Raw genomic sequence first — 275,956 nt, 5'->3', positions numbered from 1 at the left:
GATCCTCAAGTCATGGGAAAAAATTATCAGGGCTTACATATAAGGAAAAAAAATGGATCTAGATTTGAAACCAAGATACGGTGTTTAATTGTTTTACTTCAAGAACAGGGAGCAAACTCCATTCTGTAACAGTAACAAATAATGTTAAAAGGCTACTTCAGTTCCATGTTGTGACTAGACAGGAAAGTAAAGCCATGATGCGGTGAATCGAGGAAAGGTAATCCTGTTGACACCAGTGGTCTCTATATATTTTACAAAGTACTTCCACATTCCTGGACTCCCCACAGTGGGAGGAAGACACCACAAGAACTGGGACAGAGGAGCATGCTGGAGTCCCCACAGCCACCAGCACTCAGGCTGCTTTCTCAGGGCAGGAACACCAGGACCATCTTCTCTTGTTATCATAAGCCCCTGGCTGGCTGGGACAAGCCTTTGTTTTTCCTCCTGATTGGCATTTTACACTTGTGTATAACTGGGAACCATCGGGCTCTAGGCCACAAAACAGGGACTGAGTTAAATCCCCCACGAATAGCACCCTCATCCATGGAAATCACAGACCTTAGCGCCTACATCGTGTGCCCAGCCAGCGCCAGGCTCAAGGAGATGCCCAACAAATGGTGCTGAAATAGGTGAGTGACCCACAGGGGAAGGAGACTTAGATCTGCGTAGAGATGCTGAAATGCTGACACTATTAAGAAAAGTTTGGAGAAATAGTGGTTTATCTTAAACTTATTTGTATATATTTAGAAATTCAACATGGGGACTACCAGAAAAATCTGGGATAAAAACATTTCCCTTTTTTTCCTAATTAAAAAGTCTTCAGAAAAATGTCTTTTTTCCCTTTAAGACACTAACTTGGGTTTCCTCCAGTCTCTGGATCTAGCCTGGCCTGCCATTTTGTTCACTGTGCAGTTAAGCAAATATGACCACTTCAGGAGGCACTAGGAAACAACATACAGAAGATCAAGGGGCCACCCCCACCTTCTGGAACTTGCCATCCTGTTTGAAATAAGGGGTGTTCATGTGCACAAACAGCAACGTGTATAGCAGTATCAAACACAGTATAAAAATGTGACATCCCTTCAAAGGTTTTAGGTAACCAGGAACTAAATGAGAAGGCCTGACTGTGTACCCTAGGGCAGAGGTGTTCAAGCTTTAGTTGTAGATGAGAGAGAGACAGAGGTCTGTATAAGGGTGGTATCCACTCTATTGATGGCCGTCTGTGAGACAGAGAGAGGCTGATCTCAAACTCCTGGGATCAAACGATCCTCCTGCCTCAGCCTCCCAAAGTGCTGGGATTATGGGCACGAACCACCGTACCTGGCCAACTGGCTTCTTAAAGACATGCAAAAGGGCCATCTCTTCCACAGTGTTTTGTGAAGCAATACAGAGACATGTGGAGAGGGCAAAGGGTGAAGCCTTCTTGAATAAGCTTGCTCTGCAACCATGAAGGATGCCAACCCACTGACCTCCCAACATGTGGTCCCAGCCCATTGTAATCAAACCTGACTCACCACTACTACCAAGTCCAGCCCAATGGAGGTAGAAAAGCATCGTGCAGTTTCCTTCTTAAAGGACCTGCCCTGTGTGCACACCATGTCCACCAGTATTCTACTGGCCAGAGCTTAGTCATGTGGCCTCAACTCAAGGGGGCTGGAGGTCTCTGCACAGAGCTGTCTCAGCAGCTTACCCAGAGCACCAGAGTGAGAGCGGGCTCCTGCCAGGTAGAAGTGTTCACAAAAATGGGTGAGAGAAAATACGGATGTGCATCTATGAATTACAAACTCCATGGGCTTCCATAGAGCATGGCTTTTACATAATCTAAATTCCTTCTCTTTGTGACTCCCTCCTGAACTCATCCCCAGACCCTCCTGAGTGGAGGTGGTCACACTAAGTCAGCCTGTGCCTCTAGTTGCTACCATTTCTTTTATAGGTGGTGTCCCAGTTAAGATTTCACTGGCAGTAGGGCTGGATTCTGGTTTCCAGGGCAATCAAGAGCAGAGAATTAACGGTGGGTCTTTGGTGGACAATTTAACTCTGTGTTTCTGGCACCCCTCACTTTTGTGATCAAAAGAAAGACCAGAGGAGCCTTTCTGCAATTCTGCCCTCTTTCCCTGTTTTGCTTTTCTCCCAGGGCCTAGCTGATTGCAGTTCTTTCTGGATTTAGTAACTTGGTTTTATTCCTACCCACTAATCTTGATGTCTTTTTTCCTACGAGATCATACCTTTCCACTCTGAGCACCCTTTCTAACAAGACTGGCTCAGTATGGTTCACTAGGTCGCCCAAGGTCACACAATTCTTCCTTGGAGGAGCCATCATTGGAACTCTGAGTCAAAGGCCTGTGCGTTTTTATTTTGAGACAGTGCCTCACTTTGTCACCCAGACTGGAGAACAGTGGTGCGATCATGCCTTACTGCAGTCTCAAACTCCAGGGCTCAGGCGATCCTCCCAAGTAGCTGGGACCACAGGCATGTGCCACCACATTCGGCTAATTATTTGTACAGATGGGGTCTCCCTATGTTGCCCAGCTGGTCTCGAACCTCTGGGCTCAGTCTTCCCGCCTTGGCCTCCCAAAATTCTGGGATTACAAGCATGAGCTACTATGCCCGAAAGGCCTGTGCTTTTAATCATCTTCTCCAATTCAACAAATATTTAGTAATGTGATGGTCTACTGTGTCAGCCTTTCAACTTCCAATATCTTTCTCTCAAAACATAAAAATCTATTTAAAAAGAGAAGAAAACTCATGCATAGAACTCAACAGCTAGAAACTTGTAAACTCCTTTAATGGGCAAGAGCTCCATCTAACAAATCTGAATCCTCCGATTCATCTCTTTCCAAGACCATTAACCTTCTCTTTAAAATAATTAACAGCTATGTTCAAGTATCTTCTTCGTACTAGAAGCTATACTAAGTGCTTGGTGTACTTTATTTAGCACCACCCTATGAGGTAGACACTCTTATCCCCACTTCACAGGTACAGAAACTAAAGTATAGAGATCACCACTACTTAGAATCAAACCCAAAGCACCCACGTTCAGTTAGTGCTCTTTCATACTATGGATACATCGTGTCATTTTTAGTTTCCGTGTTTTTATGATATGGTTTCTACTTCTGCCACTCATTTCACATTTATGACATTTTAGTTTGGGGTGCCTGCTGTGCCATCTAAGAAAGTATCTTAAAGGTCTTTTTTTATGACATCCTGGAAGAATTTCCTGAGTCAGGACATTTAATATTTAACTAAGTAAAATATGTAATAAGGAAGCTATAAAATGTCTTTGGAATATGCTTACAAAACTCAGGCGTTCTTGGAGAGAAGTTGAGCTCAAGCATTTCTGGGAAGTAACTGCTTGTCAGAGCCAGGAAAGCTCCCTTTCATGGTCTCACTTCGTTACCATTCACACTTGTGATCAGAGTTGTCCAAGGCTGCCATGGGAACAAGCTTCACTAACCCAATAAGGGATATTCATAAAACTCTATACTAGGATTTCAACATATAAAGATACCCAAAACTTACTTACAGTTAAAGACATACTAGTCAGGCAGTCCTGCCTGCCCAGGAAGAGAGTAAAAAGCCAGCCCTAACTGGAACCAGTTTCTCCTCCCCAGGGGCAGTTGTCCTCAAGTTGCACCTGAATCAAAGGAGCAGACACTGAATTTCTCTGTCAGCAAGAGGCAACCACACTCTAGATTGGGGAAAATAACTGAGAGAAATGAGTTTACTGCAAAGCATAGAACCTTTATGAATCTTCCAGTCATTTGCAATGTTTCACAAGTGTATTTGACTAACTCCTTTCTCTTACACCACCAATTAACATCTTGTTGAACCAACGTCTTGGGAAGTTGTTTTTATACGAGACTCACTATGTTTATGGTTTTTGTTTTTAAGTCAGTGGTTGGAGGCTGAGGATGCACTCCCCCCGTAGAAAACAATGTTCGAGCATCCCAGGTCGAGCTCAGACTGCTGAGCTAGCAGTGAGAATTTCAAGCCAATGGGTGTTAGCTTGCTGGGCTCCGTGGGGGTTGGACCTGATGAGCCAGGCGCCACAGGGAATCTGCTGGTCTGCCGGTTGTGAAGACTGGGAAAAATGCAGTATCTGGGCCAGAGTGTACCTTTCCTCCGGGTACAGTCTCTCACGGCTTCCCTTGGCTAGGAAAAGGAAATCCCCCGACCCCTTGAGCTTCCCGTAAAGGCAATGCCCCACCCTACTTCTGCTCGCCCTCCGTGGGCTGCACCCACTGTCCAACCAGTCCCAATGAGATGAACCAGGTACCTCAGTTGGAAACGCAGAAATCACCTGCTTGGTTGGGGGAGGGGCGCCTGTCACTGCTGAGGCTTGAGTAGGCGGTTTTACCCTCACAGTGTAAACAAAGCTGCCCGGAAGTTCGAACTGGGTGGAGCCCACTGCAGCTCAGCCAGGCTGCTACAGCCATACTGCCTCTGTAGATTTCCTCTTTCCTGGGCAGGGCATCTCTGAAGATGACGCAGCAGCCCCAGTCAGGGACTTATACATAAAACCCCCACCTCCCTGGGACAGAGCACCTGGGGGAAGGGGCAGCCGTGGGCACAGCTTCAGCAGACTTAAACATCTCTGCCTGACAGCTCTGAAGAGTGCAGCAGATCTCACAGCACGGCGTTTGAGCTCTGATAAGGGACAGGCTGCCTCCTCAAGTGGGTCCCTGACCCCCGTGTATCCTGTCTGGGAGACACCTCATAGAGGAGAGCTCTGGCTGGCATCTGATAGGTGCCCCTCTGGGAGGAAGCTTCCAGAGGAAGGAACAGGCATCAATCTTTGCTGTTCTGCACCCTCCGCTGGTGATACCCAGGCAAACAGGGTCTGCAGTGGACCTCCAGCAAACTCCAGCAGACCTGCAGAAAAGGGGCCTGTTACAAGGACAATTAACAAACAGAAAGGAATAGTAGCAACATCAACAAAAAGGACGTCTGCTCAGAGACCCCATCCGAAGGTCACCAACATCAAAGACCAAAGGTAGATAAATCCACGAAGATAGGGAGAAACCAGCACAAAAAGGCTGAAAACTCCAAAAACCAGAATGCCTCTTCTCCTCCAAAGGATCACAACTCCTCTCCAGCAAGGGAACAAAACTGGACGGAGAATGAGTTTGACAAACTGACAGAAGCAGGCTTAAGAAGGTGGGTAATAACAAACTCCTCTGAGCTAAAGGAGCATGTGCTAACCCAATGCAAGGAAGCTAAGAACCTTGAAAAAAGGTTAGATGAATTGCTAACTGGAATGACCAGTTCAGAGAAGAACATAAATGATCTGACGGAGCTGAAAAACACAGCACGAGAACTTCGTGAAGCATACACAAGTATCAATAGCCAAATCAAGCGGAATAAAGGATATCAGAGATTGAAGATCAACTCAATGAAATAAAGCGAGAAGACAAGATTAGAGAAAAAAGAGTAAAAAGAAACTAACAAAGCCTCTAAGAAATATGGGACTATGTGAAAAGACCAAATTATACGTTTGATTGGTGTACCTGAAAGTGACAAGGAGAATGGAACCAAGTTGGAAAACACTCTTCAGGATATTATCCAGGAGAACTTCCCCAACCTAGCAAGGCAGAACAACATGCAAATTCAGGAAATACAGAGAACACTACAAAGATATTCCTCGAGAAGAGCAACCTCAAGACACATAATCGTCAGATTTACCAAGGTTGAAATGGAGGAAAAAATGTTAACGGCAGCCAGAGAGAAAAGTTGGGTTGCCCACAAAGGGAAGCCCATCAGACTAACAGCAGATCTCTCAGCAGAAACCCTACAAGCCAGAAGAGAGTGGGGGCCAATATTCAACATTCAAAGAATTTTCAACCCAGAACTTCACATCCAGCCAAACTAACCTTCATAAGCGAAGGAGAAATAAAATCCTGTACAGACAAGTAAATGCTGAAAGATTTTGTCACCACCAGGCCTGCCTTACAAGAGCTACTGAACGAAGCACTAAACATGGAAAGGAACAAGTGGTACCAGTCACTGCAAAAACATACCAAATTATAAAGACCATTGACACTATGAAGAAACTGCATCAACCAACGGGCAAAACAGCTAGCATCATGACAAAATCAAATTCACACATAACAATATTAACCTTAAATGTAAATGGGCTAAATGCCCCAATTAAAAGACATAGACTGGGCATCAACCAACGGGCAAAACAGCTAGCATCATGACAGAATCAAATTCACACATAACAATATTAACCTTAAATGTAAATGGGTTAAATGCCCCAATTAAAAGACATAGACTGGCAAATTGGATAACGACTCAAGACCCATCAGTGTGCTGTATTCAGGAGACACATCTCACATGCAAAGACACACACAGGCTCAAAATAAAGGGATGGAGGAAGATTTACCAAGCAAATGGAAAGAAAAAAAAAAAAAAAAAGCAGGGGTTGCAATGCTAGTCTCTGATAAAACAGACTTCAAACGAACAAAGATCAAAAGAGACAAGGCATTACATAATAGTAAGGGGATCAATGCAACAAGAAGAGCTAACTATCCTAAATATATACCCACCCAATACAGGAGCACCCAGATTCATAAAGCAAGTTCTTAGAGACCTACAAAGAGACTTAGACTCCCACACAATAATAGCGGGAGCCTTTAGCACCACACTGTCAACACTAGACAGATCAATGAGACAGAAAATCAACATGGACATCCAGGACTTGAATTCGGGTCTGGACCAAGCAGACCTAACCGTCATCTACAGAACTCTCCACCACAAATCAACAGAGTATACATTCTTCTCAGCACCACATCACACTTATTCTAAAATTCACCACATAATTGGAAGTAAAACACTCCTCAGCAAATGCAAAAGAACGGAAATCATAACATTCTCTCAGACCACAGTGCAATCAAATTAGAACTCAGGATTAAGAAACTCACTCAAAACCACACAACCAAATGGAAACTGAACAACCTGCTCCTGAATGACTACTGGGTAAATAACGAAATGAAGGCAGAAATAAAGATGTTCTTTGAAACCAGTAAGAACAAAGACACAAGGCACCAGAATCTCTGGGACACACTGAAAGCAGTGTGTAGAGGGAAATTTATAGCACTAAATGCCCACAAGTGAAAGCAGGCATGATCCAGAATCGACACTCTAACATCACAGTTAAAAAAACTAGAGAAGCAACATCAAACATATTCAAAAGCTAGCAGAAGGCAAGAAATAACTGAGATCAGAGCAGAACTGAAGGAGACAGAGACACAAAAAAACCCTTCAAAAAAAATCAGTGAATCCAGGAGCTGGTTTTTTGAAAAGATCAACAAAATTGAAAGACCGCTAGCCAGACTAATAAGAAAAGAGAGAAGAATCAAATAGACACAATAAAAAATGATAAAGGGGATATCACCACCAATCCCACAGACGTACAAACTACCATCAGAGAATACTATAAACACCTCTACACAAACTAGAAAATCTAGAAGAAATGGATAAATTCCTGGACATATACACCCTCCCAAGACTAAACCAGGAAGAAGTCAAATCCTGACTAGACCAATAACAAGTTCTGAAATTGAGGCAGTAATTAATAGCCTACCAACCAAAAAAGTCCAGGACCAGACTGATTAACAGCCGAATTTTACCAGAGGTACAAAGAGGAGCTGGTAACATTCCCTCTGAAACTATTCCAAACGATAGAAAAAGAGGGAATCATCCCTAACTCATTTTATGAGGCCAGCATCATCCTGATGCCAAAACCTGGCAGAGACACAACAAAAAAAGAAAATTTTAGGCCAAAATCCCTGATGAACATCGATGCAAAAATCCTCAATACAATACTGGCAAACTGAATCCAGCAGCACATCAAAAAGCTTATCCACTATGATCAAGTCGGCTTCATCCCTGGGATACAAGCTTGGTTCAACATACGCAAATCAATAAACGTAATCCATCACATAAGCAGAACCAATGACAAAAACCACGATTATCTCAATAGATACAGAAAAGGCCTTTGACAAAATTCAACAGCCTGTCATGCTAAAAACTCTCAATAATCTAGGTATTGATGGAACGTATCTCAAAATAATAAGAGCTATTTATGACAAACCCACAGCCAATATCACACTGAATGGGCAAAAACTGGAAGCATTTCCCTTTGAAAACTGGCACAAGACAAGGATGCCTTCTCTCACCATTCTTATTCAACACAGTATTGGAAGTTCTGGCCAGGGCAATCAGACATGAGAAAGAAATAAAGGGTATTCAATTAGGAAAAGAGGAAGTCAAATTGTCTCTTTGCAGATGACATGATTGTATATCTAGAAAACCCCATCGTCTCAGCCCAAAATCTCCCTAAGCTGATAAGCAACTTCAGTGAAGTCTCAGGATACAAACTCAATGTGCAAAAATCACTAGCATTCCTATACACCAACAACAGACAGAGAGCCAAATCATGAGTGAACTCACATTCACAATGCCTACAAACAGAATAAAATACCTAGGAATCCAACTTACGAGGGATGTGAAGGACCTCTTCAAGGAGAACTACAAACCACTATTCAAGGAAATAAGAGAGGACAGAAACAAATGGAAAAACATTCCATGCTCATGGACAGGAAGAATCGATAGCATGAAAATGGCCATACTACCCAAAGTAATTTATAGATTCAATGCTATCCCCATCAAGCTACCATTGACTTTCTTCACACAACTGGAAAAAACTACTTTAAATTGCATATGGAACCAAAAAAGAGCCCACATAGCCAAAACAATCCTAAGCAAAAAGAACAGAGCTGGAGGCAATACACTAACTGACTTCAAACTATACTATAAGGCTACAGTAACCAAAACGGCATGGTACTGGTACCAAAATAGATATGTAGACCAATGGAACAGAACAGAGGCCTCAGAAATAACAGCACACATCTACAACCATCCGAACTTTGACAAACCTGACAACAACAAGCAATGGGGAAAGGATTTCCTATTTAATAAATGGTGTTGGGAAAACTGGCTAGCCATATTCAGAAAGCTGAAACTGGATCCCTTCCTTACAACTTATACAAAAATTAACTCAAGATGGATTAAAGACTTAAATTTAAGACCTAAAACCACTAAAACCCTAGAAGAAAACCTAGGCAATACCATTCAGGACACAGACATGGGCAAAGACTTCATGACTAAATCACCAAAAGCAATGGCAACAAAACCACAATTGACAAATGGGATTGAATTAAACTAAAGAGTTTCTGCACAGCAAAAGAAACTACCATCAGAGTGAACAGGCAGCCTACAGAATGGGAGAAAATTTTTGCCATCTATCCATCTGACACAGGGCTAATTTCCAGAGGCTACAAAGAACTTAAATTTACAAGAAAAAAAAACCCCATCAAAAAGCGGGCAAAGGATATGAACAGATACTTCTCAAAAGAAGACATTTATGGAGTCAACAAACATGAAGAAATGCTCATCATCACTGGTCATTAGAGAAATGCAAATCCAAACCACAATGAGATACCATCTCACGTCAGTTAGAATGGCGATCATTAAAATGTCAGGGTACAACAGATGCTGGTGAGGATGTGGAGAAATAGGAACGCTTTTACACTGTTGGTGGGAGTGTAAATTAGTTCAACCATTGTGGAAGACAGTGTGGCGATTCCTTAAGGATCTAGAACTAGAAATACCATTTGACCCAGCAATCCCATTACTGGGTATATACCCAAAGGATTATAAATCATTCTACTCTAAAGACACACGCACACAAATGTTAATTGCGGCACTGTTCACAATAGCAAGGACTTGGAACCAACCCAAATGCCCATCAATGACAGACTGGATAAAGAAAATGTGGCACATATACGCCATGGAATACTATGCAGCCATAAAAAAGGATGAGTTCACATCCTTTGCAGGAACACAGATGAAGCTGGAAACCATCATTCTCAGCAAACTAATACAAGAACAGAAAACCAAACGCTGCATGTTCTCACTCATAAATGGGAGTTGAACAATGAGAACACATGGACACATGGAGGGGAAAACCCCTGCCAGGGGCCTGTCAGGGCGTGGGGGACTAGGGGAGAGATAGCATTAGGAGAAATACCTAATGTAGATGACGGGTTGATGGGTGCAGCAAACCACCATGGCACATGTATACTTATGTAACAAACCTGCATGTTCTGCACATGTACCCCAGAACTTCAATTAAAAAAACAAACAAACAAACAAAATGTTCAATGCCCATTAAGAACCAACCAAACAAAAATATACAAAGCCATTTAGCCCATAATGTACCTGAAAAAATGCATCCCAAGCTTCACCTTGAACAGGATGCCATGGGCCCATTTTCTCCAGCTGTGACCCATGGGATGGCTCTCTCTGGTCTCAACCATGCCTTTGAGAGAAGGACCCATTACAAGGGTTGCTCTGGGCCAGGCATTCCTATGCAGGAATTAGAGAGCAGCTGACTAGCTTCTAGAAAGGAAAGTGTCATGGTTATCCTCCCATTTTAAATTTTCATAATAAACTTATTTGTATTCAAGAAGCTTAGGAATAGGTTTAGTGTTCACTGAGGCCAAGTTCTAGTTTTTTCCATTTGAGAAAATGGTAAAAAAGGTCTTGTCCACGCCATAATGGCAATAATTTACATGCTATTCATCACAGCTCAAAAAGAAATTAGTCAAAGCAAGCTTTCACTGATTTCTTCAGTACAGAATGCACAAATAAATACACACGGGATACCTTAAGAAAAACCAATCGCTTTATTTTTCCTCAATTTATGTTTAGAAAACTGGTCTGAGAAGAGGTTTCATGAGATAGACCAGAGGACTATGTACAAAATCAAGAGTTCTAAACCAATAAGAAAAAGGGCACAATGAAGCACACATCCCCAGGGGCCACGGCAGCCTAGGACCTTCCCATCAGTGGGGAGGCAAGGTCTTTGACGGCTTTTGAGTTCAGCTGAGGGATCATGCTGATCTTCAGGAGTTTGCTGCTTGCATACTTATTCTTGATGGCCTGCAGAAGTCATTTGTGATTAAGCACATGTCAGAAACCCCCACTGATAACTTATTCCTAGTCTAACTCACAACTATCAAAGGTCCGCGGCTACAATCATGATCACAATGATGACACCCAATCGCTGAAGCCAGTGAAAGCTCTGGGCTCATAACATGTGCCTGACCATTTCCTTCCATCCCCATTAATGAATAAAACACAGCTGGTAGCACAGGTGATAGGAACAAATGATTTCAAGGTCCACGTAGCAGGCTTTCTCTCATAGGCTACTAGAGGGATGGGAGGGGGAGATGTGTTTACAACACCTAAGTGCCATCAGGACATAACAGGTTCACCAGGCCTGGCAGCAATAACTGACAATAAAAGAGGGTGGCAACTAGTGCTTAACAAATCCCAGACAGTCCTCTCAGGACTGAACACACATTACACTTCCATGAAGCAAATCATGTTGTGAGGACACTTGAGACTCTTCTGAGGTTCGAATACCTTGCTCTTTGCCACCACACACTTGGTGAGCTCTGATGTTTGGTGTCACACAAGCACAGGACAGCACTAAGTCTCCTTTGGCTCCTCCTCATAGGTGGGCCATGCAGAGATAGACACCATGCCCTCAGGATGCCCCCTGAATGGGTGTCTTCCCTCTTAACCATGCTTGCTAATTAGGTGTTTTTCCATCATTGCCTCAAAAGACCCTGGACAAAGTCTCTGAGTAACATCACCTGAATACGCAATACTTCCACACCACCATTTGAAGTGGGCCCTCCCTCTTCCCAATCACATGCAGACCAGCCTTCCCTGCTTGCAAAGTGCCCTCCCCAGGATGCTGGTATATAAGCACAGAGTAATTCAATACATTGAGTAACTGACTGGCTGACTGGGATCTGGGCCTAGACATGGCTAGCCTATCGACCTTGTTTCAAATAAAGCTTGCTTTCAGGGTTTATCAGTATGCTCCATACCATACTGTACCAGAAAAATATAAAGGATAAAGGATTTGTGCTAAAACTCCCACGTTATTAATATATTTACATGACAGCACACACACACACCCCACATACACACAAAACCCAGAACCTAAAGCTTTCCACAGCTTAAGAAAACAATAGTACTTACGATGAATTTAGTTAAGTTTTCATTTACTTTCACCACATTCTTGGCCATGTGTTGCATGACTTCCAATACTTCATTCTCTGTGTATCCCGTGTAATACTGCTGCTTTAAGTTCTGAAACACAAGAAGCAGACAGATGTGACTGAGGGGCAAGAGAAAACCTCCACTTCTTTAGAAGAACACATCTTGCACATGATGACATTACTTATGTAAAAGCTGTACAAGAATATTCTTACCTTCTGGAAATTCAATCAAAGCCCTAACCACTCTCACAGTACCAGCAACACTAAAGCAGCCGGTAAATGCAAGATGATTCTGACCCTGAGACCAGACTAAATTAAGACATTGTGAAGCTCTTAGCTAAATCAAGTGCCAAAGGTCCCATAGGATCTTTCAAAGAGGCTGCACACGTAGGAGTCCTTCAAGTAACAACACTGAAAGGGGATGGAAAAAGGAGACACTTAAAACAAAGTGCCCCTTTACAGTGCTGGCCACATCTCACACAACCCTGCATCAAAGCCCTGCCCAGCTGTCTCTGTTATTAGCTCAAGAGCCCAAACAGCCATACTGTCAGTTAGGGAAAGATGTTCGGAAATAAGAAATAAACTGTGCTACAAGCAACAATCTATCAAATCCAGAAGAACTAGGACTACCTATGATTCTCTTGTTGAACCCTGTGTAGTTAAGCACCAAACAGCAGAGAGAACTTAAGACACTACCACACCAAGCCTTGTGACCTAGCCTCCCAAAGAGTAACATTCAAGCAGAAGAACAGCTGTCAATTGATAATAATATGTATCATGTAAGAAGATACATAAATTGGCAGGGCACAGTGGCTCATGCTTATAATCCCAGCACTTTCGGAGGCCAAGGCAAGAAGATCACTTGAGCTTAAGAGTGTCAGACCAGCTTGGGTAACATTGGGAGACCCTATCTCTATGAAAAATGAAAAATTAGCCAAGCATGGTGGTGTACACCTATAGTCCCAGTTACTTGAGGAGCTGAGGAGGAAGGATTGCTTGAGCCCAGAAGTTTGAGGTGTAATGAGCTATATTAACACCACTGCACTCCAGCCTGGGCAACACAGTGAGACCCTGTCTCAAAAAACAAAAAACAAAAAAAAAAAGAGAAAAGAAAAAAAGGCCAGGCACAGTGGCTCACGCCTGTAATCCCAACACTTTGGGAGGCCGAGGTGGGCGGATCAACTGAGGTGAGGAGTTCGAGACCAGCCTGACCAACATGGTGAAACCCCATCTCTACTAAAAATACAAAAATTAACCGGGCATGGTGGTGTGTGCCTGAGGCAGGAGAATGGCTGGAACCCGGGAGGCAGAGGCTGCAGTGAGCTGAGATCGCATCACTGCACTCCAGTCTGGGTGACAGAGAAAGACTCCGTCTCAAAAAAAAAAAAAAAAAGATATGTCAACTGACTTTATTTAAGAGTTCTGTCACAAAAATTCTAAAAGCGAAAGTACTTTTTTTTATATGCATGGTATAATTGGCAAAATAAACCACAATTTAATCTTTTTTCTTTGAAGACCAGGTCTCAACTCTGTTGCCCAGGCTGGAGTACAGTGGCACTATCAGAGCTCACTGCAGCCTTGACATTCTGGGTTCAAGTGATCCTCCCACCTCAACCTCCCTAGTAGCTGAAACTATAGGTGTGTGTGCCACCATGCCTGGGTAATTTCTCTCTCTCTCTCTCTTTTTTTTTTTTTTTTTTTTTTTTTGAGACAGAGTCTTGTTCTGTCACACAGGCTGGAGTGCAGTGGTGCAATCTCTGCTCACTGCAACCTCTACCTTCCGGGTTTAGGCAATTCTCGTGTCTCAGCCTCCCGAGTAGCTGAGACTACAGGCATGTGCCACCACGCCCAGCTAATTTTTGTATTTTTAGTAGAGACAGAGTCTTACCATGTTGGCTAGGCTGGTCTCAAACTCCTGGTCTCAAGTGATCCACCCGCCCCAGCCTCCCAAAGTGCTGGGATTACAGGCATGAGCCACTGCGCCCAGCCAGTTTCTCTATTTTTTGTGGAGGTGAGGTTTCGCCATGTTGCCCAGGCTGGTCTCAAACTGCTGGGCTCAAGCAATCTGTCTGCCTCAGCCTCCAAAAGTGCTGAGACTATAGGTGTGAGCCACTGTGCCCAGTCTACACAATTTAATCCGAAAATACTTTGAGGGGAAGAAAGAGGAAACAAGAGTAAAAACTGAAATAATGCACAATTTCTAGCCTTTAGAAATAAATTCTCAGAAAACTGGGAGAGCGAAGCACATTTAAGAGTAAGGTGACTAAAAATGAGCCATTGGTACCATGTACCAGTGACAGTTTTGCCTCAAATGTTTCATTTATTTAAAAAAATTCCAAATCTACAGAAAAACTGAAAGAATGACCCTCTATATATATCCTTCATGTAGATTGATCAATCATGAACATGTGCCACGTTTCCCTCCTCTCCCTCTCTGTGTATACTCACACACAATTTTTGCTATGCCATTTGAAAGCGATTTGCAGATACCACAGCGCATCCCTGCTAAATGCTTCAGAAGCATATTCTAAAAAGTACATTTTTGTACCTATCCATAACACCATTCTCACATAACAAACACTGTCACCAGTGACTTTTTTTTTTAAGCATCGAGGCAGTTCCTTTTAAAATGTCTCACATTCTGGATTTGCACATTTCCTCATGATTTAATTCATGTCAAACGTTTTGGGCATGAATAGGTGATAATGTATACATGTTACTGCACAACACAGCACGGCAACTCAGGTCATCTGCCAATGGTAATGCTGAGCTTAATCACTGGGTGAAGGTGGAAACCACCAGACCACTTCATCATAGATGTGCAGTTTTGCTACAGAATTAACAAGTATCTATGAGATGATAATTTGAGACCACGTGAATCTTGTTTCCCAAAATTATTCCATCTAATGATTTTTGCATTCATTGATGCACCTTGCTTGAATAAATTATTACATTACAGGTTGAAAATTAGTGGTTTCTAACTCTATCATTCTACTTTAATTAGCTGGTATTCTGATTTTTAAAAATGAACCCCTCTTTTATTTTTTATGTCATTATGGACCCAGGAATCCCTTTTTTTATACACTATAATTTATTACTGTCATTATTCTTTTTAATGCTCTAATTCAGTCAGCCAGAGTCCTTTCAAGCCAGTTCCTATCTCCCTCCTTCCCTTCCTATTTTATTGCGGTGCAATCATAGGTCACTGCAGCCTCCAAATCCTGGGCTCAAGGGATCCTGCCTCAGCCTCCTGAGTAGCTGGGACTATAGGCACATGCTGCCATGACCAGCTCTCCTATGTCCTTTTGATGTGACCTCACTGATCTTTGAGAATTTGTGTGCTATCTGGCACAAATTGTTCTAGGCTCACCTTGTACTTCCCCTGCCATAGCCCTGAAATCAGCAATTTCACTAAACAGCCCTAGTTGCCAGTAGATAATGGTATTTAGTATCCAAGATGTGGGCACTAAATATGCTCACTACTACTGAGTTGTCACTGTTTCTGAGATCCTTTATTATGAATTTGCTGTTATTTCCAAAACATAATAGGGGTTTTCCTTTGTTTTTGTTTTGCTGTTTCCCATGTGAGGACTAACCTTTTGTTTTTAATTGTTAATATTTTCTCCTTAGGCCAGGTACAGTGGCTCATGTCTGTAATCCCAGCACTTTGGGAGGCCAAGGCGAGAAGGTCACTTGAGCCTAGGAGTTCGAGACCAGCCTGGGCAACATAGGGAGAGCCAATCTCTACAAAAAAACTTTAAAATTAGCCAGGCATGACAGCGTGTGGCTGGGTCCCAGTTACGCGGGAGGCTGAAGTGGGAGGATCACTTGAGCCCAGGCAATTGAGGCTGCAGTGAGCTGTGATAGCAGCACTGCACTCCAGCCTAGATGACAAAGCAAGACCCTGTATAATAAAAAATTAATTAATTAATAATTTTAAAAACTCTTCCTATATTGAAAATGTTAGTCCTTAATAACATGAATAAATTTGTTTTATCCTACAATACACATAAACTAGTTCCAAAATTATAATAACAGATTACTATTAACAATGAACCTACTAAGTAAACTTGATGTTACCACTTTAGTCCTTTATTTTGTCATACTTTAAATCCCACTAAGGATGCACAGTCAGAATGCTGTGTTCAGGTTACAGATTTTTTTTTTTTTTTTTTTTTTTGGAGACAGGGTTTTGCTCTGTTGCCCAGGTTGGAGTGCACTGGCAGGATCACAGCTACTTCAGCCTTGAACTCCTGGGCTCAAGCAATCCTCCTGCCTCAGCCTCCTGAGTAACTAGGACTACAGGTGTGTGCCACCATACCCAGCTAATTTTTTAATTTTTTGTAGAGATGGGGGTCTTGCTATGCTACCCAGGCTGGGCTCAAGCAACAAGTACTTAAATTAATTCTTTCCTCTGTGTTCTGTTACCAATTTCACATGTAGTTACATTGTTTATTTCCACTTAATTACAATTTAAAGTTTGCATAAAGTATTTACATTGTTCAAAAGTCAAAAAAGTTACACTGTATTATAAAGTCAATAAAAGGTTACAATCAGAAATCCTCTCATCCTCAACCTCCACCCTATTCCCACAGAACCCCATAGTTTCCACTTTCATTCTTTCTGGTTTATTCCTCCCGTACCAAAAAATTAACAAATATATAAATATATATACATACACACACTTTCTTGCATAAAATGTAAACTACAATATGCATTGTTTAGGTGAACAGCTCCATCATGCCACCCTGGTGACCTGGCCTATATCCATATAGGCCACACAGGCCAAGGCCTGAACCACAGCTGATCTGTCCCGGCAAAATGCTTTGTGATCCTCCTGGAAAAGGAGGAGATGGCAGGTGTGGGCAGAGCTGCCGCCCAGCCATCTCCCACTCACCTCCCTATCTTCCCTGAGAGGCTGTCACAAGACAGCTTCTTCTTTTTTATATTTTTTTGGAGACAGAGTCTCGCCCTGTCCCCCAGGCTGGAGTGCAGTAGCACGATCTTGGCTCAATGCAACTTTTATCTCCCGGGTTCAAGTGATTCTTATGCCTAGGCCTCCCAAGTAGCTTGGATTACAGGCAGCTGCCAGCATGCCTCACTAATTTTTGTATTTTTAGTAGAGATGGGGGTTTTGGCATGTTGGCCAGGCTGGTCTCCAACTCCTGACCTCAGGTGATGTGCCCACCTTGGCTTCCCAAAGTGCTGGGATTACAGGCATGGCACCCGGCCAAGACAGCTTCGTATTCCCTAGGTTCTGATGAGGTTTTCTACTGTGCTGCTCTCAGGGTATAGCTGCAGACTAGAAGACTGCTTAGCAGTGGTCTAGAACTGGCTTCTCCACAACAGTGTACCTGTGACTTGCATTGCAGCCATCCAGCTCCATTTGTTTCCACATTATCCTTTTTGCCATGTGAAACAAAGACCCAGGGAGCTGCCATCCTTGGCTACTCTTCTGAATCTACAAGTGGCTCATTCTATTCTTACTGGCTAAATCAGTCAGGCCTTGGCCTTCCTTTGTCTTGTGTGCTTGACAACTTGCTTGTTTCACTTAACATAATATCTAAGAAATTATACATATCAGTTCTTAGTGGACTTCCTCATTCTGTACAACTCTATACTGCATACATGCACCTTAGTATATATAGTCAACTCACTTCTATTTGAACTGTTCCAAGTAGCTTGCTTGCTTTCTTTCCCAAGAGACAAGGGTCTCTCTATGTTTCCCAGGCTAGACTTGAACTCCTGGGCCTGGGCTCAAATGATCCTCCTCCCTCAGCCTCCCAAGTAGCTAGAACTACAGGCACAAGCCCCCATGCCCCTCTCCAAGTAGCTTTCCTTTAGGCCTTTGGACTTTAAACAATTGCTTCAGGCCAGACACAGTGGCTCATACCTGAAATCCTAGCACTTTGGGAGACCAAGGTGGGCCGACTGCTTGAGTCGACTTTGAGGCTAGCCTAGACAACATGGCAAAACCCTGTCCCTACAAAAAAATTTACAAAAATTAGCAAGGCATGGTCATGTGTGCCTGTAGTCCCTGCTACTCCGGAGGCTGAGGTAGGAGGATTACTTGAGCCTGGGAGGTCAAGGCTGCAGTGGGCTGTGATGGCACCACCACACTCCAGCCTATGCGACAGATTGAGACCCTGTCTCAAAAACAAAACAAAACCAATTGCTTCAAGGATAGAGTTGTAAAAATGCTAAGGCCTTTCATATTATGAAGGACTAAAATATAGCCTAATTAGTTTCTTCTTAAATCCACCACTCACCCATTTGCCTTGTCCTAGAACCTTCTGAGACAAGCAGGAAGCAGCTGCTGCTACCTTAGAAGGATGATAATGCACCATATCGTAGTCGATGAGAGTCAGCTCCATCAAATATTTGGCTAAAGTGTGCTGTTCAACATCAACCTAAGAAAGAACAGCAAGGGACAGTAAGAATCACAACTGTAATTACTGTCTTGCAAAATTCTGCGTGAAGGCCTAGGAACTCCAATTCACTTAACTTGCTTATCCTTCTCAAGAATTACTCTATTCCACACTATGTTGTAAACACAGATCATGAGGCCTTTTCTCTTAAGAACTGATGAGGAAAGCATTAAGACTTATCTAAAGGATGCATCCTATAAATAAGCTTTACTTTAATTAGGTCAAGGTTTCTGGGATGAGACACCAAGCAAAAATAGTCTCTTACAGAGTTGGAGGCACTTACCTCCCCGGCTTTTGATGCTCGCCTTAAGAAGTGTAGTGGCAAGGGTCGACCCAACTCAAATTTCAATTCTTTCAAAATTAGAGTTTCCATTTCTCGGATTTGGGAACTGGTATAAGCATTGTCTGTGATGTAAACAAAGTCTTCAATATTTGGAGAAAACATCTCCTCATACTTGGAAGCCAAGAGCAGAGCAGTAATCCCAACTAATTGAAGCTTCTTCCGGGAAACTGGCTGAACCTAATGGAAAATTAATATATCAAAAGTCACACCTAACAAGAAGAGTGAAGCTTTACGTGGGAGATGGGGAAAGGAAACCAAGTCCTGGAAAAGTGCACATTGTCTTTGCTCATAAGGGCACAGGAGACCTGACTGTTCTACCACTGATTATGACACTTATCCATAATTGAGCACTGTGTGCTAGGCACAGTGCTAAGATTCTAACATATTATCTCATCCAATCCTCATAAAAATTCTAGAAAGGACATATTTTATTCCTCAGTTACAAATAGATGTCCTTAGAACAGATTCAGACACCATGCCAAGATCATTCAATTGCCAAGAAGGGAAGAATCCAAGCCTGAATACCAAGCTCCTAGTCACTCTTCCCACAACCTCATGCTGACTTGAGTATCTGTGGCAGCCCTGACCTGACACACTAAGCATGGTCTGAATAGAAATGAGGCCAAAGAAAAAAGTGAGAATTTAATGGATGGCTCATTTCCTTAATCCTTACCAAAAGCATACCCATTATTCAGCTTAGAAAATCTTTCACTAATGCATTGGAGTCAGGAAGACTCTCAGACTAGGATAAAGCGTTTCCCTTAATTGCTTTTTTTTTTCCTCCCAAACTGGGACTCTGTACTTTTCTTGCTTCAATTCTCATTATTAAAAATCTACCACGGCTGGGCACAGTGGCTCATGCCTATAATCCCAACACTTTGGGAGGCCGAGGTGGGCGGATCACTTAAGCTAAGGAGTTCGAGACCAGCCTGAGCAACATGGCAAAACCCCATCTCTATAAAAAAATCAAAACCTTAGCTGGGCGTGGTAGCATATGCCTGTAGTCTCAGCTACTTGGGAAGCTGAGGCAGAAGGATTGATTGAACCTAGGAAGTTGAGGCTACAGTGAGCCCAGATTGTGTCACTGAACTCCAGCGTGGGCAACAACAGAATAAAACCCTGTCTCAAAAAAATAAAAAATAAAGAAACCTACCTAAAATACTGTTGTGCTTCCCTGCCCAAAGAGGAATGCATGCTACCTGGGATTTTGCAGTATCTCAGGGCCATTATTGTAAAGCAATTTTTATTACATTATTTGGACAGAATTTGTGCCTGACCTAAACCCCTATCCTGAATGTTGACTTTCAATAAATAAAACCTTATCTGCAGGGCTATTGTTTGGTAGATAACACACTGGCAATTTATATCTGCTGTCTCTTCTAACAGGTCAGGGGCTGTGCATTACCCATTCATAAATATGATGAAGATTATTTTTGCCTCTTATTTTCTTATATTACTCTTTATTACACTACATTCTCCGTCCACTCCACACACAACCCCTGCTCCTTTAAAAAAAAAAACAAATACTGCCACCTTCTTCTTCTACAGTGATTCAATGACATAGTTGGCTGGAAATGTGGAGGTTCTCCAGCCAAACTCATCGTTTTTCAGATGAGGAAACTTAAAACTTAACACCAAAGAGCACCAAACTATGGAAATTGTGCAAACAGGCCCAGAAAACCAGCATCCAAAGGCACTACAGGCTTCAGATGGACTTTCAGCCCAACTGATGGTATATTTCCTCTGATGAAGGATTGTGGCAATGCAATATTTCCCCCAAGTACTTTTTAGCTGGCTGGCCTTACAGAAATGCCCAATATTGGTCAGCATCATCAAAGGCTTGACACACTTGGATTACTTCCCTTTTTAGTCCCTAAAGTTCTTTGGCTTCTCACAATTTGATTTTTGGTCTTTTTTTCAGAAGTACCCACTTTAGTTTTCTATCCCCCAAGCATAAATGCAATGTTCAATGAGCCACTGGCGTGAAGTCCCTGAAGCCACACCTACCTGTAAAAATCGATCCATAATGGCAATGCACATGTACAGAGTCTCCTGCAGAAGCCTAAACTTGGAGTGGACTTGCACCAGCCAATCCACTAGGATGGCACGCATGCGTCCATTTATATCTCTTCCATCTAAGAAATGTGGGTTTATGGACTGCAAAACCTGTGGGTAGAATCAAAAGTTTAAAATCTGACCTTGTTTCCTTCCCAGCTGTGTGGTAAATTCCACATTGCTTATACAACCAAAACACAAAGGCCCACCTACCTCCAGCTGCCTGAGATACTGATAGATATCCTTAACGTAGTCACTGCAGAGCTGAGGGTTCTCCCAATCTTCGTTATCAATGTCCTCGATTTTGCAGAGCAAGGCATCAGAAAAAGCTTGGCAGAGATTCTCTTCCTTCATGGAGATATCCTCAGGTGTGGGAGAAGGACCCTACACCAACAAATTAAGGCACATGTAGGAGCAGCCTTAACCACAAATACATGCAGAGCCAACTGGCTTAAATATCAATATCATACACACATCTGTAATATGTTAAAGACAAAACAAATTTCATAGCAAGAGGTGAATAATTCAAGATATAGTATGTGAAGTTCTTCAAGAGACACTTCTCTGTTTACAACTCTCTAATTTCACTCAAACTGAAAACTTAAGTCCTCCCAATGGCCTACAGACCTTATATAATCTGGCCCTCCCCAGTTCCCTCACTGACCCATCTCCTGCTTCTCTCCCTTGACTGCTTCACTCAAGCCAGGCTCTTCTTACCCAGAATGCTCTTGCCCCTATGTCCATATGGGTAATTCCCTTACTTCAAGTTTTGTTTAAATGTTACATTCTCAATGGGGTCTATCCTAACTCCTATTTAAAATTATCAGGCCATGCACGATGGCTCACGCCTGTAATTCTAGCACTTTGGGAGGCCAAGGCAGGTGGATGGCTTGAGCCCAGGAGTTCAAGACCAGCCTGGCCAACATGGCAAAACCCCATCTCTGCTTTAAAAATACAAAAACTAGGTGAGTGTGATGGTGCGCCCCTGTAGTCCCAGCTACTCAGGAGGCTGAGGCAGAGGTTGCAATGAGCCAAGATCACGCCACTACACTCCAGCCTGCGCTGGACGGAACAAGACTCTGCCTCAAAACCAACCAAATAAACAAAAAACAAAATTATCACCTGCCTCCAATCCCTGTCCTCCCACCCTACCCATATGTCTCATCTCATAAAACCTATACTTCTAAAATTCTATAGTTTATATAGTATGTGTATTATTCTGTGTTTTTTCTCATAAAACCTATACTTCTAAAATTCTATAGTTTATATAGCATGTGTATTATTTTCTGTCTACCTCTGCCAGAATGTAAGCTCTAAAAGCTTACATTTATTTAATTGGTTTTGCCCACTAAGGTACCTCAAACATCTATATAATCCCTGACACGTAGTAGGTGCTCAATAAATCAAAGAAACTTGACCACCTGGGTTCAAAGATTACTGGAGCTGATTATTCTACTTCAGTAGCAGCCTCTTCTGCAGTATAATGTTTTCTTCTCTTCAACTAATTTATTCTAAATTGAAAAATTGGCAACTAAAAAGGAGAAAAGCATATTGCAGTCTATAAATAAAATAGGAGAAGGGAGCGAAGACTGAGCAGGTTCACAACTCAGTATTGCACTTTCGTATGCTCACTGGGTAATTATTTATAAAAATTACGCAAATTAAAAATTTATAAAGTAGTTAAAACAAGTATTTACTAATGAAAGATAAATAAATCATTGCTTTTTTAAATTTTATTTTTTTTGAGATGGAGTCTCGCTCTGTCGCCCAGGCTGGAGCGCAGTGGCACGACCTTGGCTCACTGCAAGCTCCGCCTCCCGTGTTCACGCCATTCTCCTGCCTCAGCTTCCGGAGTAGCTGGGACTACAGGCGCCCGCCACAACACTCGCCTAATTTTTTGTATTTTTAGTAGAGACGGGGTTTCACCGTGTTAGCCACGATGGTCTCAATCTCCTGACCTTGTGATCCACCCACCTCGGCCTCCCAAAGTGCTGGGATTACAGGCTTGAGCCACCACACCCAGCCAAACCATTGCTTTCAAAAAAAAAAAGTACTTCTCCAAGTAAAACCTAACAAGATGCCAAGCTATACAAATACATATTAAGGTAATGAAATATTTTTTAAAAAGAGGAGGCGGCCAGGCCTGGTGGCTCACGCCTGTAATCCCAACACTTTGGGAGGCCAAGGTGGGCGGATCACAAGGTCAGAAGTTTGAAATCAGCCTAACCAACATGGTGAAACCCCGTCTCTATTAAAAATACAAAAATTAGCTGGGCCCGTGGTGTCACACATCTATAATCCCAGCTACTCAGGAGGCTGAGGCAGGAGAATCTCCTGAGGCAGGAGAATCGTTTGAACCTGGGAGGCAGAGGTTGCAGTGAGCCAAGATCACGCCACTGCACTCCAGCCTCGGTGACAGAGTAAGACTCTGTCTCAAAAAAAAAAAGACAATTTTAATTTACAGTAAAGCTCAATGATTATAATTTCCAGTCTTCGAGGATGCATCAATAACAACAATAACAAAAAAAAAAAGAGCAGTTTAAAACATGTCCTCCCCTCTTAAATCAAAGGTCTTAAACTGAGGAAGGACCAGGTGAGCAAGAGCTATGCAGGCATGCATGCCATTTATTCAAGAATTTGAGAACCCAGGCCAAGTGCGGTGGCTCACACCTGTAATCCCAGCATTTTGGAAGGCTGAGGCAGGTGGATTGCTTCAGCTCAGGAGTTCGAGGCCAGCTTGGGAAACATGGCAAAATTTCGCCTCTACAAAAAATACAAAAATTAGCCAGGCATGTTGGCGCACACTTCTTGTCCCAGCTACTTGGAGGCTGAAATGGGAGAATCACCTGAGCCCAGGAGATCAAAACTGCAGTGAGCCGTGATTATGCCACTGTACTCCAGCCTAGAGACAGAGTGAGACTCTGTCAAAAAAAAAAAGAAAGAAAAGAAAAGAATAGAATAGAATTTGGGAACCTGGAAACCTCAAGGAGCTAGAACAAATGAGTAGAGGTACCCAGGGTACCAGAGATGGTAAGACCTTAAGGAAGATGAACAGGCAAAAGGAAACCAAAGAAAATCAAGGCAATTCTGGGAACTGCAAATTGATTTGAGATGTCAGCAGGATAGCCTGTGAGGTAGGAGAAGATGAGCTGAAAAGCTGAACAAGAGCCAAGCTAAGAAGCTTAGATTTTATCCAAATGTTAAGGTGAAAAACTGAAGGAGTTTAGCAAGTGACTAGAATCAGATTTGCACTGTAATAAGCATATGCAGCTTCAGTTGAAGGTTAACTTTTTCAAGGATAAGCATTATCACCCACCCCTGGAAGGGCAGTCAATAACAAAAAGTCTGGTTTAAGGAGACAGAGGTTATCATGTGCTATCATACCACTTTAGAATATTTTTCTGGCTCCTATTCAGAAGTGCAACTGAGTTTAGCCATATCCAAAAGCCACCAGGGGCTGGGCGTGGTGGCTCACATCTGTGATCCCAGCACTTTGGGAGCCCAAGGTGGGAGGATTGCTTGTGCGCAGGAGTTTGAGTCCAACCTGGGCAACATAGTGAGATCTTCTCCATCAATCAAGCAGTCAACCACAAAAGCCACTAGGATAAGACAAAGATTCTTGCCTGGCCCTTAATTTAGAATTCCTTGAAAGCATTCATTTTGAACTCCAACATAATGTAATTATTGTAAGACCCTTTCTAAAATCCTACTCATCTGGTCAGGTAATCTGTTCTAGCTATGACTCCTCAGTACCTCTCATAACCATGCATCTCTCTTTGTGACAGATGAAGCCATGCTTTTACTTCTATGTCCTCCAACTTGACTGGGAGCTCCTCTAGACAGAATCGATGGTTTATTCAACTTGTTTCCCCAGTGTCCAGCAAACATGGGACTAGTAGAAAGCCTTCCATGTCCTTTCTAACTACTGTGTTTACCAAAGCCTCATTAATCAGCAAAAAACACCATTTTCTCCAAAACCTGCAGGATAATAAGCTTCTATGACTACTGTAAAGTGCTGGAACTCTTCCGAGGTCTCAGCCAGGGCACTTTGTGATTCAGTTGTGTCAACTGCTACAAACAAAGAAACCTGCCCTCCAGTTTTGCAAAAAGGATAGTATAAATTTGGTTAGAAGACAGGGAACATCTCCTAACATGGACACATGTATTATGTTATCATCTTTCCAGGAAAATTGCTAGAAGCCTGTGCACTCAAGTGGCATTTCCACACCTCCAGGGATTGGCTCTAAAGAACAGTGATAACCGTGCAGATAGAGCAGGTGACAAAGTGAAAGCCAGGAAGCTGACCAGACACAGGCAGGCAGAGGGACTCACCTGCCAGGTGGGGCTCTACCTAAATCGTGGACTTAGAGATTCCTTCACTACTGTCTTTCTCAGAGGGAAATCTATTTGAATTGGAAATAATTGTTGTTCATCAATTCCTGATAACTTCTAAATCTAGAACATGTAGCTATATGTTTCAACCCTGGAATTGATTTTTATATGAACTGAGCTACGGGTCCATAATGCTTTATCTCAAACAGTGGCCTCAATTTTGCCAGGAAGCAAGAGAAAAAGGAGTCAGCCAAGGAGTAAAGGAAACACAAAAAGGGTGAAGTTATGGAGGTCACAGGAGGAAACTATTTTTCCCTTTGTTTCTTTTGTAACATATTTATGGTTTTTGCTTAAAAAAAAAAAGGCCTTCTTTTCTTCTTCTCTAACTTGAACAGTAATATGTACCCATGGTAAAAGTTTGAAGTTTTTTTTTGTTTGTTTTGTTTTGTTTGTTTGTTTGTTTTGAGACGGAGTCTCGCTGTCGCCCAGGCTGGAGTGCAGTGGCACGCTCTCGGCTCACTGCAGGCTCCGGCCTCCAGGGTTCACGCCATTCTCCTACCTCAGCCTCCCGAGTAGCTGGGACTACAGGCGCCCGCCACCTCGCCTGGCTAATTTTTTGTATTTTTAGTAGAGACGGGGTTTCACTGTGTTAGCCAGGATGGTCTCGATCTCCTGACCTTGTGATCCACCTGCCTCGGCCTCCCAAAGTGCTGGGATTACAGGCATGAGCCACCGTGCCAGGCCAAAGTTTGAAGTTTTAAGGAAGAAAATGAAAGTCAATCTTAAGTCCAACATAATACTAAAAAATAACTACCATCAATATTCTGCATGCAAATGTACATTTTAAAAGCAAATCTGGGGTTGCACTGTTTATATACTGTTATAATCTCATTTTTCCACTTAATGTTACAAGCATTTTGATGCCTTTAAATATTCTACTAAAACATGATATTTATGGCTGCATAGTATTTCCTTAAATGGATTTAACTAGGGTATTTCTCTACTCTATAAGAGACACTCATCATAGCACTATCTAAAAGTACTTGATTATCCCTCTGATCATTTTCTTTGGATAAAAAACAAAGCTACTGGGTATGGAGAATAACCATTTGAAATATACTACCGCCAGGCGCGGTGGCTCACACCTGTAATCCCAGCACTTTGGGGGGGCGGGGGCAGGTGGATCACCTGAGGTCAAGAGTTCGAGACCAGCCAGGCCAACATAGTGAAACCCATCTTTACTAAAAAATCAGCTGGGCGTGGTAGCGTGCACCTGTAATCCCAGCTACTCGGGAGGCTGGGACAGGAGAATCGCTTGAACCCGGGAGGCAGAGGTTGCAGTGAGCAGAGATCGAGCCACTGCACTGCAGCCTGGGCGACAGAGCAAGACTCCGTCCCCCCAAAAAATATATATATATACTGCCAAATCACCCTCCTGCGATGTGGGAGGAACCACATTCAAACCATTACCCATGTAAAACACTGCACAACTACTAAGAGATCAAGGTCTGAAAACCAGCCTCTGGGTTTGGCTTTTAGGAGGTCACTATTATAGAAACCCTCTAGGGAAGGCTTTTTAAGTGAAGTCCCATCTCAACTATTTGTTCTAAGCTTTAGTTCTCATAAAGAGCAAAGAGCTTTCAACCATCATCTCTGTGAAGAAAGCTGACAAATCTGCTGCTTGCCTTCAGATGGTTGCTGCCACATTTCCAACTGCATTTCCAGGCAGATGTCCCTCGGTTACCTCAACAAATCGGAAGCCAAACAGGATACCTTTACCAAAGCTACCGCCCTCTCCTGACTTTCCTACTTTTTGTTCATTTATTGCATAAATGGTTTATTTAATATCCAGGTGGATAACGACACCACTCCTGCAGTGCAAGCCATGTGTCCAAAGTATTCTTTCCTAAATACAAGATGATGTCCCTGAAAGACATTCTGAGACATCCTAACACATTTGATGTTGTTTCTTCATACCCACGATTGATACTGGTGTACGGGTAGGCACTTAGGGAAGATCTGGGCTAGCTCCAGATCCTCATCAGCTCTTGCTTGGACAAGTGCAATACCTCCTAACTTACCTCCCTACATTGTTTTCATCATTTTGGTACTCCTCAAAACTTTGTTTCCTCAAGCCTAATGGGATAAAAATCCAAATTCCAAGACCTTCAAATCCAACTGCAACCTTCTTCCCAGTCTTATCTTCTGGTTCCTCACTCAAGCCGCCTGACTCAGTTAAGTCTTTCAGACTCCTTAACGAAAGGACATGATTATAGGTCCGTATCTGCTTTGGTACCTTGATCTTTGTTGCTACTTTGTTCTCCAAAAAGGTGCCCTTTCCTATCAGCTATCAGCTTCTCTCTACCCCTAAAAATCTCACTCACTCCATGAATTTTCCGAACCATTCTGTCCTTTATTTGGGTATTAAGGTAATTAACTTCATTATTCAGGGTCGTAATTTTTTTTTTTTTTTTTTCAGAGACAAGGTCTTGCTCCATTGTCCAGGCTAGAGTGCAGTGGCACAATTATAGCACATTGCAGCCTTGAATTCCTGGCCTCAGGCGATCCTCCTGCCTCAGCCTCTCAAAGTGCTGAGATTACAGGCATAAGCCACCATGCCCAGCTTCAAGGTCATAATGTTAAGTTAAAAGGTGTATACAGTCATTTCCTACACTACTGCTTCAAAGCAGAGCTCCAGCTATGAATGTTCGTCAAAAGGTACAGCAATGATAAAGGCACCCTTGTAGTCTGGCTAAAAACAGGCTACCTCATTAAATACGTTTGTAAATTCAGAACTTCCTACCTTTGGAGCCAACATTTCCATCTGTACTGGTTTGACAGAAGCAGTAGGTTTCAGTTGTTTGTTGACATTTGTTGTTTTGGTGGGTTGAACTGGAACTTTGGTGTTCTGAGCTTTCTATAAGGCAAAAGAAACATGAATAGGGCAAGACAGCCAGCGTTGTGGGACTCAGCACTACACAGAATCGGCCTCTATTCACATTCAGTCTTCATCATTGTTACCTTAGCTACTTGTGCTGCTCTGGTTGTAACTCTATTTCCAATTTCTTCTAAAACAGTTCGCCTAATAGTCACATGACTCTTAACTTTAGAATTAACTCCTGTGTCAATATTCTCCAAATTACTGGACACCTGAAAAAAAAAAAAAAGTAATGAAACCTTGAAAGAATTTGAAATACTTTGCTAATGTTAGATATTCAAATTTAGAATTGCTTTGGGAAAGGACAATACGTCAAGATCTATTTGCAAGATGGAAAAGGTACATTTCAGGAAGTCTAAAAATGCTATTTGTGATTAATAACATCACTCTAAATTAGGTAAATCACCCATCTACTTTATCTGTAATAAAGATCCTCCCATTAACCTTGCAAAGCTATTCTGAGTATTCAAGTAGGCCTGTAAGAGAACTTCAAAGCTTATTAGTATTTAATGATTATTTCTCATATAGTACCCATATCACTTGTTAGAGATCCCTGCAAGTTAAAGGCATATACTTAAAAACCTTCCTTTACAGAGCTTGATAAAAAGTAAATTAAGATGAAAAATAATAAAGCTATAATATTAATAGTTAATAATAGGTCTGGTTGTTTAAAAACCAGATGTTTAAAACCTAAACTAGCTTTGATTCTTATGACATTTTACAAATAAGAAATGCTCCTGTATGCATGATCTTTTAGAACTACAGCTTTTTAAAATGAGGTTGCCATAGAATGGATTTTCTCTTATATTAAGGATATTTAGAATGGAAGTAGTTTTCTTGGGTAATATAGTTTTAGCTCCCAAACTCACGGAAGGTTGGAATTGTATGAAATAAAAATTGTCAGTTGACCTTAACCTGCTTTAGACATAATGTGCTTGGAAATAAAACTTGCTAGGAAAAGCAACTCATACCAAAAAAGCTTATTATAGAAGTGATAAACATTTCATTAAAAAAGAAAAAAGCGAAAAACCAGCATGTCCTATCCCTGAGAGTTCAGGGTCCCGAATCTAATAAAACTCCCAACAAGGGGTTTGAGTGGATCTACCAGGCAGAGAGGGGCCACGGAAACTCAAGCCTTCCCTGAACAGAAAGGTTTTGACTATTAAATAACGTTATAGAATACATTATTATAAAAAATTACTTGTCGGTTGGACTTAGATCCACAAAAGGATATTAATTAAATGCTGAATGTATTCAATCTATTAGGATTCTTAAAAGTCACACTTCAGTTTCTTCCAGCAGCAACTGCCAATCTGAAAAACTGTTTGAAAATGTAATGCTTATGGGTAGAAGCCTGGTAATGTGACTAAATTTAAATTCATCTGGATAGGAAAATTGGCAGCTTTTATCTAACCTTATAGCCAAGATGATGGAACTCAGGTGTGTCAGGGCCCTCTAGCTTTCAGCAAAGGAAAAAAGTAGGTCCCGGTACAATTCAAGCCCACAGGAAAAATATCCAAAACACCATAACACTTTGATCTCTGCAAGGATGAAATAAATGAATTTGGACCCTTTTCTCTCAGTCTGCCACATTAGTCCAAATTATATTCAAAAATCTCTGTTACATTTGAGTAAAGAAATTAATTTTTTAAGGGGACAAACCCATTTATTAGTGAACGTAGCATGGAAGACTTAGCGTGCAGAAATAAATGGGAAACTCATACAAAAAGAAATGTGAACAATCTGAAAAACAGCCTGGCAGTTGCCTGATGAAACACGCAGCACACTTTACTGCCTACGGAACCCTTCCAGTCCTCCTCCCAGCCCCCATCACAGATCCCTTAGTTGGCAAGGAGTTGTAAGAAAGGGGGAGGGAAATCCCAGGAACGTGGAAGTAGCTAACTCTCTAGCAATGAAGAGCACTCGGGGATCGCTCGCTGAGTACTAGGCCTAGTGCTCTGGGGGCTCACGTGACAGGTGCCATCTCGGAAGCACTTTCCTACACTTCTCCCACCCCGGGGCAGGGAGGGGTTAGAGGAGGGCGGAATCCAGACGGGGAAAGGCCGGCCGGAGAGGACCGGCCGTAGGGCCAGGGACGCGGGCGAAGCGGTGAGCTCCGGAGAAGAGAAAAGCAGCCCCGGTTGGAACGGAGAAGCTCGGAGCAGATGAGAGAAGCGACAGGGGAGCTGTGGGGCCGACGGACTCGCCTCTGAGAGCGGTCCCCGGGCACACTCACCGTCGGGCGTCGGAGCAGCGCCATGAGGGACGGGGAAGGCAAGCGTGCCAGCCCGGCCCAGGGAGGGACGCGGACTGAAAAGGGAGGGCACTAGCGTACGAGGCGCCGTTAGGACTGCTCTCCGAGCCCGCAGCGCTGGGGATCTTCGACGCTGTAGTCTTGTTCCAGGATTCAAATACCGCGTCGCTTGCGCCCCATTGGGCGGCCCTGCGCACGGCACGCTCTTCTCATTGGCCAACACCAGATGCACTCTCGCACTCTCATTGGCTGAATTTTCTTAGACCCGTTTGATTGTCACAACAGCCGGTTGGGGAGTTTTTTCTGCCTACAGTCTTTTTAAAAAAAAAAATCCCAGTCTCTGAGACAAACAAAAAGGAACTGTCTCATTGGGAAAACAGACGTAGGACGCCTCTGAATTTTGACAAGGCCTCATCTACGAATTTCTCTCCACGTTTGTACTGGGTGGGCGGAAGTTGGTTGGCCTTTATTCCTCTTCTGGCGTGTTGGGGTTTAGGTTGTGTTGGCCTGGGTGCAGGAACCGGCCCCTCCGGGTTGCTCAGGGATGCAGTGTGTTAGGTGGTTGAGATGCAAAAGTGTCCTATAAAAAAAAAAAAAAAATAGAATAATGGCGTTTACTCAAAAACCCAAATTCTCAAGTGAGGCAAAAAAAAAAAAAGATAAAAGAGATTTGTGTGACTGGTGATTCATGTAAGTTCTCCATTGTATTCCCAACACCTAGTATATCGTTTGTCGTATATGGTTGGTGCTCAATAAATATTCGTCTAATAATCAGCCCAAGTAAAAAATTCATGTCTAAGACCCCAAAAGCAAATGCAACAAAAACAAAAATACATAAATGGGACCTAATTAAACTAAAAAGCTTCTGCACAGCAAAAGAAATAATGGACAACCACAGATTAAGAGAAAATATTTGCAAACTATGCATCGGAAAAAGGCCTAGTATCCAGAATCTACAAGGAGCTCAAATCAGCAAGAAAAAAAATAATGCCATCAAAAAATGGGCATAGGACATGAATAGATATTTCTCAAAAGACATTCAAATGGCCAACGAATACATGAAAAAATGCTCAACATCACTGATCATCGAAGAAATGCAAGTTAATACCACAAGGAGATACCACCTTACTCCTGCAAGAATGGCCATCATTAAAAAGTCAGAAAAAAGGGCCAGGCGCAATGGCTCACACCTGTAATCCCAGCACTTTGGGAGGCCAGGTGGGCAGATCATTTGAGCCCAGGTGTTCAAGACCAGCCTGGGCAACATGGCAAAACCCCGTCTCTACAAAAATACAAAAATTAGCCGGGTGTAGAGGTGAGCACCTGTAGTCCCAGGTACTGGGAGGGGGCGGGGGACAAGGGGCTGTGTGCTGGGACAGGAGGATCCCTTGATCCCATGAGGCTGAGGCTGCAGTGAGCCATGATTGTGCCACAGTACTCCAGCCTGGGCAACACATTGAGACCCTGTCTAAAAAAGAAAAAAAAGTCAAAAAACAATAGTCAAAAAACAATGTAGGCGTGGATGTGGGGAAAAGGGAATGCTTAAACACTGCTGGTAGGAATGTACAACTTCTATGGAAAAAAGTATGGTGATTCCTTAAAGAACAAAAAGTAGTCCTACCATTTGGTCCAGCAATTCCACTACTGGGTATCTACCCAAAGGAAAAGAAGTCATTATATGAAGAAGACACTTGCACATGTATGTTTACAGCAGCACAATTCACAATTGCCAACCTAAGTGCCCATTGACCGAGTGGGTACAGAAAATGTGGCATATATACACCATGGAATACTACTCAGCAATGAAAAGGAACAAAATAATGTCTTTTGCAGCAAGCTGGATGGAGCTAGAGGCCATTATTCTAAGTGAAGTAACTCAGGAGTGGAAAACCAAAAACCGTATGTTTTCACTTGTAAGTGGGAGCTAAGCTGTGAATATACGAAGGCAAGCACAGTGATGTAATGGAATTTAGAGACTCAGAAGAGGGAGGGTGGAAGGGGAGATAGGGATAAAAACCTACATATTAGGTAAAATGTACACTACCTCGGTGATGGGCACACTAAAATCTCAGAATTCACCACTATATAATTCACCCACATCACAGAAAGCCACTTATATCCCAAAAGCTACTGAAATAAAATGTATTAATTAAAAACTATTCATCTAATAAATGATCTTATGATGTATATAAGATTTAAGAATGAGAAACAAGGTGTGACGCCAGTCTTGAGCAGAAGAGCGGGAGGATTAGCGCAGTCCAAAGAGAACAGTATTAAGGTTGCCTTTGTAAAAAGAAGCAGGTGAAGATCAAGACAGAAAAAAAACAGGAAAGGAAAAAGTGAGATTAATGGGAAAAGAGAAGGAAAAGAGGAAAGGAGTGATCTAACACCCATGATATCAGGTTCCATTAAGAATCTGAAGGCCAGGCATGGTGGCTCACACCTGTAATCCCAGCACTTTGGGATGCTGAGGCAGGTGGATAACTTGAGGTCAGGAGTTCAAGATCAGCCTAGCCAACATGGTAAAAACCCGTCTCTATCAAAAATACAAAAATTAGCTGAGCGTGGTGGTACAGGCCTGTAATCCCAGCTACTCAGAAGGCTGAGGCAGGAGAATCGCTTGAACCTGGAAGACAGAGGTTGCAGTGAGCCGAGATAGCACCACTGCATTCCAGCCTAGGCAACAGAGTGAGACTCTGTCTCAAAAATAAATAAAAATTTGACTGAGCTTTCCCATCATTCTTAAATGGTTCTGTTACTTGGGTATGAATAATCAGTGTGGTTGGACAAGCCTTATGTAAAGTAAAATTCCTAAATTGCCTCAATCCCTATTGGTTGGAGGGCATCTGACAGTTCTGAACTTGTTTCCTCTTAGGTGAAACAGGAATAACTGCAGCTACTATGTGACAAGATGTTAGCCTATCCATAATCCAATAACTAAAAACTAGGTATCCTATGGAAAAGTCTTGGAAAAGAAAAATAGACAGTTTAGTGCACTGAAGTTGTAAAATATTTTTGCTTTATGTTGATATGTTATCAAAAGATACAACCATAAAAGTGAAAATCCTTGCTTACTCATAGGGCTTTTTTATGAACGGTAAAGTGCTTTCTTATTTATTTATTTATTTTTTTGTCAGGTTCTTGCTCTGTTGCTCAGGCTGGAGTGCAGTAGTGCAATCACGGCTTACTGCAGCCTCGAACTCCTGTTCTCACGCCATTCTCCTGCCTCAGCCTCCTGAGTAGCTGGGACTACAGGTATATGCCACCACTCCCAGCTAATTTTTAAAATTTTTCGTAGAGACAGGGTCTCACTGTGTTGCCTAGGCTGGGTATAGTGCTTTTATTAACTGACTTGACATTGTCAAAATTGAGTAATTGAATCTGTATTAACACGTTTTATTTTATTTTATTTTATTTTTGAGAAGGCGTCTTGCTCTGTTGCCCAAGCTGGAGTGCAATGGTGCAATCATGGCTCACTGAAGCCTTGACCAGCCAGGTTCAAGTGATTCTCCCACCTCAGCCTCCTGAGGATCTAGGACCACAGGAGTGAGCCACCTCGCCGAGCTAATTTTTTTATTTGTAGAGATGAGGTCTTGCTATGTTGCCAGGTTGGTCTCAAACTCCTGAGCTCAAGAGATCCTCCTGCTTTGGCCTCCCAAAGTGCTGAGATTACAGGTGTTAAAAATGAAGATAATATTTCTTATTTTATACTTCTTCTCACTGTAACTAACCTAAAACCTTACACACAAACTTCTTGTTTTGAGACAGGGTCTCCCTCTGTCACCCAGGCTGGAATGCAGTGGTGTGATCACAGCTCACTGCAGCCTCAATCCCCCGGGCTCAAGTGATCCTCCTACCTCAGCCACCCGAGTAGCTGGGACTACAGGCGTGCGCCGCCACGGCCAGCTGATTTTTAAATGGTTTGTACAGATGGGGGTCTCACTATGTTGCCTAGGCTGATCCCGAACTCCTGGGCTCAAGTGATCCCCTGCCTCAGCCTCCCAAAGTGCTGGAATGAACCACCATGCCCTGCCTATCCATAAATTTCTTTTTTTCAAATATCACCCTGGGAGGCCGGGCATGGTGGCTCATGCCTGTAATTCCAGCACCTTGGGAGGCCAAGGCAGGTGGATCACGAGGTCAGGAGATGGACACCATCCTGGCTAACACAGTGAAACCCCTTCTCTACTAAAAATACAAAAAAAAAAAAAATTAGCCGGGCATGGTGGCATGTGCCTGTAGTCCCAGCTACTTGGGAGGCTGAGGCAGGAGAATTGCTTGAACCTGAGTGGCGGACGTTGCAGCGAGCCAAGATCACGCCACTGCACTTCAGCCTTGGTGACAGAGTGAGACTCTGTCTCAAAAAAAAAAAAAAATAATAATAATAATAAATAAATCACACTAGGAAACCGAAAGTTCTTTCACTGCTGATTCCTCTGAAAATATAAAGCATTTTGTACATGGGCTTCTCTATATGCAAAGCTTTGGTTTGGGGGGAAAAGTAAATGTGTTCAGAACGCTTGTACTAGGTATCCTAACAAAACAATGGGGCTTGTTTTACCTCACTGTGGCGCATTAAAGAGTGCCCCCCCCTTTTTTTTTTTTTTGCGGTGCCTTCTGTGAACAGGTGTAATCTATTTTCTCTCTCCTTAAATTTGGGCTAGCCTTATTATTTACTTTAACCAACAGAATGTGATAGAAGAGATGCCGTTCCAGTAACAGGATTGGGTCTTAGGAAGCAGTTTATTTCTCCCTCGGAGTCCTGCGTCACCACCATAGAGACCCAAGCTATTCCTTTCTAGAGATGACATAGAGAGAAATGCCCAGTGCATTATCACCTGTCCTAACCATCCCAGCTAACGCATCTGATATGCAAGGTGAGGCCACGTGGACACTGTCTCAGTAGAATTTGCAGCTGAATGTAGCCACATGAGGAAACGTCATACCACAGTGAAAGATGAGCTATGCCTGCCCAGCACTGCCCAAATCACGCAACTGTGAGCAAATAAATGTGTTTTATAAACCTCTCAATTTGGGGGTGGTTTGTTACAAAACAGGTAACAAATACACTTACCTGGGGGCATTCCAAGTCCTTGCACCAAATAAGCTTTTCGTTTGCTGGAATAGTCTTATCATCTTGGTTTCACAGGGGGATCACAGTTTAAGAAAACATAGCACAGATCATTTGTAAACTGAATTCTCAATAATGTTATGCTGGTAGATTTTTCATATGGGAAATTTGAGTTGCCTTCGTCATTTCAAGGAGATATTTTGGCATTTGGTTATCTCCTGCAGGCAAAAGAAATTATCTGGTGCTGAACTATAGATCAGATGTAATTGAAAGCCTTAGGAAGCACAGAGGCCAGTCTGATAGAATGTTTGCCAAAATCACTTGAGTTCAGGGGTTCGAGACCAGCCTGGCCAACATGGTGAAACCCCGTCTTTACTAAAAAATACAAAAAAATTAGCTGGGTGTGGTGGCAGGCACGAGTAATTCCAGCTCCTTGGGAGGCTGAGACAGGAGAATCGCTTGAACCTGGGAGACGGAGGTTGCAGTGAGCTGAGATTGCACCCCTGCACTCAAAAAAAAAAAAAAAAAAAAAGAATTTTTGCCCACAGAAGTTTACATGTTTGAAGCTGGGTCTTGATATACGGGATAAGAGTGTTTTCAAAATTTGTACACAAATCCTTGGCTACACCTTTCTTCAAATGGTGGAACCTAGTTCACCACCTCGAGTATACTCTCATTTCTAAGAAATAGAATGTGGCAGAAAGGACAAAGTGTAACTTCTGAGACTAGGTCAAAAAGTGGCATGTGGCTTCCTCCTGGCTTTCTCTGGGATCAGTAGTTCTGGGTAAAACAAGTTACCCTGTTGTAAAGACATTCTAGCAGCTCTCTGGAGAGGCTCCTGTAGCAAAGAAGTGAACTCTCTCAGTAGCCAGTGAGGAGCTGAGACTGCCTGTCAACAGCCTGGGGACTGAGCAATCTTAGAAATGGATTGTCCAGACCCAGTGATGTCTTCAGATGACTTGTAGCCCAACAGTGTACAGAAGGGTGGATTTTAAAAAGGTTAAAAAAAAAAAAAAAAGATTGGCCAGGTGCAGTGGCTCACATCTGTACTCCCAGCACTTTGGGAGACCGAGGTGGGCAGATCATCTGAGATCAGGAGTTCCAGACCAGCCTGGCCAACATGGTGAAACACCATCTCTACTAAAAATACAAAAATTAGCTAGGTGTGGTGGCGTTTGCCCGTAATCCCAGCTACTTGGGAGACTAGGGGAGGAGAATTGCTTGAACCTGGGAGGCAGAGAGTGCAGTGAGCCGAGATCGTGTCACTGCACTCCAGTCTGAGTGACAGGGCAAGACTCTGTCTCAAAAAAAAAAAGATGACTGCAGCCCCAACAGTCACCTTGACCTTGATTATAACGTGAGAGATCCTGAAGTAGAAATGTGAAACGAGGCTGTTTGCTCCTGAGTGCCTGATCCACAGAAACTGAGATGTTTGATGTGTAAACCACTAAGTTTTGGGGTTACAAAGTGAAAACTATTGTATAACAACAGATAAAGCTTTGGGGAGAGACTGGGCTTCTTTTTTTTTTTTTTTTTAAGAGACGGAGTCTTGCTCTGTCACCAAAACTGAGTGCAGTGGCGCAATCTCAGCTCGCTGCAACCTCTGCCTCCCAGGTTCAAGCGATTCTCCTGCCTCAGCTTCCCAAGTAGCTGGGACTACAGGCATGCACAACGCCCAGCTAATTTTGGTAAATTTTTTTAGTAGAGATGGGGTTTGGCCAGGCTGGGCTCAAACTCCTGACCTCAGGTGATCCACCTGCCTCAGCCTCCCAAAGTGCTGGGATTACAGGTGTGAGCCACCACGCCCAACATTGTATATACTTCTTAGGAAAATATCTATGACTGAGAAAAAATGACATATTAAATATTGTGACACGTGAAGTTTTCAAAAAATACATATATATATACTGGCCGGCCACGGTGATGTGGTGGCACGCGCCTGTGATCCCAACTACTCTGGAGGCTGAGGCAAGAGAATCACTTGAACTCAGGATGTAGAGGTTTCAGTGAGCTGAGATCACACCACTGCACTCCAGCCTAGGCAAAAGATGCGAGACTTTGTCTCAAAAACAACAACAACAAATATATATATAACAACACACTATGTGTGTGTGTATGTGTGTGTCTGACACACATATACTGTGTTCCCAGAGGTTTTGGAAGTTAGAAACTAGGATGTATTTTCTACAGATTTAAACTATTCCCATTTATGAAATACTAATAACAAAATATCCTCAAGAGCTTATATTTTAATTTTAGTGTTTCATCTAGTTACAAATAACAGTTTTGGTTTTTTTGAGAGGGAGTCTGGATCTGTCACCCAGGCTGCAGTGCAGTGGCGCTATCTCAGCTCACTGAAAGCTCTGCCTCCCAGGTTCACGCCATTCTCCTGCCTCAGCCTCCTGAGTAGCTGGGACTACAGGCACCCGCCACCACATGACCAGCTAATTTTTTGTATTTTTAGTAGAGATGGGGTTTCACCATGTTAACCAGGACGGTCTCCATCTCCTGACCTCATGATCCGCCCACCTCAGCCTCCCAAAGCACTGGGATTACAGGCGTGAACAAGTAACAGTTTTTAAAACAAAAGTAGTTTTCTCTAAGTCAACTGTTATGGTTCAAATGCTGAAGTGTGGTAGCAGCTAAAATAAAGTCACCAGAGTAAGAAAAACGTTTCAAATTATCAGTTTATCACTTGCATGTTAACAACAATAAAAATAAGGACTTGCTGACAAAAGAATTTTAGTTTTTATGTATTTGGACAGCTATCACTGAAATGTTCATTTTGACATATAAGATGCAGCAGGATATGGAAGACACCAAAACAAAGCACAAAAAGTCAAAATGTTCAGTCATTTTCTTCCTTACTTTCTTCATTACTTATCACATTTTTCGATAACTAATGGCAGTAGCTTAATAAGCTCCTATATTAACAATTCAAGTTTATGTCACAAATACTTTTATTAAATAAATCTCAAAGTAACGAAGCTTTGCCTACATTAAAAAAATCAGTAGCAATTATAAAACAAGTCAACAGGTAGTCGTGCATCTAAATCTGATGTAATATTCAAAAATAGAGAAATCCACCTGTGCTTTACTTATATTTGGGGGAACGTCAAGAGGACTCCATGACATAAAGTTCTCCCCATCTTACACTTCTTCAATCCCTTGGCACAGACCCGGGGTATTCCAGTGGCAAAGTACTACATCCATTACAGGCTACTTACTTAAAGGAAGACAGGCTACTTGCTCTTTTCCCCAGTAAGATGGCAGACATAAGTCACTGACTCCTTCACTCTCCCCTGACCTTCTATAACCTCGGTTTAATCATAAAGTATGCTCTTTAAATCCATCGTCCATCTGCACACATACTATGTTGAAGCATGTTAACACTGACAACTACTACAGTGTAACATTTACGAATATGAAGAAGAGGGCAAGTAGCCATAACTGAATGAATATAAATGTCAAATTACGCAAATGTCAATTTGAGTGAGATCACTATTTTTGAATCCAAGATGTTTAATGTAAACTGTTTTTATAAAAACTAATTATGAAACACAAAGACAATAGAAATATAAGTTATTTATTAATCAATCCACTTACAAAGCAGGTGGCTTAATGCAAGCTTATTGACATCTTCACATATGATCCATGGGAACATGTCCTCCACATACAGACAGTGATATTACTGACTGGATGCATTTGCAATCTGGGGCATATTAAGCATATTTAAACAAATAAAATTAGGCTATCCTGTATATGAAAGTATCTTGATAATAATATGCATCCTGAAGTAGATTAAAACTTCCTCCAAAGGAGAAATGTTAGTATGTTAACTTAACTTTATATTCTATATTATGCAGTAAATCTTAACTATAGAAATTAAAAATTTTAACTCAGTGATCGACTCTTGGTAATGTATGAAGTGGGAGTATATAACCATAGCAACAGTAGGTTGACAGTATAATTTGTGCCTCACAGTATCTGCAGATTTACTGTTTTCAAGTTTAGAGAGAAATAAAACAAGAGACATGTAGATTCAGCTGACTTTATTTATCTTTAAACTAATAAAAATCCCTTAAAAGTGATCCTGGGACCTTTAGAAGTTCTATGAATGCACAGATACCTGCCAGTGACTTAAATTCCAAATCTTGACTTAATGTGTCTACAAAATCAACGTAAGCAGATATCTTAACTTTTCGTGCTTAGCAGAAGACAACAAATTCTACATGTCTTTTTCAATTTCCCTAAAATTTTGTTAAATCTGCAAGTATGTACAATCTAGCTAACTGAAATTAATATTTAGTGTTCATCAGAGCTGTTTCACAGCAGCAAAAACTGAATCAGGGAAATAAAATTCTAAATGATGTAGGAAAAAGATAAATGCAATCAGAACAGCAGTCTAAATGTATGATATCAATATTCAACTCTTATCTGCACTGTGTTGAAAGGAAAAGGATACACCAAGAAAATTTATACTGATCACTCTGGTGATGTGACTACCACCTGCATCTGATTTAATATGGGTTGTATTCTGTTCCCAGTATTAAGGATGGTATTTAACTCAGAACTCCATATAGTAAATATACAGCAGCCATTTTGTCCTAATTAAGGAATGTCTTAATACACAATATTATCATTTTCTAGAGGATCTTTATACATTAAACTAAGGTACATGATTGATTAAATTAAAAGTTAGTAATGGATAAAAAAGTCATAATTATCAAGGCTTGGTACTATGTAAAAAACAAAAAGACCACAAAATTCTACTTACTAAAGCAGCTAACCTTGCCTGCAAGTTTAGGGTCACAAGCCCATAATATGTGCAAAGAAATGCAATACAAGGAACCATGCAAAAATACAGTAAAATGATACAGAAAAATGTCAAATCTAGAAAAAAAAGCTTTTATAAATACATCAGAATCAACTGTATACATAAACTGTAGGTCTAGCATTAGTTGTACCATATAGCAGAGCCAGCACTCTAAGTTCAATGCTTCCAAATCTGCGCAGGTAAGTCATGCCATCTTTGGTTGACTGCAGTACCAGGAAGGATGGGAATAAGAGGGAGGGCAAGAGTTCTGAAACATGGTGTCAACTTTCACTTGGGAGCTGGGCCTCAATGTCCACTCTGCATATGGGGCACTTCTTATTGGTAATCAACCATTGGTCAACACACACTTGGTGGAAAAGGTGCATACATGGAAGACGCCTATTATTGGCAAGAAAACAAAAAGCAAAAATTAATTTTATGATAATTGTATGTAGTAAACAAATTATATATGTAATAATTCAATAATGTTTTGAAGGTACTAAGCATCTTCCTCTTCTATAAAAAACACACAGATTAAATTAGCACTCTAGGCAATGTAATATATAAATGATCAAGATAATTAACTTTCAAAGCTACAGGATCAAATTATATAAAATCTTAAAAACTGTAAGAACACAAATTACACTGCCAATTATTCCAGTTTTGTTTTGGTACAGGAGCTGCCAGTGCCCTGGAGTTAGTAGTATATTACCTGTCACATAATATTGCAAATATATTTTTAAATATCAAATCATCACTGTATTTGTAATGCCCTTTAAAAATACATATTATCTCAAATATATATTTATTACATCATTTAATTCTCTCTCAAAAACATTACAATTCATGTGTCAAATATATAGTAACTACACTTTCCTCACTAAAAAATGTCTTACTGTGCAATGTTATTTTCTATCAAGAATATCTTTACACATTAAACTTAAGTACATAACTGATTAAAGGTGAGTAATACTTTTTTCATGGAATAATTGTTATATACACTTGATATTGTGCTACTGTTTAATAGGTAGGTTAAAAGGAGATGTAATGATTTTAGTTTGTTTACATCATGCCAAATTACCAATTAGAACTTGAGAAATAAAGCCCCCAAGCAAGACAGAATAACATTAAATCTGAGTGTTAACAGTGGGATAAAAGTTACTGACTCGTGTCCATTTCTACTTCTAGCCACTGTTAAAGAGTTTTTATATACTTTTCAGACTTCCTAATATCTAGTTAAAATAATAGCTTAAAAAAGTATCCCAATTATTCCTTGAACAGTTGTCAATATTGTAAAAGCAATTAAGTTCCAAATTTATAAACCTTCATTAGAAATACAGTGTGCAAATAACCTTATTTGTCGTATGGTACATAATAATTTTCTTCTCAGCCAACTGAAGAGGTCCAACAAAATTATCCTTATAAATTAGGGCAATAATATTACTACACGGTTCTGTTATATATGATATAGAACCTGTTTCATATGGCATTATGTTAACATTAAAAAAAAAAAGAACAGGAAGAAAACAATTACCTAAGTGATTATACAAAGAAAATGCCTAAAATTAATATAGGGTTAACATATTAACATTTTCTAAACAACAAAGGTGCAAAAAGGGAATAGTCCTACTAGTTTAGAGGAAATTTTATGACAAAACCAGTTTATACAAGATGCTATAGCCGAGTGCAGTGGCTTACGCCTGTAATCCCAACATTTTGGGAGGCTGAGGTAGGTGGATCGCTTCAGCCCAGGAGGTGGAGGTTGCAGTGAGCTGAGATTGCTGCCCTGAGCCTGGGCAACAGAAGGAGACCATCTCCCAAAAGAGGAAAAAAAAAAAAAAAAAGATGCTGTAAAACAGACTGCATAGGGCTAATCTGGATCCCTGTTTAAGTTTTGAAGAACACATTATAACTTTCTAGGACCTCCAAAGCCTCTCAAATTCTCATTTCTGCAAGATTTACAGAAGACAATTTTGACTACAAAATTTCCCTGGCCAAACCTTGTGTGGCTCTACAACAGGAAGTGTATTTCCTACTCCCATGTTGGTAACATAGAGACTTTAATCTTTTATTGTTTCACTCGCTAGATGAAACCAGTTCTATGTGCCAGAAATTGGTAATAGTATATGCCAAGAATAATCTTTATTTGGTTTCCAGTTTACTTTTATCCTTTTTTTTCAGAGACAGGGTCTCACTCTATTGCCCAGGCTGGAGTGCAGTGTGGTGTGCTCAAAGCTCACTGCAGTCTCAAACTCCTGGGCTTAAGCCATCCTCCTGCCTTAGCCTCCTGAGTAGCTGGCACTGCAGGTGCACACCATCACATGCAAATAATTGTACTATTTTTCTTTTTTATAGAAACAGAGTCTTGTTATGTTGCCCAGGTTGGCCTCGAACTCCTGGCCTCAAGAGAGCCTCTGGCCTTGGCCTCAAAAAGTGCTGGAATTACACGTGTGAGCCATCGTGCCTGGTGTAATTTACTTTTCAAATAAAATCCCATGTACAGTTTTGACAATGGATTTTAGATAATTAATATCTAGTTACCTCACATCTTCACCTTCCTCTAAAATAGACAAACAGATAGTACATTTTTCCTCTGTGTCTTCCTCAGTCCCTTCTTCCCCATCTTGTTTGCAGTGCAGTTTCCTCTGTGAGAACCAATCAGTTGTTACCTTATTAGTAGAGATGACATTATTGAACAACTGAGTAAAGTCTGTGTTTATTTGAAAAACAAAACAAAACAAAACCACATATTCACCCGCACTTTTTTCCCAGGTAAGACTGTCATAAATAAATGGATGAATTAAGTGACTATCATCAATTAAGTATATTTTTAAGACCCTCTAATAATTGGGATCAAAAGCAAAATCAAATTTAACAGAAATTCATTCACTTGAAAGCTATTACTTTTAATCCACAATGAGAATGATAAACAATATAAACTATTTTTATCCTACCATGAGCATAAATAAGTTTTATTTTATTAGTGAATGTTTCAAGTAACATCCATTTAAATGAACATTAGTTACAGTATTTAACTTGGACAGCTGAAAACTTGAATGTACTGGTAATACCTCAATACTCTTTGAAAATAGATGAAAAATACAGAGAATAGTAATTTTCACACTTTATGATTATTCTTTACATAGTATAAAGGAGTCTCCAACCCCTGGGCTGCAAACCAGTACCCGGCTGCACAGCAGGTGAGTGGCAGGTGAGCGAGCATCACTGCCGGAGCTCTGCCTCCTGTCAGATCAGCGGCAGCATCAGATTCTCATAGAAGCGTGAACCCTATTGTAAACTGAGCATGTGAGGGATCTAGGTTGCATGCTCCTTAGGAGAATCTAACTAATGCCTGATGATCTGAGGTGGAATAGTTTCATTCTGAAACTATCCCCTCTGCCACCTATCCATGAAAAATTGTCTTCCATGAAAACTGGTCCCTGGTGTCAAAAAGGTTGGGGACCGTTGGTATTGAGCATGGTTTGTTTTAAGACACGTATTTAACATGTCTACCCCGTAACTGTATAATGCTATACAAGCAACTGAGGGTAGAGTAGAATAAACACACATCAATAAAATGTCTGTCAAAATAAATTGCTAGTTAAAAAAATTACAGTACTGCCATATCATGGAATTCTGTATAAGCTATTAAAAATAATAAGGGTGATCTGTGGGAGCTGATACGGCATGAAAGGCAATCTGCAAACTATGTGGTTATCATCTCCTTTTGTGTTTTTTTTAAAGTAGACAAAAATATACATGCACATTACTAGAAAATGCTAAAAAATATCTGGAAGAATATCTAAATCCTTAACTATGATTTCACTTCTGGGAAGAAGGACTAGGGTCTGCAGAGTAAAAAACTGCAAAGTATATATTTTTTATGCTTTCCAAAATTTTTAAACAATATGTATGTATTACCTTCAATAAAAATGTCATTGCTAGAGTCTACAAATTCAAAAAGGGTATATATTACATTTATGCATTTCAGTAACACTCCAGAAGTTTCATAGAATAAATTCTTACCTTTTTGTATTTATGTGGATATGTACATCTTTCAATTGTCCCCTGGGATGCTCCACGATTGACATTTCCTAATCTTTCTTCCAAATGAATCAGTTCCTGAAAGTGAACAATAATGACTGGTAAAAGCCAAGATGATTATTCCTTGAACAGTACTGTCAACATTGTAAGAGAAATAAACTTCCATACTTAGAAACTTGCAATATAAATACAGTGTTCAAAAAAACTTACATATGACAAGTGGTTACTTATATATAAGTATATATATAACAGTTTATATGTTGCCCAGGCTGGTCTCAAACTCCTGGCCTCAAGTGATCCTCCCACCTCGGCCTCCCAAAGTGCTGAGATTACAGGTGTGAGCCACCATGCCTGACTTAATGTTTCTCATACACAGTAAGGCAAATGGTTGTTTATCATGTTTTCCTCAGCCAACTGAAATTGTACAGCAAAAGTTATCTTTATAAATTACAACAATATTACCACATGGTACTACGTAAGTCAGTATGTATGTATGCATGGAGAAGATGAAATCATTCTAGTAAATCACGGAACCAAATCAAACAATAGTTCTAAGTCACACTGACTCCAACTTCCAAACTGACATTAAAAAAACACAACAGGGGCCGGGTGCGGTGGCTTGTGCCTGTAATCCCAGTACTTTGGGAGGCCAAGGTGGGTGGATCACTTGAGGTCAGGAGTTCGAGAGCAGCCTGGCCAACATGGCGAAACACTATCTTTACTAAAAATACAAAAATTAGCCGGGCGTGGTGGCGGGCACCTGTAATCCCAGCTACTCAGGAAGCTAAGGCAGGAGAATCGCTTGAACCCAGGAGGCGCAGCTTGCAGTGAGCTGAGACTGCGCAACTGCACTCCAGTCTGGGTGACAGAGCAAGACTCCGTTTAAAAACAAACAAACAAACAAACAAACAAACAAACCACAACAAAACTTTAAATCCCATTCGAATGATTTGTTCTTCCTGAAAATTAAAACAAGACATTTAGCTACAAAGGGAATTACTTAAGTTTCTTTTTCTCTACCAATTTCTCTAAAAATTTAGCTGAGTCAAAAACATTACGTTCCCCACCACATTTAATGGTGTAGTTATATATGTGACATTTATATTGATTTAATACATTTTTATATTCTTCTATATTAGATATTTTCATTTACTCATCTTTAAATACTTGGGTAACTTTTGACCCTAAGATTAATATTACTTACAAATATTTCTGTAACTCCCAGAAGCAACATCAGAAAATCACGTGATTCCCAGCCACTGTAGCAGTCCCACACAATTGTGTATAGTAGTATATATATACTCTCTCTGCATTAAAGATACTGCGACAAACATATTCATTTATTTTATTACATACCTCAAAATTGCCCCTGAAAGGACCTCTGAATGATGTTCCATCCAATCCTGATGATATGTAACGGATGTGAGGATAGCCTGCCATATCAGGAACCTATTTCAACAGAAGAGATAGGCTAAATCAAATTTAAGAATAGACTTGTGATTTACTGTTAACATTGAATAATTCAAGACCTTCAATGTTTTCAATTCAACTGCTCATAAAATTTGACTTCAATAAGAATACATAACTCCAACTAAGCATTCTGTAACAGGTTTAGGTTTCTCTTAAAATATAACCTAACTTTCCAAAATGCCCAAACTTAAGCCTGAGGCTCTTAGTAGCTCGAACTTGAAAAGAGTAAAATTGTGTTAAGATCCTGTCCATTTCAGAGAGCTTTATTAAATCAACAACAAAAAATGCACACAATTTTCCAACAAAATTTCACTTCAAGGTAAGTTTTTTACTTCATTTCTGTTAAGGTTCCTAACAGCCAAAGTACCCTATGCCTTTTTTGCTTGATTCTATTAGGGAAACTTTTAACATTGTTTTCTAATTCTTTGTTAGTTATAGTCAATCTTCATTATTTATGGATTACATATGTGTGAACTGACCCACAGGCTAAAATTTATTTGTAACCTCATAATCAACACTCGTGCTTTCACAGTCATTTGTGGATATGCCCGGTGGCAAAAAATTGGAGTTGCCCAACATGCAACTCTGTTCCCCAGCTGAGGTAGAACAGGGCTCTGCCGTATTTGAGCTCCTACTATAAACCAGTGTCTTGTCTGGAGTCTGTTTAGTGCCACGTTTTTCACAGTTCTGTGCTTTTTGTTGGTGATTGTGTTGTTTAAAATGGCGCCCAAGCATAAAGCTGAAGTGCTGTCTAGTGTTCCTAAGCAAAGAAGGCTGTGATACTCCTTATGGAGAGAAGAAGTTTCATTCAGGCATGAGTTACAGTGTTGTTGGCTATGAGTTCAATGTTAATAATTCTACAATATTTTTTAAAGTTGTCTTTAAGCAGAAACATACATAAAAAAGGTTATACACTGATTAGTTGTGAACAGAGGTTTGCAAGGGTCCCATATTTGCTAACTCAGTGTTTGCAGCAACTGTATAGATCATAACTGTCATGCATACTCTGAGATACAGCACCATTCTTCCATCTTTATAAATAAATCTCTGACATTACTTTTTAATTAGCCTACACTGAATCACAACATACTTTAAGCAGAATTTATAGCTTTAACAGACACTTCATATGTGGAAAAGAATTTAAAATAAATAAGCAATAACTTTTAACCTTCAATAGCCTATTACTTAAATTATTTAAAACTTTTCTTATAACCAAGATCATTACTACTCAGCAGATAACCCAACCTCCTAAACATCTTCAAAGAAATCGGAAAGGAACTCCTGCATCCCAAATTATCTAAATCTTCACTTACCCGGAAAAGCCTCTCCTCCCTACTCTCGTTCCTCCAGCCTTTATGGATAAGCTTTTCTCCTATTCGAACTCAACCCTTATCACCCGCTCCTCCCTTCACCTGTTCACCCTGGGTCATGCTTACTTCACTACTCCCCACCAAGCCTCTCTTCAATATCTTTAAACAATTCCTCTCTAATGATTTTCTGTCTTAAACCTAAAAATACCTTAAGGTTTTCCAAACCTAAATTCTCTACTAATCCTGGAATTACTGCCAACCAAATAGGGGTTTCCTTCACTTTCCCTTCACAGCCAAGCTTATAAAGCAAGAAGGCTATATTCACTGTCTCCATGTTTTCACTTCCTTACCATATGTAATCTAAGAGGTGTCCCATCTACATCACTCACCATTACTGAACCATTCTGACACAAAAGACCAATAAACACTCTACTGCCAAATGCTTTCAACACTTTTCAAACTTTATTTTTTTGCGATGACACCATACTGACCATATTACAGTTCACCCTTGAACAACATAAAATGGGTTTGAATTGCATGGGTCTGCTTACATGTAGATTTTCTGCCACCTCTGCCACCCCAGAGACAGCGAGATGAATCCCTCCTTTTCCTACTCTTCAGCTTACTCAATGTGAAGACAATGAGGAAGGAGACCTTTATAATGATCCACTTTCACTTAACGAATAGTGAATATATTTTCCCTTCCTTGTAATTTTCTTAACATTTTTTCTCTACTTTATTGTAAACTATCATTATCTATTGTAGACTATCATTATCAATTACTTATAACATACAGAATATGTGTTCATCAACTGTTTATTTTAGTCGTAAGGCTTCCGATCAACAATAGACTATTAGTAGTTAAGATTTTAGGAACTCAAAAGTTATACTCTGATTTTCGACTGTGAGGAGGGTCAACACCCCTAACCTCTGCATTGTTCAAGGGTTAACTGTATTTTCTGATATTATTTTAACTGTGTTTCTCAACATTTCAAGTCAGTTCTCAGAATCCTTTGTTCGAAGCATAGTATTATCATTTAAATACAGTATAGTCATTCTCTAAGGTTTTTTCACCCTCTTGTCACTCTGCACATTTTTCCTGAAAACCTAATCCTCTTTAAGGAATTTCCACACTATATTCCATAGTGGTTATATTAGTTTACATTCCCATCAGCAGTGTAAAAGTGTTCCCTTTTTACCACATCCACATCAACACGTAAAATTTTTTTATTTTTTTGATTATGGCCATTCTTGCAGGAGTAATGTGATATTGCATTGTGGTTTTGACTTGCATTTCCCTGATCATTAGTGATGTTGAGCATTCTTTCCTATGTTTGTTGGCCATTTGTATATCTTCTTTTGATAATTGCCTGTTCATGTCCTTAGCCCACTTTTTGATAGGAATTTTTTTTTTTTTCTTGTATGTTCTCACTTATAAGTGGGAGCTAAGCTATGAGGATGCAAAGGCATAAAAATGATATGATGGACTTTGGAGACTCTGGGGAAAGGGTGGCAGGAGGTGAGGGATAAGAGACGACACATTGGGTACAGTATATACTGCTTAGGTGATGGGTGCACCAAAATCTCAGAAATTACCACTAAAGAACATATTCACCTGTTCCCCAAAAACCTATTGAAATAAAAAATAAAACAATTTCCTTTGGAAAAAAAAAACAAAAAACAAACAAACAAAAAACCCTAATCCTCTTCCATGGATTCATTACCTCCATATACTGACAGATCAAAACATATCTTTAACCCAAATATCTTTGGAAATCCAGACCATAGGCTTAACTTCCTATTGGACATTCAACTTTCATACAGATTCAGTACATCCAAGACCTAACTCACCTAACCCTTTCACCCAAACCCTAAATATCTCTCAAATGTGTCTCATCATTTTTATGCCAGCTACAATTGCCTTCATTCAGGCATTCATCAATATTTACCTCCTCTACTATAATGTCCTAACTGATTTCCCACATTTAAATCTATTTTTCCACATAACTGAGGAGGTGATCTAACTATAATCGGATTAAATAACACTAAAATCATAAATTTGATAAGGACATTTCCCCTTCAATGGTTCCTGAGTTCCAGTTTCTTGGTAGAACAGTTTTATTTCTCACTGCTGCCTGCCCCTCACTCCTAAAATTAGAAACACCAGCTTACTTGGAGTTCCCAGGGCTTGTGCTATTTGCTACATCTTTACATGCTGTAACCTCTGCAAGAGCACCATTCCAAAATCCAGTCTGCTTAGAAGTCACATGTACCAGAAAGCTTCTCTGAAAGCCTTCCTGCAGTGCCTCTACCCACAACAACACAAAACTATTCCCTTTTCTGTACCACTTATATAACAAGTATGTAATACAAACAGCAAACGCAATGTATGTTTTGCTGAACTTGTCCTTTAGCACTTTATAAAATCTGAACCTGCTTAAATCAGATGTAGAGAATTAGTATAATCTTTCTGCAGATTAGAAAATCAGGCTGGGTGCCATGGCTCAAGCCTGTAATCCCAGCACTTTGGGAGGCCAAGGTGGGCAGATCACTTGAGGCCAGGAGTTTGAGGCCAGCCTGGCCAAATGGTGAAACCCCATCTCTATTAAAAATTAGCCAGGCATGGTGGCACGTACCTGCAATCCCAGCTACTTGGGAGGCTGAGGCAGGAGAATCACTTGAACCCAGGAGGTGGAGGTTGCAGTGAGATGAGATCATACTACTGCACTCCAGCCTGGGTGACAGAGTGAGACTCTGTCGGAAAAAAAAAAAAAAAAGGAAAAAGAAAACCAAGTATGACTGCATCAGAACGTATCTATTACCACTTACGGCAAAATAACTGAAGCACAGTATACTCCTGACAGTGGATTAAGAGTATCCTGGTATACAAAAAACCCCACACTTTTTTGTCATTTTGTACATTAAGAGTACATGTTACGATGCAAATTATATGCGTAGATTTAAATACATCTAATACCTTTTTATAGCACAATTTTAGCTAACAAGATTACTTTCAAATTCTATTAAAACATCTCTATTAACTAATATAGTGAAATATTTCCAATAAAATATTTAGAAAAGGAACTTTTAGAACATGTCAAAATTTTGAAAATTTTCCATTTTACCATTAAAGGAAGAGCTCCTAATTGTAAGTGATGAAGTCGAGGAGGTGCGTGATAATGGGCCAAGTGAGGATGCAATGCACCAGGTGTATAAGTAGCTGCAGTCACTCCAGCTTCAATTCCCAGTTCCCTGACAAAAGGATGAGAACAGTTTAATCCTCCTTAGGGTCTCTTTTTTATCAACAGACATGGGGAGTTAGGTTTACACTTAAAAAAGTAATCTAAGGTTTCTTAACGTACAAAGCTGAGGAAAGATAATTTAGCCCAAAATATTTAACTAATAATTTCAAATTTATTTTAGAACTGAAAGCTCAAAAAACTTAAATTTTGTGACAATGAGGAGCAAAGCATTTCTACTTGGTTTCACATCTTACAAAGGAAGGAAATATATGGCTACGAAGTTCCCTTCCAAGATAAAAGTCTGATTCTACTTGAGGAGCATACAACATAGAATTTACTTTTTTGGTGTATCTGAATGTTACAGATGCTCTCTGGGTTTTTGTTTGCTAGATATCATCTCTTGGTTTTTGACATTAAGGACAATTAGAATAGCAAACTCTTCTACACCTTATAAAAGAAGGGCAAACAAAATTTTAGAAGGGGAAAAACTGTTATATGCTAAGTCTTCATTTACTTATTCTCATTTTATGTTCTGCCTCAAAAGTCATTGTGGTTCAAGATCTCAATGAATGCCCACACACAATGGATTCAGAAAATTAATTTAATGAAAATCTGCTCCCACCTAGATTATCTAGGAAAGACCACAAATCTAGGAGAATGAAGGCTAAATTTCCCTTGTCAATGGCAGGTGAGGGTGGTGGAGCAAATCTGAGTACAAAGGTGGGGGTCAGATAAAGAAGATGTGAAAAGTAAGATCAGTCGAGGGAGTCAACTTTGGTGGTAACCCTGAAAAACAGGAAAAAAGGTCCACGCCTCTTACTTACATGGGAACTCTAAAAAACCTAAACTCACAGGAGAGAGTAGCATGCTGTTTACCAGAGGCCGGGGAGAGGGTGGGGGGTCGTGAATGAGGAAAGGGGAGATGCTGGTCAATGGGTACAAAGCTTCAGCTAGGAGGAGTAAGTTCTGATATTCTACTGCACAGCATGGTGACTACAGTGAAGAATAACATACCGTATACTTCAAAACTGCGACAAGAGAAAATTTTAAATGTTCTCACCGCGAAGAAATGATCAATATTGGAGGTGATAAATGTGCCATTAGCCTGATTTAATCATTCCACAATGTATATATGTATTGAAATACTATGTTGTACCTCCAAATACATACAATTATTATTTGTCAATTAAACATAAAATAACACCTAAAAAAAAAGTACTACTCCTGCTTAATATGGTTCCCTGCCCCAGCTCCTATTCTTTCCTCTCCAAACCGCTATCTGCCCAGAGGCAGTGTCTCACAGTTAAAGTGGGGATTAGGTTTCTCCACATCACCCTTCTGCAAAGCAGTCAATCACAAGGCATCTTTTCCAATAGTTTTACCACAAGCTGTGAAGCACTGTTTTGAAATTAAAGAAGATACTGACCAGGCAGACCTCTCTGGAGCCTGTCGAGGATGTGAGGACATAGTCTGAGGCACATGAATATGATGCCCATGACCATAGTTTGGGTGCATCCTATGTGGATGGGGTGGGGGGCGTTCATGTGCCCGCCTGGAAACACAGAACACAAAAAGACCACTGGAAATAATTGAATAATTGGTTATTTCTTTTCTTAATGTAGAAAAAAATCCCTAGTATTAATACTATAAACATCTATAGATTAGTCATAAAATAAATTTTATAACAATAAATTATAATATATAAAATTATTTGTTAATAAATCAAGAAACCATCACCCCCTCCATAAATTCTAATTGATCATTTATTCCAATGCTTCCAATTCAAATATCATCCAAGGAAAAAGGTAATTTTAACATTATCTTGTATACCTTCTTTACAAGTGATATTTTAAATAGGAGAATAATAGGAATTAAATAGAAATAAAATTTTTAAAAATTAAATACCCCAGACAAATGTTGCAGGCACAAATAAATTATTGTATATAAACATTAAAGCAGGACAAATTGAAACCTTAATTTTGTTTCATTTACTCTTATATTGTAAAGACATTCAACCATTTTAACAGATGAAAGTTTAAGAGAAAAAAATGTTAACCTTGGGCATTTTTTTTCAAAACACATGTAATACAAGTTAACACACCTAGGAAACTTGTATTTAGCTTGATTCATACTTTTTTTTTTTTTTTTTTTTTTTTTTTTTTCCCCGAGAGGAAGTCTAGCTCTGTCACCAGGCTGGAGTACAGTGGCAATCTTGGCTCACTGCAACCTCTGCCTCCCGGATTCAAGCAATTCTCCTGCCTCGGCCTCCCAAGTGGCTGGGACTACAGGTGCACACCACCACGCCCAGCTAATTTTTGTATTTTTAGTAGAGATGGGCCAGGATGTTGGCCAGGATGGTCTCAATCTCTTGACCTTGTGATCCGCCCACCTTGGCTTCCCAAAGTGCTGGGATTACAGGCATGAGCCAATGTGCCCAACCTCCATTCATACTCTTTATTCTGCATCCCAGTTTACTGTATCTTCTCTTCCTAAAGTCAGTTAACAGAAGACACTAAAAACAACTTAGTTTCAGGGATTCATTTTTTGTTTCTTTTTTTCTTTTAAGAGGCAGAATCTTCCTCCAGGATCAAGTGCAGTGGCACAATCATAGCTCAGTGTAACCCTAAACTCCTGGGCTTAAGTGATCCTCCCACCTCAGCCACCTGAGTAGCTGGGACTAAAGGTGTGTGCCACCATACCCAGCTAAGATTCATTTTTATAGTCTAATTATTTTATATTAGTTTTTAACACAATTGCAGATTTTGCATGTTTATTCTAAACAACAATTTGCCAGTTACTGGAGGATAAGACTGTTAAACTGGCAATTTTCTATATAAAAGGTTACTATATTAGAATGGCAGCAACAGCCAGAGATTTGGGATACACTCTTAAATGACAGAAGTAAAACAAAAAGTTACACAAGAGCTGGATCATTAATTAGATCAAGAGTTTGGCAAACAGGTTATGTGAAGGGTAAAACGGGAAATTTTTTCAGCTCTACAGGCCGTATGTTCTCTGTTGTAACTACTCAACTTAGCCTTTGTAATGTGGAAACATCCACAAACAACAGACACTTTTTCAGTTTGTTTGTAACTGAAAAACTGCACCTGTTTTCCAATAAAATTCTGTTTACAAAAATCGGTAGGCAGAATTAGACCAATAGTTTGCTGATCTGAATATGAAAATCAGATCCTGAATACTCAAAAGAAAAAAAAAAGGATTTTCATAAACTTGAAGTACAATATTTTCACTGTCATTCACTGAAAATTCTATTAATACTTTCCTTCCCTCTTGTTAGTAACATTCAAATCTTTGGTATCTTTAGATCTTATTCTTCAGAATCATCAATTTTAACACTGATTTTTACCACACGATATTGCAGAAACAGACAGACAAAAGATTAGCTCACATCAGACCAGTCTGGGTATTTTTTTTTAATTGGTTTGCATAAAGAAATTACCCTGGGTCATATGGTAAAACTGGTCAGATTTTACTAAATAACCTGGTATAAACTTGTTTTTTCAACACATACAATTTAGGGAAAGGCAGGGGAAGGTTCTGGTTAGCAAAGAATCAATTTCTTAGTGAACTGAGGATTTAGTATAGTTACTTTTTTGGGGAGAGGGGGAGAGACAGGGTCTCCCTGTGCCACCCAGGCTGCAGTGCAGTGGCATGATCATGGGAGGATCACTTAAGCATAGGAGTTCAAGGATAAAAGAACTATGGATGCACCACTGCACTCCAGCCTTGACCCCCTGGGCTCAGACGATCCTCTCATCTCAGCATACCGAGTAGCTGGGACCACAGCAGTATGCCACTACACCCAGCTACTTTCTTTTTTTGGTAGAGACGAGGTCTCCTTATGTTGCCCAAGCGGGTCTCAAACTCCTGGGCAAACGATCCTCCTGCCTCAGCCTCCCAAAGTGTTGGAATTACAGGTGTGAATCACTGCAGCCACCTATCTTTTGTTTTCTACTGTTGTTAAAGGACACAGGGTCTTGCTCTACCACCTAAGCTAGAGTGCAGTGGCACAGTCATAGCTCAGCTTTGAACTCCTGGGCTCAAATTATCCTCCTGCCTTAGCTTCCTGAGCAACTGGGGATTACAGGCATTAACCTCACCCAGCTTATAGTTACAAGTTACATTATTTCTAAAGACTTCATGGTTTTTTTTGTTGTTGTTCTTTGTTCTTTTTTTAAAAAAAGAAAACAACAACAAAAAAAACAGTATTTCACTGTGTTGCCCAGATGGACTCAAACTCCTGGGCTCAAGCAATCCTCCTGTCTCAGCCTCCCAAGCAGCTGTGACTACAAGTGCATGCCACCATGCCTAGTTGGATTTCAGAGTTGTAAAGACCAATGGAAGCAGAAGAAAAAGCAAGCTTGACTTTCTTTTTAAAAACGTAAAACATACGTTGGATGCTGCATCATCCTCCTCCTTTGAACTTCCATCCTCTGCATCACTTCATGAGGATGCAGTCTCTGTGCTGGAGGTGCTGTGGCTGGAATATGGTGCGAAATTGGCTGGTGTGTAGGAGGAAGATGCTGAGGGATTGGTGCAGCTGTACTGGCTAAGTGAGTTGGTGGTGGGGGTGCCACAGGATGAGATGTTGCATGAGAAGATATTTGAGAATGGAAAGCATGTACAGGATGAGGAATAACATAATCCACTTGAGGCGGAGGCTGAGTCTGAGGAGGGGGATTTCCATGAGAATGCGGGCAGGCAGAAGCTTGATGATGAAGTGGCCTTGTCAAAGAGGCATCTGCAAGAAAAATATTTTGAGTATGTTACATAGGCACCATGCAGTTGAACATATATTGCTATTACACATTCCTATTGTACTTTTAAAGATATTAGTATTTTATTTTTATGAATACTTTATCAAGTAAAGTATTCAAGCAACTACTCAAGCAACTTGCTCCCTTCTTAGAATAATCTTGGATATCTTCTTATGTCAATATATATTATAGTTTAACTTCACTCACAGCTTCACAACATTCTATTATATAAACACACCAAAATGTACTGACAAAATCCCCACTGATAAAAAAGAAACCCAAATGCTATGATAAATATCTGTGTATATGCTCACTCCTGCACTCACTCTTTCATTTACACACATGTATACACACATATATAGAGATCATTTCTGTAGCATAAATTCCTGTAAGTAGTTGTGGGACAGAAAGAAAAAAATAAATTTAGATGCCAGTTGATAAAAATACCCTTTCCAAAAGGTTGCCGTAATTAATATTTCCATCAAGAGTACACAGGAAGGGCCAGGCACGGTGGCTCACACCTGTAATCCCAGCACTTTAGGAGGCCAAGGTGAGCAGAGTCACCTGAAGCCAGGAGTTCGAGACCAGCCTGGCCAGCATGGCGAAGCCCCGTCTCTACTAAAAATACAAAAATTATCCAGGCATGCTGATGCGCACCTGTAATCCCAGCTACTCGGGAGGCTGAGGCAGGAGAATCGCTTGAACCTGGGAGGTGGAGGATGCAGTGAGCCGAGATCATGCCACTGCACCCCAGCCTGGGCGACAGAGTGAGACTCCACCTCAAAAAAAAAAAAAAAAAAAAAAAAGGAGCACACAAGAAGGCCTGATTACCCCCACATTACCACTAAATTTTTAAAATAAATGCCAATCTGAGAAAAATCTTTTATTTCTTGACCACCTGTATTTCTTCTCAGAATTATCTATTTACACGCTTAGCCTATTGTATTATTCACCTTTTTCTTACTGACTTGTAAGTATTATTTGCATATATGGAGGCTCTGTCATAATAGGGTGTAAACATTTTTCCAAACTGTCTCTCTCTCTCCCTACCCCATGTCATTATTCCTGTGCTACATATTTGTGTTTCCCATCAAATATGGAAGTAAAGTCCTTAATAAGATGGCTCCTACCATTTCTTCATTCTACATCTTTATGTTTCAAAGTGACTGCTGAAAAATCCCTCTGAGGAATACACGTCTTTCTTACTCTTAGAGATGTGCATCTACTTCACATGAAAAAAAAAAAAAAAAAAAAGTTTGTCTTAGATTTCAATACAAACTTCATTTTACTGGAAGGTGTTCTTGGAAGTCTGATATAGAGCAACAGCCATTCTCTAGTTTCATTACAGAAGAGTTTTCAATTTTTAATGCTTTTGATTCATTCAGCAAGGGCAGAAGTTAGGTAACCATAACTCAACTATGTTTTCAAAGTATGCCTTGTTAGCATGTACTTAAAGGAAACTTTCAACAAATCTAATTTTTAAAAGTTGCAAGACAAATTTTTAAACCAATTTTCTAAAAGTTCTGTTTTCAAATCAATGCTTTACTCTTCAAGAAGGCACAAAGCTCAGTAGCTCTTAATCATAAAAAATGAATCCACTATGTTTTATGATTGTTAATTATCCTTTCTCAAATTCACAGCATTTTTTCTAGTTTCAAAGTTTTATATTTGTGTAATCATTATACAACATTCACAAATATTACAAAGCAAGAAGTTTTGTTTCAGAATGAGTCCACTTATTTAACTACTCTTCAGACATCACTTTAATTCACTGTTTATCTAAACAAAACAGGTTGCTGACCATTTTAAGAGTGACATATTCCACATTCCCAAAAACCTTTTCCCTTCCTCTATTTGTGTTCCCAACAGTTAAAAAAAAAAAAAAAAAAAAAAGTTCTTGATATTGTTTCCTAGACGTTCAACATATCACTTGCAGATATAATACTATGATTTATTCCAACATTTACTCACTACATTCCTATAGCTTTACAGTGTAGACCATTTGCTTTATGATTAATCATAAGTAGCCTTACCTATACCTCTCTCTCTTTTTTTTTCTTTTTTTGAGACAGAGACTCGCTGTGTCACCCAGGTTGGAGCGCAGCGGTGCGACCTCAGCTCACTGCAACCTCCATCTCCCAGGTTCAAGCGATTGTCCTGCCTCAGCCTCCTGAGTAGCAGCGATTACAGGCACCTGCCACCACACCCCGCAAGTTTTTGCATTTTTAGTAGAGACAGGGTTTCGCCATGTTGGCCAGGCTGGTCTTAAACTCCTGACCTCAGGTCATCCACCCGCCTCGGCCTCCCGAAAGTGCTGGGATTACAGGCGTGAGCCACTGTGCCCGGTCTTTTTTTTTTTCTTTTTAAGTGACAGGTTCTCACTATGTTGTCCAGGCAGGAGTACAAGGATTATTCACAGGTGTGATAACAGCATACTGCAACCTTGAACTCCTGAGCTCAAGCAATCCCCCTGCCTCAGCCTCCTGAGGAGCGGGAACTACATGCTCATACTACCAAGCCAGGCCTTACATATCTTCTCAATACATCTTACTAATAAGATAGTAAAACTTTTAAATAATAGCATTTCAAGTACAGTTGTTTTATCACTTCATCAAGACCACAAACCTTTCAAAAGCAAGGAGAGACATATTATATCTTACTCCACAAGTATTATTGTTATACATATAAATGTACTTATGAAACAGCAAACTATTCATTTGGATCCAAGTATCACAATTTATAGCCAATAGGAATTACTCCCATTTTACAAGTGCAAAAAATGTAAGGACAGAGAGATTAAATAACTTATCCAAAGTCACTAAGCTAATTAGTCAGAGCTGGGAGGTCAACTCAAATCTATCCAATTCTAAAGCTAGTGCTCTACTACACCATACTGTCTTCCCCAGTTCATTCTGGATGAAAAAAGGTTTAAGAACCACATGTTTCACACGTGAACTAAAGCATACGGGAAATGTTTTTTAAAAGCACGGGCAAGTTGGGGAGAGAATACACACACTCCTTCAGGAAAAGAAGCCCAAAACAGAGTTATCAAAATGTCTCTAATAGAAAATAATACAATTTAAATTTCCTACCTTCATTCTCATTAACACACTCCTAATGAGGTGTGTAAATTGATGCAGCCCCTTGGAGAGAAACTTAACAGTATTTACCTGAAAGTTTATCCCTCTGACATAGCAATCACATTTCTAGGAAGTTATACCATACATAAACTCAACCATAAACAACTTAAATGTCCATCAACAGAAGACTGATTTAATATACAATGGATATTATCGGGGTATTAAAAACCAATGAGCTTGATTTTTATGTGCTAATATGCAAAAATCAAGATATACTGTTAAATTTAAAAACAAAAAACAAGAAGTAGAATATGTTTGATTTCCCATTTTTAAAAGGTAAGACATATACCTATCTATGTGTACAAAGAAAATTTCTAAAAGTTTTTATAGAACAGTTGCTACCTCTGATATATTAAGATCAGTAAGCTGTGTGAGGAAGCTTTTAAATTCTCATTTTATATGACTGCACAGTCTGAATGTTTTAGAATATAACAAATGAGTCTAAAACATTTATTTATTAGGACATTTTGAAAGGAATAAACTTACTCATAAACTGCTTCAGTATATTATTTTTAAAGGGGAGGGGGAGAAAATTACACATATTGAATTTCAAATAAAAGATGATCAATCAAAAATTAATACCATCAAGTACTACAAAATAGGCCATGCATCACACTGGTGTTCATACAAAGAATTGGCCCATTGGTCAATGCTTTGTAAAAACTGTTTCTAAATGTTTTCCAATTTATACTTTAAATTTTAAGTTGCATTACTGAGAAGGTAAACAATATATCACCAGTTTCACTGTACAAATTCTGGGTTGATTCCAGCTGTGTCTGCAGGATGCAGATTTTTTTAAATGACTGGAGTAGAAGAAAAAATCCAAGAAGATATATAAGTGAAAATGACCACTTGCCATGTAATCAAAACAAAACACAAATTTCCTTGCTGACTTCCTGGTTCATTTCCAGCATGAATTTTTGGTGTTTATCAGCCAAGTGTTTATTAAGCTTCCATTTCATTACTGGCTTATTATCTAAAAAATAGTAAATATGTTACACAGCCTTAGGGTATTTATCATTTCTTATGATATCTAATGAATTTCAATTTCTTTAGAAAAGGCATGCCTGGTTCTATTTTATTTTATTTTTATAGAAACGGGGTCTCACTATGTTGCCCAGGCTGGTCTCAAACTCCTGGCCTCAAGCAATCCTCCTGCCTTGGCCTCCCAAAGTGCTGGGATTACAGGAGTGAGCCATCATGCCCAACCGTGGTTATATTTTAATTGCCTGCATCAAATGAATATAAAAATCCTTTTACAACTCCCAAAGCTTGCTGTCAGGAAATTCTCTCTTATGTCTCAGTTAACTGCTTGAGAATTCTTAAAATTTACTTTGCTGTGCCTAGAAATACTACTCAACTTTCACATTTCTTCAGCTATACTAAAGAACAAATCTAAATTCCTTAAAACTTCCATTCAATCCACCTCAATTACATAATATTAACATGAGAAAAAATATACCCTACTCTTAAGCCAAGTAAATACTAAAAATTTAAGAACTGGGATTAAAGGTTATTTCATAAGGAAGTATAAAATGCTTCATTGATATGACTCTAGATTTTGTGTCCACTAAGTATATACTTACAAGTGGGTGGCATGTAATGTCGACATGATGAGAGAGAGGGCTGTGGAGGGGGCTGGGGCTGGGGCTGCGCAACCATGCTTGATCCATAGCCATCTATTGATGATAAAGGTTGACTTGGGGCAGCAGCAGCAGCCTGATGGCCAAAGATTGCAGCTCGGGAGGAAGAAACAGGGCAGCAGGGGTCAAATGCAGATGCTCCATGAAAACTGCCACTTCCATGACTTCTGATACCATTGTTGCTCAGGTCTACTGGCAATGCCTGCTAGATAAAAAGGAAGTATATTTTATCTTTTTAAAGTTTGGTCAAACATTTCATGTTATATTATAAAAGTATTCCTAACACAACCAAAAAAACATAATCTTTAAATTAGTTTGAAAACAGTAAGATTCTTAGTATGAAGAACCAGTGAGTACCAACAAAATACTTGGTTATCTTGAATATAACAAGTGTATCCTGGATTGTGAAAACTGTAGTGGTTTTATAGTTAAACCAATTTTTAAAAATCAAGCATAAGATTTTATCACAAGATGAACAAAAGTTTAATATATTAAAATCTTTTTGTCTTATAACAAATACATCTTAGAAACTTTAAAAATCATACTTCTATATTCTCCTTTATCCCAACACTGTGACTAGTACTTTAGGACTCCTTGAGAAAACGTACTATCACACTAGTGAAAATATTAAGGTTCTAGGAAAAATCTTGTCTGCCCCAAATTCCAAACTGTATAAAGCAAGAATTCAATTAAAGTGCTAATAAACAAATCTACATTATTCAAAATAACAATGGACATAAGATTTTTCAGACTAAATCATGAATTACCTTTGCCACTTAAAGCTTTCACTTGTTCAAAAACATAAGAATAAAAAAAGTTAAAGCACTGCTTCCTTTTATAGGCATATTTATTGCATTTTATAGGCACATTTAGTGCTTTGCAGATGTTCGGGGTTTTTGTTTTGTTTTTAACAACTTGAAGGTTTGTGGCGACACTGTGTCAAGCAAGTCTATCAGAGTTACTTTTCCAACAGCATGTGGAAACTCTGTCTGTGTCACATTTTGGTAATTCTCATAATATTTATATTTTTCTCATTATTATTTTATCTGTTATGGTGATATTTGATCAGTAGTCATTGATGTTACTATTATAATTGCTTTGGGCACCAAGAACTTTGCCCATATAAGACAACAAATTTAATAGATAAATATGTGTGTCCTGACCAGATGCTTCCCCATTACCCTCCTCTCCTCTCTTTGGGCCTCCCTATTCCCTGAGACACAACAACATTGAAATTAGGCCAATTAATGGCCTCTAGTATTCAAGTGAAAGGAAGATTTGCACATCTCTCATTTTAAATCAAAACCGAGAAATGATTAAGCTTAGTGAGGAAGGCATGTCAAAAGCCGAACAGGCCAAAAGCTAGGCCTCTTGCACCAGTCAGCCAAGTCATGAATGCAAAGGAAAAATCCTTGAAAGAAACTGAAAGCACTCCAGTGAACACACAAATGAAAAGAAAGTGAAACACCCTTATTGCTGATTTAAAGAAAGTTTTAGTGATCTAGGTGGAAGATCAAACCAGCTACAACATTCTCTTAAGCCAAAGCCTAAGCCAGAGCAAAGTCCTAACTCTTCAATTCTATGAAGGCTGAGGGAGGCAAGGAGGCTGCAGAAGAAAAGTCTGAAGACAGCAGAGGTTAGTTCATGAAATTGAAGGAAAGAAGCTATCTCTATAAGATAAAAGTACAAGGAGAAGCAGCAAGTGCTGATGTAGAAGCTACAGTAAGTTATCCAGAAAATCTAGCTAAGATCATTTATGGAAAGTGCTACAGTGAATAACAGATTTTCCATGTAGACAAAACAGCCTAATATTGGAAGATGTCATCCAGGACTTTCATAGCTAAAGAGAAGTCAATGGCTGGCTTCAAAGTTTCCAAGGACTGGATGATTCTTGTTAGGGTCTAATGTAGCTGGTGACTTAAAATCCAATGCTCATTTACAATTCCAGAATTCCCAGGGCCCTTAAGACTTATGCTAAATCTATTCTGCCTGTGCTCTATTAACAAACAACAAAGCCTAGACGACAGTACAGCTATTTACATGGTTTACTGAATATTTTCAGAATACTGTTGAGACCCACTACTAAGAAAAAAATATTCCTTTCAAAATGTTACTGCTTGGCAAAAGTGAGAACTTTCCTCAAAAAAGAAAAAAGAAAATTGCTGTTTCTTGACAATGCACATAGTCACCAAAGAGCTCTGATGATGTATAAGTAGATTAATGTTTTCATACCTAACACAACATCCAGTCTATGAATCAAGGAGTAATTTCAACTTTCAAGTCTTATTATTAAAGAAATACATTTCATAAGGCTATAGTTGCCATAATAATTCCTCTGATCAATCTGGGCAAAAGTAAATTGAAAACCTTCCAGAAAGGAGTCACCATTCTAGATGTCATTAAGAACATTTGTGGTTCATGGAAGGCAGTCAAAATATTAACATTAATAATTTGGAAGAAGTGGATTCCAAGCCTCATGCATACTTTGAGGGGTTCAAGACTTCAGTGGACGAAGTAACTACAAATGTTGTGAAGACAGTGAGAGAACTAGAATAAGTAGTTGGACCCTGAAGATGTGATTGAATTGCCCCAAATCCTGATAAAAGTTGAATGAGTTGCTTCTGACGGAGGAGCAAAGAAAGTAGTTTCTTTCTTTTATTTATTTTATCTTATTTTTTTTTTGGAGACGGTGTCTCACTCTATTGCCCAGGTTGGTGTGCAGTAGTGCAATCTTAGCTCACTGCAACTTCCGCCTCCCAGGTTCAGGCAATTATCTTATCTCAGCCTCACGAGCAGCTAGGATTACAGGTGCATGCCACCACGCACGGCTAATTTTTGTATTTTTAGTAGACACAGGGTTTCACCATGTTGGCCACGCTGTTCTTGAACTGCTGACCGCAAGTGATCTGCCTGCCTCAGCCTCCCAAACAAAGTGCTGGGATTACAGAAGTGAGCCACTGTACCCAGGCTCTTTTATTTATTTATTTTTGAGACAAGATCTCACTGTGTTGCCTACACTGGAGTGCAGTAATACAAACATGGCTCACTGCAGCCTCCACCTACCCAGCTCAAGCAATCCTCCCAACTTCAGCCTCCCAAGTAGCTAGGACCACAGGCATGTGCCACTGCACACAGTTAATTTTTAGATTTTTTGTAGAGACACAGTCTTGCCACGTTGCCCAGACTGGTCTTTAACTCCTCCCACCTCAGCCCCACAAAAAGTGTTGGGAATGCATGAGCCAACATGCCCAGCTGGAAGTAGTTTCTTTTTTTTAAATAAAAAAATTGCAGGGCCCCAGATACATCATTTAAACAAACAAACAAACAAACAACAACAACAAAAAAACTGCAGCAAAAGTGGTTTCCTGAGATAGAATCTTCTCCTGGTAAAGATACTAGGAAAAAGATGGAAATGATAGGCCGGGCATGGTGGCTCACGCCTGTAATCCCAGTACTTTGGGAAGCTGAGGCAGGCAGATCACGAGGTCAGGAGACTGAGACCAATGTGGCTATCACGGTGAAACCCCGTCTCTACTAAAAAATACAAAAAATTAGCTGGGCGTGGTGGCGGGCACCTGTAGTCCCAGCTACTTGGGAGGCTGAGGCAGGAGAATGGCATGAACCCGGGAGGTGGAGCTTGCAGTGAGCCGAGATCACCCCACTGCACTCCAGCCTGGGCAACAGAGTGAGACTGTCTCAAAAAAAAAAAAAAAAAATGGAAATGACAGCGAAAGATTTAGAATATCACATAAACTTAATATATTACATTAGTACATTACATAAACTTAAAGCAGCTGCAAAGTTTGAAAGGATTGATTCCAATTCTGAAAGAAGTTCTATGGGTAAAACGCCATTAAACAGCATCATGTGCTACAGAGAAATCTTTCATGAAAGGAACAGTCAATCAATGCAGCAAACTTCATTGTTATCTTACTTCAAGAAATTGCCACAGCCACCCCAATCTTTAGGTACCACCACTCTCATCAGTCATAGCCACCAACATTAAGGCAAGACCCTCCATCAGCAAAAAGTTTACAATTTGCTGAAGTCTCAGAGGATTGCTGGCATTTTTAAAAAATGTATTAGCAATAAAGTATTTTTAAATTGAATTATTTTTAAACTGAAACATGTACAATGAGGTATTTTTAAACTGAAGTATTTTCAAATTGAAGCATGTACTTTTTTTAAACATAATGTCACTGTACAGTGGACTTAGTACAGTGTAAACATTAAATTTTATATGTACTGGGAAACAAAAAAATTCACGTGACTTGCTTTATTGCAATATTCACTTTACTGTATTTATTGTGGTTATCTGGAACCAAACCTGCAGTATCTCCAAGGTATGCTTGTATTAGGAATATGATATTAGGGAAAGCCCATTAACTAAGTTGGGAAATGAACCAGAGGGTACATTCCACTTCCACTCATCAGTAATATTTTCCTCCAAAAGCTTTTTTTTTTTTTTTTTTTTTTTTTTTTTGAGACAGGATCTCTGTTACCCAGGCTGGAGTGCAGTGGCACAATCTTGGCTCACTGCAACCTCCTAGGCTCAAGTGATTCTCCTACCTCAGCCACCCACAAGAAGCTAGAACTAAAGGCACGAGACCCCACGCCCAGCTAATTTATGGTTTTTTGTTTCGTTTTGTTAGAGACGGGGTTTCACCATGTTGCACAGGGTGGTCTCGAACTCTTAGGGTCAAGCAATCCACCCGTCTCAGCCTCCCAAGGTGCTAGGATTTCAGGCGTAAGCCACTATGCACTGCCTTCCAAAAGCATCTGGAAAAATCCTAAGCAAAACACTTTCACCTCTACTCTAGAGCAAAGGCAAGAATCACTTCTCTGTATTCTTTTTTTTTTTTTGAGATGGAGTCTCGCTCTGTTGCCCAGGCTGGAGTGCAGCGGCGTGATCTCGGCTCACTGCAAGCCCCGCCTCCCGGGTTCAGGCCCATTCTCCTGCCTCAGCCTCCTGAGTAGCTGGGACTACAGGCACCCACCACCATGCCCGGCTACTTTTTTTGTATTTTTAGTAGAGACGGGGTTTCACCATGTTAGCCAGGATGGTCTCGATCTCCTGACTTCGTGATCCGCCTGCCTTGGCCTCCCAAAGTGCTGGGATGACAGGCGTGAGCCACCGCACCCGGCCACTTCTTCGTATTCTTGAATACAAACCTACTGCTTAGGTTCAATGGAACCATACTTTTCAAAATGTGATTAAAGATCATAAAGCTCTGATGTTATATACGGAATTATATACAGCAACTGTGCAATACTGGAAGCTGAGGGGCTGGAGACGAAAAAACCTAGGGTAATGCATTTGTCAAAGGCCCAAGTCACCCAACAGTCCTGAGAGGAACCACAGCAGTCTTTTTAATTTCAGTGAGCTCTAGGTTTAGGGGGAAGAATAGAAACAAAAGGAACTCTGGGTGCTGAAAGGAAAGAGGCATGATGATACTCAAGTTGGGAAAGAGAAAAGGAGGAGCTCCTTTCTTCTGTATTATTTATCTACAATCAAGTATATATGTCTGTTCTCCTTCTGTTGAGCTGTACAATCAAGTATATGTCTGTTCTTCTGTTGAGTTGGCAAATACAACGTATGTCTTCAATTCAGGTAAATACGGTTTAAGAATAATGTTTTAAGACTGAATTTATGTTTATGGTTCAAATCCTTTCCCTACTATTTAGACTAAAATTAGCAAATGGACTAGAATATCAACATCTTATGAAGGTGACCAAATTTCATTTTATCTTCATCTCTAGTCAGCGATTAAGAACATTCCCAGAGTAAAGTAATTCCTAGAAGAAACTGACGGTAAAATTAAAGAATAAAGGGAAAATAAAAACAGTAATGAGAACCCTCTTCTTCACAATTCCAGTTCATTCAATTCTTACTCTCGAAGGACAATCAAGGGTAAGCAAGATGAGTATAGTGATGGGACATAATAATTGGCTTACACAGATGATACATGACGTATCACACTAATTAAACTACTAGGCACGGTGGTACATGCCTGTAGTCCCAGCCAATTAGAAGTCTGGGGCAGGAGGATTACTTGAGCCCAGGAGTTTAAGGCCAGCCTGAGAATCAAGGCAAGATCCTCTCTTAAAAAAAAAAAAAAAAAAAAAAAAAAAAAAAAAGCAGGAGGTGGCGTGGGGTTGGGGGGTGGGTGTGGTGTGGCAGGGGTGGGTAGGGATGAAAGCCATACCATATCAAAGCAAGCAGTGAGGACTATCTACGTGACTACTCCATCTTCTCAGTTTGCCGGTCTAATTTTTCTTTGACACTCAAACATAAGATATCTACAAAATAAAAAAATTTTCTGGCACTCAAACATAAGATATCTACAAAATAAAAAATAAAAATAAAAAATTTTTCTGGCACTCAAACGTAAGATATCTACAAAATCACAAATCTCAGGTTTTGTTTGCTTCTTCTGCTCCTCTACTTTCTGCTGTACCCAAATAGGTCTAAAGTGAAGACTATATGAGGCTATTTTATCAGCATTTGGTTAATTTTAGAGTCCTACAAACATCAATATGAGTCTCAAACTGTTGTCTTCAAAAATCTCACTCTCTTTACCTTCAAACCCATTAGCACCACTGAATGCCTGGGATCCCGCTGATTCTTCTCAAGTTTTGTTTGCAGTCCAAATACTTCTACTAATACTTACAGGTGGGTAAATGGGTTATATTTATTTCACACTGAATACAACTGTAAAAGAGATCCTACTTATAATTAACTCAAGCTGAAATAAAAAGTTGTACACATAATTGATGTCTCAAACTAGCTGTATTATTTTATTAATAACAAACTATTCTGCAAATGAGACTTTTGGCAGCTCTTTAATGAATGTAGGAAAAGCTGGTACACCCACCTCTTCACCATTTTCCTACAATACTTATGAAGCATCATGTAACCAAATTTACAGCAAAATAAAGTTATACTTTCAAGCAGATCCTTTCATTCAATCCACTGGAAAATTCTTCTTGATGCTCCCTCGTTCCCAAGAGATAGGACAGGTCTCGACAATCCGTTAATACCAAGAAATGTTACCAAAACCGAAATAACACCTAAAATCTCTTTAATTATATTTTCTACTCAATTCAAACTTCCTCTTGATAGTACCAGCTGTATTTTTAAAGAGAATACAACTCCTTAATTTTTTTTTTTTTTTTTTTTTTTTGAGACAGAGTCTTGTTCTGTCGCCCAGGCTGGAGTGCAATGGCATGATCTCGGCTCACTGCAACCTCCGCCTCCCAGGTTCAATCGATTCTCCTGCCTCAGTCTCCTGAGTAGCTGGGATTACAGGCACGCGCCACACACCCGACTGATTTTTGTATTTTTAGTAGAGATGGGGTTTCACCATGTTGGTCAGGCTGGTCTCGAACTCCTGATCTCGTGATCCACCCACTTTGGCCTCCCAGAGTGCTCGGATTACAGGCATGAGCCACCGCGCCCAGCCCTTGTTAATTATTTTTAATCTGTCAGACCCAGAAGACATAACATCAAAATTTTAAAAAATGAGGCAAGTACTTTAGGAAAGGTCAGGTGACATAGAAAAGTGGTAGCTTGGCCGAGCACGGTGGCTTAATGCCTGTAATCCTAGGCAACAAGAGTGAGACTCAGTCTCAAAAAAAAGAAAAAAAAAAAAAAACTTTGGAGTCTTGCCCTGTTGCCTAGGCTAGAGTGCAGTGGCACGATCTTAGCTCACTACAACCTCCACCTCTAAGGTTAAAGTGATTCTCCTGCCTCAGCCTCCTGAGTAGCTGGGACTACAGGCACACAGCACCACACCCAGCTAATTTTTGTATTTTAGTAGAAACGGGATTTCACCATGTTGGCCAGGCTGGTCTTGAACTTCTGACCTCAGGTGATCCACTCGCCTTGGCCTCCCAAAGTGCTGGGATTACAGGCGTGAGCCACCATGCCAGCCTCTTTGACTTTTCTTGCAGCACTTTTTTTCTGGAATATTATATGTCAAAATTACAATTTTTCTCTGAAATTACATCTTTTGTTCTTTGTTGTTATTGTTTTTTTGAGACAGCATCTCATTCTGTCGCCCAGGCTGGAGTGCAATGGCGTGATCTCGGCTCACTGCAACCTCCGCCTCCCGGGTTCAAGCAATTCTCCTGCCTCAGCCTCCTGAGTTGCAACACGCAGACTTATATCACAATCGTACACGGAAGTGACATAACAAAAGTTAAAGTAGCATGGAACACTTGACTTCTTTTACTCCACGTGATTGCCAATACTAATTTAATATTAGTTGACATTTTACCAACTCAATAATAATACCAACTAATTTACTTAATTATAATTTTTTGCTGACATTTTGATTCTCCATAAACTGAAAACCTCATCTGCCCCTGAGAAAACATGCTACAGGTCTGCAAATGAGAAGGCTGTTTATTTCTAGATGAGTGAAGGTTATAGTGAACTCTAGAGTAGGAGGTAAAAGGGGAAAACTGGGAGAATTTTCCAATTTTTCATGAATTAGCTGGACACTAGAGTTTCAACAATTTGTTTAAAATAAGATCCCAAAGATCAGATTCAACTGTATTTAACTAAAAACATCAAAAACCATTCCAGAATTTTTAAAAAAGTGATTTTTAGATTAAGTATCAGTTTTGATTACCCACATCCCTGGCCCATTCAATTAGTTGTAATAATTTAGTCCACCTGAAAATCCCAGAGACTTAATTAAAAATAAACCACAGACCACTAAATTAGGCCATTTTCGAATGTAAGAATGTGACTAATTTAGTGTATAAAATCTATCCCTAGGGTTTTTTTCCTCTTCCCGAAGCCACCACAATTAAAAAAGAAAGGTGGGTTGGTTTTAACGCAAGTAGTTACTCCCTCACGCTGGGTTTTCCAGCCATCTAAAACAGGAAGAAGGCGAAGGGAAAGGAGAAAGGAAAGGGAAGGAATGAAGGGGAAGACAAGAGGGAAGGAAGGAGGAGAAGAGAGAGAGGAAAGGAAGGAAGAATGGGAGGGAGTTAAAAAAAAAAAAAAAAGAAACGGAGGCAGGGAGGGAAGAAAGTAGGGAGAGAAATGGAGGGAGGGAGAGAGACAGGAATGAAGGAAGAGGAAGAGACAGAAAAGGGAGAAGGAGAGAGAGAGAGACAAGGGAGGCAGGAAAGAAAGAATGACTCAAATTCCACATACCTGTTCATGATAGCTGGTACCAGAACTACTATTTGCTCCACAAGGTGCTTGTACTTGTGGAGGTCTTTCCACAGGGCAAGCAGGATCACTAAAGGAAGGAGAAACTGGGACAGCTGGGTGGGGAGTATGGTGGTGGTGGTGATGATGTTGAAAATGGTGACCATGCTGCTGAAAGCAACTTGTATGAGGATGTCCTAATGCATGGTGGTTCTGTGACGACCCTCCACATGGTGAGTGCTGGGGACAGCAGGAAGGTAACCTTGGCATTGCAGGAGGGCCAGTTTCCATTACAGCACTAGATGTAGTTCTCCTTGAGTCATCTTGAAACAGAAAAAAATGCACAGAATAATCAAATCATGAAATATCACTGTGTAAAAAAATAGGTATGGGGTATAAATAATAAATGTTTAAAGAAATGTTCAGTAAATTCAAATCTCTGTAAATAATGTGATAGTGTCACATTCTTTTTTTTTTTTTTTTTGAGATGGAGTCTTGCTCTTGTTGCACAGGCTGGAGTGCAGTGGCGCCATCTTGGCTCACCAAACCTCCGCCTCCTGGGTTCAAGCGATTCTCCTCCCTCGGCCTCCTGAGTAGCTGGGATTACAGGCATGCGCCATCACGCCCAGCTAATTTTGTATTTTTAGTACAGATGGGGTTTCTCCATGTTGGTCAGGCTGGTCTTGAACTCCCAACCTCAGGTGATCTGCCCGCCTCAGCCTCCCAAAGTGCTGGGATTACAGGCGTGAGCCACCGCGCCTGGCCGATAGTGCCATATTCTTAACATATACATCATATGATTTTATGCAGTGGTCTTCATTGGGATTTTCGTGAAACTCTAAATTCTTCAGGAGGCTCATATTTACTGTGATGTGTAAGTATGGCAATAGATCATGTTTTCCTATGGCATAACAAATGATTTATTACCAGTAAAACTGTATTTTAAAAGTTTAAAAATACGAGTCCTTCCACTATACGCTACAAAGCAAATGCTCTTCCCCTGAGCTCCATGAACCCCTAATATCATAAATCATTCCTACATAATGCAGACAGCTATGTACTTCTTAAAATCTCACCTTAAGACACAGCCACCCAAGTCAGAGTGTATCTGGTGAAGTCTCACTATCCGCCAACACAAATATATATATATATATATATTTTTTTTTTTTTTTTTTTTGAAGACCGGGTCTCACTCTGTCTCCCAGGCTGGAGTGCAGCGGCTCGATCTTGGCTCAGTGCAACCTCCGCCTCCCAGGCTCAACAGATTCTCCTGCCTCAGCCTCCTAAGTAGCTGGGACCATAGGCACACACCACCATGCCTGGCTAATTTTTGTATTTTTTGTAGAGGCAAGATTTTGCCACATTGCCCAGGCTGGTCTTAAGCTCCTTCCTGAGCTCAGGTGATCCGCCCACCTCAGCATCCCAAAGTGCATGGATTAAAGGCATGAGCCACCACGTCTGGACCATTATCTTTTTTCCTTCCTTTGGACTCTATAGTCAGAACCAATAGAACATAAGAAATGATTAGACTCTAATACTTGGAAAATAAAATGTGCTTTAAAGTAATCTAATGACTTAGTGTCACATAGTGGGGAAAGAAACATGGAGTCAAATGAATCTGGGTTCTAATCTGGGACCTTTCTTTTAGCAATGTGACCTTAGGAAAGTTATTTAACCTCCTTTTCATCTATAAAATGTGGTAATAAAATTGTCTTGCATGGTTGTTAGAAAAGATAAATTTCTCGGTATAAAACACATGAGTCCTGATTATGCTCTCTGCCACATGCCCACTTATTTTGAAGGTATGTTCTTCTACGGCAAAAGAACTGCAAAAGTATCCCCTGAAAGTCTGTCCCAGTGTTTCAAATTCATTTAAAACCCAGAAACTCTTCCTCAAACTAAATATTATGTGGAAACTATATAAAAGAGATTTTTAAAAATTGAAGCTTCTGATTAAATTACAAGAGTGAAGAGCCTAAAGCCAAAGCCCCGCCCTGCTGCCATCCTTAACCCCCCACTCTGATTCTGAGGCATCTCCTCAGAATCCTTAGAATTCTGGAACATTACTGCCCTAGGCTTGATTTTAGAGTACCCAAGAGTAGGGATACCCTGCTCCTATGTGGCTCAAAGTACCTAACTAATCTCTTCTGGGCCAATATATCAATTAGGAATCTTCTGCTTGTTTACAAATAAAATAAAAATCCAACCAAAACAGCTTAAATAATAAAGGGAATTATGGGTTCACATAAATGAACCTGGGTAGGGGGGTGCTTCAGGCTCTGCTTGGTAAGATTCAGCAAATTTCCCTAAAATTCTCCTGGCTCTGCCCTCTCTTACATGTCTTATCCTGCCTTTCCTGATTCTCATCTCTTCAAGGTCTGTGCTCTAACCTCTGTTACACAGTAGCTCTAATCTAAATTTCTGTGTATTCATTTTTTCCAAGCTGCTAGCCTGGCCTATGGGGCTAATCTCCCAAACCCTTTTGTAAAGGTTCTTAACCTGGGAACTAGAATTCACAGGTCTATGAACTTGGACCGAAGAAAAATACAAACTGAAACTAACCTCTAACTGCCCCTAGAATTATGTTAAATATTGTAATTTGCAATAAAAACAAAGTCAACAAATTATTATTATTTTTTTCGAGACAGAGTCTTGCTCTGTCGCCCAGGCTAGAGTGCAGTGGCGCAATCTCCGCTCATTGCAAGCTCCGCCTCCTGGGTTCATGCCATTCTCCTGCCTCAGCCTCCCGAGTAGCTGGGACTACAGGCGCCTGCCACCACGCCCGGCTAATTTTTTTGTATTTTTAGTAGAAACGGGGTTTCACCGTGTTAGCCAGGATGGTATCGATCTCCTGACCTCATGATCCACCCACCTCGACCTCCCAAAGTGCTGGGATTACAGGTGTGGAGCACCACGCCCGGCCAGATTGTTTACTTTTTAAAACAAATAAAAGCAGTTCCAAAGTCAGTTCTATAATTATGTTACTTTCATTCACTTGTATTCCAAATGTGTTGAATAACCTGGTCAGTGTTAAAACTAGCGTTATCAGGAACTGACCACGATCGAAAGTCTTTTAGGGCTATGCTGAACCCAACATTAAGTAACTGTTTCCTATAAATTATAATATGTATAGTAATTACTCATTATTACAGTAGCTTTACTTGCTACAGCATTTTCAGGGTTTTATCTTAGTCTCTACGTAAAAGTGTTATACAAGTCAACATCATTTATTGTGTACTGCATCAGGAAAAAAAGGTTGAAAACTTTTGGGACACCAAGTTCACTCACTGGGATACACTAAACTACCTTCATGGTTCCTTCCAACTCTGACACTTAAATTTTACAAACCAAGTTATTTGAGGGTTACGTTGACTCTAAAAGTCAGGGTACCAGTTTGTAACCATCACTAAAGTGATGGATATGACATGTATCTGTTCAGAAATAGCTTGTCCTCTTTTGCCTTTGAGCATTTTGAATATATATAGTCCAGGACCTCTTTGTTTCTCAAATAGGCTTGCATCTAAAAGTAAAGACAACCAATTAGCCTCTCATTCGAGAGTTACTACCCAAATAAAATTGTCATAAATTAGAGGTGAAATACAAAGATGTATGATTCAGTAAATAAAACACTTCCTTTTCTATTAAAATTAGCCCATAGAGGGCCCACTAAAAATGAGACAATTATGAATCTGCATTAGGGAAATTAACTCCACAACCTAGTGACAATAATTTGTTTAAAGTGCCTCCTAGGAGTGCCTTCAGTAACTCTAGCAGGATTATCTAGATGCAGGCATAAATTACTCATTCATTCAACAGTCTTACACATAATAAAGTCATCATAAAAGATCTACAAAAGGCACTGGATAATACAAAGGTGAAAATGAAAGTCCTGGCCTTTAACATAACTTACAGTATGGTCTGCCTTTGCTGTTTTTACCTCTAGCAACCAGAAACATGCTTGCACAATGTAGGTGGCTCAATAAGCACTTTCTATACTTAATTTCAACTCACAAGGGAAAAGCAGCATGCAATTACGTAGCTAAGTGCCAAGAAGAGAAACACTTGCTCTTTGGCCCTTAAGGAAGCTCATCATCAAGCATGGAGACAATTTAGGATACAAATCAACCAGTATTAGAACAGAAACACTGGGTTCTAGCACAGCATAAAGCAATGCTGTCCCCAGTATCTGGCAATGCCTGGAGACATTTTTGGTTGTCACAACTGGAAGGGAGGTGATGTTACTGGAATTTAGAGGCTACAAACCAAGGATAGTGGTAAATATCCTGTAAGCACAGCCCTTCCCCACCTCCCACTGTAAGAACTATCTGGCCCAAAGTCAATATTAGTGCCAAGGCTGAGAAATCTTGGCATAAAGGGGAAAAGTAGAGGTACCACGCCAGACTGCCTAGGTTTGAATTCTTGCTCCACTATCATATAACCTTGGATATGTTACTTCACCTGTAGAATGAGAAGAGTAATAAAATCTGCCTCACTGGTTACTGCAAAAATCAGTTATTATAGGCAAATCCACCGGCCAACACTATAGGCTCAACAAATGTTAGCTATTGCTATCCACTGGAGAGTAAGCTCTGTTAGAACAAAAATTTATCTGTTTTGTTCCCACTGCCTAGAACAGTGCCTGACATATAGTGTGCCATCAATAAATATGTGTTAAACAAATGAATCTGTAAGATATCATGTAGGCATAACACAAGGACCACATGGAGAGGTCAGGCAGATAATGAGCTGTTTGTGGCACATTGAGTTTGAACTGACTGCAGAATGGTCCAGGACAGATGTCCAAGAAGCAATTGGATATGAAACTCTAAAATGGCCGGGCATGGTGGCTCACACTTGTAATCCCAGCACTTTGGGAAGCTGAGGCAAGTGAATTACCTGAGTCCAGGAGTTCGAGACCAGCCTGGGCAACATGGCAAAACCCTATCTCTACAAAAAATACATAAATTGGCCAGGTGTGGTGGAGTGTGCCTGTAGTCCCAGCTACTTGTGGGGCTGATGCAGGAGGATCACTTGAGCCTGGAAGTGGAGGCTGCAGTGAGCCTGCACTCTAGCCTATGTGACAAAGCAAGACCCTGTCTCAAAAAAAAAAAAAAAAAAAAAGAAGTTTAAAACAAATACAGTGGCCAAAAAACACAGAAGAGAGAGTCATCAGCATACTAGTGATAGGTGACAACACTTACAGTTATGAAATGGGCTAGTGAAAAGGGGGATGAGAACACAGTCCTGGGAAGAAAATGAATTATGAAAAGGAGACAACTGTCAGATTTTAAAAGATCATGTTTATTCATTATGAAAGGAGTCAGAAGCCCATTACAGGAAAGAGTTTAGTGTGACAAAAATACACTTAAATGTACATAGACAAAAACAAGTGTACATGTGCATGTACTAAGGAAATGAAACCAGAGAAGATGCCGAAGACACAAGGAAGATAACAGTTAAAGCAAGGTTAAGGACAAAGGAAAGGATAAGAGGTAGAGCACAGATAAAGGAACTGGAAGGGACGGAAGGAGTTAGGAGACTAGGAATTAGTACAGGAGGACAGGTAGAGAGCCACAAAAGTTTATATGGAGGCATTGGAAGTTGCAGGAGTTCATGCTTAAGAACTTTCATTTATTCATTTTTTTTAAATTTCCCCTGGGGAATGGAAACCTTGAGGAAAAGCAGAGTGTTTTGAAATAGGCACTTAGAGGAAGGAAAGGGAACTGATCAAGACAATGGTGATTTCCTACAGAAAGCCCAGGATTAGAAACCATAAATTTACGGAGGAACTTGGATAAGTGTGAAGCTAGATGGCCTGAATGTGAGGGTTGGAAATATTCAAAAAGGTACAACATAAGGACAGGTTGTGGAGAAAACAGTTGAACTGATGTTCCATAGGGTCCTGGAAGGAAATGGACCTTAAGAGAGGCCCATTTAGGACTGTAGCCAAGATGCTCAGAAATTAAATCTGATTTGTGAATGAACAAAGATTTATATATAAAAGCTTTCGGAATATTCGGAAATAAAGTTGGGACTGTATCACATAAAATGTATGTAAGAATAATGCCACACATAGGCCGAGTGTGGTAGTTCACACCTGTAATCCCAGCACTTCTGGAGGCTGAGGCAGGTGGATTGCTCGAGCCCAGGAGACTGAGGCAAGTGTGAGCAACATGGCAACATGGCAAAACCCCATCTCTACTAAAATACAAAAATTACCCGGACGTGGTGGTCACGCCTATGGTCCCCCAGCTACTCGGGAGGATCACTTGAGCCTGGGAGGTGGAGACTGCAGTGAGACAAGATTGTGCCACTGCACACGGGCCTGGGCAAGAGTCAGACCTGTCTCACACACACAAAAAAAATAACAATAATAATGCTACATAAAGCTATAACAGGAGACAGGAGTCAATGAGAAGTCAAATCCCTGCCTCAAAGATTATTACAATTTTGTCAAGGTACTTAACTTCTCAGGTTTCTTCATTTCTGAAATGTTAAGAGAAATGCCAACATCAATAATTTTTTTATTTTTTAAAACAGGGTCTTACTCTGTCATCCGGGCTGGAGTGTAGCAGTGCCATCGAGGATCACTGCAGCCTCGACTTGTCAGGATCACATGATTCTCCTGACTCAGTCTCTGAGGAGCTGGGACTACAGGTGTGTGTCACCACGCCTCACTAATTTCTGCAATTTTCTGGTTTGTTTTGTTTTGTTTTGTTTTTTTCTTCAAAAGAGACAAGGTTTCACCACGTTGCCTAGGCTGGTCTTGAACTCCTGGCCTCGAGTGATCTGCGTCCCTGGCCTCTCAAAGAGCTGGGATTACAGGTGTGAGTCTCACCATGTCAAGGATTTTTGTTTGTTTTTTGTTTTTTGTTTTTTTCTTTTTATTATTATTATTATTATTATACTTTAGGCTCTATGGTACATGTGCGCAATGTGCAGGTAAGTTACATATGTATACATGTGCCATGCTGGTGTGCTGCACCCACCAACTCGTCATCTAGCATTAGGTATATCTCCCAATGCTATCCCTCCCCCCTCCCCCCACCCCACAACAGTCCCCGAAGTGTGATGTTCCCCTTCCTGTGTCCATGTGTTCTCATTGTTCAATTCCCACCTATGAGTGAGAATATGCGGTGTTTGGGTTTTTGTTCTTGCGACAGTTTACTGAGAATGATGATTTCCAATTTCATCCATGTCCCTACAAAGGACGTGAACTCATCATTTTTTATGGCTGCATAGTATTCCATGGTGTATATGTGCCACATTTTCTTAATCCAGTCTATCATTGTTGGACATTTGGGTTGGTTCCAAGTCTTTGCTATTGTGAATAATGCCGCAATAAACATACGTGTGCATGTGTCTTTATAGCAGCATGATTTATAGTCCTTTGGGTATATACCCAGTAATGGGATGGCTGGGTCAAATGGTATTTCTAGTTCTAGATCCCTGAGGAATCGCCACACTGACTTCCACAAGGGTTGAACTAGTTTACAGTCCCACCAACAGTGTAAAAGTGTTCCTATTTCTCCACATCCTCTCCAGCACCTGTTGTTTCCTAACTTTTTCATGATTGCCATTCTAACTGGTGTGAGATGGTATCTCATTGTGGTTTTGATTTGCATTTCTCTGATGGCCAGTGATGATGAGCATTTTTTTATGTGTTTTTTGGCTGCATAAATGTCTTCTTTTGAGAAGTGTCTGTTCATGTCCTTCGCCCACTTTTTGATGGGGTTGTTTGTTTTTTTCTTGTAAATTTGTTGGAGTTCATTGTAGATTCTGGATATTAGCCCTTTGTCAGATGAGTAGGTTGCAAAAATTTTCTCCCATTTTCTAGGTTGCCTGTTCACTCTGATGGTAGTTTCCTTTGCTGTGCAGAAGCTCTTTAGTTTAATTAGATCCCATTTGTCCATTTTGGCTTTTGTTGCCATTGCTTTTGGTGTTTTAGACATGAAGTCCTTGCCCATGCCTATGTCCTGAATGGTATTGCCTAGGTTTTCTTCTAGGGTTTTTATGGTTTTAGGTCTAACATTTAAGTCTTTAATCCATCTTGAATTGATTTTTGTATAAGGTGTAAGGAAGGGATCCAGTTTCAGCTTTCTACATATGGCTAGCCAGTTTTCCCAGCACCATTTATTAAATAGGGAATCCTTTCCCCATTTCTTGTTTTTGTCAGGTTTGTCAAAGATCAGATAGTTGTAGATATGTGGCATTATTTCTGACGGCTCTGTTCTGTTCCATTGATCTATATCTCTGTTTTGGTACCAGTACCATGCTGTTTTGGTTACTGTAGCCTTGTAGTATAGTTTGAAGTCAGGTAGCGATTACAGGTGTGAGTCTCACCATGTCAAGGATTTTTTTTTTTTTAAGAATTAAAATATATACAATAACATATAAGATACCCAAGTAACAAGCTAAGAAAAGAGTATGTACTCAACAAATGAAATAAAAGCCGATTTCATTTCTGCCTACATTTTTTCAGAGAATGTTTTTAAAAGACACCCCTGGGCACAGTGGTTCACACCTGTAGTCCTAGCTACTTGGGAGGCTGAGGTAGGAGGATCACCTGAGCCTGGAACTTCAAGACTAGCCTGGGCCAAAAAAACAAGAAAGACACTCCTGGGAAATCTCCTTGAGAATGTTTCTCAATTCTGCCCTCAGTTTTCCAGAGGAGAGAATACTTCCTGATCCAGCCACATGTAGTTTTCTAATCTGCCAGATGTAAATTACATGAATATTAAAAGAATTAAATGAGATATTATTAAAAGCAAAAAGGGATAGAAAATATAAGATGGTTTCATTATTAATGGTGATTTAGTCAATCCACAAGCTACACAGTCTACAGTGTCCCTATTGGTAAGCAGTTAGCAAGTTCCTATCTCTGTACCATTATCCAAAAATGAAAGAAAGCTAGTTTAAGGCTCAGTTAAACAAAGGATACAAGAGAGAGGCAGAGATATCACTGCTAATTGAAACATAAGAACTAGCTTGAGATAAGAGCTAAAACTAAAGAAAGCTCTGGAATAAATTTTTGTGACCTTGGATTAGGCAATGGTTTCTTAGATGTGACACCAAAAGACCAAACCATAACCAAAAAACCCCAGAAAATGGATATCACCAAAATTTTAAAAACTCCCATCCCCATTCTCAATTATTTTGGGAAGATACCTAAGGAGTAGACTTAGTGCATCCAATGGTAACTCTATTTTAACTTTCTGAAGAACCATCAAAGTGTTTTCCTCAGCAGTTGCACCATTTTGCATTCCTACCAGCAATTCGCAAGGGTTCCAATTTCTCTACATCCTTGCCAACGCTGGTGATTTTCTATTTTTGTTTGTGTTATAGACACCCTAGTGGGTGCAAAGTGGTATCTCATTGTGGTTTTCATTTGCATTTTCCTAATGATTAGTGATGTTGAGCATCTTGTGCTTCTTGGTCATTTGCATAACTTCTTCAGAAATATCTATTCAAATCTTTTCTCATTTTAAAATTGGGTTGTCTTTCTGTTGGGTTGGGGCTTTTTGTTTGTTTCTTTTTACTTTTTTATTTTTTAAATATAAATAGAGATAGGGTTTCACCATGTTGGCCAGGCTGGTCTCGAACTCCTGGTCTCAAGTGATCCTCCTGCCTCAACCTCCCAAAGTACTGGAATTACCAGCATGAGCCATCACATCCAGCCTGTTGGGCTGTTTTAAGAGTGCTTTGTAGATTCTGGATTCTAAAGTGCTTATCAGATAAAGGATTTGCAATATTTTTCTTCTCCCCATTCTGTAGGCTGTCTTTCACTATCTTGATAATGTCCTTTAATGCACGAAAGTTTTAAATTTTGATGAAGTCCAACTTATCTATTTTTGCTTTTGTTGCTCATGCTTTTGGTGTCAGCCATTTACTTCTCCCCAAGCTCTCTTATTTGAGCTATAATACTCTGGTCACATATAGCACACAAACTCAAATATGAAATCAGCCTAATTATAATAAAGACTACCTTGATAACATATGAAGTTTATTATAATGTAAGAATACCCGCTTATTAACATAGCTAAAATCTTAGACTTAAAAACAATAATACTTTTCCTAACAAAAGTAATGACAAAAATCTCCCCTCCCCCACTTTTTTACATACCTCCTATAGAAGTGCCAGTGGTACTATTGCTTGTAAGAGTAGCTGAAGTCTCTGACACTGTGGAAGGTTGGCTACCGGTGACAGCTGAAGCAGTATCAGAGGCCTGCTCAGAGGTAGATGGATTTGAATTGTTAATGGAAGCGCTAGTAGCTTGTGATTCCATTCTTGCAGAAGTGGTTGGTACTACAGTAGGTTCTACAAAATACAAAATGTCAACTTAGCATTTCAAAACAAATTAGATAAAGGGTTGTATTTTAATGTAAGCTAATGTGTTTATAATTATTAAATAAAAAAACTTTAAAAATACAAGCTCTCTAATAACATTCGGTAAAGAAAGCGTTCACAAAGCTAAACTGCAATATCAAACTGACGTGTTACCAAAATATTACTGCATTTTAAAAAATCCAACACCGATATGCTTATTCCTATAATTTAGGTGATTTAACAGTTTTTCAGGTAGCTTCTAAATAAGTTGTCTGATCTATCACAAAGAAGAAAAGACTAAAAGGAAATAAAAGTTCCTTGCTATGCACGTACACATGGTCACAAGCTGTCAGAACAGTGTTACAAACCACACTGTCTGACACAATATGGATTCTAGGGTAAGACTGCCTGGATAGCAATACTGATTTCACCGACAGTATGAATATAAATAAGTTATTTAGCCATTCTCCATTTCCTCATCCGTAGAACTGGGAAAGCATCAGAATTTTCTTCAAAGAACTGTCATTAGGATGAACTGAGATCACATACTTCGTATGATGCTTTACAGAGAGTAATCACTTAACATAAGCTATGATTTCCAATATCTGTTTTAATCTTCTTTCCATGCCTTTTTATATGTTTTCCAAAGAAAATTTTGTAAATATTAATACTCATCAGTGCTTTCTAATAAAAATTAACATTTTTCTCTCAGAAAGTAAAAGAAATTTCAGGTAGACTTCAACTTATGAGTGAGTTAAGTTTCAAAGAACTAATTTTAAAATGGTTGCTTAAAATTGAGAACAATGGGAATAAATCCAACCAAAGCATAGTCACGACAATTAAATCTGAAAAGAAAGGGGGTCTCTTAATGTGCTATGGAATGAGAGGGTTGACTTTCTATACAATGCAGTATGGTAAGCTAATTCCTTAGGCACAAATAGTACTTAGGCACAAATGGGACACTGTGAATGCTACTATGTCCAAATGCTTGTATATGCAAATTGCTTGTACATAAAAAAGGGGGAAAAGAACTTCTGTTTATTTGTAAATAGTTTAACCAGGGTTTCTCAACCTTGGCAATACTAACATTTTGGGCTAGACAATTTTTTGTTCGCTGGGGAGGAGATGTGCACTGTGAACATGTATGATGTATGATGTTTAGCAACAACCATGGTTTCTATCCATTAGATGTCAGTAGCATCCTCCCCTAACTGTGAAAACCAAAAACGTCTGCAGACATTGCCAAATATCACTTGGGGGAGAAAACTGCCCCTAGTTGAGAACCACTGCTCTGATGTACTTAGTTTTGGATTTACTTTTAATAAGAGAGAAGCTTTCCACTGAGAAAAACTAGTGGGGGAAAGGGAGCATCTACTAATCACTGGAATACTTTTAACCCAGTCAAGTGTAAATTCTGGTTGAACTTACTGTAATGTGGAAAAGGTTACTCTTATCACCTTCTCCTACTTACCAGCTAGCAAGTGTCACATCAGAACACAAAAAGTTTCCAAAATAGTCACTCTATATTTAATTAACTGAGTAATCATTAATTAATCCCTATTACATTAACGACTGTCTTACAGATCATTTACAGTGCTTCAAAACAAAAACCAAGAGACTGTTGAACAAAATGCAAACAGTTGTTATCCCTTCATAAACAACTGGGTACTGATACTCTGAAAGTTATGACCACCCAAACTGCAAATAGCCCATAGAAGAGCTGATTGTATATGGCCTCTAACTCTTTCCACCTATCAACTCTTTCCATCTACCTGATATATTCTTTGCCCAATTTATAGCTAACTCCCAAACCTAACAAACTCATATATGGCTTACCATTTTCCTTTTAGGAAATTATGATTGACCATTTCCTAAGATATAACTAATAATACCTCAAGATGATTCCTAATATGTGGGCAAATTCACATATGTATTCATTCATATATTCATAAATTCTACCACTTTTCCTAACCTCTGTATTCCAACTCTCGTTTTCTTTCCTCAGTTACTTGGGTACAGCTGTAAGCCAAAATAAAATACAAAAAATGAGCAGCACAAAAAGGTACCAATAATACTGAAGGATAACATAATTTTTAAAAGTAAAGTTAGACATTTCAAATAGCCAGTATTAGTCATTTAAAATTCAGTTATACTGCTTTTGTGTTTATATTTAAAAAGTACTGCTTCTACTTTTTCATGGCAAGTTAAAGACAATCACTACAAATCAAACTAAACTAGGTTGAACTAACCTCAAACTACCACTTACAAAAATATTTTTTCCTGAGAAAATAGCTATCAAGTATTGAAACAATAACCACAGAGAATTTTATGTAAATTTACAAGCCTATGATATTATATCAATTAAAAACGTGAGATTAAAAAATCTGACAATTTCCCTGTAGTTTAATAATATATTACCAGTAAGCAGGAGGAGTTTCTAGCACATTAAGAGATTTCCTTTTATCAAACTCCTTTCATGATTTTCTACTGTTACTACTTCAATTTACCATCTTCATCAACGGTAAGGTCCACAACTTCTGCTGCATTCTGCCTCAAGGGCTGTATAACAGTAGAAATCCTGCTGCGGTTCCGTGGCTCCTGTGGCCGACTTGCATGAGAACTTGAACCCTGGCTCCAATGAGATCTGGAGTGTCCAAGGGTTGAACGAGACCTTAAACGACATCAATATGAAGTTAGTAAATATAAATAAAGAATTTTTAGTCACCACAAAAACCCATAAGCATTTCTTACCAAATGTTAAGTTTTTCATACAAGATTTCTCCAAAGAAATAATCGTAATTAAAAATCATGACTAGCACAATGTCTGGCACTCGGTAAACTTTGCTGAATGAATCACCAACTAATTGACCTAAGAATATAAGAAATACTACGTTGTACCAATCATTAGTGTAAAATACAGGATTCTGTTCCAAGAATGCTACTCTCTCTTCCATGGTTACTTTGAGTATTTACCCAGGTTATAATAAACTATTTACATTTTCTGTTAATAGCTAAAATTATTCACCATAGGTAAAGGAATAAAAATAACACCCTACACGTTTAATAATATCCACAAGGTCTTGTATGTTTAGCTCAGGATAGATTTGCAAAACATTGCTTTGGGAGTCCTAAACCAAGCTAAGCTTCTAGTCTTGCCATAAAAGGAAACAAAAGAAAAATAAACAGGCACCAGGGAGATTTCCTGATGTGTAGAGGTAAGGATATTGTGGCTAGTTTACTAGTTTGGTAGCCATAAGAAATATTACTTGCGTGAGCTACTTTATGCTTTTAAAACATGTGACTGCGAACCCTAAACATCTAACTTCATTTAAGTATGTGTGTGGCATTACACTGTTCTAAATTTACTTACAGGTGTATATACTTTTAAGGACTCACTATAATGATTTGGACTGAGGATATACAGGGGTAATATGTAGAATACGCAGTCCCAAGGCTCCAGGATAAAAAAATAAATCTTTTGGAAAGGTGAGGCCAATAAAACACAAGCGCTTTCTCTTGCTCAAACTAAATATAAAACTGCTTATAACCTTATTGTCAGCATTTACAGAAAATATGTGTAATATAAAAGGTCATCGGGGGTGGGCGCTTAACCACTAAGAAGAGAACTCCAAAGGTCAAAGTGGGCTGAAAATGGCCTCAACGTTTTCAGCGCAACTTGAACTTCAACGATTATAGAACCTAGAGTTTACAAAGTTCAAATTCTAAAATAAAATTCTTAAGAAGGAGTATAAAGGTTAATTACTGAGCCACTGTCAAAATAGGATAGTACATATCAGAAACAGTTGTGGTATAGCTTGAGCCATGATAGTAAACAAATGTCCTGGGATAAAATGGTTTCGTATGAGGACAGATATCACCATTTAAAATTCTTGAAAAACTAAGAGTCTATGATGAGACTGAGTAGTCTATTATCTCTGGGAAGCTGTTAATAGCTGAAGGAAGTTATAGGTCCACTTTGCAGTACTTTTGTGAAAGCATCATGTTCTACTAGATGGAGCAACTGCAAAAAAAGTGAACATATGAGGAAGTCTGAAGGAGGTATTAGTGGCCACTATGATTAGTAGCAACTGTCAAATCCTGACACAAAAGACTCTAAAACACAGAAATACTCTCTTAAATGAAAGGGCCAGGCCAGGTGTGGTGGCTCATCCCTGTAATCTTAGCACTTTGGGAGGCCGAGGCGGGTGGATCACAAGGTCAGGAGTTCGAGACCAGCCTGGCCAATATGCTGAAACCCCGTCTCTACTAAAAATACAAATAAAATTAGCCAGGTGTGGTGGCTCATGCCTGTAACCCCAGCTACTTACAAGGCTGAAGGAGGAGGATTGCTTGAACCCAGGAGACGGAGGCTGCGGTGAGCCGAGATGGCGCCACTGTCCTCCAGCCTGGGTGACAGAGGGAGACTCCGTCTCAAAAAATAAATAAATAAGTAAAATAAACTAAAGGGCCAAAAGCCAGCTAAACAATAACAAAATTAATATCTCAGACAACAATAAGAAATATAACAATGGGTCATGTACACCGTGGGTCTTTTTCAAGATCATTGTCTATTACTCAGGTAAATGCATCTGCTTGACATCAATCATGTCCAAAACAAGATCTCTAGTCCTACAAGGAAAAATAGGTCTGTAATTTCAGTAGTCCTTACAGCTCATAAAAATTGAGTCAATGTTGTACCAAGCACTATGCACAGTCACAGGATAGGTGTGGTACATAACACTGGTTTCCAGTTTTACTCAGAGTTGGGGAAAATCACATAAAATTAAAACAAACAAGGATATGTTATAGAAAGCTCACTTCCATGCCTTTAGAAGTAGCACTTCGATGTTAAAATGGCAAGTGGAAAAGCATGTTCTAAGTGTTTGTAACAGATGTCAGAAATACGAATATATACTTTTAAAATCAGTAACATATTAACATGAAATAAGCAAATGCACTTCTAAATTCATTCCAACACAAAAATTAAGATTCATCCGTTAGATTATTAGTTTGGTGTATCAAATGTAACAAAGCAACTCTTTATTGCTATTATTACCAATACTTATAATCATCTAAAGTATAAGATGAATGCAATGTTAGGAGTTGATATTTTGGAGGGAGAGTCAAAGTGATTCTGCAATAGGGCAATGTCTTTTCCAGTTATTTATAAAAACAGATAAGGATGTTTCATTGATGTGTTAGTTCAGAGCACCGATAAAATTACTGAGTGAAGGACAAGGAATCAAAACTTATGTTTTGATTAGGGTGCCCTAACACAGTAACAGCACAAGTTTCACTGGTATCAATGAGTAACATATTGAAACAAGTAGATTCTAACAGAAAGGGCTATTTCAACATCAATACCCCTTAATATTTTTTCATTTTTAATTATGGTACCATCCCCAATATTTATGTATTATTCACATCTAAATTTCAAAGGAGATCAATTCTCCATATCATCAAAAAAACGCAATTTTATAAAACACTAAGTAAAATTATTATTTATTCAGAGCATTAACTCTTAACTCTCACTGTATACTTGGGGTGCTTTTAAAAAGACTAACCTCTAAAATTCTAGTTCAAGTATGGGAAAGAGTCTGGGCAACAATATAGCTTCATTTTATTATCTCTCCAGGTGAGTTTAATGCAGCCTGCTTTGAAAACCACAAATCAAGACAGGCTTAGTGACATGTGCCTACAGTCCTATCTACCATGGAGAATGAGACAGGAGAATCATTTGAGCCAAGGGGTTCAAGTCCAGCATGGGTAACATAGCAATATTCTGTCTCTTACCCAAAAAAAAAAAAAAATCCACTAATCTGATATATGCATACTCAAACTGGGTCTCAAAATAAATAAATAAATAAAAAGAATGCAAATATCTGCAGCACAAATATGTTTAATATTTACATTTAATATTTCAAACATTTAACTAAGAATTAAAATCTCACCGATAGCTTTCTCCAACTGTTACAATCTCCACTTCACTGTCAGTTGAGGTAACATTAATTTCTTCATTGGCAGTAACCTGGGGAGTGGAGGAAGCTTCTATCACCACAACATCTTCATCAATACTTCCTGGAAACAAAAAGAAAAAACATTTAAAGGCAACTTCCTGTCAGCTAATCGTTAGGCAGAAATTTTTATTTTGACTTTGAAGACCAAGAAATTCATTGCAAAAATAAAAATCTTATCTGTCAAAAAAGGTTTTTTAAAAAAATACACAAGGAGCGAAAAACACACACAGTAAAAATGGTAAATCACTGTTTTAATCTATACTTCTTTGCATGTTTACTTCCTCTTCTACGGATTTGGTGTATTCATTACAAATGTTCAGTGGTTTCTACATGATTTGTAAGATCTTATAGATATTTATCCTGTAATATCTGTAGTATATTATAGATCTTGTATGAGATATTCCACTTTATATTAACCCTTTAATAGCTCAAAGTAATTACAGTAGCTTTATGTTTTTTCCAAGGTTGTTTTCATTTAGGTGATATATTCTTTAAAAAAAAACACTGTAGTTTTTTAGTTTTATGTTATGAAATTTGTCATTTATTTATTTATTGAGACAGTTTCTCACTCTGTTGCCCAGGCTGGAGTGCAGTGGGATGATCTTGGCTTACTGCAACCTCCTCTGCCTCCTGGGTTCAAGTGATTCTCATGCCTCAGCCTCCCAAGTAGCTGGGACTACAGGCACGCACCACCACACCTGGCTAATTTTTTAGTAGAGATGGGGTTTCACCATGTTGCCCATGCTTGTCTTGAAATTCTAACCTCAAGTGATCTGGCCCCCTCAGCCTCTCAAAGTGCTGGGATTATAGGCGTGAGCCACTGCACCCAGCCAAAATTTGTCTTTTTTTTTTTTTTTTTTTTTTTCAGACAGAGTCTTGCTCAGTGGCCCAGGCTGGAGCGCAGTGGCTCGATCTCCGCTCACTGCAAGCTCCACCTCCTGGGTTCATGCCATTCTACTGCCTCAGCCTCCCGAGTAGCTGGGACTACAGGCACCCGCCACCAGGCCCAGCTAAGTTTTTTTTTGTTTTTTTTTTAGTAGAGATGGGGTTTCACCGTGTTAGCCAGGATGGTCGCGATCTCCTGACCTCATGATCCGCCCTCCTCAGCCTCCCAAAGTGCTGGGATTACAGGCGTGAGCCACCACGCCCAGCCCAAAATTTGTCATTTTTAAATGCCCATTCTTTTCTAAATCATTCTAAGCTTGGAAAGTGCGTCCTTATTTAGAAGATGGATATGCATTAAATTAGACTTGGTCCAAGTCTTTGTTTAATATTCTTTATATTACTGTATCTAGAACTGATTTTTGTTATGACATTAGATAAGATTATATAAATAGAATCCTGCTCTGTCTCTCCACAGCTAACTAGCTATCACCAAAACATTTATTGAAAAATCTTTTTTTACCCCATTAATTTTTGATACCTCCTCTAATTTTCAGTTACGCAAAAGAAATACATACTGGAAATTTACTGCACAACATAGGGTCTATGATTAGCAATAACGTATTGTGTGTTTAAAACTTTGCTAAATGGGTATATCACATTAAGTGCTCTAACCAAAAAAGGAAACAAAAGTAAGGGGACAGGAAGAAATTTTTGGAGGTGATGGATATAAGTCCATGGCATTGATTGTAATGATGGTTTTACAGGTGTTATACCTCTTTCCAAACACATCAAGTTATATACACTACCTTCCTTCAGCTTTTAGTATACTAATCATACCTCAATAATGCAGTTAAAATATTTTTTGATACTTCTCTTAAATATTACACATATTTTACAGTCCGTTTTGAAACTATTCAACCCCTTTGATATAGAGTCTAGTGTCAGGGTAAGTCTACTTTTTAAAATAGTTTTTTTGAGGTATAATTTACATACTTTAAAGTTCAACCATTTAATCTGGCCTTTCGCCAGAAACCACCATCTTCCAATAATTCACCAAGATGACAAACACAAAGGAAAAAAGAAGAGGCACCTCCAATTTGTTCTCTAGGGCTTTTAGAAAACATGGAGTTGTTCCTTTGGCCACAGACACAGGAATCTACAAGAAAAAGCGATGTTGTAGACATCAAGAAAATGGCTACTGCTCACACAAAAATTAGCCGGCCATAGTGGCGCTCGCCTGTAATCCCAGCTACTCAGGAGGCTCAGGCAGGAAGACCGCTGGAACCCAGGAGGCGGAGTGGGTTGCAGTAAGCCGAGATCAAGCCAATGCACTCCAGCCTGGGTGACAGAATGAGACTTCATCTTACAACAAAAAAAGAAAAAGAAAAAGAAAAGAAAATGGCTACTGTGGGCCGGGTGTGGTGGCTCACGCCTGTAATCCTAGCACTTTGGGAGTCTGAGGCAGGAGGATCACGAGGTCAGGAGTTTGAGACCAGCCTGACCAACATGGTAAAACTCCGTCTCTACTAAAAATACAAAAATTAGCTGGGTGTGGTGGCACGCGCCTGTAATCCCAGCTACTCAGAAGGCAGGAGAATCACTTGAACCTGGGAGGCAAAGGTTGCAGTGAGCTGAGTTCACGCCACTGCATTCCAGCCTGGGTGACAGAGCAAGACCCCATCTCAAAAAAAAAAAAAGAAAGAAAAAGAAAATGGCTACTGTTCAAAAAGGAATGCCCATAAATATTACCATGGCAAAACTGGAAGTTACAATGTTATCCAGCATGCTGTTGGCATTGCTGTAACAAACAAAATTCTTGCCAAAAGAATTAATGTATATAATGAGCATATAAAGCACTACAGCTGAGATGGCTTCCCAAAACACATGAAGGAAAAAGATCAGAAAAAGAAGGAAGCCAAAGAGAAAGGTACCTAGGTACAACTGAAGCACCAGCATTCTCCACCCAGAAAAGCATACTTTGTGAGAACCAATCGACAGGAGCCTGAACTGCTGAAACCTATAACCTGTGAATTCATGACATACTAGGTGGCCAAAAAAAAAAAAAAAAAAAAAAAAATCAAAGACACCTGGATTATAAACAAAACAAAATAAAACTTGAGGGCATTATGCTAAGTGAAATAAGCCAGTCACAAAAAGACAAAAACTGTGATTCCAGTTATGTGAAGTATCTAAAGTAGTCAAATTTGTAGAAACAGAAGGGTGGTGGTAACCAGGGTCAGAGGGAGGAGAAAGAGGAGTTGTATAATGGCTATAGAGTTCCAGTTTTGGAAGATGGAAAAGTTCTGGAGATCTGTTTCACAACAAATGTAAACATACTTTTTTGTGTGTGTGTGAGACAGGGTCAGGCTAGAGTTTAGGGGCACAATCACGCTCATGCTGTCAATCTCCTGGGCTCCAGTGATCCTCCTAACTCAGCCTCCTGAGTAGCTGGGACTACATGTGCACACCACCACACTCAGCTAATTTGTTTGTTTGCTTTTTTAAGAGACAGGATCTTAGTACATTGCCCAGGCTGGTCTCGAACTCCTAGTCTCAAGTAATCCTCCTCCCACCTCAGTCCCCCAAAGTGCTGGGATTACAAGTATGAGCCACTGCACCTGGTCCCAATGAGAATATACTTAACACTACTGAACAATAAGCTTAAAAATGGTTAAAATGGTTTTTAAAAAAGTAACGCTCCATTTCTTTTCTTGCTGTATTTTTTACAAACCTGTTGTTGAATGGCTTCTTCATTACTATCACCTGTCAATACAAATGTCACCCAACAGTTTACAAATGTCTGTAATTAAGAATTTTCACATAATGAGCGTAAAAAAATTCACCCATTTTAAGTGTACATTTTGCTGATTTTAGTAAATTTATGGAGTGTAATCATTGCCACAATCCAGTTTAAGAACATTTCCAATAACCCCAAAAGAGCTCACAAGTCCTATTTCAGTCAGTCATCATCCCCTATACCAACTCCAATACCCCTGCAACAACTGATCTGCTCTCTGTCATTATGAATTGGTTTGTATTTTCTAAAGTTTTATGTTAAGTGGAGTCACACATTACATACACTTTTGGCTCCTTTCACTCAGCGTATTTATGTTGAAATATATTCATTTGTTGTATCAATATTCACACTTTTTTTATTGCTGAGTAATATCCAATCATGTGGATATAACATACTTTGTTTATCCATTCATCCACTGATGGACATTTGGGTTTTTCTCAGTTTTTGCATATTACAAATAAAGTACCTATGAACATTCATGTATAAGTCTTCCTACAAACATGTGCTTTCATTTCTCTTAGGTAAGTACTTAGGAATTTAATTTCTAGGTTCTATGGTAAGTTTGTTTAACTTTTTAAGGAACTGCCAAATTGTTTCCCTAAATGGCTCTACGATTTTACATTCCCAATAGGGAAATGAAGGTTTCAGGTTCTCCACATCCTCACCAATACCCATTATTGTCTCTTTTTCATTAAACTTGTTCCAGTGGCTATACGTGGTATCTCATTGTGGTTTTAATACCCATTTCTAAAATAAGTAGGCTGGATACAGTGGCTCACTCCTATAATCCCAGCACTTTGGGAGACCGAGGCAGGCAGATTGCTCGAGCTAAGGAGTTCAATCCAGCCTGGGCAACATGGCGAAACCCTGTCTCTACAAAAAACACAAAAATTACCTGGGCATGGTAGCACATGCCTGTAGTCCCAGATACTCGGAAGGCTGAGGTAGGAAGATAGCTCAAGCCTGGGAGACGGAGGTTGCAGTGAGCCGAGATGGCACCACTGCACTCCAGCCTGGGCAACAGAGCCAGACCTTGTCTCAAAACATAATAATAATAATAAAACATAAAATAACTAATGGTGCTGAGCATTTTTTCATGTGATTATTAGTTACTCTGGTTTTTGTCTGTGTTTGAGAAAGTGTCTTGCTCCGATGCCCAGGCTGGAGTACAGTGGCACGATAATAGCTCACTGCAGCCTTGACCTCCCGGGCTCAAGCAATCCTCCCACCTTAGCCACCCCAGTAGCTGCGACTACAGGTACCTGCCACCATGCCCAGCTAATTTTTAAATTTTTCATACAAATGAGGTCTCACTGTGTTGCTCAGGCTGGTCTCGAATTCCTGAGCTCAAGTGATCTTCCTACCTTGGACTCCCAAAGTGCTAGGATTATAGATATGAGCCACCACGCCAAGCCTAATTTTATTAGCCACTTTGGTGAAATGTCTATTCTTCTGTTCATGTTTAATCTGAGTTTTTGGTCTCACTGTTGAATTATAAGAATTCCTGGCCAGGCATGATGGCTCATGCCTGTAATCCCAGCATTTCGGGAGGCTGACGCAGGAGGATTGCTTGAGCCTAGGAGTTCAAGACCAGCCTGGGCAACATGGCAAAACCTCGTCTTGATAAAAGCTACTCCAGAGGCTGAGGTGGGAGGATCACTTGAAACCAGGGGGCCAAGTCTGCAGCAAGCTGAAATTCTGCCATTGTACTCCAGCCTGGACAACAGAGTGAGACCCTGTGTCTCAAAATAATAATAATAAAAAATAAAGAGTTCCTCAGATATCCTGAATACAAGTCTTTTCTCAGATATACTATTTGCAAATATTTTCTCCCAGTCTGTGACATGCCTTTTCATTTTCTAAATAGCGTCTTTTGAAGCACAAAAGTCTCTAATTTTAATGTTAAAATTGGCAACTTCTTTTATGGATTGTGATTTTGGTGACATATTTAAGAAACCTTTGTCTGACCCAAGGTCACTGAGATTTTCTCCTATGCCTTCTTCTAGAACTTTTATCATTTAGTTCTTACATTTAGGTCTATGATCTACTTTGTTAATTTCTGTGTCAGACAACAGGTAAAAGTTCTAAATTTATCTTTTCTGCATATGAATATACAATACTCCAAAGAACAGAACAGGCCAGGTGCAGAGGCTGATGCCTATAATCACAGCAATCTGGTAGGCTGAGGTGGGCAGATCACTTGAGCCCAGGAGTGCGAGACCAGCCTGGGTAACATGGTGAAACCTCATTTCTACAAAAAATAAAAAATTAGCCAGGTGTGGTGGCTTGTGCCTCTAGTACCAGCTACCCAGGAGGCTGATGTGGGAGGATCACCTTAGTCCTGGAGGCTGAGGCTGCAGGGACCCCTGATGGCGCCACTGCAGTCCAGCCTGGGCAACAGAATGAAACCCTGTCTCAAAAAATTAAAGGGGAAAAAAAAAAAAAAAAAGCAGAAAATAGGAGCAGACACTGGTAAATAAGGCAGATAATGAAAGATTATCTGATTTAGAGAAACGTTTTAAAAATTACTTAATAATATTGTATTTATATTCTGGAATATTTGCAAAATGTTATTATCAGATAGAAAACATAACATTTATTAGGAGTTACGAGATGTGAAAATATTTGAAGTGGTTTTTAAGTCCTAAAGATTACACACACAGACTGAGGTAAAATGCATTTTTAACAATGCAAATATATCTTACGGGCAGAAAAACAACAAAACAGTAGCACCCAAGTGGCTATTTAAAATAATATTGTAGATTGAATTTCCAAATTATTTTCCAACTCTTGCTTCATAATCATAAACAAAATGCAGCTTAAGGTAGAAGTACAAAGGGAACCTTGAGATATTAATCCAGCTAACCATTGACTTTGCAGACATGTTACTTGTTAATTAACTCAAATTATTAAATATGGAATTAAGTATGGTAGTAAAAGTCCATTTAAAACTAAAAGCATTATGTATCAACGACAAGTCATATTTTTTAAAAAACTTTGCTTATTTCAACCCATAAACTGGGCATTACCAGTTCGACATGGAGAAAAGTTATATCTACATGTCAACTTTACTTGTGATTTTTCTCCATTTATCTGTATACAAAATTTCTTTTAAAACCTGTTTTTAAAAAGAGGAAAAACTAAGGCCAGGCACAGTGTCTCACACCTGTAATCCCAGCACTTTGGGAGGCCAAGACGGGGAGATCACAAGGTCAGGAGATCGAGACCAGCCTGGCCAACATGGTGAAACCCCATCTCTACTAAAAATACAAAAATTAGCCAGGTGTGGTGGCAGGTGCCTGTAGTCCCAGCTACTCGGGAGGCTGAGGCAGGAGAATCACTTGAACCCGGGAGGCAGAGGTTGCAGTGAGCCAAGATCGCGCCACTGCACTCCAGCCTGGGTGACAAGAGCAAAAACTCTGTCTCAAAAAAAAAAAAAGAGGAAAGACTTAAAAAAAAAACTGTAAAAAATAAGCTAACATTATCCAACACCTTTTACAGGGCTTATGTAACATTTTGAAACCTCAATGATAAATGATACAAAGCTAGCTTTGCTAATGCATGAAAATTCAATTTATATAACTTTTTATGAATACAGAGATTATGTAACTAAAAGTATATAAATAGCTTGCTTAGGTACTCTTATTCTATTGCTTAAACATCATTATTTTTCTAAAAAGGACTTTATGCATAACTTGAACATAATACATAAAAATTATATAACTAAAGCATATTCACAATAGGCAAGATTTTGGCATCTACAATCCAGTGTTTTCTAAGGTAACAGTTATTTAAACCAAAATTTTAAAAAGGGAAACATTTCAAAAATTATAAAGTTAATCTTATTAAATAGCACCGCTTAAAAGAAAATCAGGAGAATAGGTCACTTCTTACTGGGTCCATTTTATTTTCATTTTATCTTTTACATTTAGAAATACTAAAGGATAAAAAATGAGTATGGCTAAGACAGTGGTAGGACTGTGGGTGATTTTCTTTGAATTGTTTTTTTTTTAAGGTTAGGTTGTTTATAGCTTTTAAAACATCATGAGAAAAATAACATATTTCTCTGGCTACCAGGCTAGAAAGAATATGAGCAGTACAACAATGATAACAAAAACAATGGTTTCTCTGCGAGAGTTCTTTATGAACTCCTCAAAGTCCATTTCTATTTCCTGGTAAGAGATCACAGATTCTCTTGGCATCAGCAATAAGCCATGTTAGCCACTATACTCACTGATCACCTTAGTCCCTCTGTGCCTTAAGACTGGAATGATGCTAACAATAAGAAGAGTTTCCATGGCCAGGCGTGGTGGCTCATGCCTGTAATCCCAGCACTTTGGGAGGCCAAGGCAGATGGATCACCTGAGGTCAGGAGTTTGAGACCAATCTGGCCAACATGGCAAAACCCCATCTCTATTAATAATACAAAAATGAGCTGGGCATGGTGATGTGTGCCTCTAATCCCAGCTACTCATGAGGCTGAGGCAGGAGAATCGCTTCAACTCAGGAGGTGGAGGTTGCAGTGAGCCGAGATTACGCCATTGCACTCCAGGCTGGGCAGCAAAAGCGAAACTCTGTCTCTCCCCGCCAAAAAAAAAAAAAAAAAAAAAGATAGTTTCCAATCTGTGAGCACAAACTTTGTGCCATATATAGTATTACGCATGTCTAGCCTCATCAAGAAACTGAAGCTTAGAAAGTTTAAGTGACTTGCAAGAAAACAATAAACAACACTTAAAATTCAAAGCTAATTCCAATTCTAAAGCTCATATTCTTTTCATAAATGACACCATGGTACCATACCTACTAAACATGTGGGTGCCTAGTTACTACCAAAAGCATTTTCCTGCTACCAGATGCTTTTGCCACTGCTCCTGTCTTTTATAGTCACAATTAAAGTTACTGAAATTATAGCAAATGACTCTACTTTGGGACTCCTCTGTTGGTATCTTTCCAACAGAAATGAAAACATGTATGTACAGAAAGATTTGTACCCAAATGTTCACTGTAGCATTTTCACAATAGCAAATACTGGAAACAATTCAAAACGCCCTTGACCTCTACCTACCTACAGGAGCCTGCTCACTAGCCTTATAGATGTCATATCTCATCTTCATGACTAATGGCAGTGCAGAAACACAAGCAGGACCAGGGCCCAGCCAAGGAAATAAATCTTAAACAATTCCAGCCAGTTGCAGTGGCTCACGCCTGTAATCCCAACACTTTGGGAGGCCAAGGCGGTCAAATCACGAGGTCAGGAGTTCAAGACCAGTCTGGCCAACATAGTGAAACCCCATCTCCACTAAAAATACAAAAAATTAGCTGGGCATGGTGGTGTGTGCCTATAAACCCAGCTACTCGGAAGGCTGAGGCAGGAGAATCACATGAACCTGGAAGGTGGAGGTTGCAGTGAGCTGAGATCACACCACTGCACTCCAGCCTGAGCAACAGAACAAGATTCCGTCTCAAAAAACAAAAACAAACAAAAAAACACGCCATCACTGACAACTAGATAAACAAAATGTGGTATATCTCTACAACAGAATACTATAACTAATAAAATAAAAACTAATTACTGATACCTGCTACAACATGGATTAACCTCCTCAAAAAATTATGCTAACTTAGGCCGGGCCCAGTGGCTCATGTCTGTAATCCAAGTACTTTGGGAGGCCAAGGCAGGTGGATTGCCTGAGCCCGGGAGTCGGAGACCAGGCTGGACAACATGGAGAAACCTCATCTCTACAAAAAAATATAAAAATTAGCCAGACATGGTGACGTACACCTGTAGTCCTAGCTGTGAGAGGCTGAGATAGGAGGACTGCTTGAGTCTGAGAAGCAGAGGTTGCAGTGAGCTGTGATCACCACTGCACTCCAGCTTGGGCAACAGAGCAAGAGCTGTCTCAAAAAAAGAAAAATATGCCAGGTAAAAGAAGCCAGACAGTAAAGACCATATATTATATGATTTCATTTATATGAAGTGCCCACAAAAGGCACATCTATAGATACAGCAAATCAGAGGTTGAGGGGAATGAAAGTAGGAACAGAGACCGACCTTAAGAAAGCAGGAGGGATCTTCTGGGATTGATAAACATATTCTAAAACTGTATTGTGGTGATTACTGCACAACTCTAAATACACTTTAAAAAATCACTGAATTGGGCTGGGTGCGGTGCCTCACACCTGCAATCCCAGCACTTTGGGAGGCCAAGGCAGGCAGATCACCTGAGGTCAGGAGTTCAAGACCAGTCTGGCCAACATGGTGAAAACCCCGTCTCTACCAAATAATACAAAAATTGGCTGGGTGTGGTGGCGGGTACCTGTAATCCCAGCTACTTGGAAGGCTGAGGTCGGAGAATCACTTGAACCCTGGAGGCGGAGGTTGCAGTGAGCAGAGATCGCACCACTGCACTCCAGCCTGGGCAACAAAATGAGACCCTGTCTCAAAAAAAAAAAAAAAATTTACTAAATTGTACACTTTAAATGAATGAATTTTATAGTAGTTAAAATGAATTTTATAGTAGTTAATTATACCTCAATAATTTTTAAAAGAACATAAAACGCTCTCTGCAAGATACAAAACTAGATGTCAACAAATGAAGACATCCCATATTCTGGAATACAAGGACTCAAAATTCCAAGATGTCAACTCTCTGTAATGTAATCTACAAATGGATTCCCAATAAAAATACCATCATAGACCTCCCCACCCCCAAACACCTCCATGTAAACAAACTGATTATAAAGTTCACTTGGAAGAATAAACAAACAACAATATCTAGGAAAACATTAAAGATTCTATAATTAAAAGAGTGTTCTTCCTGTACATGGACAGACAAAGCAATAAGACGGAGTAAAAACTCCATCAACAGGCCCAAATGCATGTGGAAAATTTAACATGTCACAAAGGTAGCATATCTCAAGTCAACAGGAAAAAGATGTTAATGACTGGTTTGGGGACAACTGGATAGTCACATGAAAAAAAATTTGGTCCATTTTTCATATTATACATAAGGATAAACACCAAATGGATCTATGCTCTGAATGTTAAAAATGAATTAAGTACAAGGACTGGGGGGAAATGGGCTAATTTTGCTAGAACTTTGGAGTGGTAAAAGTATTCCTAATTATGATTCAAAATCCAGAAGCAGTAAGAATAAATGTTGATATATATGACTTGTGAAAAAAAATGTTGGACAGGCATAGTGGCTCATGCCTATAATCCCAGCACCTTGTGAGGCCGAGCAGGTGGATCACTTGAGCTCAGAAGTTCAAGACCAGCTTGGGCAACATGGCAAAACCCCATCCCTCCAAAAAATACAAAAATTAGCCAGGCGTGGAGGTGTGCACTTGTGGTCCCAGCTACTCAGGAGGCTGAGGTGGGAGGATCGCTGAAGCATGGGAGGCTGAAGTTGCAATGAGCTGAGACAGCAATGCTGCACTCCATCTTGGGTGACAGAGTGAGGTCCTGTCTCAAAAAAAGAAAAAAAAAGAAAAAAAAATTTGGCATAAAAGTATGTAAGTCAAGACACTACTAATTAATTTGTGAAAAATGTGTGTATTATATAGGACTTATATTGCTAATACATAAAAAGCTTCTAAAAATGGATAGAAAAATGAAGACCAACATCCTGATATCAAAACAGGCAAAAAAAAAAAAAATATGAACAGACTGATCACAGGAAAAGAAATGCAAATGACCTACGGTTTTTAAAACATATGAAAAGATACACATTACACATTAAAAAAATAAAAGAAATACAAATTTAAAATGTACTGACATACTATTTCTCAGCTATCAGATGGACCAAAAACCCCCTAAAATCTGACAACATATTCTGTTGGAAGGATTTTGAGAAAACAGGCACCCTTGCCGGTGAGCATTCAAAACGGTTACAATCACCATGGAGAAAAATGTGGCCATATTTTACAAAATAACATATGCATTTATCCTTTATTCAACAACTGCCTTCTAGAATTCTATCCCAAAGACACACTGTCAAACAAATATGAAATGACATATACAAAAAGCTATTTATTGCAGGAATTTTTTCTTTCTCTTTTGAGACGGAGTCCCACTCTGTCACCCAGGCTGGAGTGCAGTGGCACAATCTCTAGATCTCGGCTCACTGCAACCTCCGCCTCCTGGGTTCAAGCAGTTCTCCTGCCTCAGCCTCTTGAGTAGCTGGGATTACAGGTGCAGCCACCACACCCGGCTAATTTTTGTATTTTTGGTAGAGACAGAGTTTCACCATGTTGGTCGGGCTGGTCTTGAATTCCTGACCTCATGATCCACCCGCCTCGGCCTCCCAAAGTGCTGGGATTACAGGCATGAGCCACCGCACTGGGTCAAGAAAAGCTATTTACTGCAGTGCTATTTATACTAATAAAAAAAAGTCTGCAAACTGTTCATCAATAGGAGACTGGTTGAACAAACTGGTACAACCATGCAAGGTAGTATGAGGAAGCTTAACAACAAAAGGAATAAAAAGAAATGAGATATACAGAGATATATAATTTCATTCCTCTACAGTATCTCTGTATACCCCAACAATAGTATATATTAAGTGAAAAAAGCAAGAGTCATTTTTGAGTAAGAGAAGGGGGTCATATTTTGGGTATATTTTTGAAGAAAAAAAATGAAAGAATTAACCAAAACTAAATTAAGACCTGAGTATATCTTGTTTTAAAGTTTTGACTCTGAAGCTAGGTAAATGTTTTACATAATTTAAAAAGCGAAATTAAATTTTTTAAAAATACCTTTAAAAAAGCCAACCCTGAAATAAATGAACCTAAATGCATGTGAAATTGGTGGCATAACCACACAGAAAACTGGCCAAGGGCAAAAAGGCAGTATACAAAACAAAATACTTAAACTGTATTAATTAGAATTACTGTATTAGGTTAGTGCAAAAGCAATGGTGGTTTTGCCATTAAAAGTAATTTTTATGTTGAAACTAGTTCACTTACATGTACGTATTTATGGTATATATAGGACAAGGAAAATAAGCAATGGTTAATATTGTTAAGAATCAGAGTTTTCAGTTTAAGAACAAATACGAATATAAAACAACAACTTACATAAAAACCCTAATCCTAAACTTGCGGTGGAAATATTCACTTAAATTAAAGATTTATTTTTTTCTAAAATCTTTACATTCCTAGCTTTGTCTGTTAAAACAGTCAAAATGTGCTAGGCATGGTGGTTCACACCACACGTGTAATCACACCAAATGAGGAGGCTAACATGGTAGGATAAGTTGAGGCCAGAAATTTGAGACCAAACTGGGCAACGTTAAGAAGACCTCATCTCTAAAAAAAAAAAAAATTAAAATATAATTTAAAAATTAGTGGAGCAAGATGGCATGTGCTGTAGTCCCAAGTACTCAGAAGGCTGAGGCAGGAGGATCACTTGAGCCCAGGAGGTCAAGGCTGCAGAGAGCTATGAGTGTACCACTGCTCTCCAGCCTAGGCAACAGAGTGAGACTGTCCCTTTAAAAAAAAAAAAAATTAGGTTAAATTCAAAAAAGCCAAAAGCATTGGCAACCCAGCAGAGCAAAAACCACCTTAATTCCCAGACTGTAGTCTCTATCACCTCCCAATAAAAGAAAATCGGGCAGGGCGCGGTGGCTCATACCTGTAATCCCAGCACTTGAGGAGGCTGAGGCAGGTGGATCATGAGGTCAGGAGATCGAGACCATGCTGGCCAACGTAGTGAAACCCCGTCTCTACTAAAATACAAAAAATTTGCTGGGCATGGTGGCGTGCGCCTGTAGTCCCAGCTACTCAGGAGGCTGAGGCAGGGGAATCGCTTTAACCCGGGAGGTTCAAGTGAGCCAGAGGTTGCAGTGAGCCAATATCGCACCACTGCACTCCAGCCTGGCAACAGAACAACACTCCGTCTCAAAAAAAAAAAAAAAAAAAAAAAATCAGGAGTTCTTAAAGGAATAGCTATTTCTAGGTCTGGGGCAGGAACTGTAGATTAATCTGCACCAACTTGATATACCAGAGAGTAGGGAAGTTATCAACGACTACTAGGATGGCATCAAAAGGACAATGACCCAGTTTGAAGATGTTCCCAATGGCCAAAGATGAAATCATTTTAAAAAGTATAAAAAGACTGCAACAAACTGAAACCCATCAAATATACTAAAATTCCTGCATTCATAATGATACTCAAAAGTGAAAAAACCTCTTTGGATGCTGCTAGAATACCAAGTCATTCTGAGAAGTGGTAAATGAAGGAAGAAAATCAAGCATTCATCTTGCCTTTCCTGTATGAACAGAATTTCAGAATAACTGAGCTGATGAACAAAGTGTTCTTCCTTTATAGAAGAACCTCAGATAATAAAGCTAAGCAAAATGATAGAATTAGAATATCAAGGCCAGGAGTGGTGGCTCACACCTGTAATCCCAGCACTTTGGGAGGCCAAGGCAGGCAGATGACCTGAGGTTAGCAGTTCGAGACCAGCATGACCAACATGGAGAAACCTCATCCCTACTAAAAATAAAAAATTAGCCAGGTATGGTGGCGTGTGCCTGTAATCCCAGCTACTCGGGAGGCAGAGGCAGGAGAATCACTTGAACACGGGAGGCAGAGGTTGCGGTGAGCTGAGATTGCATCAATGCACCCCAGCCTGGGCAACAAAAGTGAAACTCCATCTCAAAAAATAAAAAAATCAATATTTTGCACCCCTAATATAACGAATCTGGGCAAGACCATTAATAACTGCTAAAAAACATTACAGAAAACAGTGAAGGGGAACTTTATAATGGAAGGATCAGAATGACAACATCTGAACCCTCTGATCAAGCTCAATATGTGACGCAACAGAAAGCACACAGTATCATCAACAAAGTACTGCCGGAACTAACTTGAACCTAATCAAGCTTTCAGACCTAACTACCAGTATAGAGAAATGATGCCATATATAAAAAAGAATTAAACCATGTGTGTTGAAGTGTCTATGAGTAAAATGATGTCTACAAGTTTTGTGAAATTCTCCAGGAAAAAAGAGGGGTTAGAAATGAATTAAGAATGGCAGAATGTCAACAACTGAAGTGAGATGATGATTATATGGGAGTTCATTGCATATTTCTGTTTTTGTGTATGTCTAAAAGTTCCCAAATAAAATCATAAAACCAAAAACTATAACTCAATCAATGCTATTTTTACAAAAAGAGGGATAGAAGTATTCACAGCTTTAGATATAATTCCTGATCCTGGGACTCTACAATTCCAAGGGTTATCTTTTTAAGCAAACTTTTAAAAAAGCTTAAAAAGTCAATACAGTATGGACTACACATGAAAAACATATATATATATACAGTTATTAGATAATTTTTTAAAGCCTAATATAAGGTAATATGATATTTGTAGTTTGAGACAAAGTTTCTAGTGATACATCACTCATGGAGTCAGTGCATGCCATACCTCACACAAAGCAGATGAGGATCCTATGCTCTCAAAAATTGTGATGACTTAAAAAATGGTTCTAGCAATTACCAAGACATCAATGTCTACGATGCTTGTGTGAATAGAATTATTTTCAGGAAATATGGGTAATAATCACTAATTCTAAATTAACATTTTTTCAATATCTTATATGTAAATAAGTTAATAAGACATATGACTATTTTCACAACAGCCTTAAAACTTTGTATTTCAAAGCAAGATAGACAAAACTTCTTTTTCTCCTCAGTGGTAAAATGGGACTGACTGAAGCTCTCTTATTTAGGAGTATATTTGACATTTACATTTCCTTGAAGACTGAAGGAGATATAATCTGTAATACCTTTTTTTTTTTTTGAGAGGGAGTTTCACTCTTGTTGCCCAGGCTGGAGTACAATGGCGTGATCTCGGCTCACAGCAACCTCCGCCTCCCAGGTTCAAGCCATTCTCCTGCCTCAGCCTCCCGAGTAGCTGGGATTACAGGCATGCACCACCACGCTCGGCTAATTTTGTATTTTTAATAGAGATGGGGTTTCTCCATGTTGGTCAGGCTGGTCTCGAACTCCAGACCTCAGGTGATCCGCCCGTGTTGGCCTCCCAAAGTGCTGGGATTACAGGCATGAGCCACCACGCCCGGCAATACCTATTAATTTTGAAGTTAATAAAGTATAAAGAAATCCTCATATCCACAATTAATTGGGAATCCCAAGGTTTTAGTGTTATTAAATGTTAGTTACAGTAAGTTTCTCTGAATAGATTCTAGAAATATATTACTAAAATTAACACCTATTCTCAAACCTAGCTTCCATTAGGTTATTTTAAATATCTGGAGTTCTTGACAAATATTACAGGAACAAAACAGAATGTATAAATTATCAGCCTCACTGGCAAATGGGAAAAACTAAATGTATAACAGGCTTTCTAATAACCCAAGTAACATATCATTTTGGCTTTCTACACATAAACAGAAATCCCTAATAAAGTTAAAAGCCAATTAATAATGGGACAGCAAGTAGCAAATATTTTCCAGAAATCTGTTGATTATAACAAATACACTGGTTACGTGCAGTGGCTCGCACCTATAATCCAGCACTTTGGGAGGCCAAGGCAGGCAGATCACTTAAGCCCAGGAGTTCGACACCAGCCTAGGCAACATGACAAAACCCTGTCTCTACAAAAAAAAAAAAAAAAAAAAAAAAAAATTAGTCAAGTGTAGTTGCACACACCTGTTGCTGTCCCAGCTACTGGGGAGGCTGAGGTGGGAGGATCACCTGAGCCCAGGGAGGTTGAGGCTGCAGTGAGTCATAATTGCACCACTGCACTCCAACCTGGGCAACAGATAAGACTGTCTCAAAAAGCAAATGAAACCAAACCAAAAAGAACCACAAATGAACTGATGACGTAAAGTCAGTTAATTATATACAACTGTTGTGCCTTGGGGTGTTTTAAGATATTACAAAATACTTAAAATGTAAAACATTTTTCCATCAGTTCATTTCCCAATAGCCAATAAATATTGATGCACGGATATGATTTGGCTTTGTCCCCACCCAAATCTCACCTTGAACTGTAATAATGCCCACATGCCAAGGGTGGGGCCAGGTAGAGAAAACTGAATCATGGGGGCAATTTTCCCACATACCATGTTCTCATGGTAGTGAACAAGTCTCATGAGATCTGATGATTTTATAAATGCAAGTTCCCTGCACAAGCTCTCTCTTGCCTGCTGCCATGTAAGATGTGACTCTGCTCCTCAATGACCTGCCATGATTGTTAGGCCTGACCAGCCATGTGGAACTGTGAGTCAATTAAACCTCTTTCCTTTATAAGTTACCCAGTCCTGGCCGGGTGCGGTGGCTCACACCTGTAATCCCAGCACTTTGGGAGGCTAAGGTGGGCGGCAGATCTCTTGAGGCCAGGAGTTTGAGACCAGCCCAGCTGCCATGGTGAAACCCAGTCTCTAATAAAAATACAAAGATTAGCTGGGCGTGGTGGTGCAGGCCTGTCATCCCAGCTACTCGGAAGGCTGAGGCAGGAAAGGCACTTTAACCCAGGAGGTGGAGGTTGCAGTGAGCCAAGATCACACCACTGCACTCCAGCCTGGGCCACAGAGTAAGACTGTCTCAAAAAAAATAATAAATAAATAAAAATAGAATAAATTACCCAGTCTCAGGTATATCTTTATTAGCAACATGAGAATGAACTAATACAGTAAATTGGTACTAACAGAGTGGGGCGATTCTGTAAAGATATCTGAAAATGTGGAAGCAACTTTCGAACTGGGTAACTGGCAGAAGTTGCAAAAGTTTGGAGAGCTCCAAAGATAAGAAGATGTGGGGAAGTTTGGAACTTCCTAGAGACTTGTTGAATGGCTTTGTCCAAAATGCTGACAGTGATATGGACAATAAAGTCCAAGCTGAGGTAGCCTCAGATGAAGACAAGGAACTTCTTGGGAACTGGAGTAAATGGGTCACTCTTGCTATGCAAAGAGACTGGCAGCATTTTGCCTCTGCCTTAGAGGTCTGTGGAACCTTGAACTTGAGAGAGATGATTTAGGGTATATGCAAAAGTAATTTCTAAGAGCAAAGCATTCGAGAGAAAGCAGAGCATAAAAATTTGCAAAATTTGCAGCCTGACAATGTGATAAAAAAGAAAAACCCATTTTCTGGTGAGAAATTCAAACCAGCTCAGAAATTTGCATAAGTTATGTGGAACGAAATGTTAACGGGTATAATTACCCAATGTCTGTACCCTCATTGTATCTAGAAACTAACTTGCTTCTAATTTTACAGGCTCATAGGCAGAAGGGACTTGCCTTGTCTCAGATGAGACTTTGGACTGTGGACTTTTGAGTAAATACTGAAATGAGTTAAGACTTTGGGGAACTGTTGGGAAGGCATGATTGGTTTTGAAATATGAGGACATGGGATTTGGAAGGGGCCGGGGCAGAATGATATGGTCTGGCTGTATCCCCACCCAAATCTCACCTTGACTTGTAATAATTCCCACGTGTCATGGACAGGGCCAGATGGACATAATTCATGGGGGCAGTTTCCCACATACCATGTTCTCATGGTAGTAAGTCTCACAAGATCTGATGGTTTTATAAATGGGAGTTCCCCTGCACAAGCTCTCTCTTGCCTGCTGCCATGTAAGATATGACTTTGCTCCTCATTCACCTTCTGCCGTAATTGTGAGGCCTCCCCAGCCATGTAGAACTGTGAGTCAATTAAACCCCTTTCCTTTATAAATTACCCAGTCTCAGGTATGTCTTTATTAGCAGCGTGACAATGGATTAATACATGCACATTGCATGAAGAGTTGTCCCAGAAGCTCCACAGTAACTAATATCCATTCATCCATACAAATCATATTAACATGTAGTAAATAAGTCAAATTAAAAGTTTAGACATTCCAACTCTATCCAGAAAGCCTGAGTTCAAGTTCTAGTTCTACCAATTTGAATTAGCTAAGACTTTTTGCCAAATCACTTTATTTGAATCACTCAAAATATGACTAGGAAATAACCTATCTCCTAAGAATCTAAGGAAGTTAATTATTTGAAAGAGCTGAGATTTCTTGATAATAGAGCTAAGTCTCATTAATATTTCAGTTGAACTATTCTGAAAATAGTTTTAAAAAAATCATTGCAAACTGATTTTCCAAATGCTTCATCTGTAATATGAGTGTGATGATAACAGAATCCATCTCATATGAGTACTGGAAGGATTCAATGCGAATACACATAAAATAGAACATTACTGGCACAGAGTGAACACTCAACCAGTGTTAGATATTTTTATTATCATCACGACATTAGCATTGAGGAATTTAATGCAAACTTCTTGGAGGGCATTCTGGTAACAATAGCCAACAACATTTTCAATGCATATACCCTCTGAAACACTTTCAGTAATTATTCCTTAAGATACACTTACAAAGGTGTACAAAACGCAAGCGCAAGGTTGCTCAATGCAGCAAATATCAACTGACAAAAGCTGATTAAATAAATTATGGAACATCCACACAAAGGGAATACTATGCAAATGTCAAGAATTATGAGATAAGTATACATAGTTATATAAAAAGAGCCACATTATTTATTTATCCTTGAATAGCCTTTCACATTTTCTGAAGGAGATAAGAAACTACTAATAGTGATTACTTCAGGTTAATAGTAAGACTGGAGGATCTGAAGAAGAGATAAACTTTTATTTTCTATTTTATACTTACTTGATACTTTTAAAATTCCATATCGTGTGAATGTTATTAAATCATTATTTTTTTAAAAAACTAGTTTAAAGCAAATCACTTGTCTAGAAACCAGAAAACATTGGGTGTTGGTTTCAACATTTTGGATTTTTGTTTCTAATGTTTGAGGGTAGCGTCTGAAAATAATGTAGTTAAAATAACGTAATTCTGCCAAGAAAGGCAGTAAAAAAAAAAAAAAAAAAACACACGCTACAGTAAGTATTAAATAAGATTTTTAAATGAATTAAGTTTGGACTTCTCTTTAATACTTGAGGTTGTATGAACCCCTGGCACTGATAATGACATTCAATTACTATATTCTCATTCCCCTATAAACATCAGCTCCTTAGAACTTCTGCTCCACATCAACCATCCTGTCTCACTGACTTCAAGCACAAACTGAGCTCTGCTGTTCTCGCTCCCAAAACTAGTACATGCACATCCTGACCACTTGAGAAAAATGTGACAATTAAGCAAGACAACTCCTCATTTCCCTTATTCTCAGGAAATCTCTGGCAATGGTTATTCTACACTCCTCTCAGCTGGCAGTACATGATCAAAATGAACTCTTCTCAAAAAAGTATTTGTGTAGGTAAAACTGATCTGAACATGGCCAAGCCTAAGATTAATAACAAGGTTACTGGTTTAGGGTTCTGGCAAAAATAGAAAAATAAAAATGAAAAAGGAAAGAGATTCTTGGAAAAGGAAGAGACTCATAAAGAAGAAGAAGAAGAGAAGAAATGGCACATCCGAAAGTAGACTAGCAGGCCCTGACCTTAACAGGCAAGACATAAGGTAAAACTGAGAAAGCTTATGTTAGTATTAGAAACCATGACCTAGCTAGCCCTTTAGAAAGCTCTCCCTGGGCCCATTGCCCTATTCCCTAATTTCACAAGAAATTAATCTTTTCCCTCAGTTCAGACAGCTCTTCAATGCTCACTTCAACAACTCCCTTTAAATTACAACTGTAAAAGTGATGCATTATCTTAGGATGGTTTGTATACATGGAACATACATTTCAGGACTGTCTGCAAATAAACTTATTGTACTTAAATATCACATTTACTGTGTGTGTGTGTGAGAGAGAGAGAGAGTCAGCACGCATGAGCAAGAGCACACATGCTCAAGATCACTGATAGAAAATAGTCCCTATCCAATTTTAATTGATGTATTGTATGCACTATCAGGACTAAAAATCTCTGGGTCCTAGTATTAGAATAAAAGTTACCACTCAAATACTTGAAATTATTTTTCAGCTATAAAGAACATGATAACAGCAAACAACAAGAATACAGTACTTAAAGAAAAAATATTGAGAGCCCAAGGCACGTGGATCGCCTGAGTAAGGAGTTCAAGACCAGCATGGGCAACTTGACAAAACCCATCTCTACCAAAAATACAAAAATAAGCCAGGTGTGGTGGTGTGTGCCTATAGTCCCAGCTACTTGAGGTGCTGAGGTGGGAGGACGGCTTGAGCCCAGGAGGTGAAGGTTGCAGTGAACCAAGACTGCATCACTGTACTCCAGCCTGAGCAACAAAGCCAGATGCTGCCTCAAAAAAAAAGAAAAAAAAAATTAGCCAGTCTTTTTTAGTGACTAGAACTGTTCTTACTATGGTTGAATCCATCATACCGGTAGCTGAAAAAGTATTCATAACAGTCAAGCATACTAAAGAAACACAAGGAAAAAAATGTGTACCATAAATGAAGAACGTATATAAAATATAATCTAATATGTATAAAATGTAATAAATGAGGCCAGGTGCGGTGGCTCATGCCTGTAATCCCATCACTTTGGGAGGCCGAGGTGGGCAGATAATTTGAGGTCAGGAGCTCAAGACTAGCCTGTTCAACATAGTGAAACCCCGTCTCTACTAAAAATACAAAAATTAGCTGGGCATGGTGGTGGGCACCTGTAATCCTGGCTACTTGGGAGGCTGAGGCAGGAGAATTGCTTGAACCCAGGAGGCGGGGGTTGCAGTGAGCCGAGATTGCACCACTGCACTCCAGCCTGGGTGACACAGTGAGACTCTGTTTCAGAAAAAAAAAAAGTAATGAATGGTTATTCCCCCAAAAAACTCTGACTTATTTTTGTCACTAGAAATTTTTTTAATTTTTATCTTAGCATTAGAGTCATGGTTTAATACTGCAATTGGTAATTTATATGACTTAAAAATAAAAGTAATAGAACCTGATAGTCCCTTTAAATAAAATCAGTAAGACACAAACAAAAAATTAAGCACAAATACAATGCAATAGGTTCCATGTTTTACTCAGCTTAAACATTTTTACCTGAGGGAACAGCTGGATTGTTTTGGTGGTTTTCACTGGCAGAAACAAACAAATCTTCTTCTCCTTCAGTTGATGAGCTAGAAGAGGATTCACTGCTGAGGTCATTCTCACTGGAACTACTAGAACTAGGTAGCAAGGCATATTTTCTTCGAGCTAACACTTCTCGTTTCTTCCTCTGCATTAATATCCTCTCTTTTTGTTTCTGTGTCCTCTGTGAGGAATTATTTTTTACAAATCTCTTTCTGCATGGAAGTCTCCGTAATGAACTGCCATGTAAACAGGGTCTTTTCATTAACAATCCCGATACAGATTCTGTCTCAGTCCGAGGCCACTTATGAGACCGTGCACTATGGCTTCTACTTTTAGCATTCAAAATGGTCTGGGAATGTCTTACAGAGACTTCTTTATCCTCATCTGAAGTCACAGTATCAGAATCTCCAAAATGCAGACTAGATGAAGGAGAAGAAAGACAATCACTAAAAGAGGAATCATTATCTTCATCACTTGGTGTTCCTAAGTGTTGCCTCAGTCCTAATATTCCCTGGTTTTCTTTAACACAATTCTGCACATACGAAGGGCCAGCCTGCTGGCTTTTGCGTTTTTTCCTCACAACAAGACTTTTTTCTTGTTCTTGCTGGTTACCATTCATGTCCTTCTCTTGCTTTTGAGAATCATCACACAGATGAGAGAATTCATTCCCCACTTTACTATTAATCATCTCAACTCCTGCAGGAAAACTTTTGGCGGCCCCAATGGGCTCTGGATGCAAAAGGATCCCTTTCAGACTCTCCTGTGTCTTTGGTGCATCAGAAGGAATCTCACTCTTCATATCCACTTTTAAGGTGTAGAGCTCGTTATATTCAGGAGTCCATTGAGACATGGGAAACTTTAACGAAAGCCTAGAAGACAAAATCAGATATTTAAAAGATTTTTAATGTGTTTTATTATACTATTTAATTGAAGAGTTCTCAAATTCCACCAAGAAGATCCCTTATAAAGGCAGAACTGTCTTTTACTCATCAGTACATAAAATGTCTGTTATGAATTACTTTACTGTTCTTATAAAACGTTTTTCTCTGGTCACTCTACTCATGCATCCAATTTTTAGAAATACAGTAAATATAGAGCATAAGCCTACTTAAAAACTTCTATTAACCAAAAACTGATCTTATTGCATATCTTACTACCTTCAGCAACAAAACACATTTGGTCAAATCAAACTATTCCTTCAAAACCTATTTCAGTGAAATATAGATAAAAGGATTTGAATTCAAAAGACTCATTAGTCAACATGTTTTACCCCTGGTATGACATTTTTAAGTGGTTATTATTAAATATTTCTATACATCTAGATGGTTACTACATTAGATTGATACTATTAATAATGAGCTAATGAATATAAGCTTCTCTTTTCCATTTTTTTTTCCTTCATACTACTCTATTAATTCTCTAATGAGAATCTGAATTCTCCTGATAGTAGACACAACTATTGCATTTCAGTTTTAGATACAAAAAGATTACAGCCAAGACTGTGGGCTGCTGAAGATCATTCAGTTAAATAAACAGTACAGCAGAATATAAAATCAAACTCTGTACAGCTATCTAAATCATTCAACATCTTAAATTACGAGCTGCCAAAAAGAGATCTGAATTTAAAGCATTTACATCAATGCAATGTACATATGAAAATAATGTAATAGTACATATCATGACTCAAAATGAAACATATTTATCAGAAAGGCAGTAAATGTGACAAATGAAGAGCTTTACTAGTGCAAAATATGAATAAACAATGTTAACATATTTTTAACAAGTTTTTATTAAGTATAGCATACATACATATTCTAAGTTTATAGATCAAGGAACACTAACAAAATGAACACCTCTATGTAACTGGCACACAGATAGAGAAACATAACCAGCACCCTAGGAATCTTCTTCCCATTACTATAGCCCACCAAATTGTTAACCACTATTGTAACTTCTGACACCATAGATTTATTTTGCCCATAAAATACATTTTTAAACCAGTTCCTAAAAAGCGAATACAACAGCTGTTTAATAAGCAAGTATTTTCCCTCTCTACAAATGGGTTACAGAAATATATGATCTTACAGGTCTCCCATGTTACTGTAGTATATAACTTTACCATCAGAACAAATGACAATAATTAAGGCATAGAATGACCTATTCCTACAGAAAGCTATCAAAACCACTATCTTCTTTTATTCTTATTCACAAGGACAGGCAGTGCTGTATCCAAGATCAGCCATCATGCCTTATCTGTAGTTCAGCAGGATCAGTGATAAACCAGGAACACAAAGATGAGTGAACATGAGCATGGCAATGAGCAAATTACAGAAGGCAGCCAGTCAGACAAGAATCACTTCAATTAAAGGCAAGAAAACAGAAGTCACAATGATAAAACACAGGTACATGTGATCTAAGAGTTGAATGGGGCCAAATAGGACGGCTGTAATAAAGTGCACAGGTAATAACAAGTGTTAGAGAGGATGCAAAAAAAAAAACATTGGAACCCTCACATATTGCTGATGGAAATGTAAAATGATACAAGCTACTTTGGGAAGCGGTCTAGCAGATCCTCAAAAATTAAATACAAACTGGGCGTGGTGGCTCATGTCTGTAATCCCACCACTTTGGGAGGCCAAGGCGGGCGGATCACTGGAGGCCAGGAGTTCGAGACCAGCTGGTCAACATGGCGAAACCCCATCTCTACTAAAAATACAAAAATTAGCCAGGCTAGTGGCGCATTGACTGTAATCCCAGCTACTTGGGAGGCTGAAGCATGAGAATCACTTGAACGTGGGAGGCAGACGTTACAGTGAGCTGTGATTGCACCGCTACAGTCCAGCTTGGGCGACAGAGCAAGACTCTATCTCAAGGAAAAAAAAAAAAAAAAATTAAACACAATTGCTATATGATCTAGCATTTCCACTCCTAAGTATGTACCCAAAAGAAATGAAAACACATATTCATAAAAAAAACTTATAAACAGCAACATTAGTCATAACAGCCAAAAAGTGGGAACACAAATGCCAATCAACTGATGAATAAATAAATACATACAAAAGATTATTACTCAGCAATAGAAAGAAATGAAGTACGGTAGTCCCTCACTATCCAGTTTAACTTTCCACAGCTTCAGTTACTCACAGTATGAGAGAGAGAGACCACATTCACGTAAGTTTTATTACAGTACGTTGTTAGAATTTTGCTACTTTGTTGTTGTTAGTCTCTTATTCTGCCTAATTTATAAATTAAACTTTATGATAGGCATGTAGGTATATGAAAAAAAAAACACTACATGGTTTCAGGCATCCACTGGGGGACTTAGAATGGTTTCCCCTTGGACGGGGGCGGGGACTACCATACTGATTCAAGCTACAACATGGATGAACAATATGCTAAGTAAAAGAAACCAGTCAAAAAGATAACATAATGTAAGATTCCCTTTATATGGAATGTCTGGAATAGGCAAATCTACAGAGCTAGAATGTGGTTACCTAGGGCTGGGGATGACAGGAGGATTCAACTATGATGGCCAAAAAGCATGGAGTTTCTGGCCAGGTGCAGTAGCTCACGCCTGTAATCCCTATACTTTGGGAGGCCGAGGCGGGCAGATCACCTGAGGTTAGGAGTTCGAGACCAGCCTGGCCAACATGGTAAAACCCCGTCTCTACTAAAAACACAAAAAATTAGCCAGGTATGGTGGCGTGCACCTGTAATCCCAGCTACTCAGGAGGCTGAGGCAGGAGAATTGCTTGAACCAGGGAGGCAGAGGTTGTACTGAGCCGAGATCACACCACTGCACTCCAGCCTGGACAACAAGAGTGAAACTCCGTCTCAAAAAAAAAAAAAGGTGGGCCAGGTGCAGTCGCTCACGCCTGTAATCCTACCACTTTGGGAGGCTGAGGTGGGTGGATCACCTGAGGTTAGGAGTTAGAGACCAGCCTGACCAACATGGTGAAAAGAAACCCTGTCTCTACTAAAAATACAAAAATTAGCCGGGCATGGTGGCAGGCACCTGTAATCCCAGCTACTCAGGAGGCTGACACAGGAGAATCGCTTGAACCCAGGAGACAGAGGTTGCAGTGAGCCGAGATTGCGCCATTGCACTCCAGCCCGGGCAACAGAGCAAGACTCTGTCTCCCAAAAGAAAAAAGAAAAAAGGGTATAGAATTTCTTTTCTTTTCAGTGAACTGAAAATGTTCTACAATTGATTGTGGTGCCGGCTATTCAACTCTGGGAATATACTTAAAACCCAATGAAATTAAATCTCAATAAAACTCCTGCCAGAAAGTCAAGAGGTTTAAAAAAAGTTAAAAAGTCAAGAGGAAAAGTATCAAGATTTCTAGGCATCAGATAATTATATAGACTCCATCAACAACAGAAGTCTCATGATGTATGTTGGAAACAGCTGGGGTTCTTCCAGAAACCCATGTCAGACTTATGTTCTGGTGGATTTCAGAGGAGGAGATCTTGGAGTCTTTATTGGCTGAAGATTTACAAATTAGACTCCTCGTCCATAATTACTAAGTCCTCATGTGGATAACTGAGATCATGAGAAGCAATGAAAACTTGCCAAAAACCAGACAAATTCTGAGAACATGCAGCCACACATTAATTTACAAAGAAGTGATTCACAGCACAATTAACTAAACCCAATTTCTTTTCCATCATTTCATGCCCCAAAGCCAAAACAATGCAATCAACTCTTTATGGTTAAATCTGCTCTGATTTTTGATCAGTTCAGTCTGTCCAATGAGACAAGGGTACAGGGGAGCAAGGAGGGGTGGTTTGGTGTATGCTGTGGTGTGTGTACACCAGTTAACTGTTCTCTGAGTTACTATGTCATGCAGTCATTCAATGCAAAATTAATATCCCATATAACTAAGAGGTTCCCACCCAGGGAGTAATTCATACTATTTTTTTCTTCTAAAATCCATCGCTGTATTGTATCATGTTCTAAATTTTTTTTCTAAAATCCATCGCTGTAATTATATCAGGCTGTATTTTTAACTGAGAAGAGGAAAGTTCAAAAGGAAATAAACACAAGTATTGCATTTAACTTAAAAAGCAGCAAATATAACAGATAATATTCTAAATTATTTGCTGTTTGATAAAACCGTATTCTAGTCTTTTATTTTTGTAAAAATTATTGGCCGATCTAATTTACAAAGGAGGCAAATGTGTACAAGATATATTTCCTTGGTGACATTATAAATGGCTTGCTGTTATACACTGTTTCAATACTGAAACCATAATACTAGTCCCTCTTTGTGTAGATTGATCCAATCATTTTATTGCTATGTCATGATGACTGCATGCTAATTACTCCTGATACTAGTGTAGAATACACCACTATTAGTAAACCTTGCACTAAGAAAATACGATAGCTAAAAAAAACACTAACTTTCAAAACTAAAAATTAGGGTTGGGATTTAGTAATTCACATTACAAACAACTTTATGTGAGCCAAAGGAGGAAAAATCCATTAAGACTATCCACACAACTCTGAGGAACTCTACTTCTAAACTGTGATACACTATTATTGGTATGATGCTTCACCACCAATTATAAATATGAATACTTGTTTCAACTTTAAATAAAAATGTAATGATTGCTTACATGACTCTAAAGAAATAAGATTTTAAAAGAAAAAAAAAAGCCGGCCGGGCACAGTGGCTCACGCCTGTAATCCCAGCACTTTGGGAGGCCAAGGCGGGCAGATCACCTGAGGTTGGGAGTTCGAGACCAGCCTGACCAACATGGAAAAAACCCGTCTCTATCAAAAATGCAAAGTTAGCAAGGCGTGGTGGCACATGCCTGTAATCCCAGCTACTTGGGAGGCTGAGGCAGGAGAATCGCTTGAACCCACAATGCAGAGGTTGCTGTGAGCCGAGATCGCGCCACTGCACTCCAGCCTGGGCGACAACAGCAAAATTCTGACTCAAAAGAAAAAAAAAAAAAAAAGCCATAGATGACTTGGCATTTTTCTACAAAAGTTTTAGAGATTATCAGAAAATCAACTAGAAATATGTCTACCATTTAACTATCTTTTTAATATAATTAAGTGAAAAAAATAATACTTGTACTACAGGGATATCACTTGGAGTGTGTATTAAATTTTTAATTCTCTTATTTATTTTACTATGTGCCAGCTTAAGTATATTAAATCAAATGCCTGACAGAATATTCTCTTCTACTACCTATAACTACTACTACTCATATCTAGATAATACAGACAATATGCTTTGTTACATATTCTAAATAGTCAAAATTTCATTAGCAAGAAAGGTATTTTCCCTAAAAAGTATCACTCTGGACCCTTAAGTGCATTAGCTCATACTAAAATTTCTCAAGAGATTTCTGCTAGGAGTATACAACCTAATAATGAACTCAATTATGAAAAGAATAGTGGGACCCTTGTTAAACTTATTATCTTTCCTAGTAGAAAGGAAAAAGTTATACTCAGGATAACTGCTATGAAACTGTAAGATAAACTTGATTTCTGGCTGGGCACAGTGGCTCACGCCTGTAATCCCAGCACTTTGGAAGGCCGAGGAGGGCGGATCGTAACAGCATTATTTGCAAAAACCAAAAGGTGGAAGCATCTGAAGTGTCCACTGAAGTGATAAATAGATAAACAAATGTGATATACATGTACAATGAAATAGTACTCAGCCTTAAAAACGAAACCCTGACGCATTACAACATGGATGAATCTTGAAGACATTACGCTAAGTGAAATAAGAAGACACAACAAGACAAATATTGTATGATTCCACTTATATGAATTACCCGGAGTAGTCAAATTCCTAGACAGAAAATAAAATGGTGGTTGCGAGGGCCTGAGGGAGGGGGAGAATAGGAGTTAGTATTCAACAGTTACTGAGTTTCAGTCGGGGAAGATAAAAAGTTGTGGAAATAGATGGAGATGTTGCACAACAATGTCAACGTACTTAATGCCAAATTATAAACTTAAAAATGGTAATTTTATGTTACGTACATTTAAACCACCAAAATAATTCAAAAGAGATATTGTTATAAAACATTATCCTGAAAAGGCTAGTAAAGTCACTCAAAAAAGAGAATGGGCATAAATATGTAAAAGAACATTTAATCCTATGTTGGCATCTGCTTCTCAGAGAATCTGGACTAAAACACACTTTAAAAAATCACCCTCTCTTCCTCATCACTCAAACTCATATTCTGTCTTTCATAAAGTACTTGCTACTAACTGAAAAGATCTTGCTAGCCTATTTATTACACAAAGCATCTCAGTAGAATGTAAGTTCCAAGGAAGTGGGAATCTCATCTAGGCAGATCTCTAGCAATGAAAACAGTTGACTGGCACATAGTAGGCACTCAATTAGTATTTTTTTAAATTGCATTAACCTGTAAAAGAATGGGTAAAAGGAAGGAAGTAAAACACAACTGCCATATTTCTAGCTTAGGTAACTAAGAATATGGTGACACCAATAGCTGAGACAGAAAAGAAAATATGCAGAATGAGAATAATAATAACAAAATTAGGAAATTAATACCTAAGATTTCTTGAATATTTACTATTGCCCAATTTCCTTTTTCAGGTATTCTGTAGCCACAAGATATTTACCATGTAACTGGGGATAATCAGGTCCTTAAAAGAGAGAAACTGACCATAGAAAAGAACAGTAGAGAAACAAAAGATTTTTTCCTATATATTATTAGTAAACTGATCTACATGCTACTTCTTGGGGAATAGGAAATATTAAACAGGAAAGTGGTTGCATCTTCCAGAAAGTCTATTAAGATCACTCTTCATGTCCCTTAGGGTCTCAAGGCTCAAAGTTATAAAGTAAATCTTCAAATTAGACTGGCAGGATTCAGCTCACAGACACGGTTTGTTTGGCATATATAATTCAGGGGGAAAAAGACTGATGGTTAATAGTGAAACACTATAGGCATTCTCATTAAAATCTGGAAGAAAAAAGGAATTCATTGTTATACAACACTGTTCTGGGAAGGCTAGTAAAGTCATTTAAACAAGGAAATGGGCATATGTATTTAAAAGAAGGTAATTTTTTTCATTATTGGCAGATGACATTGACAAATGAGCTCAACAATAGAAAACCACTGGCAACAGTAAGACAGGCCAGTTACTTATATATTTACCAAACATATATAAATAAAAATAACATTCCAAAAATCAATGACTTTCCTTTACACAGAGTAGCTAGTTAGAAAATACTACAGAATAACAAAAATATACTACTTACAATAGGAATGAAAATATTTAATATCTGATATGAAATTTAACAAGAGACACAAAGGACCTACATGAAAACAATTATAACAATGTCAGTTACACAAAAATTTATGGGAAATTCAATTTGATGCCAAAATAATAGCAAATTCTTTCAATTACAAAACAGGGTAAACCAGCATGCTATTTCCTCACTTTCTTTTTTTTTTTTCTTTGAGATTGAGTCTCGCTCTTGTCACCCAGGCTGGAGTGCAGTGGTGTGATCTCGGCTCACTGCAACCTCCGTCTCCCGGGTTCAACCGATTCTCCTGCCTCAGCCTCCCGAGTAGCTGGGATTACAGACATACACCACCATGCCCAGTTAATTATTTGTATTTTTAGTAGAGACAGGGTTTCACCACGTTGGCCAGGCTGGTCTCGACCTCCTGATCTCAGGTGATCCTCCCGCCTCAGCCTCCCAAAGTGCTGGGATTACAGGCGTGAGCCACCGCGCCCAGCCAATTTCCTCACTTTCAAAGATTCTCTGTCATCCAGGGAATCCACCAGAACACTGCAGATCTGTTCATACTTTTGCATCAAGCAGCCCAGAATTTCTCCTTACTTTTCTCAGATCCAAATTAAAAACTAGACACCCTCTAGGTAGAGAGCAGGAAGGACAGGCAATCTCCTTATTGGATGTGTCTATGCTGATATTAATAATGAGAAGTTTCCTATTATTTGCCAATGTCACTTTGGTGAGTCTTTTGGTTGCATTTAAAAGACACTGGAAGAATGATTTACATGAAGTGTGAAGACGTTAAACAACCTAAACCCAAAGACGTTCACTATACTCCTTAACCTAAACAGATATCCACAGAAACAATTACTTGTTAAAAGAGGACTGCATAAGGGATAGCCATGTGAGGAGACTGAAGGACATCCTCCATTCCATGTTGGTCTGGATATTACTGCTCATGCTATAAAAAGGAATGAAAATACAGTTAAAGGGAGATTAGAACTGTCAGATTCTGGAAGTCAAAGTTATCTTTTGGGAGGTCTGTCCAGGATAACTATCTCCTCTGACATGTAAAGAGGAGCTGAGAAGCAAAGATGGAACCATGCTTACATTTAGACAGACTTTCACATGATTTTAATATCTCAGCTAAGGCTTGCTCTGAATGAAGTAAAATTCTCTGTCGCCTCTAAGTATAAAGACCTCAAAACACTTAGGGTAGAGAACTAGCTAACAGACAAAACCACTAAGAGGAAAATTTCAAGGTTAATTAGTCTTATAAAATATTTCCAAAATATTTTATAGGAAGCTTGGCCAGGTGTGGTAGCTCATGCTTGCAATCCCAGCATTTGGGAGGCCAAGGTGGGGGGATCACTTTAGGTCAGGAGTTAAGAGTCCAGCCTGGCCAACATGGTGAAACCCCGTCTCAACTAAAAATACAAAAATTAGCCAGGCATGGTGGCACGCGCCTGTAGTTCCAGCTACTTGGGAGGCTGAAGCAGGAGGATCGCTTGAACCTGGGAGGCAAGGTTGCAGTGAGGTGAAGTCACGTCACTGTACTTCAGCCTGGGTGACAGAGCAAACTCTGACTCAAAAGAAAAAAAAATTTATAAGAAGCTAGAGAAAATGAAGGCATAGCAATAACCAAAAAGCTACAGTAAATCCAGGAAACGTGAAATTATAGAAAATGAAATATTCAATGAATACTGAGTGATAAACAGTGATGTAGATTTTCAATCTAGGGATCACTGAGTTACAGTCTTGAGTCTGCCCCTATGTAATCTTGGCCATAGTACTCTCTGAAACTGTTTCTAGTCTATAAAATTGGAATAATAATAGTACTTACCTCATGAAATTCCGTAACGGTTAAATGAGAGTACGGAACAAAGCACATGGCATAATGGCTGTTATTATTAATTACTTTCCTAAAGGAGCAGGTACATACATAAGACTTAACATTTAAGACTTTCTCTTATACCTAAAAATAAATGAAATCTTTGAGATCCAGAAGGGCATAGGCCAGGCGTGGTGGTTCACACCTATAATCCCAACACTTTGGGAGGCCAAGACAGGCGGATGACTTGAGGTCAGGAGTTCGAAACCAGCCTAGCCAACATAACAAAACCCTGTCTCTACTAAAAATACAAAAATTAGCCGGGCATGGTGGCACCCACCTGTAATCCCAGCTACTGGCGAGGCTGAGACAGGAGAATCACTTGAACCCACAAGGCGGAGTTTGCAGTGAGCCGAGATCGCATCACTGCACTCCAGCCTGGGAAACAGAGCAAGACTTCGTCTCAAACAAACAAACAAAAAAAGGCAGGGCATAAAATCTGGGATCTAACCTATGAGGACACAGAGGCATAAGAATGATACAAAGGACTCTGGGGGAAAGGGTGGAAACTGAGGTCAGGGATAAAAGACTACACATTAGGTACAGTATACGTGGCTCAGGTGATGGGTACACCAAAATCTCAGAAATCACCACTAAAGAACTTATTCATGTAACCAAACACCACCTGTTTCCCAAAAACCTATTGAGATTTAAAAAATAAAAATTAAAACAACAAAAAAGAAGGGAATCAAAAACTGTTCCCACAAAAGTTTGAAGTATAGAAACAAAAAACCAAATTTCTTTAGCATAAAACGTATCAAAGCCAAGAATTCTACAGACTTTCCTCTATTATGGAGGACTGGAGTTTGGTAGCTGGATGTTTCAGCCCCCTAAATTCTAATACCAGATATTCTGCTTTTGGAAACAGATAAGTTAAACCTCTCTCAAATAAAAGGTTTCAATTTCTCAGTGAACTTAATGATTTTCTCATCTGTCTTGTTAAAGCATTCTGAAATCCTTAAATATTAGTCATCAAAGAGAAACATAACATCAACTTACATCTCCTGTCAATACAAACTGGGTGAAGTTCAATATGTTACAGCGTCTACTGCTCTAGCAATGACTCTGTTATTATCACGGCTAATAGCAAAATGAAGGGTGTATCTAACCTCACAAGCCTAAACAGTATCTGGGAGTCAGTTCTTTTTTGGTAGGGTGGCAGCACTACAAGTCATAGGGGCATACTGCACAAGTGTCTAATATTTCTGGTAAGGAAGCCTGGATCCTGAAATGTATACTGAAACATAAAATATGAGACATAAAGATACTGCTAATTAATTACTATGTATTACAATATATAATGCATATTTACTATATATAATACATATTATATATTGTGTTATATTTATGTACAGCATATACATATATGTATTATCTTTATTGTATATAGAATTATGTATCTTACAAAATATATAGTATATTTGCATATTACATATCTAACAAATTTTATATATCTAACATGTAAAATATGTATTCTATGTATGAGTATATATTTATATCTTATGTAATACGAAATATAAAATTATATGATATATAAAATAAAATCTAAGAAACTAAACTCAAAAATCCATTAACCCCATTTCGGTGCAGTAGCTGTATTTTTCTATCAATAAATACTTTTGTGTTTTTTGTTTTTTGTTTTTTTCAGACAGAGTCTCAGTCTGTCACCCAGGCTGAAGTGCAGTGGCACGATCTCGACTCACTGCAACCTCCACCTCCCAGGTTCAAGCAATTCTGCTGCCTCAGCCTCCCGAGCAGCTAGGACTACAGGTACACACCACCACACCTGGCTAATTTTTGTATTTTTCAGTAAGACAGGGTTTCACCACGTTGGCCAGGCTGGTCTCGAATTCCTGACCTCAGGTGATCCACCCACCTCAGCCTCCCAAAGAGCTGGGATTACAGGCATAAGCCACCACGCCCGGCTTAAATACTTTTAAATATCCAGTAATAACAATTTTAAAAGTGCAATGGAAAAAAGATCACTTTCCCCAAAGCAACAAAAATAGCTATATAGTTATTCCAAGGTATTAAGCCTGACAAGAACAGCCTGACAAGAATGGTGTATAAACCTATATGAAAAACACTACAAAACTGTATAACAGGATGTTAACAGACAATCCTAGTAAAGAGCGAGACCTCATTTCTGGATGAACAAGGACTCCAAACTGGCTCTGTCACAAATTAGAAGAAACCCAATTTTTTTTAAAACTGTGAAACATAAACATTACCATCAGACATATCAGACCTTTAAAAACACTGTATTTTTTCAAATGGCCTGAATACATACACCTAAGGATCCATTCAACTCAATATTGTTTGCATCTTCTCATTATTTTGTTCAGTGGAACTTTAAAATAATTAAAACTTAATTTAAGAAAATAAATAAATGGATCACACCTGTAATCCCAGCAGTTTGCGAGGCCAAGGCACGTGGATCCCTTGAGCCCAGGGGTTCAAAACCACCCTGGGCAACATGATGAAACCTCACCTCTACAAAAAAAAAATATATATATATACGTATATATATATATACACAAAATTTATACATATATAATATATATATTATATTTTGTGTATATATATATTTTGTGTATATATATATTTTGTGTATATATATATACACAAAAATTAGCCAGGGTGGTGGCGTCTCACCTACTCAGGTGGCTAAGGTGGGAGGATCACTTGAGCCTGGAAGGCAGAGGCTGCAGTGAGCTGAGGTCTTACCACTGCACTCCAACCTGGGCCACAGAGCATGGCGCTGTCTCAAAAAAAAAGAAAAAAGAGAAGAAACAAATGTACAGTTACATGCACAACTGAGAGCGCAGGAAAAAAAGGGAAAAACTGAACTCAAACTTTTTTTCATCCTTATTTAAAAAAAAAGTATTACATAAAATTAACTGCTAAGCAGCCTTTTAAAATCAGGCAGGATTTGTACAAACTGTTATTGAAAGTATGGATCATTTTCTTTAAATAGACTACAAGTAAGTCTACTATTACAGGATTCTTCTTTGTAAAACAACTCTTTAATATATGCATTTGAAAAATACACACTTAACAGTTTGGGAGTGAAACAACAGGGTAGAAATTTATAGCACTGGGCTGGGGTCTTTTACCCTTTATAAGTTTCTGTATATATACTTTGCTTTTTTCTAAAAAGTAACCATTTTACCAATTTTTAACTTAAAGATTTTTTAAGGAAATAAATTATGAGACCATAATATGTTTAAATTTTCCACTACATTAGAACACAACTTTGTTGACAACAGATTTCTACACAAACAAATCAAATATATGCAAGCACTATTTTTACAGGAATCTTGGCTAGGCATAAAATTTCTTAAGTGACCAGAAATGACCACCAATCCTGGACACCTTAATGACAGAATAGGGCAGAAACTCAGAAATGGCAGTGACTGTTAGCAGATTAGAATGAAATTGTCAAATGTGAGAACTGATTTTTACTTACTGCTGTTAGTCTACAATTCTAGGCATGTTGTTTTTGAACCCATCTTTACAAATAAATTTTAATGCTCGAAAATGATAATAATTTATCAAACCATTTCAAAAATTCTTCATTAAAAATGTAATAATTATGATTGCTGCATTAATGGAAAGTAGTCTATAAAAGCTCAACAAATAGGCTGGGCACGGTGGTTCATACCTATAATCCCAGCGCTTTAGGAGGCTGAGGCAGGTGGATCACCTGAGGTTGGGAGTTCGAGACCAGCCTGGCCAACATGATGAAACCCCGTCTCAACTTAAAATACAAAAAATTAGCTGGGCATGATGGCGGGTGCCTGTAATCTCAGCTACTCAGGAGGCTGAAGCAGGAGAATTGTTTGAACCCAGGAAGTGGAGGTTGCAAAGAGCTGAGATTGTGCCATTGCACTCTAGCCTGGACAACAAGAGCAAAACTCCATCTCAAAAAAAAAAAAAAAAAAGAGTTCAACAAATAATGTGACAAACCTGGAAGACAAACCTCCAGGACCTTTTGTTCTTGATAATTCAAGTAATAAATCTGTCAACTTTCAAAGCTTCAAACTTACAAACTACTCTTAGAGATTTCTGTTATTTTAACTTCCAGTTTCCAAAACTGAACTTTAAGTGGCTTCCAGATTTCCTTGGAGATTGGAACTGAAGAGTTCTCTCTTTTAAAGTGATAGAAGCCAAACCTAAAGACAATTTATGTTTTTATAAATATATGGAAAAGATGTCTGCTTCAACATGTCTTCAAAATTTAACAATCTGTAACAGGTAAATGTAAAATGAAACCATATTCCCAAATAAGCTCTTAAATCTTTACAGCAGCACATTTTACATTTTGAACTATTAATTTTTTTGTCAATACTATTAAATGGCTTGGTCTTTCTCTTATGAATAAGCATTGTCACATATGCTGAATGACACATTTACGATCTCTAGAAAATCAAACTTAAAAATACAAAAATAAACATTATTGTGGCCTATACAGCAGCGGTTCCCAACCTTTTTGGCACCAGGGACCCGTTTCGTGGAAGACAATTTTTCCATGGACCCAGGGTGGGGGTGGGTGGGTGTGGTTTGAGATGATTTGAGTACATTTATTGTGCACTTTATTTCTATTATCATTGCACTGCAATATATAATATTATACAATTCACCGTAAGATAGAATCAATGGGAGCCCTGGGCTTGTTCTCCTGCAACTAGATGGTCCCAAGTGGGGGTGATGGGAGACAGTGACAGATCATCAGGCATTAGATTCTCTTAAGGAGCACGCAACCTAGATCCCTCACATATGCAGTTCACAATAGGGTTCACGCTCCTACAAGAATGCCGCTGCTGATCTGACAGGAGGCAGAACTCAAGCAGTAATGTGAGTGATGGGGAGTGGCTGTAAATATAGATGAAGCTTCACTACTCATCCACCACTCACCTACTGGTACATGGCCTAGTTCCTAATAGGCCACAGATGGGTACCAGTCTGTGGCCCAGGGGTTGGGGAACCCTGCTATACAGAACCCTTTGGAGAAAACAATGTCACTGAAGCCGTGAGCACATCCTTGTGAGAGGCAGGAAATACTGTTTGAAATAGGTAGGGTAGAACAAAATTATGGTGGGCCTGGCAAGATGAAAAATGTTGACTGATATAGTATATGCTCAATTATTCAAATAATTACAGAATAACTACTTTATATGCTGGATCTGTGGGCAGAGACAGAAAATACAGGGTCCCATCCTTCAAGAAGCTCACAATTTAGTATAACGGAAAGAAATACAGAATATAAATAATTAGGCCAAAGTGGGCAGATCACGAAGTTAAGAGATCAAGACCATTCTGGCCAACATGGTGAAACCCCATCTCTACTAAAAATACAAAAATCAGCTGGGCGTGGTGGTGCGTGCCTGTAGTCCCAGCTACTCGAGTGGCTGAGGCAGGAGAATCGCTTGAATCTGGGAGGTGGAGGTTGCAGTGAGCCGAAATCATGCCACTGCACTCCAGCCTGGCAACAGAGCAAGACTCTATCTCAAAAAAAAGAAAAAAAAATATATATATATATATAAAATTTTTTTTAACCAAAATTGACCAGGAGCAGTGGCTCATGCCTGTAATCCTAGCACTTTGGGAGGCCAAGGTGGGCAGATTGCTTGAGCTAGGAGGTCAACACATGGCAAAACCCTGTCTCTACTAAAAATACAAAAGTTATCTAGGCGTGGTGGGGTGCACCTGGAGTCCCAGCTACTCAGGAGGCTGAGGTGGGAGGATCACTTGAGCCCAGGGGCAGAGGTTGCAGTGGGCCAAGATCACTCCACTGCACTCCAACCTGGGCGTGAGAACCTGTCTTGAATAAATAAATAAATAACCAGAATATGTTATAAACACGCTATAAATAAAAGCACTCTGTAGGAACAAAAGGAGGCAATTAAGGACTCTGATAATGGCTTCATAAAGAAAGTCACATCCAAGTCAAACCATGAAGGATGAACAGGGTGACAGTGGGCAAAGAATATTCATTTCAAACAATGCTGAGACATGGCAAGAAATGGCAACATCTAAATACTCCAATGCTTGGGGCTGTAGGTTCTTTTGTTCTTGTTTTTTTTTTAGTAGGGGAGAATAAGCTAGGGTCAAATTATCAGAGTGAGGGATTATAGGTTTCTGTTTAATCTAGTTTTAGGAAGACTTACCTGAGGAGCTGAAGGGAATAGGCTAGAGGGAAAGTCAGAAAGACTACGGAGGAAGCTCTTACAGTGATGGTGGCAAAGAGTAGTTTTAGCAGTTTCACCACATTAACATGCCCATTGTGACGAACAATATTATCTCCATTTTTATTAAAATGCATAAAATATTTCAATAGTATTATAAAACTATGTGAATTCATAAGAATGATAAAATAAAAATTTAGAAACATACAAAACACAAAACATGACAATATCTCTAATATGCTAGTATGCAAAAAAAGCCTTCAAAATGATAAGGAAAACATAAGTGACTTCTATCTTATCCATCATATTTTATTTTTATTCTTTATTTCTATTTTGAGAAAATTATAAAGAAAAATAACAGAATAAAAAAAATTCGACTTTGGTCCTAGTAAGTACTGATCTAAAACTAAGGCTAAATAGCAAAGGCCAAACTACAGAATTTTAAAATAAGAAGAAATTGGGTGGTGAGGCACAGCGGTCAGGCTCACACGTATTATCCCAGCACTTACAGAGGCCAAGGCAGGCAGATGGACTGAGGCCAGGAAGAGACCAGCCTGGGCAACATGGTGAAACTCTGTCTCTACAAAAAATACAAAAATTAGGGGAGAGTGGCGGCGCACACATGTTGTCTCAGCTATTCAGGAGGCTGAGGTAGGAGAATCGCTTGAGCCCAGGAGGTAAGGACTGCAGTGAGCCGTGATGGTGCCACTGCACTCCAGGTGGTCCATAGAGGAAGACCCTGTCTCAAAAAAAAAAAAAAAAAAAAAAGTCTCCAATTCCTGTTAATACAATTTTTCAAATACCTCTTTGTTCATGGCAGTTTTCCTGATAACATGCTTTCTTTCTGCACCCAAAGAGAGATCATTTTTTCTTAGGCTCAGAATAAAACAGAAGAATCTAACAACTTTCCCCTATGTGCTTGCCCCTAAAACAAGTATATATTCCTTCTGAAGCTTTCTAACTTCTTAAGAAACAGAAAAATGCTTTTGAAAAGCTGCTTTCTATAATTCCACAGCAGAAAAGTCAACACATAGATACTGCCAAGTATTATGATACAAATGTGATACTGCAGGTATTTTTACCCTTCACTATTCCTCCAAATATCCAGATTCAAACTCTCCAAGCATTCTGCATAGGAACTGAGGAGTCAAATAAAAAGGACACCAACTCCCAATGCTCAGATTCTGACTTGTAATACCATTCTCCAATAAAAAGAACAAAGGTTTCTTGGCGAAACAGCTGATTTCACCAGGGCATTGAAAATACAAGCCTGGAGCATCTTGTAGTGCCAGAAAGTAAAGAAACACAAAAGAATAGGGGCATGTCAAACAGGACACTGGAACCAAGCTGAAAGAGCTCCCAAAGGCCAAAGCTGGAAAAATTTTGACAACAAAATAAATAATGTAGTATTAATTCTAGTCCAAAATTTTAAAATGAGGCTGGTGGCAGTGGCTCACACCCGTAATTCTAGCACTTTGGGAGGCCACAGAAGGCGGATTGCCTAAGCTCAGGAGTTCAAGACCAGCCTGGGCAATATAGTGAAACCTTTGTCTCCACTAAAAAACACAAAAATTACCCGGGTGTTGTGGCATGTGCCTGTAATCCCAGCTACTCGGGACGCTGAGGCATAAGAATTACTTGAACCTGGGAGGCAGAGGTTGCAGTGAGCCAGGAAAGCACCACTATACTCCAGCCTGGGCAACAGAGTGAAACTCTGTCTCCAAAAAAAGGGAAAAAAAATGAATATCCATTAATATATACTGATATAAATAAATCTTCCTTACAGAAGAATTCCAAACATTTATGTGGACAATCCCTCGTCCAGGACTTGAAGCTTAACGACCCCTCCCCCACTAATCTCAAGTAGGCAAGAAAAGAGTAACTCTATAGTGGAGAAACCTGGCAAACACTACTCAGCCAGCTGATCACAATTAATCAGATCAGTGCTAAGTCATGTTGACACCATGTACTCCTGATACAATGTGATGAGAAAGGCAGGGCCTTACTTACAGAAGTAAGAATACCTTACTTCTGTGGTATTCTTTCCCAAAACCCCAAACTATGAGAAAAACATTCTGCTAACCTAGATTCAGGGATGGTCTATAAAATATTTGACAGGTAACCCACAAAACTATTAGTCAGAAAAAGTAAGGGAAGACTGAGAAACTGTGAAACCAGAGTCTACAATGAAACATTATCTGGAGTTTATTTAACAGCGATGTATCAATGTTGGTCTCTTAGTCATGACAAACGTGTAATGGGTAAGATGTTAATAAGGTAAACTAAGTGAGCGATATATGGGAACTCTGTGTACTATTTTTGCAATGTAAATGTAAAACTACTGCAAAATAAAATCATTTTTTTTAAAAACAAGGGTATTATTTACAAACTTCTCCTGATCCCTAGGAAAGGCAGGAGAGAAATGAGTGACTATGGAGCTTACCCTGCCCTATAACTTCACCATCCATTTTCTCACTACTGCCAGTCTCCAAAAATCTAAAGCTGGAACCAGGCCGGTCACCGTGGCTCACGCCTATAATCTCAGCACTTTGGGAGGCCAAGGTAGGTGGATCACCCGAGGTCAGGAGTTCAAGACTAGCCTGGCCAACATGGTGAAACCCCGTCTCAACTAAAAATACAAAAATTAGCCAGGTGTGGTGGCAGGCACCTGTAATCACAGATACTTGGGAGGCTGAGGTGGGAGAATCGCTTGAACCTGGGGGGCACAGGTTGCAGTGAGCTGAGATTACGCCACTGCACTCCAGCCCAGGTGACAAAGCAAGACTCTGTCTCAAAAAAAAAAGAAAAAAAGAGCTGGAACCACCCTGAGAAAAGAAAGGGCCTAAAACCGTCCAGTTGCTCCACTGGGATAGCAAGGCATACATCTGTATACACTGAGAAATTATGTGTAAGTCAAAAAATTATAGCTAATTTTTCTATGAAAACATTATCCAATCATGTCATCTTCTCAAATTACCACTGGTAATTTTCCAAATAAACACATTTCTTGTGTTAAAATGTTCAGCAATCATGCATTAATAGTCAATACGTACACAAAGCATACATATGCCCAAGTGTGTATACCTGTGTTTTATCTGTTTTTTTGTGACATAAAGCATAAAGAAAACCTACTATTAAATGGGAACAGACAAGTAGTACTTCAAAGCACTAAAGGCTAAGGGTCTTAATTATCAAATACTACAACTACCTAAGTGGAAATTAAGACAGAACACTAGGCCAGGTGCAGTGGCTCACGCCTGTAATCCCAACACTTTGGGAGGCCTAGGCAAGTGGACCACCTGAGGTCAGAAGTTTGAGACCAGCCCGGCCAACACAGTGAAACTCCGTCTCTACTAAAAATACAAAAATCAGCCGGGTGTGGTGATGCATGCCTGTAATCCCAGCTACTCAGAGGGCTGAGGTATGAGAATCACCTGAACCCAGGAGGCGGAGGTTGCAGTGAGGCAAGATCACGCCACTGCATTCCTGCCTGGGTGACAGAGCGAGACTCCATCTCAAAAAAAAAAAAAAAGCAAACAAACAAAAAAGAACACTAAAATTAAGCCACTTATTCTTATATAAGCTAGGAATCTTTGGTCCCAACTTTGACAACCCTAGTTTGGTAGTGAACCATAAGACATTATCTTCAGTTAGAACATATGCCAAGTGTCAGTTTCAATGCGCTATGAACTTCTTTGTGTTCCCCAAAATTCATACGTTGAAGTCCTAACACCCAGTACTTCAAAATGTGTCTGTATTTAGAGATAAGACGTTTAAAGAGGTAATTAATGTTAGATGAACTCATATGAATGGGTCCTAATCCAATCTGACTGGAGTCCTTAAAAGAAGGGGAAATTTAAACACACAAAGCAATATCAGGATGCAAACACACAGAAAAAAAAGATTATGTGAGAACACAGCAAGGGGTCATTTATAAACCAAGAAGAGGGGCCTCAGGAAAAATCAAACCCGCTGACACCTTGATATTGGACTTACAGTCTACAGAACTAGTAGGAAGTAAAGTTCTGTGGTTTAAGCCACTCCATCTGTGGCATTTCATCACCGCAGCCCGAGCAAACTAATACACTGTGGAATAAACACTTTCTGAGTACCTTAAATGTGCTAGAATGCCCCAAGTATTGTAAACACAAGAATGAATAAAGACACAGACCAGTCCTGAAGAAGTTATAGTCTAGCAGTTAGTGAGAAATATCAGTAGGTAATCAAAATGCAGTTTAAGTGTTATGATAGAAGTATGCATTGAAACTTAATAGAAGTAGAATCTAATCCGATTCTGAAGGGTAGGGTGTACCAGGAAAAGTTTTCCAGGAAGGATAAGACAGTGAAATTCGAAGAACAGAGACCCAATTACCCTATTTTTCATGGCAGAGTTTCCCTGAATAAACTACATAATTAACGATGAAGTATACCTAAAAATGTATACAACAAGTTATATGAAAGACAAAATACAATCTTCTGATAGACAATTTTTAACCTTCAAGATGCCAAATTCAAACAACTATCTGTCTAGAACGATGACCGTTAGGAAGAAAAGGGGAAATTAGATGACTTCTTCAGACACTTTTGAGCATATGAAAAACTAGACAAAAGCCCACAGAATTACAAAATTTCCCTCAGAATTCATTCCAATTAAATAACAGGAGTAGGAATCTACTTTATTATACCTAAAACCCCAGGCTCTCCTTTAATCTTCAACATTAATACTAAGCTCCCTACAACTCTCATCAGGCAACCCAGTCTCAACTTGTTCATTACCTTCAAGCAGGGAGAACTATAACTTTTAATACACTTCAAAGATTAAAACAGATGTGGAGGCCAGATGTGGTGGCTTATGACTGTAATCCCAGCACTCTGGGAGGCCAAAGTGGGCAGATCACTTGATGTCAGGAGTTCACGACCAGCCTGGTCAACATGGTAAAACCCTGTCCCTACTAAAAATACAAAAATTAGCTAGGTGTGGTGGTGGGCACCTGTAATCCCAGCTACTTGGGAGGCTGAGGCAGGAGAATCGCTTAAACCTAGGAGGCAATGGTTGGAGTGAGCTGAGATCACACCACTGCACTCCAGCCTGCGTGACAGAGTGAGACTCTGTCTCAAAAAAAAGAAAGAAAAAATAAATAAATAAACAAAACAGATGTGGAATCCATCTGTCATCAAGACAGACACATTTGCAAAAATATGAAACTTGCTCTTCTCAATGTTTTTGTTTTGAAAAAGTTTTCATAAAATACTATTTATATTTACATGTAATGGGTTTATTAATTTCAAAATAAATATTTTTCTTAAAACAAAATCAATCCCAAAACTTGTCTAAAAATACATAATTAGCAACATAAAACAATGTTCACAATTAAAAATTTGCCTATAACATGTATTCCAAAATCTGTTTTTAGCCATGATTTCATGTGAAGGCATAAACAAAATGTCATATTCTCAAATGACACAAAGCTAAAAAAGAATTGCATATAAACTGAATGACAAAATGAGAACCTGAAAATAAGTATTAACTTACGATTTAGCAAAATCATTTTAATTTTTGTTTGTTTGTTTGTTTTGAGATAAGGTCTTGCTTTTGCCCAGGCTGGAGCACACTGGCAGGATCACAGCTCACTGCAGCCTTGACTTCCTGGGCTCAGGTGATCCTCCTGCCTCAGCCTCCCAGGTAACTGGGACTACAGACATGAGCCATCATGCCCAGCTAATTTTTTGAATTTTTTGCAGAGACGGGGTTTTGCCATGTTGCCCAGTCTGGTCTTCAACTCCTGACTTCAAGTGATCTACCTGCCTCAACTTCTCAAAGTGTTGGGATTATAGGCATGAGCCACTGCGCCCGGCCACTGAATAATTTCCTTGAGTCGAATTACTGGGTAATATTCTGGACAATCACAAATGTTCTAATTTTGCTATCGTTCTATAAGAAGACTATATTATCTAACCTTTCTTCAGACTCAAATATCAAAGTTTTCTGATCTGAAATTATCGAATTCTAAAGACTTATGAAAAAGTCTTTAGAATTCGATAATTTCAGATCAGAAAACTTTGATATCTGATATTAAGTCATATTGACTTTGATATTAAGTCATCACCATTTGGTCACTTGTAAAAAGCACAATGGGATAAAGTGGGTTTTACTAGCATCTTCCCTCACAGAGATAGTCACCCTCACAAAGACTATGCTCTAGCTAATATGAAATATCCCAAAATATGAAAAAGAAATCCTCCCAAAGCTGATAACATGTAAAAGTAAAATACGTGGCCAGGCGCGGTGGCTCACGCCTGCAATCCCAGCACTTTGAAAGGCCAAGGTGGGCGGATCACCTGAGGTCAGAGCTTGAGACCAGCCTGGCCAACATGGTGAAACCCCATCTCTACTAAAAATACAAAAAAATTAGCTGGACATGGTGGTGCGCCTATAATCCCAGCTGCTCAGGAGGCTGAGGCAAGAGAATCGCTTGAACCCAGGAGGTGGAGGTTGCAGTGAGCCAAGATTGTGCCACTGCACTCCAGCCTGGGTGACAGAGTGGGACTCTATCTCAAAAAAAAAAATAAAATAAAATACATGACAATATTAACACAAAGGACAGGAGGGGAACAAATGAAAGTATACTGTTTTAAGTTTCTCATATTATACATACAACAGTCTATTATTCCTTGAAGAAAGACTGTGACAAAGATGCATAGTGTAAACCCTAAAAGAACCACAAAAGATTTTTTTTTAAAGTATAAGCCAAAAGTGGTGATAAATGTAATATGATTTTTAAAAATCCTCAATCCAAAAGGAGGCAGGAAAAGAGAAAAGGAACAGGTGGGACAAACAAACAACAAACAGCAAACTGACAGATTTAAATCCAACTGTATCAACAGTGGGGCTATTGGTGTAAGGACAGACTAGAGAGTCCAGAAACAGACTTAGATATATCTTAGATATATCATCAAATGATTTTCCAACAAAAGTGCCAAGATAATGAGGAAGGAACTGTCTTTTCAACAAATGGTGGTAGGCTGAGTGCAGTGGCTCACGCCTGTAAATACCAGCACTTTGGGAGGCTGACACAGGAGGATTGCTTGAGCTCAGGAGTCGAGACCAGCCTGGGCAATATAGTGAGACCCTGTCTCTATAAAAAAATTTTAAAACTAGCCAGGCATGGTGGTGCGTCCTTGCAGTCTCAGCTACTCAGGAGGCTGAGGCAGGAGGATCGCTTGAGCCCAGGAGGTTGAGGCTGCAGTGATCCACGACTGTGGCACTGCACTTCAGCCTGGGCAACAGAGAAAGACTCTGTCTCCAAAAACAAACAAACAAACAAAAATGGTCGTGAAACAACTGGAGAGCCAGATAGGAAAAAAAGGAATCTCAACACCTACCTCACACCAGATACAAAAACTAACTAAACCTAAAACTATAAAGCTTCTAGAAAAAACACAGCAGAAAGTTTATGTGATTATATCATGGGCAAAGATTTCACAGGATACAGAAAGTACTACCATTTCTTAAAAAAATTAATAAGCTTGACTTTATCAAAATCAAAACCTCCACTCTTCAGAGACAGCATTAAGAAAACAAAAGGACAAGCTGGTAAGCTAAAGACAGATAAAATTATATATACATATGTTTGTGTATACAAACACATATACATAACTTGAATACTGAATATATAAAAAACTCTTATATTCTAATAACACAACCTCACAAAAAATAGGCAAAAGATTTTACAAAACATACAAAAATAGCCAATAAGTAAATTTAAAAAATCTTCAATATCTTTAGTCACCAGAGGAATGCAAAATTAAAACTATAGTAAGATACCATTACACACCCAATAAAACTAAAACTAAAAAGACCAAAACCACCAAACATTGGCAAGGATATTCCACAATTGGAACTCCACACATGCTCTCTGGCAGCTTCTAATAATGTTAGTTATGCATACATCTAACCTATGATCTGGTAATTCCATGCCTAAGTTGGAAAACGTGGATACAAAAACTTGTATATTAATGTTCATCGCTTTACTCATAATAGCCAAAAATTAGAGAAAAAATAAATCTCCAGGTGAATGGATAAATTGTTATACAGCTACAAAGGGATACCAAACAGCAACAACAAAGAAGGAACTACTGATACATGTATCAATACGGATTAATCTCAAAAATATCATGCTAAGGGAAAACTAGACACAAAGTATCTGTATGCTTCTATTTATTTGAAATTCCAGACAGGCAAAGCTAACCTAAAGTAAAAAAAAAAAAAAAAAAAAAAAATTGAACATTGGATGTCTTCAAGGGATAGGGAAAGGACTGACAAGGAAGGAGCATGTAACTTTTTGGGTCATGGTTGTTCATGTTCAATACCTTCATAAGGATTTGGGCAATAAATAGATGCATTTGGCAAAACTTAAATAGTACACTTAAGATTTGTGCATTTCACTGTATGTAAAGTTTACTTTAAAAACTGTAAACAGCCTGTAATTCCAGCACTTTGGGAGGCCGAGGCAGGCAGATCACAAAGTCAGCAGTTCAAGACCAGCCTGGCCAAGACGGTGAAACACCATCTCTACTAAAAATACAAAAAAATTAGCTGGGCGTGGTGGCGGGCACCTGCAATCCCAGCTACTCAGGGGGCTGAGGCAGAGAACTGCTTGAACCCGGGAGGCGAAGGTTGCAGTGAGCCAAGATCATGCCGCTGCACCCCAGCCTGGGCGACAGAGCGAGACTCCATCTCAAAGAAAAAAAATAAATAACTGTAAACAAATATTTGATTCTAGTTAGTGACATGAAACTGTAGTTTTTTAGGGGTAAAATGCACTGATGTCTGTAACTTTTTTTTTTAATTTTGTAACTTTAAATTGCATAAAAAGCAACAGGTGCTTGATGGATGGTTGGAGGAACAAATAGATGGCTAGAAATATAAAGCAAAAAAACAGCAAATTGTTAATCATAGAATCTAGATGGCAGGGAGATGGGCGTTCACTGTACAATTCTTTCATCTTTTCTGTTTGCAATTTTGCATAATAAAATGCTAAAGGGAAAACATTTGATGAGCAGAGTATCAAACACAAGAGTAATAATAATACTACTTACATGAAATTCTAAAACAAAGAAAACTCATCTATGTCAAAAATCAGATGAGTAGTTGCCTGAGGTAGGAGATGTGGGTGGCTGATGGCAAAAAAGCACCAAGGAACTTTCTAGAGTGATGGAATGTTTTATGTCCTGATTGGGGTGCTGACTGTATGGACAGACACATTTGCCAAAATTCATCCAACTATACATAAAACATGTGCCTCATATTGTGTATAAATTATACATCAAACATCAACTTGGTTGGTTTTTAAAATAAGTTCACTATATAAAATCTGGAATACACAGAAAAAGCACAGAGAAATTAAGTCCCAATCCCATCACCCGAATAAAATCACCAACATTTCCTTCTCTTGACAATGACCATGCCCACTGGAGATAAAAATATACTTTAGACTGTTTTCCTTAGAAGGAAATACAGAAATAGTGACTTCCTAAATTTTGGAATTCTTTACTCAGGCAACTCAAAACGCATTGATTTAAATCCCCACATCCCCATCACTGCTGTGACTCATTAGCAAATTATTAATTATTCTGTCCCTGAATTTCCTCATCTGAAAAATGAAAATATTTACCACAAAGAGTTGTTGTAAATATTAAACAAAGCAACATATGCATACGATAGCTTTTATTGTTGTTGTTTTAAAGATGACGAATCAGCTAGTTTTTAGAAATCATCCAGGCAAAGAAGTCCACGAGCTTCTTCCCTCTGAATTCTTCCCCCTACCCACGATCACCATATATATATATATATATATATATATATACATTTTTTTTTTTGGCAGGCCTTCAATCCTCTGGCTACACCCACTTCAAACTAGTCTAACTTATTCGAGTGAACCTCAAATTCCTCTTGAAGATTAAACCAAAACATTGAGTTGTTAAAGGCCAAAGCAAAGGTTGGAGTAACAAAATAAATAAAAATAAAATCAGAAAACTAAATTAAAAAGATGACAGCTGTCCTGAGAATGCAGGATCTAACGTTGGGAGCAAAACTGCCCAAGGAAACAATTTCTCTTTGAATGAAGTCCAATAAGTTTATTTAGATAAAATTTGTTTTTACTCTACACATATGATTTAGGTCAGTCAAAATATGTAACCTGGAGAATAGTAATGAAAGACTATGTTCTAGAGGCTGGGTGCAGTGGCTCGTGCCTGTAATCCCAGCACTTCATGCGGGAAGGATTGCTTGTGCCCAGGAGTTTGAGATCAGCCTAGGCAACATAGGTGAGACTGTCTCGACAAATAAACAAACAGTATGCACTAAAGAAAGAGAACATGAGTTGTAAGAGGAAAACCAGGAAGAATTACTGACACTTTAATGCCTGACAGTACAGGCATACTGAAAGTTGGAATTCGGGAGAACACCTCTGGATAGACATCGAGCCCATAAAGTGAACTCGACAAGAAAAAAATAATTTAAACCATGTAGGAGATTATGGTTGCCCTTCTGCTCACTGATTATATGCCTAGAATGAACACAAAATAGGAGATTAAATTTTGCTGCTCTCTATTGGGTCTCACTTCCCAAGTGTCTCTCAGAATGTGAGCATCTTACTATGCTGTCAGATTCTAATCTTTAGAGCCATTTATTTTTCCCATATTACAGGCCATATACACAAACCTACTCTTTCTCTGATATTTAACAATGAAAACATGATTTATTCCAATAGTGGAGGGAAAATGGGAAGTGCTAGACTTCCAGAGACTGCATATTTATACTGTATATTTTATGGGCAACTTTAGGGATTTCCAAATGCCATTTTTTGACTAAATGCCATTTTTTCTTTCCTTGGATCAGTATATTCAGACAGTGAAGTGAAAATTCTTGTTACAAGAAACAAAAAATACCAAGATATTAAACAACTCTAGAATACTGGTTTGGGGAAACCAAGAATTCATTATCCTGCATACTGATGTCAGCTACTTTATTTAACAAACCTTTTATGGTTTGAATTTTTGCTGTAAGTCACTGATCAAGGTGATAAAAAGATAGTAAGGTGCTACCCTTTCCTAACAAATTTCATATTCTAGGTAAAAATAGTAATCCTAATCCTAATGTGAATTCTTGTACACGTTAAGTCTCATCTACACACATTTACCTGTATACTTTTTTGCAATCTTCAGAATTTTAGTTTCAGTAAACCTAAACAACAACTTCCTTCTGTTGGAGATAATAAAAAGAGACAACTGAAGATCAGTAAAGATAATCGGGAGAGAAACGAAGGAATATTTTAAGTTGAAGCTTGTTAAAGAAAGATAACTAAAAACAAAGTCGAGACCTTAAAACTGCTAATCCAGAACTGCCATCTATGAGGTAAAAATCATGCATTCACACTGGAATAAAATAAATAAATCCAAGAGTCTGGGAAGAGGGTTTCAAAAAGATCAACTCAGCTACGGCAAGGAGGATAAACACAGGATAGGTCACTCAAACTTCTTCCATCCCAAACATCTGGAATGAGAATAAAACCTAGAAAAGTCACTCAGGAAACAGAAATTAATTTTACAGTAGCTTATTAATATTTTACAAGATATAGTATCACTGACAATACATTAGCTATCACTTATTCATTTATGGTTCCCATTCAATAAATATTTATTGAAAGCCTATAATGAGCTAGGCACTTGTTTTAGGCATTGGCATCAGCCATGAACAGGACATAGAAAGTCTTTGCTCTCATGGAAATTACATGCAAATGAGACCAAAAAACCAAGATAATTTCAGAGCGAAACACGTGCTATTAAGAAAACAGGCCACGCGCAGTGGCTCACACCTGTAATTCCAGCACTTTGGGAGGCTGAGGCAGGCAGACCGCTTGAGCTGAGGAGTTCAAGACCAGCCTGGGGAACACGGCAAAACCCTGTCTCTGCAAAAAATTTTAAAAAAATTAGCTGGGTGTGGTAGCACGCACCTGTAGTCCCAGCTACTGGAGAGGCTGACGTGGGAGGATGGTTTGAGCCTAGGAGGTGGAGGTTGCAGTAAGCAGGGATCATGCCACTGCACTCCAGTCTGAGCAAGAGACAGACCCTGTCTCAAAAAAGAAAAAGAAAAAGGCCGGGCGTGGTGGCTCACGCCTGTAATCCCAGAACTTTGGGAGGTCAAGGTGGGCAGATGGCTTGAGCTCAGGAGTTCCAGACCACCCTGGGCCACAGGGCAAAAGCATGTCTCTACAAAAACTTAGCTGGGTGTCGTGGTACATGCCTGTCCCAGCTACTCAGGAGGCTGAGGTGGGAGGATCGCTTGAGCCCAGGAGGCAGAGGTTGCAGTGAGCTGACATTGAGCCACTGCACTCCAGCCTGCGCAACAGAGTGAGACCTTGTCTCGAAAAAAGAAAAAAGAAAATAAAACAGGCAGTAGGATCACTTGAGGCCAGGAGTTCAAGGCTGCAGTAAGCTTTAATAGCACCTGTGAATAGCCACTGCAATCCAGCGCTGGCAACATAATGAGATCTTATCACAAACAACGAAGAAAGAAAACAAAACAAATGGTAAAGGTTGACCATCAACAGGATCCTCTCTAAGAAGCTAAAGACATGAATCATGACAAGAAACTAGCCACTAGTCAGTCAAGCCACACAATTCTGGAGGAAGAGTATTCCTGGGAGAGAAAAAATAAGAAAGACTATGTGACAGGAATATGCCTAACAGGTGCGAAGAACTGAAAGAAGGGAAGTGGAAGGAAAGGGAAATGGCACACAATGAGATCAGAGGTAGTCAGGGCCAGAACAAGTAGAGCCTGTAGGGAACTGTGTGCCACATTTTTATTTCATTTTATCTTTACTAAGAACTATAGGGAACTGAAGATTACAGAAGTGACTTGCCTAAGGCCTGATAGCAAAGCCTGGATCTAAATAACTAAGTTGTTGAGTTTGGTCACTCTCTCTTTTTTTTTTTTAATTCAATGCACAGTTATGAGGGCTTTCACTCAGAACTTCAGTTCCCATGACTACTTTTACATAAGATTATTACATATGTTACTCAACCATACTTCCCGTATTTACCATGGAGATTTTCAGGAACTTGTCCCTCACAGAAGAATGTTCTAATAAAATGTGGTAACTGCTACAAATAAGAAAGTACCAAATACCATGGGAACACGGAAGGGACAGCTATTAATTCTAAAGGAAAAACTTGAAAGAAGTTTAAGAGTTGATCTTTAAAAGTAAAATTTCAAGTGGACAATAAGGATAGGGATACATCAGAGAAACGGCGGGAAGATAGTCAAGAAAACAGAATGGTGAGTTTTAACCAACACTGTACAGTAGTCTCCCCTTAACCACAATTTACTGTCTACGGTTTCAGTTATCTATGGTCAACCATGGTCCAAAAATATTAAAGAAAAAACTCCAGAAATAAACAGCTCATAAGCTTTAAATGCTTATGAATGCCTACACAGTGCCCATGTCATTAACCTCATTTCGCCATTTTATCATCATTTTCTATCATCACAAGAAGGGTGAGTACAATATTTTGAGAGACAGACCACATTCACACAATTTTTACTGAATATATTGTTATAATTTTTTATTAGTTATTGCTATTAATGTCTTACTCTGCCCAATTTATAAATTAAACTTTATAATAGGTATGCATGTTGCGGTTGTTAAGCATCTACTGGGGGTCTTGGACTGTATCCCTCACGGAAAAGGGAAGACTACTGTACTTAGTTCTTTAAACGTGATTTCATAAAAAATAAAATAAAATTCCATGATAATATATGTTTTGTAAGTGTTCTGTAACAAATCTTATATTACACGATTTTCTTCACTTAATAAAAGTATTAAGTATTTTCTATTAAAGAACCTAGCTGTCAAAACAGACTTAGGCTTCCTAAAGTGAACCTATTCGCCAAATGTGGAGAACCCATTCCCATATCGCTAATATAACTTTTTCCTGGTAAAACTGTCATGATTATCAAAAGCAAAAGTTCACATTTTTTAAAAACATGGTAAGTTATGCAAGACCTTTATCTCAAATCTCCCTCCAATCCCCACTAAACTGATAGTAAAAGGAATTTTTTTTTAATCAACAACAAAAACAGGAACTAATAGCGGGCAAAGTAGAGATGGCAATAGAATCCTGTTAACTGATGGACAGGAAATCCAGAAAAGAGAAGAGAGGTAAAAAATGGCTAAGAAGTTATCAAAGGCAAGTATTTCATATAACTGAAGAACATGAACCCTTGATACCTCTGTTCTCAGAGACCATCATTCTCCTCCTCACCTACTCCACTAAAGCCCCAATAGTTTCTAGGCTATTTCTCAAGCAGGTCAAGCATGCTACAGCTAGTCATGCTGCCTTGAATGCTCTTCCCCCAGATAACCACGAGGCTCACTCATTTACTTCCTTTACATCTGTGTTCAAATGTTTCCTTATCCATGACACCTTCCCTGACCACCTTATACTAGTAGTTAATACCAACATTAACATTTTTGTGGAAAGGCAAAAAAATAAAAATATAAAGTTAACCCCACCCTCTATCTTCCTTTTCCAGCTCACTTATTTCCACAATGACCATCTACAAAATTTGTTTCCCCACCAGAGCAGAGATTTCGTTTTGATCACTACTATGTGCCCAAAAGCTTAGAATACATATTTGGCATTCAATAGGCATTTGCTGAATTGTTGTTTAAAATAATCAAAAATTGTAACATAACTGAAAGATGGGATGAAAGGAGAATAGTGGGCTCATCTACCATCAAAAATTGGTTAATTCTCTGGAGCAGCAGTTATCTTTTTTTTTTTTTTGAAACGGAGTTCAGCTCTGTCACCCAGGATGGAGTGGAGTGGTGCGATCTTGACTCACTGAAACGTCTGCCTCCCAGTTCAAGCAATTCTCGTGCCTCAGCCTCCCGAGCAGCTAGGATTATAGGCGCCCACCACCATGCCTGGCTGTTTTGTATTTTTAGTAGAGACAGGGTTTCCCCATGTTGGCCAGGCTGGTCTCAAACGCCTGACCTCAGGTGATCCGCCTGCCTCGGCCTCCCAAAGTGCTGGGATTACAGATTTGAGCCACCGCGCCCGGTCCTGAGGTCCTTCATAATCTTAAAAATGGGCTGGGCGCCCAGGAGTTTGAGACCAGCCTGGACAACACGGTGAAACCCGTCTCTATTAAAAACAGAAAAATGAGCCAAGTGTGGTGGTATGTGCTTGTAGTCCCAGCTACTTGGGAGGCTGAAGTGGGAGGACTGCCTGAGCCCAGGAGGCAGAGAATGTAGTGAACTAAGATCTCACCACTGCACTCTAGCCTGGGTATCAGAGAGAGACCCTTTCTCAAAAAAAAGGAAAAAAAAAAAATTATTAGACGATCTGAAAAAGCTTTTATTATGTGGGTTATATCTACTGATACTTATTGATATGGTCTGGATCTGTGTCCTCACCCAAATCTCAGGTCAAAGTATAATTCCCAGTGTTGGAGGTGGGGCCTGCTTGGAGGTGACAGGATTATCGGGGCAGTTTCTAATGGTTCAGCACCATCCCTTTGATGCTGTCCTCATTATGGAGTTCTCATGAGATGTGGTTGTTTAAAATTGTGTGGCACTTCCCCCTTCGCTCCTGCCATGTAAGACACCTACTCTTGCTTTGCCCTCTACCATGAGTAAAAGCTCAGAGGCCTCCCCAGAAGCAGATGCTGCCACGCTTCCAATACAGCCTATGGAACCTTGAGCCAATTAAACCCCTTTTCTTTAGAAATTACCCAGTCTCAGTTATTTATAGCAGTGTGAGAACGAACTAATACCCTTACCCTGTTAGAAAGTAAAACTCATAAATGCTTTAAAATGTATTATTTTAAAACTGCAGTAATAGGCCTGGCATGGTGGCTAACACCTGTAATCCCAGCACTTGAGGAGGCTGAGGTGGGTGGATCACCTGAGGTCAGGAGTTCGAGATCAGCCTGGGAAACATAGTGAAACCCTGTCTCTACTAAAAATACAAAAATTAGCCTGGTGTGATGGTGCCTGCCTGTAATCCCAGCTACTCGGGGGGCTGAGGCAGCAGAATCGCTTGAACCTGGGAGGCGGAGATTGCAGTGAACTGAGATTGCACCACTGCACTCCAGCCTGGGTGACAGAGTGTGACTCTGTCTCAAAAACAAACAAACAAACCCCACTGCAAACCCATTATATCTAATATAAGTAACTTTTATTAAAATATTTTCAAAACTTTAATAAAAGCAGTAATGCTATACATTTTTTGCAAATCTCTCTAATGACTAGCTTAACAGAAGAAAGCTGGATTGTCACATCTGCATCTGTATTCAATCTATCATGATATGCTGTTCTGGTTAAATTATAAGAAAATCCAGTTTCACACAAATATGTAGTTCAAAAAGAGAGTAGTATTTTTAATAACCTGATTTTCAAGTAAGTATGGGTGTTATTCCTCTTTGATACTACCCCAAAACTTTACAAAGGCAGTTTGAACTTAATTGCAATGTGGAATCTGAAACCATATAAATGAAACCTCATATTATTTCAGTGAAAAATCAACTGCTCGATACTGCACTTTACATAGATCTTTCACCCCGACGAGACTTTGTAACATCACGGTCATCTGAAAAATATTGTTTCACCAAGTTATGCATCTCTTTCAAACATGACACAGTTCATTATGTAACAGTAAAAAAAAAAAAAAAAATTGTTAATACCACAGCCAATCTCATTGCAAAGTCCTGAGAAACTGCCAAAATTACAGTGACTGATAGGAGTTTTCCACAATTCTAATTTTTGCTTGAAAGTCTGAATTTTATCTTGGCAATAAATTCTGTCATTTGTTTTTCTTGAAGTGAAAGGCTCACTTCATTTATTTTTGAGAAAATATGTACAAATATCCAAGTTCACATAACTACAGTTTGCTTCTTTCAAGTAAAAATGTGTTCCATGAAAAAAGTGGCTAGCTTGCTAATCCAGTTTATAACTAAATCAAACAAGTTCTTTTCTCAAAATAACCATCATACTTTGGTATGCAGTGGAAGACCCTATAACAACTTTCCCAAGAACATACAGACACATTGAGGGGAAGAACACTCACTGGAATCTTTCAGAGGCTGGAGGGTGGGAGGAGGGAGAGGATAAGGAAAAATAACTAACAGGTACTAGGCTTAATACCTGGGTGGTGAAATAATCTGTACAACAAACCCTATGACACAAGTTTACCTATGTAAGAAACCTGCATTTATACCCCTGAACTTAAAGTTAAAAAAAAAAAAAAAAACAGAACTTCCCATTTTGTCACATGGAATATTAAAAACATATGTGCTCGGCCAGGCACGGTGGCTCAGGCCTGTAATCCCAGCACTTTGGGAGGCCGAGGCTGGCGGATCACGAGGTCAGGAGATCAAGACCAGCCTAACCAAAATGGTGAAACCCTGTCTCTACTAAAAATACAAAAATTAGCCGGGTGTGGTGGCACGGGCCTGTAATCCCAGCTACTCGGGAGCCTGAGGCAGGAGAATCGCTTGAACCTGAAAGGCAGAGATTACAGTGAGCCAGGATCGCCCCACTGCACTCCAGCCTGGGCAATGGAGTGAGACTCAGCCTCAAAAACAAAAACAAAAACAAAAACAAAAAACAATACATACACGTGCTCAAGAATCAAAATAAATTTACAAATTTATTGTTTTTTCTTTTTTTTTTGAGATGGAGTCTCACACTGTCGCCAGGCTGGAGTGCAGTGGCGCAATCCTGGCTCACTGCAACCTCTGCCTCCCAGGTTCAAGCCATCCTCCTGCCTCAGCCTCCCAAGTAGCTGGGATTACAGGCATGTGCCACCACGCCCTGCTAATTTTGTATTTTTAGTAGAGATGGAGTTTCACCATGTTGGCCAGGATGGTCTCGAGCTCTTGATCTCATGATGTGCCCACCTCAGCCTCCCAAAGTGCTGGGATTAAGGCATGAGCCACCATGCCCAGCCCTGATTTTTTTTTTTTTTTTTTTTACCGCAAATGTGTTGTCATGAAGAACATAGTGATTATTAATGCAGTTTGGCCACTGTCTTAATTTGTGCTACAGGGCCATTAGTTTAATGCACCACTGTTTTTTGCACCATCAGTGGAAATGTCAACTGGTGTTCACATCAGTTACATAGAAAATGAGAACTTGGTAATATTCTGAAATAGTTTCAACATGGTAGACCTCCTGAACACTTGGGAGAGCTACCTCAAGAGTCAACAGACCACACTCTGAGAACCACTATGCTGGATGTACATATAAAATATAGGAGGAAAGAGATACATCTTCAGAGAAAAGACTTGGGTCATAGGAAGACAAGAATGTCAAGGAGCCTTGTTTTTTTTCCCTGTACATTCTTTGTACCTTATAAATTTGGTACACTTTGTATGTATTACTTTTCTCTGAAAAAATTAACTTAAAAAAAGACATTTAAACTGACATGAAAACTAAGCAGAAATTAAGCATATAAGTAGAAATATAAGTACACAAGTAAATACAGAGAAATATAAGCATACTACTTAGAAATATAAAGGTATAGACGAGAAAAATAATTTTTGAGAACTAAAATGTTTCTGTTTAAGCAGTACAACTAGGGGATTAGGAGAGTCACATAGGAAACCACTATTTTTCACTGTAAGTCTTTTGAAACTGACTTTTAAAACCGTGTACAGATACTAATTGGTTGAAAATTTAAAATATTCAAAATATTACTTTGAAAAAACACACATTAAGTTAGGCTGAATAAGTAAATAAAGCAAATATCCATACACAGGTGAGAAATTGGCTATGAAATATACCAAGATGTAACAGTAACTGCCTGGGTAAAAAAAAAAAAAAAAAAGAAAGAAAGTACTGATGAGTTTTCAAGCACATACAAAAATTCTGTTTCATAATTTTTTAATTTTTTTATTTTTCCTTGAGATGGAGTCTCGCTCTATTGCCCAGGCTGGAGTACAGTGGCATGATCTCGGCTCACTGCAACCTCCACCTCCCAGGTTCAAGCGATTCTCCTGCCCCAGCCACCCAAGTAGCCAGGATTACAGGCATGCACCACCCCGCTTGGCTACTTTTTTTTTTGCATTTTTCAGTTGAAACAGGGTTTCACCAGGTTGGCCAGGATGATCTTGGACTCCTGGCCTCAAGGGATCTGTCTGCCTCGGCCTCCCGAAGTACTGGGATTACAGGTATAAGCTACCGCACCCAGCCCAATTTTTAAAATTCATTTTAAAGTTCCTTAAAAAGCAACAGTTTTCTTCAGATTAGAATGTCTGATGACTTAGTTAAAAATAGTTAAAAGTATAAACTTCACGTTTTTAATAAACAGTTAAGTGGCTAAACACACACACACACACACATCTTTTCTCATTTCATATGATCACAATTAAGAACATATCAGAACATAACTCATTATGTATTTGAAAAAGAAAAGAAAAAAATTGCTTTATGACAATAAGTTGCTGAATCTTATGTGATTATTTCATAAAATCTTCAAAGAAATATAAACCTACTATCAAAAACCTAATTTAAATTTAGTTTCCTAGCCATGTCCTGATACATGAAAAAAGAGATTATTCCTGTATATAAATAACACAACAGCAAATTGGATTGCTCACTAAAAGGAACCAGGGTTCCATGGAAAATGGCTCATTCCAAGACTGAAAAAGGAAAGAAATAACATGCGCTTGCAACATCTTGCTGTGCCAGAAAGACAGGAAATACTTTAAAAAAAAAAAAAAAAAAAAAAAAAAAAAGGCCGGGGCACGGCATCTCATGGCTGTAATCCCAGCACTTTGGGAGGCCGAGGCAGGTGGATCACGAGGTCATGAGGTCAGGAGTTCAAGACCTGCCTGGCCAAGATGGTGAAACCCCGTCTCTACTAAACATACAAAAATTAGCCGGGCATGGTGGCGGGCGCCTATAATCCCAGCTACTTGGGAGGCTGAGGCAGAGAACTGCTTGAACCCAGGAGGCAGAGGCTGCAGTGAGCCAAGATCGCGCCACTGCACTCCAGCCTGGGCGACAGAGTGAGACTCCGTCAAAAAAAAAAAAGAGGGTATGTTAAAAAGACACAGGAGCCCACGTGGAAGGCTCCTAATGGACAAATCTGGGACAATTTGAACATTAAAATAAAGGTTATAATGGGTTATAATCCACTGAATAAAACAGGAAACACACAATTCTGTATTAATCAGATAAAAGAATGTCTCTTCCTTATAAAAGAATGTCCATTAGTGAAGAAAATGGATGAGTTAAAAAATAAACACTTTCCAACCATCAGAGTAAAGATCAGTAAAGATCAGCATAGGCAAGAAACATCAATGGATGCTACATGGGCCTTGGGGGATGTGGGGAGTGATGAGGAACAGGATGATCTGATGAGGAGCAGAGTATCTGCACTATCTCAAAGTTATCCCCAAAGATTGCTTATTAGGTACACTGTTCCACATTACAGGAGACTAAAGAGATGTGACAACTAAATGCATTTTGTGATCCTGAACTGGGTCCTATGAGGAAAATGCTGTAAAGGGATAAATGCTATTATTGGGACAATTCGACAAAACTGAAAAATGAGCTGTAGATTAATATTATCTAAGTTAAATTTCCTGAATTTTGTAACTGGTGCAGTGATAATGCAAAAGAATACAATACACAGTGAATATTTAGAAACAAATGGGCATAATGTAACGTAATGGGCATAATGTAAGCAATTTACTTTTAAATGATTCAAGAGAGAATAAGGGGCCAGATGCAATGGCTCACCCCAGCACTTTGGGAGGTCGAAGTAGGCTGATCACTTGAAGTCACGGGTTTGAGACCAGCCTGGCCAAGATGGTGAAACCTCGTCTCTAACTAAAATACAAAAAGTAGCTGGGCGTGGTGGCGGGCACCTATAATCTCAGCTACTCAGGAGGCTGAGGTAGGAGAATCGCTTGAACCTGGGAGATGGAGGTTACAGTGAGCCGAGATCACACTGCTGCACTCCAGCCTGGGCAACACAGCGAGACTCCATCTCAAAAAAAAAAAAGAGAGAGAAAATAAGAAAGCAAGTGTGACAACATTAAAAATTGGTGAATATGAATAATGAGTATTCAAGAGTTCTCAGTACTATTTTTTAAATCTTTCGGTAAGTTTGAAATTATGTCAAAATAAAAAATACACGTAGCCAGGCATGGTGGCTCACGCCTGTAATCTCAGCACTTTGGGAGGCCAAGGTGGGCGGATTACTTGAGGTCAGGAGTTCGAGACCAGCCTGGCCAACATAGCGAAACCCCATCTCTACCAAAAATATAAAAAATAACCTGAGCGTGGTGGCGTGCACCTCTAATCCCAGCTACCTGGGAGGGTGAGTCAGGAAAATCACTTGAACCTGGGAGGTGGAGATGACAATGGGCCAAGATGGGGCCACTGCACTCCAACCTGGGCCACAGAGTGAGACTCCATTCAAAAAAAAAAAAAAAAAAAATTTAAGTAATAACAAATTGGGATGTCAAAAGGTAGTAAAATAAGTAATTTATTCGAGTGCCCTATAGTACATATGAATAAGGGAAATGACTACAACATTGATTCAGACTTGACACCTAGCCATATATAGAATTTCTTAAATTTTCTATTCCGTAGAAAAGGAAAAATATTTTTTAAGAATCTAATCACATACAAACTAAACTAAGATGCTAATCCTGTATGCCCTCAGGAAAACACAAAAATCTTTTCCATGTTAACACAATCCACACTGCCGAACTCTCCTTTCCACCAGCAAGCCATAAGCCCCTTCAGGCAGGTGTTAAGAGCCTGCCCTTTGTTGTAACTCAAGCACTGGCACAGTGCCTGAAATACAATGCTCCTGTTTGTTGAATAAACACTGAACATTTACAAATAGAAACAAAATACTGTATTTTTATCAAAATGAAAAGAAGCGTGGAAGGGAAGAGACACTTAAATATGGTACTTTTACAAATTTTTTTTGAGACAGAGTCTCACTCTGTCACCCAGGTTGGAGTGCAGTGGTGCAATCTCGGCTCACTGCAACCTCCACCTCCTGGGTTCAAGCAATTCTCCTGTCTCAGCCTCCCAAGTAGCTGGGATTACAGGCACCCACCACCATGCCCAGCTAATTTTTGTATTTGTAGTTGTATTTTTTTTATTTTTGTGTTTTTAGTAGAGACAAGGTTTCACCATATTGACCAGGCTGGTCTCGAACTCCTGATCTCAGGTAATCCACTCGCCTCGGCCTCCCAAAGTTCTGGGATTACAGGTGTGAGCCACTATACCTGGCCACTTTTACAAATTATTTCAAAACATTTTTAATTACGATTGAACATTTTCTTTTTTTTTGAGATGGAATCTTGTTCTGTCACCTCCAGACTGGAGTGCAGTGGCGCAATCTTGGCTCACTGCAACCTCTGCCTCCTGGGTTCAAGTCATTCTCCTGCCTCAACCTCCCAAGTAGCTGGGATTACAAGCACCTGCCACCATGCCCGGCTACTTTTTGTATTTTTAGTAGAGACGGGGTTTTGCCATGTTGAGCAGGCTGGTCTCAAACTCCTGACCTCAGGTGATCCGCCTGCCTCAGCCTCCCAAAGTGCTAGGATTACTACAGATGTGCACCACCATGTCCAGCCTAAACATGAATGAACGTTTTCAAAAAAATGTTATTTTATTTTATTTCATTTACTTATTTATTTTGAGATAGGGTCTGGCTTTGTCACCTAGGCTGGAGTGCAGTGACACAATCTCGGCTCATTGCAACCTCTGCCTCCTGGGCTCAAGCCATCCTCTCACCTCAGCCTCCCGAGTAGCTGGGACTACAGGTATGTGCCATTACGCCTAATTTTTGTATTTTTTTGGTACAGACAGAATTTTGTCACATTGCCCAGGCTGGTCTCAAACTCCTGGGCTCAAGCAATCCACCTTCCTCAGCCTCCCAAAGTGCTATGATTACAGGCATGAGCCACTGGGCCCAGCCAAAAAAATATATTTTAAAATATGAACATTTTCAAACCTCACAAAAGCAGAGAACATTATTAATACTCATGTACCCATCATCCCCACCCAACAATTATCCAGACTGTGCCAGACCTGCTTCATCTATCTCATCTCCCTCCACCACATTTTTTGGTTTTTATCTGGTATCTGTTTAAAATAACAGACATTGCTGGGCACGGTAGCTCACGTCTGTAATCCCAGCACTTTGGGAGGCCGAGACGGGCGGATCACCTGAGATCAGGAGTTCAAGACCAGCCTGGCTAACATGGTGAAACCCTGTTTCTACTAAAAATACAAAAAGTTAGCAGGCGTGGTGGTGCGCTCCTGTAATCCCTGCTACTCGGGAGACTGAGGCAGAAGAATTGCTTGAATCCGGGAGGTGGAGGCTTCAGTGAGCTGAGATCATGACACTGCACTCCAGCTTGGGCAACAAGAGGGAACTCCATCTCAAAATAAAATAAAATAAAATACCAGACATTTGCAAGTTTTCTCCCTCATTCCTCAATCTCTATCACTAATAAAAAGTGGGCATTTTCTTACATAAACATAATGCCATTATCATCCCTAACAAAGTTACAATAACTCCTTGATATCATCTAATACCCATCCATATTCAGATTTCCCCCAATGTTTCAAAAATGACTTTCTACAATTGGTTTGAATCAGGGTTTAAACACCACCAACATATTGTATTTGGTTACTACACATAAAATAATTTTAATCTGTCTACATCATCTGACAGCAAATACGAAAAGCTTAACAGACAAACCAAACAATTAATTTACATTTGTAGATTCTCTAGAATCAAACCTCATCTAATGCATTTGTGTTCCTGCTATCTGTAGCAGTCTTCCTCCAAATCGTCACCATGGCTGATTTTTTCTAGTCATTGAAGTCACAGGTCAAATTACCACCTCTAAAAAGGCCCTCCCTAACCACTCAATCTATAGTAAAACCACTTCCATCCATGCCATATCACATGGTCCTATTTTCCTCATGGCACTTACCACTACCTGAAACCATTCTGTTTATTATGTTCTCCCACACACAACAGAATGTCAGCTCCATGAAGGCAGAGTGCCTTCACTGAAGATCAGTGACTGTGCCTAGAACGTGAGACATTCAATAAATTTATCTACATAATAATGCAGTACCGCTCTTTAAAATGTAAGCTCAGCTAAGTATTTGGAGGCTTTTTTGTTGTTTTGGTTTTTTTCGAGACAGAGTCTTGCTCTGTCACCCAGGCTGGAGTGCAGATCTCAGCTCACTGGAATCTCCACCTCCCGGGTTCAAGCAATTCTGCCTTACCCTCTTGAGCAGCTGGGATTACAGCTGCATGCCACCACCATGCCCGGCTAATTTTTGTATTTTTTTTTTTTTTTTTTTTTTTTAGTACAGACTGGGTTTCACCATGTTGGCCTGGCTGGTCTCGAACCCCTGACCTCATGATCCACCCGCCTCAGCTTCCCAAAGTGCTGGGACTACAGGCGTGAGCAAGCGCACCCAGCCTCAGCTAAGTACTTGTCTTTAAACATTTGTAATTCACTCCTCATGTAATGATGTAAATTGAGTACCTGTAGAAACCTGGACCAGCTGTTACCAAGAATCTGTAGGATGTAGGAAAGAAACAAACAGAGGTATAAGACATTCAAATATAATTGTGGACTTTTACTGAACAATAATTACAGGTTTCTGAAAGAAAAACAAATTATTCCGGATGATTTTTAAAATGTTACCAGGAGTAATAAAAAATTTCATTTTTAGTACCATCTGAAAGCTATTAAAGCTTCAGTAATTAATATCTACAATGGGACAACAATAGCAATATGTGGAACAACAATCATAGTTTTTTTGTTTGTTTGTTTTGAGAAACAGTCTCGCTCTGTCGCCCAAGCTGGAGTGCAGTCAGTGGCACGATCTCCGCTTACTGCAACCTCCGCCTCCCAGGTTCAAGCCATTGTCCTGCCTCAGCTTCCCAGGCAGCTGGGACTACAGGCGCACACCACAAAGCTCCACTAATTTTTTGTATTTTCAGTAGAGATGGGGTTTCACCATTTTGGCCAGACTGGTCACCTCAAGTGATTCGCCCGCCTTGGCCTCCCAAAGTACTGGGATTACAGGGGTGAGCCACCACGCCTGGCCCACAGTTTCATGATAGGTTTTACACATACACATTTCATGAGGGAATTGATGCTTTTTGTATAGCATTTCTTTCTGGGGATTCAATTACGACAAACACAACAACGAATACCAAAAACCTAACTAGATATAGAAACCATTAGATTTGGGACCTAAAGAAAACCAAAGTTACCTATTCTACAATTCTCATTTAAACAGAGAGACCTGAAGCCCAAGGAGGGTTAACAATAAACTCGGAGATCTAATGTATAGCAAGCAAAGACAGATCTAAAATCTAGATCTCCTGTCTCTAGCCCTATATTATTTCATAAGATAATGTTACCCATAGAATGGTAATGTCAAGTTATAACATATTTTAACTGCTATCATTTTTCAGATGGTCTCTTTTATTTCCTACTGAAGTCTTGGCCCAAAAAGGGAGAAAAAGTCAAAAGAAGGGCACATAAGTATGCCTCAAGTAAAGCATGATACAGAAACCTCTCTTTAAACTATAACAAAAAAAAAAAAGGAAATATCTAAAAATCTAAACGGTTTGATTCAATTAGTTTGCTTTTTTTTTATTTTAAAGTAAAATAACTATTTAGGAGTATCTGCTAAATGACTATACTTTAGCTTTATACAAGCAAAGTGCTGTTCTCTTAAACATCAGAATAGCTCTCTCTCAATAATCTGTAGAAATGGAGTACCAAAGTGAAATTCGTTAAGGTGTAACCTCTGCTGTAATGCATTTTTCACCAAAATGAAGTCACTTTGTTTATACCTCTCTTTAAAAACCAGTTCTATGTCTGGTGAAATAAATAGCAAACAAGTGGCCAACAGACACCAAACAAAAGTTAAAAAGTGACAGAAGGATCTGCACATGATATAGCACCCGTGATAAACAAGGAGACTCACTCTTCCTACTTTTTCCTATAATATTATTTAGATTTATAAACACCCTCACCAATTCTTAGAATACTATTGTGAATCTTTGGTCACAAACAAATGAGCAGGAGAGAGATGATAAAGTCATTTGTCCAAGGTTAAATGGCAAGAAAGTGTCCAAAATAAGATAAATCAAGGCTTTAAAGAATATCAATTTAAAATTATTTTAAAAGTAAAAGGGCTTCCTTCTTATCCATCTGTTTTACCTCACAAATATAACCAGACCAGGGTGAAACAATGTGGCTTATATTGACATGAAGATTTTTACAAAAATACATATAGTAACAAACTATCAAAAGGTGTATCTTTACTGTAATAAAGCTAAGTCCAGCGTTACAGAACTTGTGTATGGTAATCTCAAAATCACATTCAAGCATTTACAAGCATCACACACACACACACAACAAAAAAGGGAAAGGAAATGGAATCTTAGCTTATGTTTTTCCCAGTTTGTTCTTTTTAGTTGAAGAGGCCCCTAAAACAAGAAAATTATAGATAAAATACCAAATGAAATAAAGTTTAGATTGTCAGGTTCAAAAACTACAGGAAATCCTACAAAACGTAGTCTATGTCAGCTGGCATCTTACCATTCAAGAGAATTCTAAATTAATGCCGCACATAAATCAAGAAACAGGAAAGCTTACAACAATACAATGGAGTCACCCCACACTACACACACGAACAAATTAAATGAATACCCTACACTTCCTGGTATTTTTTTAATAATCAAAACTTACACTTGGGTTGAGAAATACCCATCTGTAAAGATCTATCTACTATAACCTACTTAAGAACTGTTGTAACAAATCTATTTCTGCTGCACTGAACAGATATTCCCACTATAGCACTGACACTGACTCTGATAAATTATCGAAGGACAATAGTAAAAACATCAGCTTCTTTTTAAATGACCAACAAGCCAACTCCATACAAAATCTGACGCGTCTGTATTTCAGCTGTTCCGCGGACTACGTTTCCTTCATCACAGCAGCAGCAGGCGACTCCCTAGCCGTCAGGGCTGACTTAGCGCCCTCCAACTCCCCGGGTCCGGGTTACCTTCATCACTCCATTGTCAAATCGCACTCCCACGCCTCGGTCCTCAGCCCCCATCCTGAGACTCTAGGGAGAGTCGGAAGTGGGAGAGAAATCCCCTCACCCACACTCCCTCACTGTAGGCTGTGGGTGTGTCGGTAGACGAATGCCTTGCCCAAACACAAATCGTCTGCGGAGACCCAGACCCTAAGTCACCACCGAGTCAAAGATAACCGGCCGGTCGCCGACCCCAGCCTTCCGCGGCCGCAGCCCTTCCTCTTTCTCCCCTCCAGGCCGGCCCCTCCCCCGTTGCGCGCACGCGCGGCCTCCAATGGATCCCCTCCCCCCTGTTCCCCTCACCTTAATCATTAGCCACCCTCTTCTCTTCCAGGGTCCGGGAATCACTGACCCAGGAAGGAAGACAGAAATGTAAGGCGTAAAGAGTAATGCGTCGAGAGCCAGCGATCTGCGCCTCAGACGTCGGCCTAATAGGCCCCTAGAGTCAAGAGCAGTGTCTGTCACCGCCACCAAAACTGTACGTGCGGCAGCGCCTGGACTCGGCCCAGCTAAACCGGCGTGGGTTCAGAATGCCTAATTTGGCCCCACAAGAACTCCTTCTCTGAAGCTGCGGGCGTTTCTACGCTGCGCAGACCGAACACCTCCTCGCCGTCGCCGCCACTGCCGCTGCTCCCCTACAGCTGCCGCCGCTTCGCCGCCGCCGCCGCCGCCTAACCAATTCCTCCCCTACCGAGGAGAGCACGACACTAGGGCTCTTTACGACAGTTCGGAAAGTGAGAGCGCAGTAGCCTTCACGCCTCCATTAACATCTGTTTGTTTCTGCGCTTGCTCGATTCCCGTTTCTCACCGTCCCGCCCCCTCGGCCCCGGCCCTCCCACTTTGTACTGGTTTTATCAGTCTGTTGGCGAACTGAAAGGTGTCACAAAGCTCATTATTTAATTTTCTTTGGTGATTATGCGTTCAACATTTAAGCCAAATCTTGACTACATCTTGGTTCATTTTTTCGTAACTAAAAATTAACCAACTACAGAATTAATACATTTACAAACACACGTAAACAAAAACATCATGGGTTAGTGTCTTTCACAACAAATGATACCCATATCATATGCGCTAATGACATAAAGATCACGGCACCTCACTGTTAAAGTGAATTTGCTTCCGGAATCAGATCAAAAGTGGTCACAGATATCTCCTGCGAACTCGGGCTGTACAATCGCATAAGCGTCCTTGTTTATTTTATGAAAGTCAGTAGATAACAAATGCGTCATTATATGCATTAGGAGGATAGAGAGAGGATGAGCTTTAGAGTCCATCAGGCAGACTTCCTTTCAAAAGTCCAGTGATGGCACTTAAGAGTTCTCTGATTGATGAGCTTCTTATAAATCTTAGTTTCCTCATCTATAAATTGGGATAACATATTTACCTCAAAAGGTTCTTGTTAGATTAAATGAGACAGTTTATATAATGCTCTGAACATTACTTGCCAATTAAGTGTTCACTAAACATTAATTCTCTCCCTTTGCATCAACTCATCTTTTTCAATACTTTTTTTGTTCACTCATATTTTCCGTATCATTCAGTAAGCAAATGATTTTGGCCGGGCACGGTGGCTCATGCCTGTAATCCCAGCACTTTGGGAGGCCGAGGCGGGTGGATTACCTGAGATCAGGAGTTCAAGACCAGCCTGGCCAACATGGTGAAACTCCTTCTCCACTAAAAATACAAAAATTAGCTGGGCGTGGTGGCGGACGCCTGTAATCCTAGCAGGCTGAGGCAGGAGAATCGCTTGAGCCGGGGTGGCCGAGGTTACAGTGAGCCATGATCGAGTCATTGCACCCCAGCCCGGGTGACAGGGAGACTGTCTCCAAGGGAAAAAAAAAAAAAAAAAAAAAGGCGGGTGTGGTGGCTCATGCCTGTAATCCCAGCACTTTTGGAGCCCGAGGCGGGCGGATCATGAGGTCAGGAGATGGAGACCATCCTGGCTAACACGGTGAAACGCCGTCTCTACTAAAAATACAAAAAATTAGCCGGGCGTAGTGGCGGGCGCCTGTAGTCCCAGCTACTCGGGAGGCTGAGGCAAGAGAATTGCTAGGACCCGGGAGGCAGAGGTTGTAGTGAGCCCGAGATTGTGCCACTGCACTCCAGCCTGGGCGACAGAGTGAGATTCCGTCTCAAAACAAACAAACAAAAAAACACACACACACAAATGATTTTAAAATTACAATAATAATCAAGATAGCAGATTGTGTGGGGAAACTAAAAGAGCATTCGACTAGGATTTTCCTCAATCCTCCTATTTTCTCACTCTTAAACATAGAATTTTGCCCGGACTATCTTATCTTCTCCCTTGATTTTAACTGTTACTATCTCATGACTTCTCAAACCTGTATTTCCAGCTCTAACCTTTTTTCTAAAGCTTTTGACCTGTGCTCTTCAATTAGGTAGACACCAGCCATATGTGGCTGCTGAGCACTTAAAATGTGGCTAGACCCCCTCCTCTTCTCCCTCTCCCCTCCCCTTTTCCATCTCCCTTCTTAAAAAAATAAATAAATAAAAATAATTGAGAAGTGCTTTAAGTGAAAAATACACATCGAATTTCAAAGGTACAATACAAAAAAAGACTGAAAAATCTCAGTACTTTTTAATATTTATTATATGTTGAAATAATATTTTGGATATATTGGGTTAAATCAGTGGTTCTGAAGCTGGGATGATTTAGCAACATCCGGAGACATTGTTGTTTGTTACAAGTCAGGGAGGAGAGGCGTGGCTACTGGCATCTATCCACTAGGATAGAGGCTAGGGATGCTGGACTCTCCACAACAAAGAATTCTTTGGCCCAAAATGTTAATAGTGCAGTTGAGAAACCCCAGATGAAATAAAAGGGTGAGGGCTTGAACCCTGTAGTCAGTAGGAAAAAGGAGCGGAAAGATAAAAGAAAATAAAGGGATGCACAATGGAGAAAAATACCTATGGAGCCAGAGGAAATGAGATAAAGCTCAGATGGAAATTTAGCCTTGGATAGGAGAAGGGATGGCCTTTCCACTGAAACAGGTGAGAAGGAAGAAGACTGCAGTTTAGGTATGTTAGCTTCAGGGGGCAAATTGAGGGCTTGTTCATTGAATGACCTTGACTTCCTTACGAAACATGAGTTAGGGCCATCTATGAAGATATGAGCTTTGGAAAATGCTGGGTGGAGAGCGACTAGAAGAGATTTTAAAAATCAGAATAGTCACTAACATAATGGCAAAAGGGCGACAAATCAAAGTCCAGAGCGGAAGAGGAGTGAGGTTGAAGGGACAGGTGTTACACAGTTGTATTTAGAGGAATAATGGTAGATTGTAGGGGTGAGAAGCAGCTCTCACCTGAATTACACATAACAATTTTCTGATTTCTATGCTTCTGCTTCCACCACTGTCACCACCCCACCCCAAACTCAACCTTAAGCCACAGTTAGAGTATGGCAGAAACTGATTAGACATTAAATTGCTTAAATCTTTCAGTGACCCTCCATCACCTTCAAGTTAAAATCCTTAGCATGACAAATAAAGCCCTTCAAAATCCAGATTCTTCAGTACCACTTCATACCAGCCCTAGTTCCCATCCTGTCCCATGACCCTTCCTGGACCTCGGTGGACTTCTCAAACTTCTTGTAGTTCTCCAGGAAAAAAAAAATATATATATATATTATATATATATATATATATTCTATATATATTATATATATATATATATACTATATATATATATATATATTCTTCCTATGTAACTATCAATTTTCCCCATGAAGCTAACAAGCCTAATTGCATTAGTACAATCTCACTTCTTCCCTCTCACGTGTTTCAGTGGAAAGGCTATCCTTTCTCCTATCCAAGGCTAATTCTTCCATGTGAGCTTTGGATCTCATTTCCTCTGCCTCCACAGGAACTTTCTTCAACTGAGCATCTCTTTATTTCCATTATCTTTCCTCTCTCTTTTTCTACTGTTTCTTACCCTTCAGAATACCAACAAGGTTCAAGACTCACCCGATCTTAACTCCATATTCTTCTAGATATATGTGTCTCTTTTTCTATCTCTCTGCCTTTGCACAGTTTCTTCTGTCTCAAAATTCACCCCCCTTCTCCACATTTCCCACCCATGCTTTATCTGCTTAACAAATTCTTACCCATTCCTCCAAGCCCTCTTCCATGAAGCATTTCCTTACCTCTCTCCCCACCCCTTGAAATGGACTTACTCCAGTTTTAGTACTCTCTTCAAGCTTTATACATACATCTAAGTTATTATGATTGTTTACATACATACCTGTCTCAAAACTTAAAATCAGAGAAAATGTCTTTCTCTCTTTAGTAGAAAAATAGCACTCAATAAACATTTATTGAACTGTACTGAATAAGAAGATTGGGATTCTAATCTCAATTTTGCCAGAAGAAACCAGAAATCCTTAATCAAACCACTTTAAATATCTGAAAATTAATTTTACTCACTTGTGGAGAGATCAAGTTTTTCCAAATGCAATCCAAACCAAATTCTGCTTTCCTGAAACTGCAGCCAAATAATGTTTACCAAATTAGTCTGCATATATGGGCCAGCAGTATCTAACTACTGCCTGACAGGAATTTGAGGAGTTTGGTCTAAATATGGAAATACTGGGCTGAATTAGTGAGTCACCTGCAATCAACGGGAATAAGAAAATTTCTACAAACTATCAAAGTCAAAAGGAAAGACTGGTATGCCCATCATCCATTGCATACTTCACAACTGTATAAAGTCTGCAAGCGAGAGTAAGTAATTATGTGGTCAGCTTTGTGAGCTCTTTGGAAGAAATGGGGAAAAGTTTGAAGATTTAATGCAAGAGTAAGAAGATCTTGGGAAATTCTTGAAAGTATTTAGTGAACTATTTCCTCAGATGTAAAGCTCTGGAAATAATTAAAAGGATCTCAGAGATGAACTAATCAGAACACTTCGTGATTCAGAATATTTTATTTTCTTCTTGGCATATGAAGATATCACTGGAACTTAAAACTGAAAGAAAAATGCTATAGACTCCATAACTGCTGATTTAGTTGAGGTAGCACAGCTCTCATTAAAATTTTCTATATGGGCTGGGTGTGGCGGCTCATCCCTGTAATCCCAGTACTTTGGGAGGCAGAAAAGGGTGATCATCTGAGGACAAGAGTTGGAGACCAGCCTGGCCAACATAGTGAAACCCCATCTCTACTAAAAATACAAAAATTAGCCGGACATGGTGGTGGGCACCTGTAATCCCAGCTACTCAAGAGGCTGAGGCAGGCAAATTGCTTGAGCCCAGGAGGTGGAGGTTGCAGTGAGCCGAGATCATGCCACTGCACTCTGGCCTGGGCAACAGAACAAGACTTCACCTCAAAAAATACATATCTAGATAAAAAATGATTTCAGGCTATGTGACTGGAAAGAGACTATTTTTAAAGATTATATATGTAGCATATACTACATATAGTACTGTATAATCTTTATTATATGTACATAGAAACAGATAGAAAAGATAATAATTAGACACAGCCCTTTATCCTACTATTAAACTGTTTTGCAATCAATGCAATCATAGATTCTGAAAAATTGAGGAGCTATTTAGCAGAAGAATAACCTCAAAAGACAATACATTTGTGATGAGTACTTATCAACTGATAAATTTACAATTTTCTTTGGAAGGCAACTTTCAAGATATATTTGAAATATCAAGAGGCCAGACGCAGTGGCTCACGCCTGTAATCCCAGCACTTTGGGAGGCCGAGGTGGTTGGATCACCTGAGGCTGGGAGTTCGAGACTAGGCTGGCCAACATGGTGAAACCCCATCTCTACTAAAAATACAAAAAAATTAGCTGGGCGTGGTAGCACACGCCTGTAATCCCAGCTACTCGGGAGGCTGAAGCAGGAGAATTGCTTGAACCCAGGAGGCGGAGGTTGCAGTGAGCCAAGATCATGCCAAACAGAGCCAGACTCTGTCTTAAAAAAAAGAAGAAGAAGAAGAAGAAGAAGAAATCTCAATAACTAATACTATCTCTGTGACTGTTTCTAAAAAACAGGGGTAACAAATTATGGACTAACCAGGGGACACAGAATGCCTGGAATTTTGCAGATGAGCAAAACTTCAAATATCCTGATATGTTTCTGGTTATCAGGCCAAATTCTGGGCATGTCTGAGGCTCTCTCATTCTGTGAAAGTATATTTTTAAGATAAAAGTGTAGAAAAATGAAAGTGAAAGCTGCCATCCACCATTGGTAATGTAAGCCTAGAACCACAAGCAAGGATTTCCAACTGACTGATAACCATTCTCAGAAATAGTTTAGTCTGTTAATTACCAGTATTTTTACACACTTGGTCAAAGTTAGTCAGAGGTTTACCAGTGAGCATTTTCATTAAGTTGTTGTTAGCTCTTGAAATGCTTTTGCAATGTCGCTTTTAAAATTCAGAATTTTTAATGCACTCACCTCTATTAGCAATCTTTTTTACAATTACAAGTTTCTGGCCAGGTGCAGGGACTCACATCTGTAATCTAAGTGCTTTGGGAGGCTAAGTTGGGACAATCACTTGAACCTAGGAGTTCAAGACCGGCCTGGGCAAAATAGTGAGGCTCCATCTCTACTAAAAATCCAAAAAAATTAGCAGGACATTATGGCATGTGCCTGTAGTCCCAGCTACTCGGGAGGCTGAGACAGGAGAATCACTTGAGCCTGGGAGACTTAGGCTGCAGTGAACTATGAACACGTCACTGCACTCCAGCCTGGGTGACAGAGTGGGACCCATCTCCAAAAAAACCAAAAAAAAAGTTTCTGATCATTGAAAAGTTAGACTGGATAACCTCCAAAGTGCCTTAAAGTTATAACATTTCATATTTTGCTTCAGACCTAATTAGATTTATGAGAACCCTATATTACAATTTCAAGTGTGATTTACATACTGGCTACTTAGTTGCAAATTCAGAACAGGAAGTAAAGACACTGATGCATTTGCTTGTTATTATTTACAGATCATGCAAAGTTTTCCAAAAGCATTTAAAAGTTTCTCTAAACTACATTAGTATTAGTTTTAATTGCACAAACTAATACTTGATTATGATTTTAAGTTACAGGATTGCAGAGACTGTGCTTTGTTCAATTAAAAGATTATATAGTACATTGTTCTCAGGAGGCTAAGGCAGGAGGATCACTGGAGCCCAGGTACTCAGGGCTGCAATGTGCTATGAACATGACTGTGAATAGCCACTACACTCCAGCCAGGGCAACACAGTGAGACCATGTTTCAAAAAAAAAAAAGAAAGAAAAGAAATTATTATACAGTACATTAAAAACACTGATATATTGGGGGACTGTTCAGAGATAAAAATATAGAAGAAGAAGAAGAAAGAGAATAAAATGAAAGTGCCCATGTGCTAAAAGGGAATTTTAAAAATTTATTCGACAACTTGAATCCAAACACCTTTAGTAGTCAGGGCTTCTGGTAAGATTGTAATTATTTTTGACTTTTGACAGAACATAAATCACTATTGTGCAACAGAAATTTGTAAATATTAGAGATTTTAGTTTAATATCTTAATTTTAAAATTTGCTTAAGTATTTTTAAATTCTGAAAATATCAAGTGATTAAGGTTGACAATCACGAAACTCTGAAACCCAATCTATTTAAATTATACAGATAAGAAAAATCTATTTTCAAACCGTTCAAACACAATTTAGAATTGAGTTAAACTAGGAAAGAGTGCCACCTACTGAATCAAAATTGCTTAAATATCTCAACATTAAGTTCGTTTTGCAAAACCTGTAAAGCTCTAGCATTTTTTTCCTCCAAGATGTACATTCAAGATAATCTTCATACAGCAAATATTGTTTTATTTAATGAAATTTTCTTTTTCAGTAGAAGATAACGGACTAGACTGGCCACAGGTGTTTATCATCCCAACATCACCCTGACAAATGAGAAAGGAATTAAAAATGTACAAAACACAAATGAAAATGGGAGAAGGACATTAGCAAGCCAGGTATCCCACCTAATATCTGGAAGAGAAAAATCAGAGGACTAGTGATTGTTATAGCAAAGTAAAAAAGCTACACCAGACCAGGCGGGGTGGCTCACGCCTGTAATCCCAGCATTTTGGGAGGCCAAGGCTGGCGGATCACCTGAGGTGGGAAGTCCAAGACCAGCCTGACCAACATGGTGAAATCCCATCTCTACTAAAAATACAAAATTAGCTGGGCGTAGTGGTGCACGCCTATAGTCCCAGCTACTCAGGGGACTGAGCCAGGAGAATCGCTTGAACCTAGGACGCAGAGGTTGTGGTGAGCCAAGATGGAGCCATTGCACTCCAGCCTGGGCAACAAGAGCGAGACTCTGTCTCAAAAAAAAAAAAAAAGCTACACCATTAACTACTGTCAAAGAAGGCTGCACCAACAAGCGAGCAGCTATGCTTTGCAGAATACAAGACAGACTATGGACTCAAGCCAAAGGCAAGGGAGGCCAAGAGTAAAACGTAGAAATGAAACCAGAAGAGATTAATCATAAGTCTCTCTGGGCACAGTCCAGTGAAACCTTTTCACCTCTCTCTCACCACGTAAAGAAAATGTGGCATCTAGGCCTTTAAGTCCTAGGCTAAAAACAAGAGCAGGGAGTTCTGTAAAGAAACAGATTGAAGTAGTTGAGAAGAACCAGAACAGCTGGTGAGACAAGCAGTGATAAATACTTCACATTCTAAGATGTATAAGCCCCACCTGCCCACACATGCCTGGCGGTAAGCAGCACCCTTCCACACAGACATCACACTTAGGGTTTTCTTGGTCTTGGTTTTGGTTTTTTTTTTGAGACAAGGTCTTGCTCTGTCACCCAGGCTGGAGTACAATGGCGCCATCTCAGCTCACTGCAACCTCCACCTCCCAGGTTCAAGCGACTCTCCTGCCTCAGCCTTCCAGGTAGCTGGGATTACAGGTGTGCACCACCATGCCCAGCTAATTTTTGTATTTTTAGTAGAGATGGGGTTTCGCTATGTTGCCAAGGCTGGTCTTGAACTCCTGGCCTCAAGTGATCCACCCACCTTGGCCTCCTAAAGCGTTGGGATTACAGGTGTAAGCTACCGCACCCGGCCACATTTAGTTTTCATTAATACACTACATTTAATAATATATTTATTGACAACCAAGAAATGCCAGATAGGGCTGAGCACGGTGGCTCACGCCTGTAATCCCAACACTTTGTGAGGCTGAGGTGGGAGAATCGCTAGAGCCCAGGAATTTAAGACTGGCCTGGGCAACATAGTGAGACCCCATCTCTACAAAAAAAAATTAAGAAATGCCGGGCCAGGTGCAGTGGCTCACGCCTGTAGCACTAGCACTTTGGGAGGCTGAGGTGGGCAAATCGCTCAGGAATTCGAGACCAGCCTGATCAACAGGGTGAAATCCCATCTCTACCAAAAATACAAAAAATTAGTTGGGTGTGGTGGTGGTTGTCTGTGGTCCCAACTATTCAGGAGGCTGAGGCTCTGGATTGCTTGAGCCTGAGAGGTGGAGGTTCGGTGAGGTGAGATCATGCCACTGCACTCCAGCCTGGGCAACACAGTGGGACCCCAACTCAAACACAAAAATCCAATCCAGAAATGCCAGATATTTGCGGAAAACCTATAACACAAAAGAATCCAAGATAAACTTTTTTTTATTGTTTGTTTTTGTTTTTTTTTTGTTTTTGTTTTTTGAGACGGAGTCTCACTCTATTGGCATAGAGTCTCATTCTGTTGCCAGGCTGGAGTGCAGTGGCGTGATCTTGGCCCATTGCAGTTTCTACTTCCCAGGTTCAAGTGATTCTCCTGCCTCAGCCTCCTGAGTAGCTAGGACTACAGGTGCACACCACCACGCCTGGCTAATTTTTGTATTTTTAGTAGAGATAGGGTTTCACCATGTTGGCCAGGCTGGTCTTGAACTCCTGCCTTCAGGTGATTCGCCTGCCTCAGCCTCCCAAAGTGCTGGGATTACAGGCATGAGCCACTGTGCCCAGCCAATAAACGGTTTTTAAATGGCAATAGAGAATGGAGATAATTCAACAAACAAAAGAGGGAAAATATTTTAAACTCTCTAATATCCTCAGAAATTAAAAATGATACTGCATTCTTACAATAGGAAAATGATGTTGTTTTTTAAAAAGGAAGAAAGAATCTTTAGAAATTAAAATACGATTCCTGAAATTAAAATTCAATAGAAGGGTTGAAAGATAAAAGAAAGAAAATATTCCAGCATATACGACAAAAAGAAAAATAAACTTGAAGGAAAGGATAAGAGATATAGAAGACCAACCCTAGAAGTAAAATATCCAATAGAAGCAAGGTACGGTGGCACACACCTATAATCAAGGAGGATTCCTTGAGCCCAGGAGTTTGAAGCCAGCCTGGGCAACACAGAGAGAGCCCCATCTCGTTTAAAAGAAAAAAAAAAAAAAGTCTAATAAAAGTTCTTCAAAGGGAGAACAAAGAAAATGGAAAAAAAATTTTTTAAAGAAATAAAAATTTCCCAAAACTGAAAAGGAATTCTAAAATTCTAAAATCATGTATTCATTCACCCATTGATGGACACTCAAGCTTCCATATTTTGATGATCATAAATAATGCCACTATGAGCATTCATGTACAGGTATCTGTTTGAGTTCCTGTTTTCATTTCTTATGGGTGTATACCTATGAGTGGAATAGCTGGGTCAAATGGTAATTCTATGACTATCTTTTTGAGGAACTGCCAAACTGATCCACAGTGGCTGCATTGCACCATTTTACATTCCCATCAGCATTATATGAGGGTTCCAATTTCTCCTATCCTTGTCAACACTTATTATTGTCTGTTTAATTGTAGACATCCTAGTGAGTGTGAAGTAGCATCTCATTGCAGTTATAGTCTGTTTTATTCTTTTAATGATTGCCTTAGCAATTACCACATTCATCCTTACCTATTAAAATCTAGTATTATTACCTTTAATATCCTCTTGATCAAGAATCCATAAATCGCTTTAAAATATTTACCAGCTGGGCACGGTGGCTCATGCCTGTAATCCCAGCACTTTGGGAGGCCAAGGCAAGTGGATCACTTGAGCCCAGGAGTTCAAGATCAGCCTGGGCAACATGGTGAAATCCTGTCTCTACAAATAATTTTAAAATTAGCTGGATGTGGTGGTGCGTACCTGTAGTCCCAGCTACATGGGAGGCTGAGGTGGGAGGAGCACTTGAGCCTGGGATGCAGAGGTTGCAGTGAGCAATGATTGTGCCACTGCACTCCAGAGTAAGAATACTGTCTCAAAAACAGAAACAAAAAAAATCTACTATATACACGCCCTCCACACGCACACACACCATTTGTGATATTTTGGCCATTTGCTGAAATTCTATAACATTTAAACCCCACAAGACGTTGTTATTGTTTTTCACACCCCTTGTTTTCGCAGTCAATATGATGTTTTTTGTTTTATTTGAGACGGAGTCTTGCTCTATCACCCAGGCTGGAGTGCAGTGGTGTGATCTTGGCTCACTGCAACCTCCGCCTCCCGGGTTGAAGCAATTCTCCTGCCTCAGCCCTCCTGAGTAGCTGGGATTACAGACTCACGCCACCATGCCCAGCTAATTTTTTTTGTATTTTTTTTAGTAGAGACAGGGTTTCACCACATTGGTCAGGCTAGTCTCGAATTCCTGACATCATGATCCACCTGCCTCAGCCTCCCAAAGTGCTGGGATTACAAGCGTGAGCCACCGCACCCGGCCGCAGTCAATATGATTTAGATTTATCCTCACAATTATCATTTTCTTTGGTCTTCACTGATTTCTCCATCTCTGATCTTTCATGCAAGATAATTTTCCTTTTGCATGAGGAATAATCTATAGAATATCCATATATATATATATACATTTTTTTTTTTTTTTTGAGACGGAGTTTTGCTCTTGTTGCCCAGGCTGGAGTGCAATGGCGCGATCTCGGCTCACTGCAACCTCTGCCTCCCAGGTTCAAGTGATTCCCCTGCCTCAGCTTCCCCAGTAGCTGGGATTACAGGCATATGCCACCACGCCCTGCTAATTTTATATTTTTAGTAGAGACGGGGTTTCTCCGTCAGTCAGGCTGGTCTCAAACTCCTGACTTCAGGTGATCCACCTGTCTTGGCCTCCCAAAGTGCTGGGATTACAGGCATGAGCCACCACGCCCGGCCTAGAATATCCTTAAGTGCTTATCTGCTATTGACAATATCTCTCTTTTGTTTTTCTTGGAAATATATGGATTCACCTTCATTAATGAAGTATTTCTGGATTGATAGCTATTTCCTCACTGCACCTTGTAGATATCATTTCACTGTCTTCTGAAGCCCTTGTGTAGCTTCTAAATTGATGTATTTTTTTCTGGCTACTTTAAAATTTTTCTTTTTGTCTTGATTATTAAAGTTTCATTTTGATGTGTCCAGTTGAGCATTTATTAATATTTTTATTTATTCTGCTTGGGCTTCGTAGGGCTTCTTGACAGTGGACTAGCAACCATTATATCTAAAATATTACCTATAATCCATTCTTTCTCTTTTTCTTCTGAAACTTCTGTTGCGTATGTTAGGTTTTCTCACTGTATTTAGTATACTTTTACCCTTTATACTGTATTGTTTAATTACTTCTTGCTTCATTCTGGATAGCTTCTTCTGAGCTTTGTTCCAGTCACCTAATTCTCTCTTCAGTTATAACTAATCTACTAATCCAATTTTTAAAAATTTGGTCTCATATTCTTTTGCTTCTGGAATTTTTTTACCCAAATCTGCTATGTCAGTTTTTTATAGCTCACAGTTTCCTGCCGAAATTTTCTATCTTGATTTTGTCCCTTGAACACAGTAATCATAGTTGTTTTATAGCCCGTGTCTATAATTTTCTGGAGTCCCTGTGATTCTTTTTCTGTTGTTTTTCCTGCTGATTCTGACTCAGCTTCTTGTGTCTTTGTGTTCCTCTTTATCTTTCACTGTGTTCAGGAAACTGTGCTTGAAATATTATTTATAGAAATTATCTGAGATTTGTTATGATGTTAACTTCCTCCACAAAGGATCTTGGTTTGTATCTGTATCTGCCAGGTGCTCAAGGTGGTCAGCAGTGTAGGACCAAGGTGTGTGGTTTTCTGCACTACCACATGATGTGAAGGAAGGCCATAATCCATATTCTTTTTTTTTTTTTTTTTTTTTTGAGACAGAGTCTCGCTCTGTTGCCCAGGCTGGAGTGCAATGGCGCTATCTTGGCTCACTGCAACCTCTACCTCCCAGGTTCAAGCCATCCTCCTGCCTCAGCCTCCCGAGTAGCTGGGACTAACAGGTGCATGCTGCCACACCTGTCTAATTTTTTTGTATTTTTGGTAGAGACAGGGTTTCACCATGTTGGCCAGGTTGGTCTCGAACTCCTGACCTCAAGTGATCCACCTGCCTCGGCTTCTCAAAGTGCTCAGATTAAGGCATGAAACACCACACCTGGCTCATAATCCATATTCTTTCTCTTAGAGGACACACATTCCTGGCCCTGCCCAAAGATGGGAGTGGGTCACCATCCCCTCATTCCTTTGGTCCGGCATGGCTTCTAAAACTACAGTTTAGTTTCTCATTTGCCTCCTCAGAGTGTCGTATTCCTAGGACAAACATGCTCCCCATTCCCCAGGAATTACATGCCTTGTAATTCCTCACTAAATGATTAGCTGTTTTATGATTTTTAAAAGACATATTTATAGGTAGTCTATAATTCTTAGCACCTTCAATGGGAAGGTAGGTACAAATGATCTACCCCACTATAATTTAACTTTGGATCTCCTGCCCTCAAGGTTTAGTCTTAGGCTCTCCTTTATTTCTTTGCCCAGATTGTTCTTCTGCACACCAGATATATATGCTCAACTACCTATTCTACATCTCCACTTGAATGTCTAATAGGAATCCCAAACCTAAGATGTATAGAATTGGAGTTACATCTATATGTCAATGATTCTACATATATTATTTCATTCAATTTCTACATCTTTAAGGTAAATGTTATTTCCAAAGTTTTAGTTTGTATTTTCCTGGTACCTAGTGAGATTGAATACTTTTCATTTGTTGTCATCCAGATTTATGGAAAGACAATCAGAGAGTGTAAGTAATTTTCGCAAAGTCAAAATTAGTATTTTAAAAACCCAGCTCTCAGCCAGGCACGGTGGCTCGCGGCTGTAATCCCAACACTTTGGGAGGTCGAGGTGGGCAGATCACCTGAGTTCAGGAGTTTGAGACCATCCTGGCCAACATGGTGAAACCCCATCTCTACTAAAAATACAAAAATTAGCCAGGCATGATGGCGGGTGCCTCTAATCCCAGCTACTCAGGAGGTTGAGGCAAGAGAATCGCTTGAACCCAGGAGGTGGAGATTGCAGTGAGCTGAGATCACACCACTGCACTCCAGCCTAGGTGACAGAATGACACTCTGTCTCAAAGAAAAATTAAAATAAAAACCCAGGCCTCAATTTTTCTGCTTTCTGCCATGATGGAATAATAGGGAATTATTGTTTTACCTTAAACAATTAGAAAATAAGACAAAATATTTTGAAACAATAGTTTTCAGAAAATGGACAATAGAGAGGACAACAGGACAAATCAGTGATACTGAGAGAAGGGATACAAACAAAAGGAGCCCTTCAACTGCCCAGAGGGAGCTTCCGGACTGCACCATAGAGAAGGGGAATCCAAATGGACCTCAAGAATTTAATGAGTTGATAAGACAGAGATTCAGAGATGCCCAGGCAGCTAGAATTTGTAAGGCAAACAATCAGGAAAGAGGAAGCTGCACAGAGAAAGAGGGGAAGCTCGCAAGAACTGGAGAGGGGCTGCTTCAGGATTTGACTGGGGACTGATCTACACGTACGTATGAGTATACTACTGAGGAGGGGAAAGAACCTCAGAAAAGAGTACGCAAAACATCTCCAGAGCTCAAACAATGCTGTAAATAATTTTTCTCCATCACCTAGGGAGGAAAGACCTCCAAACATGGGGGCATGGAGTCAGGTTGTCAAAAAGGTATTGCCTCAGCAGTGAGGCCAAATTAGGTCCAAAATAAAGGTTGTCTGGACCCAGGTGCATAAAGCATAAAAGCAAGACTTTAAAAGATGACCCTTATTCCAAGTACCTTAATGAGGTCCCAGAATAAAGTCCAAACAAAGCAATAAAAATAATCCAGCACCCAAGCATGTAAAATTCACAATGCCTAGGGCTCAAACAAGATTACCATGCATGCAAAGAAGCAGGAAAATAGAACCCATAATCCAGCAGAGGGAAAATTAATCAAGAGAAACTTCCAGAAATAACACAGATGTTAGAATTTGTTGATGAGAACATTAAAACAGTATAAATGTGCTCCTTTTGATCAAGAATGTAAAGAAAATCATGAGCATCATAAATAATAAAATGAAAGGGCGGGACATGGTGGCTCATGCCTGTAATCCCAGCATTTTGGGAGGCCTAGGTGGGCAGATTGCTTGAGCCCAGGAGTTCAAGACCAGCCTGGGAAACATGGCAGGACTCCGTCTCTACAAAAAAATACAAAAATTAGCCAGGCATGGTGGTGCATGTCTATGGTTCCAACTACTCAGGAGGCTGACACAGGAGGATTGATTGAGCCCAGGAGGTCAAGGCTGCAGTGAGCCGTGATCATGCCACTGTACTCCAGCCTGGGCAACAAAATGAGATCCTGTCTCAAAATAAAATAAAATAAAATAAAAGGTTAAAAGACCCACTCAAATTTTTGTAGATAAAAACATAATATCTGAAGTATAAAATAACCTACATGGGATTACCAGCAGTTTAGACACTACCAAATAAAAGATTAGTAAACTTTAAGACAAAATAGCCACAACTATCCAAAATAAGCACAGAGAAAAAACAAATAAAAACAAAAACAAGGCCGGGCGCAGGGGTTCACGCCTATAATCCCAGCACTTTAGGAGGCTGAGGTGGGCGGATCATGAGGTCAGGAGTTCAAGACCAGCCTGGCCAACATAGTGAAACCCCGTCTCTACTAGAGATATAAAAAATTAGCCAGGCGTGGTGGTGCACACCTGTAATCCCAGCTACTCAGGAGGCTGAGGCAGGAGAATCATTTGAACCCAGGAGGCGGAGGTTGCAGTGAGCTGATATTGTGCCATTGCACTCCAGCCTGGGTGACAGGGCAAGACTCCATCTCAAAAAAAAAAAAAGTCTATCAATGATCAGTGAGAAAATATCACACAGCCTAGCACACATACAACTGTAGTCCCAGATGGAGATACGAGGAGGAGGAAGTAGAAGAAGTAATGGTCCAGAAATTTTTTTAATTTGATGAAAAATATAAACTCATAGGTCCAACAAGTTCAATGAACCCTCAGCAAATGATACATGACAAAAACCACACAAAGGCACATAATAATCAAATTGCTAAAAACCAATGAACAAATCCTTTCCTTTTTTTTTTTTTTGAGATGGAGTCTCACTGTCGCCCAGGCTGGAGTGCAGTGGTACGATCTCAGCTCACTGAAACCTCCACATCCCAGGTTCAAGAAATTCTTCTGCCTCAGCCTCCCAAGCAGCTGGGACTACAGGTGCATGCCACCATCCTGGCTAACTTTCATATTTTTAGTAGCGACGGGGTTTCACCATGTTGGCCAGGCTGGTCTCAAACTCCTGGCCTCAAGGGATCCACCCGCCTTGGCCTCCCAAAGTGCTAGGGTTACAGGGATGAGCCACCGCACCTGGCCAAAAACAATGAACAAAGCTTTAAAGCAGGAAGAGGAAAAAAAAATGACATACAGAAGAAAAATATAAGAAAGCCCACAACTCATTAGAAACAATTTAAGGGCAGGCACAGTGGCTCATGCCTATAATCCCAGCACTCTGGAAGGCTGAGGCGGACAGATTGCTTGAGTTCAGGAGTTCGAGACTAGCCTGAGTAACATGGCAAAACCCCATCTCTACAAAAAATTAAAAATTAGCCCAGCATGGTGGCTCATGCCTGTAGTCCCAGCTATTTGGGAAGCTGAGGTAGAAAGATCACCTGAGCGTGGGGAGGTCAAGGCTGCAGTGAGCTGCACTCCAGCCTGGGTGACAGGTGAGACCGTATCTCAAAACGAAAAAGAAAAGAAGAAGAAGAAAGAAAAGACACAATTTAAGCCAAGTAATAGGGGGTGACAAAGTACTAAAAGAAAAAAGTCTGTCAGCCAATAATTCTACACCCGGCAGAAATATCTCTCAAAAAATGAAGGAAAATTTAAAAAAAAAATTCTGACATGTGTAAGATGAGATAAGTCATCCCCTGTAAAGTGACTGTATTGGAAATGTTCAATAATCTTTCAGGGAGAAGGAAAAGGGTACTAGAAGGAAATCTGAGTGTACACAAACAGATGAATAACATCATACGTGGTAAACAGGATGATAAGTGTAAAAGATTGTTTTAATTTTTTTCCCTTTAAGAGATAATTTACTGGCTAAAGTAATAGTAGTAACAACATATTGTGTAATTAATTACATATTCAAGTTAAATGTATGACAAAAATGGGAGAGAAAAATTAAAAGTATGCTGTTATATAATTGTTAAACAGTATATGCAATGTTTCAATATTATTTGATGGTAGACTAAGTTAAATATTTGTACTGTAACCGCTATATCAGCAAAAACACAAAAATAAGAATAGCTACTAAGCCAATAAAGAAGAGAAAATAGAATCATTTGAAATTTCTCAATTAATCCAAAAAAAGGGTCAGGAAAATAGGGAAAAAAAGAACAAAAGACAGGTGCCCCAACTAGAAGACAAGATGGGATAAACAAAAAACAAAATGATGTAGTCAAACTCAATCGTAATGCATCCAGTTTAAATGTTTATAGTCTACATATTCTAATTAAAAGGCAGAAATCGTCACAATGGATAAAAATCAAGACTTAACCATATATTACCTACAAAAAACCTACTCTAAATTTAAAGATACAGATATGAGTAAAGGGGACCAGGCACGGTGGCTCACACTTGTGATCCCAGCACTTTGGGATGCCGAGGTAGGACAATTGCTTGAGTTCACAAGTTCAAGACCAACGTGGGCAACACAGTGAAACCCCATCTCTACAAAGAATACAAAAATTAGCCTGGTGTGGTGGTGTGCACCTGTAGTCCCAGCTACTCAGGAGGCTGAGGTGGGAGGATGGCTTGAGCCAAGGAGGCGGGAAAAAAATGATAAAAGTGGAAAAAAAATGATAAAAGTATGGCCGGGAGTGGTGGCTCACATCTATAATCCTAGAACTTTTGGAGGCCGAGGCGGGTGGATCACGAGGTCAAGAGAACGAGACCATCCTGGCCAACATGGTGAAACTCCATCTCTACTAAAATTACAAAAGTTAGCCAGGCATGGTGGCGCACACCTGTAGTCCCAGCTACTCGGGAGGCTGAAGCAGGAGAATTGCTTGAATCTGGGAGGCGGAGGTTGCAGTGAGTCAAGATCATACCATGGCACTCCAGCCTGCCAAAAGAGCAAGACTCCATCTCAAAAAAAAAAAAAAAATGATAAAAGTAAAGGAACGGAAGAATATGTACTATGCTAATACTAAAGAAAAAAAAGTTGAAATAATTATATGAGATGAAGTATATTTCAGAGAAACGAATGTTACTATATAAAATGAAGTTCATTTCATGATAAAGGGGTTAAACTCATCAATAGATAACAATCCTAAATGTGTATGCACTAATAAGATACTTGAAGTATGTTACTAAAAAAAAATGATAGAACTTAAATAAGAATTGCACACATAATTCGTGTTAGAGGTTTTATTATTATTATTACTATTTTTGAGACAGAGTCTCTCTCTGTCGCCCAGGCTGGAGTGCAGTGGCACTATCTCAGCTCACTGCAGCCTCCGCCTCCCGGGTTCAAGCAATTCTCCTGCCTCAGCCTCCCGAGTGGCTGGGCTTACAGGCATGTGCCACCACGCCCGGCTAATTTTTGTATTTTTAGTAGAGATGGGGTTTCACCATTTTGGCCAGGCTGGTCTCGAACCCCTGACCTCAGGTGATCTGCTCCTCTCAGCCTCCTAAAGTGCTAGGATTACAGGTGTGAGCCACCACGTCTGGCCTAAGAAATTTTTTAAATGACTGAGGACATAAAAACCTGAAGAACGGTATCAACCAATTTGATCTGTCTCCAAGAACAACATAATACACTTTCTTATCAAGTTTAGATGGTGCATTTACCAAGTTATGTGTTCTATATTCTGAGCCATAAAACTAGTCTTAATAAATTTAGAAGGATTGAATTCTTACACAGTATTTTCTCGCTATAAAATAATTAAATTAAAATTTAGTAATTTACTAAATCCTGAGTAATACTCAGGAGGCTGAGGCAGGATAATCGCTTGAACCTGGGAGGCAGAGGTTGCAGTGAGCCGAGATCACGCCATTGCACTCCAGCCTGGCGACAGTGCAAGACTCCATCTCAAAAACAAAAAAACAACTGATGGGTCGGGCTGGGCATGGTGGCTCATGCCTGTAATCCCAACACTTTGGGAGGCTGAGGTGAGTGGATCACCTGAGGTTGGGAGTTTGAGACCAGCCTGACCAATATGGTGAAACCCTGTCTCTACTAAAAATATAAAAATTAGCCAGGCATGGTGGCAGGCACCTGTAATCCCAGCTACTCTGGAGGCTGAGACAGGAGAATTGTTTTTGACCCCGGGAGGCGGAGGTTGCTATGGTGAGCTGAGATTGCACCACTGTACTCCAGCCTGGGCAACAAGAGCAAAACTCTATCTCAAAATAAATAAATACATAACTGGAGTGCAGTGGCTTGATCTGGGCTCACCGCAACCTTTGCCTCCTGAGTTCAAGTGATTCTCCTGCCTCAGCCTCCCGAGTAGCTGGGATTACAGGTGTGCGCCACCATGCCCAGCTAGTTTTTGTGTTTTAGTAAAGACAGGGTTTCACCATGTTAGCCAGGCTGGTCTCAAACTCCTGACCTCAAGTGACCTGCCCGCCTAGGCCTCCCAAAGCGCTGAGATTACAGGCGTGAGCCACTGGGCCCAGCCTAAAAATACTTTAAATGAATAAAAATAAAACCATAATTCTTAAAAATTTGTGGGATGCCATTAATATAGTGTTTTCAGGGAAACTCATAGCATACAATACTTATATTAGAAAAGGAGAAAGCTTTAGAATCAACAACCTAAGTTTCCATCTTAAGAAATCAGAAGACCGAATTAAACTGAAGGCAAGCAGAAGGAAGAAAATAATAAAAATAAGGTATGTGGTCACCAACTGAGGGGCAGGGGGACTCCCACTGGTTCCTGGGCAACTGCTCAGCAGCTAACCCGGGTGCCTCTATGGCCGTTCTATCTCCTGTGGCAACAAGAACTTGCTCAAGAAGTTTGCCAAAAACCAAAATCCCATCCAAGATACTACATTAGATTTCATTGTCATGTCTCATTGTAGACTCCTCTTGATGGTGGTAGTTTCTCAGACCTTCCTTGTTTTTGATGACCTTGACAGTTTGAAAAGTAGCAGTCAGAAATAATGTTTTGGTCTGAAGCCCTTTCTCTACGATCTCACTTTACTTACAAACCATCTAAGCTGGAAGTCCTGATGAAGAATACCTCAAAGAAAATTAAGGAGGACCATATATGCTTAAGGACCCTGGATGGCCTTCTCTGTCAAGCATTCACAGATTGCTTGAATCTGTGAATTCAATGTGAAGCAAGGTATCTATAATCTGAATTTGTAGCTTTCCAAGGTATCTCTGACTTTAGACCTCTCAGCCTTCTATGTATATTAGAAGACAACTCTTTTTGCTGAGCAGAACAAGCACACAGAAGCCATCTTACAGAAAAGCACTGTACAAATGAAGCATCTTTTGATGTCTCAACAGATCTTGAGTAATGTGGTGCCAATACAGTTTGTTCAAGACAAACAAAATACAGCTCTAGCTGAGATTGATCAGTTACTGAGAATGGTTGACTGTGGACCATCAGATGAATAAGACTTTATACAAAATGATTTCAGGGAACTTGTGACTCTGATCAGTGCATTGTCATCTGATGCCATGGAATCTGCTGTGCATTCAGGTCTATGTGGAATCAATCATGGGGTACTCAACAAGCAAATCATGGGATACAAAAGGAAGAGACAGGACTTAGGCATATAAGCCCAGTGTGGGCAAAAGAAGAGCAAGAACAATTGGCTGAGTTGACAAAGCAAATGAAAAAGAGAAAGAAGAAAGCAAAGCCACTTGTGGATGATGACAACTCTCCCAAGAATTACCCCAAGATGTAGAATGAGTGATGATGATCTGGATGATGAGTAATTCTTTGGGAAGCACACAATGAAATAAGAATATGGATTACCAGAGAAGATGAACTGGAGATGGGGAAAGAAGGTGATAGAAAAGAATAACGTTAACTTGTTACTTGTTATTAGGTTAACTTTTCTCTTACAGAGAAAATAAGTTTGTGAGGCATCAACCCTGCTGATAGATAAACTTATTTTGAAGGGGTTAAACTGATACAGACCAACAGCTGCTAAGTCTGTACTATGTTTATGTTTATGTCCTCTATATGATGCTTATACATAATATGAACTCTACTTTTGGAAACAAATGTAAAATTTTAATGTTTCAGATAGAAAAAAACAAGTAGCAATCAATGGAACAGAAAACAAGGACAGGCCATATGATGGCTCACATCTGGAATCACAGCATTTTGGGAGGCTAAGATGGGAGAATCGCTTGAGGTCAGGAGTTTAAGACAGCCTGAGCAACATCATGGAACCCATCTCTACAAAAATAAATAAATAAATAAATTTTTGAGATGGGGTCTGGCTTGGTTGTGCAGGCTAGAGTGCAGTGGCACAATCTTGGCTCACTGTAACCTCCACCTGCCCTGGCTCAAGTGATCAGTGATCCTCCCAACTCAGCTCCACAAGTAGCTAGGACCACAGGTGCAAGCCACCATGACTCGCTAATTTTTGTATTTTTGGTAGAGACATGGTTTCCCCATATTGCCCAGGTTGGTCTCACACTCCTGAGCTCAAGTGATCCGCCACCTCAGCCTCCCAAAGTGCTGGGATTGCAGGCATGAGCCACTGGTGCCCTGCCTTTTTTTTAACCTTTAAGCTCTGTTGAACTCGATGAAGTGTTTTAAGGTTCATCTAGGTCAATCATCCTATTTTCCACTAGAGAAAAGCAAGCCGCAGAAAGGTCTAGCAACTTATTCAATATCCCACAGCAAGTTAGTAGGCAATAATAATCTAGCATGTCTTTTCATTAAAGAGGTACTATCTCCTTGAACTGACCATTAAATGAAATAGGCTTTATTCCCATTATAAATGAAAAAACTATATCTGAGAAAGGTTAAATTACTTGCCAAGGTCAATATTAAGTGTTAAAGTGAGGCGTAAACAAAGGCAAAAAGTTTCACATTAAAAATATTTTCTCTCATTTTGGGCCACGTCTTTATTTTTTCCATTAAAAAATAAAAAGAAAAATATTTTCAGGCTGGATGCAGTGGCTCATGCCTTTAATCCCAGCACTTTGGGAGGCTGAGACAGGTGGACTGCTTGAGCCCAGGAGTAAGACCAGCCTCAGCAACATGGCAAAACCTTGTGTTTACAAAAAATACAAAAATTAGCAGGACATGGTGGCGTGTGCCTCTACTGTCAGCTACTAGGGAGGCTGAAGTGGGAGGATCACCTGAAACCAGGGAGCTCGAGGCTGCAGTGAGCTGTGATGGCACCACTGCACTCCAGTCTGGGTGATAAAGTAAGACTCTCAAAAAAAAAAAAAAAAATATATATATATATATATATACACACACACACACACACACACACACATATATACACACATACACGCATATATGTATATATCTTTGCCCAGTGCTTTGTTTTATCTTCTGTTTTGTTCTTCCTTTTTTTCTTTTTTTTTTTTTTTTTAGAGATAGGGTCTCACTCTGTTGCTTAGGCTGGAGTGCAGTGGCACCATCGGCTTCAGTCTCCTGGGCTCAAGTGATCCTCCTGCTTCAGCCTCCCGAGTAGCTGGATCTACAGGCATGCACCACCACACCTGGCTAATTTTAGATTTTATTTATTTATTTATTTATTTATTTATTTTTTAGAGATGGAGTGTCGTTCTATCACCCAGGCTGGAGTGCAGTGGTGCGATCTCGGCTCCCTGCAACCTCTGCCTCCCAGGACCAAGCAATTCTCCTGCCTCAGCCTCCCAGTAAGCTGGGGCTACAGGCCCGTGCCACCACGCCCTGCTAATTTTTGTATTTTTAGTAAAAATGGGGTTTTACCATGTTGGCCAGGCTTGTCTCGAACTCCTGACCTTTAGTGATCCACCCACCTTGGCCCCCTAAAGTGCCGGGATTACAAGCCATAGCCACTGCGCCTAGCCCTTGCTAATTTTTTCAAGGTTTTTTTTGGTAGAGGATGGGGGTCTCACTATGTTGCCCAGGCTTGTCTTGAACTCCTAAGCTCAAACAATCCTCCTGCCCTAGCCTCCTAAAGTGCCGGAATTACAGGCATGAGCCACCCCACCTGGCCCTTTGCCCAGTGCTTTAAGAGGCCAAGGCAAGAAGATTGCTTGTGGCCAGGAGTTTGAGACAAGCCTGTCCAACATACAGAGACCCCCATGTCTATAAAATAACATATAAAAGAATGTTTTCATCTTTGTAGCAAGAATATTTTTCACAGATTCACTTTTGGTTTGTTCGACGAAAACCCAAGTTTAAAAAATGAAAAAATGAGTTGGGTGCAGTGGCTCATGCCTGTAATCGCAGCACTTTGGGAGGCTGAGGTGGGCGGATCACTTGAGGTCAGGAGTTCATGATCAGTCAGTCCAACATGGTGAAACCTTGTCTCTACAAAAAAATACTACAAAAAAATAATAATAATTAGCCAAGCTTGGTGGGGCAAGCCTGTAATCTCAGCTGTTTGGGAGGCAGCAGAATCACTTGCACCCAGGAGGCAGAGGTTGCAGTGAGCGGAGATCATGCCACTGCACACCAACCTGGGTGATGGAACGAGACTCTGTCTCAAAAAAATAAAAATTAAATAAAAATTAAAAATAAATAAAAGTAAATTGGCCAGGCAGCATGGTGACTGACACCTGTAATACCAGCACTTTGGGAGGCCCAGGTGGGCGGATCACCTGAGGTCAGGAGTTTAAGACCAGCCTGGCCAACATGGGGAAACCCCTCTCTACTAAAAATACAAGAATTAGCCAGGCGTGGTGGTGCACACCTGTAATCCCAGCTACTCAGGAGGCTGAGGCAGGAGAATTGCTTGAACCCAGGATGCAGAGGTAGCAGTGACCCAAGATCACACCACTGCACTCCAGCCTGGGTGACAGAGAGCGAGACTCCGTCTCAAAAATAAATAAATGAATAAATAAGAGAAAATGAGCTTAGGGATGCAATCTAAAGATCTGAAATTATACCTTATTTTCAAATGTGACAAACCAATACCTGGCCACAAGTGCCACTTTATTTTATTTTTAGTTTTCTTTTTATTTTTGAGACAGGGCCTCACTCTGTCACCCAGGCTGGAGTGCAGTGGCACGATCTTGGCTCACTGCAACCCCCGCCTCCCAGGCTCAAGTGATCCTCCCATGTTAGCCTCCCTGTAGCTGGGACCACAGGCACACGCCAACACACCTGGCTAATTTTTTGTATTTTGCTGGAGATGGGGTTTTCCCATGTTGCCCAGGCTGGTCTCAAACTCCTGAGCTCAGATGATCCATCACCTCGGCCTCCCAAAATGCTGGGATTACAGGCCTGAGCCACCATGCCCGGCCCACAAATGCCATTTTAAATGAATCATCTTTTATTGTATTTACTTATTTATGCAAACATGCCCAGCCCTATTCTCTAACAGTATTTGTGATAGCTTACATGAACACATGTAATCATTAGGGTAGAAACCTAAATGGATTAAGACCCTAAGGGGCAGAACAAGAGAAAAAGGATGGCAAAATTCGGACAGAGGTAACTATTAATATGATGCAAAAATGCATACCATAGAATCCTGGACAATTTCTAGGCGTGAGTCACAAATTTAGCTTTAGATTCCTTTCAACCAGAGCCAACAGGGAAATGCAATGAATTAAAAAATTCATAGTGTTAATAAGGGAATATGTCTTAGAAGAAGCATAACTTTTCCTTACATCAAGACCTTAAAAACAATCGTTATAGAGACACTGTGTGACTGTAAACAACATTCTGAACAACATCCTTGCAATAATTATTATGCAGTGTTTCATGAAAGGAAGAAAGATGAGGAGACATATTACAGTGAGATCCTTTTACAACTCCTTAAGAAAGGAGATAAGCCCAATATAAGAAGGAAGCTGTTAGGCCAGGCACTGCTGGCTCACACCTGTAATCCTAGCACTTTGGGAGGGCGAGGTGGGCGGATCATGAGGTCAGGAGTTCAAAACCAGCCTGACCAATACAGTGAAATCCCGTCTCTACTAAAAATACAAAAATTAGCTGGGTGTAGTGGCAGGTGCCTGTAATCCCAACTACTCAGGAGGCTGAGGCAGGAGAATCGCTTGAACCTAGGAGGCAGAGGTTGTGGTGAGCCAAGATTGTGCCATTGCACTCCAGCCTGGACAACAAGAGCAAAACTCCATCTCGAAAAAAAAAAAAAAAAAAAAGGGGGCTGGTAAGGAAGACGAAGTATGAGTCTGGTAACAAACCCTCCCAAAATCTCTTCATATGAAAACTTTCTAGAAGGTTTAGGGCCATTTACTTTCTTACCAAGTCAGGAAAGGAGTTTTGCAAAAAGGGTTCTTCTGCAGGTACTATTTCCTGCATGCTATCCTCTCCTGTCCTGCTGGTACAGCTTGTCCTGGTCATACAGAGACCAGTTTTTGTACGACATAAATAAGCACTGCTATTCCAACAGTACCATCTACATGGGGAAACTTGTAATATGTGGGCAAGATTTCAACAGGTTTTTCCTAAGTAGCCTAGGATAAGGTTTTTAAGGGAATTAGCCTTAAGAGATGGGAGATAAATTAAGCTGAGTGATAAGTTCATGAGGGTCCACTTCATTCTCTTTCCACTTTTTAATACATTTGAAATTTTCCAAAATAAAAAATGAGAGCTGGGCATGATGCCATGTACCTATAATCCCAGCTATTTGGGAGGCTGAAGCAGGAGGATTGTTTGAGCCCAGGAGTTTTTTTTTTTTTTTTTTTCCTGAGACAAGGTCTCACTCTGTCACCCCAGCTGCAGTACAGTGGAATGACCATGGCTTACTGCAGCCTCCATCTTTCAGAGCCCAGGAGTTTGAGACCAGCCTAAGCAACTGAGACAGAACCCGTTTCAAAAACAAACAAAAAAACTCCCAAAAAACAAAAAAAGAAAGTATAATCATGTTGAAGATCCTCAGAGATAAATGAAGTAACATTTATCACAAATAAGCAATTATAAAAAGCAGACAAAAATAAAACAAGAGTAGACGGATATAAAGCGTGCCCATCTGAAATTTCAGAAATTAAAAAGTAGCAGTAAAAATTTAATGGAAACTCAAAAGCAACCCAATTAAAAACAGGCAAAATATTTAAACAGGCATTTTACCAAAAAAGATATATGAATGGCTGGAATTGGTACATTAGGGAAATGCAAATTAAAGCCACAGTAAGATACCATTCACATCTACTAGTATTGCTATAATAAAACAGAAAATAACAAGTGTTGGAAAGGATGTGAAGAAATAGAACCCTCAAATTTTGCTGAGGAGTATGCAAAATGGTACAGCTACTATGGAAACTGGCAGTGTCTTTAAAAATAAACATAGGCCAGGTGCAGTGGCTCATGCCTGTAATCCCAGCAATTTGGGAGGCCCAGATGGTTGAATCACTTGATGTCAAGAGTTCAAGACCAGCCTGGCCAACATGGTGAAACCCCGTCTCTACTAAAAATACAAATATTAGCTGGGTATGGTGGTGCATGCCTGTAGTCCCAGCTACTCGAGAGGCTGAGGTGGGAGAATTGCTTGAACCCAGGAGGCGGAGGTTGCAGTGAGCCGAGATCGTGCCACTGCACTCCAACCTGGGCAACAGAGTGAGACTCTGTCTCAGAAAATAAATAAATAAATAAACAAACAAATGTACAGTCACCAAACAAACTTAAATTTACATTCATACCAAGAAATTCCACTCCTAGATATCTTTCCAAGAAAATAAAAACATATGTTCACACACAGACTGGTACATGTTAATAGCAGCAGTATTCATAACTGTCAAAAAGTAGAAACAATCCAAATGTCCACCAACTAGTGAAGGGATAAACGCAATGTGGTACATCTATATAATGGAATACTTTCAGCAGTATCAAGGAACAAAAAAATGGATACAGGCTACAAAATGAATGAACCTTAAAGAAACCAAGTGCATAACACATATTGTATAATTATGTTTATATGAAATGTCCAGAAAAGGCAAATATATAGAAACAGAAAGTATATTAGTGGTGCCTGGGGCTACAGGTAGGGACAAAGGTGGACCGCAAATGGGCATGAGGGATCATTTTGTTGTGAAAGAAATCTTCTAAAACTGGATTGTGATAATGGTTGTACATCTTCATAAATAGATCAAAAATCATTGAATCGTACATTTAAAACTGTATATGAAATGGTAAAGATGGCAAATTATATATGAATGTTTTACCTCGATAAAAAAATAGAAATAAAATTAAATGGTATATAAATTACACCTCAGTGAAACTTTTCATTTATTTATTTTTTATTTTCTTTTTTTTTTTGAGACAAAGTCTTGCTCTGTTGCCCAGGCTGGAGTGCAGTGGCACGATCTTGGCTTACTGCAACCCCTGCCTCCCAGGTTCAAGTGATCCTCCTGCCTCAGCCTCCCAAGTAGCTGGGATTACAAGCACATGCCACTACACCCGGCTAATTTTTGTATTTTTAGTAGAGATGGGGTTTTGCCATGTTGGCCAGGCTGGTCTTGAACTTCTGACCTCAAGTGATCCACCCGCCTCAGCCTCCCAAAGTGCTGGGATTACAGGTGTGAGCCCCTGCACCTCGCCTATTTATTTATTTTTTCAAGACAGGATCTCACTCTGTCCCCCAAGCTGGGCTCCAGTGGCATGAACTCCTGGGCTCAAGCCATCCTCTCACCTCAGCCTCCCAAGTAGATAGGACTACAGGTGCCTACCACCACGCTGAGCTAATTACCAAAAAAAAATTTATAGAGACTGGTCTCAAACTCCTGGCCTCAAGCAGTCCTCCCGCTTCAGCCTCCTAGAGTGCTAGGATTACAGGTGTAAGCCACCATTTCCCACCTCAGTGAAGCTATTTTTTAAAAATAACAATAATAATAATAATAATAATAAGAGGGTAAATGTAAGTAAGACTGGACAAATCTGAGTAATTAGTGAACTTGGAAGATAATACTGAAAAATGCATTCAAAACACATCACAAAAAGAGATAAAACTATGAGACAGGACAGAAAAAATAACATACAATTAATTAGAGTTCCAGAAGAAGAGACTATAAAGGAATTATAGAAAAACAGTATTAAGGCCATGTGCGGTGGCTCACGCCTGTAATCCCAACACTTAGGGAGGCTGAGGTGGGTGGATCACCTGAGGTCAGGAGTTGGAGACCAGCCTGGCCAACGTGGTGAAACCCCGTCTCTATTAAAAATACAAAAATTAGCTGGGCATGGTGGCAGGTGCCTGTAGTCCCAGCTACTCAGGAGGCTGAGGCAGAAGAATCGCTTGAACCTGGCAGGGGGAGGTTGCAATGAAATCATGCCATTGCACTCCAGCCTGAGAGACAGAGCAAGATTCCGTCTTGAAAAATTGCGCTGAAAGTGATAATAGCTGAGTAGACTCAAGAACTAAAGGAACATATGAATCTTCAGATTGAAAGTCCACTTCTGCAGGATAAAGAAAAATCCACACCTTTATATCCAAACAAGTAGGCTGGGCATGGAGGCTCACGCCTGTTATCCCAGCACTTTGGGAGGCTGAGGCAGGTGGATTGCTTGAGCTCAGTAGTTATAGACCAGCATGAGCAACATGGCAAAACCTCATTTCTACAAAAACTACAAAAATTAGCCACGTAGGATGGTGTGTGCCTGTACTCCCAGCTACTCAGGTGACTGAGATGGGAGGATAGCTTGAGCCCAAGTTGGTCAAGGCTGCTGTGAGCTGAGATCGCGCCACTGCACTCTAGCCTGAACAACAACAACAAAAAAAGTAACACTGAAAAACATCAAAGATATAGATAAATTGCTAAAAGCCTCTCTAATAAATTATCTATTAAAAATCATTATACATACAGGAATATTGCTTCAAATTGCTGAAAGTAAGTACAGTCTTTTCTCAGTACACACAGTGAATTGGTTCCAAGATCCCGCACCACCTACCGGGTGTATACCAAAATCCTTACATACTCAAATCCCACAGTCTACCCTGAAAACCTGCATATAGGAAGTTAGTCCTCCATATAAGTGGGTTTCACATCCCACTAATGCTGTATTTTCATCTGTGTTTGGTTGGAAAAAATCCCTGTAGTAGTGGACACATGCAGTTCAAACCCATGTTGTTCAAGGGTCAACTGTAATTGTCAACCTAAAAATCTATATGCAGCTAAACTATCATTCATGAGTGAGGATGGGCCAGGCATAGTGCCTCACACCTGTAATCCCAGCACTGTGGGAGGCCAAGGTGGGTGGATCACTTGAGGCCAGGAGTTCGAGACCAGCCTGGCCAACATGGTGAAACCCTGCCTCTATTAAAAATACAAAAATTAGCTGGGTGTGGTGGTGCACACCTGTAATCCCAGCTACTCAGGAGGCTGGGGCAGGATAATCACTTGAAGCTGAGAGGTGGAGGTTGCAGTGCACCGAGATGGCACCACTACACTCCAGCCTTGGTGACAGAACGAGATTCTGTTTCAAAAAAAAAAAAAAAAAAGTGAGGGTGAAACAGCATATAAAGAATGGGAGAGAGTATTCTCTTCTGAGCCTCACTGAAAGAACTACCAAAGGGTATGAGTTAGCAAGAGAAATGAACTTTAAAGGAGTGGGATATAAGGCATGAGAGAACATAGAACTTGATAAAGTATGTTGTTAAATTTAATTAAATGTGAACTCTAAAAATAATTTTTAGAAGAAACTAAAACTAAAACTAAACTGAAACCCTCGACAAAAATAAGAAAATACGGATAGGGAGTGTTCAGTGGATAATTATAGCATGCAAAGGTTGAGTAGAAGGGTAAAGATACTGAAAAGCTTTAGCCTTTGGAAGTTTTTATATTTAAGTAGTATGGTAGCAAGCCTCCTATGATGGCTCCCAATATCCTCACCTCCTGGTATTGTCACTGAATCTTGGCTTCCCAGTGTGCTAGATAAAACATAGCAGAAGTGAGAGGGCTTTGACTCCTGAGGCTACTTCATCAAAGATGTGGCAATTTCCACCTTGGTGTCTCTGTCTCTTAAAGCATTGGCTCTATGGCAATGATTCTCAATTGCGGATGATTTTGTCCGCCGTGCTCACCCCAGGGACCATTTGGAGATGTCTGGAGAGACATTTTTGATTGTCACAACTGGGAGCGCTACTGCCATCTAGTGGGTAGAGGTCAAGGATGCTGTTAAACATCCTAAATAGAACAGCACCTCTGGCCCCCTACAGCAGCAAATTATGAAATACAAAATGTCAATAGTACTGAGGTAGAGAAACCTTCCTCTAGGGAAGACCAGACGCCATATCATGAGGATTATCCAACAGCTGTATCGAGAGGTTCACATGGTAAGGAACTAAGGCCTCCTGCCTCAACAACTTGCCAGCTACATGGGTCCTTGAGAGTGTCCTCCAGGCCCAGTGAAGCCTCAAATGACTGTAGGCCAGCTGACATCTTGACAAGTCATGAGAGATCCCAAGCCAGAGCACCCCAATTAAGCCCCTCCTGAACTTATTACCCACAGAAACTGGGTGAGATAATACATGTTTATTGTTTTTTTCTTGTTTGTTTGTTTGAGACTGAGTCTTGCTCTGTCTCCCAGGCTGGAGTACAGTGGCACAATCTCAGCTCACTGCAACCTCTGCTTCCCAGGTTCAAGCGATTCTCCTGCCTCAGCCTCCCGAGTAGCTGGGACTGCAGGTGCCTGCCACCACGCCCAGCTAATTTTTGTATTTTTAGTAGAGACGGGGTTTCACCATATTGGTCAGGCTGGTCTTGAACTCCTGACCTCAAGTGATCTGCCCACTTCGGCCTCCCAAAGTGCTGGGATTACAGGCATGAGCCACCGTGCCCAGCCAAATGTTTATTGTTGTTTTAAGCCTCTAAATATTGGGGTAATTCATTAGACAGCAGTAGATAACTGATACAAATAAGTGAAGTTAAAGATTTAAGGATATGATTAAAAGAAGAGAAATACAGCTTATAGTTCCCAAACTAGCAAAGGAAAATCAAAGGGGAACTATAAAAAATGTTAATAATCCAACATAAAGAAGAGAAAGAGAAAAAAAAAAGTACCAGAATCACAAAATATACACATATAAAGTTAAAGGTATTAGTAATCACAATAAATGCAAATGCATTAAACTCACGTACTAAAGAGGAAAAACTCAGACAATGGATTAAAAATATCCAACCACATACTTCTTACAGAAGATAATCCTGAAACAACATAGAAAGATTGAAAATAGGCCAGGCACAGTGGCTCACACCTGTAAACCCAGCACTTCAGGAGGATGAGGTCAGTGGATCACTTGAGTCCAGGAATTTGAGACTAGTCTGGGCAACATGGCAAAACTCCATCTCTACAAAAAATACAAAAATTAACCGGGCATGGTGGCACACACCTGTAGTCTCAGCTACTGGGGAGGCTGAGATGGGAGGATCACTTGAAGAGGGAGAATGGCTTGAGCTCAGGAGGCGAAGGTTGCAGTGAGCTGCGATGGCACCACTTCACTCCAGCCTGGATGACAGAGTGAGACCCTATATCAAAATGGAAGAAACATTGAAAATAAAACAGAAGCAATTACAAATTACAGAAAATACATATGAACAGAAAGCTAATAGTAAGTAGTATCAGACAAAATAGAATTTAAGGCAAAAACAGCAATAAAGAGGGAGACTACATAAAGATTAAAGGAACACAACACGTAAGTAATAAATGTATTTGTATTAGTTATAAAATAACCTTGAAACATAAAACAAAGCAAAAACTGATCTACAGAGAGAAATTGGCAGAAATCACAATATTGGCAGCTATTTGCAGTTGGCATTTATTGGAGAAAAGACATAAATATTTATTTATGTATTTATTGTATGATGTATGTAATTATTTATTTTTTTTGAGACAGGGTCTTGCTCTGTCACAAAGGCTGGGCTGCACTGGAATGATCACGGCTTACTGCAGCCTTGACCTCATGGCCTCCAGTGATCCTCCCACCTCTGCCTCCCAAGTAGCTGGGACCACAGGTGGGCACCACCACACCCAGCTAATTTTTAAAATTTTTTTGTAGAGATGAGAGCTTGCCATGTTGCCTAGGCTGGTCTCAAACTCCTTGGTTTAAGTGATCCTCCCACCTCAGCCTCCTAAAGTCCTGGGATTATAGATGTGAGCCATGGAGCCTGGCCAATATGTATTTAATAGATAATGTATGTGTATGTTAAAAAATTGAAAAGGTACAATACTGTTCCCTGAAATGAAAGCCTCTGTTCTGTCCATACCCCTTAGCCTCTGAGTTCCTCTCTTCAGAGGACAATACTATTAACACTATTAACTGTTTCTTGTCTATTCTTCCAGATATGAGTCTACATACTTAAATACATAATCATACGTATTATTTTCCCCTTTCAAACAATAGCAAGCTACATACAATATAATCTGGTGTCTAGCTCTGTTTAATTTTTCTAAAGTATCTTGTAGTCATTTCCATAGCAGATATGTATTGATCCATCATTCTCACTAATAAGTGCAATGTATTCCACTGCATGACCATACCATTGATAAATGTTTAGGTGCCCATCACTTTTGCTGTTATAAACAATGCTGCAATATCAGTTCAAATAATGTTTCCTGTAGATATGTTATTATCTACAAGAATGAGTGGGATTTCTGGGTCAAAGTGTTTATACATTATAATTTTAGTATGCATTTTCAAATTGGTCTTCATTTAGGTCAATTTATGCTTCAATTTACAAGGCATCAGAATACATTGAAAACATATTCTTGACAACACAGCAAGTTTACAAACTTTTAGCTCCATGCCATCCTAAAGCTCCATGTTCTTCAAAATGAACGTGATAACCAGATTGTCATGCCTGAGAAAAAAGATTTACTGGCACAGGAGATGATTAGTAAGCTGTGGTCTTTATGATGTTGAGCCTTTCAGTCCAAGAACATCTCTATTTATGTCAACCAGTGAGTCTTTCAAAGTGGCTTATAATTTTCCTTTTGGGTGTATTAAATACTTTTTGTTTAGTTCAAACATAAGTCATTTATTTATTAATTTATGCTATGGCAAAGGTCTTCTATTATATCTTCTAACTGGCTTTTCTTTGTAATATGTATGAAGCTACTGGGTTTTGTGTATCAGTTTTAACACAAGTTATTTTATCTATTATCTTATTGTTTGTAGCAGTTGATTCTTTTGGGTTTTCCAGATACACAGTTATATCATATCCAAATAGAAATAGTTTAACCTTTTTTTCACAATGCTTCTCCCCCTTTCTCTTATTAACACCTATACACTGTTAAAGACAGAGAAGCTAGTGAGCGTTCTCTATTTCTGACTTTAGAAGGAACACTTTTTATAAGTAAATGCTGTCTTTTGGGCTGAAGTATGTGTGTGTGTGTGTGTGTCTGTATACACACACATAAATATAGTAATATTAAGGAAGCGTCTTTCAATTCTTATTTAGAGTTAACATTAAAGGATGTTGAATTTTGTCAGATAACTCTCCTACATTTATGGAGATTATGATATACTTTTTCTCCTTAGTTCTTTCAGGTTTTCTGTTTTGTTTTTTGTTTGTTTGTTTGTTCATTTAGGCAGTGTCTCGCTCTGTCACCCAGGCTGGAGTGCAGTGACACAATCATAGCTCACTGCAACCACAAACTCCTGGGCTCAAGCGATCCTCCCACCTCAACCTCCTGGGTAGCTAGGACTTGAACCACCGTGCCAGGCTTTTTTTTTTTTTTTTTTTCCAAGAGATGGAATCTCACTATGTTGCCCAGGCTAGTCTCAAACTGCTGGTCTCAAAGCAATCCTCCCACCTCACCTCCCAAAATGTGGGATTACAGACGTGAGCCACTGCACCTGGCTGCTTTTTTGCCTCAGTTCTATTAATAAGATGAATTACACTAATGAATTTTGTAATAATAAAACACCCTTGAATTTCTGGAATAAACTCTTGGTCACAATGTATTGTCTTTGCAAAGTGCTGTTGAATTCTGTTTACAAAGATTTTATTTTAAACTTATGCATCATATTCATAGAAGAGGTTGGTTTGTAGTTTTCTGCTGAGACAAGTTTTTGTCAGGTGGGACTGAAAGTACCAACTCTCTAATGATGGCTTAGTCTTTCCAGTGACTAGCCCCCATCCTGAAGTTACCTAGGGGTGGCCAGCCATCAGTCAACTTGTTAGCTCTCAAAAAGTCACTTATCACTTTGGAGTTATATGGCAGAAAACAGGGAGGAAGACCAAATACTGTATATATTTCACAATATCACAAGCCCAAATGTCTGTCAAGAATAAAATGAATAAACCAGTGTGGTAAATTCAAACAATGTAATATTACATAGTAATTAAAAAAACAAATTACTGATATATGCAACAATATGGACAAATTTCATAGATGTTACTATAAACCAAAAAGTATCTGAAACAGGTCTCAATCAATTTAGAAGTTTATTTTGCCAAGGTTAAGGACATTCCCAGAAGACAAGAACACAGAATCATAAAAAGTCTCTCGTCTGTGCCTTTCTCCAAAGAAGAATTTGAGAGCTTCACTATTTAATGGGGAAAAGTGGACTGGAGGGAAAAGAGGGAAGGTACAGTAATCCACATGTTGCAAGAGAAAAGAAGCAGGTAGGGGAAGGGTCAATTATGTACTGGTCTCATGCTCAGTAAATTGGCACTTCACATAAGATAAGGTGAACATAGAGTAGCTACCAGTGGAGATACTGAATCTTTCATCTGTAGCTCTCTGCTTATGAACAAAAGGAAAGGCAGCTTCTTGCATGACTCAGCTTTCAGCTTAATTTGTTCTCCCTTTGGCATAGTGAATTGGGGTTCTGAGTTTTTATTTTCCTTTCACATTATGTTGTACGTTACTGTATTTTTCACAGTAATCAACACTATCTGCCACAAATGACAAACCTCCAAATTGTAGTGACTTAATATCACAAAAGTTTATTTCTCAGTCCTGTGACACTTCTTGTGGTTCGGGAAGACTTCCACCATGCTGTAGCTGTACCATCCAAATCATGAAGCCTCTAAGGTAACAGTAGTAAAGATAAGACAGGAAGGTTGCCCAAGAAGTTTTTTTGGTTTCATTTTTGTTTTGATTTTGAGACAGGGTCTCACTCTGTCACCCAGACTGGAGTGCAATGGCACAATCACAGCTCACTGCAGTCTCCACCTCCCAGGTTCAAGGAATCCTCCTGCCTTGGCCTCAAGTAGCTGGGACTATAGTGCCTCTATACCAAGCTAATTTTTTATTTTTGTAGACACAGGGTCTCATTGTTGCCCAGATTGTTCTCAAAGTCCTGGGGTCAAGCAATCCTCTCATCTCAGCTTCCCAAAATGCTGTGATTACAGGTGTGAGCCACTGCACCTAGCCAGCCCAAGAAGTTTTTAAGGGCCAGGGCCTGAAAATGGCTAATATCAGTTCCACCCACATCTCACCAGCCAAACTTCTAGAAAGGTTGCAACCTAACTGCCTAGGCACCCAGTAAGAGAAAAGTGAACATATAGCATTATCTCTGCCATGAGTGTCCACTTAAAGTTATTAATGGAGAATCCATAACAACTGAGGAACTTCTCCTTAAGGATGTGGCAGCTCTACAAAGTAATTACAAAAATATGAACAGATGGAGGGATCCTCCCAAACTCTAACACAGAACAAATTCGTATTGTTTACATGCCTACATGGAGTAGAAATGTTCTTGACCTGCGTCCTTTTACCTAATGCACTGTAGTAAGCTACATTCTCACTATTTCCTTTGTAAAATAGGCTAAAGCCATGACATACTGAACACTTTCAACTAGTAGGCTATTTTCCAGCATAATCATGTACTTCTGCTGCCAGAAGTTGGGCTGTATCCTGCTTGCTATTAGTCATATGGATTTGCTCCAAAACCTGTTTTTCCAGTCGTACATGTTATACGTTACTCTAATTATGTAATTTAATTAAATATTCCTGAAGCCCCAGAAATATGAGTTCCAAAATTCAAAGAAAAGGCTTTTCTCCTTTGAAAACCCATGGCTGGGTCTGATGCTCTGAAACTTCAAATAGGATTGTTGAAGCCATATGAACTGTAATCCAGAGTATTAAATTACGGCACCGTAGGGATTTCCTCATATAATAATAGGGTAGACTCGTAAGCAGGGCTGTGGTTGCCTCACTTGCCTCACTCCAGCTTTAAATGATATAAAAGGCAGCTAGCCTACTGCTCTAGCACTCCTGACCTAGCAGATTTTTCATTTCCAAGGGCATCTCAGACTGTTGGCCTTTGGGTGTACCACCATGAAGAATAAAGGTAGGCTTTGGGGAACGACATGTATTCATATCTTTGGTCGTGTAAATATTTTGTTCACTGCTTTTGTACAGGTTCAGTCGTGAATAAGGAATCACTTACGTGATCATTCTCACCAATCTTTGAACCTAGCCTAGACAAGCCCTTCCGTCCAGACTAGTTCAATCATACATCAAAAGATGGGTGAACATTTTTATGTTTTAAATTAAAATATTTAAAAATAATATATCATTACTAAAATGGCAATAGAGTTGTAGCAGAATTAGACCAAAAAAAAGAAGACAGCTGATTAAAAATCTCAGCTAAAATGTGTTGACTTAGAGTTACCTATTCAATAGCAATAATAAGAAAGGACAGTCTTCCCTTCTGGGCATCAGGTAGAATCATCCTGGGAGCATGTAGTCTTCAGGTTCCACATCCCAGTTTGAACCTGTGGCAGTGAGTAACTATTCCATCATATATTCTTCAACCTAGAAATCTCTGCTCCCTCGAGATGACAAATCTCCGCATCCATTGTTGTGTGACTTTATAACCATCAAAGGCTTAGAGTAAGTTTGGAGATAATTAATTAAAAATCTTAAAATTTAAGATTTAGATCTTAAATATTTAATGCTTTGTCTAGAAAATGGCCTTGTATGTTTATTATATAAAATGTTATGCTTAAGAAAATATATCAGCGGGGCACAGTGGCTCATTCCTATAATCTCAGTACTTTGGGAAGCCGAGGCAAGCACATGGCTTGAGCTCAGAAGGTCAAGACCAGCCTGGGCAACATGGTGAAACACCGTCTCTACAAAAAATAAAAAAATTAAACGGGTGTAGTGGCATGTGTCTATAGTCCCAGCTATTGGTGGGGGGTGGGGTGCTGAGGCAGGAGGATTGCTTGAGCCAGGGAGGCGGAAGTTGCAGTGCGCTCTGATCCTGCCACTGCACTCCAGCTGGGCAGCACAGAAAAACCCTGTCTCGAAAAAAAAAAAAAAGTAGGTACCTCGTTTGGAAAGTTTAACTGTAAAAGGAAAGACAGGAATAGGAAAAGAAGTTCAGAATTTCCCTCCCTGCCAGTTCTTTTCTTCTTCTATCATTTGTTTTTTTGAGACTAGGTCTTGCTATGTTGCCTAGGCTAGTCTCAAATATCTGAGCTCAAGTGATCCTGCCGCCTCAGCTTCCTGTGTAGCTGGGATTAAAGGTGCTCACCACTGCATCCAGCTCTCTTCTTAGGATAATCCTGAACTTTAAACTCAACTCAATTCTTTCCTCACTATGAATCTCTTTCTCGATTTGTATTTTGTATCTCAGGGAATGTCATGATTCCGTATCCATTTGATAACTAAGACCTGTCGATTCTACTTCTTTAATTCATCCCTTCCCACTCCACCTCTCTTAACACACCGATAGCTTCCTAACGGGTCTCTCTGCCGCCTTTATTACTTCAGTGCACATGGGAAACTGCAGGCTACTTCTCCAGTCTCATCCCTCCCCACTCCTGTCCCCTTGCAGCATACCTGCAAAGTCTTCACTGCCGCATTCTTGCGCATGTCTCCTTATTGTCCCACATTCTTGTGCTCTCTCCTCCATTACCACTTCTTCCATTTGTCTCATCTCTCAAAACTCAGCTTAGATGTCACCTTCATTAGGAAGTGCCCCAAATTTATTTTAGGGCTGATAGATCTTTTCTATTTTGGTCATTGTACGGTAGTTTAGTATTTAGATTGTATTATAAATGTTAGTTTGCTTATTTCTCCACTAGACTGTCCTTCGGGGCCTCTTTTGTATTCATTTCTGTATCCTTATTGTTGGTCCATACCTGGCAAGGAGTGGGCATTCCAATGATACACATTGAGAGCAAATGCTGTGTTCTTACTAAAGCCTTGTTGGAGAATCCCATATACACTCTTCTCCTCAATACACAGCCTTTTCTTAGCCCAGTACAGCTCTGAGCAATCTCCTTTTCCTTCTTTGCTTCAGTATTTCAGGCTAGTTTTTGCTCCCTTGTTTATCTTTTGGAAATCCTCTCCCCCAGAGTCAACTTTCAGACTAAGTCACAGATTCCCCAGTTTCCTACCTTCTTGCTTCTTTGTACTGGTTATCTATTGCTGCATAACAAATTACTTAGGAGTGTAACACAAAAATAAACATTTACTATTATATACAATTTTTCTGAGTCAGGAAGTTAAAAGTAGCTTAAGTGCATGTTTCTGGGACAGGCATGGTGGCTTACACCTGTAATCCCAGTACTTTGGGAGGCCAAGGCAGGTGTATCACTTGAGTCCAGGAGTTTGAGACCAACATGAGCAACATGGAGAAACCCCAACTCTACATAAAATACAAAAAATTATCTGGGTGTGGTGGCATGCACCTGTAGTCCCAGCTACTCGGGAGGCTGGTGGGAGGGTGGCTTGAGCCTGAGAAGTGTAGGTTGCAGTGACCAAGATTGTACCACTGCACTCAAGCCCGGGCAACACAGCAAAACCCTGTCTCAAAAAAGAAAAAGAAAAAGAAACAGAAAAGTGGGTGGTCTGGCTCAGGGTCTCTTATAAGGCTAGATATTAGCTGGGGCTGCAGTCATTTAAGGCTTGTTGGGACTGGAGGATCCCATTTCAAGATAGCTGACTCAAAGGAATGGTGAATTGGTACAGGTTGTTGTCAAAAGGCCTCAGTTCCTTGCTGTGTGGACTTCGCCTTAGGGCTACTTAAGTATCCTCACAACATGGCAGATGGATTCTTCAAGAGCAAATGACCCAAGACAGGGAAAGATAGAGGCCACAATCTCTTTTATGGCCTAACCTTGAAGTTCAACTCTATCATTTTCTCAACATCCTATTGGTTGCACAGGTCAGCCCTATTCAACATAGGACAGTGCTACTTGAAGATGTCAATGTTGGGAGAAAGAATGATTGGGGGCCATCTTGAAGGCCATCACACCCTCTTTGAAGATTAGCATACCAGTACTTATTGTTTGATAGGTTTAATGGATACCAGAAGGAATTGAGGGTTAACAAAGGTTGAGCATTAATTACGTTAAACACTTCACATACATTGTTTAAGTTTTAAAAATAAAAGTATAGCACCATCTGTTAACCTCAGAAGTAGAATTTAAATTCATGATTATATGGCCCCAAAGCCTATGCTTTCCATTTTAACCTTTTTTATTATGAGTATAATATACATAGAGAAATTTTAGAAAACACATATAGGCTGAACGCAGTGGCTCAAGCCTGTAATCCCAGCACTTTGCGAGGCTGACGCAGGCGGATCACCTGAGGTCAAGAGTTTGAGACCAGCCTGGTCAACATGGTGAAACCCCATCTCTACCAAAAATACAAAAATTAGCCAGGTATGGTGGAGTGTGCCTGTAGTCCTAGCTACTTGGGGGTCTGAGGCAGGAGAATCGCCTGAACCCAGGAGAGAGAGGTTGTAGTGAGCCGAGATTGCGCCACCGCACTCTAGCCTGGGTGACAAAGCGAGATGCCATCTCAAAATAAATAAATAAATAAAATATTTTCAGCAATCCATAAGCCTTGCACATGACTCTTCCCAGTCCCTACCCTATACTTCTCAACTATATTAAGCACTATCCTGATTTGTATGGCAACCACATCCTTGTTTTCCATTACAGAATTACTACTTCAGTATATATGCCTAAATATTACAATTTGTTTTTTCTTGTATTTCAGTCATATAAATGATACGATACATTATGTATTTGACATAATGTAAAAGAATTTATATCATGTACTTACATAAGGTAATTTATTTCAACATCATTATAATTGCTTCATATTAATTATTGTACAGTATTGCATTGTATGAATATACCACAATTAATTTATCCATTCTGCTGTTAATTGATATTTGGGTGGTTTCTAGGTTGTGACTATTACAAATAATGCTGCTATGTGTATTTGTTTTTCTATAAAGCATATACTTAGAAGTGAATTTGGGGCCGGATGTGGTGGCTCACGCCTATAATCCCAGCACTTTGGGAGGTCTAAGTGGGAGGAGTCCTTGAGTTCAGGAAGTCTAGGCTACAATGAGCCATTACAGCACCATTGCACTGCACTCCAGCCTGGGTGACAGAGTGCGATCCAGTCAAAAAAAAAAAAAAAAAAAAAAACCACAAGAAAAAAGAAGTGAATTTGTGACTCAAAGAATATATGGTTCTATAACTTTATAAGTCTAAACTATTTGTTAAAGTGTTGTATCCAATTTTTTTCTCCTAGTATTAAAGAGTTCCAATTATTCCATATCCTTGCCAAAACCTAGTATTGTTCTTCTCTCTGATTTAGGCATTATGCTGGAGTATAAAGACAAATCATTGCAGTTTTAATATGCAATATCTTGAATACTAATGTTTGATCACTTTTTCATATTTTTATTTAAATTATGTCTGTATATATATGTAATGTTATATGCACACACACACACATATACCATTTCAATTGAATTTTCTCTTTAGTGAAGTGCCTTTCAAGTCTTGATCATTTTTTTCTTTTCTTTTTTTATATTTAATTTTTTATATTTTTTTAAGACAGGGTCTCACCCTGTCACTAAGGTTGGAGTGCAGTCGCTCCATCTCAGCCCACTGCAGCCTCTGCCTCCCGGGTTCAAGCAGTTCTCCTGCCTCAGCCTCCCAATTAGCTGGGACTAGAGGCACATGCCACCATGCCCAGCTGACTTTTGTATCTTTTTAGTAGAGAAGGGGTTTCGCCATGTTGGCCAGGCTGGTCTCAAAGTCCTGGCCTTAAGCAGTCCAAGGCCTTGGCGTCCCAAAGTGCTGGGATTACAGGCATGAGCCACCACGCCCGGCTTTGATCATTTTTATTCTACTGGGTTTTTTTTTTATGTGCTCTTTGAATATGGTGGTTATGAACCTATTGTTATCTGTGTTTTAAATACCTCCCCCTTTTGTAATTTGTCTTCTACTCTCTCAGTGGTACCTTTTAATGAGTAGAAATTATTAATTTTAGTGTAGTTATTTATATCAATCCTTTTCTTTGCAGTTGGTGCTTTTTGTGCCCTTATAAATAAATGTTTTCCTAATCCAAGGTCCTGATAATATTTTCCTAATACTATCTTTGAGGAGAAACAAATCTGAGGACTGATTTCCTCCTCCCTCTGGTAACTTAGCTCAGTATAAAAGCAAGCTGACAGCAGAAACTGAACTCCAAAAGATCCTCCTTTGCAAAAAAGACTACTTTCTGGCCCAGGAACCCCCACTATTACACAGTAGACTGACTGCTGTCACCACTTCCCTAGAATAATGTAGAACATTAAGGTGGTGATGTCCTTGCCAACTGGATTCCTTTCCATGCTTCACTGTGTGTACCCTTTTTACTTCTTACCTCGTATGTTTTTCCGTTTATATTTCCCATTTTATACTTACACACTGAATACCAGTGGTATTATTGTTTTGCCTCATATCTCCAGTCCACATGGATTGGTTTTTTTTTTTTTTCATATTTGGTGTAAAGTAGTAATCCCAATGTAATCTGTTGAAAAAATTGTCCTCACATTACTGCTCTATAATGCCACTTTTGTCAAAAAGCAGGTGCATGGATCTGTTTTGGGTCCCTCTATTCTGTTCCATTGGCCTAGTTGTCAATCCCTTTGCTAACACCACATTTTAAAATAATGCTTGATGTACCATAGAACAAATGCTGATATCATTTTCCTTCCTCAAAACTTTTTGCTTATTCTTGGTCATTTGCATCCCATGTAAAATTTGTAAGAGTTTCTCAAATTCCACTCCAAAAAAATGGTTAGTATTTTGATTGAGTCTGAATTGATAAATATATCAATTTAGGATGAAGTGACATCTTTACAATATTGAGTTTTCAAAATTCATAAACCTGATACCTCTCCATTTATTTAAGTCTTTAAAAATTTTCTGCCAGGCACGGTGGCTCACGCCTGTAATCCCAGAACTTTCAGAGGCCAAGGTGGGGCAGATCACCTGAGGTCAGGAGGTCCAGATCAGCCTGGCCAACATGGCAAAACCCCATCTCTACTAAAAATACAAAAATTAGCTGAGTGTGGTGGCATGTGCCTGTAATCCCAACTACTTGAGAGGCTGAGGCAGGAAAATCGCTTGAACCTGGGAGACAGAGGTTGCAGCGAGCCGAGATCCTGCCACTGCACTCCAGCCTGAGCAACAGAGCGAGACTCCATCAAAAAAAAAAAAAAAAAAAAAAAGGCCAGGTACGGTGGCTCATGCCTGTAATCCCAGCACTTTGGAAGGCCGAGGCAGGCAGATCATGAGGTCAGGAGATCAAGACCATCCTGGCTAACACGGTGAAACTCCGTCTCTACTAAAAATTAAAAAGAAAAAAAAAATTAGCCAGTCATAGTGGTGGGCGCCTGTAGTCCCAGCTACTTGGGAGACTGAGGCAGGAGAATGGTGTGAACCCGGGAGGTGGAACTTGCAGTGAGCCGAGATCGCTCCACTGCACTCCAGCCTGGGTGACAGAGCAAGACTCCGTCTCAAAAAAAAAAAAAATTCCCAATAAAGTTTTGTGTTTTCCATGTAGAGTCTTCCACATATTATTAATTTGTCCCCAGATAGGTGATATTTTGATGTTATTTAAATGTTATTGTAAATATATAACCAGGTTACATTTGATTGAATATTAAAAATTTGGCCAGACGCGGTGACTCACACCTGTAATGTCAGCACTTTGGGAGGCTGAGGCGGGCAGATCACCTGAGGTCAGGAGTTCAAGACTAGCCTGGCCAATATGGTGAAATTCCATCTCTACTAAAAAATACAATAATTAGCTGGGTGTGGTGGCGGGTGCCTGTAATCCCAGCTACTCAGGAGGCTGAGGCAGGAGAATCGCTTGAACCCTGTAGGCAGAGGTTGCAGTGAGCCAAGATCGCACCACTGCACTCCAGCCTGGGTGACAGAGCAAGACTCCATCTCAAAAATAAATAAATAAATAAATAAATTTGCACTTACTTATTCTATTTATGAGGTAAAGAAAAAAATTTTAAATAGTGCATTTTTTAAAATTTTATTTCGTTGGCTCGGTGCAGTCCCTTACACCTATAATCCCAGTGCTTTGGGAGGCCGAGATAGAAGGATTACTCAAGCCCAGGAGTTTGAGACCAGCCTAGGCAACATAGCAAGACCCTGTCTCTACAAGAAAAATTAAAATTAAAAAAAATTAGCTGGGCATGGTGGTGTAAGCCTGTAGTCACAGCTACTCCCAGTACTTTGGGAGGATGAGGCACGAAGATCACTTGAGCCCAGGAGTTTGAGGTTACAGCAAGTTATGATCATCCTTGTAAATAGCCACCATGCTTTAGCTTGGGCAACATAGTGAGACTCTGTCTCTTAAAAAAAAAATTCATCTTATTTACGGCTGATACATGGTAATGCAATTCATTGCTGTACACTGATATTGTGTTCAGAAACAAAGCAAAACTCTTATGAATTCTAATAATTCCTTTTGTAATAATATCATCTGTAGATAATGACTTGATTATTGTTTTCCATCTTATATATTTTACTTTCCTTGCCTCATTGTCCTGGTTAGGCTCTTCCATTGTGCTGTAGGACACTGTCGATGTGCTTCCAATATCAAAGGGAAAAATAATAATTTTCACTATATTTACTATAGTTATTTTTTACATCCTTTATCAGGTTAAAACAGTTTCCTCTATTTTTACTTTGCTAGGAGATGTTAAAATCTTTAATGAATTGGCTTTTATCAAAGACTATTTGATAAAAGACTATCTTGATCTATTGAGATCATCATATGATTTTCTTTTTTATTTATTTACTTTTTTGAGACAGAGTCTCACCCTGTCGCCCAGGCTGGAGTGCAGTGGCGCAATCTCAGCTCATTGCAACCTCCACCTCCTGGGTTCAAGCAATTCTCCTGCCTCAGCCTCCTGAGTAGCTGGCATTACAAGCGGATGCAACCATGCCCGGCTAATTCTTGTATTTTTAGTAGAGATGAGGTTTCGCCCTGTTGGCTAAACTGGTTTCGAACTCCTGACCTCATGATCCGCCTGCCTCGACCTCCCAAAGTACTGGGATTACAGGCGTGAGCCACTGTGCCCGGCCGATCATATGATTTTGTTTCTTTAATCTGTTAATGTGTCGAAGGACATTGGCTGATTTTTCAAATGTCTAACCTTCCATTCCTAAAATAAAGCCAATTTGGTTGTATGCATTACCTTTTTAAATATATTGCTATATTCAGTTTGCTAATATTTGCATCTGTTTTTGGTAAATTGTACTTATTTATTTTTGAGACAATGTCTCACTTTGTCACTCAGATTGGAATGCAGTGGTGCAATCTCGGCTTACTACAACTTCTGTCTCCCGGGTTCAAGTGATTCTCCTGCCTCAGCCTCCCAAGTAGCTGGGATTACAGGTGTGTGCCACCATGCCCAGCTAATTTTTGTATTTTTAGTAGAGAAAGGGTTTTCCCAAGTTGGTCAGGCTGGTCTTGAACACCTGGCCTCAAGTGACCCACCCCCCCTCAGCCTCCCAAAGTGTTGGGATTACAGGCGTGAGCCACTGCACTTGGCCAAATTGCAATTTTTCTAGGAATTTTAAATTTCATCTAAATTTTCTTTTTTCTTTTTTTTTGAGATGGAGTCTCGCTCTGTCACCCAGGCTGGAGTGCAGTGGTGCGATCTCAGCTCACTGCAGGCTCCGCCTCCCCAGTTCACGGCATTCTTCTGCCTCAGCCTCCCAAGTAGCTGGGACAACAGTCGCCCACCACCACGCCTGGCTAATTTTTTGTATTTTTCAGTAGAGATGGGGTTTCACTTCGAGACCACAGGATGGTCTCGATCTGACCTCGTGATCCACCCACCTCAGCCTCCCAAAGTGCTGGGATTACAGGCGTGAGCCACCATGCCCGGCCCTAAATTTTCAAATATGTGGCCTGAAGTTGGATTCCTAATACCTCTTATTTTTAATGTTTGCATGATGTGTAAAATTTTTTGTTATTCTTAATATGAATTATTTGTCTTTTCTCTTTTTTTCTTTAAATGCCAATCTTTTAAATTTTATAAGTTTATCAAAGTGCCAGTTTTTGGCTTTGTGGATCACTCTATTGTATTTTTATTTTATATTTCATTTATTTCTACTCTTATCTTTATCCCCTTCCTTCTACTTCTTTTATTTTGCCATTCTTTTCCTAACTTAATGAGATATATGCTTGGCTTATTTTTAATCTTACTTCTTTCCCAGTAAGTGCATTTAATTCTATAAATTTCCCTCTAATCACTTCTTTAGCTGTTTTCCATAAGTTGTGAAATGTTGTATCTTCATCATTATTGTGATTTCTTCTTCACTCTTGGTTTATTTCAAAGTGTATTTATTAATTTCCAAACGTATGGTGATTTTCCAATTATCTTTTTGCCTTTACTTCCAGTTAAATTGCAATGTGGTCAGAGAACATATTCTGTAATTTCAGTCCTCTGAAATTATATTGAGGCTTCTTCTATGAGTAGTATAAGATCAAATTTCTAACTGCTCAGGAATGCTTTTAAAAATATATATTCTACATTTGTTTGTCTACTAGGTCAAATTTGTGAACTGTGTTGTTCAAATCTTTTATGTACTTACTGATCTTCTGCCTGTTTGTTAAATTAGTTACTGTGAGAAGTGTATTAAAAATCTCCCACAAAAAAAATTCCTACAAAAATTGCAGATTTGTCAATTTCCTTTGTAGAACTGTCAAGTGTTATGTACTTTAAGGCTTTGTTATTAGGTGCACAGAAACATAGAATTGTTCCATCTTCCTGGGGATTTTCTCCTCAATATTAAGAGAGTCTTCTATCTTTAGTGGGTTCCCCACCCCAAATGCTACATAGGTTGAGTATTCCTAACCCAAAAATCTGCAATGCTTCAGAATTCAAAACTTTTATTTTCCCATAAGTTATTGGGGTACAGGTGGTATGTGGTTACACGAGTAAGTTCTTTAATGGTGACTTGTGAGATTTCTTTGCACCCATCACCCAAGCAGTATGCACTGCACCATATTTGTAGTCTTTTATCCCTCACACACCTCCCACCCTTCCCTCCAAGTTCCCAAAGTCCATTGTATCATTCTTATGCCTTTGCATCCTCATAGCTTAGCTTCCACATATCACTGAGAACATACGATGTTTGGTTTTCCATTCCTGAGTTAATTCACTTAAAATAATAGTCTCCAATCTCATCCAGGTTGCTGCAAATGCCGTTAATTCTTTCCTTTTTATGGCTGAGTAGTATTCCATCATATAAATATACCACAGTTTCTTTATTCACTCATTGATCAGCATTTGGGTTGGTTCCATGATTTTGCAATTGTGAATTGTGCTGTTATAAATATGTGTGTGCAAGTATCTTTTTCATATAATGACTTTTTTTCTGAGTAGATACCCAGTAGTGGGAATGCTGGATCAAAGGGTAGTTCTACTTTTAGCTCTTTAAGAAATTTCCACACTGTTTTCCATAGTGGTTGTAATAGTTTACGTTCCCACCAGCAGTGTAAAAGTGTTCCCTGTTCACCGCATCCACACCAACATCTACGTTTTTTGATTATGGTCATTCTTGCAGGAGTAAGGTGGTATTGCATTGATGTTTTGATTTGCATTTCCCTGATCATTAGTGATGTTGAGCATTTTCTCATATGTTTGTTGGCCATTGTATATCTTCTTTTGAGAATTGTCTATTCATGTCCTTAGCCCACTTTTTGATGGAATTGTTTGTTTTTTTCTTACTGATTTGTTTGAGTTCTTTGTAGATTCTGGATATTAGCCCTTTCTCAGATGTATAGATTATGAAGATTTTCTCCCACTCTGTGGGTTGTCTATTTACTCTGCTGACTGTTCCTTTTGCTGTGCAAAAGCTCTTTAGTTTAATTAAGTCTCAACTCTTTATTTTTGTTTTTATTGCATTTGCTTTTGGGTTCTTGGTCATGAAATCCTTGCCCAAAGCAACTTTCAAAACTTTCTGAGCATCAGCATGATATTCAAAGGAAATGCTCATTGGAGCATTTTGGATTTCAGGTTTTTAGATTAAGGATGCTCAGCTGGTAAGTATAATGCAAATATAGTTGATGCTTGAACAACATGGGTTTGAACTGCAGTAGTTCACTTATACACAGTTTTCTTCTGCCTCTGCCACTCCTAAGACAGTAAGACCAACCTGCTCATTCCTCCTTCCCTTCAGTATGAAGATGATGAGGACAAAGACCTATATGAACATCCACTTCCACTTGATGAATAGTATTTTCTCTTCCTTCTGATTTTCCTAATAACATTTTCTTTTCTCTAGCTTACTTTATTATAAGAATATAGTATACGATACATATAATATACAAAACACATGTTAATTGACTTTATGTTATTGGTAAGGCCTCTGGTCAACAGTAGGCTGTTAGTAGTGACATTTTGGGGGAGTCAAAAATTATACTTGGACTCAGGGGCTTGGTGCCCCTAACCCTGAGTTGTTCAAGGGCCAATTATATTCTAAGATCTGGAAAAAGAAATCCAAAATCCAAAACATTTCTGGTCCCAAGCATTTCTGATAAGGGATACTCAACCTGTACCAGCTTTGTCTTGGCTAGTGTTTACAAAGTGCATCTTTTCCAAACTTTCGCTTTAAAGATATATATATGTGTGTGTGTGTGTGTGTATGTGTGTGTATATATATATATACATATACTTGTGTGTATATATATGTGTATATATATATTTTTTTGAGACGGAGTCTCGCTCTCTTGCCCAGGCTGGAGTGCAGTGGCGCAATCTCAGCTCACTGCAACCTCTGACTCCCGGGTTCCAGTGATTCTCCTGCCTCAGCCTTGGGAGCAGCTGGGATTACAGGTGTTTGCCACCACACCCGGCTAATTTTTTGTATTTTTAGTAGAGACGGGGTTTCGCCATCTTAGCCAGGATGGTCTCATTCTCCTGACCTCGTGATCCACCTGCCTCGGCTTATCAAAGTGCTGGGATTACAGGTGTGAGCCACTGTGCCCGGCCCATTTTTGTATATTTGTTAAATGTGTTCTTCTAACTAGTTAAAAAACTTCTGGACTGACTATTATCTTTTACCTGGAATAGTTAAACCATTAATCTTTAATGTAATTGCTTTTATGTTTGTTTTTAAATGTTTATCTTATAGCATGCTTTCTATTATCCCACTGATTCTATGTCCCCTCTTCTGTCTTGTTCTCTGGAGGATTTTTTTTTATCTCAGTTAGTTTGAAAGTTATAGAGTCTTTTAATATTTGACTAGTGACTACCCTAGAAATTAGGACATGCATCTCTGACCTTTCTGTGATCATTTTCTTCTTTCTCAAGATACCATTTAGTATTTCCTTTAATGAAGATCTACCCATTGTTAATTCCCTCAGTTATTATTTGCTATTAGCTATAATTTTATTTAAGTACAGGTAAGACATCAACCTGCTATGTTCTGATTTCCTTTTTTGCTGTTGATAAGTAAGTATTCGCTGGGCACAGTGGCTCACACCGGTCATCCCAGCACTTTGAGAGGCCCAGGTGGGCGGATCACGAGGTCAGGAGTTCGGGACCAGTCTGGCCAACAGGGCAAAACCCCATCTCTACTAAAAATACAATTAACTGGGCATGGTGGTGTGCGCCTGTAATCCCAGCTACTCAGGAGGCTGAGGCAGGAGAATCACCTGAACGTGGAAGGTGGAGGTTGCAGTGAGCCGAGATCACAGCACTGCACTCCAGCCTGGGAGACAGAGTGAGACTCCTCAAAAAAAAAAAAAAAAAAAAAAGGGCCAGGCGTGGTGGCTCACGCCTATAATCCCAGCACTTTGAGAGGCCGACGTGGGTGGATCATGAAGTCAGGAGATCAAGACCACCCTGGCTAACAAGGTGAAACCCCGTCTCTACTAAAAATATAAAAATTATCTGGGCGTGGTGGCGGGCACCTCTAGTCCCAGCTACTCGGGAGGCTGAGGCAGGAGAATGGCATGAACCTGGGAGGTGGAGCTTGCAGTGAGCTGAGATTGTGCCACTGCACTCCAGCCTGGGCAAGACAGCAAGACTCTGTCTCAAAAAAAAAAAAAAAAGTAAAAAAAAGTAAACATTCAGCCAGGCGCAGTGGCTCATGCCTATAATCCCAGCACTTTGAGAGGGTGAGGCTAGGAGATGATGAGATCACAAGATCAAGAGATAGAGACCATCCTGGCCAACATGGTGAAACCCTGTCTCTACTAAAAATACAAAAATTAGCTGGGTGTGGTGGCATACACCTGCAGTCCCAGCTACTCTGGAGGCTGAGGCAGGAGAATCACTTGAACCTGGAAGGCGGAGGTTGCAGTCAGCTAAGATCACACCACTGCACTCCAGTGGCAAGACTCCATCTCAAAAAAAAAATAAATAAATAAACATTTATCTTATATTTGCTCCTATGAAGGCAATCTAATGTTTTTCTCTGCCTCCTTTAAGATTTTCTCTTTGATCTTCTTCTGTAGTTTCACTATGATGTGTCTTGTATGATTTTAAAATGTATCCAACTTGGGGTTTGTTGAACTTCTTGAATCTATAGATCAATATGTTGCTTAAATTTCAGAAAATTCTCACCTATGATCTCTTCAGAGATTGGTTTGACCCCATTCATTCTCTTTTCTTTCTGAAATTTCAACTACAATTATTTTGGATTTCTCTCTGAATTCTGTCTGTCCCTCACTCTCTGTGCTGGATATCTCCAATTTCTCCCTTCTCCAATCCTCTATTCTGTGTCCTAAGAGACAGATATTTATTTACTTATTTATGTTTTAGATGGAGTCTCGCTCTGTTGCCCAGGCTGGAGTGCAGTGGTGCAATCTCAGCTCACCGCAACCTCTGCCACCCGGTTCAAGCGATTCTCCTGCCTCGGCCTCCTGAGTAGCTGGAACTACAGGCGCCTGTCACCATGCTTGGCTACTTTTTGTATTTTTAGTAGAGACGGGGTTTCACCATGTTGGCCAGGCTGGTCTCAAACTCCTGACGTCAGGTGATCCTCCCGCCTTGGCCTCCCAAACAGCTGGGATTACAGGCATGATTATAGGTAATCGCAAAGAGTGGGATTACCGTGCCTGGCCTAGACACTGTAATTTTAAAAATATTTGTAAAAGCAACTTGTGAGCATAGGTAATTTTTTGTATCTCCCTTCAAGGATAATCTACATTTGCTTCTGCTAGGTAGCAGTGGCATTAATATGACACCCTTAGGTCTTAGAACATGACTTCATGTCATTTAGCATGACATCAAGATGGCTGCAGTCTTTGCAAGGCTTTCCTTACTCTAAGTTCATGTTTTCTTCTAGAGAGCAGTCCTTTAGTGTATTAAAAGTAAGTCTGGGGCCAGGCGCGGTGGCTCACGCCTGTAATCCCAACATTTTGGGAGGCCAAGGCAGTCAGAATACTCGAGTTCAGGAGTTCGAGACCAGCGAGGTCAGGAGTATGACACCAGCCTGGCCACCATGGTGAAACCTCGTCTCTACAAAAATACAAAAATTTAGCTGGGCATGGTGGCGCATGCCTGTAATCTCAGCTGCTCAGGAGGCTGAGGCAGGAGAATCACTTGAAGCCGGGAGGTGGAGGTTGCAGTGAGCTGAGATTGGGCCACGACACTCCAGCATGAGTGACAGAGCAAGGCTCCGTCTCAAAAAAACAAAGTAAACAAAAATACCCCAAAAAACAACAACAAACAAAGTTTGGGATGGCAAATCAGGCCCCCTTCCTTTGGCCGACTCGGCTCCACCTTTTATCCCTTAAATCACCCAAAAGTGGTGCTCAAATCTCACCTGTCTTTCAGCATTAGCAAACAGCTTCTTTTATTCCAAATGGTGGTCTCATCTCTCCAGCTTTCAGCCTTCTCTCAAATTTTGGCCCAGTAATTTCTCATTATCTTGTTGTTTCTTTCATGGTTTTGATGTTTTAAAAAGTTTCAAAATGTAGGCCGGGCACGATGGCTGACGCCTGTAATCCCAGCACTTTGGGAGGCCGAGACGGGTGGATCACGAGGTCAGGAGATCGAGACCATCCTGGCTAACACGGTGAAACCCTATCTCTACTAAAAATGCAAAAAAAATAAGCCGGGCATAGTGGCAGGCGCCTGTAGTCCCAGCTACTCGGGAGGCTGAGGCAGGAGAATGGTGTGAACCCGGGAGGCGGGGCTTGCAGTGAGCCGAGATTGTGCCACTGCACTCCAGCCTGGGCGACTGAGACTCCATCTCAAAAAAAAAAAAAAGTTTCAAAATGTTTTGTCAAACATCTTCATTATCTTCAGAGAGACACCTATATGATTTATCTCCCCATCACTATTTAATATAACCTATGTGCTTTTCATTAAGACGAGTACACAATAATATAACTATTGCCAATAGGAAATAGCTGAGTCAAATGAAGATGTTTCAAGGTAGGAAAGGTTTAAAGCCTATTCAGGCTAGGTGTGATGGCTCACGTCTGTAATCTCAGCACTTTGGGAGGCTGAAGCAGGAGGATAGCGTAAGCCCAGGAATTTGAGACCAGCCTGGGCAACATAGTAAGACCCTGTCTCTACAAAAAAAAAAAAAAAAGAAAGAAAGAAAAATTAGCTGGGTGTGCCGGCACGCTACTTGAGAGCCTGAGGGGGAAGGATCACTTGAGCCCAGGAGTTCGAGACCAGACTGGGCAACAACGTGGTGAAACCCTGTCTCTACAAAAAATACAAAAATTAGCCAGGCGTGGTGGCAGGCGCCTGTAGTCTAGCTATTCAAGAGGCTGAGGTGGGAGGATCACTTGAGCCTGGGAGGTTGAGGCTGCAGTGAGCCATGATTACGCCACTACACTCCAATCTGGGTGACACAGTGAGACCCTGTCAAAAAAATAAAAATAAAAACAAAACCGAAAAAAAGAGAGAGTGTAGCTGTAAGTCCCCAGATAAATCTCTTAAAATCTTGAGGACTGAGCCAGAAGATTTTTTTTTTTTTTTTTTTTTTTTTTTTGAGACAGAGTCTAGCTCTGTTGCCCAGGCTGGAGTGCAATGGCAGGATCTTAGCTCACTACAACCTCTGCCTCCTGGGTCCAAGCGATTCTTCTGCCTCAGCCTCCCCAGTAGCTGGGATTACAAGTGTGCGCCACCACACCCGGCTAATTTTTTGTATTTTTAGTAGAGATGGGGATTCACCATGTTGGCCAGGCTGGTCTTGAACTCCTGACCTCTAGTGATCCACCTGCCTCAGCCTCCCAAAGTGCAGGGATTACAGGCATGAGCCACAGCACCCAGACTTTTTTTTTTTTTTTTTTTTGAGACAGGGTCTTGCTCTGTTGCCCAGGTTGGAATGCAGTGGCCGGATCTCACTGCAACCCCTGCCTCCCAGGTTCAAGTGATTCTCCTGCCTCAGTCTCCCGATTAGCGGGGATTACAAGTGCTCACCACCACGCCCGGCTAATTTTTGTGTTTTTTGTAGAGACGGGGTTTCTACTAAACCCTGTCTTGGCCAGTTTGGTCTTGAACTCCTGACCTCAAGTGATGGGCCAGAAGATTTCTAAAGAGTCTTTGCATCCTAAACTTCTATTATTGTGAAACCAATATTGTAGCAGAGTCAGAGCTGGATTTGGAATCAGGAGCTTGGGATTTGAGCACAGCTCGGCCACGTACCAGCTGTGTGAACATGGGCAAGTCATTTAATCTCTCTAAGCCTCATGGAGATTTACTTGACAGACTTGGGAGGGATTAAGGGGTTTACTGTAAATCAAAGTGACTTATAAACTGTAAAGAACTACTCTAATGTCAGGTATTCTTTTATAATGTCCAGTCTTCCTTTTTTTGAGCCAATCAGAAAAAGTAACCTAAAGTGAGTCAGATCTCAGGAATTTAAGTTCTAAAACCAGGAAATACAGTATAGTTAATTGTGCATCATAATCACCTTATGGAATTTATAGAATCGTTTTATTCTATCAAGGCTTGCACTTTGATAATGAATAATACAAGGTAAAATTACAAATAGGTACTCACTTGTACAGGCCGATCCTCCATAAGAAGATGGTCACTGTTCTTGGAATCCCAAATTTTGGGGGGCAAAATAGTGAACACAGTATATGATAATGGCAACAAGTACTTATAAGGTAGTTTTCTCATTCATTGAACAATTTCGTGTTGAGCCATCAGGTCTACCGGGGAGGACAGCAAACCTGAGGCCAACAAGAAAGAAGTTTTCCTGTTTTTCAAGTGAGGAAGGGCAGCCCTAGAATAACCTAAGCTGCCATGGGCAGGGCGATGATGTTTTCTCCTGAGACAGCCAATGAGGCATGTGTCAAAGGCCAGCCCTTCCTGTTCTTTGGAGTAACAGCCCTAGAATTGCTTTGAGATCTTTTGAATGGAACTCGGGGAACCTAGTTCGTTGGTGCACACCGGCGACAATTTTTCGATTATTCAGCAGAACTGATAAAAGTATTTCCCTGAGAGGTTCAGCGCGCGCACGCGCCCCCTCGGTTTGTGTTGAGTAACGCGCGCACTATGTCATTCAGTGCCTGTACGTCGTTGTTGCTCAAGACTCAAGATGTTGCAAGAAAATGGCTAACGAAGCGACGAGGGAACGGCGGCGCGGTAGGACGTGCCTGACCTCCCAGTCCACACAAGAGAGCGCACCGCCCAAGTAGCTGCGGCTCGCTCGACCGAGCGCGCCGCCGCCGATCCCTGCGCCAATGCGCACGCGCGGCCGTCATCCGGGTGCTGGCTGCTGCCGCAGGTTGCGCTAGGGTGGCGGACCGGGGGAGGGGCCAGCGGCTCATTGTGCGCAGCGCTGCGCGGCGCCGGCGGCCGCCGAGGCCTGGGTGGAAGTTGGCGCTGCTGCCGCCGCCCTGCAGCCCACTCGCTGCCTCGGCAGCGCGCTGCTTTTCTAAGATGGCTGCCGCTACCGGTGCGGTGGCAGCCTCGGCCGCCTCGGGTCAGGCGGAAGGTAAAAAAATCACCGATCTGCGGGTCATCGATCTCAAATCCGAGCTGAAGCGGCGGAACTTAGACATCACCGGAGTCAAGACCGTGCTCATCTCCCGACTCAAGCAGGTGAGGCCCGGCGAGGACCGGGAAGGACCGGGAAGGGGAGCTTAGGCCGCGCCTCGGCGCTCCGCTTCCGCCGCAGCCTCCGGCCGCCCGCAGCCGCTGGGACCTGCGGAACGGTATGGTAGGGAGGCCCGGGGCGGCCCCCGCGAGCCTGGAGGACGGGGACCCTTCCGCGGTGCCCCCGCCCCGCGCCCCGCGCCCCGGGCCGGGCCGGGCCTGCGAGGGACCGGCCACCGCAGCCCAGCGCGCCTTCGCCTCCCCGGGACGTCCCCGCCAGGCTGCGAGGATTGCGGCCGGCCGGTGCGGCCTCCCAAGGGCGATCGTGGAGACCTGGGAGGCGCTGGGTCCCCAGCCTTTAGCCATGGTGAGCGCGTGTGCATTTCTTGGCCTCACAGGGAGTGGTTACTTTGGTGACTTCTGCGAAGTTACCGTTTAATTGTGCCCAACCGTTTCTTCCCCATCTTGAGGGGGAATTGGTAGTGGGAGTTGATGGGTGGGTGACAGAGTTTTTGTTTTCCACTAGGCTTTTAGTTTTTGCATCAGCGCAATAATTACTTTTTCATTCCTGATTAGCTTTCTGGTTTATTTGAGTGAGCGTTGGAATTGTAGCAGAGGAGCAGTAAGTTTGCATTACAGAAACTAGGAAAACTCTTTTTAGTTATTTACTTTAGTAGCTAGCAACTTTTCTGCAATAGAACATACTTAGATATTTGGCCAGTATGATGTGATATTTAATTATCTTGACACGGTAGAATTTAAAACTCCTTGCGATTTTGATACCTAGTGATTTTTTTCCCCCTGAAAGTTTCTCTCACTCTTTCGTGTAGTTTAATTGCTCATTTTTGAAGTCGGTTTATGAAATGACTGGCAATCCTAATGTCTTGAGGCTTGAGGTTTGCTAAATTTTTTTTCATTTCGTTTTTATAAAATAAGTTTAGATAGATTGTGTAGCATATTAACTTCTCTTTCTAATGTAGGCTATTGAAGAGGAAGGAGGCGATCCAGATAATATTGAATTAACTGTTTCAACTGATACTCCAAACAAGAAACCAACTAAAGGCAAAGGTTGTTACGAGTTATGAACATGTTTTAAAATATATTTTGGTTATATAACTTGCCTCTGCTCTTGTGCCTCTTGCCCTGTTTATATAGTGCTACTCTTTGCTATTTCCCTCTGGCACTCTGCCTTCTTGGGTCAAGGAAGAAAAGTTACTGTTGCCAGGCTTTGGGTGACTTGTAGCCCTTAAGATTCGGCTGAAGCTGATTAGAAAGTGAGAACAGTTCTTTATTGCTTCCGGAAAAAATTACAAAGTCAAGTTGTGTGATGATGCTTCATAGTGTGAAGACCTGAATAAAATACAGTTTAACACATGTCTACCTTGCCCCACAATTGGCAGAGTATTGATGGAATTCCTACCAAATCTTTTACCTTGCCTCCTTGCTGTTTTCTTTAGTATATAAAAATTCTGTAACCTTTATGTTTAGTACTTTGTTTGACTTGGTGAACTTAATTTGCATTTATGCCATTATACCTCCTAATTTTTAGTGAAATTCAAAAAGACCTCACCAATCATACTAACAAGGTAGAGGGAAAAATCCATGATTAATTAGCTTAAAAAAGTTTTAAATTATAGGGATGTGAAAGATTCTTATTTTGTAACTTTTAAGCTAGAGTAGAATATATTTATTTCTAGGATATAATGATTTAGTGACTAGCTAAAAGTGATTTTAAATGAACATTTTGCGGTATGAATGGAACTTAGGTATTTTTTAAAGCTTCTTGGTAAGTGAAACCTTTATTTGAATAACTGCAGATTTCTCCCTCCTATAAGGACAGTGGCAGAGGGTGGACGTGATATATCTGGATTCTGGTCTTTACCTACAATTTTCATGCAGAGTTTGTCATGAACAGCTGCTGCATTTTTTGTAATCTAATTTTCTTTACTGCTTTAAGTGATCCAAGTGTTACTCCCAACCACTGAATGATTGCAACTAAAATAAAATGAATGGATTAATATTGAAAAGGGAATATTAAATTTTGATCTTAAGCACACCTGGGTATCAGAGATGAGGACAACTCACTCTTTTGAGTCTTCCTAAGTTAGGAGAATCCCCTGTTTGTGCCAAAATAAGTTGAAAAGGGCTAAGAAGCATTTCCTGGGAGAGGTGGGGATGTAGCTTAGAGAAGTAAAAGAGTTATCATAAAGGTAGCTTTTAAGATAACTCTGACTCAGTGTATCACTTTGAGAGACACATTTTCTGTATTTAGAGAAGCTTGTCATGAGAAGACTGCTAACAAACCAGAGGCTATTTCAAAATGGAAAACGATAGAAATTCAGAAATAAGTATATCAGGAATTAACCATGTGTCTTGCAGTGGTTTTTGATTCATATCTTTTACCTAGCATGCTGTGCTAGTTTGACAGGTACTGTGTATTAATCATAGTCCCAGGTTGTTTGAGTTGACTATTATTTTAGCATTGAAAATAAACATGATTTATTCCTTTCTCACCTACTTTTAATTTCTCTGTATATCCCTTTTTCAGTTTTGACTAGGAACATCATTTATCTCTTATTATTACAAATAATTTCAGCAATATAAAATTTTAAGGGTTTTTTAATACATTCTATGACACGTATATATATCATATATATGATATATAGATATATATAGGTGTATATATATCTATATATGATATATATAGGTGTGTATATATATATAGGGGGGTGTGTGTGTGTGTATATATATATATTTTTTAATAGGGTATTGCTCTGTTGTCCAGGCTACAGTGCAGCGGTGCCTAGCTCTTTGTAGCCTCAAACTCCTGGGCTTAAGTGATCCCTCCCACCTTAGCCTCCATGGTAGCTGGGACTACAGGCACGTGCCACCACAACATTTTAAATAAGTAAACATTATTTATTTTTATCAGTATGTTTGCTAATTTTTTTCTTTTTATGGGTTATACTTGAACTTTATTCCATAACTCTGATGTTAAGAGGTCTTAAGGTGTTCAGTTAGAAGTTGTAACATTTGGGGGCCGGGTGCAGTGGCTTACGCCTGTAATCCCAGCACTTTGAGAGGCTGAGGCGGGTGGATCACCTGCGATCGGGAATTCGAGAGCAGCCTGGCCAACATGGCGAAACCCCATCTCTACTAAAAATACAAAAAATAAATAAATAAATAAAAAATAGCTGGGCGTGGTGGCGCGCGTGCCTGTAGTTCCAGCTACTCGAGAGGCTGGGGAGGCTGAGACAGGAGAATCGCTTGAACCCAAGAGGTGGAGGTTGCAGTGAGCTGAGGTCACGCCACTGCACTCCAGCATGAGACTCCATCTCAAAAAAAAAAAGAAGTTGTAACATTTAATCATTTGTCTGTAGCAGGCCTCATTCTAAGAGATGCATGACAAAAAGCTCTAGTCTTCTTGAATTCCAGCTATCATTGTTAAGAAAATCCTGTGAATTACAAAGAATATAATGTAAATCTCCAACTCCAATCACAATTTGAATTAATTTACAATAAAGATGCTTATTGATTCAATTATTTTATTTTTATTATTTTTAATATGAGAGATTTTGAACCCAGTTTACTTATTAAAGAATGCTCTTCTCTCAAATTCCAAGCGCTACGGATCATCTTTAGAGCCAGTTTTGCTTAAATGCGTCATACCAACTCAGTTCTAGCCTTCGAGATGTTTTCTCTGCCAGTTTACAAAGTGATAAGATTATTTTAGGCCGGGTGCAGTGGCTCATGCCTATAATCCCAAAAGGCCAAGGTGGGAGGATTGCTTGAGTCCAGGAGTTCAAGACCAGCCTGAGCAACATAGTGAGACCCTATCTCTACTTTTAAAAAGAATTAAGATGTTTAAATAATAACTTTTAGAGACCAAATTTCTATAGGGAAACTTACTAAAATATCAGTAATGAACAGAGTTGAAAACCAAGGATATATTAAATATTGTTTTAATGTGATGTCATTTTTCTTTTCTTTTCTTTTTTTTTTTGAGACGGAGTTTCGCTCTTGTCACCCAGGCTGGAGCGCAATGGTGCGATCTTGGCTAACTGCAACCTCCGCCTCCTGGGTTCAAGCGATTCTCCTGCCTCAGCCTCCCGAGTAGCTGAGATTACAGGCATGCGCCACCACGCCCAACTAATTTTGTATTTTTAGTAGAGACAGGTTTCTCCAGTTGGTCAGGCTTGTCTTGAACCCCCAACCTCCGGTAATCCTCCCGCCTCAGCCTCCCAAAGTGAGCCACCATGCCTGGCTGATAATCAGTTTTTCAATCAAGTTGCTGAATTACTACATTCAATTCTTTTTGCCAGATCTTGTTTTACTTATTGGTATCTACCTTGAAAATAATTTCATCTTGGTTATGCCACTTTTCCTTCAGTGTGCCTGTTTTCTCTTTTGTAAAACTGGAAATTTTACTAGGTACCCTATAAGGCTCTTTTAGTTCTGAAATTTAATAATGATATAGCCAAAAATGAGAAGAAAATGCTTTCTGTTTAACTAAAATGATGTTTAAGGAAGCAACAGGTAAGCTCATAGGAAATCAGTATAGTTTTTCTTCAGCACAAATTATTAGAAAACGAAAAGTGCCAAGAAGGGGACTACTTAGAGGTAATTATGTAGACATCAGCAAGACATAATATATAATAGCTTGTCAGGAAAAGAAATCATTCTTATAACAACATTAAGTAGTGAATAAAAGTTAAATGACAAGAGAGAAGCTTCATAGGTATGGAAAAAATACTTTGGTGAAACATTGAGCTTATTCTTTTATAAAATAACTATAGGGTAACTTTCTTTTAAAAATGTATGTTAAAATGATTCTATTTAGAGAGGTTACAGGGAAGGGAACCTACATTTTTAAATTTCTCCTAGAATATTTTTTAAATTCAGCTATTACAAGCACAAACAATGTTGATAATGTTATAGTGGGCTCTGACATTTATATCAACATATTTATAAAATTCCTTTACATGTACTTAATAGAGTAGATGTTTGTATCTTAGAATGGCTTTCCTGAGTCTTCACACTCTCTTTGTTATGAATTTTTAAATAAGTAACTTAGAAGAAAGCTTCACCCATTGAAGTTTACGGTTATATTAATTGGGTGTGTGTTTAAAAAGTAGTTAAACAGGTAGAGCTAACTTCTCATTAGGTTGTTTTAGAGATTATAGATTTAAAGACTTTTGGTTTACCTGATGCTGGCATATCCTTTTCTTTTAAAATTTCAACCTTTAAAGTCACCAATTAACTTCAGCAAAAGTGATGTGGTTAATCAGTACAGTATTTAGAACTATATGTAATGCAATACTTACCGATGTTAAAACTAATTTGCAATACCTGGCAACTTTAAAAAGACTAAAAATGATGTGTACAAACTGATTTTTCTCCTACAGAAACAAATATATTTTGAGGTTATAGGTTTGGCCAAACATCTAATGTATAATTTTTTGTGGAAAATACCACAGACTATATATTTATAATTAAGTACATGTTTACTCTGTAAAGCTTTCTAAAACTTGTATCAGGCCGGGTGCAGTGGCTCACGCCTGTAATCCCAGCACTTTGGGAGACCGAGGCGGGCGGATCACGAGGTCAGGAGATCGAGACCATCCTGGCTAACATGGTGAAACCCCGTCTCTACTAAAAATACAAAAAATTAGCCGGGCGAGGTGGCGGGCGCCTCTAGTCCCAGCTACGCGGGAGGCTGAGGCAGGAGAATGGCGTGAACCCAGGAGGCGGAGCTTGCAGTGAGCCGAGATCATGCCACTGCACTCCAGCCTGGGCGACAGCGAGACTCCGTCTCAAAAAAAAAAAAAAAAAAAAAACAAACTTGTATCAATTAAATGTAGTAATCAGCCATATAAAGCACATTTCATATAACACAGTATCCTAGTGTACTGTAATTAGCTTTTTTTTCTCCAGCTGTAGTATGTTCAGATGTTAAGCAACACTTTAATCAGAACTGTGGCATTGAGGAGAACTTTGGGCGTATAATTGTTACAGATATTTCTTAGGTACCTGAAAGGCTGAAAGCTCTGAAGGCCAGGACATAGTTTTTCATTTGCCTCTGTCTCTGTAATGCCTAGTGTAGAGCATGGCGCCTAATAATATTTGTTGAATGAATACTGAGGGCCTTTTGGGGGCTTTCTTAACTGCTTTTAGAAATACCTCTTTTGGGCCGGGTGCGTGGCTCAGGCCTGTAATCCCAGCACTTTGGGAGGCTGAGGTGGGTGGATCACCTGATGTTAGGACTTTGAGACCAGACTGGCTAACATGGTGAAACCCCGTTTTTACTAAAAATACAAAAAATTAGCCGGGCACGGTGGTGTGCATCTGTAATCCCAGCTACTTGGGAGGCCGAGGCAGGAGAATCTCTTGAACCTGGGAGGCAGAGGTTGCAGTGAGCTGAGATCGCGCCATTGCACTCCAGCTTGGGCAACAAGAGCGAAACTTGGTCTCAAAAACAGAAAACAAACAAAAAAAGAAATACCTCTTTTGGTGCCTATTTTAATTGCATATTTCTTTGTAAGAAGCAGGTATATCAGGGATTAATAGTTTTTATCTTTTTTTTAAAGGTGCCTCTCTCAAGAGCATAATGGCTTCTCCTTACACATTGATATGTAAAATATACTTACTTTTAGAACACATGAATCATTGCATCATCCTTTTATTCTTTACCACATTGATGCTGTGTTGAAAAGCCTGTGAACCTTTGCTGGAATACTGTCCAACCTCAGAGGTTGTATATGTCATTTTCATTTCACAAAATTAGCCCTTTTATCACAGCCATTAAAATGTACATTTGGCCAGGCGCGGTGGCTCACACCTATAATCCCAGCACTTTGGGAGGCCGAGGTGGGCGGATCACAAGTTCAGGAGTTCGAGACCAGCCTGGCCAACATGGTGAAACCCCTTCTCTACTAAAAATACAAAAATTAGCCAGGTGTGGTGCCATGTGCCTGTAATCCCAGCTACTCCGGAGGCTCAGGCAGGAGAATCACTTACTTGAACTTGGGAGGAGGAGGTTGCAGTGAGCTGAAATGGTGCCGCTGTACTCCAGCCTGGGTGACAGAACAAGACCGTGTCTCAAAAAAAAAAAAAAAAAAAAGTTAATCCAGAAAAGTACAAAAAAGTGAAGATTACCTGTAATCCCACCACCCTGAATTTATCATACGTAACATTTTACATATGATATATATACATATTTATAATTAAGTACATGTTTACTCTGTAAAGCTTTCTAAAAGTTAATCTAATATAGTCATCAACCACATAAAGCACATTTCATATTACAACACATGTTGATCTAAGTTGTGTAGGTATATGTGCAAGTACTTACAGGAGATTTATGTTTAAAGGTTGTTTCCCCCCTTTTCAACAACTAAAATAGATTCACACCATACATGGTGTTTTGCTGAAGGTAGATAGAACTTAAATATTTCTGTAGTCTGGAGAATCAAAAAACAAATAACCTTCCGTCTGTATTCTTCTCAACAGCTTCTGTAAATAGATTCACTTATCTTAGTGGCTTATGATCTGCACTCTGCGTTAGTCATTTGAATTTTAAAAAATACAGATGGCAGGCTTTCACTCCCCATAGAGTTGGTTTGGGTTGTTATGTTGGGGGCCCAGGCATCAGTATGTATTTTCTAAAAGCTCCCCAGGTGATTCTTACATACACCTGGAGTTAAGAACTAACTAATCTAAACTAAAGCTTGAAATTTAGTATCATTTTTATTCATCTCTCTGCTGGTCAGTTTCTAGATTGTTTTATATACTTTTCAGTTTTCGGAAAACTTCTACATTGCTTTATTTGATTCTGACAACGGTGCTGAGAGTTAAGCAGGACTATTTTCTTTTCACTGGTAGAATAGAAAGGTAATTCATTAAGAACCCAGTTAAATTACCTTTGACAGTCTTGTGTTTGTAGGCATACCTGCCTGAAGGAGTGTGCCAGAAATGTTTATTCTGTTCATCTTTAGATAATTAATGTAAGAGATTTGAAAAATATACCTTTGGCATATTCAAGGTTTATTATAATGAATGTGAATTATCTTTGTAGTAATTTTTCAAAGTGACCTATTGGGCCAGGTGGGATGGCTCATGCTTGTAAACCCAGCACTTTGGGAGGTGGAGGCGGGTGGATCACTTGAGGTCAGGAGTTCGAGACCAGCATGGCCAACATGGTGAAACCCCATCTCTACTAAAAATACAAAAACTAGCTGGGCGTGGTGTTGGGCACGTGTAACCTTAGCTACTCAGGAGGCTGAGGCAGGAGAGTCACTTGAACCCAGGATGCAGAGGTTGCAGTGAGCTGAGATTGTGCCACTGCACTCCAGCCTGGGCAATAGAGTAAGACCCTGCCACAAAAACAGAAACAAAAAACTCAGAGTGACCTATTGTATGACTGTTGTGTTTAAGACAGTGTACAAGGCCTTTCAGAAAAATGATTTTATTAGTAAAATGTCAGTTTAATAGAAGAGAAGCTAAAACACTTGCAAACAATACAAGGCATGGCCTGTGATTGTTTTAAGATACTCCATGCAACTGGGGAGAGGTTGTTGCTGGAAACATTTCAATTTGGCATATCTTCTTAATCTTCCCCTCCCTTCCAACAGAAATTTTATAACTAAGCTTTTTCTTTTTTTTTTTTTTAATCATTTTATCGTAGCTCTTGTGAATGTTTAAGGGGAAAAGTTACTCAGCCATAAAGTATTTTGGCAAAATGATTTTAAAATTTCCTTAGGCTGGGAGCAGTGGCTCACGCCTGTAATCCCAGCACCTTGGGAGGCCAAGGCAGGAAGATTGCTTGGACCCAGGAGGTTGAGGCTGCAGTAAACCATGACTGCCACTGCACTCCAGCCTGGGCGATAGAGCGAGACCTTGTCTCAAAGAAAAAAAACTCATTATTAAGAGGGATTTGTTTTTGTTTGGGAGGTATTTCTGAACTTAAAAAGGAAAATTGCAAACCATTATAAGGACCAGTCTGCCTTTGGAAGAAAAGAAAAATTGCAAACCCTTAAAAAGACCAATTTGCCTTTGGAGGAGAAAGCCAATTTATGATCTAAAATCCTCAGAATTCTCAAATACAAAAAATTCTGAAAACTGAAAGTTTTTTCTTAAGTTTGATGGCAAAAGTTATTTATAGTCTTGATGTATCCCATTTGATGTGAATCTGCTTACATTTCATTGCACAAAATGTTTCTGTGATTGTGAAATACTGTTCCAGAAGCCACTGGGAGGTTTAACTTAATAAATAGTATATGCAACGTTTTACTCTTCTAAAATCTGAAAATTGTGAATTCTGAAACATATCTCAGAGGGTTTCATTAAGAATTTTTGGACTTATACAAATTTATGCTGCATAAATGTTTATAGTCTTGTCTTTCTCTGGTATATACGTTTTTACTTTGCCATTTTACTTTAGGCCCTAAAATCATGCAAATTATATTTTAGATTTTTTTTTTTTTTTTGTCATTTCAAAATAGCCATGTTACTACCATGATAGTTTAGGATGTGATAGGTTAATCTTGCCTTCATTTTTTATTTTGTTATTCAGATTATGTTTACTGCCCAATTTATTTTGTAGTTTTTTCCTCAAAGCATTAAAGTTTGGCTTCAGGCCAGGTGTGGTGGCTCACGCCTCTAATCCCAGCACCTTGGGAGGCCAAAGCCGGTGGATCACTTGAGGCCAGGAGTTCGAGACCAGCCTGGCCAACGTGATGAAACCCTGTCTCTATTAAAAATACAAAAATTAGCTGGGTGTGGTGGCATGAGGCTATAATCCCAGCTACTCAGGAGGCTGAGTCAGGAGAATTGCTTGAACTCGGAAGGCAGAGGTTGCAGTGAGCCAAGATCGCGCCACTGCACTGCACTCCAGCCTGGGCAAGAAAAGCGAGACAGTGTCTCCAAAAAAAAAAAAAAAAAAAGTTTGGCTTCAATCTGCCGTACACTTTCAGTTAGTTCCTTGATCCTGGTCATGCCACTTTCACAGTTTTGTGGCAGTTGCTAGATTCCCTGTAGGACAAAAGAGGTGGAACTATTTAGTTGATTTGCTGCAGGAGCTTTGATAGCAAAGGTTTAAATGGGATAGACATAAATGGTTACTTGACTCTACAAAAATGTGCTGAAGATAGTGCTGCTTGTTGGAATTTAAGGGTGATTTGGTCTTTAAAATTCTTTCTCGTGTGTGAAATTACAAAAGTTAGGGACCTGCAGATGTAGTGACAGGATGTACTGACAGGATGGGGTTACACACAAAGTTAGTTGAACTGCCATGTCACCCCTTTCTCCCACTTGGGCCAAATAGAAATCCAGACCTTGTTTTCCTGTTTTTAACTTTTAGAGATTATTTTATTTATTTGTTTATTTTTGAGGAGTCTCACTCTGTCACCCAGATTGAAATTGAGTGGCGCCATCTTGGCTCACTGCATTCTTGACCTCCTGGGCTTACATCAGCCCACCTAGTAGCTGGATGGCAGGTGCACACCACCACGCCTGGCCAATTTGTGTGTTTTTTTGTAGATATGGGGCTCCACCATGTTGTCTATACTAGTCTCGAACTTCTGACCTCATTTAATCCTCCTGCCTTGGCCTCCCAAAGGGTTTGAGATTACAGGTTCAAGCCACCATGCCCGACCTGTTTTCCATTAGTGTCCAGCATAGGACTTACTCCATTGTCAGTCAGAAAATATGTAATGTGGCTGGGTGCAGTGGCTCACCCCTGTAATCCCAGCACTTTGGGAGGCTGAGGTGGGCGGATCACTAGAGGTCAGGAGTTCGAGACCAGTCTGGCCAACTTGGTGAAACCCTGTCTCTACTAAAAATACAAAAATTAGCTGGATGTGGTGGCAGCACGTGCCTGTAATCCCAGGTACTTGGGAGGCTGAAGCGGGAGAATCACTCGAACCCACAAGATGGAGGTGGCAGTGAGCCAAGATCGCACCACTGCACTCCAGCCTGGGTGACAGAGTGACACTCCATCTCAAAAAAAAAAAAAAAAAAGAAAAAAGAAAGCTACAATGCTTGAATATCAGTTTTATATTATATATTTTATATATTTTTTAATATACACATATAATATATAATATATATTTTATACATGTATATAATATATATTTTATATGTATATGATATATTTTATGTATGTATATAATATATCATACATATTGTATATTATATACTATACATATTATATATTATATAAATATATATAGTGTTGTACTAGGTTCTGAGCTGGCTGATAAACATTATAGCTTTTTTTTTTTTTTTTTTTTTTTTGAGGCGGAGTTTTGCTCTTGTCACCCAGACTGGAGTGCAGTGGCATGATCTCGGCTCACTGCAACCTCCACCTCCCAGGTTCAAGCGATTCTTCTGCCTCAGCCTCCCAAATAGCTGGGATTACAACCATGAGTCACCATACTCGGCTACTTTTTTGTGTTTTTAGTAGAGACGGGGTTTCACCATGTTGGCCAGGCTAGTTGCACACTCCTGACCTCAAGTGGTCCGCCCACCTCGGCCTCCCAAAGTGCTGGGATTACAGACGTGAGCCACATCACCTAGCAACATTATAGCTTTTTAAAATGAGTTATATTTTGTATGGAGGGGGAAGTGTTTTTTCACAAAATAAGAAATTACAATATAGTCGGCTGGAGTCAGGAGTTCGAGACCAGCTTGGTCAACATCCTGAAACCCTGTCTCTATTAAAAATACAAAAATTAGCTGGGGTGGTGGCATGCGCCTGTAATCCCAGCTCCTTGTGAGGCTGAGGCATGAGAATCGCTTGAACCTGGGAGGCGGAGGTTGCAGTGAGTGGAGATCATGCCACTACACTTCAGCCTGCATGACAGAGTGAGAGTCTGTCTCAAAAAAAAAAAAAAAAGAAAAGAAAAAAAGAAGTTAACAATATTTACCATGTGTAAAGTTTCTAATTTACCATGTGTAAAACAAGCCAAAAGTTGCAAATTATGAAAGCAGTCCAAAGCTAATGTGAGATTTCAGTTTTCTTGAATACTATGTATCTATCAGGTTGTTACTCCAGTTTCATCACTGTTTGACAGTCTTTTCCTAATGGCTTTTAAGATTACAAGCTGAAACATTAAATGTCCAGTGTGATTGTATTGTAACAGCTGTTGGAAAGAGTATGGGACAGCAAAGTTAGACCGTTTTTACGTACCCCAGTGCTGCCTCTTGTTGCCTGTGCGTCATCATCATTGGGCAAGTGAGTCTCACATTTTAAAATTTTATACATGTGGATTTTGGAACTTCTGTTTACACTAAAAGAGATAATATTTTAAACAACTGGCACATTGTAGCTCCTCAAAGATCTAATGGTTTTGAGGAATGGAAATTGGGCTGCATTTAAATTGAAGCACTGCCATTTACGAGCTTTGTAATCTAATTTTTCACACTTAGTGTCTGTTTTGTAAAAGGGGCATAATTGTTTCAGAGTAGTTGTGAGGATAAAATATTAAAATACAAGTACATAAATGCATATGAAGAATTTATCCCAGCACCTGGACCATAGATGCCACTTCAGTAGTAATGACTGCTGTTTTTGTTGCTGAAGTGTAATTTGATTTTCCTGTTTTTCACTAAAAGAAGTGAAATTCGACACAGAGTGTGCATAGTATGCAGTTTGTCATTATGCTGAGGACTGCCATTTCAAAGATAATACCTTTATTTTTAAATTTTTTTGTTTTTTATTTTTTTGAGATGGAGTCTCGCTGTGTTGCCAAGGCTAGAGTGCACTGGCGCAATCTCGGCTCACTGCAACCTCCACCTTCCGGGTTCAAATGATTCTTCTGCCTCAGCCTCTTGAGTAGCTGGGATTACAGGCGCCCATCACCACGCCTGGCTAATTTTTGTGTTTTTAGTGAAGAATGGGTTCACTATGTTGGCCAGGCTGTTCTCGAACTCCTGACCTCATGTGATCTGCCCACCTCTGCCTCCCAAAGTGTTGGGGTTACAGGCATGAGCCACACGCCCATTCAAAACGTTTTTATTTATTTATTTATTTATTTATTTATTTATTTAGAGACGGAGTCCCATTCCATTGCCCAGGCTGGAGTGCTGCGTTGCGATCTTGGCTCACTGCAGCCACCACCTCCCGGGTTCAGGTGATTCTCCTGCCTCAGCCTCCCAATTAGCTGGGATTACAGGCATGTGCCACCATGCCCGGCTAATTTTATATTTTTAGTAGAGATGGGGTTTCACTGTGTTGGCCAGGCTGGTCTCAAACTCCTAACCTCAGATGATCCACCTATCTTGGCCTACCAAAATGCTGGGATTACAGGCATGAGCCGCTGTGCCCAGCCTTATTTATTTATTTTACTTTCAAGACAGAGTGTCGCTCTGTCTCTCAGGCATGAGTGCAGTGGGGCGATCTCAGCTTACCGCAACCTCCACTTCCCCAGTTCAAGTGATTGAACCCAGTGCCTCAGCCTCCTGAGTAGCTGGGATTACAGGCATGCACCACCATGCCCAGCTACTTTTTTGTATTTTTTAGTAGAGGTGGGGTTTTGCTAGTTGGCCAGGCTGCTCTCGAACTCCAGGCTTCAAGCGATCTGCCCTCCTTGGCCTCCCAAATTGCTGGGTTTACAGGCATGAGCCACTGCGCCCGGCCTCAAAGATAATTAAGCTGAATTAATTCACCACTCCTTATTAGAATAATGTGTTTTATACAGGTCATAATAAGATATAGTGGCAGGAATTCAAGATTGGTCACGAAATCCTGGCTTCAGTTCTGACAGCACCATTTTCAAGTTTTAGGCAAGGTATTTAACCTCTCAGGCTCATTTTCTCTTTTGTAAAATTGTGATAATGGACCCATGTACTATCATAGGGTGCTTGGACAAATCAACTGAAAAATTTTTTAAGTGCTTTGCAAATTGTAAGGCAGTTTGTGATTATAAGGAATAAATAGCATTTATAAATGATCTAAAGGAGTTCCCCCAAAAGTTCTGCTCTATAGGCTATTTGGTGGTGAGTGTGTATGGGAGAGGATTTGATGTTTTGGTTTCTTTTGCTTCTGAGGTAGGGTCTCGCTCTGTTGCCCAGGCTGGAGTGCAGTGGTTGGTGTAATTACAGCTCACTGCAGCCTTGCCCTCCTGCGTTCAAGCAGTTCTCCCACCTCCTGGGTTCAAGCAGTCCTCCCACCTCAGCCTCCTGAAGAGCTGGGACTACCGGCATACACCGCCACACCCAGCTGTGTTTAAAACATTTTTTTTTTGAAGAGATAGGGATCTCACTGTGTTGCCTGGGCTGGTCTCAACTCATGGGCTCAAGCGATTCTCCCTCACCAGCCTCCCAAAGTGCTGGGATTACAGGCAGTAGCCACTGCTTCCAGCAGGATTTGATATTTTAAAAAAGCATTTTTCTCCCCAAAAGTAGCCTCTTTAAGGTTTTTGTATTATGGAACTTTCTCTAAATGTAATAGAAGAATTTAATTATCTGGGCGTGGTGGCTCATGCCTGTTATCCCAGCACTTTGGGAGGCCGAGGTGGGTGGATCACCTAAGGTCAGGAGATCGAGACCATCCTGGCTAACATGGTGAAACCCCGTCTCTACTAAAAATACAAAACATTAGCCAGGTGCGGTAGCACGCGCCTGTAGTCCCATCTACTCGGGAGGCTGAGGCAGGAGAATCGCTTGAACTCGGGAGGCAGAGGTTTCAGTGAGGCGAGATCGCGCCACTGCATTCCAGCCTGGGCGACAGAGCAAGACTCTGTCTCAGGAAAAAAAAAAAAAAAAAAGAATTTTGTAGTTTTCTTTTTCAGGAAAAGAACATCTTTAATTTTTTTCTTTCTTAGTGATTGCCCTTTTAGTAACTTCTAATTTTAGACTTTAGGGCAACATAATCAGATAGACTTGTTGTTATGTGAAATTCTCATATACAAATTAAGTTTAGGGATAAAGAGAATGATGACAGTAATTGTAAAATTATATGCAAAGCATTAATCTACAAAGGGAATAGTAAACCAAAAAGTTAAACCAAAAAGTTATGTTTTCCCCAAAATGCAAACGTCAACATTGTAAATAGAAAGTTAGCACAACACCAAGCGCCACACTTCATTTCTTATTTGGTTCTCACAAGCCTTCAGCTACTAATTGAGTAAAAGAAAAATCCCCACTCCTAATCTTGTTTTTTGCATACTTGGAAGGACTAGCATATCTTTTCCCCTTTTATCACTGATTTGCGTAAATGACTTAGAATTGGGAGTAGATGACAGATAGGAGCTAGCGAGGAGACTAGGGAAATGCAAGTATACTAACTTTTAAAATATTTATTCCAACAGCTAAACCTCTACCCTGATTACTGAAGCTTGAACTAGGTAGTAGCACTGTCTGTGCCGGTTATAGGCAAAGGGAAAAAAGTTCATTTGTTGGTCTTGGGAAAGAACATCCATTCATGTTTCAAAAGAAATGAAAAAAAAAAAATTTTTTTAATAAACTTCCAGCAGATGTCTTTTTTTATGGCATTTCTAGTACATTAAGGATTTTTAAGTAGGATTTTGTGGACTAGCCTGAAAACATAATAATCTTTTAGCATTGCCTCTGTGGAAAACTTTTTTTTTTTTTTTTTAATGTGGAAAATGATTTTAAAGTTCCAACTACCAGCTGGGCGCAATGGCTCAATGCCTGTAATCCTAGCACTTTGGGAGGCTGAGGCGGGCAGATCACTTGAGGTCAGGAGTTCGAAACCAGCCCAGCCAACGTGGTGAAACTCCATCTGTCTCTACTAAAAATACAAAAATTAGCCAGGCATGGTGCCTCGTGCCTGTAATTCCAGCTACTTGGGAGGCTGAGGTAGGAGAATCTCTTGAACCCAGGAGGGGGAAGTTACAGTGAGCCGAGACTGCGCCACTGCACTCCAGCCTGGGCAACAGAGTGAGATTCTGTCTCAAGAATAAATAAATATTCTTAAAAAAAAAAATTCTAACTACCAGTCTGCAAAGTTTTGAAGATGGACAAAGAAGGTCTGTAGTTTGTCGGAAAGCTATTAACAGTTTTCACTCTGCAGTAATTTCTGCATGCCTTAGATCAGTTATTATGTTAAATGGCCAGCACTCTTTATATTTAGGCTTTTGGAGAAATAAATAATTAGCATAAAAGTAGTCACTGTATTTAAGGAATTTCTTCTCTATGAAGAGGCAAGGTGTACTAGAGACAGAGTACAAGGCAATATGTAATCAACCACCTGATGGATTGTAAGATGAAGATTAAAGTGTGAGGATTTTTATTTCAGAGAATGCTTGTTGAGGAGAAGAACATAGGAAAGGCTTTGTGGGAGGTACAGATCTTGTACTTAGCTATCAGGTGTTTGTATATATATAGTTAGTAGAATGCCATTGAAAGGTATCACAGCTTCTCAGATAATTGAGGATAGAAAATTCAACTGGTGTAAAGAAAAATGCACCATATATGTCAAGTCAGTTAAGCTGATGGGTTCCTATGTAGGATTATGTGCACAGTGGACTTCAATGAAACAGCATGACATAGGAAAGCTTTTTTTGTTTGGGCAGCTCTGACCAGGTGGTTTAGAAGCAGTTGACATTAGCTTTGTCAGATAGTTTGGGAGTGGAGAGTGCTATTGCAGGGTAAACTCTGAATATTTTTTGTTCTTAAAGTAATAAAATATTGGTTGTTAGCTCATTTTCCTTCTTTCGCAGGTAAAAAACATGAAGCAGATGAGTTGAGTGGAGATGCTTCTGTGGAAGATGATGCTTTTATCAAGGTAAAGTGTTAATTACTCAGGTTAAGATGCTTATTTTAAGCCTAGTATTTTGCATCATGAATTTTGTGCTTTTTATTGAACAATGGTCACTGAAGTATGTAGGTTAAAGATAAAGACCTATGTAATATTGACAATGTTTAATATTGTCAATCTCATTAATTCTCATAATTGAGAAATATAGTAAATAACTTTTTCTTTAGTTAAATGAGATACAAAAGCTAAAAATAATAATCTGTCCAGGTCTTTAGGGTAGAAAGCTGGCCAGGGGAATAGCTACGAGACAATTGATACACATGTTAGTTCCTGGACGAGATATCACAGGGAAGGATATTGGTAATTTATTTTTTATCTGCCATTGCATTTAGCTTTTGTATATAATATACAGAACTTAGATTAATGTAGACCTTAAAATATACAGAGAAAATTGCTGATGTGTTACTACTTGGTAAATATCAAATTAAGGGCCAGGCGCCATGGCTCACGCCTGTAATCCCAGCACTTTGGGAGGTCTAGGCGGGCGGATCACTTGAGGTCAGGAGTTTGAAACCAGCCTGGCCAATATAGTAAAACCCCATCTCTACTAAAAATACAAAAATTAGCCAGGTGTGGTGGCGCATGCCTGTAATCCCAACTACTTGAGAGGCTGAGGCAGGAGAATCGCTTGAACCCAGGAGGTGGAGGGTGCAGTGAGCCGAAATCGTGCCAGTGCATTCTAGCCTGGGTAACAGCAAGACTCCGTCTCAACAAAAAAAAAAGAGAGAGATCAAATTAAGAAATTTATTTTGCTCTTTAAAGATAAATTAGCTAGGCCTTTTGGCGCCAAAAATGAGTGTATTTCAAAACTGGCTGGCCAGAAAAATTTTGGATGTAATTTTAACTGGGGTTGTGGCAGTTCTATATACTACAGCTATAGAACAAGCTATTTTTAATTGTAGTTAGGGTTTTTTAATTTGTTTTTTTTATTTTAATGAAAAGTGATCTACTGCTTATTAGGTCTTAAGTATTGTGATATTTGTAGGAATTATTTCATGAATATAGTTCCTCTTGAATTATATACATTTATGCCCCCATATATTCTGTTTTCTGGGTAAAACTAGTCCATATTGTCATCATGTCTCTTGATGTTTGTGTTTTACCATAGAGTCAGCTCATGTTCATTTACCCGCCCATCTCTCCTGCCTCCTAGCTCTCTTCACTCTCCACAATGCACACACACACACAAACACAACCCCACCCCCAAAAGATGTTTCATTGAGGAGTTAGCCCTGAAATCAGATAATTTTAGGAACTGTTTGCCCAGGGATCCATTAAAATTGATGATTGCATGCCTGTAATCAGCTTGTGTTTGAGCCTTTAAGTTTTGGTATTCTGTTACCCTTATTATATATCTTCCATCAGGTTTGTTCCTTTGTTCCTATTTTCTCCAGTTGTCTTCACCAGTAAGTGTATGATTAAGCAAAGATTATCCATAAGCTGTAAAAACATTGTGACTCAGTAAAAAATCTTTTACTTTTCAAATTTGTTTCTTTCAGCTCTTCAGTTTATAAAAATGTTACAGTCATTTGAAATGTCCTAAGGAGATATATACGTCTATTCAGAAGAATAATAGTACTGTCTCTTATATGTGCCACAAAGGATGCTTTTGTGTTATTATTAAATAAACCTGGTCATAATGTCTAAAAGAACAAGAGAACTTTTGTTTTTGTTTTTGTTTTTTGAGATGGAGTCTCGCCCTGTTGCCCAGGCTGGAGTGCAGTGGTGCAATCTCGGCTCACTGCAACCTCCACCTCCCGGGTTCAAGAGAGTCTCCTGCCTCAGCCTCCCAAGTAGCTGGGATTACAGGCTTACCGCACCAGGCCCGGCTAATTTTTGTATTTTAGTAGAGGCGGGGTTTCACCATGTTGGCCAGGCCGGCCTCGAACTCCTGAGCTCAAGATCCGCCCGTTGGCCTCCTAAAATGCTGGGATTACAGGCATGAGCCACCACGCCCAGCCCTAGGAGCTTTTTAAAAAATTCTGTTTAAAGATATCTTCAGTTTATTTTTGGAAGTATCAACATATGTGATATATTTGATAGAAATTAAGTGAATATATTTTTCTCATCTCCCACAGTTGATAATTTTGGAATTTATACAGTAATGGTCGGTAAATATCGCCTATTGCCTAAATACCAGAATAGTATAGAAATTGCTTCTGTAAATAAGTGAGGAGATTGGTCAAAGTTGGCACCTTAGAATAGGTGAAGTTTCCTTGGTAACTTCCCTTGATCTTTCTTGCGCCTATTCTTCTGCCATAATACAGCCATGTACTCCATTTTCAACCCCTCACGCTGCCCTACTCATACTGTAGTACATTTGGTCAAACAAGAGATCCCTTGCTCCCCAAGGACTCCACATTCCAAAACAGTCATATTCTCCATGCCCACCTCTTGATAGAAATTTCCGTTTCCTCACTGCAGTTTAGCTGTGAATGATTAGTAGTCATGCCTCTGCCTCTTTCACCTTTTAACCTAGAAACCTTTTCTTAAATCTGCTGGATTTACCATAAGAACAGGAAAAAAGCAAGGAGTGTTTATTGCTTTCACCCCTTTTCTCTTCACTTAATCAGAGGAAATTAAGCAGATTGCTGATACTATTTTCACTGAAGTACCATATATCCATAAACTTTGAAGGACAAACACATCCAATCCCAACCTATGTTCCCCTTCCTAATTGACATTTGGCACAGTGGTAGATTTCAAAACAAATACATTTCAATTAGTTGTTTGCATATTTTTCAAGAACAGACATTGATGCAGCAGTTGGGAGTTCTTTATTATTAGAAATAAACTTTGTTTTAATGTATAAGACTTCCGAAGTCTTTGAAGTTAAATCGACGTATGGCACATGGAGAAATGAAGCCGTATTTTTTGGACAGCTTCTAGAAGCTGGCTTGGTAAATATTAAATAACTGGAATTTAGAGCATCTCTAGCAGCAATTTGATTAGTGTGCATTTTAGTGTGAGAAATTTGAGAACTCAGATTCGTGTTTGATGATCTTGGTATTAGACTTATTTTTAAAGACACAGTAAATATATAAGGTAAAATGAATGAACTTTGGGAATATTAAAATATGATCAAATTTGACACATTTAAAGGTGTAAATTACCAAAAACGTTTGGTGGATAGCCCACGCTACTTTGCCTCTAGTTGTACCAAATTTTTTTACCATTAAAAGGACTGTGAATTGGAGAATCAAGAGGCACATGAGCAAGATGGAAATGATGAACTAAAGGACTCTGAAGAATTTGGTGAAAATGAAGAAGAAAATGTGCATTCCAAGGAGTTACTCTCTGCAGAAGAAAACAAGAGAGCTCATGAATTAATAGAGGCAGAAGGAATAGAAGATATAGAAAAAGAGGACATCGAAAGTCAGGTCTTTAGCCAGTTTTTTTTAAAACATGACACAGATAAATTAAGTTTTAAATAATAAAAAGTATTTTTTTCTAGTTCAATTTGGAAGTCTCAGAATTGTTAAAAGATGTGTTACTAAAGCTACTTATAAGTCATCTAAAATCCTACCACCTTAGGCAACCTTTTAAATTTTTGCTTATTTCGTATAATATATATTTATACATAGTCGTTATAGAGTAAGTTGCTATTTATTCTGTATTTCCACATGACATATAATTTCATAATTTCTCCATAATTTATTAGACTGCTTTCTACATATCTAATAGATACTCCTTTAATTTTGGACATTTTAAGTTTTAAGGCTTTTTTCCTACTCCACGATGAATGAATGTGCCAATTTCATTCTGGCATTGCCAACATTACTTGGTGGTAGGGTTTTTTCCCCTTTCTGCTACCTTTGCAAGTATAAAAGGTTACTGTAATTTACATTTCTTTGGTTATATCAAGGGTGGGGAATTACTTATGAAAATTTAATTTTAAAGCAGATAATATTTCAAAAATTTTCTTTGAAATAGACCATTTGTCCTGCTTTAAAATATGTTAGTACATTTTAAGAAAGTCAGTGGGTTAAGGAGTCAGTGCTGTTAGTATTCATGCTTAAAACACTTCCCTTCTACCTACCCTAATAAATGAGGGGCTCAAGAGAAATATTTCTAATTCTCTAGCGACATGGCTAATTTTTTTTGGCATAAAAAATATAGTCTGAATATTAAGCATTGATTTAGTACCCATGGTATCACAGGTATTATACAGAACACAAGGCAAATGATAATCAGGTGTAAGCATAAAAGCATTCTCATGTTACCTAGATATTTTATAAAGCAAAGCTATTGTATACCCTTTTGCTTAGGAAATTGAAGCTCAAGAAGGTGAAGATGATACCTTTCTAACAGCCCAAGTAAGTTTACATTTAGTCCTATGAATTCGATATTGTGGGTGGAAGGGCTTGGAAAAGGAATCTTATTTTGACTTCATAATTCTTTAATTCATATAACTGTCTTAAATTTAATACTGAGTTATTTATGTGACGTACACAAAATACTTAAAACTACTGGCAAGGTCTGGCGCGGTGGCTCACGCCTGTAATCCCAACACTTTGGGAGGCCGAGGCAGGCGGTTCCCGAGGTCAGGAGATCGAGACCATCCTGGCTAACACAGTGAAACCTGTCTCTACTAAAAATACAAAAAATTAGCCAGGCGTGGTGGCGGGCACCTGTAGTCCCAGCTACTCAGGAGGCTGAGGCAGGAGAATGGCATGAACCTGGGAGGTGGAGCTTGCAGTGAGCCGAGATTGCACCACTGCACTCCAGCCTGGGCGACAGAGTGAGACTCTGTCTCAAAAAAAAAAAACTATTGGCAGCTGAAATTTTTGTTGCCAGAAAAATAATTGGAGTTACTATGAGTTTCCTGTCATTTTCAGGATTTTAGAAAAAAGTCCATCCTTTCTGTAAAACCTAACTCTGGTTACTAGTCATTTAAAAGTACTAATATCCTTTTCAAAGCTTTATTTAAAATTTTGTTAATGTAACACTCCTACAACAGGCATAGTCTAAAAATGATTAAAAATTTCTAGAAATTTACTTGGGATGTGTGTGTATTGAAAATGACTGCACTTCACTGTGTAACAATGTGTTGCTGCTATGTGTGATACACATAGTGTACATTTTAAAGTGACTTACAGATGCTATAAGCAGACATCTATAGATCAATTTCTACATAAAAATTATCCTTTGTCTTTTTCTCATATCTGTGACTAAAGAACCCTTTGTTTTTGTGTCCTTAATTTTTTATTTTTATTTTTAATCTTATAAAAACCAGAGAGGGTTTGGTGGTTTTGATCTGAGTTGGTTTTCATCTGATAAACGCATGCATCCCCCGCGAAGGGAGTCAGCGCCCATTGGCATGTGTTAGCTCTAGAATTAGCACAGTTATCCAAGTAGGAGAGGATTGTGTCCTCTTTAAATGGTGTACTTTCAAATAGAGATATGGGTTCCTTTGTTTACTAGATTCCAAAAAAATAGTGATCAGGTCAGTTATTTCCTCTGGGTAGTATTTCCTAGAAGAGTACTTGGGCTTGTGTTTGTGGACTGCTTAGTTGATTGTCTCAGCATGCTTTCTTTTCTGCAACATTCTTGACTTTGAAATGCTAGTGAGCCACATATGCTTCTGAGGCTATATATTGCCTCTGTCGCAGTGGAGGAGAAGTTGTATTTTGGAGAAAAATTGCATTTCTGGGAGAAATGTTGCTGATCATTTGGAATATTCAGGAAGGAGATATTAGAATGGTGAAAGTCTGTAGGCCTGTCCCTAAGTACATTGATTTCCTAGTGATAAAGAATCTATGAGGGGCCAGGCACGGTGGCTCACACCTGTCATCCCAGCACTTTGGGAGGCCGAGGCGGGCGGATCACAAGGTCAGGAGTTGGAGACCAGCCTGGCCAATATGGTGAAACCTGGTCTCTACTAAAAATACAAGAAATTAGCCAGGCCTGGTGTTGGACACCTGTAGTCCCAGCTACTCAGGAGGCTGAGGCAGGAGATGGCTTGAACCTGGGAGGTGGAGGTTGCAGTGAGCCGAGATTGTGCCACTGCACTCCAGCCTGGGCAACAGACCGAGACTTGTCTTGAAAAAAAAAAAAAAGAATCTATGAATCTATGAGAAAAATTAACTCTCAAATTGAGAGAGTACCTTTTCTAGATTACTGATTTGCAAAAAGGGGAAGTTGAGGTCTTTATATTATTTGGCAGCTAGATATTAGCTTCTGTCAAGGACTACTCGTATAGTTTTGCACTTTGTGAGTTGTATGAAGGCATCATATCTAAGGATTCAGACTTAAATAATAAACTTCATTACAAACAATTTTTAAACAGATGGAAATATATCTGAAGGAAGAACAGTTATGTATTTCTTATCAGGGAGGAAGATTTTGCCATATTGTATCAAAAGATGAGGTTACATTTTTAGAGAAGTTTTCTTTAAAATGACCTTTTTCCTCTTTCTAAATAATGTCTAGTGGAACATTTAGAAACATAAATGTATCTAGGTTCCATTATGATCTAATGCTTCTAAACATGCTTACTGAGTATATTACTATGTGCATTCAGGGATACTGCATAGTGTAACAATCACCTAGCTTCAGCTGTTTTCAAATAATGGCCAGTGTTATTTTCCCCTGTGCCTCTGTTTACTCTCTCCCTTTTGCATTATTTTGAAACACATCCAAACATATTTCCCTTGAAAATTTTCAGTATGTATCTTTAAAAGAGAACTCTTAGTTTTTATATTAGCACTTCTAAAATAAAAATTTTAATATTATGAAATATACAGTTAGGATTCAAATGTTCAATTTTCTGTAGGTTTTTTTTCTTCATTATGTCTTGTTTAAATCCAGATACCAGTAAGATCTGTATGTTGTGATTGATTGAAATGTTTTAGGAGGTTTTCCCTTCCATCTGTTTTCCTCTTACTATTTTATTTGTTGAAAAAAGCAACTTGCTTATCCCATAGAGCAAGGGTTGGCAAAAACAGGCATCTCATGTAGTTTGCCAGTTGCTGCTATAGAGCTTCCAAGGCTGGATTTTGCTGATTACATTCCTGTGGTGGTGTTCAACATATTCCTTTGTTTATTGTATTTTTTGTAAATTGTTAAGTTGGTTGTAGCATCTAGAGGCTTGCTCTCAGATTCAGCGTTAACACCCCACCCCAGCACACACACAGCCACCTCATAGGTGTAGTACTGTATTCTTCTGTTTGGATGCACATAATATCTGGTTGTCTTTTTGTGATGGTACCAATCATTGATGATTCATACCCAATTAGGGGTTGCAAAGGGATGCTATTCTAATTCTATCATTCTTCTTTATTGGTTGGAATGTTTCTAGAAAGAGAAACTTTCCCTTATTTACTATTTGGTTACCCAGTGGTATCATTTACACAGGAAAGCCAGGATATATGTTTGATTCTTTCCTTTTTATTTACCAATTTTCAGAATATTGAGCTGGTTCACTGGCATCTCTGACAGTGGCCAGTTAGTTCTTAATTTTTCCTTTTTTCCCCTTTAGATTCATTTTGAACTCATGGATTTGAATATATGTAATGTATTTTGGTCCATCACAGTTATTATCCTTAATGCTTAAATTGTTCCATATAGTGAGAGCCTCATCAAGTTGGATCTTGAGTCCTCTCAACATGATCCTAGTAGACTTTGATTGATTCCTTGCTTGCTGGTATGTAAAGATGTGCCATTTCCTGCTCTAGACCTATAATTAGGCATTTCTTCTCTACAGTGGTAAATGGTATTTCAAGACAACAATCTAGGTGGTGGAGATGTTCGCTACTACTGAGTTGTTCATTGTTTCTAGGTCTTTTCAATGTACAATGCTAGAGAAAATGTTGGAGTTGTTTTGTTTGTTTTTGCTTATTTTTACTTTTAAGATAAAATAGACCTTCAATTCATACCGTACTTCCAAGATAACCATTTCCTTTATCTCACGGTACACATACAACAACTTTAGAATGATTATACCAACACTACCACCAATGTAGTTACTGAAAGTAATTTAAGATTTTTTTTAGACTTATTTTTTTGCAAGGATGTTTCCCTCTGGGGATGAACAAATCACTGTGTTTTAAGTTCTTTCCATTCTGTATGGTTGTATCACCCACTGATACATATCTAGGTTGATTTGTTTCATTTATTTTCAGTATTTAGGTATTGCTTTTGAAAGTTTAGTCTGGGCTGGGTGTGGTGGCTCATGCCTGTAATCACAGCACTTTGGAAGGTTGAGATGGAAGGATTGCTTAAGGCCAGGAGTTCGAGACCAGCCTGGGCAACATAGTAAGAACCTGTCTCTATAAAAAAAAAATTAAAAATAGCTGAGTATGGTGGTCCGTGCCTGTAGTCCCAGCTACTCAGGAGGCTGAGGCTGGAAGATCACTTGACCCCAGGAGGTCAAGGCTGCAGTGAGCAAAGACCAAGCCACTATACTCCAACCTGGGCAATAGAGCAAGACCCTATCTCAAAAAACAGTAGAAAATTTAATCTGGCTGGATGCAGTGGCTCATGCCTGTAATCCCAGTACTTTGGGAGGCTGAGGCGGGCTGATCACTTGAGCTCAAGAGTTCGAGACCAGTCTGGGCAACAAGGCAAACCCCCCATCTCTACAAAAAATACAAAAGTTAGCTGGGTGTGGTGGTGCACACCTGTGGTCCTAGCTACTCAGGAGGTAGACTGAGGTGGGAGGATTGCTTGAGTCCGGGAGGTTGAGGCTGCAGTGAGCCGTGATTGTGCCACTGCACTCCATCATGGGCAACAGAGCAAGACTCTGTCTTAAAAAAAAAAAATAAAAGAAATTATGTATATGTACACACACACACATATATGCAGCATGTTTATATAGCGATATGTCTATTTCAAGAGCCAGTCCTCAGGCTTTGACTAGAAGCTAAAATCTTTAGGCATTAGCCTCTAGGAAGTTATACTAGGTAGACTTTGGTTCAGATTCTACTTCTATTAGTTAATTACAATATTGTGATTGTGGCAGGTTCTCTATTAGTCAATTTCTATGTCTATAAAATGAATATTATAATTCTTACTCAGTTGATATAGGGATTAATCATAGATTCTGATGTAGTATATGTGCAATTAGTAGTCATTTGTAGTGTTGTTTTACTAGCTTGAACATACTGCTTACTTGAGAAATTTCTGGAGCTTTTTCTCTAAAATCTTGTTTGCTAATGCTTCAATTTTTTTTTTTTTTTTTTTTTTTTTTTGAGACCCCGTCTTGCTCTGTCGTCCAGGCTGGAGTGCGGCGATGCGATCTCCCCTCACTGCAGCCTTGACTCCTGGGCTCAAGTGATCACCGCACCTCAGTTTCCCTGGTAGCTGGGACTACAGGCATGCGCTACCACACCCGTCTGACTTTTGTATTTTTTGTGGAGATGGGGGTTTGCCTTGTTGCCCAGTCTGGTCTCAAACTCCTGAGCCCAAGCAATCCACCCATCTCGGCCTCCCAAAGTGTTCGGATTACAGGTGTGAGCCATCATGCCTGGCTTTAATATGCTTTTATTCTTAAAAATTTCCTCTAGTTTCAAGAACCTCTTCAGTCTATAACATCATGTGTATTCCTTTTTCTATTTGCCTTTGCCCCTAATGTTTCAGTAACCTGAAAAATCTTACTTTTTGTCATATAAAAATCTGTATACCTCTCACAGCCAGATTCACCGCTTATCTCCTCCACAAAGCTTTCTTTCATCTCTCTCTTTTATGTAGTGCTTTACTATTCACAGAGGGCTTTTTATATCCATTACCTTACTCAATCCTTGATATATCTTATATGGTTCACATGTGAACTCCATTTTATAGGTAAATTCATCTAGATAGATGACATATCACAGAGTAAGACTATTTCAGTGATAACGACAGGGTAAATACCTAGGTGTGATGATGCCTAGTCTGATATTCTTTTCACTAAATAACTCCACACTAGCAAATGTTTTCTGAGTTCTATCGTACTTAACATAGTGCCAAAGTTAAGTGCTTCAGATACATGAAAATCAAGCAGTTAGTTCAGTCTTTCCAGCTAAAAACATCAGTCTTATACTACATTTATTTAGTAAATTCATTCAACAAGTATTTTTTGAGTATTTATGTGCCAAGCATTTTGTATTTCCCGTGATGTTTAGCATATTCCCCGATAGGTAAGTAGTGATTTAAAAGTTATTTTGAAAGTTTGTTTTAAACGTCAGTCTGAATACAGTGTACACATTTCAAGCCAGGGGAAAGGAGGTCTTCTTGCTTAGCCTATACATGTACATATATCATAACCTATGGGGAGTAGTAGAATTGGATATGGAGTAGATACTTGGTTCACTGAAAATCAGTCCTAGGCTTGTCTTTGTCTCTTAGTAGTCGTTGCTGCTCCTAGGATGAAATGAAAGTAAATAAAGGAGCTTTATGTCTTTTAGCATTTGACTAAGGATTGCAGATCCCACTGTGAAGATAAACAACATGAGTACTTACCTTGTAGACATTTGCTTCATCTTCATATGTGAAATTTTTTTTTCAAGACAAACTTGAGTGGTTAATTTAAAAACATGCTTTACATTTAACAAATAAATGTTTTACATTTACTTGCTATATTCTTCATTTGGAAAAAAAATCTGTTTTCAATGGGAGAAATTGTTTTCAAATAGTTGCATATCATGTCTGTGCATATATACCATTTAGACAGGGAAAGTTTCCCATTGTATTTCTTGGTTTGTTTCCTTATTGCAAGTATTTTGGACTCTTATTTAGGACTTATGGTTAGTGCTATGCTTGCTGCACATACTGCGCAGTAAAATCAATAGGCATTTACGTGTGGTTCATCTTTTCTACTTTACCCAAGTTGTTTTTGTGCTCCAACCACATTGTAATCAGTTTTGTTTTCTAGAAGCTGGGTCAGGCCATTTCCCTACCGGCATTTAAGTATATGTCATAAAGTTTCCCTTTAAATTATGAAACCCTTCAGAAGACATGCTGAATTATAAATACCTAAAAATTCTCCAGCAAGTAAGACAAACCTTACTAGTTACTTTAGCAACTAGAAATAACATTATAATTGACAGGAACTCCAATAGAATACAGTTTTTTTATATATCATAGTATTTTTACAATTTTACTTTTTAAAATAGCCAATAATTTGGACATGTTATGTTTTTTTCTTGAAGCTTTCAGTTTTGCATCTCTAAAACAATAACTTGGAAGTGGTGTGCTCTTCACATCTGAGGTAGATAAGGAGAGTCAAACTGCATTCTTTTTTAAAAAATTATTTATTTTTTTAAAAATATATTTTTCTAAAATAGAGACAGGGTTTTACTAGGTTGCCCAGGCTGGTCTCAAACTCGTGGCCTCAAGCGAACCTCCTGCCTCAGCCTCCTAAAGTGCTGAGATTACAGGCATGAGCCACCACGCCTGGCCACATGTTGCATTCTTTAAGTTAATTTAGTCTGCTTTAAATACAAGCTCAGGTGTCTCAGTTTATTTATTCCTTCAACAAAAATTACTAAATTAAAAGAGAATGTGAAAGAAAAAGATTTATCCATAATTCAAGCATAACTCATTCTTCCCTTGCTGTCTCTGTCTACCATTCCACCAAGGTTAAAGCGTTTTTCTTTCCTTTCCAAATACTGCAAATTGGACACATAATGCTTAAAAGTAATATTCTAGTAAAACAATTTATTAAGACATTCTTAACATTCTTACAGGCTGGGTGCAGTGGCTCCTGCCTGTAATCTTAGCACTTTGGGAAGCCGAGGCAAAAGGATCACTTGAGGCCAGGAGTTCAAGACCAGCCTGGCCAACATGGTGAAACACCATCTCTACTAAAAATACAAAAATTGGCCAGGCGCGGTGGCTCACGCCTGTAATCCCAGCACTTTGGGAGGCTGAGGCAGGTGGATCATGAGGTCGGGAGATAGAGACCATCTTGGCCAACAAGGTGAAACCCCATCCCTACTAAAAATACAAAAATTAGCTGGGCATAGTGGTATACACCTGTAATCCCAGCTACTTGGGAGGCTGAGGCAGGAGAATCACTTGAACCAGGGAGTCGGAGGGTTCAGTTAGCTGAGATCGCACCACTGCACTCCAGCCTGGGCGACAGAGCGACACTCAGTCTCAGAAAAACAAAACAAAACAAAACAGACAAAAAAATTAGCCGGGTGTGGTGGTGCATACTGGGAAGACTGAGGCATGAGAATCCCTGGAACCCAGGAGGCAGAGGTTTGCAGAGAGCTGAGATCACGCCACTGCACGCCAGCCTGGGCTGATGGAGTGAGACTCTGCCTCAAAAAAACAAAAAAGAGAGAAATTCTTAAAGCACAGTATAATGGACTTAGATAGTGATCGAATTTACATTGCTATCAATTGATGATTTACTTGTTCTGGACTATTTTACTTCTTAGCTTATGGCGGAGCTTTTTAGTATTTTTAGTTTCCTTCATGTTACTTTAGTTGTAAAATAGTCATTCCCTAATTGGCACACTTTAACTTAGTCCAAATATCATTTATTAATAAAATGATTCCATAGAAATTATTGTTGGCCAGGCATGGTGGCTCATGCCTGTAATCCCAGCACTTTGGGAGGCCGAGGCAGGTAGAGCGCCTGGGCTCAGGAGTTCGAGACCAGCCTGGGCAACATGGTGAAACCCTGTCTCTACCAAAAAATACCAAAAAAATTAGCCAGGTGTGGTGGCATACACCTGTGGTTCCAGCTACTCAGGAGGCCGAGTCTGGAGGATCAACTTGAGCCTGGGAGGCAGAGGTTGCAGTGAGCCGAGATCCCATCACTGCACTTCAGCCTGGGTGACAGAGTAAGACCCTGTCTCTCATGCACACACAGGTTTAAAAAATAAAGAGAGAGAGAAAATACTTAAAAAAAGAAATTATTATCCAAATTACTTTTGAGCACATTGTAAAATATTTGACATTTTAAGAAATGCATGCTTTTATATGAATCTAAAATTGTATTATAAATAAGCTGTTTAAAATTCTACGTACATTTCCATTTTTTTCGTCTTTTTTCACTAAGGTTACTCTGTAAAGGCAGCAATGCTCAGTGTTCGCTCTGTACCAGCAGCATTAATTTCACCTGGAACCTTGTTAGAGATGCACATTCTTATTTTTTTTCCATTTTAATCTTTTATTATTATTATACTTTAAGTTTTAGGGTACATGTGCACAACGTGCAGGTTTGTTACATATGTATACATGTGCCATGTTGGTGTGCTGCACCCATTAACTCCTCATTTAGCATTAGGTATATCTCCTAATGCTATCCCTCCCCCATCCCCCTGAGATGCACATTCTTAAGCCTCATTCCAGACCTTCTGAATCAAAATCTGTTTTATTTTAACAAGCCCTCCAGGGGATTCTGATGCATGCTCAAGTTTGAGAACCACTGCTCTAAGGCTTTGTATGTGGTAATTTCACAACAAGCTTCACATCACCTGACATTAAACAGCGTACTTCTGCTTCGTTTTCTAAGCAGAAGTTATTAAAGGCCAGGCACGCTGGCTCACGCCTGTAATCCCAGCACTTTGGGAGGTCAAGGTGGGCGGATCACCTGAGGCCAGGATTTCAAGACCAGCCTGGCCAACATGGTGAAACCCCGTCTCTACTAAAAATACAAAAATTAGGCTGTGTACGGTGGCTCAGCTTGTAATCCGAGCACTTTGGGAGGCTGAGGTGGGTGGATCACGAGGTCAGGAGATCGAGACTGTGCTGGCTAACATGGTGAAACCCCATCTCTACTAAAAACACAAAAATTAACAGGTGTAGTGGCACACGCCTGTAGTCCCAGCTACTTGGGAGGCTGAAGCAGGAGAATTGCTTGAACCCGGGAGGCGGAGGTTGCAATGAGCCAAGATCGCACCACTGCACTCCAGCCTGGGTGATAGAGGGAGACTCTGTCTCAAAAAATAAAAAATTAGCTGGGTGTGGTGGCAGGTGCCTGTATTCCTAGCTCCTTGGGAGGCCAAGGCAAGAGAATTGCTTGAACCCAGGAGGCGGAGGTTGCAGTGAGCCGAGATCATGCCACTGCATTCCAGCCTAGGGGACAGAGCAAAACACTGTTTCAAAAAAAAAAAAAGTTATTAAAACATTTGGTAGGGCACAGTGGCTCGCACCTGTAAATCCTACAACTTTGGGAGGCTGAGGCAGGAGGAACGCTTGAGCCCGGGAGTTCCAGACCAGCCTGGGCAACATAGCAAGACCTCGTCTCCACTTAGAATTAAAAAAAAAAGTTCGCTGGGCATGGTGGCACACATCTGTAGTCCCAGCTACTCAGGAGGCTGTGGCAGGAGGATCACTTGAGCCCAGGGGTTGAGGCTGCAGTGAGCTATATGATTATGCTGCTGCACTCTAGCCTGGACGACAGAGTAAGGAACCTGTTTTTTTAAAAAAAAAAAAAAACAACAATCAAAACATTTCTTAAGCCAAGCCTGGTGGTTTGCATCTGTAATCCCAGCTACTTGGGAGGATAAGGTGGGAGAATCAGCTTGAGGCCAGGAGTTTGAGACCGCCTGAGCATCAACAGCAAGACTCGTCTCTAAAAAACAAAATGATTCTTTAATTTTTTCAGTTATTGAGATTATAATTCATATTACTTTATTCTTTATAGTCTTATATTTGGGAAAATGTTGGTTCTATGTTGGTTTGATTACTTCAGTGATGTTTGCATTATTTGCTTGGTAGAACAAATTAAGCTTCTCCCTTCCCTTTATGACACTTCTGTTTTTAAGCTAGCACATTCTTAATTTTAATTTTAGCCAAACTGTCAAATACTTTAAAATTAAAGTCATGTTTTAAAAATGTGTGGGTTAACTTTTAATTACCTATCACATAAATACCATTTTAAAATTGGCTTTGCCATCAGTATATGTGTGACAACTATGAACTCTTTTTTTTTTTTTTTTTGAGGCAGGGATTTACTCTGTCACCCAGGCTGGAGTGCAGTGGTTGATATGAACTCACTTTTAACACATTAAAAGAATGAATAATTTGAAACTGACCTAGTAACTGTTCTTCTAATGTCTGATATACTTAAAGGGGAGTGTTGTTTGTTTGTTTGGTTTATTACTGTGTATCCAAGCACTTGAAAGTTAGTCTACAGATTATACTTTCTGGTACTGTTTTGAATAGTATATCTTAGCTAAGAGTACCTGTGAACTGAGTGACATAAAACACGTCATCAGGTCAGCCTTCTTATTGACAGCTCTTTGATATGAGGAAGAATTGGATTATATAAACTAATTTTGAATAGTGAAACTAATCCAGTTTGTTATTGATGTACTCATTGATAGATATACCTGTTTTCTAAAATGTACCAAACTTGTGCCACATCTCTCTCGACATGGACTCTGGTTCTGATTGGAATAGCCTATTTATTTGTTAGTGTTAGGTATCCCTAAATAATACTATTAAATTATCCACCAATTTTAACTTGGCTGTGTACTATTACTAAAATCTAGTTTTATGTGAATTCATTTTACATTTGATTATTCTTTGAATTTCAGGATGGTGAGGAAGAAGAAAATGAGAAAGGTATGTTTGATGCTAGAGTTTAAAAATTGCTAAAATTTAGAAAAACAGTAAATTATGTAAAAATAAAGCACTCCTTATTTGAAATCTTATTTTTGAAATTAGTTTATTTTCAAATTTATCTATTTGGTGGATTAAGTTAGCATCTTGATTTTATTTTCCAATTGGTTTTAATTTTCTTTTGAACACTAAAGATATATTGCAACTAAATAGTACATATCAGTTACTGTAGTGAACAATGCTATTTTTTATTTAACCCAATTTTAATTTTATTTTTAAAATAACTTCTGGTATACGGTAAGTTGATTAAATTCTTAAGACTGACACTGCAGTAACTCATATGTGCTTATTGGAGTCCTAGTGCATAACTCACAGTGAATTTTACAACTAGTCCTAAAAATGATGAATGACCAGGAGATTGACTTTGTGTTTGCTGCTTAGAGAAACTTCCATACAGTCGTCTTGACAATTTTAGTTTAGACGAGCTGTCTCATTCAATACAATTACAGGGGCAACAGTAGCAATACATGTGGTCAGTAGGAGGTTATGGAAGAGTCCTTGGACAGAAGTCAAAGGATCCTACTTTGGACTAGAAAGGACATGGAGCAGGGTTAAGCAAGGCAAATAAAAAGCCTAGAAGCAATGATGAAGTGAAGCTACTGACTGAAAATCTCACATGCCCGAAGCCTTTCTGTTTTGGGGGAATGCAAGACATATTTGAAAACGGTAATTGCAGACTGACTGGACAGGATGAAGACTGGAAATAACCAATTTCCTGAACGTCACGGAGCAGGAGCATCTTTGGAGCCTTCTGTACCAGTTTTCCATACGAATCTGGACTACTCAAGCATTGAAGAGTGGAAAAGATGGGGCCCTGAAATACTCTGAAGACTGATTGATATCCTCAGACTGTTACCTGTCAAGAAGTCACCATGGGAGTTCTGAAGGTCACTAGGGTTCAATCCCAGGATAATTCCAGCATCGAACAACAATCTGCACTTTTGTCACTGTCACATGGAGGAACAAAATCTTCCATATGCCATTAACTTATAACCAGAAATGAAGAGCTGGTATCTTCCGGATGGAACCATTTTCTCACTGTTGTTATTTGGTGTTTGTATGTAGAGATCATTTTTTCCATGAAGAATAAGTGATCCTGGGTAAAGGATGGTTTATGTTAGTTAATACCCTTGTGTTTTTTTTTTTTTTTCCTAACCTTCCATCAGTGCTAATAACTGGCTTTATATTTTCTAGGTCCTATTCTAGCTTATGAATATGAAATTGTTTAAACTTCTTGTTTTGCCATATTTATTCCTGTTAAATCCTCTTAGATATAGCAGGTTCTGGTGATGGTACACAAGAAGTATCTAAACCTCTTCCTTCAGAAGGGAGCCTAGCTGAGGCTGATCACACAGCTCATGAAGAGATGGAAGCTCATACGACTGTGAAAGAAGCTGAGGATGACAACATCTCGGTCACAATCCAGGCTGAAGATGCCATCACTCTGGATTTTGATGGTGATGACCTCCTAGAAACAGGTAAAAATGTGAAAATTACAGATTCTGAAGCAAGTAAGCCAAAAGATGGGCAGGACGCCGTCGCACAGAGCCCGGAGAAGGAAAGCAAGGATTATGAGATGAATGCGAACCATAAAGATGGTAAGAAGGAAGACTGCGTGAAGGGTGACCCTGTCGAGAAGGAAGCCAGAGAAAGTTCTAAGAAAGCAGAATCTGGAGACAAAGAAAAGGATACTTTGAAGAAAGGGCCCTCGTCTACTGGGGCCTCTGGTCAAGCAAAGAGGTTTGTTTTTCTATGTCAGTTCTTTACGATACTGAATTCCAGCATTCAATAAGATCACTCTACATTAAGGGGGTGGCTTCAAGAACATGTACAGTAATTAGTGTCTTATGATCCTGCCTATAATATTTTTGACCGTCATAAGTTACTTTTAAAAATTTTCAAGATCTTCATAATAATGCAGTGTGTTCTACTGATTGCATTGTCGAATGTCAGCATATATTTGTTTTTTTGTTGTTTTTTGTTTTTTTTTTTTTCAAATTGACAATTTTTTTGTGTTTTATTTTTTAAAATCCTTGTGATGATGGTTAATGAACAACTATCAGTTCTAAGAACACAAAATGAAGTCAAGTCCCAGTCCTGAAATCTGGAGAAGATGGCCATATTTCCACTGAATAGAATTGTCAGAAAATCTAGATCTTCAGGCATCTTGGGGAAAATCAGTGCAAGAATCCTCAGGGAGTCATTTGTTCAAATAACCTAATCTAGGCCTTTGGAATTGTTAATTTGTATGAATAGCACTAGTTTGAAATATAGTGAATATAAAGCTGTTCTATTTTGGGTTTGTTTTTGTTTTTGTTTTCAATTTTCTTCTGGTGATTTGCCTCTTTAGCTCTTCAAAGGAATCTAAAGACAGCAAGGCATCATCTAAAGATGACAAAGGTAAATAATTTTTTTCCCTATTTATTTCAGTGTTGACATTGCGTATTTTCATTAAAAAGTAGTAGTTGCGCGGTGTTTTCTTTGACATTTAGTTCTTAAAAATTTTATTGACAGACTAGAAACTTGAGATGGTCTTTATGTAAACTGTGGAATTATATAGATTACAGAAAACTGATTGATGCGTTACTGTTTACTTACTTTGTAAACTGCTATTGGGTATGTTAAAAACCCATTAGCTAGGGAACACTTACCTGGTGTGTTCTAAGGGACTGTGTTGAATATTAATAGATACTTTCTTACATTATAATTTCAGAACTATTTTATCTGTTGTTACTCATTTATAACTACTGTATATCACCACAACCTTTTTCCTGTTCTGTCTTTAAATAATACTTGTGTGTATTTGTGGAGTCTAGTGTTCTTTTTTCTTTTTTTAAAATTATTGTAAGTTTCAAAGTGCAATATTTAGTTGCTTTCTGATACTGAGAAATCTCTGGTTATCTCATGCCCATGAGCTATAGTTTCATCTTGTACATGTGCTGTGTTTACTTGAAAAATACTTACTTTCTAGAAAAGGATTTTAAGGGAAAATAAAACATTCAGGTACTGCAAAGCTTTTAAATACCTCCTAAATGTGTAAAGGAGAATTGTATGCATCCTCTATAGTTTATTTTAAATCGTTAGAAATCATAAGGATGTGATTTATGAATTGGTTGGTCTTGCTTAAAAGAATGTGAAATACAGAAATTGTTCCTTTTAATTGCTTGTATACTGTTTCTCTTAAAGTGAGTAAAAATTATTTTCCAAATAAAGTCAAGTGAATGAAAATTTCCCTTTTATTACAGCACATTTGAAGAAAAGGGTGACTGGCTAGGCCTGTATCCTAAGATATGGCCTCTATACGTATGAAGCCATAATTTATGTGTGACATAGTACAGAAATGATTCATGTAATCATTTATCTATTATAAAGGATTTTGAGACCTCTGATCTTAATCTTGTAGTTGTTTTGTTTTAGAAGATTGTTTCTTATTGAATCTAGAGTTATCCAGCTGCATATAATTCCCATTTTGTCTTACTTATTCTCTAATACGGAATGAAGGTGTACCAGTTGGTTCATCTTTGTTATTAACCATATAAATTCTTGAAAAACATAAACCTTGCTCTGACTTTTTTCTTCTTCCATTTCAATTTCTAAGGATCTAAAGCCCACAGCAGTTGTGGCAACTAAACAGTCTGTTCATTCCTAAATGACTGCTTCCTAGTTGTCTCTATTCAGTGCAGTGGTAGACTATAAATTATTAAAACTGAACAGCAAAAGTCCAAGACATGTAATTGATTTTTTTACCCTCTTCAGCTTAGAACTCATACAATAGGAAATGTACATACATTCAGATTTTTTTCCCTCACTAGTTATGTTGTTGGTTTGATTTCAATAATAGTAAACTCACAGGATTTTGATATAGTAACGCATACTATCAAAATTATAGTTTTGAAAGAATGTGGCCCTTATAGTTTTATATAAAGATTCTGATTGAGATACTTAAACATCTGATATTAAATCTATTCTAGGAAGTACAAGTAGTACTAGTGGTAGCAGTGGAAGCTCAACTAAAAATATCTGGGTTAGTGGACTTTCATCTAATACCAAAGCTGCTGATTTGAAGAACCTCTTTGGCAAATATGGAAAGGTACATTCTTTTTACCTTTTTATCCGTCTTTCTAGTGTCTGCATTTGAAATGAGGATTGTATTCTAAATAGTATTACATGAATATCTTCTAATTTATTGTATCTCTTAGGACTGTTAATAGACGTAATTATTGAGTTCTGTGGTAATGGTAGATGAGAGTTGGGGATAAATAGCGTTTCATCATTTAATCTCTCTCTGAGCCTTGGGAATCTTTGTATTCCAAACTTTAAACCTATTTAAGCCAAGGACTAAGTTTATTCATCATGATACTTTGTAGCACGTACCTTGGGATCTAGCATATTGCTGAGCCTGATTTGGACATCTTGAAAATACATTTATATTTAGAGTATTATTAGGCAGTGGGATACGTAATTCATGGGGGGCTGGAGAGAACCAGATATGATCCTTGTTATAGATTTCTAGTCCAGTAATGGACAAAAATGTAAAACTGGCTATATATATAGGCATGAGAATGATTTAAACTTATATAAAGTTATATATAAACATATATCTACATTAAGTTTATATATAAACTTTTTTTTTTCTTTTTGAGACACAGTCTCACTCTGTCACCCAGGCTGGGGTGTAGCAGCGTGATGTGAGCTCACTGCGACCTCTGCCTCCCAAGTTTAAACGATTCTCATGCCTCAGCCTCCCTAGTAACTGGGATTACAGGCATGAGCAACTGCACCAGGCTAATTTTTGTATTTTTAGTAGAGATGAGGTTTTCACTGTGTTGGCCAGGCTGGTCTCAAACTCCTGGCTTCAGGTGATCCACCCGTCTCAGCTTCCCAAAGTGCTGGGGTTACAGGTGTGAGCCATCACACCACGCCTATATATATAAACCTAATCAGAAGTTGTTATAAGTCTTGTGAAGGAAAAGTACATAGGTGTTAAAAAGGGGAGGCTTTCCTGTGGTTAGTTCATCAGGAAAAGTTTCTCTGGCAGTTAAGGGGAGACCTAAAGGAAGAGAAGGAGTAGTCAAAGAATACTCAATTAATAACGAATGCTTTGAATTGTGAGCTGCATCCCTGAGGGCACTCAATACTATCTGCTTACATTATAGTTTTTCATATACATCAAATGGTTAATGTACTCCAATGTAAGCTTTTTGAGGTCAGGGACCTTATTTAGTGTACTTCACGTGCACATGATAGGCTTTCAGATATTGAAATTACTGAATTAGTGACCATTATTGGTAAACAGCCATTAATATTACCAAAACCTGTCCTCTTGATTTTTGGAGGGTTTTTTTCCTGCTTTAATTAGTGAGTTGCCTGAGTGTAAAGGAGGTTCTTGTAGGTGTCAGAAATAGAACACTGAGAATTGTAGTCCCATGATAGGCTGTGTTATATTTTTTTCTTCTATTTTTAATAATGTATTGTTAGAGATGTAAAACAACATTTTAATGTTGCTATTTATTAGTAGTAAAACTATATGAGGATACCATTTATTTGGTAAGAAGACCCGTGGAGTTAAAAATTAAATGGCTGTGGAGCAAATCAGCCTTTCCTAGGGTTGAGGTAAAAGTTGATTTGTTCCAGCCACCCCCACCATAAAACTCCTGATTTTCCTGTTTACCTCTTCCCAGCTTTATGTCTTTACTCCTCTTTGTTCAGCACTGAATTGTTCTCTCTCTTTTCTTCTCACTCATCCATCCCTGCTTTGTCTCTCTTAACTATCCGTTTTACACAATTGCAATTATTTGTCATGTTCATATACATTTTAAAAGCACATAGATTGAAAGTGTTGTCTTTCAAGCTTTAGGGTGTTTTTCAGGGGATGCATTTTTAAGTCTGCTTTTTCATATGTGATTGGTTCTTTCTTTACTCATTATAGAAAAGTGTTAACACTCAATAAAATACTAGAAACTTTCTCTAAAGACATTCAGGGTGGGCCTTTGATAGGGATATTTTGGTTCAAATCCAATTTATTTGCTTTTATTAATTGTGCCATTACTTCATTGATGAGATTGTGTTTTGGCTACTTTGGCTACATATTTGAGGAGAGGAAATAAATATAAAAAGAAGGTTAAATTGCTTTTTGGCACTTTAAATTGTTCCCCTGAATATTTACTAAGATGGGTAACGTAGATGGTGATCACAAGAATATGAAATAGGCTGGGCGCAGTGGCTCATGCCTGTAATCCCAGCACTGTGGGAGGCTGAGGTAGGCCGATCACCTGAGGTCAGGCGTTTTGAGACCAGCCTGGCCAACATGGCAAAACCCTGTCTACTAAAAATACAAAAATTAGCAGGGCATGGTGGTGCATGCTTGTAATGCCAGCTACTTGAGAGGCTGAGGGAGGGGAATTGCTTGAACCCAGAAGGCAGAGGTTGCACTGAGCCGAGATCACACCACTGCACTCCAGCCTGGGTGACAGAGTGTGACTCCATCTCAAAAAAATAAATAAATAAATATGAGACAGAATAAGATACACCCTGAATTAATATATAGTTTCGGTTGTGAAGTTTCATGTATTTAGAAGTCTGTGTACTTGGAACGTTCTAAAACTCTCTAAAGTACAGTCTTATTTTATAGGTTCTGAGTGCAAAAGTAGTTACAAATGCTCGAAGTCCTGGGGCAAAATGCTATGGCATTGTAACTATGTCTTCAAGCACAGAGGTGTCCAGGTGTATTGCACATCTTCATCGCACTGAGCTGCATGGACAGCTGATTTCTGTTGAAAAAGTAAGCTTGCCTAACTGTTTATCAAAGCAAGTCTAATTTGATGGCTAGTTCTCAACTCATAGCTGTTAACAGTAGCAGGGAGTAGAATTTGCAATTATTTTTAATTTTTATGTATTTGTAGTTTTTACTCTCCTTATATTTTTCCTATCTTTTCCAAATTTTCTGCCATTAGCACACTTTTTATAATCACAAAAATGTAACCATATGTACAAATTGTTTTTCTGGTTCGAACCTTTCAGGTAAAAGGTGATCCCTCTAAGAAAGAAATGAAGAAAGAAAATGATGAAAAGAGTAGTTCAAGAAGTTCTGGAGATAAAAAAAATACGAGTGATAGAAGTAGCAAGTAAGGATTTATTTTTATTTATTTATTTTGATAAGCAGATAGACTTTTTTGGTACATTATGAAGTACTCATTCTGTTTTTTTGTCTGGGGCGGTATGGTCAGGACACAAGCCTCTGTCAAAAAAGAAGAGAAAAGATCGTCTGAGAAATCTGAAAAAAAAGAAAGCAAGGATACTAAGAAAATAGAAGGTAAAGATGAGAAGAATGATAATGGAGCAAGTGGCCAAACATCAGAATCGATTAAAAAAAGTGAAGAAAAGAAGCGAATAAGTATGCTATACATCTTTTCAATCCCTTTCTAATGCATTCTACTACTTAATTTTTACAGTGGAAGGGAAAATCTGAAATTCTAATCCAGAGATGTAAGCTTTGTTGTTAGGTGTCATTGTGGTAGGAAAGGAGGTCTAGTAGGAGTAATTGTCTTCTTTTCTACTCTGGGGAAACAAACAAATGTGTTCTTCCAGCTAAGCTCCTTTGCTATTCTGGGCTGACTTAAAATCGTCATTGATTAGTACTATTGAATTAGGATCTTTTGGTATCACTGAAAGTATTTATGTTAGCAGACTGAACTGTTTAAAAAACGCTTTGCATTGAAGTTCTTGTAGAATAAGTAGGTTTTTTATTTCATGTATTGGTGTGTGACTATCAGAATTTAGCATTTTTACATACATATTTTCTTTTTCAATGAAAAATTTTAGACATTTGTTTTATAGAATTTTTTTCCCTTAGGTTCCAAGAGTCCAGGACATATGGTAATATTAGACCAAACTAAAGGAGATCATTGTAGACCATCAAGAAGAGGAAGATATGAGAAAGTAAGTCTCTGATCAGGATGGTTGTATACTACTTCAGCTGTTTACAGAAGAAGATAATTCTGTTTTTCCGTAACCATCTTTGCGTACTTGCATGCTAGCAAACCCAAGAAAAAGGAAATGTTACTAGTCATTTGAACTTTTTAAATGACTTGCTAAACTTGAAAAATAAAGCCCCAAAATATTTTAATTTCTAGTGTTCTTCTAATTTTTTTCCATAGATTCATGGAAGAAGTAAGGAAAAGGAGAGAGCTAGTCTAGATAAAAAAAGAGATAAAGACTACAGAAGGAAAGAGATCTTGCCTTTTGAAAAGATGAAGGAACAAAGGTTGAGAGAACATTTAGTTCGTTTTGAAAGGCTGCGACGAGCAATGGAACTTCGAAGGTAGGAAGAGAGTCTGTTTTATACCTGTCTTTAAATATAGGTAAAATTTAATACTAGTTGTAAGCCAGATTTCTGGAAATTGTATTCCCACAGAAAACTGTTTGCCACCTTAAAGAAGTTACGGTAGCACCTAATGATTTTTTAAGTTTGCATAGCACTTTACAATTTACAAAGTGCTTTTCCATCTGTTATCTCCAACTCAACAGTTCTGTAAGGCTAGTTATGCCCATTATACAATTGAAAAAAATGGAGGCCCAGAGAGGCTAAATGACTCTTCCAATGCCCACATGGCTAACAAGTGGCAGAGTCGGGACTCAGACCCAAGTCTTCTGACTCCAAGTCCAATGCTCTTTCCTCAACACCAAAGCTGCTGCCATAAAAAACATGACTTTAAAGGAAAAATTTGAGATAAGATAGTTTCAAAGTAGCTATAGTGTTCAAATACTGTAATCTGAAATTTTAACAAATTTAGCAAAAATTTATTGTTTGCATTAGTGCCTAAGAGAAGGAAGATTTGCCCTGTGAGCCTAATGGTATTCAGATTATATCCCAAAGCAAGCATTCTCTTTAAAACAAACAGAAAATATAAACAAAGCAAGATGTTTCCATTTTTAGTGGCCATATCTCAACAGTTTGCCATGAGTGTCAGTTTACTTTTGTATATCAATTTTTGGATGCCACTTAAAATAGTCTTGTGGGTGTGTTTTATAGCATATTATTTCAAATGTTAAGCTATCTTGTCCAGGGGTTACTTATCATGGGATTTCATCCAGTCATTCACGAGAGTGTTAGGAACTACCAGAGATACTTTTAGCAACTTAGATTATTCTGTACAATAATTGACACACAACTTTACTAAAAGGAAGTAATCCTTGTAGCACATAGAACCCATTTTCTCTTTTTTAAGATGAAGTCCAAATGTGCCTAGCTTCCCGTGTATTTAGTTGACAACAGATTGAGAGGAGAGTGGGATTGAGGAGCAACTAGACCAGTGATTGTCAAACCCTATGTGACCAAAGTCCCTTTTATGTTAAAAAAAAGTTGCAATGCCTTTACTCTCCTGAAATGAAATTGATGCATAACATACTTAACCTATACTGTTTCCAAAAAAAAATGTAATGGCTTAACTATAATATAAAGGAGAAATAAAAGTAATTTATAATTAAAATATGTATTCCAGATATGAAGGTTTAGGCATGACTTCATGAAGTAGTCAGATGTTTGCATCCCTATGTAGACCCACTGAGAATGAGACAGCTTCAAATACAGACTGACATTGTATGTCAGTTAATATGTTGTATTGGTTAGTAAATACCAGAAGTAGTGTTGACATTATGACATGATTTCTGAAATGGTGAGCAACTCTTGGTAAAAGTCTCAAGAAAGTATAATTTTCCTTCTATTTATATGGAGTGCATTATTGGAAATTCTAGATTATATAAATCATATCAAAGCAAACAAACAGTATTTATTAAAAATGGGGTTGAGTTCTAGACTCACATGTTATTTTTGCTTAAGGTGTTTGGTTGTTTTTAATGGTGTGAATGTCCGTTGTGGCATCTGAAAGGTATGAGAGGTGTTGGATGGTTCTTGTTGTGTACGACTATCCTCACTATTCCATGCATCAATAAGATACTTAGATTCCTTCATCCTCATACACTAAACACTAGTATCTGCCCCATGGTCATTGTGATAATTAAAAATATCCCATTGATTTCTGTAGAAATAGTACTGACCCATTGAGAACCACTGGGTTGCTAGAGAAAGACATGCTGATGATAGACAGAAAAGGATGCTGACTACCTTACAGTAAGAAAATAACATTAAAAGTCTAATACAATAACAAATCAGTTCAGTGAACAATTGAACTACCTCTGACTCAGAAAAGCATGTTACCTGGAGCCATCTATTATAGGATAGTAAACATCCCAAAATAGCCCTTAAGGACACCATTTTGTTATATGTAGTATTTGCTATTATTGATGTTCATTGTTATGATCCCAAATCATCAAAGTAAAGTATGTACTTGTTTAAGGAGATACAATAGAATATATAATAGGCATTAGAGCTTCTTCCGTCAAAAACAAGTATTGGAAGTTGTAGTTTTGTAAATTTATATATGCAGATTACATTCTTCTAAAATGTCAATTAATTAATGGACTATTATAGTGATTTTTATTTAAACAGGAATCATCTAAGAGGCAACTACTCTATATTATAAAATTTAGCTGCTCAGTTGACAGTCTTATTTATAAATAAGTGAAAATATTGGGATCTGTTTAAAGTTTTACTTTGAATTCTCTTTCCAATTACATTAAAACTACTTAGATTGAGTTGAAATTTAAAATTGCCAACCTCAAGGAAAAATTCAAATTCAAAGCTATTCTCTTTCACACAGTGCTAGCATAATTTAAGTATTTCTAAATACTGATTTTTGGTAGACGAAGAGAGATTGCAGAGAGAGAGCGTCGAGAGCGAGAACGCATTAGAATAATTCGTGAACGGGAAGAACGGGAACGCTTACAGAGAGAGAGAGAGCGCCTAGAAATTGAAAGGCAAAAACTAGAGAGAGAGAGAATGGAACGCGAACGCTTGGAAAGGGAACGCATTCGTATTGAACAGGTGCAGTCAGAAAATCTTTTCATCTTAAATAACTCACCTTTTTCAGACTCTGTGATTTTAGCCCTAAAACTTGCTTTACTTGTTGTAAAGCGTCTATAGAATGAGTTTAGCTAATGAGCTTTTAAGTGTCCCTGAAAGATAACAGTGAATTAGGTACTAGTTAAAAATACAATTAGTAGTGACTTTGTTCTAGATAACTGGTAATAATTCTAGCTCTGCAATATCATGGCAGCCTAATAGTCTGAGCATAGGACTATGAGTCCAGAGTAGTTGTAATCCAGGCTCTGTCACTATCCCAGTCTTAGAAAATAATAACGATTTCCTTACATATTATAGTGGGAATGATTTCCCAAGGCTGGAAGGAAATAATGCCTCTCTTTGCAGAATTGCACCTCAGGGTTTTAAGGCACTTAGTCTCCATGCATATTAAGAATGCTATTTCTAATTCCCTTTAAGTGCTTTTGTTTTACTCGAACGATTAAACTAAACTTGACCTTCCCAAATACTTGCCAACTTTTACCACCCAGTCCTTGTTATTTTTAATGTTGCAGAACAATAGCTACAGCCTAGATTATTGAAATCAAATTTAGGTGTCATAGGTTTGTGTTTTGCCTGGTCTTTGCTTATGATGGTTTGTTAGCGACAGGATTAAAACAAGGTTGCATGTATACTTATCTTATGTTTTCATTTTGCCTTGGTTGGTTCTTCCTTCTGTGTTGTCTGAAGGAACGTCGTAAGGAAGCTGAACGGATTGCTCGAGAAAGAGAGGAACTCAGAAGGCAACAACAGCAGCTTCGTTATGAACAAGAAAAAAGGAATTCCTTGAAACGCCCACGTGATGTAGATCATAGGTAGTTACTCGTTTTATTCCTTAACAGTTAACCTTGCTGTTTTATTCCCTTTAGGCTAAGACTAGAGAGTTAGAAAGTACAGGCTCCCATCACTGGAATAAAAGTCATGATCAACAGGGATGGGAAGGATTACAGTACTGGGGTAGACGCAGTGCACTGGCAAGTGGGAACAGTCTGTGTTTCTTTCCCTGTCTACCTTTCTGATGCCAAATGTTTTTCATTATGACTGGAAATACATTGTCGTAGTAGGCTTCAATAATAATTGAACAGATTTTGAACATTCTTAAAAAGGTAGTGCAGATAGTATAGAAATGGAAGTCATAAACTTGAGATTGAAAGATTCTATTGTGTGTTTGGATTCATACTTCATATAGATTTAAAAATATAAGTATGCCCATTTAATTTTCTTAACATAAATTCTATGAAACTGAGTTGATTGTGTAGAGAAATAGGTGGAATGAATGAACTGTGCTTCTGACTTACCACTGTAACGTTTCCAAAGTTAAGGATAACTGAAGAGGTTGTGAACTGCTGGTTAGAATTTTATTATAAAGTGGTTTCAAGTATTTTATTTGTCTTTTCCATTTAATGGTATCATTTCTCCTGAATGCTAAATGTCTTTTCCATTTAATGGAAAAGACAGGCAGTTTTTCAACTATTTTCTCTCCTGTTAAATTCCTCTCACACTATTTGACTTTATGTAATTCAACAATTAAGTCTTGTGCTAGTTTGTACTCCTGATGTGTTATGTCTTGAGTTTATTAGCCCTGTTATGTCCACAGTTCTAACATGTGGTATGTATGACTCCAAGTAAATGTCATTTGATTACTGTAGAACTAATTTATGTAAATGAGCAAATATTTCTCTTCAAGGCGAGATGATCCTTACTGGAGCGAGAATAAAAAGTTGTCTCTAGATACAGATGCACGATTTGGCCATGGATCCGACTACTCTCGCCAACAGAACAGATTTAATGACTTTGATCACCGAGAGAGGGGCAGGTTTCCTGAGAGTTCAGCAGTACAGTCTTCATCTTTTGAAAGGTAGATATGTTGAAAATTGTTATATTTATTTTATAAGCCTTGCTAGTGATAACTCTGTTTCTCCTAAAATCTTAACTAGAAGTACCAGGTCAGCACTGAATGCTCAGAACAAATTACATGGTTTTTGTTTCTGTTAATGGGAATGTGATTCAGTATTCCAAATTAATTAACTAGAACACCATTAAGTAGGTTGGCTTTATCTTCTTATCTTTATTTTATTTTATTTTATTTTTTGAGACAGGGTCTCATTCTGTCTCCCAGGCTAGAACGCAGTAGTGCAATCTTGGCATACTGTAACCTCTGCGTCCTGGGTTCAAACGATTCTTGTGCCTCAGCCACCCAAGTAGCTGAGATTACAGACATGCACCACCACCATGCCCGGCTAATTTTTGTATTTTTAGTAGAGACAGGGTTTCGCCATGTTGGCCAGGCTGGTCTAGCACTTCTGACCTGAAGTGATTCACCCACCTCAGCCTTCCAAAGTGCTGAGATTACAGGCCTGAGCCACCACGCCCAGCCTCTTCTTATCTTTAAAACTGTGGAAGCACCGATTGCTTTGGATGTGCCTCAACTGTTAAGAACAGTAAAACATTCTTCAGCTTGGTAGTGACTTTTGAGTGTTTGGTATCATTTCTCCTGAACGCTAAAAAAACCAACCTTTAGGCTAGACACTTAGTTCAGTTTAAAAGAAAATGAAGTGTAATAATCAATAACTAGCTTTTTTCCATGGCTTTGCCTTAAGTTCATTTTTTGGTTTCATTATTGTAGGTTATGCAGACAAAGTTAAGAAGAATTAAGCACTCAAGTAAGCACTTCTTGGACCTATATTCTTTGTTTCTAATCAATAGGCGGGATCGCTTTGTTGGTCAAAGTGAGGGGAAAAAAGCACGACCTACTGCACGAAGGGAAGATCCAAGCTTCGAAAGATATCCCAAAAATTTCAGTGACTCCAGAAGAAATGAGCCTCCACCACCAAGAAATGAACTTAGAGAATCAGACAGGCGAGAAGTACGAGGGGAGCGAGACGAAAGGAGAACGGTGATTATTCATGACAGGCCTGATATCACTCATCCTAGACATCCTCGAGAGGCAGGGCCCAATCCTTCCAGACCCACCAGCTGGAAAAGTGAAGGAAGCATGTCCACTGACAAACGGGAAACAAGGTAGCTGTGTACTTCATAATGCTTTCCTAGTGGTCTCATGCGTTGGGATTAAAAAAAATTAGGATTACAGTTTTGATCATGTATGTTTTTATGTTTTGTTTAACAGAGTCGAAAGGCCAGAACGATCTGGGAGAGAAGTATCAGGGCACAGTGTGAGAGGCGCTCCCCCTGGGAATCGTAGCAGCGCTTCGGGGTACGGGAGCAGAGAGGGAGACAGAGGAGTCATCACAGACCGAGGAGGTGGATCACAGGTAAGTGCTGCGGGAGGCTTGCCGCGAGCCTGCACACATACATTTAGAGGATTCATGAGCTACTCTGCATATACAGTAGCATTTTGATGTGGCTTACATTAGCTAGATTGAAATGATTGAGAGGCATTAATTTTTTATTTTTATTTTTAAAATCTGAATTTTTCTCATACTTTACTGTCAGTAGTTGACCATCAGTAGTCCAAAGAGTTAAGGTACTAGCCTTGAAATACTTACTCCATTTTGATTAAACTTCCCAGTGAAATTTAAGAATTGTTAATTTCGTAAGTGAGCCTATCTAATGATAACTTTGGTTTTATTTCTTTTTAAGAAACTGAAGCTTTCAAACTGGATCTGAAATCTTTGGCCCCTACTTGTGTTTCCTTTTCAATAAAGTATTCTTGACCAGGCATAGTGGCTCATGCCAACACTTTGGGAGGTAATCCCAACACTGTGGGAGGCCGAGGTGGGCAGATTGCCTGAGCTCAGGAGTTTCAGACTAGCCTGGGCAACGTGGCGAAACCCCATCTCTACTAAAAATACAAAAATTAGCTGGGCGTGGTGGTGGGCGCCTGTAATCCCAGCTACTCTAGAGGCTGAGGCAGGAGAATCACTTGAGCCCAAGAGTTGGAGGTTGCAATGAGCCAAGATGGCGCCACTGCACTCCAGCCTGGGCTACAGAGACAGACCCTGTCTGGAAAAAAAAATATATATATATATGTACACACACACACACACACACACACACACACACACACATTATTCTTTTTCTTCTCCTGCTTCATTCAAGTAGCTTAAAGTGTAAAATTGAAATAGAACTTTTGTCTATTTTTTGTCTTCTTATACAATCCTAAAGGTAGATGAGTGTAATGTTACATATTTTTAAATTTTTAGTCTTGTGACACTTCATTGACTTGAATATTTTGTAAGTTAATGAGCTGGACAGAGGAAAGTGTCTTCATCTTTGAGAGACTGAAATGAACAAAAACCTTTTGCCTCATTTAAAAGTATTCTTCTACTGATGAAATACTGGCATGTGGGTTGATAGTAGCACGGTTAGGACATACTTTCATAAATTATATACCAAAAAGAATTGTGCAGTGTGTGTGTCTCCATTATATGCTGGTGTTTGTTTTGTATTTTAATACACATTTGTGTGTGTGTGTGTGTGTGTTTTTGAGATGGAGTCTCACTCTGTCAAACAGGCTGACATGCAGTGGCGCGATCTCGGCTCACTGCAACCTCCGCCTCCCAGGTTCAAGCGATTCTCCTTCCTCAGCTTCCCAAGTAGCTGGGACTACAGATGTGCACCACCATGCCTGGCTAATTTTTGTATTTTTAGTAGAGGCGGGGTTTCACATTGTTGGTCAGGCTGGTTTCAAACTTCCGACCACCCACTTCTGTCTCCCAAAGTGCTGGAATTACAAGCATGAACCATGACGCCCACCCCCTAAACACAATTTTTAAGACTGAGTCTGTAATCCAGATAAGTCTGCCTTGTTTATAGTAAAATTTAATTTTAAGAAAGAATCAAAGACTAGCCCTCCGCATTCAGAGGTCCTTTTAGAAAATGTGTCCTGAGGAGGAGATCTTGTATCCTCCCTTGAAAATTTTCTCTTTCATAATGTTAGTCTGTAAATTGTTCTGCCAGTATTATATCTAAGCCTCTCTGTGGGTACCTTCTGCTTTCTTTCCTGTAAGCTAAGTATCACAATGCTTGCTTTCTCTTTCCGTAGATCCCTAGTTCTACAGTTTCTGTTTCTTTGTGTTCGCTACTGTTTTCCATAGTTATGGATGTAGCACCTTGTAAGTGCCATAGCACTAAGTAGTACAATGTAAAATAAGTTGACAACTCCTGTTTTCTCTGCCGTTTGCATGTTGTCCTGATAGGCTGATCATAGGCCCCGCCGTGGCTTGTCTTAAGGTTTTGATCTCTGGCTGTGCCTTCTTACAGTCAATATAAGATCCAAGTATTTGAAATAATCAAGGGTCAAAAAGCCCTTGGGTGCTAGAAAATATAGAAATAGAAATTAATGGCCAGGCCTGGTGGCTCATGGCTGTAATCCTAGCACTTTTGGAGGCCAAGGTGGGAGGATTACTTGAGGCCAGGGGTTCGAGACGAGCTTGGACAATATAGTGAGACCCCATCTCCACAGGAAAATTAAAATTAAAGCTGGGCATGGTGGTGTGCATCCTGTAGCCCCAGCTAGGCAGGAGGCTGAAGCAGAAGGATTCCTTGAGCCCAGGAGTTCAAAGTTGCAGTGAGTTATGGTAGCAACACTGTACTCCAACCTGGGCAACAGTGTGATCATGTCTCCAAAAAAAAATTATTTTTAAAAAAAGGAATTGGCCAGGTGTGGTGGCTCACACCTGTAATCCCAGCACTTTGGGAGGCCGAGGTGGGCGGATCACGAAGTCAAGAGATCAAGACCATCCTGGCCAACATGGTGAAACCCCGTCTCTACTAAAAATACAAAAATTAGCTGGGCGTGCTGGTGCATACCTGTAGTCCCAGCTACTTGGGAGGCCGAGGCAGAAGAATCGCTTGAACCCGGGGGGTGGAGGTTGCAGTGAGCTGAGATCGCGCCCCACTGCATTCCAGCCTGGCAACAGAGCGAGACTCCGTCTCAAAAAACAAAACAACAACAACAAAAGTATTGAATCATTTCCTCCATACCCTTCCCTGAGGCCTGAGTAGCTTTTCACTACAAAATAGATATAAACTCTTTTCATATGCTGTTGCACTACTCATCCTTTTATCTTCTCAGACAGCTTATTAATTTGCTTCTAACATTAAAAGCACACCAATATAAGTTGGTATGAGACCGAGACTGAGGGTATTGTGACTTCTCCTTTTTTTTTTTTTTTTTTTTTTTTGAGATGGGGTTTCACTCTTGTTGCCCAAGATGGAGTGCAATGGCACAATCCCAGCTCACTGCAACCTCTGCCTCCTGGGTTCAAGTGATTCTCCTGCCCCAGCCTCCTGAGTAGCTGGGATTATAGGTGTGGGGCACCATGGCTGGCTAATTTTTTGTATTTTTAGTAGAAACGGGGTTGCACCATGTTAGCCAGGCTGGTCTCGAACTCCTGACCTCAGGTGATCTGCCTGCCTCAGCCTCCCAAAGTGCTGGGATTACAGGTATGAGCCACTGCGCCTGGCCAAGTGACTTTTCATATGCTGTTCTTTTAGCACTATCCTGAGGAGCGACATGTGGTTGAACGCCATGGACGGGACACCAGCGGACCAAGGAAAGAGTGGCATGGTCCACCCTCTCAAGGGCCTAGCTATCATGATACGAGGCGAATGGGTGATGGCCGGGCAGGAGCAGGCATGATAACCCAACATTCAAGGTAAATAACTAACCAGTTTAGACTTTTTCTGCCAGCACACAACCAACACTTTATCCTTTCCATAAAAGTCATTATAGTTTCTGAGAGACTGAATTGCAACTAGTGAAAACCCTAGGTCTGCCCGAACATTTCCCTGTATCAACTCGTAGTCTCCAAAAGAGTGTTTGCAGAACAGCTGATATTAATGTGTTAGTTTGTATTCTTCCTTGTAAATGAATTCAGTGATGTTCTGGCAAGTTGATCTAGATATGGGTATGTATGTATGGCAGGATCCAGTAAACAATGAATCCTTTTGTTTTGATTTGTTTTTTGTTTTTTGAGATGGAGTCTCACTCTGTCGCCCATGCTGGAGTGCAGTGGTGAGATCTTGGCTCACTGCAACCTCTGTCTCCCGGGTTCAAGCAATTCTCTCATCTCAGCCTCCCAAGTAGCTGGGATTACAGGCATGCGCCACCATGCCCAGCTAATTTTTATATTTTTAGTAGAGACGGGGTGTCACCATGTTGCCCAGGCAGGTCTCGAACTCCTGACCTCAGGGGCCCCGCCTGCCTCGGCCTCCCAAAGTGCTGAGATTACAGGCGGGAGCCACTGCACTCAGCCTAGATAATGAATCTTAACCTCACATTGGAACCATCGTCTTGTTCCCTAGTTAGCATTCCTCAGATTCTTAGGAAGAAAATACTGAAAGTGTGTTCTGTTTCCTCCCTTTTAAAATAACTCTTGGCAAAGCTTTTAGACATTTAACACAAAACCTGTTCATACGTTAAGAGGCGAGCTTTACTTTCTCTTCCCACTGAGGTCGGATGTGGCCCTTCAGCCAGCAGGTCTTCAGCTTCCCCATCTCTTTCATGTCCTCCTTTCTTTCCCATTCCTCTTTCTTAGGAGAGTTATTGGCTTGACTCAGTGACCCAGGTCACTACTATTCCATGGTCACTTCTACCATCAGACTTCAGTAAGTGTGCTACTTCTGCCTGCACAAACTCAACGTTCATTGTATCTGGTTTGTAAAGGTCACCGATGACTTTTCTCTTGATAAATATAGATTCTTTTATTTTCATGGTTGTCAGACTCCTTGGTGGTTAAACACTGTTTCACACGGTCACTTATCTTTATTTTGGGGGAGTCTGTTTTCTAGGGCACCATCATTTTCTTTCTGCCCTTGTGACTGCCTTTGCAAGCTCCTTCCCATGGCTAAGCTTTAGACACTGCTGTTTCCTTTCAGCTTCATGTTGCCACTGCCATGTAAGTGCTTTGCTGTTTCCATGAATTCAAGGTCACAGTCAAACTCATTCTTCTCCTTTTTCAAACCTTTGTGTCCCTTTTGTTGCCTCCAGTTTCTTTTAATTTGATAGTGCCACCATCCATTTCATTCACCCTGACTGGAAATACGGGGCTTGTCCTTACCTTTCTTCATTCCTAGCATAAATTTCTAAGTGTGGTTCTTTTTTTTTTTTTTTTGAGATGGAGTCTTGCTCTGTCCAGGCTGGAGTGTAGTGGTGCAGTCTCGGCTCGCTGCAACCTCTGCCTCCCAGGTTCAAGCGAATAGCTGGGAATACAGGCGTGCACGACCATGCCCAGCTAATTTTTGTATTTTTAGCAGATGGGGTTTCACCATGTTGGCCAGGCTAGTCTCAAACTCCTGACCCTGTGATCTGCCCACCTTGGCCTTCTAAAGTGCTAGGATTACAGGCATGAGCCACTGCGCCCGGCTGTGTGGCTCTATTTTTTTTTAAATGTTTCTCAGGCTGGGCGCAGTGGCTCATGCCTGTAATCCCAGTACTTTGGGAAGCCAAGGTAGGTGGATCACTTGAACTGAGGAGTTCGAGACCAGCCTGGGCAACATGGCAAAACCCTGTCTCTACAAAAAAAAGTTTATCATAGCTATCTCTTATTCCTCATTTTAGCTTCTATCTGATCTTCCCAAATTATTATTTTTGTGTTCCATTACCCTATTTGTAAATTGAACTGTTGAAACTCCCATTTTGTTATACCATTTATTACTCTAAAACCACAAGCAGCTGCTCCAGGTCACAGGATTGAGCCCAGGTTCCTCAGCCTGGCCCTTATAATCTAGTTTTATTCTGCCTGAACCATTTCACTGTAGATTTTTTTTTTTCCCAAGACGAAGTCTCTGTCCCCCAAGCTGGAGTGCAGTGGCACTATCTCAGTTCACTGCAGCCTCCGCCTCCTGGGTTCAAGTGATTCTCCTTCCTCGGCCTCCCAAGTAACTGGGACAACAGGCGTATGCCACCACGTTTGGCTGATTTTTTGTATTTTTAGTAGAGATGGAGGTCTCACTTTGTTGGCCAGGCTGGTCTCAAACTCCTGTTCCTCAGGTGATCCTCCAGCTTCAGCCTCCCGAAGTGCTGGTATTATAGGCGTGAACCACCACACCCAGCCTTCACTGTAGATTTTTATCTCCTGGTTTGTTAAAGTTTTTTCTTTTTTGAGATGGAGTCTCGCTCTGTCACTCAGGCTGGGGTGCAGTGGCATGATCTCAGCTCACTGCAACCTCTGCCTCCCAGGTTCAAGCAATTCTCCTTGATCCGCCCGCCTCGGCCTCCCAAAATGCTGGGATTACAGGCGTGAGCCACTGCACCCGGCCTGTTAAAGGTTTTTTGTCAGGGGAGGGGGGTCTGCTTTTTTGTGTTACTAACATCTGCTCTGTTGCATTACACATAAAGATTCCAGAAATATTTCTTAAATGACTTCTATAATTTAGTTCACAAGCTTTAGCAAACAACAGAATCACCTGGAGGGCTTGTTAAAACACAGGTTGGCCAGGCGTGGTGGCTCCTGCCTGTAATTTCAGTACTTTGGGAGGCCAAGGCTGGCAGATCTTTTGAGCCCAGGAGTTCAAGACCAGCCTGGCCAACATGGCACAACCCTGTCTCTATGAAAAATAAAAAAATTAGCTGAGCACAGCGGCACTTGCCTGTAGTCCCAGCTACTCTGGTGGCTGGCTGAAGTGGGAGAATCACCTGAGCCCAGGAAGTCAAGGCTGCTGCAGTGAGCCATGAATGTGCCACTGCACTCCAGCCTCGGTGAAGTGAGTGAGGCCCTGTCTAAAAATATATATATTTAAAAGAACAAACAAAGAAAAGCACAGGTTGCTGGGAGTCCCACCCTCAGAGTTTCTTTCTCATTGGTCTGAGATGGGGGTGAGAATTTGCATTTCTAACAGGCACCCAGCTGGTGCTGCTGCTGCTGGTTTGGTGTCCATACTTAAGAGATCTGCTGCTGTAGTCAACGTGCAGATCCGCAACTGGCTTCTGAAGTAATGGGGCTTCAAAGTGAGATTGCCCAAGTTCAAATCTCTGCTCCACCATTTTATTAGCTCTGTGACCTTGGAAGAGTTCCTCAACCTCCAGATCTGTTTCTTCACCAGTAAAGTGGGGTTAGCAATGGTTCAGACCTCATGGGACTGTTGAAAAGAGTAAAAGATTTATTTTGGATAAGGTACCAAGAACAGTGCCTGGCAAATGGTAAGTGCTGTGTAAGTATTTGCAGTGATGATTTGTTCTTTGTTCTCTGACGTTTTTTTCTTTTAAACCTTTTCAGTAACGCATCCCCAATTAATAGAATTGTACAAATCAGCGGCAATTCCATGCCAAGAGGAAGTGGCTCCGGATTTAAGCCATTTAAGGGTGGACCTCCACGACGATTCTGAAAATGAGCTCTCTGCCAAGGTTTTAAGATAATTTATTGAAATCTCCTGTAAACTTTACTTGACTACTTATGAAGAGGACCTCTGACTTGCTTGAGAGTTCTGTCAGACTTTTCTTTTTAAAAATTTAACATGATTGCTTTTCTCAATTTTGGAGAAGATGTTTAAATAGTTCTGTTGTAACTTTTAATAGTTTTGTGTATCATTCAACTTTTTTTCTTGCAGCACCGAGACACATTTGAAAAGATGGAATTGAAGTCATTTTGTTTAACGCTGTGTGAATATAAAGAGTAGTTTGCAGCTGTGTGGTAGTGGTTTAATTTGCAGCCTTAGCTCTGTGGTGTCTGGCTCTAGAGTTACTTCTTTTTACCAAGCATTTTCAGCCTCCATTTTGAAGGCTGTCTACGCTTAAGAAGTCTTAGCTGTCTAATTTTTAGAGAATAAGATTGTTCATTGCATTTCTGAGTATTATGTAACCTATTTTTGCAGAAGGTACTGTTACATTAAGTGCATCTGTGTATCCTGGTTTAAAAAAATGTAATCTTTTTTGAAATAAACCTTCATATTCTGTATAGTTGCTAAAGTGTTGAGAACCTTTTTAATTGTAAAATGAGAACCGATTTTCAGTTTAGTGTAGCAGCACACTTGTTCAGGTTTGCATGGTATGAAACCAAATAGATTCATGAAACCTTGGCCATGAGGTTTGTTTCACAAGGTTCTTAGACCGAGTTGTGCAGGTAAGTGCACTTTTAGGTAATCTGCACTGTTTGATGGATAAATTCCATCTCTGGGAATTGTGTGGGTATTAATGTTTCCATATTCCCAACTATGTTGAGAAGTGGAAAAAAACCCAGGTTCTAGATGGGTGAATCAGTTGGGTTTTGTAAATACTTGTATGTGGGAAGACATTGTTGTCTTTTTGTGAAAATAAAAATCCACACCTGGAAGTGTATGTGTCTTTGTTCTCAGCGTTTTAGGTGTTAGTCGTCCAGTTCTTTCTGTAGTTCAGACCAAGGTGACTGACTAGATACAGAGCTATAAAGGCAGTCTTTTGGTCTTTGTTCCTCAGAAATAAATCTAGCTTAGACTCTTCACTTCAGTAGCTGGGCAGCACATGCTGGTCACATGTTAGAGACTTAACCACTAATCCTATGGCTTTTTTAAAAAAAGGCATCTCTTTTAGGCAAGCCCTTCAAGGTAAATGCTGCTCTTTCAAAAAAGCTTCCCACATCCCTTTATATAAATCAGTGGCGAAAAATCCAAATGGTTTAGATTTTTGGTAAATTCAGCACTCACTATGCTCAATACGGTCATGCCCATGAGATGGCTCACACTTCTGAGTGTCGTGGGCAACCAAAGTTCTGTGGTCTCTGGTCCTTTGGGGAACTTCTCTGGATTTCTTACCTTTTCTGCCATTCCCAGTCCTACAGCTGTGGGAGCAGGTTGGGTGTCTGCATTGGTGTGGGGGAAGTCTACCTCATTTTTGATCACAACATGTTGTAGAGTGGCACGGGAGAAGCCTCAGTATCATTGGAGTAAATGTTGGTGACTTTGGGTTAGAATGTCACTTCTCGTTGTTTCCTCATTTGTAGAGTGAGACTATGCTTCTTTGAAGGGATTATCATACAGCTGCAAACATTGGCTAAGCGCTTTACATGTTGGGCAATGTGCTAAGCGTTTGACATATGTTCCCTTGCCTAATACTCAGAAGAATCCTCCTAGCCACAGGTAGAATTACTGACCTGACCAGTTTTAAGATGGGAATCTGGATAGTAACCTGCCTTTAAACATTAGATCCTTGATTTGTTTCAGTCTTTTCTGCACTTATACTGAAGGGTACAAGCCTGCAGACACTGTAGGTAAGTATTTTTTACTCGAGTTGCCATGGCGATGGCTTTTTTAAGTTCAGAAAACCTGACAAAACCACCTGATATGCTGGCATTGAGGTTGAGTGGCCCTCAACCATCACGGGCAGCAGCTAGCAGGGATCTGGCTGGCTCAGGGTCAGTAGTGAAAATCAAATTTGGAGGTTGTTTTTTTTGTCTTGTTTTGTTTTTGAGACGGAGGCTAGCTCTCACCCAGGCTGGAGTATAGTGGCACGATCTCGGCTCACTGCAACCTCCGCCTCCTGGGTTCAAGTGATTCTCCTGCCCCAGCCTCCCAACTAGCTGGGAATACAGGTGCCATTCACCACGCCCAGCTATTTTTTGTATTTTTAGTAGAGATGGGGTTTCAGTATGTTGGCCAGGCTGGTCTCGAACTCCTGACCTCATGATCTGCCTGCCTCAGCCGCCTAAAGTGCTGTGATTACAAGCGTGAGTCACCGCGCCTGGCCTATTTAAAGGTTTTGTGGTTGTTGTTGTTTTGAGGTGGAGTCTCACTCTGCCTCCCAGGCTGGAGTGCAGTGGCGCGATCTTGGCTCACTGCAACCTCTGCCCCCCGAGTTCAAGCAATTCCCCTGCCTTAGCCTCCCAAGTAGCTGGGATTACAGGTGCCTGCCACCACGCCCGGCTAATTTTTTGTATTTTTAATAGAGATGGGGTTTCACCATGTTGGCCAGGCTGGTCTTGAACTCCTGACTTCATGATCCACAAAGGCAGACAGACTCCTCAAAGCCAAAAGAATGGAGGAAAATGTGCCATTCCCCATATGCTTGATGCACAATCCACGTTTCGCGACAGTACAATGGCATCAATGAGTTAGAAGCTACAGACAGCTCATGATGCAAAAAAGATTCAAGAAAGATAGTAGCCAGTCTTGGTAAGTTGGGCAAAATGCTGACGTCAGAAACCACATGCCAAAAATAATTGTAAAATAAAATTAAAAGCTTAGGGATTACATAGAAAAAATCTCAAGCTCTTAAATGTATGAAGTAATGAAAACATTTAAAACCCTTCTGCCTGGATTGTCACTTAACTCAGTTCCTCCATACTGAACACGTCCTAACAAATACTGAATCCTCATTGAAAAAATTGTCAGATTTTTTGCATTTATAAAGAACCTCATCCAATCCATCTCTCTAACTAAAGATGAATCTCTTATGATACCTCCAATAACTGCTTAATTAGCATTTCTGTCAAACACCTCAAATTTACCATGTGTAGTTACCCCCAAAAACTAATCCTCTCAAATATTTAATCACCACCTTCAACTCAGTAAGGGCATTGTAGGTAAAATTAATAATATCCCCTAAAACGCACCACTCAACAAATACTGTTTATTTTTATCTGAAACAAATTGTTCCCTGAAATCCTTTAAGTGCTTTCTACAGATAAGCCTTTATCTTTCCTTTCTCTTTCCTTTTGACTTAGCTATTCCAGCCAGGCCTAAGGGGCAGATATCATCTAGTTACTGTTCACCTACATATTCTGTACCAAAATCACCAATATCTATGTCTTCACCGCTACCCCTCTTATGTTTTTCTCTGAAAAGACCAACTTCCCCTCCAAGCCCTCTAATGTCTCTTCATCTGTAGAATACATTCAGTCTGTCACCTCATTTCCTACTACTCTCATCCTTGTTCACCTGGTTCCACACTGGCCTCGTCCCATGTGTTGACCACAGCATCTCATCTCAAGCCTTTTGCTTGTGCTCACTCCATCTTAAATGCTCTTCCTCAGATAGCCATGTGGCTCGCTTCCTCATTGCTTCAGTTCTTAGCTAAAATGTCATTTTCTCAACCATGCATTCCCGATTTTATTTAAAATTGCCACACTTAGGCTGGGTGCAGTGTCTCATTCCTGTAATCCCAGCACTTTGTGAGGCAGAGGTGGGCGGATCACCTGAGGTCAGTAGCTCGAGACCAGCCTGGCCAACATGGTGAAACCCCATCTCTACTAAAATTACAAAAAAATTAGCCGGGCATGGTGGTGGGCGCCTGTAATCCCAGCTGAGGCTGAGGCAGGATAACTGCTTGAATCCGGGAGACGGAGGTTGCAGTGAGCCGAGATCGTGCAACTGCACATCACCCTGCGTGACAAGAGCAAGACTCCCATCTCAAAATAAAATAAAATTGCCATGCTTACTCCCTTTCTCAGCATTTCCCCTCCTTCCCATCTAACCTATTTATAATCCATCTTCTCCTACTTAATGTAAGCTCCAGAAGGACAGCTGTTTTTGTCTATTTTTTCTTTTCACTGCTGTATCCCTGACGCCTGGCTCTTAGTAGCCACTCAATAAATATTGGATGAATAAATAACCATGTGAAGGATTCAGAATTTTTATAATAGGGACTTAGGGAAAGCAATCTGGTTGGAATGGGGGAGCGTGAGCTTTGTCTTGAAGTTGGTGTAACATTGGTGTAGCAAACACACTTTTTTAAGATTGAATACTTAAGCCACCCCATTGGTGCAGCCATTAGTAAGAAATGGGATTGTTTAGGGACAGGCTGCCCAGACCAGTAGCTCTAAGCCTGGAATTTATGCTGTCTGAGGTGAGATGCCTGCCCCAGACATAAACATTAGCCATGAAGTCATCTTGGCTCCATGCTCACCATGTATATAGTTTCCCACCTGGATTTGCCAACAGGGTTAGGAAATGAGTATGAAATCTACTCACTGGTTAAATTTTCATCAGTTTATGAGACTGAGCCCATCAAAAGCTCAAGCAATAACCTTTCATTTGGACAGAGACAGTTTTCCTTCTGTTTTTTTTTTTGTTTTTTTTTTTTTTTGAGATGGTATCTCACTGTCTCCCAGGCTGGGTGCAATGGCACAATCTCGGTTCACTGCAACCTCTGCCTCCCAGATTCAAGTGATTCTCATGCCTCAGCCTCCCAAGTAGCTGGGATTACAAGGCGCCTGCCATCACACCTAGCTAATTTTTGTATTTTTTAGTAAAGATGGAGTTTCACTATGTTAGCCAGGCTGGTCTCAAACTCCTGACCTCAAGCGATCTGCCCTCCTCGGCACCTTAAAGTGCTGGGATTACAGGTGTGAGCCACCATGCCCTGCCCCTTCTCTTAATAAATCTAATGATGTCCATCAAAATTAATTTCCTCACCACATTTCAGGCATTTGGGAGGTGGATTGCAGAAGAAATGGGTCAGATACCATGACAAGAAATGGTGCATCCCTCAAGGACATGGTAATAATAAGGCTAAAAATTCTAAGGAATTCTGATCCAATAAACTAACACCCTAATTTTCTAAAATTACTAAATTACCTGTTAGCGTCTTTAATGACTTTATTTCCCATGGATCTGCCATCCTGGGCCTCTGGACAGGTAGCCTGCTAGGATTTGCTTCACCTGGTTGATGGCTTACTCCCTCTGAACTACTCTAAGAACAATCAAATTTATTAGGTAAGATGGTACTACAGGGAAGGCCCTTGCAGCTGGGACAACGTGCAGGGGCATCCAGTCTAGAAACCATAGGCTTCAGAATGTGGAGGAATAGGGACTCAAAAACCAGTTTGCCATTTACTAGATGTGTTTAATTATGGGCAATTTATCTGTATGTCCAGAATACTATAGTCAGCTTTGCTAGTAGGAACAGGGCTATTGTAAGGGTTTAAGTGGGAAAATATGTGTCAAATACTGAACAAATTCTGCCCATTGTTTTTCTTGTTCTTGCAAAGTCACCTTGTGTTCCCTGATTTAAGACAAAAGAGACAACCTCATTTGTAAAAGGTCGCTGATTAAATAGAGAATTAGACAGGACATGGTGGCTCACGCCTGTAATCCCGGCACTTTGGGAGGCCGAGATGGGTGGATCACCTGAGGTCAGGAGTTCAAGACCAGCCTGGCCAACATAGTGAAGCCCTGTCTCACTAAAAATACAAAAATTAGCCGGGCATGGCTGTGTGCACCTTTAGTCGCAGCTACTCAGGAGGCTGAGGCAGGAGAATCGCTTGAACCAGGGAGGCAAAGGTTGCAGTGAGCTGAGATCACGCCACTGCACTCCAGCCTGGGAGACGGAGTGAGACTCCGTCTCAAAAAAAAAAAAAAAAAAGTAAAAATAAAAACAGATAATTGGCCGGGTGTGGTGGCTCACGCCTGTAATCCCAGAATTTTGGGAGGCTGAGGTGGGAGGATCACGAGGTCAGGAATTCAAGACCAGCCTGACCAATATGGTGAAACCCCATCTCTACTAAAAATACAAAAATTAGCTGGGCGTGGTGGCGGGCGCCTGTAACCCAGCTACTGGGGAGGCTGAGGCAGGAGAATTGCTTGAACCCGGGAGGCGGAGGTTGCAGTGAGCCAAAATTGTGCCATTGCACTCCATCCCGGGTGACAGAGTGCGACTGTCTCAAAAAGAAAAGATAATTGAACTGGCATAGATGCTAACTGGGCAAAATCTGAGGTCTAATGGGTGATGAGCCTGGGCCACACCCCCAGAGGTTCATGGATGGAGTCCCAACATGTTTTACCCCCAAAAGTTCCTCCACAAGATTCACATGTACAGCAAGTTTTGACAATCACTCTAGAGATGTAGCTCAGAGTAGGAAAAACCAAATGCTTTTTACAAGCTGCTGGCAATCAACTCTGTTTTTGCCAGTGGGATGAGATGCTCTGAATAATGTAATTTTCTGGTTAAATGATGATCAGTTCCTCTGTAGAGCTGAATCACCCAGGGTGGGAGTGGAGGACCTCTGCATCACCTTTAGGAACTTGGGTCCAGAGCTTTCAGAACTGTCCTGCTTGCCGGGCGTGGTGGCTCATGCCTCTAATCTCAGCACCTTGGGAGACTGGGGTGGGAGGATCACTTGAGGCTAGTTTAAGACCAGCCTGGGCCCCGTCTTAAAAACCCCGTCTCTTTAAAAACAAAAACAAAACCGAACTGCTTTGGTTAAGCTGTGAAATATTAATATTATGTATTATTTAGATAAGTAATACTTTGTTTTCATTATACTAAGTACAGAATTCTATTTAAGTAGAGAATCACCTGTGAAAGAAGTGTAAGAGGCCAGGCGCGGTGGCTCACGCCTGTAATCCCAGCACCTTGGGAGGCTGAGGCGAGTGGATCACGAGGTCAGGAGTTCAAGACCAGCCTGGCCAAGACGGTGAAACCCTATCTCTACTAAAAATACAAAAATTAGCTGGGTGTCGTGGCAGGCACCTATAATCCCAGCTACTCGGGAGGCTGAGGCACAGAATTGCTTGAACCCTGGAGGTGGAGGTTGCAGTGAGCCGAGATTGCACCACTGCACTCCAGACTGGGCAACAGAGCGAGACTCCGTCTTAGAAAAGAAAGAAAGGAGTGTATCAAGAGTCTCATTTTGCAGCAACTAAAATTTTCATTCACTAAGCAAAAATATTACACTTTCCAGTTGACACACTGTTTAACTATTTTTTTCAAGTAAATTTTATCTTATCTGTTTTTTTTTTTTGAGATGACGTCTCACTCTGTCACCCAGGCTGGAGTATAATGGCACAATCTTGGCTCACTGCAACCTCTGCCTCCTGGGTTCAAGTGATTCTCCTGCCTCAGTCTCCTGAGTAGCTGGGATTACAGGTGCCTGCCACCACACCCAGCTAATTTTTTATTTTTAATAGAGACAGAGTTTCACCATGTTGGCCAGGATGGTCTCGATCTCTTGACCTCATGATCCACCTGCCTTGGCCTCCCAAAGTGTTGCGATTACAGGCGTGAGCCACCGCGCCTGGCCTGCTTGACTATTTTTAAAATTTAAACACAAAAACTCCAAGTGGTCACGTAGAATGACAAAAGTAAAGTTAACTCAAATTCTAGTTTTCAGTGCATAGGTTTTACACTTACCTCTCTAGTATTTTGTCTGAAGCTATTATAAATGGACCTGCTGAATTTCAATTTTCAATTGTTCATTGCTAGCATATAGAAACAAAAGAATGTTGAAGTAAAATTTACAAATAGGCACACATTTTAAGTGTACAGTACATTGACAAATGTATACAGCCAAGTCATTACCACCATGATCAAGAATATTTCCATCACTAAAAGTTTCTCTGTGCCCTTTCCTGGTCATCCTAAACCACATCTCCAGCCCCAGGCAACCACTTATTTGCTTTCTACCACTGGAGACTTTATGTCTCCTAGGGTTTCATATGAACAGGATCATACAGTAATATTTTGTCTGGTTCCTTTCACTCAGCACAGTGTTTCTGCATTTCAGCCATGTTGCTGTGTGTATCAGTCATTCCATCTTTTTGTTGCTGTGTAGGTTTCCCATGTATGGATGTACCACAGTTTTTTGTGCATTCGCCTATTGATGGAAATTTGGGTTGTTGACAATTTTCAGCTATTATGAATAAAACTGCTATGAATATTTGTGTACAAGTCTTTGTGTGGACACGTTTTCATTTCTCTTGGGTAAATAGGATTGGATATATGGTAGTGTATATTTAACATTACAGGAAACTGCCAAAGAGTTTTCTGAAATCGTTGTACCTTTTTGCATCAGCAATGTAAAGGGTTCAAATTGATTCACAGATGCACCAACACTTGGTATTGTCAATCTTTTCAACGCTAGCCTTTTTTAGTGGGTGTGCTGTACTATTTCAGTATAGTTCAATGTAGTTTTGTTTTTGTTTTTGACATGGAGTTTTGAGCTTGTTGTCCAGGCTAGAGTGCAATGGCGTGATCTCGGCTCACTGCAACCTCCCCCTCCTGGGTTCAAGTTATTCTCCTGCCTCAGCCTCCCGAATAGCTGGGATTACAGGTGCCGGCCACCATGCCCAGCTAATTTTTTGTATTTTTAGTACAGACGGGGTTTCACCATGTTGGCCAGGCCAACTCCTGACCTCAGGTGATCCACCGGCCTTGGCCTCCCAAAGTGCTGGGATTACAGGTGTGAGCCACTGTACCCAGCCCAAATGTGTTTACGTGTTCTTCTGACTAATGATGTTGTACATGTTTTTATGTGCTTATTGACCATTAATATATCTTCCTTTGTGAATTATTATTACTACTACTACTATTATTATTATTATTATTATTATTATTATTTGAGACAGAGTCTCACACTGTTGGCCAGGCTGGAGAGCAAGGGCACGATCTCAGCTCACTGCAACCTCCACCTCCTGGGTTCAAGCGATTCTCCTGCCTCAGCCTCCCAAGTAGCTGGGATTACAGGTGCCTGCCACCATGCCCGGCTAATTTTTTTTTGTATTTTTTAGTAGAGATGGGGTTTCACTATGTTGGCCAGGCTGGTCTCAAACTCCTGACTTCGTGATCCGCTTGCCTCAGCCTCCTAAAGTGCTGGGATTACAGGCGTGAGCCACCACACCCGGCCATGAATTATTTACTTAAATCTTCATGTTTTAACATTTTTGTAAATTATTTATGTTTTCCATGATGATTTAGAGAGACTATCTTCAAGCCAGTACAAATATTTCATAAATGGTATGTGACCGTTTTCTAACCAGTTGAGTAATCTGTTGCACAATAAGCCACCTCACATCTTTCAGCAAGAAATACATTAAATTTGAATAGTAAAGACATTACACACTGAATTAGGACACAACTAAAATTTGCTTTAAATATTTCTTTGGGGGAGAGGACAGCACCCTCTATTCAATAAAGAATAGACAGAGTTTTGAGACAGAGTTTTGCTCTTGTTGCCCAAGCTGGAGTGCAATGGCGCAATCTCGGCTCACCGCAACCTCCACCTCCTGGGTTCAAGCAATTCTCCTGCCTCAGACTCCCGAGTAGCTGGGATTACAGGTGCCTGCCACCGCACCTGGCTAATTTTGTATTTTTAGTAGCAACAGGATTTCTCCATGCTGGTCAGGCTGGTCTCGAACTCCCGACTTCAGGTGATCTGCCCGCCTCAGCCTTCCAAAGTGCTGGGATTACAGGCGTAAGCCACCGTGCCCTGCCAAGAGAAACATTTTTTACAGTGCAGAGGTCTTTTTTTTTTTTTAACACCTATTATGCTATGAATTTGTAGGGAAGAGGTTCCAGCAGCTCAGGCTCCTTCCCACTGGTTCTCACAAAGTGTGCTTCTCTGGGTAGAGGCTGCTGCTTCAGTTGAACCCAGGTACGTTTCTCTTTGGCTTCTTTCTTTTTCTGATCATTGTCCTTCACATGTTTCAGGAAGCTATCTCGGCTCTTAGAGTGCTTAATGTGCTCAATACACACATTAATTCTCTTGGCAAGAATCTTGCCCTTAACTGTTTGTTTACAACAATGTCAATAGCATGCTGGGGGACACTGCAGACTCTTCCAGTTTAGCCGTGGGAACACTTGAGGGGCATTCCTTTTTGAACAGTACCCATTCCCTTGATGTCTACAATATCACCTTTCTTATAGATTCGCATATATGTGGCCAAAGGAACACCTCCATGTTTACTAAAAGACCTAGAGAACATATATTGGGTGCCTCTCCTCTTTCCCTTTGTGTTCGTCATTTTGGCGCATTACTGGAAGATGGCGGTTCTGGCTGAAAGGCTTACTCCATCTTTAATTGTGTTTTTAAATTTCGATGAAGTGGGCTGGGCGCAGTGGCCAGGAGTTCGAGACCAGCCTATCCAACATGGTGAAACCCCATGTCTACTAAAAACACAAAAATTAGCTGGGTGTGGTGGTGCACACCTGTAGTCCCAGATACTCAGGAGGCTGATGCAGGAGAATCGCTTGAAACCAGGAGGCAGAGGTAGTAGTCAGCCGAGATCTTGCCACTGCACTCCAGGCTGGGCAACAAACCAAGACTCCGTCTCAAAAAAAAAAAAAAAAAAAATCCATTTCTAGTTAACTTATGTATGGCATAAATTAAGGATTAAGGTCCATTTTTATCTATATGTGTACCAGTGCATTCTCACATTACTATAAAATAACTGAGACTGGGTCGTTTATAAAGAAAAGAGGTTTACTTGGCTCATAGTTCTGCAGGCTGTACGGGGAAGCATAGAGCCTTCCGCTTCTGGGGAGGCCTCAGAAAATTTACAATCATGGCGGAAGGCAAAGGGGAAGCAGGCACATATCACATGGCAAGAGCAAGAGAAAGAGAGTGAATTGGGGAGGTGCCACACACTTTTAAACAACCAGATCTTGTGAGAACTGTATCACAAGAACAGCACCAAGAGGATGGTATTACACCATTCATGAAAGATCCATTCCCACGATCCAGTCACCTCCCGCCAGGCCCCACCTCCAACTCTGGGGATTACATTTTCACATAAGATTTGGTGGGGACACAGACCCAAACCATATTAATATGGATATCCACTTTTTTCAGTATTATTTGTTGAAAATACTTATTTTCCTGGCCAGGCATGGTGGCTCATGCCTATAATCCCAGCACTCTGGGAGGTTGAATTGGGTGGATCACTTGAGGTTAGGAGTTTGAAACCAGCCTGGCCAATATGGTAAAACCTAAACCAGCCTGGCCAACGTGGTGAAACTCCGTCTGTAGTAAAAATTCAAAAATTACCCAGGCGTGGTGGCGGCCACCTGTACTCCCATCTACTTGGGAGGCTGAGGCAGGGAAAATTGCTTGAACCCGGGAGGCGGAGGTTGTAGTGAGCCGAGATCGCACCACTGCACTCCTGCCTAGGCGACAGCATGAGACTGTCTAAAAAAAAAAAAAAAAAAAACAAACAAAAAAGAGTATTGAATCTGTCAATCCATAGTGTCTCTCTTCATTTAGTAGACCATAGGCCTTCATTAATATCTCTCAGTAATGTGTTATAATTTTCATTGTATAGGTCTTACACATTTTTTTCTAACTCTCACTGCATCCGAAATGGAAGGGATTGGTTTTATTTTGCAAGATGTATACATTAAAAGCGATATATACATTAAAAGCAATAATAACTACCAAGTGTACTTTTACCATCTTTTCCTAAAAGGACATTTTAATGCCAAAGAAACAGATGGCATGAGGTTAGAGCAGTAACAGTGGCTGAAATCTACCTATATGGCACCCACGCCGGCTCCTGTTCTGAAGAGTCATGAAAACTGGAAAGGGAGTAACCCTGAGGCCAACCAATTCCATGTTAGTTCTATTCCACCTCCAGTTCACCCTGTTGCTCTCATCTCTATGGCAGACAGAATAATGGCCCAAAGACGTACATGGCCTGATCCCCGGAACCTGCCACATGCTGTCTCACAGGCCAACAGGGACTCTGCAGACAGGAGGGAATTAAGCATTGATACGGGAAACTATCCTAAATTATCCTGATGGGCCCAATGTCATCACAGGCATCCTATGAAGTGACCACAGGAACTAAGAGGGTCAAGGTCAGAGGAGTGATAGGGAAACGGAAGCAGAGGCTGGAGTGCAGCACTCTGAGGACAGAGGAAGAGCTATGAGCCGAGGAATGCAGGCAGCCTCTAGGAGCTGGAAAAGGCAGGAAACGGATTTTCCTCTAGAGCCTCAGGAAGGAATGTGACTCTGCAAACACCTTGATTTTGGGCCCTGAGACCCATTTTGGACTTCTGACCTCCAGAACGATAACAGACGTGTGTTATTTGTAAGCTGCTGGGTTTGTGGTGATTTGTTACAACCCACTTTAGGGAACACTGACCCGGAAGGAGGGTGAGGAGAAGCCAGAATCAGCACAGAGGTGCTGGGAGGTGGGAGCAGAGGAGGGGCAAGCTGTATCCCAGACAGTAAGAGGGGAGAGTGTTTGGGGGCTGGTCAGGCTGCATAAGAAGGCAGATGGACAAGGCCACTGAGTTGGGTGGTGCAGAAGCCAAGTGGCAGCCTTGACAGGAGCTGTTCCCTCTGGAAGAAAGGAAGGATCCCCGGCTGCTGTGGACTGAAGGCTTTTGCTCGCTTTGCCTCACCTAGATGCCCCCTTTCTGCTGCTACATCCCAGCACCCAGCAGGCACTCGGTACACACCTACGATGAACACTCGACCGCTCTGACTCTTCACCCTCCCACCACTGGTGACTCCAGCCTCACTGCTAACACTCCCTTTCTCACAGGCCCCTCTGCTGCTCGAGGCGCCTCAGGGCCTTTGCACTGGCTGTTCCCGTGGCCTGGACCACTCTTCTCAGAGGTCTCTGCGTGGCTGCCCACTGCTCATCACCCAGGCCCCACACAGCAGCCACCGGGCACGTGAGAGTGTCACGTATTGAAAGGACAATATTTTGAAGACATTAGGGTCAATGAGTAGGTTATCAAAACTAAATTCACTTGTTTCTTTTCACTTTTTTTTTTTTTTTTTTGAGACGGAGTCTCGCTGTGTCGCCCAGGATGGTGTGCAGTGGCGTGATCTCGGCTCACTGCAAGCTCTGCCTCCCGGGTTCACACCATTCTCCTGCCTCAGCCTCCCAAGTAGCTGGGACTACAGGCGCCCACCACCACGCCCAGCTAATTTTTTTGTATTTTTCGTAGAGACGGGGTTTCACCCTGTTTAGCCAGGATGGTCTCGATCTCCTCACCTTGCGATCCGCCCGCCTGGGCCTCCCAAAATGCTGGGATTACAGGCGTGAGCCACCGCTCCCGGCCTCTTTTCACTTTTTTTAACGTGGTGACTAGAACACGTAAGATGGCGTCTGCGGTTCACATTACACATCCTCCCTGGAGAGCGTACTCTAAGCCAGGCTGCAAGCTTCCCCTACAAGGCCAGACAGGAAATGCTTCCAGCTTCTCAGGCTCTCTGTCATAGTCACGGTGGCAAGAGTCAGCCACAGATGATGTAAGTGAATGGATGTGGCTGTGTACCAAGACTTCACAAAGACAGGTGCTGGGCTGTGCTGGGCTGTGCTGGGCTGGGCAGGCCCCAGACATTAAGTTGGCCCATGCCTGCTGTGTGGTAAAGAATCCAAACCTGGGGCCGGGTGCGGTGGCTCACGCCTGTAATCCCAGCACTTCGGAAGGCCAAGATTAGGCGGATCACCTGAGGTCAGGAGTTCAACACCAGCCTGGCCAACATGGTGAAACCCTATTTCTACTAAAAATACAAAAAAATTAGCTGGGCGTGGTGGCGGGCGCCTGTAGTCCCAGCTACTCAGGAGGTTGAGGCAGGAGAATCACTTGAACCTGGGAGGCAGAGGTTGCAGTGAGTCGAGATAGAGCCATTGCACTCCAGCCTGGGCAACAAGAGCGAAACTGTCTCAAAAAAAAAAAAAAAAAAAAAAAAAAAAAAAAAAAAAAAAAAAGAAAGAAAAAGAAAAGAAAAGAAAAAAAAGAAATAAAAAAAAAAAGAATCCAAACCTGCCCAGAGAAAGGCCTGGCTTTTGCCCTCCGCCCCTGGGAAGTCATCTCTGTGCCCTTGGTGCCTCACGCATGAGGAGGGTCTGACTGCCTGGGGGCCTCAGGCCAGCCCGACAGCAAGATGGATTTGGGATGGAGTTTGGGACAGGTGGTATCCTTGAGCTTCGGGGGCTGGAGGCTGAGGTCAGCCACACAGATCGGGGAGGAGTCCCCAGTAAGAACCCAGGACACCAAGATCTGAGGCGGGTCCCTGGCTGGCAACACTCTCGGCGTGCCGGGAGGAGTGAGGGGAGAGGACAGCTGATAACTGGTCTCCGTGGAGCCTTCCGGGCCCTCTTCTCGGCTGCTTCCAGCGCGTCCTTCTCTGTGATAAGCCGTGACTGTGAACATGGCTGTGAGTCCTTCTAGAGAACTCGCAAGTATGCCAAGGTCTTGGGGGCCCTACTGACTTGCAGCTGGTGTTGGATGAAGCCCCACATGGACTGTCCCTCCTTGCCGCGCCATGGCCTCCCCACCGTGGGTCACACTGGTTTTCGGGGGCTAAGCGGCGGTCTTCCCTCGGCTTCCTCCTGGCTTCCCTGCTCCCCTGCCTCCTCCCCTCCCCCGTCGCAGCCCCGTCAGGCTCACCCAGAACTCTTCCAGCAGGGCCACCGCCTCCTCCCCGCTCTGCGGCTGATGGTTGCACACCCAGGCCTGCGTCTCGGCTGGCAGCGCGCTCAGAAACTGCTCCAGCACCAGCAGCTCCAGCACCTGCTCCTTGGTGTGCACCTCGGGCCGCAGCCGGTCGCGGCACAGCGCGCGGAGCAGGCCCAGCGCCTCGTGCGGGCCCGGCGCCTCGCCCAGGTGGAAGCGGCGGAAGCGGGTGTCACGAGGAGCCCAGCGCCAGGCCCTCGGCCTCTTGCTTCAGCGGCACCGCCAGCTCCATGGGGCCTCCTGGATGGCAGCGCCTGCCCCGCGTGGCCCAGGGGACAAAGAGGTCTCCGTGAGGGGCGGCGCTCACTCGGGCGGTGAGGAAAGGGTGTCTGTCTCGTGGGATCCCACGGAGTCAAGTCCCGGCTCTGCCCCTCGTTGGGCCCCTTCCGCGGCTTCTGTACCTCAGTCTTGCAGCTCCTCCCGCAGCCTGTCCTACAGCACAAAGGCTCTGGAGCAAATTCCAGCTCTGCCTCCCAGCAGCTCTGTGTCCTTGGACAAGGTACAAGGCATCTCTTGTAATACACTGTATCTCCATGTCCTTGGCTCACTCTCTCAGGCGAGGCCTCCCAAGTCTCCTTACCTCCGCGCACATGTGCACAGAGCTCACCGGGACTCCTCTTACACATTTTTGATTATTCGTTGCTGGTACCTAGAAATACTATTTTTGTGTATTGATCCTTCTATCCAGTACTTTGCTGAATTTACTTATTAATTCTAGTAGCTTTACTTTAGATGACTTACGGTTTTCCATGTATACGATGATGTCTTCTGGGAATAAAGGCAGCATTATATCTTCCTTGCCAATTTCAATGCCTTTTCTCCCCCTTGCCTTGCTGTATTGGCTGGTATCTCCAATAGAGTGTCAAAAGAAGTGCCGAGGGCAGACATTCTTGCACAGTTCCCAATTTTAGAAAGAAAGCATTCGGGCTTTCACCATCATTAAGTGTGGTGTCAACCTTGTCACTTATATCCTTTATGAGGCTGAGGAAATTCCCTTCTATTCCTAAAATGCTCAGAGTTTTTATTACAAATTCTGTCAAGGGCCGGGCGCAGTGGCTCACGCCTGTAATCCCAGCACTTTGAGAGGCCTAGGTGGGCGGATCACGAGGTCGGCAGTTTGAGACCAGCCTGGCCAACATAGTGAAACCCCGTCTCTACTAAAAATACAAAAAAAAAAAAAAAAAAAAGCCAGGCGTGGTGGCACTCGACTGTACTCCCAGCTACTTGGGAGGCTGAGGCAGGAAAATCTCTTGAACCCGGGAGGCGGAGGTTGTGGTGAGCGGATATTGCGCCATTGCACTCCAGCCTGGGCAACAGAGTGAGACTCGATCTAAAAAAAAAAAAAAAAAAAAAAAAAAAATTATGTGAAATGCTTTTTCTATATCTGTTGAGATGATACGATGGTATTGACAGGGGTTTTCCTCTTCATTCTGTTAATATGGTGCATTACATTGACTGATATTAAAATATTAAACCAATCTTGTAAGTCAGGGAAAATTGACACTTGGTTATGGTTATATATATATATATATATATATATATATATATATATATATCTTACTGGATTTGATTTGTTAAAATTAAAAACTTTTCTTTTTCAAAACCACTTTATTGGCCTGGTGCAGTGGTGCACGTCTGTAATCACAGGACTTTGGGAGGCTGAGGTGGGCTGATCACTGGAAGCTGAGTTGGAGACCAACATGGACAACATGACGAAACTCTGTCTCCACTAAAAATACAAAAATTAGCTGGGGGTGGTGGTGCACGCCTGTAGTCCCAGCTACTCTGGAGGCTGAGGTGGAAGTCATTTGAGCCCAGGAGGTCAAAGCTGCAGTGAGCTCAGATCGCACCACTGTACTCCAGCCTGGGAGACAGAGCAAGACCTTATCTCAAAAGAAACAAACAAAAAACAAAACAACAACAACAACAAAAAAGCCGCTGCAGTGGCTCACGTCTGTAATCCCAACACTTTGGGAGGCCGAGGCGGGGGGTGGATCACCTGAGGTCGGGAGTTTGAGACCAGCCTGGCCAACATGGTGAAACCCTGTCTATACTGAAAATACAGAATTAGCCAGGTGTGGTAGCATACGCATGTAGTCCCAGGTCCTCG

General features: G+C 40.0%; 3 protein-coding genes and 1 long non-coding RNA gene across 25 annotated transcripts; 2 read left to right on the top strand and 2 right to left on the bottom strand.

Moving 5' to 3' along the window:
• Positions 1 to 10,728: 10,728 nt before the first annotated feature.
• Positions 10,729 to 32,800, bottom strand: CCNB2 (cyclin B2). The gene is made up of 9 exons (XM_024232739.2): positions 30,473 to 32,800; positions 28,320 to 28,448; positions 28,102 to 28,215; positions 21,180 to 21,350; positions 20,919 to 21,077; positions 18,852 to 19,088; positions 18,410 to 18,550; positions 12,121 to 12,231; positions 10,729 to 11,007 (listed from the first exon to the last, which is right to left on the bottom strand). Exons 1-9 carry the CDS (start codon positions 30,494 to 30,496, stop codon positions 10,897 to 10,899), a joined length of 1,197 nt encoding a protein of 398 aa, XP_024088507.1. The 5' UTR covers positions 30,497 to 32,800; the 3' UTR covers positions 10,729 to 10,896.
• Positions 30,743 to 35,519, top strand: LOC129050127 (uncharacterized). The gene is made up of 3 exons (XR_008513609.1): positions 30,743 to 30,934; positions 33,628 to 33,745; positions 35,180 to 35,519. It is a non-coding gene; the product is annotated as an uncharacterized LOC129050127 (long non-coding RNA).
• A 3,607-nt stretch (positions 35,520 to 39,126) lies between these two features.
• RNF111 (ring finger protein 111) lies at positions 39,127 to 151,584 on the bottom strand. 15 transcript variants are annotated; one of them, XM_024232102.2, is made up of 14 exons: positions 151,021 to 151,584; positions 107,187 to 108,085; positions 85,449 to 85,575; positions 82,005 to 82,168; positions 79,294 to 79,488; positions 69,174 to 69,493; positions 59,948 to 60,209; positions 54,857 to 55,205; positions 51,870 to 52,022; positions 50,327 to 50,453; positions 45,778 to 45,870; positions 44,404 to 44,499; positions 42,919 to 43,046; positions 39,127 to 40,776 (listed from the first exon to the last, which is right to left on the bottom strand). In XM_024232102.2, the coding sequence occupies exons 2-14, from the start codon at positions 108,064 to 108,066 to the stop codon at positions 40,659 to 40,661; spliced, it is 3,012 nt and encodes a 1,003-aa protein (XP_024087870.1). In that variant the 5' UTR covers positions 108,067 to 108,085; positions 151,021 to 151,584; the 3' UTR covers positions 39,127 to 40,658.
• Positions 151,585 to 203,716: 52,132 nt separating this feature from the next.
• SLTM (SAFB like transcription modulator) lies at positions 203,717 to 259,647 on the top strand. 8 transcript variants are annotated; one of them, XM_054531570.2, is made up of 21 exons: positions 203,717 to 205,470; positions 206,445 to 206,532; positions 222,147 to 222,211; positions 225,427 to 225,624; positions 226,513 to 226,560; positions 237,721 to 237,748; positions 239,305 to 239,545; positions 240,156 to 240,205; positions 241,777 to 241,895; positions 244,437 to 244,586; positions 244,826 to 244,929; positions 245,032 to 245,198; positions 245,658 to 245,743; positions 245,962 to 246,125; positions 248,567 to 248,747; positions 249,474 to 249,598; positions 250,471 to 250,641; positions 251,490 to 251,804; positions 251,911 to 252,055; positions 255,243 to 255,403; positions 258,965 to 259,647. In XM_054531570.2, the coding sequence occupies exons 1-21, from the start codon at positions 205,309 to 205,311 to the stop codon at positions 259,071 to 259,073; spliced, it is 2,877 nt and encodes a 958-aa protein (XP_054387545.1). In that variant the 5' UTR covers positions 203,717 to 205,308; the 3' UTR covers positions 259,074 to 259,647. The 8 variants fall into 8 exon arrangements, with proteins under 8 accessions (XP_054387545.1, XP_063572238.1, XP_024088157.1 ...); XM_063716168.1 differs by having other exon boundaries at positions 239,131 to 239,545; positions 245,032 to 245,117; XM_024232389.3 differs by having other exon boundaries at positions 239,131 to 239,545.
• The last annotated feature ends 16,309 nt before the right edge of the window (positions 259,648 to 275,956 follow it).

Source organism: Pongo abelii, chromosome 16, assembly GCF_028885655.2.
Source record: "Pongo abelii isolate AG06213 chromosome 16, NHGRI_mPonAbe1-v2.0_pri, whole genome shotgun sequence".
Classification (NCBI taxonomy): domain Eukaryota; kingdom Metazoa; phylum Chordata; class Mammalia; order Primates; family Hominidae; genus Pongo; species Pongo abelii.
Note: the sequence above shows the minus strand (reverse complement) of the source record. Positions and strands in the feature narration are given on the sequence as shown.

What these genes read in the sequence shown, in the direction of transcription:
- CCNB2 (XM_024232739.2), bottom strand. Translation starts at nt 30,496, where the DNA reads ATGGCGCTGCTCCGACGCCCGACG. An exon ending in GAGCAGCACAAGTAGCTAAG is followed by an intron (nt 28,216 to 28,319) that starts GTAACAATGATG and finishes TTTGCCTTATAG; the next exon opens with AAAGCTCAGAACACCAAAGT. An exon ending in TGGAAATGTTGGCTCCAAAG is followed by an intron (nt 21,351 to 28,101) that starts GTAGGAAGTTCT and finishes TTGTTGGTGTAG; the next exon opens with GGTCCTTCTCCCACACCTGA.
- RNF111 (XM_024232102.2), bottom strand. Translation starts at nt 108,066, where the DNA reads ATGTCTCAATGGACTCCTGAATATAACGAGCTCTACACCTTAAAAGTG. An exon ending in GTACCAGCTATCATGAACAG is followed by an intron (nt 60,210 to 69,173) that starts GTATGTGGAATT and finishes CTTTTTATCTAG; the next exon opens with CAGGCATTGCCAGTAGACCT. An exon ending in TAGGAGCTCTTCCTTTAATG is followed by an intron (nt 45,871 to 50,326) that starts GTAAAATGGAAA and finishes CTGTTGAAATAG; the next exon opens with GTTCCTGATATGGCAGGCTA.
- SLTM (XM_024232387.3), top strand. Translation starts at nt 205,309, where the DNA reads ATGGCTGCCGCTACCGGTGCGGTGGCAGCCTCGGCCGCCTCGGGTCAG. An exon ending in ATACCTTTCTAACAGCCCAA is followed by an intron (nt 226,561 to 237,720) that starts GTAAGTTTACAT and finishes TTTGAATTTCAG; the next exon opens with GATGGTGAGGAAGAAGAAAA. An exon ending in AGCTGATTTCTGTTGAAAAA is followed by an intron (nt 244,587 to 244,825) that starts GTAAGCTTGCCT and finishes CGAACCTTTCAG; the next exon opens with GTAAAAGGTGATCCCTCTAA.